Source organism: Hakea prostrata, chromosome 1 (genome assembly GCF_041222555.1).
Source record: "Hakea prostrata isolate BN-2017 chromosome 1, UWA_Hpros_2, whole genome shotgun sequence".
Classification (NCBI taxonomy): domain Eukaryota; kingdom Viridiplantae; phylum Streptophyta; class Magnoliopsida; order Proteales; family Proteaceae; genus Hakea; species Hakea prostrata.
This window is the reverse complement of record NC_142600.1, coordinates 14,338,610-14,562,824: the sequence shown is the minus strand read 5'-3', so window position 1 is coordinate 14,562,824 and position 224,215 is coordinate 14,338,610. Positions and strand designations below refer to the sequence as shown.

Below are 224,215 nucleotides of genomic sequence, written 5' to 3'. Positions count from 1 at the left end.
TTTGTGAGCTTATATCATGGAATGTTTTTTTTTTTTTTTTTTTCATCATAAAATATGGAAAATAAAATTTTGATTAAAAGATATCATAATCATCATTATGGAATGTAAGTAGTAAATGTTTATTTAGAAGTATTTTATGATACCTAATTTTGTTTTTTAAATATTTAATTCAAGAACTGTCATTGCCATTCTAAACATTAGAAGTATTAGACGTGATGTGAGAAGACTAGCTATCAATACTTTAAATCGAGTTCAATACATCCTTTAGTCAGTGGGCATAACCTTTATGTATGTTGATGTGTTTTACAATGTTCTAATAGTAGTTCTTTAAATTTTAGATTATGCTTTATGTACTTTCGAAAAAATCAAAATAGTATAAGAGATTAGGATCAAACTATATGTAGAATTTTTCTACCAAATAAAAAAAATTAATATAAAATTCTTCTAACAAAAAACAAACTATATGTAGAATTCCATTAGACCTGATTTTGATAATTATTATATCCAAATGAGGGCGTGTATCAAGCTCCCATTTCTATAACATAATCATGTCTATGATCCAATTTGCAGTTGTCCTCACACCCATTTATTAAATATTTAGGATATAGCCCATCTCTGAACATTAACAAGGTGAATTAGAGGTGAGTCCTTCTAAACATATAGTAGAGGTCGAAAGAATTCTCCATCCTCACTAGTAAAGGATCCAAACTTGATGTTTGCCTCCCTTACCTTCTTCAAATGAATGTTGTGATATTAATTTCAAAAGAGAAAATTATTGAAACTTTTCCGGGCGGGATCGAGAAATGGAAGTCATAAAAAAGAGATGTTTCTCTTCGCACCTTAGATCAAGAGGAAGGGTAGCTTGTCAAGTTGGCCTGTATGTTTTACCTTGACTTCTAAGACTACTCGAAAATACTTGCCTTATCTCAACAAAATCTCTTATAAGTCTCCTCTATCTCAGTGTATTATTTTTTATAACTCATCCACCAATAGTCGTATAATGGATTGATCATTTATATATTAATTTAAAATTAAGATTTCTTTAAATAAAGATGAGGAATATATTTTGCTAATGACTAAGCAAATGAGTTAGAAAATTGGTAAGTTCTAATAGAATTCTCCTAGATTTTTTCAATACAAATATTATTTTCTAAATCCTAAATAAATTTTCTCACTTGTTTTGAACTGGTTTGACCAGAAACAACCAGGTCCCCGTAACATCAATCAACTTATTTAAATTACTTAATGAGTTGATTATCTGATTGAAAAGTAAGTTTTCAACCAGCTGATGTGGTCCTGTGAAAAGATTTGGTGATAGCCAGATATTATAAATTACCAAAAACAAGAGATAGTATTATTAAAAAAATCATTTTTTTGGACAAAATTACTTTTTTTCCAAAAAATGATTTTTTTTTTCTTTCTATTTTTTAAAGAAGCGAGTAATTTGATGATAAGATTAAACTGGAGAGAAGAGAGTGGATTATAAATTGCGTCTTGAAGAGGGAAAGTTGCTAAACTGGGCCGGTAATCAAGTGAGCCGGCGGGAAGTGGAGGCGTGACGGTGCAGGTGCAGCTCTAGTGCTGCTTTAAAAGCGTGCTCAAAGATGGGCTGGGCCCGGCCGGCAAGAGTGGCTCGGCTTAAAGCCGAATGGCTGAGCAAGCGGCGCCGAACCTACGTGTAAAGTAACGTTGGAAGCAAAAGGATCTATTAACATCATAATGGGCTTTCCTTTTTTGCGGCTCGTGGGTTAGGCGGCCCATGATAGATACACCGGTCCATCCCATCATCTCTCTCTCTCTCTCTCCTCCTCTCTCTTGATGATTCCTTGACAGGTAATTAAGAAGTTGATGGAACCTCGATAACTTAAATATGAATTACTTTAATATTGTACTTATTTGCTCTTTGCTCTAGCCTCTATAGTAAATGAGAGATTCATTTCTTCTTCAACAGGTTCAGGAATTAATTGGGAAACTAAAATTTTTAGAGAAATTTCTCAGTGAGATTTGGATCTGGGTGTATCATAATTAATCCAACTTAATTAAATGATCATATTCATGAACCTGATAAGACGTAAGAGGTGAATTTCTCTCTCTCTCAGACGGCTTGGTCGCTTCTCTGTTACTCTTAGTCTTACCAAAGACAAAGTCAGAGGAGTGAACTGTGAAAGCTGAGAACAACTAACAAGAATAGATTTGAGAAGTCATGGAACTGTGGGAGAGATTAGGGATTAAGGGCTAAGAAAAGTTCTGATTACTGTGTTTTTTTCTCTCCTGTAAATTTGCTTTTAATTTAATTATGTTGTAGCCGTTTGGCGAGAGAGAGAGAGAATGTGAAAGATTTTTAAGCCTATAAAAGCAAGCTCTGGTTATCCGCCACAACCCCTATCTCGATTCTCACCCGCCCACTTCCTCTTCTTTTCAAGACGATCTCAGAATTAGGTCAGGAAGATAATTGGGCTTTCGTCTTCTCTAACTCCCTTTCCCCTGTTAGCTTAGAGCGAGTGTAAGAATTCTGAGTTTGAAAGTAAATCCCCAGGTATAAGGGAGTGAAAGAGAGAAGCTATGGCATAGGAAATAGGAATATCTAAATTCGAGGTTCATAAAGGCTCTTTTCTTCCTCTTCTTCTTCCATCTGCTATTCTGCTCTCTCATTACTCTTTCTGCGACTATCCTTCAAGGCCCCTGATTTTTCCATTCTATAGCTTGCGGCCTTGGTTTCTTCCGTGCCGTTTCTGCAGAGAGAAAGAAAGAGAGGGAGGCGCATTTAAGTGGCTGGGCTGAGATTTGTAGTCGTTGAGGAGGATTTTGACAGATAAAAGACGATTCGTCTTGTCAATTCCTCCCTTGCAATAATAGCAGGCCATTAAAATCGCAGCAAATCCTTGACATTTTGAGCCAAGTTTCTCAAATCTCCACTCAAGGTTGCAAGTTCAACGCCGTCAACTGCTGGTCTAGATTTCGTACTCGCACTACCCACTTCTCTTCAGTCTTCCTACCTTCAAGAGAGAGAAGTTAATAGGAACAAAGAGAAGAAAAAAAAGACAGAAAGAGAGTGTAGTATTTTATTTCTACATTTGTCCAGGCTGGCCTTTTTTGTTCTCTCACTCGATCGACACTAACCGGAAAGGGACATCTCGAAGAAGGTAACAGACTAACAGGCAACTACTGGAGTGAGATTGGATTTTGGGTTCGCACGAAAATATGTTGGAATCGTTTTCGCTCGTAAAATTTTCTTGAAGCTTTTGATTTTCTTCGTAGGTTTAGCTGTTTTTTTCTTTGTTCTTTCTCTTTTTTTGTTTTGAACCTTTGTTGATTCTGTGTGATAGCTCTGGTTAGAGCTTGGAACTCGAAACAAGAATTCTTCCTGGGATCGGGGTTTCTTTCTTTATTTTCTACCGTTTTCTGTCTTATTATTATTTTTTCTTTTGTCTCATTTAGTGTCTGCTTTCTGTTTCTGATCTAGGCGAACTAGAAGGTCTCCTTGGAAAAAAAGAAGAAAAAAGAGGAACAATGTTGCCACAGAAGCAAGCCGAAGAAGCCATCGTCACGAACTACAGCGAAACTACGGAGCCTGATGGGAAGGAGGAAGAGTCGGAAGTTGAGTCTAAGTTCAACCTGAAAGGTTTTCTCTGGCATGGTGGCTCTGTCTACGATGCCTGGTTCAGCTGCGCCTCCAATCAAGTAAGCGCAGAAATTTATCTTTGGATTACTCATATTGGCAATTTTAATTGTTTCATTTTCTTCTTAATTTCTTCTGCTAATGCGAATCTTTCCTTGCAGGTAGCGCAGGTTCTGCTAACGTTACCCTACTCTTTCTCTCAGCTGGGTGTTCTCTCGGGTATCATATTTCAAGTCTTCTATGGCATCATGGGTAGCTGGACAGCATACCTTATAAGTGTTCTATACGTCGAGTATCGGAGCCGGAAGGAGAAGGAAAACGTGAGCTTTAAGAACCATGTCATTCAGGTAAGTTTTCATGATTTCAACGACTAATCGAAAAGGTGGAAGGAGAAAATTCTTCTTCTTTACTAGCAGAGTTAAGATCCTTATCCTGCATTTTCATCTTAATTAGTGGTTCGAAGTACTGGATGGACTTTTGGGTCCTTACTGGAAAGCCGTAGGACTGGCATTCAACTGTACTTTTCTTCTATTTGGGTCTGTTATACAGCTCATAGCTTGCGCAAGGTGAGATCTTCTTATCATTCTTCTTGAATTTCACAGAAAGCAGTTTCTTCTTCTTCTTCTTCTAATCTTGTTTACTCTGATGGTTGAACAGTAATATATACTACATAAACGATCATTTGGACAAAAGGACATGGACTTACATCTTCGGAGCTTGCTGTGCAACGACGGTTTTCATACCCTCCTTCCATAACTACCGGATTTGGTCTTTTCTGGGACTTGGAATGACTACCTACACTGCCTGGTACTTGACCATCGCCGCTCTCGTCCACGGCCAGGTATTGTGTTATTCGTTGTCTCCGATTTCTAATTTCAGGGTGGAACTGGTAAAACCTGAGTGGAATTAACAGCAGAAGTAAACAAAGCAGGTTGACGGAGTACAACACACGGCTCCGACGAAACTGGTTCTGTATTTCACCGGCGCTACCAATATCCTCTACACTTTCGGTGGACACGCTGTCACAGTGTGAGTAATCTTTTGGTCCCTTCCTCTGGTTTTTTGTTAATTACAGTTGCCCCACCGTTCGCAGCTTTTGCTGGTTATATGGGGTTCTGAGATTTGTTAACGAACCAAGACAAAATCATGGGGAGGAGAGAAATCCTCTTGCTTTTCCTTCTCGTTCTCCAATTCATTCATCGATATATGATGATTTTGCCGCCGTATCTCTGGACTGCCAACTATATTCTGCCTTTTAAATTAATAACTTTTTGCCTTTTGTCTTTGGCTGGTTCCTTGCCCATGTCCACATTTCGTTCTTGGGTAAAACGAGCCAAGGGGAAAACACCTCAACCCAACAAATTCTGGTTGAGTGAGACGAATTTCGTTACTAACATGGTAGAGATAGAAGTTCCACTTGCAGAAGAAGTAAATTTGGTGTTGGGTTTCTTTTTAGATCTGAGAGTAGTCGATTATTCTCAGAAACTTTGTAATCTGAGAATGAATTCAGAGCGGCGTGTGGGGTCGCTGAGTTTTTTCCGTTCGTGAAACTTTTCTCAGGGAAATAATGCATGCGATGTGGAAGCCCCAAAAGTTTAAGTACATCTACTTGCTGGCTACTTTGTACGTTTTTACGTTGACGATTCCGTCGGCGACATCCGTATACTGGGCTTTCGGCGATCAGCTACTCGACCACTCGAATGCCTTCGCTCTCCTTCCCAAGAACGGCTTCCGTGATGCCGCCGTTATCTTGATGCTCATCCATCAGGTTTGCTTTCTGTTAATTTAATTAATTTCTCTTCTTTTTGTTTGATTAATATTCATGTTTGCCTTCTAGCAATGTTAAGTTTAGTTTAGGGGATGTTGCAAAGGTGTTTGTGTAATTGACTGAAAGAGAAAAATGCAATGCAGTTCATAACATTTGGGTTCGCCTGTACGCCGCTGTATTTCGTATGGGAGAAGGTGATAGGAATGCACGACACCAAGAGCATATTCTTGAGAGCTCTGGCGAGGCTGCCTGTGGTGATTCCTATATGGTTTCTGGCTATCATCTTCCCATTTTTTGGACCTATCAACTCTGCCGTCGGTGCTCTGTTGGTTAGTTTCACTGTCTACATCATCCCTTCGCTCGCTCATATGCTCACATTCAGGAAGGCCTCTGCTCGACAGGTAATCAATCCCTCTCAGCACTCTCAGTTTTCAATCTCTTCTGAATGATCTGATCCCACCAAATCTCCAGGGCTGAAGAACGCATTTATTTTTTCTTTTCAATCCTTTGCTTTAGCATTCAAATTCATCCCTCCTCGCTGTCCGCTGTCTCACTCGATACAGCTTTTCCTGATATGATGGCAACAACGTAATTAACTTCGCCTTTTGGGCCGTTTTGGTAATTGGACACTCCGTAGAGTTTGACTATTCCTTCACGCCCCCACACAACATGAGAAAAAATTATGATTGGGAGCTTCGGATGTTATCTTTAACTAGTCCTGCAAAAAAGACCGATTGGCCCGGGGGTTTTTGAGGTTGGTAAATAAAGGTTGAACCAGGTTCGGTTTTGGGCCTAAAAAGGTTCAGATTTAGGCCAGCCATGGAGGAGTGTATTGCTAACCCAAAATTGTGAGGACTTGGGGTTTAGGGTCCCATGGGTTGTTATCTCCTGAAAGCTTGTTTGTCGTCTGCATAAATGGGATTGATGGTGATTGATACTAGGGGGGGGGGGGTTCCTTCTTATTCATATCACATATGGGAGCTGGGCTCTGCTTGGGGCAGGCATTATTGGTTTGGGTAGTACATTATTATTATTAGGTCATATAAATGGGTTGGCCTTAGGGTTCATGGCTCCTAATTTAATAGCCATTTTCGTCCTCTTCTTGGGTGCTATGGAATATGGATAGGGTAACTGAGATATGGGTCTTTTATGGGCTGGTGGCAGATGCAATTTTAGTACAATTATTGTAGATAGAAGTTTCGTGGGTACCTTTCATGGTCATGATGACATCCTAAACATCCACCATACCCCTTTATTCGTTGTAAGGGCCACTAGAAGAAAGAGATAAAGACGCAATTAAAGCCTTGAGGGGCCTTGGAAATATTATAGGAGATGGGGGTGGTGGAGGGTCCTTCTCACTTAGTTATTTGCAACAGTTTTGTGATGCATTCATTTCCATCCGGTTGGTCCGATCTGGTTCTTGTATATTTGAACCCATTTGGGGTTGTTTGATTAATGGGTCTCTTCTCTTATATGCAGAATGCCGCAGAGAAGCCTCCTTTTTTCCTCCCAAGTTGGACGGCCATGTATGTAGTTAATGCGTTTGTGGTTGTGTGGGTCCTAGTAGTTGGTTTTGGGTTCGGTGGTTGGGCCAGCGTGACCAACTTTGTCAAGCAAGTCAACTCATTCGGCCTCTTTGCCAAATGCTATCAGTGCAAGCCACCAGCGGCCAAACATCACTAGTAGACCGGATTGAATCGGATTCTTCACAAACCCAGATATTGGACTCCTTCAAGCAATAGCAACCAAAATCGACTCTTCTTGTAATATAAACTTTTGGAGGGTGGTGGTAGTGAAGGCGGCAGGGTTGGAATGTTACCCTCAATTGCGTGCTTGTTTTATTTTCCTTTTGTCCTTAAAAATGTTTTCCTTTGTTTAATTTGTATTGAATTTCTTAATAGTGGTTGGTATACAGAGAATAGATATATGGGGACAAAACAATTGTGGAATTATGCTGTCAAAGATAGTATATGAGTATATCCATGATATCTCTTCTTTTCAGTACCGAAGGTTCATTTTTGAGGGGCATATTGGTACTAGTAATATTAAAGAAATTCTCGTATATTTTAATGATCATCATGTGATCTTCCAGATGCCAATCAGACGACTCTAACCCAGTGATCCAGATGTTCAAGATGAGTCCTTTAGACAACAGATTATGGATTCTTATATGGGTGAGGCCCACCTTATATTCACATGGGCTGCACGTGGGTGCGACTGCTGGTCACGTGCTTTGTAGGCCTTGCCCACTCTCTGAGCCTTACTATATTCTCCACTCACATGTGTGTGCTCTACATAGAACTGTAGAAAAATTAAGAAACCACCGTTTTTTATATATGGATTTTTTCCCATTTAAATTAGCTATTATATTATTTGTGGCTAAGTAGATTAGTATTAAAGCCTTAATTTGGATCTATCTAATTGATTATTTAGTATTTGAAATATAGGATTTGATCTTCACCATCACATGATGAGCACGATATTCGGGTGTCTTCTTGCTGTTTCCATTACAATATATTCAGGGGAGCCGAATTCCTTCTTTTTTTTATGCTAAGGTTGACTAGTCAAATTAAAATTCAACAATAAGTTCTAAAACTTTTTGAAAATAAATAAATACATAAGAATTTGGCAATTAGAAAAAGAAGAGTGGGTCTGCACTCTCATTGACTCTTTTATCAGTGGGAGATGAAGTTGGCTTTCCACAAAGTTGGTATGGTTTGAAACACAGGAAGTCATTTCCTCTCTAGTCTCTATCCATTGAATGAGATTCTTTATTGATATTCTTGTTATCCCATTGCAAGGAAATGAAAATCCTTTGGTTTGGTATCAGTCCATCAAAGGTTGATACTTGAGAAAGACTTTTACCTAAAAAAGTAAATTTAAAACTTTCGACTACCGCCTCCCCCCTTTCTTTCTCCTCACCTACGAAAGGAAAAAGATATGGGTAAGAAGAATGAAGGATCAATTACATAAGGTCCTTTGATGATAGTTAGCTTTGGCCTTAATTTCCTTTGCATGATTTGTGTACTACAAATTGGTGAAGTTGGTAAGGTTTATTAATGAGTTCAAATCCTTTCCACACAAGCAGGGCATCTACCCATCCCCCGTCCTCTGGGTGGCCAGGCAGGCCATGTCTCATCCATCGAGTGGGGCTGGAGGATGCACAAAAGGCCTACTCGAGTGAAGAGGATGTGGATTTTTACCAACTCAGGTTTGAAGTGGACCTACTAAACAATAAAAGAATGAGTCACCAAACTCTTAAAAGAGGGTTAGTGGGGTTAAGGGGGTGGGATTACCAAGCTCTTTGTCCTCAAAGAGGTGTGTATTTCCAGTCGTCTCTCCTTTCATAAAAGAAGACACGAAGAACATAAGGGGGCTTAAAGCTTCTCCCTAGTCCCACCACACGTTGGAGATTTTAAGAGTTCAGGAAAACTAAACATCTGATCAAGAGTGATCCGGGCAACTTGAATGAAACTTAATTTCATTTTTCCGTTTTCAATTTGGAATATAATCATTCTTAGTTTACTTTAATCATGCATCATTACTTCAATGGCTTCTTTTTGAGTTTTCTTAGTATATGTGCCTGATAAGACTCACAGAATGCCTAATGCTTTGAACATTTGAAAGAATAACAAACTGTATATAAATACACCTGTAAAGGAAGACAGACGAGTCTCAATGTCTTATCATTCTTGCTCTTGAAATCAATCACTAAATTTTCTTTTTTCTTGTTGGAAAGTGAAAAGAGAATCACCTGGTTACCTTGACAAGGCCCATATATAGTATAATAGGAAAATGAGTTGCCCAACAGCACTGCAGGGAAGTATATCTATGTGATCCCTCATCCTCTTGCTTTTAATAAGGATGGGCTAACAAGTATTTTCAAAAATCAATTCATCTATTGGATTTTTCAGCAGCAATATATGATCTTCTTTAAGAACTTGGTTTCCTCCATTTCATGGAAGATTACCTATTTATTGTAAATTTATTCTTACAAAGATATATAGATTCAGTAGTAGTCGATCTTTCTTGTAGAGAATGGTAATGCTCTTTGCAGCAGGTGGAATCCTATGAATTGAAACTCAAACGGTACTCTAAATGGTGGTTTTTCAAAATATTTAGGTGTTCACTCCAACTACTATGCTTGTCACATTTTCCTTTTATTGGCTTACAGTTGGCAAAAGGCAAAGACAACTACCAAGAAGTCTAAGGTGCCCGTTGTTGGACTTCACTTCTGCCTAATTAAAAACATTCTAACTGTGCACTCTTTGAATCAAGCTTCCATTTTGTTCAAGTATAAGACACCTTCCAACTATATGATTACATGCCTCACTCGAATGTTCTCTTGTTGACTTGAGGAGATAGGAACTGAATGTAAATAACACAGCTGAATACAGTAAATTTAAGTTCAAAGCAAATTAAAGTTAGGGACATGCAAGGTCACTGGATAAATCTTCATCAACTTAAAATCATACAGCTGCATAGTCTGAAGTTATTTGAGAATCTAAATGACGACTCTGCAAAGTAATCATACATTAACACCACCACAGAGTTAAAGTTTATCATTGTCAAGTAATACGATTAACCTACCTGCACCCAAGATATAGTAATTAGACTTGAAATTCTCAACTTGCTTCTGGACATTCAAACCTGGAAAGCTTAAGTTACTAAAGATTGAGCTTATCATTCTCCTTTTTAACTCTTCCACAAAACACCAAAACTTGGACTTTCATAAGCACCCAAAAGTTGAAGAAAAAAAGGAAAGCAAAATGGATTCAGCTATACAGTAGAGGCCACAGGCCCATAGAGACATTTCTTACTAGATGTGCGGCAAAATACAGGTAGCATCTGGATACAAGAATTGACCTCCTACCAGCACAACAATAATAAAATATGCAAACGTCAATGGCTAATAACATGTTCTTTCAGGCACACAGTATGATAGGTTTTCAAACTCAAGGTTTGTGGAAGGATTTTTCAACTAAATAAAGCTTACAAAATTTTAGAAGGCAAACACACCCACCCCATCATTGACCCTCTCAACGAAAAACATAATTTCAAGATCAACTCGCATTCATGAAGCGCGTTAGTTAAGTCCCTCTAAATTTTCTGATGGGGGTTCCTTAGCGTTTTTGACCATTGAAGGAACTGAACAAACAAAAGGATACTAGCAAAATATTTCATCCAAGTGAACGTAAACCTTGTTGTCATTAATCCAGAAACCTCAGGTGTACCATAAGCTAAGCTAGAGAATTAAGTAATATTCAATGCAGAATACAAATTGGAAATTCTTTTGGACGTACTAATCTCGAATATGACAATTATATTAAAAAGTTATTCTTAATTTTTCTTACGGGAATGCTTAATTACTAAAACAGTCATGCAAAAGTTAAAGTTAATTCTTTCTCCAACTATGATCAGATATTTTACCAAAAACAATTGAACTAAAGCAACCAGGAACATCAGCTGAGAATACAAGAAAGATCAACAGCAATATACAGAAAGGACCCAGAAATTAAAGTTTTGGAGGAAGCTATTTAATTGATATTCCCATGAACAAAAGGAATCTGGATTGGTCCTTCTCACTTGAGTGCACTTCATTGAGCTTCACTTTCCAACATCCTCAGAACTCCACTTGGATTACCTTTGCATGTTTTCAGGTTATAAATTATTGAATAGATACGTACGGTCAAAGGCCTGCAATCAGACAGAACAGACAGTGGGCAAACTGTTGGCTGTAAACAAGATTTTGTCACATTATTTGTTTAAAACACTCTCTGATGGAGAAACACCCAAGGAAAACCACTAGCAGGAACTTAGTTATCCCAAAACCCTTTTAGAAAGTACTGTGATCTCTTTCAACTAAGGACGAGTATCCTTATAAGATCAGCAAACTCACCACGCACCTGCAAGATGATAGAATCTACAAGACTACAACAGGATTTCTACTTTTGCTGTTGATGTAACAAATAACTGAGTACTGCAATGATGCACGGAGTCATGGAGAACCATTAGACAGAGATAGAACCACAACACAGGAAGTTGGAAAATTTTGATAGCAAGAACTCAGCCACACACACCAAAAAAAGAAGAAAGAAAGAAAGAAAGAACTTGTAACCAGAATGAGTAGAGGTTTAATTAGAGAGGAAATTAACTACAGTTTTGTAACTGTCAGATCACAGAATTGATTCAGCATTGCTTGCAAAAAGAGAATCAGCTTCAGGTAAGCTTTCTTCTAGCTCTGCAGCTTCATCCATCAGACAATTGATACTAGCCTGCCTTTTTCCTTTTTCTTTTTTGCATTTGCGATTTATGAATCTTGCCCTCCAGCTTTTGCTTCGCCGACTCCATATCTCAAATTAGGTATTCTCACGGTTCTCCATTACAACTGTAAAATTTTCCAAACGTTTTCGAAGGCAACGTACATTGTAATTGATGCATCCAAAAACTGTTTAGCAGCCTCTGGATTCCTTAATACTAGCCCGTAAAACATTATACGTGGGCCGACCGCATGGTTGAGAAGCCACCTTGAAAGGTTAAATTAATAGTTGAAACACCACAGAACACTGAACACTGGTTGGTTGCAGAGCTTAATTGAATAACGTAATGGAGGGAAACGATTCAGGTACCTATCTATGATGTCTTAGTTTATATAGGGTTTACTTGTCATTCTTGACCATTGGATCAAATCCATGCCCTTCCTTTGTGGCCGTTCAATCATAGGGTTTTATCCCTCTTTCGGAGTTAATGGTAGTTACCTTTTGTGTATCCCGAATTTCACGGGAACACGCTTCCTTCCATAACTGTCGGATTCGTTCTTCCTTACGCTACCCGATGGTCCATCTTTTGAACCAACCTGACCGGGATCACTAGCTCGACTGTGGTCGAACCCGATTTGACGTTATTTTTTCCTTATCAGTAATTCATACTCTAAAAATCGTCAAGCATTAAACAGTAGTTCATATTTGTTTTCTCAGTGGTTTTAGGCTTTGGATATCCCAAAATATCTCATCCAATCCATGACTCGAATGACTGCGAAGTAGGGGTGCAAGTTTGGCCCTGGCGGCCCTGACCCGCACTAAGCTTGCTCTGAGCCTGAATAGGGTTTGGGCCCTTAGAGCCAAAATATTTTGGCCTTGAACTAGGGCCAAGGGTGGGCTTGGGATTACTCTCTGGCCCGCCCAACCTGGCCTGGCCCGTCCCTAATTTTGACCCTGATCTTGGTCCTGATTCTAACCCTTGATTTTGGCTCTAATTTTGGCCCATGATTTTGGGCCTGATCCTGGCCTTGATTTGAGTCTGGATCCTTCACCCATTAGGAGAAGAATTAATTATAATCCACATGGGTAAATACTTGACACGTGTCAAATTTTAAAAACATTATCATGTTTTTTAGAAAATTAATAAAAATAAATGATATCATCATTACCAATGGAGTAAATATCCATCTGATTTTGGTCCTGATCTTAACCCTAATTTTGACTCTAGTCTTAATGTTAATTTGACCCTAATCATGCACTAGACTTTTACCATAATCTTTATATTAATATTGATATAACTATAAGTCTTGATTTTGACCTTCAATTATTTTGATCATATTAGACAATGAGTTCCTTTTTTATATTATTTTAAGATAATTTTATTTTTTGAACTAAGTTCTACTATAGGGGATTGATTCACTTAGATTACAATTTTATCTCTGTATAAATAATTGACCCAACACTCTCATCCAATTATAAATACAGTCAAACTCTAATTCCTAGAATAAAAAGCACTCAAACCCAACCGATGGTATAAAAAGAAAAGCTCAGAAAGAACCTCCCCAATTTTCTATTCGAAAAAAGGGGAAATCCTGTAGGAATGTGAAAACCAACTCCATACCCCAATGCCAAAGTCATTAATGTCGATGCTTTATATCCTTCATCTATAAGGAAGTCGATATAATTTGAGAAGTCGTTTGCTTTTGTTGCTGCTGAGAATGCTGCAACATGAAAGCAAAAGGAGAAGCCGTAGGAAAAAATCATCTCTCACAATTGATCGATAATCTCGAGTTTCTACTCCGTTTTTCATTTATTTTATTGGGAAAGATGTCAGATGCTCTTATTAATGGCTTGGCTGGTGCTGGAGGAGGAATCTTCGCTCAGTTAATCACGTATCCCCTACAAACTGTATACTTCTACTCCTTTTTTTGGCATATTTTGTTTCGGTTAGGATCTTCTCTTTTCTGATTTGGTAATTGTCGCCTTCTTTTTCAAGGTTCTATTTTGTTATTTCACAAAAATGACTACTTTTTTATTGCTTCAAACTAGGTTAATACTCTTCAACAAACTGACCGAGATCCAAAGAAGTTGCAGGGAACCTTGGAACGGTTGAACTAATATGCCAGATATTGTAATGCAACAATTACTTTTACTAAATTACTGGGTTTTGGTTTATATATATATATATATTGGTGTGCATTTTTCTCTTGGGTTTGATTTAATGGGTTCAGGTTGCTAAACAGGAAGGATGGGGGCGTTTATATGGAGGCCTGACACCCTCGTTGGTTGGAACTGCTGCATCACAGGTAAGCGCATTATGCTCCCTTCAACCATTGTTCTTTATTCGGTGCAATTTTTACTGTTCAAGTGCTGAAAAATTAATGCTTAAATGTGCTGTTTACCGTATAAAAATATGTAGATCAACATTGAAAACTCCATATAAGTTCTATGATAGACGGGACTGTCTTATAGTCTCACACACCAGATGGATTTCAATTACTTATAAATACTTATTTTGGTATCTGTAGGGACACTAAAATTAAAAACTGTTCGAAAAGAAACTAAGGCAAAAAAGATCTTTACTGGATTTCAATGCTTGTTCTAAAACTGACTCTTGTTTACGAATAAACATTTAATTGCCCTTCAAACTTTGTGGTAGACTTGAGCAATTAATGTTCATTTTAACCATAAAAGACAGAACCCCATTTATGATGTAACATTGAAATGGAGTGTAGAATTGTATGGGTGACTGGCATATGCTAATGCTTTAGTAGTTTTCTGTACCTCCCCTCTTATCCAGCAAATATATCAAACACCTCATCTCTTTTAACTTTTTGGTTAAATTTAACTTTTACCGTTAATTATTTTTCGAAAACCCCAAACTACCCTTAACTAAAAATATTTTTTTATTTTAAACTTAAATTACCGTAATCGCCCTAGTAGTTAATACTAAATTACACTCCATTAAAATAATTATTAAAAACTAATACACCATAGTTAAAATCCAAATTATCTTTAATTATTAAAAGCCCAACATACCTTTTTGTTTTTTAAATTATCAAACAATTAAAAAAACCTAAAATAATAGTACGAGTTTAATTTTATCAACATACTCTCTTTTTTTTTAATTGCATTTTTAATTTTACTTGATTGTAGTAACTTTTTTTTTTTGTTTGATAATTTTTTTTTTATAAAAAAATGATATATTGGGCTTTTAATAATTAAAAATAATTTAAGTTTTAACTATGCTGTTTTTGTTTTTAATAATTATTTTAATTGAGGGTAATTTAATAGTTTAACTGTTAGGGTGATTACGGTAATTTAGGATTTAAAACAAAAAAATATTTTAGCCAAGAATAGTTTGGAGTTTAAAAAAAATATTTAATAGTAAAAATTAAATTTAATCGAAAAAGTTAACAGAGGAAAGTGTTTGATATATTTGCTAGGTAAAATGGGAGGTAAATGATATTTACCCTTAAAAATATTGCAAGAATAAGAAGTCCATTTGGTGGTTCCGAATTCTTATTTATGCTATTGTTTCTCTTCTTTCTTCATTGTTGCATCCACCCTCTTTTCTTGAACCATCCAGTTCTGTACAATTAAGAAATTGAAGAAGATTTAGAAATCCAACCAAAGAGAACCTCAATATAAGAAAAGCTGTAGAATAATTTGCACTAATATAAATGCAACTTTATTTTACAATTGCAAAATTATAACTTTATTCGACTAGTTCTAGTATAAGAATACTTTAAAATTGTAATTCATAATAATAAAAAAAAACATGTTACAGAACCACCTAATATATATATATATATGAAATTTTGTAATCAAAAGATTTGGATAATCATTCCACTCATTAAGAATAAATATTATAACTTGGTTTAAATTATTACAAAGTTAGAAATGAAAATTTTACCTGAGATTTTTCTCTTATAGGTTATTTGTATATCAATTGCCTCCAGTATGTCAAAATTATCCTTTAAAAAGAAATAAACTGAAAATCATTATGTTAAACTATAATTAAATACATAAAATAACTATAGAAATAACCACAAACAATCCGACTATCCATGCTAATTTTGTATGGTTATTCGTTATCCTCAATCATTCGTAATATATATCTAAAAAATCACACATGATGTATGAACAAAGTAGTTTCAAGACACCAAGAAAAAATAATAATAAAAGAGAAATGAAGTATTCTTAAAATGCCTCACGCGATTATTATTTTTAATAAACATCACAACTTTAAACATTTATTTGCATTCATTTTATTTTAATTTTATTCACCATTTCATATTATAGTTTGAAATATTATTTCCGTTTATAATACATCGAACAACCTTATAACTAAGGATCACCTGTTACTACTTAGGATGAGCTTATTTGGTTGAGAGCTAGCTTAACCTAATTTTGATAACTTTTACCATATGTTGAACTCTATTGACAAAGTATTATTGTATCATGAGATTTTTCTTTTTTTTGGTATAAGTATTATGAGATATATTAGTAATCTTGTACCCAAATTTAAAAACTAACTAATTCCCATTTTTTTCCGTAAAAATTAACTAAATGCCATATATGTGAGCTATATTACTTTCACTTATAGTTAATCTGTTGAATATTTTTCAATACACCCTCATAAATGGTTATATGTATATAAATGTGGAAGTTTACTAGTAAATAATAGAGGAAATATATCTTAATGCATGGCTTCACTCATCCACAAAGGTTACTTCCAGTTATTTAGAGGAAGAGTTCGAAATTCGAATGAGTCTACCTCATCAGATAAGGATTGATAAGACAAAATGAGGGGAAAAGAAATAAAGAATTATTGAAAAATAACAATGGTTACCTTAATTAAATAATTGTCTAAACCTCTTGATATAATTTTATGAAAAGATGAGATTTCAACAATAATATGTTTGTCAACCTAGACCTTACTCATGTTGTCATGAGAAGATTTAGCATGTTTTTTGATTGAAAGGATATTTAATATTATGTATCATTAACTTATTTTTTTGGCTGAATCAAAGGTGAATGAATACTAATTAACTTGCTAAAATACTTATAGTGACTTACACGACTATCTTTTTTTGTTCTTGTGATTTGAAACAGAACATTGGTCGTAATCTTTTAATTTTGTAGCTGCTAGTCTATATTCTTGACAACCAATTATCTTATCTATCTCTTATGCTTCTCAAACTTGTAGGTGTAAGGTTGCATGAGTGATAATTCGAACAAAACATGTTCATCATAAGCGATAATTCGAACTCCGCTGAAGGTTGTGGCCCAAAATTAGCTAATTAGACACTATTTTTTTTAATCCTTTTTTTATTTGTTCTGGTTTAAACAGTTTGCATTTTTTTTTCTTCCTGAGTTTGGATCATCTACACATCAAATTTAAAAATGAAATCATCATTTTTAGGAAATGAGGGAGAATATTTGGATTCCTACATTTTTGAATTTTTTCTGAAAAAAGAAGATTTTATTATGAGATGACAACACCAAACATTCAACCATGCGAATTTGTGGAGACAACTTGAAATCAGCGTAGCACCTTGATGTGACTGTATGAGGCAAATTTGTGCTGCAAGACCTCTAAGACTAAGAGTGGAGAACTTTCATCAGAACAATCTATTGGACCTATGACTTCCATTATTTAACCATTCTTAGATGGATAAACCCATGATTAGATGGATAGTATCAATTGTTACAATAACTTGCTATGATATTTGGTTATTAATAAATGAGGTAAATTTCACTAGGAAACCACCTAATCCATCTAAAATAACAGATTTGGTTCAAACTGGACCATTGGCGTGATAGATATCATGCAACAATATGTACATGTGCTATTCTTGTAGAATTTGAACAAAGCAATAAGATAATATTGATGTGTGCAGGTATAGTGTAAGCAAACAACTAGAAGAATGGGATGGGCAAAGAGGCTGCATGTTAAGAATAGCTTCCATGTCATCTCTACGGGATTATTGGAGGACAATGACACACTAAAAGCTGTGGTGACAAGCATAAGACAAGGCATTCAGAAGCAAAACAAGAAGAAAACCACATAAGTACCATTTGGTGCAACACCTCACAAATCACCGACTTGCTACCAATACAAAAAAACAAACCATAACCCTAACTCCTCACTTACTCGAGATCTTGATGGAAGGTTTAATCTATGAGCCACTTGCACTGAACTGCCCAATTTACGTCTAAGGGTCAACTTGACTTGCCTACCGACTGAGACAGGATTAAAGCGTCACGTAGGCCCATTCCATTGAGAGGAAGATCCTTGGCCCTTCTTCATTCTCTATAGGGGTCTCTGCCCACATGAAAGCGGGGGAGAGATGGAAGAGATGGAAGATGAGAATAAGAAGGATTTCATCTCCTTTTTGATCATTTTGATATGAAAAGCTGGATGCCACAAATATTAATACATTCCAAAATTAGACACTATCACAATGGTTTAAAAACCTAACTTCTAATGCTGAACCAAACCCACCAAATGATTGGGAGAATATAACACCAGAGTTAGCTAGTACTTGCAACCAATTTCAATCAAATGTTTTCTTTTAACAAAAAAAAAAAAAAATAGTACTTTATTTTTCATTTAAATTTTTTTTTTATAGTACAGATTTTTTTTTTCTCGGGAGGGGATCTGAACTTTTGTTTTTTTCTTCTTTCCCTTCTAATGTCCTCGTTTATTTTCTTTTCATCTCTATACAACGAGAACTCAAAGCCGTGTGAGATGCGAAAACCCAAACGATCAAGATTACTCGGACACGTGTCCACTAAGAATTTGGTTAGGGATATTCTTCCCAACGAGACAGAGCAATGGATTAGGCGGGGAGTTTTGGGTAACGGCTAAGAGACAGCAAACCCAGCCAGATTATAATCCCTTTAGCCTTTCGAGTCCTCCCACGAAGCACTGCTGGAAGATAAAATTGAACTTTCAGAATTCGCTCGTTTTCTAAGTTATCCTTAAACCCTAATCATCTGTTACACTTAGCTCGCCGGCCACTACTCGAGTAAGAAGGCTCTGTTTCCACGATTTTTTTTAGTTCTAAAAGGCATCGCCATGAATTCAAGGTTTACTGCTTGATTTTGTAGCAGTTTTGCTTCTCACGGACACCAGAGATGAACGTTACGATTGCCTTCCGCGATAGTTTCTCCTCCATTTTGCAGTGTAGTTCTTGCTGTAATTTTCGTCTTCTTCCAGTTATCTCCTCTTCAGTTTCGGTGAGGCGGAGATGTTTTCCTAGGCGCCATTTGCGGGAAATTTCTGTTCCAAGGTCTTCGATTCTTCCTTACTTATTGTTATCATCTGTGCGGTGCCTGATGTATTTGAATTTGGAAATTGGAAAAGCTAATATCTTATTCTACATTCGCTTTGTGCTTCGTAGGAAGCCGGGGATTGTTTGCCGAGTGACAGATACAAAGACTGAGCCAGAAAGTAATAATGATAAGGTTCCAACTTCCTCACTGCACTAGTTCCAGTTTATGTAGTAACCATTGGTTGCAATATTCCAACCTGTTGTTTGGCTGCCAGTAACTGCGTCGATTATCGATTCAATATTAGGTTGGATTGGTATAGTTCGCCGTTAAACAGTTTTTCGCTGACTGGAGTCTCATATATGCGAATCGATGTTGGCTTCAGATTGCCTTAGAATCTATTGTTCTATTTTTCTCGCCTTTTTGGAGTTCACACCAGGAGATTTTCCCTCCCTCTGATTTGTCCTGGTTTAATGTTTATGTCTCTCAACTTTGAGCGTTTTTTCTTCCCCAGGACACAGAAAAACCTGAAGATGGAGAAGTACCACTTTCTAGTGACCCGGTTACACAGAATGATTCGCAGCCGACTTCTGTTGATCAAGTATGAGAGTATTTCAATATATACACATCGTGTTGATTGATTGATTGATCTTTTTTTTTTTTGATCTGTTGTGGTTACCAACTTTGTTAGGACGAGGGCCAGTTAGCCAAGATAGAAATGCTTCGTTCAACCAATGCAGTTGAAGATAGCACAAGAGAAACGAAGGGTGAAGGTGACATCCAGGTAACTTATTTTCTAGCTTGAAAATGCCACAGCTGCGTATTACTAGAGTCATGACATTCAGGTAACTGTCCTTACCAATAATTTTGGAAGTTCAAGTAGAATTGTATTTGCTTTCACTAAACCATGATATGGTAAAAATTTACTGTGAATACCCTATAAGTACATTCTGTGTATTTGTGTGCAACGTTCTTACTGACAGCAACTGATGGCTATTAAGGAGCTGTTCAACAGCTTTTAACTGCTGAATAGCTCTTGTAAATATGGAAAGAGTTGTCAATTTGGTCATGTGTAACACACAAATAGTCTTGATTATGAAAGAAAGCGGCGGTCATCTAGGGAACCTAGGATTCTTTCAAAGAGGGGGCAATAAAACTAATGACATTTAAATAGTGGAGGGGTAGCCTTTATATCTAACAAATCACCTATATATACAAAGGAAATTTTCAGCCGTTGACCCTTAGATCTGTCACCTGCTCAGTAGATTAATTGATTCTTCACATGGAGATGCTGAAGTAAAATTTGTGGGTGGGAAAGAAAAAGACTTGAGATTTTATAGGGAGGATCCATTCAGATCAATGGTTCATTTGAGTTTTCCCAAACCTCTGTTTTTAATTCGATGGACAGGCAATTAATTTAATTTTTTCAGTGTTTGATGTTTCATGCAGGAGGAGACCATAGAAATTGCAAGTGGATCTCCTCTTCCAGGTGTAAAGGTAAATTTCTGTTGGAGCTATTTTTCTCTTTGGAGTTTGGTAATCTTGTTTCAGAAAATGGCTCGTGTTTCATGATTGTTCTCCCATTTCCACCCTTTATATGAATATTCAAGTAGGCTCCATCTGCTTGAAAGTTAAAAAAGTTAGAAGGAAAATGAAATTATTCAAAGAATAACATGAGTACTAATCAATACTAGCAGTGTCAGCTGTGACAGTATTGGACAAGTTAAAATTAGTACCAATGCGTGTGAAAAATGGAAAAGTAGAAGTTTATCAACCATATTTTGTGATTACAAAAGTTTCTATTTCCTTCCGAAATTAATATCAGTTCCGCTGATGGTCATTTACTTTGAAGTAAAAAAGCCATAGTGTTTGTTATTTTTCAACAGTTCATCTGCAATGAAGTCTGTATTACATATTGGTTACTAATGTTCTTTCCCTCATTGCTGGCACAGAAACTGAGTGAAGCAGTGAGAATCCCAAAGGAAACAATTGACATTCTTAAGGATCAAGTGTTTGGTTTTGATACCTTTTTCGTGACAAGCCAGGAGCCATACGAGGTGAGTTCATGAATTCCTGTTTATAAGAGGCTGGCAAAATTTTTAAATGGAATTTCTAGATGCTCTAGAATTCTCTGGTTATCAAAAAAATTATTAGGAACCTGTTATTAAAAGTCAATACCTTATCTATCTCAATTTATGTTGGGTCATGGAACGGCACTGGTTGATGGGAGAAAATAATCCATGTGCTTGTTTTATGGATTTTCTGTTCTTCTGTTTATTGCAGCTTTAGATTATAGGCGATACATACATACATACATACATACATACACACACACACACATATATATATATATATATATATATATATATATATATATATATATATATATATATTTTTCTCATTTAACCTGTTGTAATTTTTCTCTGTTGAAGATTTCCCACGAATGTTATGTCTGAAAGAATCCCTGGGGTTCCTTTGTTGTTCTAGGGCGGAATTTTGTTCAAAGGAAACTTGCGAGGGAAGGCTGATAAAAGTTATGAAAAGATTACAAAAAGGATCCAGGTGCATACCTAGCTTTTGACATTTAAATACCTGGAGGAGAATAGTTATTTAGGGATAGTTAGGTTCCAGTGCGTTACATACAGTATTCATGCAGCCAACCTAAGTAAGTGTCCTAAGGTTTTGTTAAGTTGAGTTTAGTCTATTTGCAGGATAGATTTGGGGATCAATATAAACTTTTCCTTCTCATCAATCCTGAGGATGATAAGCCGGTGGCTGTAATTGTTCCGAGGACAACCTTGCAACCAGAGACAACTGGTAATGGACCTTACTCTCTATATATGTTTTTGCATTGCTGGTTGACCACCTACTGGATCTTCCTGTTTTGAAATTGTAGTATGTTGTGGGTATGTATCTAATCTTTCTATTTTGTGGAAAAAAATTAAATTTGGTAGTATGATACAAGGGACAGAATGTGTTTTTATTTTAAATATACTATTCGTTTGGTGCTCCTGGTGCAGCGGTCCCAGAATGGTTTGCTGCAGGTGCTTTTGGACTGGTAACTGTCTTTACCTTACTTCTTCGGAATGTACCTGCACTGCAATCAAACTTGCTGTATGTTTCTTCCCCCTAGTTTTTTCCCCATTTAATATAGTGTATCTTATGTTTAGTTTAAAGTGTTATCCTTCTTTTTGGGATGGGCTAAAATAATTTCACCAGCTTATATTGTGTAAAATCTAATTGACTTCTGATTACTTTCTGGGAACTCCTCGGTTTATTTTCTCAATAACATCCTATAAATTTAGAAGAAAGTATGTTACAATAAATTGTATGTGGAAGGAGCAAATGTATTTGATTTTTTTTTATTAAGCATGTGAACAAAATTGAGATAACACAAATTATTGATTGAGTGATTGTAGTTAATCATGTTAAATTGTGTTGGTGTCTAGATTCATATATGATAACCAAATTCAAATCCTCTGAACCTGAGATTTTCTTATGCATTACTGTGCAAACATGCTCATTTGGTTTCTAAAGCTTTCAAAATGGTTTATGTATTTGTAACTGATATGTGCGACACAAATTCTTTTACTTGACTTTGACGATGGACCCACACCGACATATTTTAGTTGGCAACCCAAATGACCAGATTTGTGAGATTTGTGATGGAACCTGATGGGTTTACCTGTTTACCCGACTAAATTCTATAAATATGTTACCTTATGCTCTCTTATTAAGTCATTGTGAGATTTGGAATTTTAGTACTAGGGCTTTGGGTGAAAGTTTTTGTTACACAATTCCGGCGATTGGGTTTGAAAAGTCTCTAGTTTAATATTCTTCCACATGGTGAAGTTCTTCTTCGCCCATGGATGTAGTAATGGTGTTGGTGTGTGAACCATGTTAAATATGTGTTCCTTTGATTTGTTTCTGTTATTGTTTGTGATTTCTTGGTGTTCATTCTAACAGTAACCCTACACTAATATATATGTCTGTCTTAGGTCTACTTTTGACAATCTTGAATTATTGAAGGATGGCCTCCCTGGAGCCATTACTACTGCAGTTATTTTGTTTGCGCATGAGCTTGGCCACATTGTAATTGCTAGACGCATTGGAATTAAGCTTGGTGTGCCATACTTAGTTCCTAGTTGGCAGGTGAAATTTCATTTTCCAGCTTTATTTAGTGAATCCAAATGCTGTCTAATTGAATATATTGAGTACAAAATGAATCCACATTTTTGGACCTTCATTTTACCATTAGCTGCGCCATCATCTTAACTTTCTTTTTTTCTATTACCTACTGCCACAATGGGTACACCAGGACCACCCCACTCTGTAGAGTCTGGATGTTGAAGATATTGTAAAGCAGTAGTGGTTAAGAGCTCCCACCCATCCAGCAGTTGAGCATGACTATCCTATATTTAGGCTCTACCCAAAGCGCTGGAGCTTTGGAATGAATATAGAGCCCTGAGGAGCTGGCGTCATTGATTGGGAATTCATTACCGAAACCCTTCCACTTACGTCTTAGTCCTTTGTGATGCATTTTATAACTGCGAAGTCTCCCAAATTGCTTCCCCATGTTCCCCATGGTGTATGCTGGGTTTGGACTTTGGACTGCTTTCATCTTTTCTTTCACTCATAATGTGAGCAAGACCACAGTTTGTGAACGTTTCATATGTTTTGGAAAGAAATATGAATGGATGATTTATGTGCTATTTGGTGGCAGATAGGTTCTTTTGGTGCCATTACCAGGATTGTTAATATTGTGCCCAAACGAGAAGATCTGCTAAAGCTTGCTGCTGCTGGACCCTTGGCTGGATTCTCTATTGGTCTTGTGCTTCTGCTCTTAGGGTTCATCTTACCACCAAGTGACGGTATTGGCATTGTTGTAGATGCATCAGTTTTCCATGAGTCCTTTCTTGCTGGTGGCATAGGTAAAATACATTGATTTTCATTCATTTAGTATATTTGAAACTATGCAGCTCCTATTGCATGAGATTTGCTTGAGAATCTTTCCTAATACTTGGGATCTGCAAGTGTGAATTCTTGTGCTTCTCATTCACTTCTCTCACATTTTTTTGTTCAGCTGTCGACTTGAACTATGTTAGTCAAATGAGTCTGCTGCTAGTCTGCTTGGTTGAGCCTTCTTGGTTGTTCGTTGTCCAACTAAAATGTTACTAAAGTAATAGACATTTTGGTATATACTAACTGTATACAGACTTGTATGTGTTTGCCAAAATTTGTTTGCCAATCAAGGAATGAAGGATCCAGGTTGGGGAACCATCCAATCTGGATCAGCTGGTTTTTCACTAACTGCCATAGTAAGCTCAGATTGGGTAAGGTGACAATTTTTTTGATTTGACCAGTTTTTAGAACTTGGCAGCAGCAGAGGACCATAGGCAAGCTATAAATGCTAGACCAGCTTGTTTGAATCCAATCAGAATGGTTCTGGGTACGTCTGCATAATAGCTGTGTACTGGATGTAAGACAAAGGGCATCTAATATATTTAGGATGTCTTGAGAGAAAATATGAGGGGAGATCTAATGTAGTCTAATCCAAGATGCAGTGAAACTGAAGGTACTCAGACAATCTTGGATTCCAATAGATTGTTGCCTCAAGAAAAGGTTATGGATGGAAGTATTTCGAGGATTATTATATTAATGTTTCCCATTGCAAATGAATAACATGGAATTGGGATTATCTGTAGTTTCCCTGGAAAATTGTGGTATGACCTGTGGGAGGGTTAAATTCCATGATTCGTATATGAATAGTGAAGTTTATTTTTGAAACTTTGAATGTACATGGTTGTTATGGTCAAAAGACTCACAACACAGTCAAATGAAAGATATAAAAAAAGCTGTTTTCTAGGTCATAGCCTCATAGGTTACCCTTTCTTTGTGTTTTCCCAATTGCTTTTGAGTTTTGACTTAGGGAGGATGAAATTTCATTATAGAAATGCTGGTGTGTGTAAAGATAAGCTGAAGTAGGCGTCTTCGATAATTTCTCTTCCACCTAATTTTCTTTATTTTTTTAAAAATGAACTTGCATCATACTCCTTGTGTTACACAGAGATTGTATAAACATTTCTTCAATTACAGCAAAGCTTCTCCTGGGAGATGCACTTAAAGATGGAACTCCCTTGTCTGTCAATCCGCTAGTAATATGGGCATGGGCTGGGCTCCTAATCAATGCAATCAACAGCATACCTGCAGGGGAGCTTGATGGGGGACGCATTTCTTTTGCTCTATGGGGAAGAAAGGTAGTTACTTTATTGTTAGTTGTTCAGGAGAGAGAAATAACCGGGTATTTCTTCTCTGAAATATATATGTGAATCTGAGAGGAAAGAAGAGTCTTATGAGCTTTTTGATCAATGCTACAAATCCCCAAGAATGTCCAGATTTGCTGGGACAATCATTTGATTGTTCCAGCTCTTACTGTTCAAAATTTCTTGGGGAAATTTAGGGAACTAACTAGTAAATCATTTACAGTTAGCCATGTGGCCTTAAGAAGTCTTTTCTTTGGTAAGGAAGCCTTACATTTAAACGGTAGCTTTGCGTTATCTATTGTTAAACTGATCACAGAGGTGTTCTGTGCAGTGCAAAACTTGCTTTGGGGCTGACGTATATCATTACAATAGAATGATAAATGAAATTTGTGAAAATATTAATGGTCTACATTTGGCAGGCCTCATATCGTATCACATCTGCTTCAATCGCTTTGCTGGGAATAGCCTCACTGTTCAGTGATGTGTCCTTCTATTGGGTTGTTCTGATATTCTTCTTGCAGAGAGGACCAATTGCTCCACTCTCTGAAGAGATCACTGATCCTGATGACAAGTATGTTGCTCTTGGCATTTCAATTTTGCTCTTGGGGTTGCTTATATGTTTGCCGTACCCTTTCCCTTTCACTAGTGAAACCACCATGGATCTCTAGTGAGGGCGTCCATATTTAGGAAGGCCACCATTTACCCTTTTTCTTATTGAGATGATTTGATGTAATAAAGTTTATTTCTTAAATATGTATATGTATGTATACCTATACTTGAGGAAGCATTGGTTTAGATCTTCAGAGACGGTAAATCCATTTTGGACATATCTTAAGAGCCCCCCCCCCCCCCTTCCCTCTCTTGAAAAAAGGGTTCTGAATGGCTTTGTGGGCTCTCAATAGAGACACGTCAGATAGAACTAAGAAAACATATAACTTGTTTCTTTTTCTTTTTTGTATGTTAAAGCTGCTGAATTGAGAGTAGCAGAAAAAAAGAAATTGCAGATTGAATTTTTCTTCGCCTTGCTCAACTTTCTTCGTATGGTTCCTCTTTTTCTTCTTCTTTTTTTTTTTTCCTTTCTTTTTCGGGGTGGGGGTTTAACGCATTTGGTTCTTAAGACTACGCAGTTTACTCAATTTCTGCAGTTCATGTTTGACAGTTCATCTTCCATTTTTTAAGTTTGGTATGAATGCAATTAGAATCGTATCACTAGAAGATAATTACTAGCGCAGTTGGTTGGCACACCTGTGACAATTCTAGACCCTTCTTGTGGACCTGTTCAACTCTTTGGTGATATTTATTCGACTTCTGTCTGGACAATTTTTAATTGTCCTAACATCCAATTAGTCATTTTTCAATATTCAAGCAATCAGTTTTATATTGGCAAGATCTTTCCATAGGTTTTAATTATAGGTTTATTTCATTATGAGTTGCACATGTACTGAAAATGGGGAACGTATCTTCTCGGTGGAGTCTCCATGTTTCAGATCACATCATTAATTACTCTTAATCAAATTTCAAAGAAGACATGTTGCATTAACATGTCAAGGGTGCCTTTAAGAATTGTTTAAATTTGATTACCTAACCAATGGTTGTGTTGACGTATTAAGTTTCAATTATTCATCCTTGTGTTTGAGTGAGAAGCGAGTTATCATTATCTATTCCTTTTCTTTGGGGATGGATAATCATCAATTCATTAGTATGTATTCATTAGCCATGAATATGCTCTGTTTTTAACCATTCTGAGAATGGCTGGGACGGCTACTCAATTTATCTGGATTCAACTTGCAGATCATTCTTGTTCTAACAAGTATCTCTTAACGTATCCAGGAGATGGCTTATAGGGGTGATGAAGCATAACGAGGCATCAATATTCTATTATGGGCAAGAAATAGAAACTCTTTTTAATTTATTCAATCAAATTTGAAAGAGCTTTTATATTTTTGGTGGGGAGGCTTGCCTCACGCCTTCTTGCAATTTTTATTTTTCTCATTTTCTAATAAGATTTAAATACTTTTTTACTGAAATTTTATTTATATTAATTCTTATGCTAATTTAAAGAATGGAGAAGGCCATTATCATTTAGACTACAAAAATTTCTATATTGGACAATTGCAGAATCAAATATATTCAAACTTTCTGCTAAAGGTATTACTTCGCTAGACTCTTCTTGTAGTTTATAAGGGGTTCTAGCTTCTGAACCCAAAGATTTCTTTTATGATGTTCTAACCCTGCACATAAAAAGGTCAAAGATTGGTTAGCGAAGAAGAAGATGTTAGAGATAGAGGAGGAAGATGAAGTAGAGGATCTTCGCATTACCAACATAGAGGCACAGAGGGAAAGGATCAAGAAGATTATCCAAAAACAGAGATTCCTCTATTCATCGTCATCCAACACTGTCAGTTCCAATCCTTTGCTCTTTTCCCAGAGGAGGAGTTCCAGTTTACAAGAGCTGATGAAAAGAGGAAGATCTCTACAAGAATTGCTAAAGATGGAGCCTGCTAGTTCAGGGACCTATTTCAAAGGTTTTAGTGGTAGAACAATGGTTAAGGCTACACGTACCAGGGGCAGTGATACAGGTGGTAGCTTTCATGGGCTCAGTGGGATTAACAGTGGGAGTAGTTTCATGCAAGGATCTGTTTCTTCTTATACTACAAGAAATCGGAGGTTGAGGAGAAAAAAGTCATACAGGATATTACCAGAATCTGCAATTTGGAGGCTCCGAGGCTTCACTTTCAGGTTCAGATTGAGACGACGTTTGAGGATTATGATATGTGGTACAAAGTCCTAATACCATTTCCAAACTCTTATCTGATTAAATTCATGATTTCTAACTTATTATTTTTTGGATAGTAAACAAACTATATTATCTTTAGATCAAATTCCTTCACCGTGTAAGAGATTTTCGCTCTATAAGGAAGACTAGGTAGAAATACTTACAAAATCGCAGTAGTAGTGACAGAAACATGCAATAACAGTTTAAGAATTATCCCCAAATCAGTTCAAAAGCCTTACTCAGGCTTCCTTGTTGAACTCTCGAAACATTCATTCTTTTCTGCTATTCAATAATTACTCCTCTACCTACTGAGTGTAGTAGTATTGTTGGTGCCTTATAATTTGTTACTATAATACGGCGTCATTAAGGTCTGTAATCCTCTGCTCATACAGAATGCTAGCTTGTAACTAAGTGCATCCTTCCCTATTTGAAAGGCACCATTGATCTAGCATTATCTATGATGCCCTCTTTTTTTGGACTCTTTATCTTTTTAAATTTTTAAGCAGACAAGATTAGCTTTTCGGATGATCTTTGTCCGTGACAAAGTTTAAAAGAAGCTTTTTGTGAAAATTTACTTCCTTATTTGATCAACTGGCTGACATTCTCATCAAGGGTCTTTCTTCTCTTAAGTTCGTGGATCTACGTTCCAAACTCAACTGCTTCTCTAACAGCCATGTTACTTCCTATTCTCTGAGCTGTACGTTATGAAATATATATCATGAAAACATGTTCCACTCCGTTCATGAGTGTGACTACTTGTCTTATACAAGGGATTTAGTGGTACAACAATGGTAAAGCCTGCATGTACTGGGGCAGATGAGAAAGATGGTAGCTTTCATGGGCTCAGTAGGATTAACAGTGGGAGTAATTTCATGGAGAAACCACTTCTGGCATGATCTTAACATGGAAAAAGGATCTGTTTCCTCTAATAGGAGTACAAGAGAAGGAGCTTGAGGAGAACCAAAGTCATAGGACATTACCAGAACATTACCAGAATCTACAATACGGAGGATTATGACCTGTGCTACAAAGTTTTGATACCATTTCCAAACTGGATCTAATTAGAATTATGATTTCTAATCAGTTAGGTTTATCGGATTTTTCTTATTTTTCGGATTCCAAACAACTTTTATTTTGGACAAACTGTATCTTCTTTACATAAAGTATAATCCTTCACCATGTAAGAGATTTTGATGTTATAAAGGAAGAATAGGTAGAAATACTTAAAAGAACAGTGGCAGAAACTTATATAATTACAGTAAGGAATTATCCTCATATCAATTCGAAAACCTTACTCAAGCTTCCTTGTTGAATCCTAGAATTATATCTTTTCTGCTATTCAATTTTAAGATGAACTTACTCAAGTATTGTAAATATTTTCACACAGAACACAATGATCTGATAATAACCTGCCAATGATGCTTCCTTCTTGAATTCTCAAATGGCGGCTTTGCCTATTCCAGAGGTGAATTCCATAAGTCTCTCCACTTAACTGTAGCAGTTTTGAAGATATCCATCTCGACATGGCACGATCAACTGGTTTATGGAAAAAACCAGGAATCCTGTTCCAATCAACTGGATAGAACGACATGGATGGCAAGACTGTGAAGTTATAGCCTGGTCTTCTTTTCCCTGCCCTCTCAACCACCCTTGAAACCAGGTAAGGTCCATTATGTCCCCATCTGTTTCCATCAAAAGTGAGGGAGAATTCTTTGATGAATTCGTATAAGAGAGGGTGATTTTTGTCAAAGATCAGAACTGCATTGTTTAACCTAGACCATTTACCAGTTTCTGCATCCATACTCTGTGCTCCAATTGAGTTTCTCAGACCTGAAAGCTTCTTAAGAACTATGAAATCTATATCCAAGTAGACACCACCGTATTTATATAGAACCGCAAGCCTAAGGAGATTGGATAAGTTCTGGGCAAGAGGAATCTCACCAGGGTCCTTGTTTCCCTTCTTCATCTGACGAAACCAAGCTTCAGCAGGTGTGTTCTTGAGAAGAAACAACAGGTCTGGTTTCACTGCTGCCACTCTAAACCCACGATCTCGTAGAGGTTTTAGAATTCTATTTCCATGTATTGAATCCAAGCTACCAGAGAGAATCATCAAGCATCCTTGAGGGTGGGCTTTGAAGACAGTTTCCAAGACCAAAATTTCTCTTCGTCCGAAAGATGTTGCTGGAGATATCCACGTCATGAACAACTGTACCTCACAGGTGTTATCAAAGAACTTGCGTGCTCGCTCTGCAAATTGTCTAGTCAACTTGGTTGACTTGAATACGTCGAAAGCTTGAAGCTTTCCTTTGAACCAAACGATCCTTTCTTTCTCTGAAAGATTGATTGGAGGAATTAGAGATTCTCTAGTGATATTATATGCTTCAGTACTTCTCTCTTCTTCGATCACTGAATAAGAAAACGTCGGTAAGGAAGCCAAGAAAACACCATTTTTATGGGTTACCTTGTTTTCTTTGTATAGAGATTGGAGAAGAAAATTGCAGAAAACACTAGAGGTGAGCAGTAAAAGAAAGAGTGTAGTGGCCAATGATATAGTGGAGAAAAGAGACGTTTTGGTGTTGCCAAGTAATCGTATATTAATCATGGCTTTCAGTAGGATTGCAGAGGAAGAAGAAGAAAGAAAGAACAGAAGAAAAAAAATGTGGGGGTTGGATGTTGCCCGCTTGACTTTGTTGGCCAAGAAAATTTTGAAGGTGATTTTCGTGGCAGAAGATTGACTCGGTAACCTTGACAGGTAGCCGTCAGTGACGTGTGCAGGTTGCAGAGAAGATTAGAAGAAAGAGATGGACATGTTGTTATTCTTACAGGGAGCTTTCATGGCCTGATCATGGAAGTTAAGGAGTAGGTGACAGAGAGTTAATCATATGGGAAGATTCCATCTTTTTTGTTCTTTCTCTAAGCCGATAAGCCTTATCGGCCTGGAAGCTTGCACTGTCACAGCTCCCACCATAAACAGGGTCCCCGGATCAATCAGCACGATTTTTTCATTTTTGGGTTGGTTCCTCAACATCGATTATTCCCTCAAATCCCTTACCAAGTTGCATAAATGGAGACTATTATTTTTCACAAAATAGATAGAGAAGGAATAAGCCTTAGTATGGTAAGTTCTGGTGATCTTGATTTCTTTCTATGTTCTCTCTGATCTCTATTTCCTTTTTTGCAATTGTTACGAGTGTCACTTTTTTTGGCAACATGTATAGTCTATTACTCAAGGGGTCTCTTCTTGGGGTATAATTTATCTGGTAATTAATTATTCAATAGTCAAAATAATTAAATTAGAACTGAATCTAATAAATTCCTAAAATTTTACATAATTTTGTCAATAGTTTTTTGTTGACCCTTAATTTTAGGAATTTATTAGATTCAATTTCTTAACTGTCACATGCCACAATTCTAAATAAGAATTATAAAGAATTATAAGGGGTGAGAATTGTAGATGATGTAAATCCCTCTCCTTGTGATTTGGAATTCATGATTTTCGAGGTGGGGCCTCTACTCTTTGTATAATGTAGAAGTAGAGTTCGATCGAGATTTCGATCTCAATCGTCCATTCCTCAAAAGTGAGATAATACACTTTCTAGAAATGGACAGTCGAGATTGAAATCTTTGTAAAGATTTGAATTTCAGCCGTTCGCTGCAAGTGTTGCACATTAGTTGCGCAGCACCCAAATTTTTTTTTTCAATTCTATTCATATTTGTTTTTCTTTATGGTAAAAATTTATCCTGATATTCATTTTTTTCCGCCTTATCAATTTATCTTGAATTTTAAAAAATTGTTCACAAGCACAATTAAATGTTTGTGTCCCCTTGCTATTATCATTAAAAATGAGAAAATATATTGACACTTATGTATGTGTGAAAATTGAAATCTTAGCTTCTTTTTGTATGCTACTTTCTACCATTTTGGTTAAGTTTGACCGATTCTTTCCAATCAAACCAATTTAAATATATAAAAGAATATTACAAGCCACCTTATATAGTCCATACCTAACTACCTTACTCGAAATCTTACCATTCAAAGTTTTAATAAAAAATCAAATATTCCATCTAGATGGATGCTACTGTGCATATTCCCATTAGTTCTCACACTGGAGTGATTTTATTCCCTTTAATAAATTATGAAATACCTTTTTTTTTTTTTTTTTTTTCCAATTTTGATATGATTTTTCAAATAGGGAACTCTTCAATTAAAATGATTCTGTTGTGTTTGGCTGGTTATTTATGCATGTTCTCTCTAATCTTTATTAGCTTTTAAAAGGAATTAATGCAATAATAGTTAATAGGAACAATAATTGATTTCGTTGCCCTGACACATTAGTTGGCCCCTTAATTTTAATATCTTGAACCAAGCAAGTTCAGCCAAAAAATACATATTTTTTTCTATTGAAGTATGGTCATGATGCATTAGTTTTGGATAAAAGGCTCTTCTTCAGCCAAATATGTCCCTCCCCCATGTGTCATAAAGGAGGAGAGAGTGGTCCATGTGCTTATCTTTTCTTTTGCAGTCAAGCAAAACTATGTTAGAAGGCTCCCTCATAAGGGTTGATGTGGAAGAGACTGAAGTAGCAGATTGAGATTATCCAGTTCTATCTTTACGGAGGAATTTTTTGTTTTTTGGTAATTAAAAGAGGAGATGCAGTAGCGGCGACCTAACGCCCCTCCGCTACGCAATGTTCAGACTTTTTATCGAGTGCAACTCATGCAAGCATTAACCCTGTGCACTACTAGCGCAAGCATTGGCCCCATTAACGGAGCCCCACCGGAGGCCTAGTATAGTCCATAGAAGCCGGTAACACTCATGCCCAGGCCAAAGAGCACACAATTGTCCAATGCAAGAAATAGAGGAGCAGAGGGGATTCGAACCTGGGACATGAGGTATACCAAACCACTTGGGAGTGAGCTTGTCAACGCAGAGTTGTTCTAGTGGTGAAACCAACACCCCTTATTGAAGAGGTCATGTGCAATGTTGTGCATAACAAAAAGATGTGCACAACTGAGGATTTTGGGTAAAACTGCTCTTACAGCCAGATTTTCCGGTACCTATTAACTTGATGAATGTAGTTGCAGTCTTGCAGATATCCGTCGGCTTGCTTGTGCTCCCATCTCCTGCATTTTCTCTTTTGTTCCAAGGAATGCTAACTATGTAGCTCATTTCTTGGCCCAGGAAGCCCTGACGCTTGAGACGGCGTTAGATTAACCGATTTCTACTATTTGGTTGAAGGAGCCTGTTCCTCGTCCAGCTTCTTTGTCTCCTTAATCGAGTTTTATACCAAAAAACAAAAACCTGAGGATTTTGGGGTTAAAAGGATCTCTTTTGCTTGTAATTAGATAGCAAGAAAGATCTTAAAAGACATTTTATGTAAATATGAACCATTTGAGTTTTTTTTTTTTTTTTTATTTATTGCATCTTGATTGGACTGCAAATACTTTAGCAGATATCTTAGCTATAGGGGCTACATTAATCTAAATCCATCTATAAGAATCAAACTATCCTAAACTGCATATCGAAATCAGTTCCAAAAATGATTTTAATGGGATTTACACAATTCCGTTCTAAAAACGGTATTGTTACTATTAAATTTTAAACTAGAGAAAAGAAATTCTTTTAAGCGAGTCATCAATAATTAAACTTCTTTAATTGAAAAATATTTTAAATTTAAATAAGTTGACTAAAGTAATTAAAGAATGAAGATTAGACTAACATATGATAATACACTAAAACTGGTTACCAAAAAAAAAAAAAAAAAAAAGATAATACACTAAAACTCCATTAAAGAGAAAACATCAAATAATTTAAGTCAATTTAGCTATTGACTTAATTTTGGTTAGAAGTGACGATTCTAACTTCGAAACCAGATCTTTATCCAGCTCCCCTCCCCTTTGCTTAGCTCTTCTGGCGGAGGATATTAGGGAGTTAGGCTCATCTTTCCTCTCGTGCTCATTTTGTTTTGTTCCAAGAGCGATAAACGCAGTTGCGGATGCTGTTGCAAGGAGAGCCCTGTCGATCCCGTGTAGACGGTTTGGCCTATTTCCGTTCCTTGGCTTCAGGAGTTATGCTCTCCAGTTGGCTAGGCTGTTTAGCGGGTTGTTTTTTCTTTCGGTTAATGAAAATTTCTTACCAAAAAAAAAAAAAGAAACCAGTTCTTTATAAGAATCCGATTAAAATTGCAATTGATTAATCCAAATCCAATAAATTTGATTAAATTTGCAATTGGTTATTTTTTTAAAGTAAATCAGTATATAAAAATTGATGAATCGATTCTTTTATTTAATTATTTTTTGAATCTATAGCTGGGTGTGAATATTACATACGACCATCAAGCCAAACATTTCAGGAGGTCAGCTCGGAATTTCGGTTGAAATTTCGATCTCAACCGTCGGACGGTCGAAATTTCGGCTTGATGGTCATGCGCATTTAAGACGCATGACCCAAGTCACACCACCATAAGTATCATTGAACTCGTTCCTCTTCAGTCTTCGAGGTACGATTAATTATCTTATTGTATTTTATTTAGTTACTTTTTTTTTTTTTTTGTTAATTTTCATTTTTGGATTTTAACTATAAAAAGCTCAAAAAACAAATAAAATCCATTTGGATCTGAATCGGAAGGGTAGATCTAATATTTGACCACAACTTTTGATCTTCACTATTTGCAGTTCAATGTTGCACAATAATTACGTAGCAGGCAAATGCTGGGAAAGAGAGATGGAGCTTCAGTGCTGCACAATTAATGCATAACACTGAGCAGATGGAATGGATGGTCAAAACTGAAACCTCGATCACCCAATTTGTTTTTTTTTTTAATCTTTTCAATCATACCTATCTGGAATGAAAAATATATATACAAAATGAGTGATTGAAATTTCGACCTCAATTATTCAGGAAGATCGTAGCCATACGTAGCACTGAACTTACAAACCGTTTTGACAGGCACATCCAAGTTGAATGAGAAAGCCGGAGAGCCATGGAGACTCTCCACGCGCCGCTCACCTCTCGTACTCACCACCTGCAGAGTTCTACCAAAAATTACAGCCAAAATTCGCAGCAACAACACCTACATTCCCTAATCGATGGATGTTATGACATGAAACAACTGAAGCGAATTCATGCTTACCTACTTCGTGTTGGCCACCTCTTTTTCGACCCTTACTCGGCGAGTAAACTTGTCACACAGTGTTCCTTTTCTCCCTTCTCGAGTCTCGATTACGCTCGAAAGGTATTCGAGCAAATTCCCCAACCAAATGTCTTCACCTGGAACACTCTCATTCGTGCATATGCTTCCAGTCCCACACCCAATTATAGCCTCCTAATCTTCTCAAAAATGCTTCATCAGTGTATCGATCCACCCAACAAATACACTTACCCCTTTGCAATCAAGGCAGCATCAGAGGTCTTGGCTTCGCAGGAGGGAAGAGTGGTTCATGGGATGGTCATTAAAGCCTCTTTGGCTTCTGATATTTTCATCATGAATTCTCTCATTCATTTTTATGCTGCATGCGGACATTTGGATGAGGCTCTTAAGGTGTTCCTGAAAATTCCTAAAAGAGATGTCGTTTCTTGGAATTCTATGATTACTGCATATGCACAAGCAGATTATCCTGAGAAAGCTTTAGAGCTATTTCGGAGGATGGAGCTGCATAACATAAAGCCTAATGATGTGACCATGGTGGGCGTTCTTTCTGCTTGTGCCAAGAATTTGGACTTGGAGTTTGGGAGATGGGTTCAATCTTACATTGAGAGGAATGAAATTGATATGGACTTGATTTTGAGTAATGCCATGCTAGACATGTATACTAAATGCCGAAGCCTTGAAGAATCTAAAAGACTTTTTGATAAGATGCCTGAGAAAGATTCCGTCTCATGGACCACAATGATTGATGGGTACGCAAAATCAGGGGATTTTGATGCTGCCCGTAATGTTTTTGACATTATGCCTTACCGAGATATTGCTGCATGGAATGCGCTGATCTCTGCTTATGAACAGAATGGCCATCCAAAGGAGGCGTTATCTCTCTTCCATGAACTGCAGGTCGCTGCGACTGTGAAACCAGACCCACTAACCCTTGTTAGTGTGCTGTCTGCTTGTTCTCAGTTGGGCGCAATGGACCTTGGTGGTTGGATACATATTTACATAAAGAAGCAGAGGATGAAGTTGAATTGCCATCTTACGACCTCTCTCATTGACATGTACTCCAAGTGTGGGGATGTAGATAAAGCTCTTGAGGTGTTTCTATCTGTGGAACAGAAAGATGTATATGTGTGGAGTGCGATGATTGCAGGATTGGCAATGCATGGGCGTGGTAGGGCTGCCCTTGAACTCTTCTTTCAGATGCAAGAGGCCAAGGTTAAGCCCAATGCCGTGACTTTTACTAATCTTCTCTGTGCTTGTAGCCATGCTGGATTAGTTGAGGAAGGTAAACTTTGTTTCAGTCAAATGCTGACATTGTATGGAGTTGCACCTGTGGCCAACCATTATGCATGCATGGTTGATATCCTCGGTCGTGCTGGTCTCTTCAAAGAAGCTGTTGAATTGATTGAAAACATGCCAATACCCCCAGGTGCTTCTGTTTGGGGGGCATTGCTTGGTACTTGTAGGATTCACGGAAATGTAGAGTTAGCAGAAAAGGCCTGTAACCACCTCCTCGAGTTGGAGCCTAGGAATCATGGAGCTTATGTGCTTTTGTCAAATATATATGCCAAGCTAGGAAAGTGGGATGCTGTCTCAAGGTTGAGGGCACTTATGAGAAATTCTGGGATCAAGAAAGAGCCTGGTTGTAGCTCCATAGAAGTTAATGGCAGGGTACATGAATTTTTGGTGGGGGATAACTCTCATCCCCTATCTAAGAAGATCTATTCTAAGTTGGATGAAATTGTTTCAAGATTGAAATCAATAGGTTATGTGCCAAATAAAGATCATCTTCTTCAGAATGTTGAAGAAGAGGTTGTGAAGGAGCATGCGCTATATCTTCATAGTGAGAAGTTAGCAATAGCCTGTGGACTTATTACTACAGACCACCCTATACCAATTCGGATTGTCAAGAATCTTCGCATTTGTGGGGATTGCCACTCAGTTGCTAAGCTCATTTCTCAGCTTTATAATAGAGAGATACTACTAAGGGATCGATATCGATTCCACCACTTCAAGGGGGGTCACTGTTCCTGTATGGACTATTGGTGAAGCAGTACTATTGGCCTGGAAACTGAGCTTCATCTAATACTCTTACAGAAGTTGACAAAACCTCGTGATCCGTTATGCAGGGATACCAGAAGCATGCAGCAGCAGCTCAAAGTGAATAAAGGACAACCCCGACTGATTTCACGAGTTTAAAGTCGGGGTATAGTTGGAGTGAAGATGTGATCTGTTGTATTAAGCTCTAACAAAGAGTTTGGTTTTAGACATAGATACAGACATACAGTTCCGAGCAGAGCAATCAATTGGACTTGACTTAATTAATTTGGTTCATCTATTTAGGCTGGTTTGTCCTTACTGATAGAGTGGTAATGAGCCAACTAGGAGATGTTGTTGTATGTTCACATGTTGTTACATGTAAATAAAGCACAAATAATTCAGATATTTGTGCAGTTGAAACTATCAAACCCATCATACAATCCACCCAAATAGCAAAGCTTGATGATGCAAAGACTATAGTATTGCTGAAGCAGCATGGTACAGTTCAACTACTGTCTCTAGGAATTATCATGATCAAACTATTTAAGTGAGATGAATTTTTTGAGGGAGAGTCTCGCATTTAGGACTTAAGAGCACATCAGTGCATGCGCCATGAGATACCATCCCTGACAGTTAGAACTTAGAACCTCTTCTTCTTCCTCTGTTTTTTCTTTCTCAGAGAAGCAGATAAGAATGTACGAAGGGTGCAAGTCTAGCTAAGTATTGCCAAAATTGCTTCAGTCATACGCATTTAATACACATGACGGTCAAGCAAGATTTCGGTCAGTCGGATCTCAATCCGATGGATCCAAGTGCTTGAAGCAAGGTCCAAGTACTGCAGTGTGTGACGCATGTGAACAGAGCATGCAAAGCCTGTGAGCTCCATAATCCATGGTGAACTAGGACTAGGATTGAAGCTAGCTGGAAAACCGGGAGAATGAGGAAGGCGTGTTGATGAGTAAACAATCCCCCAAGGTTCACCTTTGTTTATCGCGGATTCCTCTCGTTTGTATAGGTCTTTTGACCTAAACTCTTTCATTTAATATAATCGTATTCTTTTTGTTTTAGCCAAAAAAAAAAAATCCCCCTGGGGCCTGGCCATTTGAAATCGAAAATCGAAAATCGAAAATCGGATCGGAATTGAATTGATTTGGTTCAGAATCAGCTGACACCTATCCCGATTTCCACATCTCCTAATTGGTTACTTCCGGAATTGCAATTGGATCCAAATCGGCCGGTTCTTACTAATTTCCTTTATAATCCATCTTCAGTCCCCCTAATTCCGATTCCTGGTCTAATTCGAGTTGAAATCGTCTTCCACCCACTTCGCTCCCGATTCTGATTTTGAAAAGGCCTGTTCCGTCCTCGACAACTTCTTGAAAGGTTCCGTGAGAGGTCCTTTTACTGAAGTAAACCAGGAAAGAGGATCAGAAAACATTTAAAAACCGAAGCTTTCACCAATTCATGCACCAAAATTCGCTGATCCCCATGGAAATGGAAGTTTCAGATCTCCATATGCTTTTCGTTCCATTTTTAGCACCGGGGCACATGCTCCCCATGGTGAATATGGCAAGATTGGTTGCTGCTCGCGGCGTCAATGCCACCATCATCACCACTCCATCCAACTCCCTCTTTTGCAGTAGAGTGATCGACGAAGACACCCATTCCGGCCACAAAATCCGACTTCACATCCTCCGGTTCCCCTCCTCAGATGTTGGGCTGCCTCAGGGAGTCGAGAATTTCTACTCCGTCAGTTCCCTTGAGATGGCACAGAAGCTCTATCTGGCAATCTCGATGCTTCAACAACCAATCGAACAACTGGTCCGAGAGCTTCGCCCTCAATGCATTGTCTCGGACATGTTCTTCCCTTGGACTTCTAAACTTGCAGCTGAGCTTGGAATTCCAAGGCTCTTCTTTGACGGTATGGGTTTCTTCTCTCGCTGCGTCGCTGAGAGCCTCAGACTTTTTACGCCCCATCAGAAGGTTCAGTCGGATACTGAACCCTTCTTGGTGCCGGGTCTTCCTGATCGTATTGCCTTAACGAGGTTGCAGCTACAAGATTTCCTCAAGGATCCAAACAGTGAGGCGGCCCAGTTAATGAATCAAGTCAGAGAATCGGAGTTGCAGAGCTATGGCGTCGTGGTTAATAGCTTCTACGAATTGGAGCCCAATTACGTCAAGCATTACAAGAAAGTCCTGGGTAGGAAGGTGTGGCATGTGGGCCCAGTGGCTCTCGTCAACAGGAAGACCATAACCGAGAAGGTCGTGATAGAGGATGAGCGTTGCTCGTCATCCATGTTCGATGATTATCTTAGATGGCTTGATTCCATGGAGCCCAAATCGGTTATCTACGTCTGTTTTGGGTCTTCCCCTCGCTTTCCTGTAGCTCAATTGGATGAAATTGAACTGGGTCTCGAAGCATCAGGGCATCCCTTCATCTGGGTTCTGAAAGGAAACGAGAACCAAGCGCCAATGGCTGCAGAAGGGGTCAAAAAGACGACGACGGGTCTGATAATAAAGGGGTGGGCGCCCCAGGGATTGATATTGAACCATCGAGCCATCGGAGGGTTCCTCACTCACTGTGGGTGGAACTCAATAATGGAAGGTGTGAGCGCGGGGGTGCCCATGATCACCTGGCCAGTCACCTCTGAGCAGTTCTACAACGAGAAACTGGTGACACAGGTGCTGAGGGTAGGAATAGCAATGGGTGCCAAAATGTGGACTCCATTCGACTCAGGTGGCAAAATGACGGAGGAGTTGGTGAAGGAGGAGGAGATAAAGAAAGCAGTGACTAAGTTGATGGTGAGAGGCGATGGAGTAGAAGGGGAAGAAACAGAGCAGATGAGGAAAAGAGCATGGGAGATGAGTTTTAAGGCCAAAGGGGCTATAGAGGAAGGTGGGTCATCTCACTCTGACTTGAACCTCCTGATCAACGACGTTCTGAAAATCGTTAAGACACCAGAAGCATTAAGCCAGGAACCAGAACCGAGCCACTGCCTACACGTGCACGTTTCCTGACTCACAATAGTAAGGCAACAACCAAGCAAATCAGATACTTTATTTCCATACATCATGGTCTCGTCCAAGTATTGCAGACATATGTATTACTGCAAAATCAACTAGTTGTCGCTTTTTATTCACTTGTGAAAAGATCTCATTCAATATACAGATATCGTCAATCATTACCATTACCATACAAAAAAGAAACTGTAAGAGAGACTATTACCATGAAAAGGAACACGGTAAGGGAGGACTATAACCAGAAAAAAAACATGGCAAAGGAAACAAACAGATTTTATGTCTGAAGAACGTCATACAGCAACCAACGGGAAAGAAAATCAGCAACCATGATGTTAATGAAGGATGAAACCAATATTTACAGAACACTACTTGACTATACGGTTGTGTTTGTAAATCTAGTTGAATGCCATTGTTGTCAATTGAAGTGTAGGAGGTTCTTTCACAACTGACTGACGATAGCTACTCAAAACCCAAACTTGACAGAAACTTGAGCAGTGCTTGGCGACCCCATTGAATGTCACTCTGCAAGATATCGCTACCATCTTCTTCATCATCTTCATTCTCAGCTGACCGCACACATGACTGCTCTTGCTCTTTTGTTGTTTGAGATTTTTCTGCACCATCGACATGCAAATCTACCTCCTGGTTACTCATCATCATCACACTTTTATCTTCCTGACATGTATCCTCATCAGGTTCTTGCTTCTGTGGTAACTGGTTTTTATAACTATCCTGCAACTTTACCTCCTCATTACTCATCATCATCAGACTTCTATCTTCCTGACATGTATCCTCATCAGGTTCTTGCTTCTGTGGCAACTGGTTTTTATAACCAATATGCAACTCTGCCTCCTCCCAGTTACTTATCATCATCACACTTTCATTTCCCTGACATGTATCTTCATGAGGTTCTTGCTTCTGAGGTAACTGGTTTTCAACAATTATGTGATTCATGAAACAAAGACAAAAGGATGTCAATGCAGTGCATACTTAATGGACAGAATACTGAAATATCATGCTGATTGAACTTTATAGGATTAATGTAACAGGTATCAATTCTGTTAAGTTGGAAGCCCAGCCAGATCTTTTATTGAGCACTATAAGAAGCTCCCTTTCCCTCTTATAGTGTCTTGTCACTTTCTAAAATTCCTTTGATTTAAAAAAATAAAATATATTAAAAAAGAAGAAGAAGAAGATGACAATTTCTAAAATTCCTTTGATTTAAAAAAATAAAATAAATTAAAGAAGAAGAAGAAGAAATTCCTTTGATTTAAAAAAAATAAATTAAATTAAAAAAGAAGAAGAAGAAAGGGGTTTCTAATTTCAGTACTTGTAAAGCGAGGGGAACTTATGAATTCCAAATCCAGGCTCCCGTGTTATTCAATGGAAAGAGAAAATAAGCTGCAGGTTTCCACACGCCCCCAATCCCCTCAGGCCCCAAATCTCTTAGTAAACAGCTCCAAATTAAACAAATTAAATTATATTATCACAGTTCACAACAATACAATATTTTACACGGTAGCATATGAATTCAAACCATCAGGGTCACAAGAAAAAAAGGTGACTAAATCCTAGCTAAGCACAACAAGAAAAGAAAGAAAAGCACAACATTCACAGACATACCTCAATTGCCCTGTTGTCATCAGCTTCACCAGATTGTACAGGGGCACTGATATTGTTGACTTTCTCAACTTTCTGTGGAAATATATCTTGAGTAATAATTGTTGGTGATGAAATCAAGCCAGGCACAAGAACAGCTCCTCCTTCATGGATACCCTGGTCCTCATCTTTCAAAATTTTAACTGGCCCATTGGTTTGAGGTATGCTCTGGCCAATAATGAGTGCCTTCTCTGCACCTGAAATGATTTCTTGTTGTGAAGGATTAACTTCCTCTGCAGTTTGCAATTCCTTCTCAGAATCAACCATGCACTCCATCAGACTAGTATTATCTACAGTAACTACAGAATCTTCTTTTTGATTAGTATATTCCGAAGCAATCAGTTCACTGCTTCCACCAACCAAAAGATTCTCATCTTTCGGACAAGAAATGTTCTCTGCAACAATCAATCCCTCATTAACATTATCCACCAGATTCTCATCTTTCAGACAAGAAATGTTCTCTGCAACAATCAATCCCCCATTGACATTATCCACCAGATTCTCATCTTTCAGACAAGAAATGTTCTCTGCAACAATCAATTCCTCATTGACATTATCCACCAGATTCTCATCTTTCGGACAAGAAATGTTCTCTGCAACAATCAATCCCTCATTGACATTATCCACCACTTCAACATTAGGATAAGGCAAGTCTGGTCCCGTGATTGGGTACATTGTTGGCTCCTCTGTTACCATTCGGAAATCAGCATTTTCCCAATCTTCTGAAACAATGATGGTGTTATTTGTTTCCCAAGCCTCCAAAAGCCGGTCCACACCTGGTTGCCACACAAAGTCTCCAGTGGTTCTTTCAAGAATAAACTTGAAATGTACAGCTTTTCCAACAGGTAGATCCTATTCATCATAGATCCCACAAATCAGAGCAAAGCAGTTAATCCAAATTTATATCTCCATAAGTAACTTCTTACCAGCTCAACTGCCCAGACATGTCCATCCGACCAGTCCAGTGGTATAGCATCTAAAGGATCCCACAAACCAAAGATAGGATCATCACCAACAAGGAGGAACTTCTGACCAAACAGACACTCCTTCCGTAATTGAAATTTTACATGAACCATCTTCGACTCACCTGAAATTGAAATGATAAATTAATAATATAGACAAATGCAAATGATATTGATTCAAAATCAATAAAGTTACACTAGCAAAAAGGGAAAGGAAACATAAGAGAAGACCTACTTGGTTGAGGCTGCTCATCTGCACTTGCCCCGCTTGCCTACAGAGATGATCACCAGATAAGCATTACTTTGTTGTGGTTAGGCTCCAAAACGAAGAACATAGACACTCAACTGTGTGACATTGCTTCCTTAAACAAATAAAATATATTAAATAAAAAAAAAAAAAAGAACAAAAACAAAACCTATTTTTAATAAGTGTCTCCAATATCCACTGGCAGTGACTGGGAAAAAATTATGTTAACCAATTTAGCAATCAATTGGGTCACCATATAGCCAAAGATTTTCAAGAACGCATTCATTATTGTACATGAAGGTCTCATTCTTCATGAATCGATTCTCTTCCACTATAGGCAGTAATATAATCGAACTTTCATTCACCTCCTAGTCTAAGCTAACGTACACATTACGGATTATGTAATAGACAGAAAAATCACAATGATACTCAAAAGAAAAAGCAACTAAAAGGTGGTCTCAGACTACAGAAACAAATATAATGCAAGAAAGGACTAACAATAACAAAAGAAACTTGTGAACTAAGTAATGAATTCAGTATACAAGAAAGTGACAGATCAAAAAACAAAAGAAAATTAGGCTTATCACAATCGTAAACGAAACCTCCAAAGAATGACAATAAATAGAGAAGAATTCAAGAAATACTAAAATCAAGATCAGAGAATGCTCCTCCCGAAGGTAAAGAACAAAGGAAAGATCTAGGATATAGTGATTAGGGCAGAAAACCTAAAATTCTGGAGTGACAGTAGAAACTGACTACACGAGCTAAAACATCCCCTATAGTGCCAAAAGACAAAGAAAGTAGGAAAGAAAACAGAAACAAAGATATGGACGAACCAGCTTGTATTCTAATCAAGATTTGGATTGGAAGAAACAAAAGGGTAAAGGAGTGGGGAAGATAGCTGCGGAGTCGGGATAACCAACAAAATGGTCATCATGAATGGGGAAAATAAGAAATCAGGAATTCCTACTTTATAATATCCTGAAAATGAAAGAATCGAAGTGCCAGAAGTAAAAGAAACGAATAAAAAGATCGAGAGAAATTTATTACACACAAAGAACTCCAAAAGAGCATAAGATAAAGAGGAAAAACGAAAATCTTAAGTTATACCTGTGCATCCGATGAGAAACATGAAGATGTAAGAGACTCAACTGCCTTAATTTGGAGAGGAAACGAAAGTAAGCAATCAAGATTAACGAGTTTCTGAGCTCGAAAGAAACGAATTTGCGCAACATCGTTTGAAAGAGTTCTTGCAGATAAGTATGCTCTGCCAGTGTAGTTTCCTTCAAAGATCTTTGGCGAAGGGCTAGTGAGAGCCTTCATCGCCCAATGCAGCAGCTACGCTTTTCCTTCGAGAGATCGAGAGAGAACTCGCGAGAGTGTGAAACTCTGGGAGTGGAGAGAACGAGGAAGACGGAGACAAGACAGCAATTGTTTCTGTAAATCGAGTAGCCACAGATGCGATGACAGATGGCTTATATAGGAAATCGGAGAAAGGTGCCCCGGAGTTAAACTAAAATAACTGATTCGATTTCTTGTCGATGGGAGAAACTCTGACACGTGGCAATTTCCCGTGACACAAGATAGAAGGCGACGGTCAGATAAGTATATAAACTGAAAGCTGCAAGGGAGATAGACAGCTGTGCCTTGATATTAGAGGTCTGAATTTATTAAAAGAAATTATATTGGTTATTATTTATTTTTTTAATATTATTTTTTGCGTTTATCTTTTATATATTATTATGAATAACATGAAAATTCTTCTACCCGAAAAAACATAAAATGGGCAAGACCATAGCCCATAAGCCTGGTGGCCCTGGTCTACGACTGTGTGGCAAATGTGGTCCCGCATGAGTCCAAGGTCAACGGAAGCTTAAGGGCATAACAAAGACATTATGATTGATTTATAATGTGAATAAAAGACTAAAGATTTCTCCAATTAATAAACATCATCAAAAAGTTGCTTAGTTGCTAACAATACCTAATATAAAACTACTCAAAAACATAATCAAAATGACTATCCTTCTTTTCCTATATTTAGAGAATGAGAGACTTGCCCATGTAAAATATATTCTTACTTGTATGAGATTGCGAACAACTAATGGACAAGGAGCTGAAGACAACCCAAACCCACTCCAAGTATTATCTTGATACTAAATTTGATTTGCAATCTAATGTTTTCACTTTCCAAAATCATTAATCAAACTTAAAAGATAGACAACAGACTTGGGAGAGCCTCAAGTTTTTATTCACTCTATTTTTAACAAATAATGGTCCATTTCTTTATAAATGTATGACATGCTTTCTTTTTTATTTTTTTATTTTTTTTGTAATCAACACTTTATCCAAAAGAATAGCGGTTACACAAGCGAAGCTCTTGTGACAACAAATCTAATTTTTTGGTAACCAATATTTTATTCAAAAGAGCGGTTACACATGCCAAGCTCCTAGGACAACAAATCTAGGAGCCAGAGAGAGCTTAGAGGCCAAATACACCTGGAGCCAGAAGACAGACCACCACGGGCCAAAGCATTAACAACCAAGTTGAAGGAGCGTAAAATTCAAGAGAAGGAAACACGGAGAGAGGGGGGGCACACGAAAATACAATTTCATCAACAAAGGGGGAGATAGTAAGAATATAAGATCCTCCCTTTTGCAGCTCTGAAATAGCTACCAAACAATCCGCTTCCAACACAACTTATTTAAAACCCGCATGAATAGCAAAGAGAAAACCCTCTTTTAAAGTTTCTAGTTCTTCCAAAGTAGAGCTCATCCTCCCAAAATCAGAAATTGCAAAAAGGTTGAAGTTATATTTATAAAATAAAAAAATATATATACACTTTAATTTAATTATATATTTTGATGTGACTTGTGAATATGTGTCAACATCTAGGGGTGCAAGTTTGGCCCTGACGCGCCCCTACGGGCTTGGGCTCAAGATTTTGGCCTTGAGAGTGGGTTAAGGCCAATATGTTCTGGCCTTGACTAAGGCCAAGGGCGAGCCTGAGATTACTCTTTAGCCCACCGTCCCTATTTTTTGCCTTGACTCTGGCTCTGATTTTGGCTCTAATCCTGGCTCTATTTTGTCCATGATGCTTGATCTCAATGAGTTAGGAAGGAACAAGGATATGGCAAGTATAAGGTCAACTAGGGTCAGGGCCAAGTATAGGGCCAATTAGGACTAAGCCCAAGGATATAGCCAATCGGGGCTAGGGACAGGGTCAATCAGGGCCAAAGACAGGGATAGGGATAGGGACAATCATGGCAGGAATGGACTTGGCTTGGAGTTGTAGGGCTTAGGGTCAAGGACGATAATCATTGGCCCTGAATTAGGATCAAGGAAGGAATGGACTTAGATTAAAATATATAGAGTTGGGCGTAGAATTGCAAAAGCCCGGCCCTATAGCTGCCCTATTAACATCAACAAGGAAATGATTACCAAAAAAATGAAAACCTACAAGGAAATGAATGGGTCCACTCCCTTGTCAAAATGGACCGGTAAAATTCTGCCTCGAGATTGTTGTGGACAGGCGGCCCAATTACCAAGATAATTAAGAACCACTTATTTGAACTCTCAATCATCATCAAATGTATACCATCCAAACTTGAAAGAAGATAGACTTGAGTACTGGGGGTTCCAAATCTTTCCACATTTGCTAATTTGAGGATCATTCTCTGCTAGGAAGGGGTACTATGAGAAGAAAGAAGTGGGATAAAAATACTTCTCTAACTCCTTATCTATCCATTTCAATTCTTTCCAACTTAAAGAGAAGCAAAATGATTGTTCTACCCCATGCCTAAAAAAACTACCTAAGACAAAGTAAGTCCGGAAAATCTCCTTTGCCGGAGAGTGCTCTGTGCTTCCCCAACAGCTATTGACCATGAATTACAAGGGGCTCACAGGATTAGGATGATGGAGTTTATTTTTTATTATTTTTTACTTGTGGGCCCCACATACTTGTGGTTGTAAGGTCATCGAGGGAGCACAGAGTGCACCCAGTCAGGAGAGGTGATCCACACTCGACAAAGTCCTACAATATCTACATCAGGTTGTACGAGATTGAGACAACAAAGAATTGGAGACGATCTAGAAAACCAGAAATAAGATGTGAGGAGCTAAGTATCAAACAATGAACGCAGTAAAGGATGTGACGTCCATTCTTAACCATAACTCAATGAATTAGCATCAGATTGGTCAATTCTTATTGATATTAATAAAGATCAATATGATATCAATCCGGGGAGATACTAATCAAGGGTAGAAATGTAAATTCAAATGAGTTCCTATTGAAAATTTTAAGAGTAAAAACATACAATCTAGACCAATATTGACCAAGACCAAGACCATGCGCCATTTAAAGTTCAGTATTATACATGTCTAAAATATTTATGATATATTTATCGTATGTTTAGTTTAGAAAAAATAAATCAATATTAATATTTCAATCTTGTTCACCATTAACAAATCGTCAGTGTCCCTAGCGGGCTCACCACTGTGGAGCTACCACTTATCCAGATCCCAAAGCAAGAAGACCGAGCAGTGGGATTGTAGTTGCGATAGGCACTAGGCAGTTGTTCTTTCCTTTCCTGTAACTGTTATTCTAGTGAATTTTTGTCATTTAATTATCTTCTCTCTTTTTCTTTGATGCCTTCCTAGGCTGATCAACAAGAAGGAAGAAATAGACAATAAGATAGAAGCGAAGCCATGCGGGAGGATATGCATCAGGCTCTTTTTAAGTCTACAATCTTGAATATCCTATCTTAATCCTAATCCTCACTTTACATCACAACTAAATTATCCTCTTATATTAATACCTATCCTTTGAATTACCCAATTTCTTAATCAAAAACTCCTTATTACTATCACTGTTAATCTCAGTTATGTTTTTATTTATTCATAATTTAATAAATACTATTTATGAACTATACTTCCCAAACTTTGTACAAATTTATTGTTAGAAGAGGAAAAAATTATAGACAGCAGCGGAAGAACAAGTCAAAACTCGAGTGTAAGATTTCTCGTTCAAAATTATTCATCATATAACATTATTTCCTAATGGCAAGAGGCATCATTAAATTAGATAACTCAGAGGGTTGCATTAATTTTAAGGGTTATCTTAGGGTGTTGCTGAAAACTTCTCACCATATTTAACTTGAAAACAATTAATTACTAATCAAGATCAAAATAAAGATGACGATCATGATTAAATCTAAGGTTGATATCACGATTCGGATTTTGAGCACAGACATACTCAGGTTCAAGATAGGACAGGACAACTTCAGGCCATCTGAGCCAAACTTACCCCTTTAACATCAGCAATGAGAATTAATGCGTAAAAAATTGTACAAGAAACACTAGAAATCGTTTTTCAGTGGGTTATCAAACGGGTCCTAAGTCCACACACCTAAGCTCGGTATTAACAAATTAAATTTATTGATGTTTATTGAAGGAATATTTGGAAACTCCACGTTTTATAATGCATTAAATTAAATTAATTATGTTCCAATCAGAGGAAAAATGTCATGGATCCCGACATCTTTGCTCAAAGAAGTAAAATTTGGATATAGGAGGTTAAATCTAATTGCCTTCTCACCAAGGGAAAAATAACTAGAAAACAGCTTTTCATTATCCATTACTCCATGCTGGGATCAGTCTTTGTTCCAAGAACCATATTAATAACCCTAGAACTTTTTTACTCGGTTTGCTCAAGGATATAACTGATTTCTCCTGGTAAATGAACAAGGGGGAAGACGAGGAGATGCACACTAGTGTGGACCCATAACTCAACGCCACGTGTAATAGACCAATGAATTTAGCTTCAGATTGCCACTGTTGTACAAAATCATTTTCCCTTGCCAAAAAAAAAAAAAAAAATTGTACGTTACCTTGGTGCCTTTATGCCTGATTACTCATCACAGATCTAGAACTACCATGCACATCATCCAGAACTACCATGAACATCATCTTCGGCAGCCTGTAAAGAAAATTACTGGTCAGGCATGTATTAAACCTCAAAATTAGTAATTAAAAAAAAAACCACACATTTCAATATCACCAGTATAATCTACAAATATATGAAAAACCAAGCTGGCAAATTATCTTGGTCTTACAAAAAGATGATCTTCCGACTCCTGTTTTCTTTTCAACAACTGTTAACATGTCTGCAGGAGGGGGGGGGGGGGGGGAGGATGAAGCACTCGATATGTGACTTCTACATATGCTATGATGAATTCTGACAACTAGGAAAAATTCCCCAGCGAAAATTCCAGATATTTTTTTAGGTCTGTTATACACAGAAGGTGAAATACATGATCTTTCACAACGAATTGAAGTGGACTAGATAAAATGGAAAGGTGCAACTCTGTGTGATTGACACATCCCTGTATAGCTTAAAAAATAGTTCAGGACTGTTTTTTGACTTGTTGGGCAGTTAAGAAGCACCATGTAGTGAAGCTGTGTTACAGATGAGGATTTTAGAATGTACTAGTGACAAAACTAGGATGTATAATAATTATATTGGACCTGATACTAGAGTTGTTCCAAATTAGCAACAAGCTCTGAGCATGTAATTTGAGGCGGTTTGACCAAGCGCAGTAGATGCCTAGGGACACCCCAACAAGATGACCTGATTCCAATTGAATCACTAAAAGAGCTAGAGGCAGACCTATTATAGCCATAAGTGAGGTTGTACATAATTTGAGTCTAGTGCCAAGTCTGACCTCAGATAAGGCCTATTGGAGGGCTAGGATACATATCATTGCACCATGTAGCTGAGACTTCCCTGATTTCACTGGGGCTATTCTCTTCCCTCTTACCTTCACTTTCAATTCTCATTTTTCGTTTATCACTATTTATTCTTTCTTCCTTCCTCATGTTTTCTATCCAAGGTAGTGTACACCGCATAATATATAGGTGGGGCAGAGGGGATCAAACATAGCAGGACATGTGGGGAATAAGTGAACAAGAGAACATAAAGACAGATGGCAAGGTCTCAATTTGGGGGGGGGGGGTGTTGGTAGCCACATTTACGTTGGGATTTTTGGCAGGAGAAAAAGGAAGGTAGGATTTGTTTTGGGGTATATAGGGGTTTTTTTTTTTTGGGGGGGGGGGGGGGTAGGGTGACAGAATTTGTGTCTAAGGGAAGCGACAAGTAGAGCTCGTAGCTGAGGGGAAAACCCTCAGTTGGGGCAAATCAGTTTGGTATTCAGGTTGGGGGAAATCATGTTATTGGGTTGGTCGTTTATCAATTTCAGTGTTCATTAAGCCATTTACAGTTATCTTCTAGCTTGGTTCATCTCTCTATTTGCAGGGTGTGTGAGGTCGGAGTTTGAGGGTGAATTCAAATGCTGCAGTGTTGGGGCTCAGTTCCAATCATGGTCATAGGCATACAGGCCACTTTTTCCAAGTCTGACATTTTGATCCAACATGAGATCCAAAGGACAAGCCCCAGCTCCAGAAAGTATACTCAATGTTACTGCAATTACAAAAATTTTCATGCTCTAACCCTTATCTAAGCAAAGAATTGCATGCTTTAGCTATGGAAATTAAGTTTATTCTTTATAACATGATCAAACCTTAGAATTGCTGACACAGGGTTTCTGCAGCTCCTCTAGTCTGAAATCGACAAATTCCCATAAAAATCCGTTTTCATTTCCAAGAGAAAGCTTACAATCTTCAACTACAGCTTCAGAATCAGCAGCTGCATCTTCTCTATATTGATCTGCACAATCAGAAAAGAGAGAGAGACAAAAAAGCACCAACTTAATGCTCAAATGACGATGAGACATTTATTTTCAAATGAAAATTTTATTTAATGAAAATATAAGTCAAAAACAAAAAACATGAAAGCTGCCACAGGCATTAAAAGTAACATTTTATGACCAACTGATGGTGTAGAAATGCAAAATCAAAGGGGAAAGATTGGATTATGTTTTAGAGGGTTAGAAGATAATTTAAGGGGCTGGGGATGCTGTAAACTTACTATTGTTGCAGAAAGAAAACGACAAGCAGCTTGTTCAACGGAGAATGTCCTATGACTTATTTCAGCAACTTTGAGGAGAAGAAATCACATAAAAAGGAGTTTTATATATATATATATATATATATATATATATATATATATTTTTTTTGGGGGGGGGGGGGGGGGGAGAAGAAAATAGTTAAACAATTTACCTAACTAGTGGCAATTAACAGAGCTCAAAATTTTATTGGTTAATTCAATTTTTAATACTTGCCCATATTACAACCTGAATTACAACCTTGTATAAGAAAAACTCAAAATAGATTACAGAATATATTATACTAGAAAGGAAAGGCCTAACCCAATATGGCCTGGGATCAAAGGCTCAACATATATGAAACCCAAACCTACATTTATTTCTAAACACAGAAGCCCAATTTGGCATGAATCTGTATCAATAAGCATTTCTCGTAATACTGATCAACATGACTGAACTAAGCACATTCAGTTTGATAGCCACTTCATCAAAGAAAATTTGGATCTGGGTTATATTTGAACTCCATTTGTAATTGTAAATACAGGTGATCAAGTAGCAGATATCTCCTCTCATTTCTGGCCAGTTAGACGCCCTCTTATGCAAGCTGGGAAAGCATGACATGCTTGGGAAAGCATGACATTTATTCTCCAGCTTGAAGGAGACTGTTAAAGAGTTTATGTTCTACAGGGTACTTGTGTCACTTCTTATAGGTCATATTAAGTTGTACTTTTATGTTTTGTTCTTTTTTTTATTTTGACCTTCCCAGTGAGGTTTATGTAATTTCAAGAATGGTATTACTAAAGAATAAAGGTGAGAGGAGTTGTCACTCCCTCACCAATTATATCCGAATTCTTCCCCCCCCCCCCCCAATTATCAAACTCAAGGTTTATTTCCAAATAAATAAGCCCTTTGGTGATTTGTCTGAATCAATCATGCTTGTTGTTTATTAGAGTAATAAAAACTCGGATTTATGAAAGATTTCAACCCTTCAGCACGATAAAACCAACAAAACTAAGAAACACGGAGACATGAAAAGCATGCAAGGATAAATATATCAAGGATGAAAATCTTACCAGCCAAGTTGTGAAGGGCATCCTCAGAGGCTTTTAGTTGAGCTTCTTTCTTTGTTTTCCCCACCCCAGTACCTACCTTCTCCCCTGCAAACAAAACCTAGAACAGATATCAACCAAGTGAGCTTCCTTGGATGCATTGACATACAACAGGACTCCTTTAAACACATAAATTACGAAGAAAACAATTCTTTGAAGACAAAGTAGATTCCAAATTTTTGCCCCCCCCCCCCCAAAAAAAAAGGAGTCAATTCCCAATTTAATATTGGGTGAAGACAAGATTATTTATAGCACTATAGTTACTCATGCTAGCTATTTATACCAGAAAAGCATGTTTTTTCTTCTTTTCTTCTTCTAAAATTAATGACAATTAGAAGCTTGCTTGGGGTTTGTATGCAGTGGCAACAAGTAATGAAGAGGATCCACAGCATTATTTCTTCTTCCACCATCAGGAACCAAGTAATAAATGTAAGCTCAGAGACAAACTCAATTCAATGAGTCATTGGCTCAGCTGCTTGGACCAGCAACATGGATCTTCATTCCTCCACTTCACTGTGTCTAGGGCCAAATCTTTCTTGCAGTCGTTGAAGATAACAAAAGGAACTTGTATAAATTCGTAGAAAAATATATACTAGATGAAAAAGAATTGAACTAAAAATGATAAGATGGACATTAAAAAAAGCAAAAATGTTGACAAATGTTTATAAATATTATGAGGCACAGAGTTCCTACTGACCTCAACAGACCACGGCAGATCCTCACTGATGCTGACCACATAATTGAATTCAACCTAACAAACCAGAAATGTGCCAGTAGTTGACATGGGAACTGCCAGAGCAAAGCACATGCAAATGTCATAATCTAGTGACTTTACCTTCGAGCTACACCTCCGTCCAATTTCTTGCAGCACCGCAGTAGATACAGAGGACAAAAGGGAAATCACTTTTCCACTTTCACTCAGGACATCTCTGCCACTTGTAGATGCATGATTTTCATCATCCTCTGCAAGCCTAGGAAGAACGGTTAGCCATTTCGATTCCTCAACCCTTAAACAATTAAACTGTATTAGATATCAGTAATTTCACAGACCAGTCATCCAACAGTGGCTTAGAACAAATGAGGAAAGGCACCATTAAATCAACAAAAGGAACTCTAAAAAAACGAAAGAAACCGCTAATGATGGCCAGATTCAATATGGGAGCCATTTCACAACGGTGCAATGAATGGTTAAGCATGCAAATGTCTGTACACAAGCACATAATTTACACTAGGGGCCATACAAGTTGGCTTAAACCAGTTTAAGAAACAGAAACCATTATCATATTCATGAAATGAACTTGAACCCAAAATATTTAGAAATTTACAAAGATAATTAACACCTAGGGGAAGGGTATGCAATCAGTATCAGCACAACAACAAAAAGAACCATTTGTAAATTACACGACATATTACCTGATGAGAAAGACTGTGTTGATTGTAGTAGACTTCGTATTTGACGATCACTTTCTAGAGAGACCTGCACCCAAGTAAGATTCAACGACTGTACAGGCACACAAGTAGTTGTATATGAAATAGACAGGGCAATACACTGAATTAATCAGCAGCAGTACCACCTCCCCTAGCTAAGATTCCTTGGCTTTGTGCTTTTGATGCAGATCCAAGGACCTGCATTTTCAAGAAGAGGCCAAAATAGGGCTAATAGAGTTGCTACAGAGCAGCTAGGGATGCTAGTAGGGAAATGTTCCCATCCTTAGTTTCTAGGTTTTCAAGCTCTAATTCTTTAAGGACTTCATCTATTATTTCTACTATGGGTTGCAATTTGCAAAGCTGATTAGCCATCTATCTATACCCCCTTTGAGGTAAGAGTAACAGTTACCAGCTCAGTTACAGTGGCTATTGGGGCTTTTCCCTTTGTGGGTTATTGGTCTGGTAATTATAGTCCGGAACTGTTGAGATCAATGTTTAAAGCCCAACCCTGGGATCCTAGGCTGTTGAACATTCTTGGTGGTTCAAGTTTAATATCCTTGTCTAGGTTGTTCATTCAGCCTGCCATTCCATTTCTCACTTCCTCCATTGAAGCACATCAAGGTTAGTATATCAACAGCATCCAAATCCCACTTTCCTCCCCTTACTTTTTCCTTCTTTTTTTTTTTTTTTTTGAAGCCCCAAATACCCTGGTCAAACCTTTTCCCTCCAGATTCAGGAAACTTCATAACTCCTGATTCACCAAATCAGTTTTATCCCAGACTAAAACCACAGCCTGCCCCCATAAACCGTTAGACAATATCCCAGTTTGAAACCATTCCAGCTAGCCAATTACAATATACAACCTTTCTTCAAATTCAAGATCTAAGAAAACCCTAAAACCAAGAATTTAGGTTTCTCTCCATCCAACCGTAATATTGCATTCTAGCAGCAGGGATCCTCCCATAATCCCATTCAATATCACCCAGACTTGACTCAAGTTTCAACTTTCAAGCCAGTTCACTAATTGGATCAATAAGAAATTTATAACAAAATATTGACCCCATATCTCCAAGATCCTACTAATCCCATGAACAACTTCCCCTTATTTTCGACTGGATTCAAAATTCAGACACATTGAACCTTGATATAGTATACCTTTCAAGCCAAAGGTCAAACAGCAATCCCAGGGACCTCTTTTGAATTTACCTTATAATAATACCCCATAAACTCCATAACCCAAAACTTCAAGAAGCACTTCCTCGGACATTTAGGTTGGTTTTGACAAGATCTTCATCAAGTGGCCCTCATTCAACTGAGGCTACATAATATGGTGAGATTCCTCCTAAAGCAAGAAGAGATGCCATAGGTTTTGCAAGAAGCTGGCATAGGCTGCAGGTGGGGGCTTGGTTAGATCCCTCTTCATTCTTCTCCCTTCTTTCTGATTTATTTTACTTCTGTAATGCCACTATATGTTTTACCAAAATCTGTTTGAAGCTGAGGTGTAGTTATTAGTAGGATCACATAAAATAAAGATACTTCCCCATCTTCCCTGTATTCCTGCTGCAGCTTTCTGTGGTGGTTTATTGCAGCAGACCTATATCTTCTAGAACCTTCATGCTAGCCATCAGAATCAACTATTGTTTTGAGGGTGTCATCCTCCCACTGGAGCCTTCCATCAACCTGTACATCAGTGATAAGCTTCCTTCAACAGTTAGGTGCTTCAATCCGTAAGTAGACACATCTGTTTTAATTTCTAATTTCAAATCTGTGGTGTTTTTTCCTCATAAACAATCAACAACAGAAGAGACTTTCAAGAGTCATATTGCTGTTAGTACACTGCCATCAACCTCAGCTTCAGTCTTTCAGGAACATCCAATGGTTGGATCTGCCACAAGAAGTTACTAGATTCAAGAAAAGAAGCTGTATCCCATAAAGTAGAAGAAAGGAAGTGTAGGCTATCAGACATTGAAGAGCATTAGCATAATTGTGGCAACAAGAAGGTGATCTCGAGGTATATTTCTTTGCTTGATTGATTGGTTGATTGATGGATTTACTGATTAATTGATTGATTGATAGACTGAGTGACTGCTCCACTGATTGAATTGGTAACATGGTATAGAGTTTCTGTTTTTCCAGCAGTGGTCTCTGGATCTGAGGGTGGATGGCCAGAGGGCTTTATTTCCCCTCTCTGCTACTCTGGCAGGGGAGGAGGATGATTGTATTAAAGGGAAACCTGCTGGGTGTTTGGGGGACAGGAGGAGGGAGGATGGGGACAAGGGAGGAGGGAGGAAGGGGGTGGCAGCATGGAGTACTTTATATTCTGATAGCAATGTCAGGTAATCAGAGGGGCTGAATCTGGAGTGGAGAGGTGAGGTAAAGGTTAAAAGGGGAAGATTAGTGTATCTTCTTCCATAAAATATCAAAACTGTAACTACTCGGTTAAGTGGGGTGAAAGGATGAAGAATTGAAGATACAAGTCCCATAATTCCAAGAACCCACTACTTTCAAAAAGTCTTGAAATGAGGTTAGTGTATAAATCCTTCTTAACATGTGACCCTGAACTTAGCCGGAGATGTATTGCAACTTTTGCCTGTGCCTTCCTTTTCCACGCAGAGAAAGGGACATAGTTTTCTGGGTGTTAAAACCTTATCTTAGTGGTAAGTCTACAAATATAAATAAGTAAATTTACACCCAGTTACAATATTATAAACACAAATTATCTCTCCACCCAACAATGGCAGACTCCTCCAGGAAAGGTGGGCAATATGCCCACCTCCCAATCTCAATCACCACTGATGAACACATTTATGTGTGAAATCTTAAGGCATAAAGCATGCATTTTATACACTTAGAATGGAGTTACCTTGGGTTTTATGTTGTTTTTGCAGATTTTAGGACTTTTCAAGATTTAAGCAAATATTTGGAGTTTTGGGCTTGAATCATGCTATTTTACTCGTCAAGAAGTCCATTCAAATTCTCAAATGCGAAAATGGGCCTGATCTGGAGCATGATGGGCTAGAGATGTGTGATTACGGGCCAACTCCGAAATATTGAAGAGATAAAGAAGGCAAATTTGATCTACGGCTGAGATTTTAAATCAAATCTACAGAGATATTATTGAGAGAGTCCAGATGGAAAAGAGTCATTGCATACCTCAATATCTTATTTTCTATTTAGGATTTGATTAAAGAAAGAAAAAGAGGAAAAAGAATTATATTCAGATAAGGATGAAGCAAAAATCCCGTTTTTGAATGCCTCAGTCCAGTTTCGATCAAACCCTTCATCGAACGGTCATCCGATGTCCGATCGTGCTGATTTTTGGAGGAGAGCTTCACGACTACTTAAACCTCAAATCCAACGGTGGGATTATGCATCTGATCTCTCTAAGTCGGCGCGATTAGTACGTCAAAACCCTAATTGGATGAGTCAATAGAAACCCTGAGTTTTATTCAAATTCAGCCGTGCTTCATATCTCATGTAAACTCTATAAAAGGAGAGCCTACTCCATCAAAGGAGAACGTGTCTTAGAGCTTAGTAGAAGCATTCTTTCTTCTCTCTTCAGTTTATTTATGTTTTCTCTAGTTTTCTTTGCTTGCATTAGTGAGATTTAAATTTCTAGATTCAATGTTTAGGTTTAATCTTTTTATGTAATGCAATTCAAGTTCAAGCTTCAAGTTCAAGATTCAATTTTTTTAGATTCGTTTTTCTCGGGTCTAGCAATTGCAGATTTAGATCATTCTAGATCTAGATCTGGTTGTTAGGGTTGGTTGAGATTCGAATCGTTTGTTCAATTCGCAAGTAAGTAACCTTCTTTATTAATCTTCTCTCCTCCCTCCATTCCCGCTTCTATCTACCCCTCTATATTCTTAATTTAGGATTTACTTTCAGCATTATCATTATTTATTGTTCTGCCTATTCATTCATAATCTCGGACCACATAACCGGAGCAAGCCTACAGTCGTGCCTCTGCTTCTGGTGACGGGTGGTGTTGCATCTGCATTTTAGTTATTTCCTTTTCCTTTTATTGCTTTGTTTATTGCTTTGTTATTTACTTTCTGTTATTTACTTTCTGCCTATTCATTCATAATCTCGGACCACATAACCGGAGCAAGCCTACAGTCGTGCCTCTGCTTCTGGTGACGGGTGGTGTTGCATCTGCATTTTCCTGTCTTTTATTTATGCATTGATTGTGTTTAATTTATTGTTCGTTTCAATTCGATTGCATTAGATATATAGATTAGGATCGTTTAGTTTAGTTAATTAGTTAACAAAAAAAAAATTGAATCATTCCACTCTCGCATTACTATTAAGAAGTTCAAATTCTAAGTGGCATATCTCCCTGAGATCGACCCGTTAGCTACACGATACCGTGCGCTTGCGGTTACTTTTAAAATTCACAAACAACCACAAAGGAAGATGGAGACATGTTACACCATGTTTACTCAACACTTTTTTTGGTGGTAAGTAGGAATTTTTTTAGTGCAAAGGGGAGTGTGAAAGTCCATGGCATCAATCACAACAGTTCGTGTAGCCATGGAATGAAATGTGGTCGTTCTATCACACAAGTAATAGAGCCTTCCTAGTGATGTAAACCCCATTTTAGGATTAGGGTTTCTTGGATGGGTTCCCTAAAATTTAAGGTTTGCCCAGGATAATCTTCTTCTAAACCAGCAAATAATATAATCAATGGGAAAGAATGGAGATTTAGCGAGGTTTATTGAGAATGATTTATGATAAACGTAATCTAAGGCACCGGTGGATGTAAATTGAGATATCTAAGAGTTATTGAGGAACTGGAATTGGGTCCTAGAAGGCAAAGGAAAGGATTAAGATGTTTGTGAATCTCTAAGATATTGATGGGAGGCCCTGGGAAGGTTTGGGGTTTAAACAAAATTATTTGGGTACTGATGGGGTGATCAGTCTTTACCTAAAATTAATTGGGAAGGGAAGGGAAGTCTGTGATTGAGTATGGGAAGGGTTTGGGATACTCAAAATGGGAATGGAAGGCATATAGTTTAGTTAAATAATTTGGACAAAGATGGAAAACCCAAAAGGGGAATGGGAGGGAAATAGTTTAGTTTAATAATGTGGAGATAGATGAAAAAGATGTGGGTGGTTATAGACAACAACAATAAGCCTTGTCCCAACTAAATGGGGTCGGCTACATGGATTCTTGCCCTCCAATCAGTTTTGTTCGAGGCCATGCTAGATACAAGGCCTAAGCTATACATATCCTTTCTCACCACTTCTCCTAAGGTTATCTTAGGTCTACCCCTAGCTCTTCTAGTTCCTTCAATATGGATTATATCACTTCTCCATACAGGAGCATTTATAGGTCTCCGTTGAACGTGGCCGTGCCACCTCAAACGACTTTCTCTATGCTTATCACTTATGGGAGCAACTCCCAGACCAACTCTAATATGATCGTTTCTTATCTTATCCATCCTAGTTTTGCCACTCATCCATCTTAGCATTCTCATTTCTGCTACACTGAGTTTATCTATATGATTCTTTTTAACAGTCCAACACTCTGCACCGTACATCATATCTGGTCGAACAACGGTCCTATAAAATTTTCCTTTAAGCTTTAATGTGGGTGGTTATAGAGTGACCTAAAATTATCTAGGAAGGGGTAGGAAGCTTACGGTTAAGAAATGAAGAGGTAGGGGAACCTTGCAGCAAGGAGAAGACGTGTTCTTGCTGGATTTTCTTCTTCCTCCTTTGTTCTCTTTTTCTTTTCTTTTCTTTCTCTTTTCCTTCTTTTGTATTTCAATTCTGCTTCAAGTTTCAGAAATAAAAGAAAACAGAAAAGAAGAGGGGGGGGGGGAGGGAGAGAGAGAGAGAGAGAGAGAGACTGCCGCAAGAAAGAGAGAACGGGGGAAAAGGTTCTCTGATGTAACCAGCCCTAGCCAGCCCCCAAAAAGGGCCCAAGCCCAGCCGTGAGCCAGGGCCCAACTAAGAGGGCTGAATCCATCCCGGGGTAGATTAGTCAATTCCTACCCCTGGATTGAGCATTAATGGTGACCCAGTCCAGTTTAATTTGGTAATTTAGTTATATTTCCTATTTTGGGAGTCATAAGAATCAAGTAATTATTTGTTTCCTTTCGGTTTAAATTTCCATTTGGTCCGAGACCTAGAGTAGTTCTAAAATAGGAAAGAATGGTTTCCTTTTAACAACTCCTATTTTTGGGGTTAACGTAAAACAAGAAAGAGTTATTTCCTTTTGGAGTATTAGTAAGAGTTGTTTGGGTGAGTCCTAATTTGTCAAGTTTTGTTTGCTTAGGGGGCAAGTTACCTATTTGAATTTAGTTGGGTTACAACGCTATAAATAGCCTAAGTCTTTCTTGCAACAAGGGTCTTGATCAATGAATGAAAATATAGTTTGAGAATACTGGCTTGTGAAAGTCATGTGATCCTTAGGGACACTCCGCAGCTGGGTTTGTGCATTGTTTCTTCAACCTCAAGGTCTTCAATCACTGATTCAAGCATTCTATAGAAAGCTTTCTGCAATTTTTTCAATTCACAAGTAAGTTTAACCCCATCCCCAACTCCAGCCTTCTCCCCTTTCTGTCTGCTGCCCTCCCAACCCCTCCCCCTCAGTTTCAGACCTTAAAATCACTCCCACCCCAATTGCAATTCACCCCTACCCCTCCCCACACTTTCTCCTACATCCTAGGCCTCTCCCCTAGAGTCCGCAAGCCATCCCTTTCTCCCCCTGTTTCTGTGCAAACAGTAGCAACATCCTTGTGTAAACCCCACCTCCCCAGCCCCTCTAAACTCTGTAACACCTCTGCTAGGATTGCACCTAACCTAAGAACCATTCCCCAAGTTATTAGCCCCTTCCAACCTACTTTACCCTAATCTGAAATTTCCTGCAATTCATCTTCTTCATTAAAAAGTCACAGAAAAATGAAATTTTCCAGAAAATTTTCAAACCTCCCAGTTTAAATCCATAACTTCTCGGATCAGTTCTGAACTGCAACCCACAACAGCACCCTAAAGCCTCAAACCAGCAACTCTAGGCCTACCTTCAACCCTAGCCAAAACACACAGAAACCTTAACTGAGTGCTGGATATCAATCATATCATTGACTAAAATATCAACCATAGCCAATGAAGGTTTCTTTATGCCAAGTACGAGATCCAAAGCTTCAGACCAGTCACTTTCCTCCATCAATTGTGGAATACCTTCATTTGCGAGCAGCACAGCTTGCTGATAGCAAAAACCTATCCCTTCAAGGGCATCCCAAGGTCGATAAGGAAACAAGATAGCCATCACTGCACTCCAGAATGCTCTTTGAAAATAATACCCAGACCACTTCTACAGGAGCCCATGAAAGTTTTTTACTTGTGTATTGTTTTGGTGGACTAGTGCAGCACAATGCACAATGTTCTTTGTTTAAAAGTCTGTCACATTCTTTTATGAAGCCCATGGTTGTACGACAAGAAAGCCAAGCATTATGGTTATGCAACGTGAGAAAACATATTCCTTCCAGCATATTGGTCTTGAGATGAAATTCCTCCCAATAAAAGATCTTCCATCTGTCAAGCTGAAGAAGGCTGCTGGTACACACCTTCTACTACAGGTTGAATCAGATGGCAGTCTTTGACCTCATCCAAACTCGTCGAAGTTGAGTTCTTTCAGATGAGGAGAATAGATGTAGTATCAGACTGGTTCAATCAGCTCCAATCCAATAAGAACTGGTGCAATGGGTTTGGTCCAACAAGACTTGGTTAATATATTATTGCACTTTTAATCTTCTATCTGGTTTTTAGTACTCCTACGTGATTGTTTTAGATTTTTTTTTTTTTTTTTTTTTTTTTGAGTTTCATATTTTAACTATGATTTGGTTTTAGTTCCTCTAAATAGTTTTTATTAGGATACAATTTCAGGTAAATAAAATAGTATTATTAGATTGAGAGTTTTCCTTCCCTGTTTCTACTTTCCCCTTCTTCCTCTTATATTCTCATAATTCTCCTTCCCAGAAGCCCACTATTGCAGTCCTATTCTAGGCTTTCATCATCAAGGCATCGTTTGTTTGCTGAAGTTTAAGTGGGGAGGGAAAAAATATATTTTTCTATGAAATCCCAAAGCATGGTTTGTTTGGTTCAATGGAGTGCCGAGTGGGAAAGTGGGAAAACAAGCTTCCTTAAATTAAGGAAGCCTATCTGCTGACATGGCATGTTACCTTCCCCACCCACCTCCTTTTAAGTCCCACTAAATTAATGGGACTTCGTGGGAAATTGAGGGATATAATAAAAGTGGAACCCACAATTACAACTTCTCCACAAAATCTTTTCCTTTCCTTTCCTATTCCCCCACCCCACTACAAGTGGGTCCCACGTTTATTTTTCCCACCCCTTTTTATCTGGCAAACAAATGATGACCAAGAGTCAAGACCATCAATCTACCACATTTTGGCAGTAGGCAATATGTGAGCTTGACAATAAAGAACATAATGCTTGGAGAAAATACCGGTTGATTAATTCTTCGCTCAACTTCAGCATAATTTATGCCCTCACACGAGAGAGCATCTCTTCTTCCATTAGGTGCAAAACCCGTACCCTGAAATTTCAGCGCCAAAAAAAAGAAAATGATGAATTTGTATGCCATGCACATTCATAAAGCTCAAAAGTAAAGCGCAACAATTTAATTACCTCTGACATCAGATGGCTGCTAACATCAGGTGGACTTGGTAAATTTGAAGTATCATCTTCAAAAGAGAGTTCAAACGTTCTTCTCAATAGATTATCATTAAATTCTCTGTATAACAAAAGGTGGCATATGTATATTACTTGGCAAATACAAATATAACCAAGATAAGCACTAACATACCCAACAGCCCAACCTATACAGTTATACGAAGTGCCTCAGTAATAAAACTAAGAGGCTCACTTACTTGAAAAAGCCGCTTCTGACATTGGATGCAACATTTCTGGCCACACATAAAACCGGCACTGCATTTGCTGTCTATAAAATATATAATTTAGCAGTCAGTTCTTGAAAGTTCAAAGTAACACCATAACCATACTGAATGGTATTCTGAAAGAATAATATGTACCTCTGCCTGAGGAGCAGCATAAGGAGTAAATGCAGGTACAACATGAACTTGACACTGGTCATTATCTTCCCAAACATTCTGACGGTCATCAATCACCATTGCCATCTTTGGATGACAAATTCCATTTTGGAAGACATTAAGCAAGGATTTCCTCAAGCCTGTGAGTTCAAAGCAGGTTAAATGGTGACAATGAGAACAAAGTAGGAAGGCTAATGTTCAAAAAGTACATCTGAATTGTCCCTCTCCACTATGTGGTCCCCCCCCCCCCCCCACAGCCACAACCACAACTCCTAAACTTTATCCCAAATAAATGGGGTTGGCCACATCGATCAATGAGTACAATCAGCTCTATTCAATGTCATACTCAAGTAGGGGTGCAAGTTTGGCCCTGGTAGCCCTAAACTGCCTTGCCCCTCCTTAAGCCCGAATGAACCTAGGCTCAAGATTTTGGCCCCAGGGGCAGGTCAGGGCCAAATATTCTGACCCTGAATTAGGGCCAAGTGCAACCTGGGATTAGCGTTTGTCCCACTTGACCCTACCTGACCCATCCCTAATATTTTGGCCCTAATCCCAACCATGATTTTTGTGTTCAAGCCAACAATATGGATTTATAAACTGTTTTATTGTTTTGTGGACCAAGAAACAATATGGAGTTAGAAGCATTATACTTTTGTGAATTTTACTTTTAGTTTGCTTGAGACTATTTTTTATATCAGATGTAATAGCAACTTGGAAGTTTTATTACTTCTTTATTAACTTTTTAATATATCAGATGATTCAAATTTAACAACAGGTTAAAATATGAAAGTTTCAATTTTTTTTTTAATTGTGCATCTAACTGAGATACCACTAACATCAGATTAACAAGGACATAGATGGTAATCGCAGCTTGTAAGTCATATTCTTTCTTTATTTTATTTCTTAATATCAAATAATTTTGATTCAACAAGAAGTTAGGTTACGAAAGTTCTAATTTTTCTATTGTACACCTAGTTCGGATATTAATATATTATCATACCAGATTTGATAATAATACATCGAAAGTTTTTATTTTTCACATTGATTTGATCTTTGAATTTATTAAGAGTTTGCATTTTGGAAAGCATCTCATTTTCAATTTATCTAAGATACTTTGATTAAATTTGCTAGGTACAGGGCTAGAGTCAAGGATAAGCCAATCAAGGATAGGGGCAGGGCCAATCAAGGATACGGACAAGGACAAGGCCAGCCTATCCAAACGCTACCCAATCCAGGACAATTAGGGTGGGATTGGGTTTGGCTTGGCGTGCTAGGGTTCAAGGTCTAGGATAAAAATCTTAGGCCCTTAATCAAGGTAAGGGCGAGAATAGGCTTAGCTAAGAGCATTCAAGGTTGGGATTGGGTTTGGGAAAGCCCAGCCTGACCCGTCCCTTTTGCAGCCCTATACTTGACACAAGGCTTAAGCTATGCATTTCTTTCCTCTCCACTTCTCCTAAGGTCATCTTAGGTCTACTCCTAGCTCTTTAGTTCCTTCTAAATTAAATAATTCCTCTTTATTGGACCATCAGCCTCCATTGAAATAAGTCCATCATTTTAAGAACTCAAACTCAGCCCAACTTGTTACCCATAAATTGAGTCGGGGCGGGATCTCAGCAAGTAAGAATTTAGGGTCAAAAGATCTTTGGAAGTTTAATGGGATACATAATAACAAACGGTTATATTGGTCGAATAGTTTTGGAGCGACTTAGACTAATGGTGTATATAGATGAGTACCTCAGGTTCTCGAGATATGGGATGAAAAGTTATTGGAATAGGGTGAAAGTTACAGAAAACTTAGGTAATGGTATATAGGGTTGATCCCTAAATCTGGGATGATTTTAACGGTCAAATTGGTGTAGATCTAAGTCTGAAATTTGGTGTGTTTTTTTTTTTTTTTGGAGGGGCGGGGGGGAGTACAAGTCTTCAGCAAACAGGTTGGAACCTTGGGTTTTGAATGGTATTATGATGTATATTCTTGATTGGAAAAGGGGGACAATAGGATAGGCTATGGGATGGAATTCTAATGGATTCTAATGGTCAGTAAGGGCTGGAGATAGGTTTGTTTAAGGAAAACGAAAATAGAAAGGAAAAAAACTTAGGGTTGGGAAATTTAGAAGTTTAGAAGACAAGATAAAGAAGACTAGGGGTTATGGATAATTGAACTTACTACTGTTGAAGATGTCCTTGAAGATCAAGTTGACTGAGAAAATATATTCTTTCGGATAAGAAAAGAAAAAGAGATAGAAAATCAAATAAGAAGGGGGGGGAGAGAGAGAGAGAGAGAGAGGGATGCTACGTCATTGTACCTTGCCTACAACAATGAAACCCAAAGTTCAGTTCATCAATTCATCGTTCCACTAAAAATTACATTTATATCTATAGCCACATTGGTCAGAGCATAGTTTCGAACACAAACTAGGACTCAAAATCAGAAATTGACTCCAAAATAGACTCCTATGCTAAAAAGGAAAGGTCTAATCTCCTTAACCTTTTAATTAATTAGTCAACCTAAATAGGAAATTGAAATAATAAAGGAAATACCTCTAAAATAGGATTCTTAACCAAATTTATGAAATAAATCTTGTTTTCATAGTTTCTATCATATTTTAGGCCCATTAAATTGGCCAATTACAAAGTAAACCCAAGGAATCAAAGGCCAAATGCATATATAGCCCAATCCTAGACCATTTAGGGAAGGAAGCACAATTTGGTGATGATTCTGCATCAGGGGGTATGATGGGAGGATAGGGCAAAAACTTGGTATAGCTTCTTTTAGCCATTTAATACACAATTGCACCACTAGATTAATGCAAAAGTATGTCTAAATTAGAGTTTAATTTCAAACCATAGGTTATAACTGTTATGATGAGCTAAAAGTCTTAAAACCCTATTCTATGCATAATTTAGTCTTACAAACATACATTTCAAGCAAGCAGCTTGGATACTCAATAAATAAATAAATATATATATATATAGTATATATATATATATATATCCAATAAATATATATATATAATTTATTTTCTTATGATGTGCTAAAAATTATGTTAAACTAGTTGTAGATGTAGGCTAGATGTAGTAGAAGTCATCCACAAAGACAACTCCAATGAAGAATGTGGGGGAAAATTGAGTCAAACGGTGAGGAACACGGCTTGCAACAGAGAGAATGGTAGAACTTAATGGAGTTGGGTTGATATATGGTTGAATCGAGATATTGTTTCAAGATCTCAACTCGACCAACATATCTCGCAAGAAATTGCAATTTTTTTGTTTCTCTTGGGTTCCTGTCTTACCTATTGTAAAAAGTGAGACATTTCACAAGTTCTTGACTTGTGACATGGTCATGACATCTCAAACTTCCTTATAGCCTGCCATGTATCGGAGCTACTCCCAAATCAGCTCTAATCCAATCATCCATTAACGTACACTTCCTACTTTGCCACCTATCCATCTCAACATCCTCATTTCCAATGCATTAAGTTTGTTTGTATGATACTCCTTAATTGCCCAACTTTCTAGACCATGCATCATAGTCAATCATATGATTGCTCTACAAAATTGTGATTTTAAGTTCTAAAGGAAAACAACGATCATACAGCGTTTCAAAAGCAAGTCTCAACTTCATCCATCTAATTGTAATTCCTGTAAAGTATCATCTTCTATATACCTTCTTTATTTAAGATTGAGCTTCACCCATCCTAATGTATCAAAGTTATTTACCCAGCATATGCTCCATCTTCATTCTACTAATCCTAAAACTTTCTAATTCCAAGATTTATCATAGCAAATTGTAAGACTGCAAAGCCACAACCACATAATGCAAAAAAATGGCCACACATAATCAACAACAACAATAAGCTTTCTCTCAACTAAATGGGGTGACGCACATGGATCCTTGCATTCCAATTAGGCTGCTTTTTAGGTCATACTAGGTACAAGGCCTAAACAAAGCATATTCTTTCTCACACATCTCTTATGGTTATTTTAGGTCTGTCCTTAGCACTTTTATTTCCTTCTACATGGATTAGATTACTGCTTACAAGGGCGTCTAAATGCCTTATTGAGTGTAGCCATGCCATCTAGAACAACTATCTTGTAGCTTACATTTATTAGAGCTACTCCTAAACCAGCTCTGACCATTCCTTACATTATCCATCCTAGTTTTGCCACTGAACAATCTTACCATCCTCATTTCTGCTACACTGAGTTTATTCACATGGTGCTTTTTAACACCCAACATTGTATCATACACCATAGTCTGGCCATACAAGGATCCTACAGTATTTTTCTTTGAGCTTTAAAGGAATATGTCGATCACACAACCCTAGACGCTCCTCTCTACTTCAGCCAATCTATTTTCATTCTTTCGGAAACATCATCCGTTATAACACCTTTTGTATTTATAATCGAAAACCAAGGTGCCTAGTGGCCACACGTCTGCTCTCGAAAAGGGAGACCACTAAAACCAGCAAAAAGGAAAAAATTCTAGTAATTCCTTCCCTTTTCTTCCATTCATTAAACTCTGCATAAAACTTCCATTCCATCTCATTTCCCCTTCAATGGCTCATCCATTACTCATTCATCTATTAATCCTCAAGAAGCCTATACTTTTAATTTCATTCCTTCACCATAGTTGCTATTCCTACCATCACAATTCAACCCAATCCGCAGCAGTCGTTCACCATCACCAGGCCTTCACTCAGCCCGAATTTGAGGTCATTCTACTGGCTATTTGGTTCTTGGGATCAGATCTCTCAATTTAGCCATTGGAATTGATTCAAAGTTTCAGCCATAGTCCAGCAGTGTTTTGTTATCATCCCATCATTATTCAATTCAAGTATGGTCAAGTTCTACAGGCTGCTTTTTACTTAGAATCCCTGACTTTCTAAGTTCTTTCCATATGGTGTTACATGTAGAGCGGTGTGTATGTGTACAAGTAGGGCATGCTGATGTGTCTTTGATATGCAGTTTATAGCCTATAATAAACAGCTCAAGCTGACGCAGAAAGAATTTGATACATCAGAAAAGTTCAAACACGATAAGTCCCTGCAGAATGAAGGGACCAAAACTCAATAAAAACTGCATTAACTGAAAGGATGGATACTAGAAGTACCAGTTAACAATTTTAGTGTGCAATCCACAAAATTCAATATAAACTGCATTAATTGAGAGGATGATTTCCATTGATAATAGAAGTACCAGTTAACAATTTGACAGTGCATTATCTACTATAACACAAGGATCAATATATCTACAGATATGGACAGTTCATGCCTGATTTTACACATACAACACGCTCCAAGAGTTGCCTTGTGTTTATTAAGTGCGCCTTAGGGTCAAGAAGCCTCCACATCTCTAGAGCATAATCTCTCTCAGCCATTGTACAAACAAAAACTTCAAAACGTTTTCGTCCATTTGCAGTTAAATAACTTTTCAAATCCTCCCATGCAGGTCGCAGTCTTACAAGCACACTAGTATCACGGATCTGAAGAAGGATTTGAAAAGAAGAAAAAAAAAAAAAAAAAAAAAAAAAGAAGATAAACAAAGACTTTCAGCAAGGTAATTTGCACCAAAATTGTGGGCACCAAGGAATATGACCAAAATGTATAAATCAAAGAACTTTTCTTGGGGAGAGTCTTCAAATAATGAAATTGCCAATATCTTAACATAAAGCAGAACACATACACATGGATCCACACATGATCCATGCATGAGAACATGCAAACTCTAACTAAGTAATTGAATGAATATACCAGCAAACCAACCCATTCAGTAGTTCAGGACTAGAATATCCTTCTTGTCCCTAATGTAATTAACGCAAATACCAGTTAGACAACGTAGATACTTACCATTCATAATTAACTCCCAAAGTATCAGAACGAATATGCCATTCAAAGTGGTGATTCAAACTTTGGGGCAGTCATAGATTTTGAACAAAATAAGCACAAAACACTGAATGAAGAACGGCTATAGTTCATGAGAGAGGAGGTTGTGACCTCGGGATTTATCCGCGTAAGAATGACATTCTTCTCTTGCAATCTAATAACTGGCCGGATCATATATTCAACGTTATTAGGTAAAAGGGGAACATTCTCAAGCTGCACCTTGAACAGTTTCCCATTATCCATTACATAATCACACTCCGTATACTGCTTCAACAGTGCTCTGTCTTCTACGTAGCGTTGTAGGACCGCAGACATCCCCGAAATCCGAAAGGGGTCTGTTTCATTGGCACGCTTTTGTCTTAGAGCTTCAATTTTATCCTCAAATGACTTCATTGTATTGGCAACAATAAGGGTCTCATCGAGATCAAAAACAATGGCAAGGCATCGGAGGTTCAACATTCCTAAACAAGACATATAAAGACCCAATGGAACAGAAAAACACCAAAAGCATGTAAGCCTCTGCTGCTTGGTTGGCATTGCCACCAAGTGAAGCTCTTCATCTTCAAACAACACGACCGCTGTCTGCAACCCAAGTTATTAATTAAAAGAATAAAGATGCGAAAGATACAACAATCAAATATATGTTAATTATTAAATTATTAAATTATTAAATTATTAAATATTCAAAAACAAAAACAAAAACAAAAAAGATCGATTCGTCTTTCATCAAAAAGATGGACACAGCATAGAAAACCTTGAGTCCCCTGAAGCAGGATGCATGAAGCCGAAATAGAAGACAATGTTCAGAAAGACCTTTCGATTGGAGTTTGTAGCGAATTACTGAAGGGAAAATAGACAGAAGGATCGAGAGAGGAGGGCATCTTTCACTAGACGGAGTGAAGTAATTGATTCGTATTTCGTTGTTTGGGAATTGACGATTCCGTGTTTTCATGGGAAAAACCTCCACATCTCCCACATAAGTATCGCCGTCATAAATCCTCGATTTATAACCAAGAGAACCCATCCAGAACCCCAATTGATCAGCAATACAGAGAACACCAGAAAATGTATCAATAATCTAGGGTTTGTCGCTTTATCAATGAATCTATAAATGGTTTCTCGTTTTCTTCTCGACACCCAGCCGAACCTGTCCTCTCCCTCGCACACGCGCACGCACACATACACTCTCCTGACTTTCAGTCCATGTATCCCGCCCTCGCCCGTTTCAAATGAAATGATAACACGCGCGGTTTTGGAATTTATAAGTGCAAACCAAACGGCGGGTTGAGTAAATACTGGGGCTATTTCTATTTCGCTTCATAGTTTTTACTTTTTTACTTTCTAGGTAGTTCCGGTGACGGTGAATACTGGGGAGGAAAAATGGGCAAAATATCGCCACATATCACAGAAAAATCGATGTCACTGATAAGTGATAACAATATCGAATCTTTAAAATATCGAATGTTTAAGCTGGTCCGAATGAACTTTATTTTAAAAAAAAATATATTCAATGTTTAAAATACTTAATATATTGTTTTTCTTGCATTCCGCTTTGGATGACAAAAACACGTGGTTAGAGAGAGAAAGAAATCACGACGGAGGGTTTATAGGGACACTTTCGTAGGGATGAATCGCTGAGAACTCAAATTCACATTGTCACACCTATAAAAGCAACTCCAGCGAATCCATTTAGATATCGGAAAAATTTCGCCCACATTTTGGGATTCAAATGGAAAAAATTTTCATACCTTGGGTGGGTCACACATACTAGCGAGTATGGATCAATTCGGTTTTGTATCACACAGTAAGGGGTGGGGTCCACATGAGGTCTACTAAGACTTCTACTTTAATTTTTAATTTTAAATTTAATATCTATAGTTGGGTCCCACTCTTTGCTGTGTGGTTCAAAACTATTACGAGGACCACAATCCCCCCCTCACGACGACAAGATGCACATTATCCACATAAAAAATATAAATCTTGTGTTATCCATATCAAAACTCGTTTTGGATCTCAAAATCTATCGAGTCTGGATCATCATCCCTTACACTCCTTAGCCACAAAGTGTCTCCCTTACACTCCTTAGCCACAAAATCAGGTGAGGCCACAAACAAACAAATTAAAAAAAATCAGAGGGGACGAGACCCACACAAGTACCCTGTGCTCCCCCCCCCCCCAAAAAAAAAAAATTTGTGGTCCAGAAGCGTTCCAGGAGCACAAACCTATCAGGGTCGCAGATCCAAACTCAAATCTATCAAGTTCCAAACCAATATATGTAAAATTCTTTTTATTATTAAAATATATTTTTTTGAATTTTGGGGTGAGGAGGTGAGATATTCTAGTTGGGGAGGTAGAATCATGTATGTACTCAAGGGGTTAGCAGGGGAGTTCTAGTGAGAAAGTTTGAAAAATAAAATTGAATTGAACTTGAATCAAGGTTTAAACACATAGAATCGAATCATAGTAGAATTAGATTCATTAATTGATTCAAGTAAAACTAGTAACAAGAACAAAATTTCAGAGATGTGTTGAATTAGTAACATCTCTCCAACGTGCATTGCAATGCAATACTAGACGATGATAGATGTAATATAACTATTATATATAATTTAAATATAAGGTGGGGCTTTACCCCTAACTTGGAAATGGATTGAACTTTTGAACTCGTACTATGAAACGTTGATCATACAGGGACCAAGGACCCTAGTTTAGAATTTTAAAAACTTTTGACCTCATATTATTATTTTTAATCTCAACCTAATATTTTGCATCTTTCACATGTGACCTCCTTGCACAACAAAGAGATGTGCATGGCGATATAATCGAGGTGCGCACAAAACTGACCCGGATGAACCTCAGACAAAAAAAAAAAAGTGCATGGCAACTTTGATCCTCTATAAAAAAAACACACAAACAATTTTAATCTTCTCTACGAAAGAGTAATGTTCTGATGATGCGCCATTGGGCACCCCATGTAATGTAGAGCCATTGGAAATGAGGACACAAAACGCACACAGTTGCTCAAACCAACACCAAGCATGGTGTTTGCAATAGTGATGAAGCTAAATCTTAGCCTGTGTTCAAAGAGAAGGAGAAGAATAATACAAGGTTTGCCTGCTACGAACATTAACAACACCAACAAAGTTGCTCAAACCAAAACCAAGCATGGTGTTTGCGGTAGTGATGGAGCTAAATTTAAGACCGTGGTTCAAGAGAAGAAGAAGAAGAATGTGGTCTCATTGTTAAGGAAACAAAAAAGAGTGCTCCTCCAAGACGACCCATAATTTGGCTTAAACTCTCTTTTTAGAGAAGAAGTGGAACTTGGCTCAAAACTAGATGATGAAGCCGTGGCTGGGAACTTGAAAGAAAAGGTGGAGGAATCTTCACAGGTGGAAATCTTCAATGATCCAAAAGTAAACGAGATGATTAGGAAATTTGAAATGGAAGGTAAAGTTGTTAAGCAATATATTAAGGCTAACACAACGATTTTCAAATCAATTATTGCAAGCATAAAGGTAAGAAATTTGTGTCTACCATAAATGATACTGGAAGGAAACAAGGCTAGGGGGAAGGTGGGGGAGGAAAAAAAACGGTTGTGCCACTCATCCCTAAGCGTAGAAGAGTTTATGAACCCTCACCTTACAAAATGATGCTCTTCCAATCCTAGATCCAATTGATATTCTCATCTGTAAGCTTGAGACCACTCTCATGAATTGCTCTAACCTCTCTCAGTCCTTACCAGCATCTGTAAAGGTATTAAGGTGGATGATAATTTTTTTTTAGTATTTAAGGTTCATTGAGTCAGCTTGCAACACTTCGATTATATTTTCAGGGAAAAGCTTTATCGTCCCCAAAGATCGAACTCATGACCACTCCCCTGAGAACTATGAATCTTATCACTCTACCAACCTGAAGATATTTCAAAATTATGATGATACACTACTATCTTATCCTCATTTTGCTGCATTTATCGGCTTCTGTTGAAGTTAATGTTAGTATTTTAAATTCCCCCGGAAACTTTTAGTTCGATAGTTACTATGGCAGCCACAACATCTGACTACTTTATGAACGGCGTATGTAATTGTCTATCTTTATATATATTTTTGATGTTTTATTATTAAAAAAAGAAAAGAAAAGGAAAAAAAAAGAACGCACACAGTTACACGTACCATGTGGGTGGCAACTGAAATCATCCAAGGGTGAATATTTTATCGAGTTGCTGTTGGACAAAAAAAAATAAAATCGAAAAACACCTGAGAGGCACCGATAAGAGCGGCGAGCGAAGGGAGAGCGGACGTTGCGCAGGTCGACTCGGAGGGTGAGAAGAAGAGAAAAGATGTCTTCTTCTTTCACAGACAATTTTGGTCAAAACAGTGAGGACTCACGACAGCCTGCTTCGACTCGTCCCTTCGACGACGATGGCTACACAGGCTACGATCCTCGCCTCGCTTCGCAGCGATTCGACTCTTTCACCAATTTCGCCGACAACGAATCTCTCAAGGACTCAGTCGGTGATTCGTCTCCCATCTTCAATAATCCTTCTTACAGCACCGGAGACGAAGGGTTTGTCTCACACACCGTGCCTGACACTCCGTCTCCGCAGTCGATCTTTACTGGCGGCGCCGGATTTTCGTCGTTCTCTCCAGAATCTAATGGAAAACCGTTTGATGATGGTTTCGCCGGGTCCGACGGGCCGATCCTGCCGCCTCCATCGGAGATGCAATCTGAGGAGGGTTTTGCACTTCGAGAATGGAGAAGGTAATAGCTAAGCTCTTGATCTAGATTTCATCCTGCTTTCCTTCCGCTCCACTTTCGTTGTTGGTTTGCCATTTGATGTTTGTAAACGTGTAACCAATCTGGTAATTTGGTTTTCTTTGCAACAGTTCAATTGGTTTGTAGCAGATAACGATTTGCAATTTCTTAGCTACTATGTTGTTCATAATTGGTGACTGAGCAGACGCTGAGTGTTTGATCCAAAATGGTTTCAATCAGCTTTCCTCGGTATTGCTTGTATCATTTGATTTGATTATGAACTTTTTAGCAGGCTTATCCGTTCATCACTATCGTCTCCCAAATTATGCCCCCTCCCCCCACCCCACAAAAAAAAGGCCGGGGGGGGGGGGGGGAAGTGTGCCCTTCCATGGAAGAACCGAGGAAAATCGAGGTTTCCGAAAGTGTTGGCCAGATATCAAACGGCAAGTTCTACTAAGAATCAAATACAGAGCAGACTATCGTTCAACACCTAAACTAAACTTCACTTGATATTACCAGCTCATATTCGTGAATGCATAGTGTGCTTCTGTGAAGTCGTATAACATGTGTGTTATTGTTAAGTAAGCTCTGTTTATTTGAATTGACTGCCGAATTCTGCTTTCGTATGTTTTTTTCTGTTGATTTGTTTATTTTATTTTTCTTATTTCCGGTAGAAGTTAATCTCTTTAATTTCAGCACTGATTTTACTCTGTTTTTGAGGAATTTAATGTTTTCAAAGTTACTTTAAGATCTTGGAGCCAGTTTTATTGTTGTTTCCTGAAAATGAGTTATTGATAGTGTTCTAATGCTGAGATTCGTTCTTTTTAATTTCCTCCTTTCCTGCTGGTATCAGGTTGAATGCAATTCGCTTAGAGGAAAAAGAGAAGAGAGAGAAAGAGTTGTTGAACCAAATAATTGATGAGGCAGATGAATACAAAATTGAGTTCTACCAGAGGAGGATGGCCACAATTGAGACAAACAAAACCACCAACAGGGAGAAAGAGAAGGTATGAGTGGAATGTGCTCCCTTACCTGCATGTTTAGTGACACATTTTTGCTCTTTTAATACTACCTAATGCACTTTTGATGATTTTCATGGTATGCTTAAGGTCATTGCTATCTGCAATGACTGCCCTTTTTTTTTTTTTTGGGAGGGGCTTTGGGATTGTTTAACCCAACGAGTTCTTTCTAACACCATCTATTACTATTTGCTCTTTCATGCTTTATGGTAAAAGGCAGACATTCTTTTGAAGGGGAAAACCTAGAAACCAAACATGATTATTATTTCAGGCAGAATATTACTTTATGCATAGTGTACCAACAGATTACTAGAGTGAGGTATCTCCTATTGTGTCTATTGGAGGTTAATGTGTGTAAAGATCAACAATAACCACCATCATGACATCCCAACTTTTTGTGTGTAAGGATGTTTGTTAGAATTTCAGATTACTATAGTATTGTGATTATTTAGCAAACAAAATATTTTTTTTTGTTGCATTAGCCTAAATTAGAGAGCAGTCAGGAAGATGCAAAGAACAGAGAATGTGCATGCAGACCTCTGGCTTTGAGTCTTTGTTTGCTGTTGCGCAGGTATCTCCTACGTGGCTCTTGGCTTGCAACATGTGGCATTTTTGAGATCCAATGGCTGCGATTGCAAAGGCGGGCAAGATTTACAACTGTTGGATCTTAAAAATGCCACATGTTGCAAGAGACATGGAGGAGAAACTTGCATGACAGGAAACTGAAATTCACTGGTTTTGTTGAATATGATGAATCCCAGGGCAGCGTCCAATATCTTTCACATGAATGAAGTAAAGAAAAGCACTTGACTTGTTGGTGATTTTGCTTCTTTTGGGCATTGAAACTCCAGGTGGAACTTCCTGTGTAAGAGCCTACTATACTATGGTTTCAACTCAACTTCGGTTGACCTGGTGATATTTATGTTGAATTTTACCTCAGCTAGCCACTTTATTAAGTTGGTTTCCCCTTAATTTTCTTTTTCCTTGGGAGACCCTGTGTATATCGTAAATATGCTGAGAAGAATAGGCCAGTGAAAGTAAATAGGATTTAGACCTGACCTGATTCCAAATAGAAAAAAACTTTAATTCTGGTGTATTTGGGTCAGTTTGAAAGAGAGAGAGAGAGAGAGAGAGAGAGAGAGAGAGAGAGAGAGAGAGAGGTAATTGCAAGAGAACGAGATGGCCATTTGCACTTACCCTCGTTTTTCCCTTAAAAATCCTACCAAGTTTAAGGAGAGGTGGGTGGAGACGGGAGAGATACCCACCCCACATCTGCTGACAAGTATTTTCTTTTGGAATAAGAAATCATGTACCATATGTCCAAAGCGATGTTTCACATATATATGGAGAGTTGTAAGATATCCCAGCCCTTTATTCTGGCTCCACTAGAAGGTTGGAAATGGAGGATATTTATTGTCCGTGTGACCTACTGTTGTACAAGACTTTGTGTGCTTTTAGGGTCGTTTTGTTTGCATGTGAATCAAAAACGAGTGGACTAAGTATTCAACTTTGTCCGGTGAGTACTGTTTTACTTGCTAATGGATTTTCAATACCGGAACTGAACTGGAATGGTCGTTCTGTTGTTTTCTCTATTTGTTTTCAGATGTTTTTGGCCAACCAGGAGAAGTTTCATGCAGAGGCTGACAAGAACTACTGGAAGGCAATTGCAGAGCTCGTTCCTCGTGAAGTGCCAGCAATAGAAAAGAGGAGGGGAAAGAAGGACCAGGAGAAGAAACCTTCAATTGTTGTTATTCAAGGGCCGAAGCCTGGAAAACCAACTGATCTCTCTAGGATGCGTCAGATTCTTGTGAAGCTCAAGCACAATCCACCTCCTCACATGAAGCCACCTCCACCTCCTGCACCAGCGCTTGCTAAAGATGCTAAAGCCAACCTTGCTGCTGCCAATGTTCCAAAGGCAGCCACTCCGGAGGCTGTAGCTGCTGCTTGAGAGGATATTATCTGATCTTGCTTTTTATCCTGTCCTTAGCATCTGCTATTGTATGCTAGTCTAGGCTGTGCATCCATGCTGTTGTCGTCGTTTGGTTCTAGCTTTGGGAGTCTCAAAACAATCATATCTGGGCTTTGGTCGGTTAATATATGCTGGTTTTGGCAATGTATAAAAATGGTGTTCTGCTTGTCCTGGGTTAGATCGTGTAGGCAAGGGTGTTGTGCTTATTTTGGGTGTTGAAGATGTAGAGGAGTGTAATGTGCTATTTTATATAACATTGAATTTCGCTGTGTTGATATTATTCTTACCATATCGCCCTCTACGGCTCTACTAAGGTCATTGCCATCGATTAATGGTACGGCTGGCGGGAATTTTGGGATTGTTGGTGAAGGGCCAGATTACTGATGCACATGATGGGTGGTACTAAGTTGAATCAATCTCATTGAAATTTGACAATTCTATCCTACAGCTAAAATGGACTTATAATTTGTTATGTGACAAAAAAGAAAAGAAAGAAAAGAAACCCTCAACGAGATTAAGAGTTCAAATTCAGTTGGACTGTGAGAGTCCAAGGATTAGTTCAAGGTGTCCGAAAGTTGATGTGTACATCTCAACTTTTTTTTTAAAAGTATTATATATTTCCTATTGGAGGTAGGAAAGCATTCTCTGCACACACAGTAATGCACATATATACTAAATGATTGGTTGAGAAAACAAAGTTAATACAAAATTATTGAGGATTTTTTCAATTTAAACTTAAGCTTTTAATCTCAACCAATCATTTGGTACATAAATGAATTTTAACGTGGAACAAAAACCACGAGACTGTAGTCCACTAAAAAAATCCACTAATCACTAAAATTGAAAATATGAGGATCTTTTCTAATTAAAACTAGAGAAAAATATCCACAATCATCAACATTTATCAAGAACAACAGTTCTTAGCATACATCACTGGATGAACTCCATCAATGAATGAAATTAAAAATTTTAGATACATCTCACAAAAAATAGAGGCACAAAAGCATATAGATCACCTTGATTTTGCAAGTTCTGATTCACAATCCCACCATTGGATTTGAAGAACGACAAGTCATGAACTCCCAACTCGATCAGATACTCGATGACCACCTGATAAAGAGTTTGATCAAAATTGGACAAAACACACTCAAAAAGAAGATTAGAGCTCTTTTCTCTGTATTTTGAGATTTCTTCCATATCTAGATTTCTTCCATATCTTTTGCTTCCTTGACAAAACAAGCATTTAGTCTCTCTTTTAACTTCTAAAAAAAAAAGACTAAAATACTGTTCGATAAAATTTATGAGCTAACTTTAAGTAATAAGCCATTCTCCAGTGGAGAAGGAAACCAACCCAACAAAAAAGTGGTCAAAAGTAAAACAAATCGATATTAATCTTTTGTTATTAATAATTAACATCATTGAATAAAGGTCCAGTTGTGGCTTGCGCCAGTGCTCCCATGTCACACAGAACTCACCTTCCTCGTATAAATAATTTCAACGCACATTTGATTATTAAAATTCGCTGCATTTTTTTAACAGATTTGTTGATTTTAAGAAGGAAAATAACATTATATCAATTACCTTATAAAATCGTATATGTACAGATAAATTAATTTTCCTGTCATCTTCCACTACCATAGCATCAGAATCTTACACAAAAAGGCTCCGTCGTGGAAAACCAATCAGGGCAGAAACGAAGAGCTACCATAACGGAACCTCTCACCTTGGTTGCATCCTTGATATGGTAAGAGAGTTACTAAGATGTGTGGATTCCACGAAAGGGTTAATTGACTGTTTGCCCTTGGGTGCCCAAGGCACTTCCTGCGGAATACTCCCATCTGAGGATTGAGAACCATGGTTCCTGTATACACTGGGGGGAACTAGAGATTCAACATTAAGGTTCATCTCTTTGGAGAGCATCTCCATCACCTGTGTAATGGAGGGCCGCTGGTGAGGTGCTGCTTGGGTACAGAACAGTGCTACCTTGATAAAGCGAACCACTTCCTCCTCTGGGAACTCACTCAGTTCTGGATCAACTATGCTCAACAGATTATCTTCCTCTTTCAGTTTCCATGTCTGTAACATCATTCATAAATTCAACTAGCATAAGCAATAAAGAAATGTGATTCAGATCTTTTAACTGATTAAAATAACAAAAATCTCATCAAGCAGATGTAAGGTCTGGCCAACAAATGGCTTGTATGGATGCACAACTGGTACGTGCACAAAGACATGAACACTAGTTCTGAACATTGATATGGAATTATTGCCTAAAAGCACACAGGTTGTTTCCTTCTTTCATGGAATATTTGCCTGTAGTAGTCTTAATCCATTCATGCAGCCATATACAAAAATGAAAGAAGTAAATATATAAATAGTTCATGTAGATAGTAAATGCTGAAAAACAAAAGATGATTCAAAAGAGTATACAATAATAGATAGTGACAACAAGAGATGTATGATGAGTAAGCAAAAGATACATAGGGTGCGGGTATTGGACCAACGCTCAGGTTGCTCCCTCCGGGGGGCCTGGTGGTTGGGGACTTGAATCAGGAAACAGTCTGTCCACCCACCAAGGAGGGGGTTATTGCGTAACCCTTTACCAACTAACTGGGGTCAGCAACAAAGTTCCTGCTCTCTTCTTTTTTCTCATTCAAATCATAGTGCCTATTTCAGTTCAACTACATTGGATGTTTTGCAATTTTATGGGATAAAGAACACCACATGCCTCTCTGCACCTGTCTCCCTCCCTCCTCCCTCCCTACTGTAAATATCTTCTCCCTAATGTGGGAGGAGAGAGACACAGCAGGCACACTAGCATACACAAGACAGCTGGACAGTGAAATTCACCCTAATTTTAGAAATATGATTCAAGGTATAATGGTATATTAGAGTACCAAGATTCTTAAAGAGTTTTGACAATTGAGGTTCATGACCACATTCATCGTCCTTCGGCATCTAAATCCCACTTTATTTGGTATTTAAGAACAGATCCCTGTTTGCAAACCCAGATTGAAGAAATTTGGGAACATTGAGTTCAACAGGATAAAAAGGTCAATCAGCAGTTATTTGGGACTATTGTTTGTAAAATGAGAAAATGCCAAATGAATGGAGGAGATGCATCGCAGTTCTCATTACACAAAGAAAGGAGGTACTCGGAGGTACAAGAACTATAGAGGCAAAAAACTAATTAGTTATACAACAAAGTAATGGTAGAGGGCTATTGAAAAGCTATTGGAATCCACAAGAGACAGAAGCCTACTGTTTTGGAGAATCCATTTGATTTTGTGTTAGGAATCCACGATGTAAGCTATTTCTTACTTAGGAGACTCGTCGAAAGATATAGAGAGGGCAAGAATGATCTCCATAGTCCATATGATCTTTTATGAAGGGGAAAAAAAACTGACCAAGTCCCTAGAGAGTTAATACGTTGTCATGCTAATATATGGATACAATTATAAAAAGGAAAATATATGTGAGTGTGTAGCATAAGAAGTATACGGAGTCAAGCCACTAAATTCCCAATTACGATTGGATTACATCATGTATGAAACTTAAGCTCTTGTTTGTTTACACTTGAATATGGACGATTACCAGATTATCTATATAATGCTTCTTGACTGCCCAACATTCTGCATACACATCATAGTCGGCCATAAGACAATCCTACTAATTTTCTTTTTTAAGTTTTCAAGGGACTACACTGACCATACAATACTCTAGTGGTACCTCAGGTACCTCTCTAGTCTCCACTTCATACATACTACTTCAATTTTTGAGCAACATCATCTTTATATATGGCTCAGACCAAAATTCTTAAATAATCATTTTAGGGAATCTCCCACTCATTAATTTTTGTCGCCCCATTGATTGTCCTATTGTGGTTAAAACTACTCATCGCGTACTCCTCAGTTGTTCCAATTATCTCCAGACCTTTTGATTTGAAGGCTGATCTCTATAAACGCAACTTGGCATTAAACCCTACTATTGTCTCATATACCAAAAGAAAATCATTAGCAAAAAGCATACACCAAGGAACCTAATCTTGTGTGCTAAAGTGCATCAGAGATGAAAATGTTGAGATGCAAGTGTGAAAAAGCTAGGAAAGTTCGAGCATGGAATAACCTCATAAAAGCTGAGTTGGGAATCAATCTGAGTCTCTGATACATGATAAGCTACAAAAGAGTTGTTTGAGGTGACATGGCCATGTTCGATGGAGCTTGGGTACTTCAGTATGGAGGAGTGGTTTGATTTAGATTGAAGGAGCTAAAGAGCTATGGGTAGACTTAGAATAACCCTAGAAGGGGTGAGAGAATACATGCATAGCTTACATTTGTATGTATGATTTTGAATAGAGTGAAATGGAGAGTAAAGATCCTGTGGACAACTCCATTCAGTTGGGATAACACTATTTGTTGTTGAGATTTTCTTTTAAAACTTTAAAGAGTTAACTATTGATAGAGACTATTTGGGATTCTAGTTTCAGCTTTAGATACAGTTCAAGAATCCTTTAAGAATCATACTCTTTCTTGGATAGTCTGTAGATACTTTTGTTCCTCTTTGACTCACAGCATTGCAGGACTCATGTTGTAGGCCACTTTTAACTGATCCCTTTCCCTTTACCCTATGTCAGTTCAAACCTGGTTTCCTTATTCAGGTGTGTTCCCACAGCTTCTCTTTTCCCTGTTCCGTCATAGTCTTCTTCTACTACCTGGCAGCACCCCCGTTTTCCTTTGACCATATTGCAGTTTGCCAATTTTTTATTTTTCTCTCAAGTTGTTGCTTGTTGGTTTGATTTCAAAATTGCTATTAATTTCTGACATCTATTCCTCTTGTGTTTAAGGTCCAGTTTTTAGCTCCAAATATTGAGATTTCATACTGTGCTCTGTTTCTGGGAATAGTGTGCAAGTCCAGTTTTAGCTCCAAACATAATGCATTTCAGGTTCAGCCATCTTCATAACTTTGTTTTACATCTCTCCTCATCCCTTTTGATTTCTGAAACCAGAGAGATATTTTCTCATAAACTCAACCCTAGGTAGTGGATGGTAAATCCAGAACAATCCATTTCTGAAAACTGCATTGGATTTTTGGAATTTGTTTCATCCTTCAATTTTCTTTAAATCTTTCAATCAGATTCTGCTTCTAAGCATGGTCCCAAACTTTTTGATCGTATAAATTCCACTCTAATAGAACAAAACCAATGCGAATATATCGGGTTTATTTTAGAGGAAACAAGCCCCCAGTTGGGTGTTTATATATGTTGGGCCTTTGGTCAAATTATTCTTCATGTGATGGGCGAGTTTAATGTGCCTATATTAAGGGTCGCAATTATGAATACGAGATTTACTTTATTAATTAAAGTTGGAGTCCTAGTTAGCATAGGAGTTGTTTTAAAGTCATTTATTGGTCAAGTATATAGCTAGTTTGATTGTTAGTTGGTTTAGAATATTTGTTAAAGAGTCAAAATCTTCAAAGTTCCATGTATATATATCCATATAACCTACCATTCATGCACACAAATTTAAGATAATATTGCTTTCAGTTTCTGAAGCTTGTGCAATTGTAGATTCAGTAGATGCTGTTGTGGATTCAGTGGTGTACTTCAACTTACATCCTACCAGGAAATCCTAAATCATTTCAGATATGTTCATTCTTATTTTATCTATTCTAGTTTTTCTGCTCAATCACCTCAACATTCCCATCTTAGCTACACTTATGAGGTCTTGTCTATTTGTTGGGCCTACAGTTGGATAAATGCAATTCTCTGGTCTGATAGTGTCCCATAAGATTTTCTGAGTTTATTTGAGATGCATTCATGAGAACACTCCAGAAGCACCAGCCCACCTATCCCACCCAGCAATAACTCTCTGAACAACATTTTTTTCAATCATCTGAAGTTCAAACTAACTAGCACAGACACTGTTATTGGGCTATTACAAATACCCAACTCTGCTACCCCAAAAAGAAGAAGAAGATCCCAACTGAAGAATCTGATTTCCCTACAAGGCTGCTATGAGTCTTCACATGTCATCAAAAGACAAGATCTAGTAATAGTTTGCTCATTTCTGTCAATATACAAGCAGAATAACAAACAAATTTCGTTTAAGCTTTTTGAAGTTACAGAAACACTTGAGCTTTAGTCCATTAATGACTCTGCAGCAACAATGAGATGCAGAAATGTTACCCAATCCACAAGAAGTGAAAGATTGTCACCAAACGCTGCCTTTGTATTACTTCTTCCACTGATTATTTCAAGTAGAAGCACCCCTAAACTGTATATATCAGCCTTTTTTGTTAGCTGTGCAAACAGAGCATACTCTGGAGCCAAATAACCCCTGAAAAGGCAAAGCAAAAAATTCAAAGGTCAGCGCAGAATGATGCAGAACACTTAGGTGCTAATACTTCCTGTTATTCTTTATTGAATTACAACTTACAAGAATAGAGAATAAATTAACATGCAAGAAACACAGATTTTGGAGAAGTGCTGCTGCTCTAAGAAAGCAAGCAGAAATGAAATTTTTTTTTTATTATTTAAAATAGAACCTAAACTAGTCAGTCACTAGTGGGATTTCTGATACAATGATTTTAGGATAAAACTTATATCTAGCAGTGATAATCCAGGTTCAAGAGACCAGAATCAGTTCCCATCAATTTTGATTCCAATCTGGTTGGAATCAGCACCAACAAGTTGAAACCCTTGAAAAAGGAATAAAGAAGCACAGAATTTCTAACCTCTCTGATCAATAAACTTGGATATCTAGCTGCAGAGCTACTTTCATTATTTAATCCTATTTTATGGACAAAATGGAAGGAATAGCAAAAAAAGGGGCTCAAAAACAAGCAATTCCAAAGGAGAATGCAGAAATCAGGCGAAATAGGGATTGGGCTCGTGCAATTCTAGTTTGAATAAGGCAGTTCGAATCAGGTAATTCACCCTGATCTAGTTCGGATTAGTCAAATCGTTTGTCATTGAGCCTGAGGTTCTATCATCTATGCATATCTAGTAACAAATAATTTCCATGACATTCAGTAATTTTGCTGAATAGTGTTTCATGCAAATGATATTCAAATGAAATTAGACCAATATATATATATATATATATATATATATATATATATATATACATATTCAAATGAAATAGGGTTACTGTAATATATAAAAACTTGGTAGAAATTTGGTTGCTGTCAGTGAATGCTTTCATTTTGTCTTAACTCCTACCATGTAAAAGGGCAGATTTACAACACCACCAATATACGAATCCAATAGAAATAATTTCATCTCATACAAATAAAAAACGTGGACCATCATATCAAGATGAATTCATAAAAAGAATCACATTTCATGCATGCAAATGCTACAAGAACTGAAACTGAAAGAAATTTATTCCACATTGCCACCAAAATAGCAGAATAACTGCAAACAAGTGGATCCTTTTGGTCCACCAAAGAGAATTGGTAACTTTACTCCTGAGAAAAATAAGCCAAGGAAACTTTGGAAGTACACTAAGACATTAAGTAATTCCCAAACAACTCACTTTCCATATATCATTACATCCATGGTAAAAAATTCGAGGGAAACTCAAGTTTCGACCGCGTGAAAATGGGAAACTTAGGTGGAAACTTGGGAAATTTCGAGGAAACCGAGGACTTTTCCGTGCAATTTTCGACAGGTTTTAGAGAGTATTTTGGGGTGGAATCCTGTATTTAAGCTAATTAGAGTATAAAGAATACATTTGTTGTATTTTGCTAAAAAAATCAATGTAGATATGTCATTCAATATACATAACATCAATGTAGAGTTGTTAAAAAAGTACATTATAAACTTAACTACTTAAGCACATAACATTCAATATATAATTTCTAACTTCAAAATAGTTGACAATAAAAGGAAAATACAACTTAGTGTTAAGAGGAGTGCCAAGAGTGGATTCATCCTGTGAGCTGAGTAGTACTATCCTGTAACATCCTCTCCTCCAACTAACGAACATAGACATCCCATGACATTTTATGCCTATGGTCGTCAAGTTAATCGACAACTGTAACTTTATGAGTCTGGTCATCAATATGCTTAAAATAACCAACTTGAGGGAATACGCACTTTGGATAGGGAAGTCCTGATGGAGGGGGTATTTGGGGAAACATGAAATAAACAAAAAAATTGAAATTTTGAGAAAACTACAAAATTTATAAGAAAAAGTCTCATGTTTCCACAAAATTTCCCAGGTTTCCACAAAATTTCCCAAGTTTCCCACAAAATTTCCTAAGTTTCCCACGAAATGGAAAAATTTTTTTCCTTATGAACCAACTGGTCCAATTGGGTTGAACCAAGTTTCGATAGGTTTCAAGGTTTCGACAAGTTTCGACAAAATTTCGACAATTTCGATCGAAACTGAGGACTTTTTTTTAGTCCCCATGAGTTTCGTTTCGCATTTTCCAAAATGGAAAATTTCGGTGGAAATTTCGATGGAATTTTGTTCTATGATTACATCTATATTCAGATTCTTTTATTGTGGTTGACCACATGAAAGTTTGTACCAACATTTGTGTATACTATAGCCCAATTAAAATCTCCATTAAAAAAGAAGTAAATGACAGAGAAACCCAGAAAATACACCTTTTACTTGCTGACACCCATTTTAGATTTTGTGACCATGTGACTCTAGTTCTGTAGGGGTGGAGTAACTTGCGCAACTCTTCCTCTTCCCAATTCTCTTCAATTCTTCTTTCTCCCCTATCTTGCTTTCTTTTCTTTGTTCTTCCCACGGTTGGCTGGTCATAGAATTCAGATTTCTAACATAGGTGTAGTGAAACACAATGTTGGTAGAATGGCTTATTGATCAATGTGATCTCAAGCCCTTCATTTATAATTAAGTGGAAAGTACACTATTACATAAATACCCTTAGTTGGGTAACAAAAAATTTACATGAATAAGAACTCTAATAGAATTGGACTCCTACTCTCCTAGTAGAACTCAACCAACACTCCCCCTCAAGTTGAGGCATAGATATTAGTCATGCCCAACTTGCCTACAATAGGAAGGAAATCTCCTTCTTTCAAACCCTTAGTGAAAACATCTGCCACTTGGTCTCCGGACCTCACAAAAGGCATGTAAATAAGCCCTTATTCCAACTTCCCTTTGACAAAAAATCTGTCAATTTCAATGTGCTTAGTTTGATAATGTTATACTGGATTATTAGCACTACTAATAGCAGCCTTGTTGTCACAATATAGCATCATATGGTTTGGAACTTGGACTCCAATATCTTGTAGCAAGCCTTTCAACCATAGTAGCTCACAAACTCCACGAATCATAGCTCTATATTCAGCTTCAGTACTGGATAAAGCTACCACATTTTGTTTCTTACTTCTTCATGTAACTAGATTACCTCCAACAAAGGTACAATAACCTAAAATTGACTTTCTGTCTGGAGATCCCACCCAGTCAGCATCAGTGTATGCTTCTACTCTTAGATTATCAGTGCATGACAAAAGTATTCATTTTCCAGAAGTTCCTTTCAAATATTGTAGTATTCTGGAACAAGCTTTCATATAAGATGAATATGGATCATGCATGAATTGGCTCACTATCCCCGCGGCATAAGCGATGTCTGGCCTGGTGTGGGAGACAAATAAATAAGCTTCCTTACTAGCCTTCGGTATCTTCCTTTGTCCACTGGTTCTCCCTCTTTTTCTTTAAGTTTAGCTCCAGCTTCAATAGGGGTATCAACTGCTTTACACCTCAACATTCCCACTTTTGATAATAAGTCTATGACATACTTTCTTTGGGATAGGAATATACCCTTCTTTGATCAAGCCACCTTGATCCCTAAGAAGTATTGTAACTTCCCTAGATCTTTAATCTCAAACTCTCTGCTAAGAAAGTTCTTCAACCTTTGAATTTCTTCACCATCATTCCCTGTGATAACAATATCGTCCACATAAATAATAAGAAGTGCGATGTTAGTAACTAACTTCTTGACAAATAGTGTATGATCAACATTGCTTTGCTTGTACCCAATAGAATTCATTGCCTTCAGGAGGCATCCAAACCAGCATTTAGGAGATTGTTTTAACCCATAAATTGACCTCTTCAACCGACAAACTTTCCCTTGCAGATTGTCATTGGAGAAACCATGTGGGATTTCCATATAGACTTCTTCCTCTAACTTCCCATGTAAGAAGGCATTCTTTATGTCTAGTTGGTGTAGATTCCAGTCCTTGTTCACAACTACAGACAATAGGACTCTGACAGTGTTCAGTTTCGCAACAGGGGCAAAAGTCTCTTGATAATCAATCCCACTAGTCTTGCCTTAAACCTGCTAACTGATCCGTTTTGTTTAATCACAAACACCAATTTGCAACCCACTAGTTTTTTTCCTGGAGGAAGTGTAATCAGCTCCCAAGTATCGTTTTTCTTCATTGCTTGCATTTCCTCTACCATAGTTGTCTTCCATCTCTTATTTGCATAGGCTTCCTGCTAACTTTTAGAAACAGATATAGATGATTGAGAGTATATAAAAGCATAGTAAGAGTCAAACAAAGAGTCATAAGAGACATATTTAGCTATGGGATGCTGAGTACAAGATCTGACTCCTTTTCTCACAGCAACAAGAAGATCAAAAGAAGATACCTCAAGGGGAACAATAGAATCTGTTCTGGAGCAGGAGACTGAAGTGGTAACGTGTCACCTTTCTCCACCTGCTTTAGCCATTTGTAATTCTTCTTCTGATAAGTCTGCATCTCCTTATTCTGGTCAATTTGGTTTTGAAAGACCTCAACAGTGTGCCTCACAAGAGTGGTCTCCCCCTTGCTAGGTTCTTCACATGGTTCAGAAAACGAAGGGGGAGGATTAGAGTCCTCAGGTATACTGGCTGAAGTCTCCCCCTGGTCAGGAAACTCTTTTTGAACTTTTAAGTTGTGTTGGTGTGTGATAGGAAGATCTAGAGTTGGAAAGAACACCTCTCCTCTAGGACTCTCCCCCTTGAGAGGTGTATAGTAAGGGCAAAACTCATTAAAAATTACATCCATGGATACAATGGTTTTCCTGGAAGGAGGACGATAACATTTTATAACATTTGTACCCTTTCTGAGTAGCAGAATACCCTAAAAATATGCAGTGTAGGCCGCGGGGAGCCAGCTTATTCTAGTGGGCTGTAATTCTGGCATAACACACACATCCAAAAATCTTTGGGGGAATAATAAAAAAAAGAGGCTCCCTAGAGAATCTCATTAGGACATTTAAAACCAAATATCCTACTGGGCATCATATTCATAAGGTAAGAAGCAGTGAGTATAGCATCACCCCAGTATTGATCAGGTACATTTATAACAATCATAATTAAACGGGCTATCTTTAAAAGATGCTGATACTTCCTTTCGGCAACCCCTTTTGAGCAACCGTATCAACACAATTGGTCTGATGTATTATGCCAGCGTTAAAGAGATATCTCTGAAATTCACCATCTATATACTCTGTGCCATTGTCACTGCGAAGGATCTTTACAGTGGCATTGAACTGAGTTTTAATCATATTATGAAAATTACGAAAACATCGAAAAACCTCATTTTTTTTGTTTTAAAAGATAAATCTATATAGAACGAGAGTGACAATCAATAAAAGTAACAAAGTACCTATGGCCGTAAATAGACACACGTCAGTAGGGACCCCACACATCAGTATGAATTAGCATAAAAGGAATAGATTTTATATTATGAAGAGAAGGTAAATAAGTAGAACGAGTCTACTTCGCAAAAATCCAAGCTTCACAAAAAAAATCATCCTCATTACAAAAAGAAACCAAATCCAGAAATATTTTCTTAAGAATTCCTAAAGGGGGTGACCTAGCCTATGGTGCCACTGATGACAATCTAATATTACTAAATGGACCTGATTAAAAGATGTAGTCAGAGCAGAAGCAGATCCTCCAATTGGCTCAAGCAAATAAAGTCCATTGTCTAGTTTACCACGTCCAATCTCCTTCCCCATGACCAGATCCTAGAAGACACAGTAAGATGGGAAAAAAATCACTTTACAATTCAAGTCATGTGTAAGACTACTGATAGAGAGCAAGTTAGTAGAGAAAGAGGGAACATGTAAAACTTTAGACAAAGAAAGTGACGGAAAATGCTGAATGTCCAGCAATGGAAGAATAGGAGCCATCAACAATTCGAACTTTATCCTTTCCAGAAGTTGGAGAATATTGTAAGAAAAAGGAGGATAACCTGTCATATGATCTGTGGCTCCTATATCAATGATCCAAGGAGTAGAAACTGAAGAAACTTGAAAGCCTATAAAAGTTTTACCTGAAGTAGCAAGGTAGGAGTTGGTATGGGTAGTAGAGGAAGCAGTGGTAGAGGCTATATCGGAAATAGAAGACTGCATAATACGTCAGAGAGTAGCTAACTTCTCCTGTGAAAAACCAACGTCTACAGAGGGTGTTGTGGAAACTGTCTTAGAAATATGAGCTTTCGGTTTTCCTCTTCTGTGTGCTCTTTTTTGCTCAAAATTAGCAGGCTTCCCATGGAGCTTCCAACAATTGGCTTTAGTATGATATGGTTTGTGACAATGCTCACACTTGACAATCTCATTAGCTGAATCAGATTTAGTGCTAATAAACTGTAAGGCTAATTTCTCCATAATAGGAGCATGAAGCATGGTTTATCAACGGCTTTCCTCACACTGAACAAAAGCATAAGACTGTTTTAGTATAAGAAAGAGAGAACGACTTAATACTTGCACTCTGATCTGATTATACTCCACATTCAAACCTGCCAATAAGTCATATACCCGAGTCTTGTCAACGTGCTTCCTATAAGTAGTCACATCATCTGGATTAGTGGGGTGATAATTCCCAAAATGGTCCAACTCTTGCCAAAGAGATCACAACTCAGCGTAATATTGGGCCATAGTAAATTCCTTTTGGGTAATCTCATAAAGCTTCTTTCGTGGCTCATAAACCTGTGCATCATTCCCCAACTGTCCATAGGTTTCAATAGTAGCCTTCCAGATTCGGGCTGCAATATCAAGTAATAGGTATCCACGGATAATATTTGGATTCATGTAATTCAAAAGAAATGACATAATAAGAGAGTCATTCGAGATCCATTTATCCTGTGAAACACCTGCGGTAGTAGGTTTGATAATGGCAACCATAATGTGTCCAACAAGTCCTCTTCCGACAATAGTCAGGTAAGCAGATAGAGACTAGATCAAATAATTTGTTCCATCAAATCTTACCGAAAGAGGATGAAGAGTGGGGTAATGTTCGGAGCCGGTGGGAGCAGTAGTACCGTCTATAGTTGCCATGTTGAAAAAAAATTGTCTACAGTTATTTAGTCTTCACCCTTCAACCAAAACGTCGCAGAATTCAATAGCCAAATCACAATTCAAAAAATGCATATAAGGAACACCATGACTTCTTCTTCTCTTTCTTTTCTTCTTTTATTTTAGTAATTACAAATACATCCTTGAAAAATCAGAATTTGCAAATAGGTCCCTGAACTTATACAAATTTACACATAAGTCTATGTAAATTTGCAAATAAGACCATACACTATGCAAATTTACCAATAGACCCTTAATAGAATGCAAATTTACAAAATTAACCCCTCAAACATCTGCCCTCAAACATCTGTTTTGTTTGGGCTAATTGAATCGCATGGCTTCAGATGAAGAACCAGAGAAAAAAATTTTGCAGGAGCAGCAGTAGGGCAGACGAAGGTAGAATGGTTTCGAAATAGCTCACTATAGTGCAGCGGCGGAATTCTTCTGCTCTTCTTCTTTCCTTTTTTTTCCTCTGTTCTTGGTCTTTTCTAACAAACTCACCGTATGCAGCAGAATTGACGAACGTAGTGTAGCAGCGGAGTTCTTCTGCTGTTCTTCTTTTTGTTCTTGTTCTTGGTTTTGTCGAATTGAACTCACCATATGCAGCGGTACTGAAGAACAGCTAGAAAGAAAGGGCAATGGGTTTCGATGGGTTTGAAGAACTGCTAGAAAGAAAGGGCGATGGGTTTCCATGGGTTTGAAGAGCTACGACAGCTATAGCGAGAGAGAGGCGATGGGTTTTCAAAAATTAGAAGAAGGAGATAGGTTCAACACTCTTTCTGCGACAACCGACAGCAAGAGAGAGGCAACGAGGTAGGTTCGACACTCCTTTTTTTTTCTCACTTCCCTAATCGTACTTAGGCTCTGATGCCATGTTGTGAAACACAATGTTGGCAGAATGGCTTACTGATCAATATGATCTCAAGCCCTCTATTTATAATTAAGTGGAAAGTACACTATTACATAAATACCCTTACTTGGATAACAAGAAATTTACATAAATAAGAACTCTAATAGAATTGAACTCCTAGTAGAACTCAACCAGCAATAGGGTTTTTGGGAGGTGCTGCAGGCTAGGAGACAGGGACAAAGGCTAGGGCAATGGGCTTAGGAAGGAGGGGAGGGGATGGGTGTGTACTTACTGCTGTTGGAGGCTAGGGATGAAGAATTTGCTGAAAGAAATCACCACACCAAGTGTTGCAGGCCCTTCCTGCACTGGGAAACCCTAGGAACCTTAATTAAAACTCCTCACTGCCGTAACTCCTCAATAATTTTATTCATCAAAATTGATTTGGTTACAAGCATAGGCTATGTATTAATAACCTTTATCAGAGAATTCCTACTAATATTAAACTTCAAAATACAAATAAAAAGGGACCCCTATTTAAATAGGATAGCTACTTCAATTAGGACTCTTACTTATCTCAACCAAGACTAACTCAAATAATAATAAAATAAAGAGCAAATTGCACTGACATCCCAAAATGGAGGCCTTAAAGCACTGATACCCCATTATATGTTTAAAAAGCACAGAGACCCCAAAATTGGATTTTCATTGGATATATTTGTCCAATTTATCTATGAAAACCTTTCAAACACTATTTATTATAGGGATATTTTTGAAAATAAATAGTAATTTAATTATTTTCAATGATAAATCTGACAAATATATCCAATAAAAATCCAATTTTGGGGTCTCTGTGCTTTTAAACATAAAGTGGGGTGTCAGTGTTTTAAGGCCTCCATTTTGGGGTGCTAGTGCTATTTACTCTAAAATAATAGGACTAGACTCCTAATACAATTCTGAATTTAGCTAGACCTAAATGGGCTTGACTAGGACTGGCCAAAATGACCAAATTGCACTTCATGTTGGACTGAAATTTCCTATGTTGCTGGCATGGGTGCAGGGTGCTTGGCAGCAAAACCCTAGGCCTTCTTTGGGTCTTCTTGGGGAGGCCATGGGGTCCTACATTAGGTAATCTTACTTCCAACTATGAGTAGTTTTAAGGATTATAAAGAATATAACGATGACTTGATAACAGATTACACTAACAAATTGGACTAATGTGTTCAAAGCATGTCCAACTCCAGGGTGTGTGCTTGTGAAACTTAAAATGGAGTGTCAACAAGTAAAAGGTGTATGTTTAGGGTGTCTTTGTAATTTGCTTCTTTAAAACAAAGTGAGAGGGGAGGGGAGCAAAGGGAAGGGGGAAAACAACAAGAAGTCAACAACAACCATAAACTTATCCCAATTCAATAGGGCTACATGGATCCTTTAGGGTCAAATAAAAGAGTCATGAGAAGTAATAGTGGTAAAATTTAAGCATAAATGAGGACAAGTAGGAGACAAAATAACATTCCAAGAATATATCTTTAAATGGGATCAGTTGCTGGGTCTATGTCCTCTAGATAGCTCTATCAGCACTCATATGGGGCATCTAGTCCTTTATCCTTTCTTACTACTTGAATAATCAATTTTGGCCTACCTCTACATCTTTTAGCTCCATCGAACCTGATCACTCTTCCTTACAGGTGCCTCTAATGGCCTTCGTTGGACATACACATACCACCTCAAATGCACTCTCTTAGCTTGTCTTGAATTGGTGTGATAACCCAGTCAAGATTCAATAAAATCATTCCTTTCCTCCTCAACATCCTAAGCTCTGCTACACTTATTTCGTTATATGGCTCCTCTTGTTTGCCCAACATTCAGCCCCATAGATCATAGCCGGTCTGATCTTGATCAAATCCATAGGTCTGAATACTCACCACTAGATTCAAGTCCAAATTGTAATTCTACTCCAGCAGAGCAGATCTTGGTGGTTCCAGTAAATGGACCAGAGCTAGGCAAAAAGTCTTTATGACCAACAATTAAAGAAGCCTTTCCTTGACAAAAACCTAGTTTATTCCACATAGATGGAATTTGAAATTTCCAACAATTGGTTACATCAAGGGACTTTCTGGATTGGCCACAAGGGAACTTCATATGCCATTCCTTCTATTAGCAATTTTGCCTGCATTTTAGCCATCTTTGTGTCTCTGAGCAGTATATCAAAAACATTGCTTCTCTAGTCAGGACAATAAGGAAACCTCTTAATTCATTCACATACACCACAAGCATAGACTCTATCCTAAACCACCTAGGACCTAGGTTTATATCCAACTGTTACAACTACAACTGCTTAACCTAGATAGGATATGGATTTTTTTTTTTTTGGGGGGGGGGGGGGGGGGGGGAGTAATCCATGCCTACAATCCAATCCAGATAAGATGGATACAGGGGTTCAAGCTGATCATAGACCTGACATTCTTGTTACAAACTTCAGAGATCATATTTGTGTGATAATTGAAACCATAAAATGGAATTTTTTATTTATATTTTTAGGGGACTTCAGTTTAATTTTGCTTCCACTATTTGCATGGTAAAGAATGTGAACTTTCTTGCATTTGCTTGCTGTAGGCAGCCCACCAGAAAAGCATATATCAAATAATGGGTTCTTGCCCCTTGCATGCCAGCTTTCCAATACTCTTGCCTCACAGGATTACTAGATGACCATCTAGATCAGCCTATGGTTTATAAATGAAGAACTACAAGTCAGTCTAGCAGGATTAAATAACAGAGAATGAAAAGAGTATGTTCTCACAGGAAACCTCTTAAATTAGATCATCAAACAAATTTCCACCACTAGTAAATATCACAGATAGGTCACCAAACAGGGAAGGCACTAAAATTTAAAGAAGGAATGCTTACATTGATCCAGCAACTTGTGTGCTAAGATGGGTGACATTGTCTGGAAAAAGTTTAGCCAACCCAAAGTCTCCAATTTTAGGATGCAAGTCTCTGTCAAGAAGTATATTACTAGCCTTGATATCTCGGTGGACAATATGAGGTTCAGCTTCCTCGTGAAGAAACAGAAGACCATGAACCGTACCCATACAGATCGCAGCTCTTTTAGCCCACTCTAGATATACTCGTTTATGATTTGGACCTGAAATGACAGATGCAGAATTAGTTTCAATTGAATCCATTAGATAGACATGTAATTCTGCATGAGTCCATTAGATATACATAGAACATGTCCTGGGTGAGTCAACTCAATGAGTGAGTGGCTAGAACATTATTTCAGTTTTATGCATTGACAATGCCAACCTTGTCTAAAGTGACTTGTGTAAGTAACAGTAGCCAAAAAGAATGCAACACTGTTCAAGATAATATCCAGTCTTATCATGGATGACAGCATGCAAGACCAAGAAGATCATTAAGATTTGTTTCTTGTTACAACTAAATAAAAAGACAGTAGCTCAGTCACAGTTCTAGAACTATACGTCACTTCCTGAAAGAGGTATTATAGTAGCGTCCAACAGACAGCATCCTTTTTTCAGATGAAATGCCTGTATTTGATAAATACCAAGTAAAGCATTTGCAAGGCTGTTGTTCTCCAGGTACTCATAGACCAGCATACGATTACTTCCCTCAATACAACATCCAATGAGTTGAACAAGGTTTGGATGTCTGACATTTGATATCATGTTAATCTCAGTCAAGAATTCACGTGTTCCTTGTTTAGATTCTGCAGACAGGCACTTAATTGCAACCTGATTATCATCCCTTAAAACTCCCTGCAATCAACAGCATAGAACTGGGTAACTTCAGAAACAGATGCCACAAAGACCACCCCAAACTGACAGCAAATCCACACTTAAAATCACATGCCCTCTAGACCATATGTCAGTAAGTTTTCTTTTCTCAATACAATGTAATAAGAAACTTATAGAAAGAGAATAGTAACAAAACTCACCCTATAGACAACACCAAAACCACCTGCACCTACTCTGTTTGATGGATGAAAATTTTCTGTTGCAGATCTCAATGACTTATAGGAGAACAGCTGAACATTGTTGGTAGCAATCCCTAAACATGTAGCAAAACATAAAATAGCATCCTTATATGTCAGCATTGTTGGTAGCAATATCTAACCATGTAATAAAACAAAAAATAGCATCCACATGTGTCACTAGTGAAACTATTACCATAAATGTACTATCACTAGAATCTTTTCAATTCACTGTATGAATTTATAATTCAAATTTCACAATCTAGAGATTCTAGAAAATATTAGAGTTTCCACACTTCAAAAGCAATATTAAGTAACAAACAAAAAAAATATAGATATCTAAATTCTAACATGTCGCAACTCCCAAGAAGCTGAAATTCTTTAGTTCCTGCACTAAATACAAATCCAATCCAGGGGAATAATGGGGCTTCGTGAACACTCTTCACAACGCATTAAATAATCCTAAATCAACAAGGAAGAGTATTGCAGCAAAAGCAAAAGATCAATCCTGCTTTCACAAGTTCCTGTAAACTCCTCAATCTGGGTTCAAACTTTTAAAATTGATCTGGATGAGAAAGAAGACAAAATACAACACTAACTGTGCTCAACCAATGGCAGCTTCCCGAAACGTAACATTAAGTGTGCAGCTGAGTACTTTCCACAAACTCTAAAGCTATGGATGCCACATGATTACATCAGTTTATAATATAAGTACACAAACTCTAATTAAAGAAAGAAAAAAAGTGCCATGAAAGGCATGGACTTTCCCCTTCTTTTTTATATCGTTGATGTTCTTAAAACAGAGTTGAGTACAAAGAATTTTCAAGAAGAACTTTAGTTAGCACCAAAAATCAGTTGACTGGAACAAAGAAACAGGCATTCACATGCAGCAGAAATAAGTCAAACAACCTTCAATGCCAAAAACCCAATACATGGTTTGAGCTGGCCACCCACAACCAATTCTATAATGAAACCCTACTTTACAAAGTTTCTTATGTGGCAGATTGGCAATAACAAATAAGACTGCCAAAACAGAGGGACAAAGGAAAGTAATGGAGGTTGGACATAAGAAACATAGGACACTTTCTGACAATCCTAAACAGAAGATCTGCAATAGGACTTTGTAGATCAAAACTCAAGCTCAAACCATGAGAAAAAAGTTTAGTTTCTGCAGCTCTGAGAAAGAAATTTCAATAATTCGATCACAATCCCTAACACACGAGAGGGAGTACATATAACAACCCAAATCCGAACATGCTAAAATAAGAGTCCCAGATAGAGCAACTTCCTGTATCATCACATCTAACCATATAATTCTAACAAACACAGTTAAAATTAAAAAAGCAATAAAAGATAAATAAGAAAACAACGCCGCAAAATGTCTTTGGGTCCCCAGGATCTCGACTTCCACAATTATTTTCCTCGGCTTGGAATTGTCTAAGCATGAATATTTGTGATAGGGAACTAATTGCTTCACATTAAAAGCATCACGTGGTCGCATGTGACTCCAGAAAATCAACTAGAACTCCCTGTTGTTGATCCGTTTTACAACATCACAAGGCCAAAGGATTCAGTTTGCCATACTCGCATGCTGGGAATATGTCCTTACTTAGCACAAAGGTTCTAATGGTCAAAAATCACAAAATGGAACTAGAATGGGAGCTTCAGTGTCTCACATGAAATTTCGATGAGCTTATGTATATACTATATAGAAATAACAACGAGCCCTCAAAATTTTTGAAATTTCACCGGAATTCCAATCAAGTTCATTTCGCATATGCATTTTGTTTCGGTGACATTGAGATTTCAAACCATGGTTAGCATTGCCCCACATAATGTCCCTCTTGTTCTCTATCACCATGCTAATATGTAAATACACAGAAAATACTTATATCAATTATAATATCTTATGTACAATCTTTATATTCACATATTAGCATGAAGATAGACAAATCATGATAAGATTGACCTCTGACAAGTAAAAATATCTTTAAAATGATAATTAACATTCGGAAGATGAGCAAATGGAATCTCTTACAAAGAGTGGTCACACATACAAAACAGGTAGAGCCAACCGAAGGGCACCATCTGGGGAGGGTCAAGTGGAAATTTGATCAAGTGATCTGAAAACGCTTTGGAAATGCAAAGGTGCTGGTCTAAAAAAAGTACTCTGTTTGCAAATTACCGTTGAACCTCCCGAAATACTACTCGTAGCCTATTGCTTCAACTACATAGCAAGGTGGCAACTAAATCCCTAGAATGAGAACTTTATCAGTATTATCGAAGATTCTGAAGTTCAATTGAAAGAGAAACACGGGAATCATAGGCAACAAGAAAAATCCATAACTTAAAGAGAAACACGAAAATTATAGCCATCAAAGGAAATCCTGAATGACGTGTTGTATTATATGATTAATTCTGTTGACGGTAAATGAGCTCTGTTTAAAACATGTACTAATGAGCACCAGGGTGTTTTTTATATTCTAAAGGATAACGTTGATTCGTTGAGGAGTACTTCACAGTTAGGTCGTTCAAACATAAAGTTGCTTAAAACACTATAATTAAATTCAGTTTCTTACCTTCTGCTTGCGTTACAGAGTCCATATTTTTCTCTTTACGAGATTTCAATCTCAATTTTAATGCACCGAAGCAGGACATGCTCATGACTATCTGATTAGGTCAGTAATGAATCTAATAACATCTACCTTCTTTGACGCCAGACCTAGCAAGTTACAACTAGAAATCAGCAATATCCCCAAAGCCAAGAACAAAACAAAGAGCAGTTTGAGCAGACGAATGCAGGATTATAAGTAAAACGGACTTGATAATTAAATCTAGTTACCATAGTAGCATCAATTAGCTCTGACAGTTCAACAGAACACGCAACAGTAGCAAAGCGCGAGAAGTAAGATTCCGTAGCACATAGAAGAAGACAATTAGGAGAGAGGAGGAAATGAAGCTGAGTAGAATATCAACTTTGAGAAGAGAAACTTTAAATTTGTACTTCTCGTGGCAAAGTCTCCGTTTATTGATTTCACCCATCTCTCAAGTTTAGCAGAGGTTGACGAAGGGAAGAGATTGATAATTAAAGGTTTGAAAGCGAGAAATTTCGAGATCGACGTAAAGAGTAAAGACTAAAGAAAACAGCTAAAAGGCGAAAGTCGATTTTGATGACGCCCGTGGACCGTTCCAGTCTCTATCGGTATCACTCTCTCGGGGCAGTTCCTTAGGAAAAAGGGACCCTCTGCCTTAAAGCAGTCATAACCTCAACTCCTCTCCACCTGTCATTGACTACAGGTGGTCCTTTGTCGATCACAAACTACATGGGTCCACAGGATACTGTAATGGGTCCCAGTTTTTAAAATTTTATTATTAATTTTCTCTTGTGGGCCCTTATATTTGTGGTTGGGAATAAACATCATTAGCTGTGCATGTAATGTATATATATACATATACCTAATAAAAATGTGAGATTTTAAAAATTCCAGCGTTTTATTTTGTGTAAAGAGTGCACTGTTATGCGCACAGCAGAAGATATTTTTCTGTTATAAAGTAGTCGGGGGTGTGGTCCTCCTCCGAGGAGAGCACTTGTTCAGGAGCCCACTATTGACAATCAACCAATTAACTATAAAAATAACAATCAACCCCTCCTGTTTCAAATTCTTTCAAATACTAAGAATGATACCTGTCTTATATTTAAATTATATGTATTAGCTATCTTCTGACTCCTGGGATACAATCAAGGAGTCTGTAAGCTAGCCCAAGCAAACAAGTATGCTTCTCCACCACTACTGAATCAGTGCCTTTTTGCCAAAAAAATTCACCAAGAGTTATAAAGCAAAGTAATTTTTACTAAAACACAATATATGGAAGACATGTTTTATACATGTAAAAATAAACCAACGGGGGTTGGTCCAAGTGGTAAGTAGCTTGGTTCGCTTAAGCAAGATTCCGGTATCGAAATCTTGTGGATGCAAAAAATTATCGTTGGGAGATTCACCCACCATAGCCAGGTGTGCGACTCGAATCGAATACCGGATTAGTCAGGGCAAAGCTTTGAAAATCGGGGTTGGCAACCAAAAAAAAAAAAAAACTCACAATAAGATGGCTTTCATGGGAGAAGCTATGAGGGTTGAATATTTTAGTAGAAGAAGGTTTTCTATTTAAGTAGGAGATTGCTTATAGTATTACATCCTAAATATCTAGTTTAGAATATGAAAACGGTTGCTTCTAGTTAATATTTGTAGAACAACATTAGACTTTTCAATTAATTTGATTATTTCACAAAAGCTCATTACAAAGTTGAATCATAACTAATTCTATGACATATATTAGAACATAAATTAAATATAATTTAAATACCTCAACCATAAGTTGGGTATGACTCAAATACCTCAACATAATATTACTCTTAACCTAAAATAAATAAATTATAGGACCTATGGTGAAAGTCACATGCCCAAACAATGAAAATAACTAGAGTTTTTTTTCATGTGACTCAGTTAAGTTGAACCAAAATTCTTGTTTACCTACTTAAGTGGCAAAAATTAAATGCTGTCCACACCGGCCATTTTGAAAACATTACACAAATTACCTACGTTGTTTTTTTATTAACTTTAAAATTGAAAGGATCATTTTGTCCCTGAAGGTAAATATAAGTTTTTATTCTACAAAAACTAACTTAATTTTCTTAAATTTACAAAAGAAGTTCCTGGGTTCACCGATTCACCAAGGCTTTTGAACTCTGATTTGCTGTCCCACCAAGTGCGTGCATAGTGCGGGTCAACTATTAACATTAAAGACGCCCCTGTTCCCTCTGAGTTCGTTCACCTCAGGTACCATATGGGTCTTGTTCTCACCAACACCATCACCATCACCATCCACACCAGTCTTTTTCTGAATATTCAACATGATATAGCTTAACTGGGTGCGCGAACGATTTATGGTTGTAGATCGATTTTGACCTTCTAGAAATTGGGAGCTTTTCTTTCCAATGTTGGTTTGAAAAAACTGGGTTCCCAATTTTTTCCCCTCTTGAGCTGAAAAAACGAAGGAAACGTCTGGAATCAGAAGTGATTGATTTGGAAACATTGATGCAATTTTGTGAAACAAACAAAATGGAAAGCGATGTTTGGAACCACTGTATCAAAAGCTTCTAACTCAAGAAACCCTAGTCAAGCTCCCCCGGAATTTGGATTTCTACCTTTGAATGTTTGATCTATAATCTGTATACTACTTCTGCTCGTTAAGTCTCCAAATTTAGACCGCAGACCATCAAACGCTTACTGGTTTCTAGTCATACCCTATCTTTGACCTAGATTTTTATTTGCTGCTGGCTGCTGTTCACACGGTGCTGATTGTACCAAGAAAGTAAAATATGATAGAACGGGTGTAATCGAATGTGTAAACCCCTATCAATCCTTTTATTTGTTTTTCTGGTAAGCTAACCCCTTTCCCTTTCCCTTTCATGAGTTATAGATTTTAAAGCAAATTGCATTGGCACCCCAAAATGGAAGCTTTAAAACACTGACACCCAACTTTATGTTTAAACATCATTCATTAAACACACTAGTTCATTATGTAGTGAAACCATTAATTCACTGTTTATTCTTTTTTAATTCTAAAATTACTTTTATTAAAATTGAAGGAGAAAAAAATTAGTCATTAGATGGTTGACACGTGTTCTATTCTCTCCTCTGCTTCTCTCCACCATCTGCACCGCTCTTCCTCTCCTCTTTCATCATGAACTCTTCACTGGTGCAAGATCAGAGTTGGGTATGATCTCACACCCCTAAATCGAAGTTCCTGTGTCCTGGTTTGGATCGGTTCGGCCTTGAGATGTCAGCATATTCTTCTGCCCTTTCATGCATTTTCTAGCAACCAATTTACAGTTCTGTATCACCACAGCCGCGTTCCCAAAGATGAAATCCACAGTTCCAGTGATGTAACAATCTCTATAGAACTGACGAAGAGATTGGGCATAGAGGGTATCTTGGTATGCATCTATGCGCCAGCGGTTGATAACAGATGGATCGGCACCAACACGGAGCGCCACGGCTTGGTGCTTCGCTGCTTCTGCCGTGTTTTGGAACCAAATGTCTCGTGCTATGAACCCATCACCAACGGCAACTGCCACGAATTGAAGATTAATTATTTATAATTATTAGATCATAGAAAGAAGTAAAATGAATTAATCAACTAATTAGTTACCTAGTGTAGCAGATTTGAAGGTTGTGGAACCGTCAACGACATTGAGACTTCCTGTGATGATGGTGGAATCCATACCATCACCAGTAATCATCACATTCTTCTTCTTCTTCCCTAGATACAAAGGGAAGGAAAACAGAGTGAAAAGAAAGTCTAACAGAGGTAATATGATGGTGACCAGAGGAAGTGCCATTATCGACTGGAGCAAGAAAGAGGAGTGGAAGAGCAGTGCAGAAGCAGAGGAGAGAATAGAACACGTGTTAACCATCTGATGGCTAATTTTTTTTCTTCTTCCTTTTTTTGATAAGGGTATTTTGAAAAATAAAAAATAATAAACAGTAAATTAATGGATTCACTAAGGGCCTGTTTGGTTACATGAGTCTGGAGATTTCAAATATCTAGAGATTTCAAATCTATAGATTTCAAATCTTGAGAGTTATAATTTAAAATTAGATGTTTGGTGGAATGAATCTATTTGATCGCAGGTTGGTGTGCACGTGCTTTTTGAACTCGGTTTCACCCCTCCTCTCGTCCGCTTGTGTAGGTGCTGTTCGTCGTTTTCCCGGTTTTTCGTTCGCCGGTGTCGGTCTGCCGTAGAATGAACTAGTGTGTTTAATGAATGGGGATGTCTGTGAATTTTAAACATAAAGTGGGGTGTTAGTATTTTAAAGCCTCCATTTTGGGGTGCAAATGCAATTTGCTCTAAATTTTATAAGATGGGCATCCAATTTTGAGATTTTCTGTTTCTCGTTAGAGAGATAGAGGATTTTTCCAACGACCATGGTGGATATTTTTAGATAAAAGATGGCTCTTCACCCACTTAAAGTAAGTGAAAACAGAGAATGTTAGAAGAGCATAGAAATGGTGGTGGTGCTGCCGGCAGTGGATCTCGGAAAACCTACCTCTGCTCAGCTTCATGAAAAACTGATATTGGTTTGGTTCGAGTTGAACCTCATATGATTCGGTTCGCTTGAAACAAAATCGGTTTATTCTCGCTTAAATTGGTGTTTTGTGCACATGCTAATAATGAACAATAAAGATTTGATTTAGATTTCGGTCGTTCACTACTTGGAGGAGTGCCACACAAAATCCCTTAAAAGAATGAGGGTGAATGAAGGACATTATTATCATTTAAACTGTGAGAAAAATTAACTGTGAAAATGTTAAAATCTAACATTCGGTAAGTTTTATTTTTTTTAAACGGCCAGTGGGCAGCATGATTTTACTACTTAAATGGACAAACAACTTTTGGCTCAACTTAAGTTACCCAACATGAAAAAACTCAAATAAAAAACAAGAAAAGTTGTTCTTAAAGAGGTGCGTTACTTATAAATTATCCGTTTGCATCCTATGTTTGCAAATGTGGGGTAGGGTGAAAAAAAAACATATAAGCCCCATATGTAATGAAGTAGGGCGAGAAAGAAAATAAAAGAAAAGAAATTTTTTTATGAAAAGGTATTAAATGTAGGTCATACTTTGTTTTTTTACATTTTTTCATAAAATTTCATCTATTTTGTGTGATTTTGAAAAAGACATGGAATAAAAAAGTTAACAGGTTTGTAAACAAGTTTCTTTAAATTAAGAAAATTTATTTGTCAATTTTTCCACTTTAATCAATCAAACAAGTCACTTTAGAATTTCATTGAAATTTTTATTTTTTTTCAAATTTTTTACCACCCTACCTTTATTCCAACAAACAAATGGTGCTTTAAAGAACTCTCCATAAAATTTTATCATTTGACCAATTATATATATTAATCTATCATCTTTAATAAGAATGGAACATCTAATATTGAAAGCCGCATAAGTAGAGTAGGGGGACAATTTTCTTCTATAGTCTTGACACCCTTGACTATATATATAAACAAAATTTACTTTTTTGGTAAACAATTACGGAAACTTATCACAAGTAAAAAGTATTAAGCATATAATAAAGATGAAATACAACATATGAAAATGTTTCAATTGAAAAATCAGTAAAGCCAAATAAGAAAAGTAATGACATGAAAGATGGAGATAATATGAAAATAATTCAAATGGAAGAAGATGATAATATGACTCTTCGGCTGTGAGAATAAGCAAGAGAGAATTAAATGGGGATAATAATGTCATTTCATCACCCATAGGGCATTTATATTATAATCATTGAATTTTTTTACTAAATTTATAAAAATTGATTTTTTCCCCTCATATTTTGTTAATATACTTCAAATCTATTTTGTTTTCTATTATTTCTCCCACAATTTATTTCCTATCTTTTTCTTTCATGATTCTTTTAAATTTTTCTCCCACAATTAAAGTCCCAATGTTTTATTTTAATATATTTTTTATAATTTATTTATAATTATGTTATCTATATTTTAATCCTCTTATTAATTTACCTACATTTTTAATGTGACTCAGTGTCCGAATATAATAAAATAATTCTGAGATGGAACTCCAGTGAATCCCGCATTGTCCATAAAATATGTCTGGTGAAAAGACAGGCCCGTCTGACCGAAAAGTGATCAAAACTCATTATTGGCACTCTAATATTCAATCTTGGCTCTGCCCCTACCTCCATCAGAGATTGTTTGTTAAATAACGTATAACCTTAAACATGTAGAATAACACCATGTATTGGTTACATGGATTATAAAAGTTTTCTTCAGGGCTCTCCAAATCAACCATTTATTGAACTGAAACTTCGGTGAAAAGTAATCACTTTCACTTCCGAGTTCCGACTAAATTAATATATTCAAAATTGTTCAACAGACTAACTGGAGAATATTATAGTAAAAAGTAAGTAAAGACGAACATTCTACGCGAACGTGTATACAAATTCCTCTTCTCTTTTTCGTTTTCCTCCTAAATTTGTCTTCTGTTCTCCCTCCTGGTTAAATCAAGATCTGCTCCTCTGTTTGGCCGCTGACACAGTCTCCTCAAAGGCTGATATCCTGATTCCTTTTGCTTCTTCCTTCTCTTCATATCTAAAATTCTATTCTCTCGTTTCTAGTTTTGCTTTTTTCCACCAGCCAGAATACGTTGAATCTGAAGTCCTCGGCTGAAAGCTTGGTTGAAGAGCAGCCTAGTCTGGAATTCAGAAACGAAGGGGAACCAAGCAAGGATAGCCACCGGGCAAAAGATGAGAAGTCCCATCATGTACTCGTAACCCCTTGCAAGAGCTCTGACAGATCCCCATAATCCCAGGCTCTTCATCACCGGTCTGGTTGCTTGAGATATCTAATAATAACATGCAATTTTTGGAAGTCAAAAAATAAAATAAATAAAAGTATTAAACAATATATATAATCTTATAATAATTGTAATAGACATTCTTCAGAAAACTACTTAAGGAGCATCACAATCCAGTTTAAGCTTCTAAAAGAAACTTTTTTCCTGCACACACAGATTAATGTAGTAATCAGATATTTTGCATGGGCCCAGGAACGAGCTTGCATTCCATGGGTACGCTTACATACAGTCCATTAAGTGCACCACATGCTATAGTAATTGGATAGGATACCAAAACCACCCAGTAAGTGGAACTTTGGATGTGTCTTGTTGAACCTAGTTAGTCCGGGGTTCATGTTTGCTGATGAGATTCATTAAGTCTTGTGATGATTAATATAAGACAATGAGAGGAAACACAAGGCAATGTTAAATGGTTTTGAGTTTTGACTGCTAAGAGAAATGCTCGGGTACAAGTCCTTGAGGGCAGGAATCAGGATCAACTCCAAACTCACCGCTCCCAGGAGTCCAGGACTACCAGCATTGGGTACTGGCCTCTTCACAGATATAGAGGAAGCATAAAATGGGTCCACCTGTTTCTCCTTTCATTTATGTCATCCCTGTTCATCGAGCAACCCCTCTACACTGAATCTGGCAAGACACAAAACTCCTTCCTGTCCATACGAACTTTGACATACTAAAAGCACTATGTGCAGGAAAAATATTCTAATATTTTCTAGACCAAGAGCTGAGGTTGACAAAAATTTAGGTTTTCTAACCTCGAGGATTATGTATGAAGTTGGACAGAGAGGATATTTCATATAATTCCCAACTTTCATGGGGCAGAGAATTCCCTCTCATTGCCAATGGCTTTAGAGCACAACAACAGATAACAACACAGAGCACTCCACAAATAGTTTAACCACTAGCTTACGCCTTGAAGAATAGAAATGTACCTGCAGAAGTGCCCATCCTGTAGGCATGAAGGCCAATAGGCTGGCAAAGATGTCTCCGATTGTGAGGCTAAGGAAGGTAAACAGGATAGCAAGAGTTACTATAGACCCAATGAACAGGAAGAGCTTGAGGAGTCTGAACATTAGCTGGAAATCTGCACTGAACTTCTTCCTACCCATGGATACAATCTGCATTTGAAGAAATCCCAAGTTCAAGAAGTAAACATAAATTGAGAATCTGCTTTGTTCCAAGTGATGTGTGCTTCAAAAGTGTGGAACTGACCTTGAAGATAACCATAACAGCCACAATGACCAGCCACGACAATCCATAAACCTGACATCATCATAGTAGTTAGACTGTGATAAGCCCCTGGTTTCATGAGTCTACCCTTGTGGGGCTAGGCAAGCTGCTGGGTAGTTAGACCAGCAGCCACTAGTAAATAAATATAAAGAATACGCAACCATGTATACAAAAATAAGGAGAATAAAGAGGCCACATGGAGAGCAAAGAAAAGGGCGGTAGTGCAATTTGGTTATGGGGCTGGGAAGGCTGCATTGGGCTGGAGGAGACTTGTGGGAGGCAAAAGAGAATACATGAGTTTTTTTGGTAGCAGGTCACTGCTGGGGAGCTTTGGACTCTACGCAATCCAAATTAATTCCCTTGCTGTTCGTGTTTTCTCAAGTACTTGCTGGCCTATCAGACTACATCCCAATTACTCTACTAACTACTAGATCAACTCATAGAGTTTGGGTCTTATTGCTACTAGGAAACATCTTTAGACCTCTATTCGGCTTCCAGCAAAGGAAACATTTCCCCATTTTAGCCATTCCAATCCTCTTTGTCAATATGGTCATTTAACCATGACCCATCAAATGGCATTCAAAATAATGGAAGCTCTTCAGGACCAAGCAATTAACATCTAAGTGAAAAACTAATAATATGATTAATCAGCTCACCAGGATCACGATTGGTACAGGCACAAACTATAAGAATACTCTATAATGTAGGATTTGGAGCAAATTTGTACTCCACTTCTCCATGCACTCATCATGCAGTATTTGAGAGAAGAACAATGATGAATGAATTAAGAAAGAACTAGAAGCATAAGTCATAATTTGGATTGATTACTTACGATTATGCTTTTATTTCCCTGCGCAACATGCAGGTGATACACAATTCCATACTGGTAGATGAAGAAACGCAGGGAAAGAATAATTTCCCAAAACCTTCCTGAGAACCCAGTGTATTGCAAGTGCTCTTGTTCCTCCTCCCACCAGGACTCCCAGCTCTTGTTTGCCGGCACACCTATACCCCCTCCACAGCTTATCCACTTTGCCCAATCATCCCAATCTTCCACTATCTTTTGCCATTCAAAACCTGATGGATTGAAAAGGAACGGTGCAAACAACCAAGAAATCACCAGGAACCACATTGACCATGTAAGCAGGATATAAGCGGAAGAGTCGGTAGCTGCGGCTCCATAAATCTGATAAACTATCAACAACATCATCACTTCCAAGCCTTTCACAAAATGGCTTCTTGAGTACATCCTGTAATTTTCTGCAAACTTTTCATGTCGAACCACAAAACCCCTCCCAGTGGCTCTGTATTTGGCCCCACCATGCAAGACTGTACGGCCAAAATAATGGAGCTTTGTCCCTAGAGAGAAAGTGAAGAAAACAGCAGCCAGTTGAAGCTGCATGATTATTATGTCACCTAATGCAGTTCTGAAACCTCGTTCTAGTCCAATCTCCATGACCATGGGCAAGGCCATCAACAATCCTATCTGAACAAGGGATGTTGACGCCATAGCTGCCTTGAGAGGATCATTTCCCTTAGAACGTGCAACCTTCATTATTGATTGCTCCAAACCACTAAGTGACAGGTAAAGTTTCCCATATAAGTAAACATACACTATTATGACAATCATCTGCAAATTAGCAACAGAAGAATAGCGTCAGTAGGAAATTTGCAATGATTGATTAAACCCAACCAAACTGAAGACGAAAAAGTTTCAAAGAGGGGGGGGGGGGGGAAGAATCCACTCTTAGATTGAGAATTTTTCAGGTTTGCACAAGGTTTCATTCATTCCACCTTGACTGCACTTACAAAAACATCTGATGACCTTTGATGTGGAAGGGAATGTTTCTTATGCTATAGTTAACATGTCTTAATCATGAGTCAGTATTGTGCAACACTACAGCCTCCAGCTCCCAAACAAATAATAACAATAATAAAATAAAATGAGATGATCTTTAACATTCTTCAAGATTTGTCATTGTTGCAAAACCTATTGGTACTGTTCTCCAAATGTGAAAGTATAAAAGATTAGGTGTTGAGGCCATTTCAATCTCTTGATTCCTAGCTCTTGCCAATCTAAGAGGACATCCATGATTAAAGAATAATGAACCTAAACTTGCATTTTGTAATATATTGTACTGGAGAAAACTTCTTGAATTGAATACCAACAATCCTATCTCTCTAATACAGGTAATATATATTTCACAATCAAGTTTTCCAAAAGATTGAGATGTATAAATAGCCTGTAGTGTATTTTGGTGCTTATTCATCTTCTTCAGTCCATTCCCTACTCAAGATGAGAATTTTCTAGTCTATTGGTTCATTTCACTCAAGTTTTGGAACATATATCATATATGTGTCACTGTCACCCAACACAATATTTTGCAAGCACATGGCAATGTTGAAAGAGGTTCTTACCATTGAGCTGACATAGAAACCGACTGTTGTAAAATAACATGACAGCATACGGAACATGTCAAATCGATGACCCAGCCGATAGATATCCCTACTTAGTATCTGCTCCCCATTACCACAGGCCACTTTTGCTTCAAATAGTGATATTTGGTTGAGTCCCACATCTCTTCCCTTCCCAACCTGGATGTACTCGTGATGGGTGATATTCCCACGTCGTAGGGTCGAATTGAAACCTATACAGGAAATACATTATATGCATGTGTATATAAAATAAAAATAAATAAATAAATAAATAAATAAATATATATATATATATATATATACACACCATAGAAAATCAGTAAATCACACACATGCCAGGAAGGTAAGATACAGATGATCAAGAACATTACCAGCAAAGATGTCTTCACTCAAATTAATTCCACGTGAGGCCTTGCTGATCCCACCACGGGTAATATGAAAAATTCTGTCAAACACATCTGGATGACCATAATGGAATCGTACCCTGAAACAACCAATAAAATTATGAAGGAACAAAATAAAATTCCCATTTGTGAATTATCTAGTGAATTCTGAAATTCTAACCTTTGAGAAACAAGTTTTTCTTATTCCATTCAGGCAACTATACTACACAATTAATTCCTTTTTATCATATGATTAGCAACCGTGGGCATTAAAAGAGAGGCAACTTACTTTAATGGCCTCGCGAGAACTCTTTGACCAATAGTGACAAAGCTCGTCTCTTGGTTTGACATAAACCAGGCCAAAGAAGAAACACTATACAGAACAGATGCAGTCAGAAACTGTAAATACAAATCAGCATGCAGCACTTTAGTTTATCAGAGAAATTAATAGGACCCCACATAAATGAAAATCTGACCTTCCAGTAAAGATATGCTCTCTAACACCAAGAATTGTAGGTGGACGCACTCCATGATCCTCATTAAATTCTTCCAAAAGATTTCGCATTTTAAAAGCTTCTTCCAAGTAATTGTCCTACAACAACAAATAGATATATCAATCAAAGAAGTTTCAATCTAAACTCCATAAGTCATTTGTTCATTGAGCAAACTCCCAGAAATGTACAGATTACCTGGTTCATGTCAATGGTCTGAAGAGCTTCCCCTCGAGAGAAGATTATCGCATGGTTCTGATTTTCAGGTTTTCCTTCCCCTATCTTTGCTGAACCAGGCAATTTTATACGATAGATTTCCTAACATGGACAGAATTTAAGTATCTTCCAAAAAGAAATGGTCATGGAATTTGTTATGATAGTAGTATAAGTACCTGGTCCCGATTGTCAACAGCTTTGACCAATACAGAATAATAGACCTTCTGTACCTTTCCACCTTCACTTTCTTCAACTTCATCAATATAAGCAACACGAAGAGATGGGTGACTGCACATGGTTAATTTTGAAAAATTGACAATTTTTTGGAATCAAGTGGAAGGAATCCCAAGAAAAAGCAAGACATGTAATGAAATAGAATAAAGGAGAGGATTTCCGGAATTGTGGCAAGCAAACATACTTAACCATCAAGTTCAGAATGTCTGTTGCACGGCGGTCCCCACTTTGCTTCTGATTGCCATAGTTTTGACAGGTAGCAACATATGTAAATTTCATGTCAGCAACAGCTTCCAGCTGAGCAAACATGGATCTTTGACTCTTCTTCTCTTCCTCTGTTGGGACTGTGACTGCCTTGTAGCCTCCTAAAATTTCTGTAGAGATTGAAATCTAAGAGTCAGGATATGTTCGGGATGCTTGACAGAAAACACTCCAACAGAAGCTTCGAGGCAATACCTTCTTCAGATGCCATGTCAAGGAAAGCCTGAAGTTTTAAAGCCCTGCGGTAGTACATCATCCCTCTAACTGGAACGACAATATTGTTCATATGAATAGAAGCAAATATTATTTATATGAAATTGAGGAAGCAATAATGCATCATCTACCTGTTCTGCATAGTGTCTGGCCTCTTAATGAGACCCAGTGACGGAGTTGCAAAATGTTTTCTTCATTTTCCCACACCTCATTTGATTTTTTACAGTTGATCCTCTCCATAAAGTTGTTCCATTCATCTAACATGATCAATAAATTTTACCGTCCAACCAATGGCAACAAACATATAAACAAAGTTGAAACAAAAATGAAATTGTATTTTTATAATCAGTATTGATAAAGATAAATTTTGTTATGTATAGAAACCTGGAAAGATCTTTTGCAGGTAGAATATGACTGATACACCATCTTCATTTTCCAGCTCTAGCTCGCTTTTGGAATAGACAGTCTCCTCACTATAATATGGAGTCATAACACTGCAAATATTCACAACTATAAAGTATGAAGTGATGTTTCCTCATAATGCTGTGGCCCCATGATTCTAACAATGACAGGTATTTTTTTGCTACAAATAGTTAATGTATGATTCTCGCCATATGGTGATTCTTCATTTTATCTACAACATTGGAAAACAAGAAATAGAACTTTATTCACCAGTGTGAATATTTTATTACTCTTTTGGATTTTTCTGGGGGAAAGTTGGAGGTGGGTGTTGGAAGGGAGAGGAGAAAGGAAAGTGATTTTTATACTTCAATACCCATCCAAAACAACAGAATATTAAAAAAAAAATATATATATATATATATATATATAAGTTAAAAAGGAAAAAGGAAAAAAAAAACCACTAGAATAAGATTTATAGGATTACAAACATCAGGAACATAGTTAAGCTTTTCACTAGCTGACGATCGATGAACATTGACTGCAGGTGATGAATCTGCACCCCCCTTCCCCAAAGTACTTTGGCTGGTAGCAACACTGGTCCTCCTTTTCTCCCCTTCTAACCCTTCCGCCACCACCACCACCAACCACCAACCACCAACCAATCTTAGCACTCCATCCTTCCACCATCTGATGGAGCTTCCACCTTTGCCCTGTGCCCCAAAGCAACTCTCGCATCCACTGGAACAAGTTGGATTGTTGGAAATCATGTCTAGTGGGACACTTACTTGGTTTTAGGCCCTCCTACAGCATTGTCCACGCTTCTCTAAGGAAACAGTGGAAGGCTGAAGGTGCCATGCAGTCTCACATACTGAGAACAGTGTCTTCTTCACCAAAATCATGGATGAAGCTGTCAAAACTTGAGCCCCAGAAGGTGGCCCTGGGCTTAGAACTAAAATGATCTAAGGCAACCCATTTACAGTTCTGGAAGGTGGATATGAGCTCCATCCCCTTGTGGATCACCCTCCCAGGCTTACCTTATCAATTTTGGACCAAGAGTGTCTAAGTCTAATTGGTTCAGCCGTTGGCACCCGGCTGTGCATGGACGCCTGCACTGGAAGAATGGACCCGCTCTCATATCTAAAAATATGCGTGGAAATCCAGCCAACTCAGCTCCCTCTCTGTTTATCTTCATCATAGAGAAAAATGGGCCTGGTTTTGATCAACACATCCATTACGACTGTCTCCGGCCACACTGCATTCACAGTAAGACCTTTAGGCACCCCTTTAGCAACTGCTCTGGGGAAACCCTCTTCTCTTCTCAGCCCCTTCCCCCCCTGCAATCTCTCACCCAACCCAGAGCTCTTCTACCAAACTGCCAACCAACCCCACCCCCTCGAGCTACCTGCTACCCTACTCCCCCCCCCCCTCACCCTAATCACAAACATAGCCGAAGGTGCACTCCCTTTTTCCACCATCAACAACGCCGCTGCTGGCAACCGGCCTCTAGCCCCCCCCCCCAAATCACTCTCATGTAGGGGTGTAAATGGTTAACCGAAATCCACTTCAGAATTCGCATTCATTTAGGGATATCTGAATCTGTCCAATTACTAATAGGATGTGGATATGGTAAACCCCTTTCTTACCAATTATTATCCGTTCGATAAAATTATCCGATTAAGTTATTTATTTAGATTTATTTTTCTTTTTTTTTTTAATAAATTCTTTACCTGTGATATGTGATTACTAGATTTTCTACTAGAATAGCTACCAAAGCTGCTAAATTCTTAAATTTCAAACCTAGCCCTCACAAATAAAATGGTAAAGATGTAAGAGGTAGTCGAAAACTTGTATTCAATCTGTATTCATGCCCATTTAGAAGAATTTACTTAAGAAAATAATTATACAATTATCATCCAAATCCGACTGAATCTGTCCGAAAACCGATAGGATATTATCTGAAACTGTCCAAATATAATAGGATGCGGATATGGTATTACCACTATCCAATCCATTTACACCCCTAGTTTTATGTGTTGACTGATACCCTTGCCCTGCTAGAAGCCTAATCCCTATCACCCCTACCAAGTCACTACTCCCTTGCCTTCTGGCCCCTGATCCTCCAACTCAACTCAATGATTCCCTCATAGTGAATCACCCTCCTAACATCAATTCTTTACCAAATATCATATCTGAAGTTGCTACTAGTCAACAACAATGATTGTTGTGCCTGTAACCACCCTTTGGTCATTGTGTGTTGCTCCCAATGTCTCTACCTTGCCCACTCTGTGTCATCTTGAAGCCTTGTTAGTTTATGATCCCTCTGTCAAGCCTAGAGTTTTGCTGGTACTTGCATCGCCTCTTTGTTCCTACTTTGACTATTGTGAGCCCTAGAAATGGAGAGATTTTTGTTGTAATTGCCCCAACAGAGTGACCTTTCACCAACTGGGAAAACTTACGTCTATCCCCTACTATGATTGCCACGTTGTTGCTTGATTCCATTGCAACCCTGATTGCTCCATCTATTGCCTCTTTGAACCCTTGAAGTTCCCTGTCAAGTCAAAAACTCCTTGCACAAATACTATTGCCAATGTCTCTTCCTTGCAAGATCTTTATCTTGTTCTCCCCTTCCCTTTTCTTCCCCATTTTAACCCTCCCCTTATTAATTTGAGCTTTCCCCTTCTTCTACCCACTCCTTTCTAGCCCAAATACTATCACCAACATCCTCCCTTGCAAGATCTCTACCTTGCTCTCCCCCCCTTTCTTTGCCACTATCGTCCCCTTATTAATTCAGGCTTTCCCCCTCTTCTACCCAGACCCGTCCAGCCCATAAGCCCTTGGCCCATCACTCTCCCACTCTCCCCTTCCTTGCAACCCACTTCATCCAACCCAAGCCCAAAGCTTAATCCCTTTAGCCTCACTCATTTCTTCAGCCAATCTCCCCTCAATCTTGGCACATCTCACCTATCACAACCCATTCCTCCAGCCCACCTCCCCTTCCCCTCTCTTGACCTTGAACCTCTTCTACTACTGAAGCCTCCTTCCAATCCCTATCCATCGATCCAATCTGCCCATCCCATCCTAACTCAATCTGTCCTGAACCCTCTACCTTTCCCAATGCTCTCGGGTCAATCCCCCCCCCAACACCCTATCCTCCCCTCTCCTCAACCAAATCCCTCAGCCCCTCTTGTTCAATCTCCCGTTTTGGCCCCAGAAGTCAAGAGACCTAAAACCCCTTACCTTCCACCCCTCATCCCTTCTCTGGGGGCCCAACCCTCAACACACCTCCCTCCATCCCAGTCCCTTGCGTGCCACCACCTCTTCCCTTGCCACCTTACCTTCTAAGTTGGGGAATCCTAACTTCTTAAGAGCTTAGTTGGCCCCTTCTCCTTCATGCGATCCGCTGCAACTTTGATCCAAATTCTCCTGCAGAGGTTACAGGTGGGCCCTTAATTTATGAAGGCCATGGAGGTCTAGATTCCTCTCTTGAGTTTTTAGGGGAAGATACTCTTATTGAGGATGGTAAGAACCTTGATGTTTTGGGATTCAACATCCTTGAGGTGCCCATTGTGACGGTTGTAGGAGAAGCAACCACATTACCGAGGGCACTACCATGAAGATGGAGATTTCATTGTTGACTTCAAGATTTCTAGAAAGAAAAAGAAAAGAACAAAGAGAGAAACTAGGATCTGGTTTCTTCGTTCTAATTCAACCTAGATTTTTACCTTTCCTTTTCTTTCATTGCGAGCTCCTTTAGAGTCCTTTAAGGCTTGGATCCATTTGTTGATTCTTCTTCTTTTCTTCTTGTTTTTGGTTGGGCTTGGCCCTTGATGTGCTATTGTATCTTCTCCTCCCCCACCCCACCCCCACCCCCCCGTGGCTCTTTCCTTCCTTTGGATAATAATTTATTAATTCATCCAAAAACAAAGAAAAAGAGTTATAACGTTACTGGACAAGCATTGTGGATTATGTTGTTAAGCTAAGATGCCAGAGTAATTTGATAAGCTACACTATCTTGGAACACCAATGGCAACTCTAGAATAAAATATTGGAAGCCAAAATAAGTGGTAATATGACAAAACTACATGAACTTCTATAAACTTTGTGGTGCCCAACCACAAAACCATATACCACATTTTCTCATTCTATGAGGACAATATCACTTCACAAAGCAACTGAAAGAAGATGTGAATCATCAATCAGAATGTATGAATCAAACAAATCAATGTGGTACAAAAATCTTCATTTTAGACTTGAAAATCATACATTTGTAATTAAATGTCATACAAAGGATCTATAGCCACAAATCATGAGCAGTAAACAAAAATAGGGAAATCCCCTGACTTAGAATAATGATTTACCACCATGATGGAGTGCACAAAAAGAGGAACAACGATGTGTAGGTCAATGGAAGTAGTAAGAATATCTATCAGGAAATTCCTCCTTGTCAACAATTACATTTTTTTGGGGTGAATAATAAATAGATTCTAAACTCTAAAGGGGGAATAGGGAAGAAAAGGGGGGGGGGGTAAGGGGAGATACAAGAAGCAAGAAAGGGCGGGTAGCTCAAAAGAATGCTAGGCTGAGACAGAACAGAATATCAAAACCCTAGGTGGCAATAATGAGTATGTCATTGTGGTGTTTGCTAAGGGACTAAGAGACAGAAATCTTGGAGCCCACATCTATCCTTGTAGATGGCCCTCCAAATCTAGTTAGGTGATCTAGATTTGTTAGTCCGTCTACAAAGATCACGGTCCAACCAAATATGAGATATACAAGCACCATAGACCAACCTCCTCACTATGTTTGCCATCAAGGAACCATTGAAAGTAGAGGAGTTCCACCTAAACTCTAGGTTAAAGGAGTGGGGATGTTTGATTCAGGGCAAGATGTCAAAGGTGTTTGGTGAATGGATTGTCAAGAAAAGGTGAAGGAAGTCATCATCTGGAGCTAAGCAAAAAATTCAAGAATTGAGAACACGGATGTAGTAGTGAATGAGGAGTGATCAAGTGGGAAGGCAATGGGTGAGAGCTCTACAGACGTGAAGGATTGCCAAGGAATGTGGCCGTTGAACCAAACAAGTTTGATGTCAAGCATTACACTCCTAAGCCCTAAAGGGAATTTTTCTATGTAAAAGATGAAGTGGACAAAGTGACCAACAAAGTTGAGTAGAACCCGAATTGCCATGTGGCAGATAGGCAAGAATATCTGCCCATTAAGGAAATCCTTTGACGTTTTCCAGACAAGGAAATTACACTCTAATTATAAAATTGTAAGGATAAGAAATAATGGATGAAGATGATGACAATAATAATGTCAAAGACAACAATGACAACAATAGCTATGAAAAAAGAATATGATGAGAAAAAATGGATGTTAACTTGTTGCATGCTAGATGATACTAAGGTTAAATGTAAGGAGTGCAATCATATTGATGTCAATGTTAGCAACTGAGCCAAAACTTTAATTATGAAATGTAAGGATAAGAAATAGTGGATGAAGATGATAACAATAACAACGTCAATGACAACGATAGCTATGGAAGAAGAATACAATGAGAAATGGTGGACCTTAGCATTTTGTATGCCAGATGATACTACAGTTAAATGTAAGAAGTCCAATCATACCGACACCAATGTTAGCAGCTGAGGCCAAATTAATGTTTTTGATGATTAAACAATGGCAAAAGATTTTCTACACAGTTGTGTATGGGGGATGATTATGTTTTCAACCACTCGATGGGAATAAAAGCCATGTAATGTACATGGTCATATCTGTCCCGTGGTTGGTAAATACACGTGTGTACAAAAACCTTCACCAAACCAATTAAGATAACTTCTTCCATCTTCCTTTTCTGATAGAATGACGAGAAAAGGTAAGCAACTATGTTTTGACTTGCTGGTGCCTTCTTCTTGGTTTCTTTTTCCGTAACCCAAGCTTGGAGGAGGAGAGCTAAGAAGGCTCTATGGAGAATGTGGTGGTTGCAGTTAAAATTTGATTGAAGCTTCCTGGAAATTCACTGATGGGTTGTTGAATGATTTTAAAAGAAATTGTGATAGTGATAAAAAGCATCAAGCCGAATTGTCAGATTTGCTCTGGTTGGAGAATAGAGCTCAAAATTTAATGTCAAGATTGCAAGAAGTCTTCAAAACAGATATCAATTAGGGGAAGGCAAGCTGTACTCAAGAATAGGGAGTGAATTCTCTTAACTTGGAAACTGAATAGAAAGGATCATTTATTTTATTTTAAACAGCTTTTTAATTGTTTCCCAACATCTAATTCTTATATTGGAAGAAAATTTAGCAAGAATTCAAATTGCATTCTGTAATTTATGGTACAATACAAGACCCATATAGCATTTATTCTGATCTATAATATATACTAAAGAATTTAAACCATACATTGCATTGTTTCAAGGTCAAAATCAGATTGCCCACTAGTAAAGCATCTCTCTGTATTTATACATAATTTGAAACAATGTCAAGAATATGGTGGACATTTCAAAACAATATGAAATTCACCTAAAATAATATTAAATAGCACAGATCCAAGAACCAAGAATGGAAGTGAGACACTATCTATAAATATCTTAACGGACCTGGTCTTTAATCATCTTTCAAACAGATGATACCTGACCAAAGACTTTAATAGTCGGCCACAAATATTCCGTCCATAGAGTAAATTGCCATGCTAGACTTCACAGACTCAATTGTCAACATCGCTTGTGGTGGGAAGGTGGGCTATATGAAAGGATGGAAGGAGATATCAGATTTTGGAGTTTCTATGTGCAATAGAAACTAGCTGCCACTTTGACCATTGAATTGGTAGTCCAATTGAATTTAGTATGCCAATGAGACTGGAAGAAATCTTATTTTGTTGAAGCAAACATTGGGAGCTCAGAAGTTACATTCCAACATTGAGCTAGCTGCCAATCTTATGTTTTGGGCACATAAAGTTTTTGTTTAAGTCACAATAGCAGTTGACAATTTCACATGCCATATTCCAAAAGAGACAGGTATCACTGGCAGAAGCATTTATCATTACCATGAACAAAAGAAAGACATTCAAACTGTTCCTAAGATTATCAAATTATTCTGATGAAGTACCACCAACTGGCATCGTATAAAATGCATAGTAGAGCTAAGGGAAACTTGCAAGAATATGAAACCCAAAATGAAAGGCTTAAGTCAACATCGTTTAGGGCCTACAAAGTTAAGCATTGCCAGAATTTCTCCATATTTCATGCATAGATATCAGAGCAACCATTCTTTTCCCACAGAGCCAACGACATGAGAAATGTGAAGCCAAACCTGAATGAGAGCATCTTACGAACTCGGGGAGCACGTGGCATGTCCATGAATAAGGAATTTGTAAAAAAGGCAATCCTTCTACGTGCTTCAAGGTTGGTTGGCACATCAACAGCTGATTCTTTCACAGTTAAAAGAAGATAGAGGCGCCTTATCTAGAAGTAAAAGTGATGCAATATACTATCAGATTTGATAGGTAGATGGTTCAATAAAGAAACCAGGTTAGATGTGATATACCTGTTCTTCCCATTGTGCTGTAACCACTGGAGGGAACACTATTGCAGGTTTCCGGTCAGTACCAGCAAAAAGCTGTCTATCCTTGTTACCATGGCCAAGTTCCACCATTTCACTGAGATAGAAAATCCAAAAAAGCATTATTTGGTAGTCAAATAAATTTTATCATATAACCTATGAGGATTGGACATCAATGGTAACAAAAATGCTTTAGTTCACCAACCGAATCTCATTCACCATCATGTCACGAGTGACCACTTCTAACATGTCCTGCAGCAATAATACTACAGTATCTCTTTTGCTTGGTTCACCCTCTTTCTGCAATGAGAAAAGTACTAATTATAATCATACCATCAACATGAAGGTACATAAGAATCCTGAAGATGATAAATATAAATAGAAATAAAATTTGTTTCTCATAGAAAACTCACCAAGATCCCTACAAGTTCCACAAATTTCTTGCACAGAGTAGGTAAAGGACTCGTTCTGAAATTTGCAAGAAACGTATTCTTGGAAAGGTTACTTTCAACTTCTTTTATGATGATGCTGATCATCCTGTTACAATAATATGTATGATCAGATACATACAAAATTTCAAACACAGAAGCAGCATTATATCTGCCTCGATAAGTTTTAGAAATAACATTTATCAAGGTTCTCTTCCCACACTTTCTTTTGGGGGTGCATAAATGCTATGCAAAGCTTAAATGGGGAACCAAGAAGAGACAAAGAGAAGGGGGAGGGGGGTTTGGGGGCAGGCCTCCAACACTAAACTAGCCTAGAGTCAATGAGGAACTATCTAAACCCTTTTTTTTTAACATATCTGAACCCCAATTAACAACAAAGAACCTGTTCCTTGGGAAGTTTACAACGGGTTTTGGTGAGAGAATGGAAAGTTTGGAGCTCACATCCTTGCAGATGGCATTCAAATGTGATTGGGAAATCTAGATTTGGGGGACCATCTGCAAATACTTCGCTCCGCCCAAAGCTGAGAAATTGATGAAAAAACATCAACTTCCTAGCTAAATCAGCAATCGAGGAGTCTACTGTGGGGTCAGATGGCAGAGAGAGCATGCAAGTAGATGGATCCCAGATGATTTCAAGCAATGAATCAAAATACTGAAAGGACATATAGTTATGTGTGCTTCAAGCTCTAAGTTCCTTTTTTTCCGGATGAATAAATAATGGAACTTAGAGCTTGAAGCATGCATAACTATATTTCCGTGCAGTATTTTGATTCATTACTGGAAATCATCTGGGATCCATCTACTTGCATTCTCTCTCTCTGCCATCTGGCCCCACAGTAGACTCCTCGATTGCTGATTTAGCTAGGAAACCAAAGCCCGCCTTTTAAATGTTATCCATCTTAGTTTTACAAGTCATAATAGACAAAAGGCCAATTTTCGGGGGAAAAAAAAAAGAGGAAAGAAAAACCTTTTCTCGTTTTCCCCAACAACTAGTGCATTCAAAACAAGTTTGAAAGACTCGTAGCATTCAATCACAGCACATTTCATATAATCATCAGCACAAATACGCTTCCAAAGGTCAGAATCTTTAGAATCCTTTGATCGAAACTGAGCAGCCATATCCAATGCTATTGGGATCTGCATAGATAGATAAATGATCGACCAACATTCCTGGTATCAAATAATCCTTGCAAAAAAAAAAAAAAAATGTGTTCCTAACCTTACTAGCAAGCAAGAATGGTGGCCACTGTATTAGCTTCAGACTTGGATCTGATGAATAAGGAACAAGCAACAGATCCATCTCACTGGATACAGAAAAAAAAAAAATTTTAATCCAACTAAATAAAAAAGACTTAAAAACTAAAACAAGAGAAGAAGAACATCATCTTGAATCAGTAGAGAGGTCTTTCCTGTCACTTATGAGGTCTTCTTCACGGAAACTGCATATCACTTCATTCCACAACTGAGCAAACTTTGCAGCTTCAGTTCTCCTGCTTACAGAAGCCTACACAGACAGCAATATCCAAATATTACTTTCCCAAGAGAAATTTTTCCTCTTAGTATTGTGCGTTTCAGTTGTCAATTGTTCAGCAATATGGCATACGAACCTCAGAAAAGCGCTTGATGAAAAAAAATCCCCTTCTCTGGTTCTTATCAGAAGGTATAAGGCATGAGTTGAAAGCACCAGGTAAAGATTGGAATCGTGACCTTAGCATGCCCAATGTCCTTATCTTTTAAATGGAAAGAAACATGTAATTTTTTAGGGGGGGTTAAAAAAAAGAAATTATATGCAATAGTTAATAAATCAAAGAAACTACATGCAGTTATCAAATTAGTCCTGAGACCAATGGCAATAATATAATGTAGATACCGCTACTGTCTTCCTATCATTTAATTAGATCCCTTGCTCTACCTTGAACACTTCAATGGTGCTACAAAATGATGGAAACAAAAATCCTATAGGTACTTAGAAAGAGAAGAATGAAATGGCTGCCATGTTAGAGTTGGAGTAGTTCCGATAAATGATAAGCTACAAGAAAGTCAATTGAGGTGGCATGACCACATTCAGTGAAGGCCTTTAAGTGCTCCTGTTTGGAGAAGCGGTTTAATTCAGATTGAAGGAATTAGAAGAACTAGGGGCAAACCTAAGATAACCTTAAGACAAGTGTGAAAAGGATATGCATAGCTTAGGCCTTGTATTTAGTATGGCCTCAAATAGAATAGTTAGGAAGGCAAGGATCCATGCAGCCGATCCCATTTAGTTGGGTGGTGGTATTGTTGTATAATTGATAAACAGTCATGAACATTGAGTTGATGGTTTTAACGAACCTAACTTGAATCAACTTCCTAAAAGAAGCCAACTTTACCATTTGATTTTGGTAAGTTAGCAGCAAAAAACAATCAAAACTGGACAAACTTAGCAAACCTTTAAATGATTTCACCTTGGTGTACAAAATATCACCTTTAGGACCTTCAAGAGTTGAATATGTCTTATAGAAACTACTATATTCAAGTGAAGCTGTGGTATATCAAAGGATAAAAGTTCTCCACATGTTTCTTGACCATCGTCAAACGACATTTGGTAATGTTGCTTCCAAGTCCCCCTCCCCTCCCACCTGCATCCTCTGTAGCAGATGAAGATGTCCAGTATCTTTTCTTTCCTAGCCCATTCACCAAATCCATCTGGTTTCTTGCCCTTCATTGTCATCTGGCCTCACTGTAGACCTTTGACATTGAATGCTGCAGGCCATCCTCCACCCTTCTTTTCATCTCAGTATCTTCTTTCCTGTTTTCCCTTTTTGAGTTTAATATATTTTTATTCATCCAAAAAACCAATATTTGGTGAGAAAAGGAGAATATTGTATGGGACTCTGTTGGATACTGTAAAAGTTGAAGATGGTAGCTCAGCTCAGGAATATGACAAAGTCGTCAAAATAAAAAGGTTAAGTTGATACAGCAGGCCCACTAACTGGGAGAGATCCAAGTATGGTCCTTACTTTGGGGCTACTGATCCAGTCAATTTCTTCCGAGGTTAATCATTGACTCTGTCCAGAATTTGACTAGATGTTGGGTCAGCCTAAGGAGAATCCAATTCTGTCCATTTTTTCCATGTTGATCAGCTGACTTCTGGAGAGGAGGAGATGAGTTTCTCAAACACACTCCTCTATTAGAAATAACATATTTGGGAGAATTTCTTTCAATTTGATCATTAGGAGACTATTCCCAAATCTTATGTGTCCTAAGGCCAGCTGTATTGGAGATCAAGTGGAAGCCCAAGGCTGTGCAACGGTCCAAAGCAAATTGAGTAGTTTTAAGACTTTATTTAGGATAGTTCTCTGGTTTCACCTGTTTGGGCTTTAGATTGTTATAGCATTATAAATAAGAACAAGACTAATCTATAACCAAGTAATGTTCATGAAAACTGAGTGTTGGTCCAGCTTGAAACCTTGTTAATGGCTGTGACTAGAGCCATGCAAGAGTGACTAGAGAAAGGCTCAATCCAAATCTATCTTCTTCTATCTTCTATATTCTTTTAATATTTAAAATGATTTCTTTGATTTCTGCTTGTGTGAGTGACTGAGTTGCTGATCAAACACATCGGATCGTACATGTGGGGTTGTTATCTTGATGGATTTCTATTGCTGAGAGTGCAAGCCTATGCACATCATCTGTTCTGTCAGATGCAGGCGAGAGAATATTGGCACATTGATCCTAATTAAGTGTTGGTTCTTAGTTGAACTGGCATCTACATTGTGAACTGCTAGGAACTTGTACAAAATATGAACTGGTCATGTAAGATGAGCTTCTAGTTTTAGGTTTCGTATGGGCAATTAGTAGAAGCTATGGCATCTCTGCAACTTTATACAAAAGTGCCCTTGTTTAATGAAATTTGGAAGGTTCAAACACCAAACGGGTTGTTTGATGCATTCTTAAAAATACTATGATGCGAAACATTCTCTCAACCAAAAATTGATATTTAGATGGTACCATTCTTTATCTACCTAAGCTATCCCCAACTTGGGTTATAAATGCAAGTGACAATCAATGCAAGAGCAATAATAGTGAACTTTTGAAAAAATCATCACTTAATTTTTCAGATGGACAACGAATATGGGAAATAAAAAATGAAAACAAGGATGGCCTTCATGGGATTTTTTTTTTTTTTTTGGGGGGGGGGGGGGGGGGAAGATGGTTAGATATTGAGACATAAAATGTGTATGACAGAACTGGGTGAGGGAGCAGCCTGGCAGGAAATAGGTCTGCCATTATGTGGTTGTGTCCATTCCTTTCAAGGTTATATTGGCTGATGAAACAAAGAAAAAGAAAGCATAATATATGCAAATAAACTTGCCAAATTAAAATAACCAAGATCATGTCCGACATTGGTGTTACGTCAAACTACACAAATCTTTAGACAAGCTTAAATTTACTAAATTATACCTCTCCAAGACGATCAAAAGCTCCATAGACCCCACCATACAAGGTTGAGAAAACAGCGTACCAAATCTGGGTGTCCATAAAATAAACCTGCATAAATTTGTCACCAAACATGAGTTAGGTTCAACAAATACATGAGCTTATCATTGAGTAAAGACTTAAGAAACTTAATATACATTTAATTAAAAACAAGAAAAATTGAAAAGACCTACCAAGGTTACTGGTGCCCATAGTGAGATAATAGCACCATAGTTGTTTTTAGCTGCATTTACAGATCAAACCATTCAGTAACAGATATACAAAGTATAAATGCGAGATATCAATCCAACAAGAAATGGATACCATCGGGAAAAAATTCATGCCAATCGTAACGAACGCGGCGGACATTCATTATATCTTTAGTGGGCTTCACTAAAGGTCGTATCTGTGATCATAGAAAGACAATAAACGATTGAGATAAGAACAAACTATAACCTCATAGAAGGACATAAACCAATAAAATAGAAACCAAGATCCCTCAAAATTTGAGTTTTCAAGTAGTTGAACGTTACTATATAATGATACAGACCTGGACAAAGTAGCTGAATGCGAATTTGGAACACAGAAGCAGAACCCAGAACAGAGTATACCTGGAAGGGGGGGATTTTAATAGTAAGAAATTTTGCACCAACCGAAAGAGTCCTGTCATTAAAACAAATGTGATAATAATGGCTGCTAAACTCACTTGAAAAGAGCAAACTGACTTTCATGCATACCCCTTCCGACATATATTCTTGGCTGCAATAAAGTTGTTCCATTAAGCAGATTTTGTTGAACATATTTACAGCCCAAAGCCAATAACATAAAAAAAGAAAATAAAAGTGTTGTCGAACACATTCACAGCCCAGAGATAATAAATTGAACAAAAAGAAATAAACTTAATGTCTTAATCATATAATGTAAGCTAAACTTTTTATTTTAAGTGTATTTATTACCACGCTATTCAGGTTCCTAATGCTCATATTTTGCATGTTTATTCTCTATTGTAGCACATGATTCAAAAGAAGTGTCACAGCTTTAGGAGATTGTAGAATTCAGATATTGTTTAAGGTGAACAATAGTTTATATCTGTACATATATTATTGAACAAGTTAGTAAACATATAAATCAAATAAATTGTTAAGAAACAAAACACTTATATGGTGTTTTGATGTAATTGAAGATCCAAACATGCAAAAAAGAGATCATTAAAGACACACAGTCAACATATTCCAAAGTACTGTTAGCATTGCTCAACATTAAATAAATTATCCTTCTCAAGTCACCTTGTTCTGGTGACAATAAAATGTTATCTATTAAATAAACTAAGAATTTTGAAATCGTTCGATCCAGTTATACAAAAGATACTTCAAGTTGGAACAATCATAGATCTATCCTGGAGATTTGGAAGAAAATAATATTTTGGGAATAAATTTATTTGATGAAGTTACACAAATGATACTTCAAAACGGAACCAATATTTTGCATAACTAGAGAGTTCACTAAAAATTAAAATATGAAACCATCTTTTCCTTTTTTTTTTCTTTTTTTTTTTTTTTTTTTTTGGGGGGGGGGGGGGGGGGGTTCATCAGTACAAGCAACATTAATAGTATTTGCAACAAAATAACTGGAAATTAGAGGATGGGCATCAATGTACCTGGGACCACCACAAAAGAAGCCTTATGATATGCCAATCAGAATTTTCAATCAACCGCCGAAACATTGGAAAGATAAACAAAGCTGCAGCGAGTACATTTGGAATCAAGTATAGGATAACTGCCAAGATGTATAAAGCTGGTATATCCTTCACTTGGTGAACATGAGACATCACATTCTTCACTTCATCAGGGGTCCAGGTCAAGCTTTTCAAATAACATAGTGGAAGAACAATGAGCCATGCAAGGCTAATGAATATCTTAAGAATGTTTCTCAACACATCCGTGAACTTCCACCTATGGTATCCGGGAAAGTTTAAGACTAGATCCAAAATACCTATCACAAACAAGGGGGAGAGAAGAATAAAACCACAAATTTACTAGAAAAACAAGAAAAAAGAAAAGGCAATAAATATACAATTCAATACTGTTAACTTTTTTTGTGTCACTCAATATAAAAAAATCGTAACAACCCACTGAAAAAAGACTAACAGGTTGGTATATGAAAACCAGAAAGCTATGGCGGGTGGCAAGGATGAGGTTGAATTAAAAAAAGAAAGAAACTGACTAGAAATTAGTGGGCATAGGGAATTTATTGACAATTATAACTACTCACTGCCCTAACTAAAATCAAATTCATAAACTTAGACATTAAATATTGGACAATACAAAAAACAAAAGGGGAAAAGATTCCAAATCTGGCCAACCAGTGGCAGGTAACTCAGAAGATTGATTAGGACAGAATTGAATTCAAGTCTAGACGAAAAAGATAAACAGATCTCTAATATTACAAGTTCCATACACTTGACGTAATATACATCCATGGAGCTGCAATGATGAAGCACTTTCTAGATATCTTAAGAAAGAAAGGAAATGTTCACTCTCCATTCAGTGTTCAAATACAGGCAACATATCTTTATCAAGGTATTTGATACTGTGGTTCCACAATAACACCTACAACCTCAGCAAAGTACCTTTGGAAATGTTTTTTTTCTCTAGCAGAGCTTCAACGAAAACCTCGACGTCTTGAGAGATGGTTGTTATGCTAGGAGAGTTTGGGCTGAGATTCTCCCTTCCCATAGCAACATTTAGGATTGAAGGGGTGGAACATGGTGAATCTTGTCAGACCCTCATCTAGGAGGTTTGGGGTTGATCAATAGCCAACCACCTTTGCATGTGTTGCTTTCTTGCTTTGGACTTGGTGAAATATAGATTGTCATGAAGGGAATTTCAACAGATTGGATGAGGGTTAGATCCCTATCAGGGAATTTTCAACCTCAGTTACTGAAGCCTGGACCTCTTATAGGGTGGTTATTGCTAGACCTATGGTGGATGCAGGAAGAGCTACATGGAAGCCCCAAAACCAACAACCCCCCCCCCAATTGGGGCTCTTAAATTTAATATTGATGCAACAGTTAACAATGCACAAATTGGAAGGTTTTTTTGTGGCCACACAGGTGCTTATAGAGGTGGTTTGCCAAATTCATTGGCCTCTGTTCAGTCTTTGAAGCTGATCTTTAAATGCTCAAGGGATTGCTGCTGGCCAATATGAGGGGGTTTTGACCCTTGGCCGGGGAATCTGATTCCCTAGAGTTGATTTCTAGTCTCTCCACTGGGAAGGCGACACTTGGGTGTCCTGCCAGGTTAGTGGATGATGTTAAGACCATCTTAAAGCCTTCGTTGCAAGTTTTGGTCTCTCACATACCCAATGTTGCTGTTGACCGGATGTCAAAGATGCCTTCGGTGCTGAAGGAGTCTATGGTATTCCTTCCAGATCCACCTCTGGTCCTCGCAGGAATCCTGCAGGCGGAGGTATCTGGTACTTCCTTTAAGTGGTTTGTTTTCATTTCTGGGTCTCTAACCCCAGTTATGTACCCAAACAAAATTGTGGTTTTAACTTAGCAAGGATAGAAAATAGACTACTTCTACTGAAACCAAGTTTACAGTCCAGATCAAATCCAAAAATCTAGAGCACCTACAACTAGAAAATGACAAAATCCCCATTCCTGAATGTGCCTGAGAAAGTATTTCTGGACCACCTTAATTGCACCGTACAAATTAAAACTCCATAAGAATCAACTTGGTAACAAACTTCCCCTCAAGGGACCATTTTTTTTTTGAAGAAAAAAAACTAATAAAATAATAATAATAATAATGACAGAAGACTCAAAATCTTTCCATAAACAAAAAGAATCTGTAAAATGAAAATAATTCGCAGATTCACTTTTCAACTCGTAAAGGAAAAGGTTTGTTAATGAAAGAATTATAGGATATGATCAATTACCACATGGCATATTATCCACAAAATAAAAAGCTGTAACAACTAATATTCAAATTTGTCCAATGCAAAATCTAATTAAGAACTCTCATACTTTGGAGGAAGCGTAGGAAGGCTGCCGTGATAAAAATACTAGAGATACGAAACAGGACTTTCTTCTGAAGGATTCCCAATGGTGAAACAGCCGACCAAGCAATAATTACCATAGCCTGCAAACAACCAATTCAAATACTAACTTGTTTCCTGATAGACATCTACAGTTAAACCCAAAAGTTACACTGATTTATTATTTGTATAAAATTGCAGACGGTACCTGGAAAGCCAGAATATAGAATGTCCACAGGCGATCAAAACTTCGAAAGATATGCCAAAATGACCTGGTCTCGACAAAATATGATTTGCCTGTACTTCCAGATTTACTTCGGCGTGCTTGTCGTCCCTAAATTGTGGATATATAAAACTTGTGGGTTGATATCCTAGAAAGTGTAAACATGCATCCTGCGGTGAATTCATAATTAATTTCATGAAGTACCTGTGTTGTGTCACGTGTTGATTTGAAGAAATCCCCATCGACAGACATAGGCCACCCTAGAGAGAAACAATCAGCTGACCTGTATGATGTGTAATGGAATTCAACTATCAGTTGAGATGAAGAGAGCCAGATAGGCAGTAAAACATGCTTTCACTGATCTCATGAGATATCAAATTCCATTACAGACCAGAAATATTCATTTAGATCATCGTAGTTACACCAAGCTGAGTGGGGTGCTGTTCCACCTCTGCTTTTCTTAGATTCCTGGAAATTATCATCAAAACATGTTTCAAAAGCTGCAGTAGAACTTCGTGAGGAAAACGGAATGGTAGGCTAAGGTATTGTATACCTTCTCAACTACACGATACAATGGTGTAATAACCTTTCTCAGGAAAGCTTCATCATCCCCACCATATGAAGGTTTTATATTCTCCCCAGTCACAATACTGACATTTCCAGCCAATAGACCATGAAGTTCGTACGCCATCTAATTGTAAATTCAGATGTCATCACTAACCATGTAAAATGGAGTATGCAGTGGAAGGCAGACAAAGGAACTGATATTGACCAACACGTGGGTTCACTAAATATGTGATACTCACATTATGAAATATGTAGCATAAACACTCGGGCATAAAGCGAATATTTCCCGCTTCGCCCCAAATAAGAAGATACAGGCCCATGTACAGTATCTTTCTCTGTTGCACTTCTTGTTGCCCTTGAGGAAGCCTGTAAACATCTCATATTACATTCCAACCATACAAATAAAAGCATTTTAGAAGCTGTGCCCCGTCCCAACAAAGAAAAAGGAGGGGAGAGGGTAGCTAATAATATCCCAACGATACAAATAAAAGCATTCCGGAAGATGTAAACCCTTCCAATAATAAGAGGTGGGGGGTGGGGTTAGGAGAAGCTAATAATGTATCTCACCGTAAACTGTGTTTCCGTCCCAAGAACTTGCACCAGGTTTTGTAGTTCTTGAAAAGTTTATTCATCACTGCATCAACTGCTCGTTCATCAAGCTGGACTAGAGGAACAGGATTAGCTAATGCCGAGTGTTGATGAGGGATCATATAGATTATTTTAAAAAATATATATAAAGCCGAAACGACGAATTTTATGTTTTTGTCTAATAACTAATAAGTGTCTTTTGGAACATTATATAGAAGTAACTGCAGCAAGCAGCGTAGTAGGTAAACTTTGAAGAATTGACTTCTGATAAAATGATAAACTGTGATTATGGATTGCTATTTTCTCCTCCCCTTTCAAACAACAAAAGAATATCATGGATTTCTAACACTTGTAAAAGCATTGAAGTTAATAAAGGTAAACACATGACATAAAATAATAAGAGTGCATGCCTTATTAAGAGGTTCAGGCTTAGGTAAAAGCCTTATGTGAACATTAGCTAGCAGTAAAATCAAATGCTCCCTCTGGTTCCTGGCACCGTCTCTCTGAAATGCCAAAATGTTAACATGGGTCAGATTTCTCCATCTAGAAGACTAAATGGTCACAAATTAATGAGGGATCAGAGATCTCAAGTACCTGAAAACCAAACATAGCCCTCAGCCAATCAAGAAGATCCAAGTCTCCTGCTTTTTGCCTAGACTGCTCAAATGCAGTAGGCCAATTCAAGCCACGAGTGTTTCGAAGAGCAGCCACCGCAGCTTTAACCTGTTGTGAATGGAAAGCCGGTAGGGTTTTTCATCTTTGATAAACCAAGTTATGCGTGAAACCACGCTTGAAGTAAATGATGACGGCAAAACAACATTTCAAAAATCCATTACCTCCTCGAGCTGCATGATAGACTGTGACGAGCCAGCTGCATCCAAGGGAAGAATGTTATAAGGGGCATAGATTTCCTTCTTTTCTTGGACATCTCTAGCGGCCGCAATAATCTGCTCAAAGTGAATCGATCAAGACGAGGCCGAGCATTACCAACATTTAACAGCAGAGTAACAATAATAAGACCACAATAACCAATCTCGAAATAGAGAACTAATAAACACAGTAGAGCACTTGCAAACACATCAACGCACAGGGATGTGTGCAGCCACACCCACAAACGCAACTGACCTCAGGAGCAACTTCTTCAACTTTTTCAGTCTTATTAACTGCACATAAAACTTCAAAGAGCACTCCAGCTGTTTGGTACGCTTTCCCAAGTTGGGCTCTGTCATGGAATTAACATGTACGTCATCCACTTCAAGTCAAAGAGATAAATATCTTCGCATAAAAGGCCATATACATATATAGAGCCATATTCATTAGAAGTGTGCAAATTACCTATCTGCCTGCTCCCCTTTGTCCAGTGCTCTGACATATTTTTCATAGTACTGCTGATAAAAACTCTCAATTTCCCGCGCGTCGCTCTTTTTAACTCTGGATGCAAGACTAGATGCATTGTCCTGTAGCAATCACACACCAAAATTCTCATCAAAACTAGAAATAATACTATCTACGTAGGCGCCCTTTCAGCATTCCGATAACCCACGTATCAAAAGTCACATATTTTGAGGTTAAATTTTGGTCACTATGCAAGTTATTTCCATAATGAACTGTGCAGCAATCAAATGGAATAATTCACTTTCATTTTGGTTTATAAAGACCTTTCCAGGTTCTTATGTGTCTACAAGCATCCTCTAGATTTCATTTGATTGGCTGCTAGTAGGAATAGCAGGAACATTTCTATTAAACATACCAATCATGTGCCGTTCAAAATAGTGAGATAATGTGATTGCAAGTCCAAAAAATATAAACATTTTAATTGATTCATGTAATATTGTTTTAATCTATTTTAATTTTAATAAAAATTTATTAAACCTATCAATGGAACACCTAATGTCTGCCACATGAGTAGGACCTAAAACTTTTAAGAAGATTGCTGCTAGGCTTCTGGTTCCTAGATTAATATACGGTAACTTATAATGGGGGTGTGTTTTTCATTTCAAAAGAGAGAAAAGATATTCATTTTACCCATATTATTTCTTACCATACAAATGCAATACAACATTGTAGTATTCTTTCCCAGAAATAATATAGATGGATGATATACATTAATCTGATACTCTTTAAATATTTTTTAAACTAAAGTAACATGTTCCTTGATGAGTGACTATACAATTGATTAGCTTATGAAATAGTATACACTAAAAGGTGGAGATTAATCCCATCACTAGGAAAGACAAAAGTTATCTCATCTCAATGAAAGAAAGTTATTTCATTCTTCACCATCCAAATAGATAGCAATCTAAGAGTTTCATTTCATCGTTAAATTTGTATTCTTTCTTATGTTTTTCACAAAGGTGAAGGTTATGTACAAATACTTTAATTTTTATTTTATCTATTTTAAAATTTTAGAATTAAAAATTTATTTCAGAACATTAATTTTAATTTTAGAAATAAATTTTTTACTATGGAGTGAATCTTTTTCTATTATATGTTTTTCTAATGTTTTGTATACTTTGAATTCCATATATATGATAGCTTATTTCGAAACAAGCTTAACATGTATCCTCTTAAAGGCACAAGAAAATAGATAGATTGTTATTAGGAACAAGTAGTTTTCTTTTTTTATTTAATCGGTCAAAGCCAAAGTAGAACTTACGACCAAAGCAAAGTGGAAAACTAGATTTTTTATAAGTTTACTACAACTCCAAAAAGAGTCAGTGCATCTTAAAGCACTTACTATTACATTTAAAATAGAAAGTACTTTTTGTTAACTCTAATAAATAAATAAATAAATAAGTGTGTATTGTCTAGTAGTGCATTGGAATTGAAAGGATTTAGGTTTGGGAAGTTACTTATCAAAAGACAAAAATAAAAATCGAAATTCAGACCATAAGTTTAAGACTTGAAATGTCTTGTTCTTTTATCAATCTCATAAACTTCAACAAAAATGGGAAAAAATTGTCAATACATAGTTAGCCTAGGCCTTCGTCACACTAAAAAACGACTAAGTCCTGTTTGACCAAAAGGTACGGGAAAAGCCACTCCTGATTGTAAACGAATAACAAATGAATGAACTCCTGGATCTCTTTTCACAATTTATTTCCGTTCATTTTGTAATAATATTTTGTAATCGTATGATTCGTTTCCATACACCCAGGCTGCCTATCAATATCCAAATTACAGTTATTAGTCGAATGACGTCGACTGGCATTTGAAAACCAACCTCGGAAACTTGGTCTTAAAGGCGAAGGAACGTTATTCCCATTTTCTCGGGGCCATGTTTCGTTTCTAAATTGGAAATGGCTTTTAGAATTGGAGTAAAAACAAAAATGTGCGATTCAAAGAAAGCCAATAGTTTTAGGCAGTTAATTTAACCTAAGAAAGATAAGAGCAAATGGAGATAAAAATCTCACCCGTTCCAGCCGTTGCAGTAGAGCTGTCTTGAATTGTCGTACACCACGACCGCTCGAGCTGGGATCCAACCTACGAGCTTTCTCAAATGCATAGAATCGACCTTGAACAAAAAATTGGGGAAACAGAAAATTAAGTTAAAACCTTCAAAATAATATGCCTTGCAAATCTCTTACATAGTTTTTTAAAAGAAATAATAAAATAGGCTGTTGATTTCCGCTGCAAACAGAAAGCGCAACCAACCAAGATGCCTGCGTCTCTTTCACACACTGAGAAGAAACTTATTGGTAAAGGAACAATATGGACATGTTAATGATGGATTTTTGTCATTAATATTACCAAACTACCCCAATTAACTCGTAATGCCAGAAATACCCCTACAACGCGAGCTGCATGTCGAGGCTGGTTATGCAGAAGGCACAACAAAGCGCCATCACCGGGGCAGGAATCGAATCCCAGTCGGTTTCACTGCAAAAGCAGTATTTGAAGACGTACTTCTAAAACTTAAAAGGTCTCTGTAATTGAAGTAATGAACTTACAGAGATAAGCAACTCTTGGTCGTTCAGATTCGATCTCCGCTGCAACACGGAGGATCGGAGCAATGGATCCGAGGGAGGATGGCACCACCTCATTGTCGAAGACTTCCATCGTAAAGGTTGTTGTCGCGGCGCTGCGAGACGATCGTCTCGTCAGCGCCGCCTGAGGACCTGACTCGACTGACATTAAAGCGGCTCAAGTTTAAGCTATACTATTCAAACAACCTGTAGAGAAGGAAGATGAACAATCAATTTACAGGAAACGTTTTGAGTAGAAGAAACTAATTAGGGAAAGGATGAAAAATCATCCTTATCACGCCTAATAGAACTCGAATCGGAAGAAAGAAGAGACACAATGAAAACAATGAAACGAAAGTATGCGAGAAACAGTGAGTAGATACTTCTATCAAAGCGAACACAAGCTCTAAATCTGTGGAGATCTAAACTGAACAAATTTGGTATTGCTTTCAACCAGTTGAGAAGACCTCCGAACTCGACTACTAAAACGATCGTCAGAGACTTGAGAAAACCACTGCATTCACCAAAAGAAAAGAAATCACCGAATCAGTTGCCAAATTATACAAACTTCTTAAAAGACCTGTTGATCGAAGATATAGAAGCTCAAATGTACTCACATTTTTATTCAATATAAGTTCAATCTCTAGGTCCCTAGCTACCGTTCCAGTGCCTTCGCCTTCGCCTGCGATTTCCGGCAAAAGATTAAAGGAAAAGAATCAGAAACAAACACGTACGCTACCAAAAGATTCAAATAGAGTGAAGAGAAGAGAGAAAACAGCTCAGATCTGTACTGACGTTGTATCAGTTTTTCAATGAAAGAACGATAGAGATAATCAGATGTAGAGAGAAGAAGAAGAGATTAGGAAATGATGAATGATTTACTTCACCTTTGGGAGGGAAACGAGAGGCGTGACTGCACTGGGCAGGCCAGGAGACGGAGGGAGAAAGAAGAGAGAGACGATGAGGATAGCTAGCGGATTGATTGAGAGAGAGAGAGAGAGAGAGAGAGAGCGCGAGACGGATAATTGGAAAAGAAAAGAAAGGAGAAGACGGTTATGCGGCAGCTGAGAGAGAGGAGAAAGGGAAGGAATTAGAATTTGTCGCCAGGTCAACAAGATTTCTGTTAATGACAGGTTGTAGGGTTGCCTGCCACTAGTGTGCCCGCCACGTGTCATTTAGATATTCGGTCGTTTTGCCTTGACGGTCGCACGTCCCCCATACTTTCCTTGAAAGAAGGTTTGGGGTTACAACCGATGGTTGAGACATTGAGTGGTGAAGACTGTAAGAACCCAACAATAGGTTACAATGCCATCCACATTATATCGGAAAAACATCCACTGTGTGCAACGGTCCACATCCTCTACAATTCTCACTTCTTATAATTCCCTGTAATTTCTATCTAAGATTTTGACACGTAGTAGTTAATTATTCAAGTGTCATGATTAGAATTCAATTAAGAATTGAACCTAATAAATCTATAAAATTAAGCTTCAAAAAAATAGGATAGACAAAATTAGGACAAAATTTAGAGACTTATTAGGTTCAATTCTTAGTTGGATTCTAATCATGACCCTTGGATAATTAATTGCCACGTGTCAGAATCCTAGATAGGAATTACAGGGAATTGTAGGAGGTGAGAATTGTAGAGGATGTGAACCCTGCAGCATTGTACATATATGCTAAATAATAGGTTGAGATATAAAGCTTGATTTCAAATTATAAGGTTATTTTGGACTTTTCAAATTTGAAATCAAACTGTAAATCTAATAGAGGATTTTTATTTTTTTTTCTTTTCCCATTATATCCATTAGTTACCGTTTATTGGAATAATGTAAAGTGAGGTGAAAAACAAAAGGGTGAGAAAAGTAAAAAAAATTTAAAAAATTCTAAATTTGGGTTATTTTGTTTGGCATAAATATAGTTCAACGACTGTGTAAATAAATCCTACCATTAAATCTGTAATGATTCACAATCTAAATTTAATTCTATCAAATTTAAAGATAAGACTTTTAGGACTGTTTAGCCAAGCAATTTAAACGGTCTCCACCTTCCTATTTTGTTTAATAGGGTTAGAAAGTGAGTGGACACCGTCTTACTTTTTTCACTCTATTCTCTCTACCGGAAAGTGAGGGATATAAAGAATGTCATCTTCAACTATAATTTTTCCACAAAGTCTTCTTCTTTTTTTACTTTTTTCTTTTTTCTTTTTTCTATTCCCTCAATTTATTTTCACAACCTTTTTTATCTTGCAAACAAATAATACCTTAAAGAAATAAATAAAATGTGTCTTAGGGCCTGTTTGGTTACATGAGTCTCGAGATTTCAAATATCTAGAGATTTCAAATCTATAGATTTCAAGTCTATGGAATTATAATTTATAAAAGGGTAAATATCACTTATCTCCCCTCTTAGATGGACAAATAGCACTTACACCCCCTCTTAGTTGGATAATATCACTTACATCCCCTCTTACCTAGCAAATATATCAAACACCTCCCCTCTCTTAACTTTTTCGATTAAATTTAACTTTTACCGTTAAATATTTTTCTAACACCCCAAACTATCATTAACTAAAAATATTTTTTATTTTAAATTAAACCCTAAATTACAGTAATCGCCCTAACAGTTAAAATACTAAATTACCCTCAATTAAAATAATTATTAAAAACCAAAATATCATAGTTAAAATCCAATTATCATTAATTATTAAAAGCCCAACATACCTTTATTAAAAATAATAAAATTTATCTAACAATTAAAAAACCCAAAATAGTAGTACGTTTTGATTTTATCAACATACCTTTTTTTTTTTAATTGCATTTTTAATTTTAGTTGATAGTAGTATGTGTTTTTTTAATTGTTTGATAAAAAAAATAAAAAAAAAGGGTATGTTAGGCTTTTAATAATTAAAGATAATTTGGGTTTTAACTATGGTGTTTTAGTTTTTAATAATTATTTTAATTGAGGGTAATTTAGTATTTTTGGGGTGATTCGATAATTTAGGGTTTAAAATAAAAATATTTTTAACCAAGGGTAGTTTGGGGTTTTAGTAAAATATTTAGCGGTAAAGGTTAAATTTAACGGAAAAGTTACGGGGGGGGTATTTGATATATTTGCCGGGTAAGAGGGGAGGTAAATGATATTATCCAACTAAGAGGGGATGTAAGTGCTATTTGTCCAACTAAGAGGGGAGGTAAGTGATATTTACCCTTTATAAAATTAGATGTTTGGTTGTGGAATGAAATTGTGGATTCATCCTAAAAACTTATTTGATCGATGTGATTTTTGTGAATGTACAAATGTATAGCTTTTTTGAAATCTCTGGATTTCACCCCTTACCCATAAATCTACAGATTCACGTTTTTAGTGTAAAAATGTGAATCTCTAGATTTTTACAACCAAACGGGTAAAATTCTCAGATTCATGAATCCAGAGATTTGAAATCTCTAGATTCATGTAACCAAACAGGCCCTTAGATATTCTCACAATATATGTCTAGATGTTACACTTCTACAATTAGGTACATAACATTTTTGGAGTCAATCACATGGAATAGGGACTTATCCTAGAGTTTCTTCATTTCTAAGGTATTGAATTTTATGTGGTTGGCTTTTTAGCTGTCATATATATATATATATATATATATATATATATATATATATATACTTATTAATGTACATGCACACAATTTGGACTCAATGAAATGCTAACAAATAAAAAGAAGTGAAGGATTATTATACATAAATTCTGAAATAATAAGTTTGTTTAATTGAACCATGACTCATGAGTGTAGTTGGAAGAATGAGCATCTAAGCTTCTTAAATTAAAAAACTTGCCTACGGAAGTAATATTTATTTTTTTCCAACCTTTTATTCTATTTAATCATCCCAATTATTTATTTTCATTGTAGAGTAGCCTTTTATGAATCAACTATGGATCGGAGAAAGGTTTTTTTATTTTTTGTGTGGGAGAGAAAGGTACTAGAGATTTTCTCATTTACTGTTTTATTTATCATCCATTTTGTGAGCATTTAATTAGGGGTGTCAATTAATCTGATATGACATAAGTGGCATGGTTTTGATGTCAATGAATGATACACGATATGAATGGATATTACATGGTATAATTAATAATGACATTCCAAAGAAAATAAAAATAAAAATAAAGTTACCGAACGTGTATAGCTTGCATATAGGCTCCACAAGGAAGTGCATAAAACCAAAAAGCCAAAATAAGCAGTGTCAAGAAGTCTTCTAGTCTTATTTAAATTCCTCTTAAAAGTCTCCCAAATTTTCTCTTCCTCTTACAACTATATATCATCTACTTGTGTCTATAATACGTGTACAATTAATTTCTATAAACCTTCTCCTCATGCCTAAGGGTCCTTTCCTTACAAATTATGTTTGCTGTTTGTGATGGTCTTACTTTGTGAAGGAGTTCCCTTTTCCTTTCTTCTTTGTTCTAAGTTGTTCCCAGTAATCGTCTCCCTTGCTTCCTTTTTGTCTCATGTATGTGAAAAGCCCCCCTCGCATAGCGTGTAAAATGCAAACATAGTAAAAGTGGGTTACAATAATGTTGTTTCCAAGCTCAGCGCCTGATATTGATGTGATCTAAAATTCAAGTCTGGGTCTATAAGATTTACAGTAACGATAAATAACAGAAATAATGTTCAGGAAACAGATTTCAGATACCAAATGGGGGGGCAACCAATACACCAGAACTGCACGTATGTAGAGGATGGAATTCAAGAAGCATAAAGAAAGAAACAGCAAAGCCAGGCACAGGAATCCCATTGAAGGCCCCAGGAACCAAATGATTTCTAGACAGCTTTACCATGAGCGTCGACATACAAGTTTGTGATTCAGATCTCCAAGATTCTCCCAAGCATCACCACATGAGCAAAGTCAAAAAGACCCTTCTTGAGAAAAACAATGGTCTCCATAGCTGTACAGAGTCGTCTCACTCAAATATTCTTCCAGGTATCCCTAACAGAAGCTGGAAATCCCAACACAGAACTTGCTAACATTAAAAGGGGTCGAGGTTGGGGATCTGAACTCATCCCAAAGTTGCAATGTCTGGAGACGAATATACCATTGTTCATAATTAGAATTACAACACTGGCATATTTCCATGACTCCCCTGTAGTATGTACTTGATCTCATACATCTCCCTGGCGGATAATCCATTCTGCGCCCCTTTTTACATTTGATCAGGAGCATGCGACGTGTCCTCAACTATCCTTTCAAATTACAGAACCTGGGAACGTCTTTCAGGGAATAATAGCTGAAGAACGCAACAGACCACACAACCTATGAGATATACCTCATGAAAACCTCACCTCTCAAGCCCAACCCATTTGACCCATCTGAAGATTCGTCCAACTCTGAAAGGCAACCCATAGTCTTTAGCAACAGCAGGTTCTCTACTTGCACTCTCTGATTCAGACCAGACATACACCCCACGCTCTTGCCGGCTTCCAGGAACAGTATTGTCCAAGATTACAGCAATGAGGAATGCAATCACCATATGAAATGACAGCAAGGTGTTCAGAATATAGTTCAACTGCAAACAAAACTAATTCTTTGTTAGTAATCTCCCCATGGCACTTAAAACTTAGAGGTGCCTGATATGTTGAACAAAAATGAAATTTCATTTCCACCTGCCCCCCCCCCCCGGCGGGGGTAAACCACTGTTTATATACATTTTCTAAAACCAGCAGTGATTTCAATCACTCCCAATAACCAGAAAATCTTTTTTAAAACCAGAAAATATATCTTTTCTATTTTCTTCATTTATATGATAGGTACACAAGTCCTGTAAGATTGATCAAAAAAAGCATTAAAATCCATTAACCTGCCCAAGGAACCTATAATCAACAGTAATTCCGAGAAAAGACAAATCCACAATGCTTAAGATGCAATAGATTTTAATCCTGAACGGTTGAAAGTCAAGAGGAGAAGCATACCCCGCCATATTTACTGCGAATAGGACCATGAGATGCCACAGTATATGGTTGGAAATAACTTGGGACAGTTGAGTTGGTATTTGGAATAGCACCATATTGCTGGAAGTATGCAGGAATTGACAGAGAGAAAAACAGAGAGAGCCCAACTATGATAATATTTCTGGAGCTTCCTGCCTCACTGTAGCGTAAATTTGACAAACCTAATGCTGTAAGCATTGCCCACATAAAACACAACAATGCAGCTGCAATGACATCAGGAATTGAAGCAATAAAGCCCCCAACTTTTCCTGTAAGCACATCAAGGAGGACAAGAGTAACGTAAATGGAATGTAAGAGAGAAGAATTAGAAGAAGACGATGCAAAAAGAAAATAAGAAAATTTAGAGAATTTTCCAGATCTTAGTTTTGCAAGCTCGAAAAAAACTTGCCTTCTGGTAAAAGAATTTGATAAACAGGCATTATCTGTAAAAGCCTAAACCCATTAATATGGCAGACATCACTAGTTTGGTAGATACTTAAAAAATAGTCAATTAATTAGATTAGCTAGTTAGAAATTGGAGATGCTTTCAGTTTTCTAGACCATAAATGGAAGAAAATAAACTTGAGGTGAAAAACTGAAAAAGATGGTTCAAGCTATAGAGGAATGAAGTTAAGTCTACTACTCTGCAAAATAAGGCCTATGTTTCTCAAATCTGAGTGTTCATGAAAGATTCATTAGTGTCACCAAGAAAACAGTGAGCATTGTTTCATGTATGGCCAGAGGATTTCTTTTGTTTTTCTTTTTCTTTTTTTGGGGTGGGGGGTTGTTGGGCTGTAATTCTTGTCATCAAAGACTGCCATCTACCAGCTTCCAAACAGTCCAGCACAGAGAAAATGGAAAAGGAAATGGATAAAGTCCTGTATGTGAATTGGCAATTAAGTGGATGGCAACCGACAACAAAGCCACTTTACTGCAGATTCATCTAACCTTTTCTGGTTCAAAATCTGTTCCAATTGATAGGGCAGGCCAAGTTCAATGAACAAGCCATAGTGCCGTAGCCAGTAAATTTGTAGGGTGATTTAGGGCTTTATTTCCTTTCTTCTTTTTTATGTAATATTCAGTCATATAAACATATTAGGACAAGCAGAGTCAAAGTTGGATATGTTGGTTACTTATTTCAATTGTTGGGTCACCTTAGGGTACCCAATCATGGTCTATGCGAAGTATGAAGTTTCCTTTATTTCTTTTCTAACTCAAACTTGATAACAGGGACATAATAATGAGGCAGAACAATTGTCCTGGAACTTGGGGCAGTGGTCAATGGACAACAGTTGTAGCCTGAGGTAAAGGCATCGAAACAGCCTCTCAGCATAGTAAGGCCGCCCCCCCCCCTCCTTTTCTTCTGCAGAGACTGATTGAACGGAAGCCTTCAGCACCAGTTTGCCCTTTGTCAATGGTTTTGGTACTCCAAGCACAATAAGCAATATAGGTACAGAAACCTCAGTTTATTTGAAGCTATTTCAAACGTTTACATATATCAGATACACATGGTTTGCAAAGCAACCCCTCGACCAACCCCAAAAAAAAAGGGGACCTCAGAAGTGAAAAGAACTAGTAGAATTTGGCCAAAAGACCTTTCATACCACATGAATCTGTAAACCAGAACCTACAAAGAAGAAAGAGAAGAAGTGCAGATATCAAGATGGAGATTGAGAAGAGGGAGAGGAAGCTAGAGAACAATGGGAATAAAACTAGCCTATATGTGGTATAGCACCTTGTTGATTATTGCATCACAATTGAGGTAGTTTTCCATCTCCTGTAACTTAGCGTTTTAGTGCCATAGTGTGTCAATGATTGGTCAGTTTAGTTTTAAGTTTAAACTTATTTTATTTCTGATTCCTTATATAAGGAGTCTTGTAGTATTTCTACTATAAATAAAGCAACTGGGGTCGACAGCTAGATCATCGATTCTACTATTCTAGACAGTTCCCCTTTCTCCCATATCTTCTTCAGATTCTGGTAAAGAAATATTCTTGTACATGGTACAACAGTGGTGAAGATGGAGGCGAAAAGAAACTGGCAAGTCCAAGAACGAGGAAGGTTTCTGTCATTGTTGAAGTGATCCTCAGTTTCTATTAAAAATTTTCTGGATCTAAATTCTCGTTCTTTTGTGGAACCCAATGTAAATTCTGGAGGTTTATTGGTTTGAACCCCTTTTGTTCATCATCTTCTATCTAGTAGCTGCAGTCTAATTGCATCTCTGAAACTAAGTTTCTGCCAGAACCACTTGCAAGGATGTTCTTTTTATCTTTTAATAACTTTAATACATTAGTTATCCTACCAAAGATGGCTCAACATGCCTCTGTTTGCTCCTCAAAGGATGGATGATCACTGGACTGGCCACATTGAGCGTATATGCACCACCATCCTTCTTAGTTCTCTAGGTCATGGTCACTCCTTGAACCCACAAACTCCTACCTTCTGTTTCACAAGGAAGTGCTTCCTTTCTTCTCTGCTCCCTTTCTTCTCTTCATTGTTCAATTACCAGGTATCCAGGCCTATCATTGTCGGTTTTTAATAGGTCAATGAGTGCAGATTTTCTCCATGAAAGTTCAGATTATTTGAATCCCCACTGGGGGAGTAATCACAATCCAAAACTAGCCACCTAGGGTCCATTTGATAACATTACGAGAAGCTGTTTCTGGTGTGTTTTGCTTCGAAAAACAGAAAACAGGGTCGAAATTTGTAAAACTCATCTGAAAAATATATTTGCTGCTGGTGTTTTTCTGAAGTTAAAAAATAAAAAAAAATAAAAAGAAGAAGAAGAAACTAATGCCTACTTATGCTCTTAGAAGCAACTTCTACGTAAGAAGTCTGATTTGTATTTCTGCTTTTAGAAACAAAAGGTGAAGCTTGCACAAGTGTTACACGAAACACAGCTCAACAGGAAATGGATGGAAAATCACCATCTAAACAAAAAACAGTGTGCACAACAGCACAAGTGTTAACATATTTAATGGGGGTGAAAATGGAAAACCAATATCTAAACATAAAAACGTCCTTTGCAGGAATTTCTGCAACTGACTTTCACCTAAATCTATAGCTCAAACGTCTACTACAGGATTGCCCTTTGGATGGCCAGTGTTCACTTTCCATCATTCCATGTACCTTCACTCTCCCTCCCTCTCTTTTTTGCAACTCCAGCTTCCTTTTCTCCAGGATCACTACTAGTGAAACCTAGAACCAGCAGAACCGTTAAATCCCTACCCAAACTGAAGATGAGACCGCAATGATGAGGGGGAAGTTGCAGAGCATCATGATATGTTGCCCAAACTAGACTTAAAAGCCATGATGCTCAGTTGTACTCATCATTATCTTTGCCCAAACCATTACAAATGGTCTCTTACACACCACTTTCAGATGGAACTTCATCAAAAGAGCCTACTCAAACAGCTGCACAGCCTTCTACTTCTATACCATCCTCATATACAATTACTTAATCTGAGCAAATTCTGGCAGTCATGATGGTCACAGTTACCTGCCCCCCCCCCCCCCGAGGCTTGCAACATTAGGTTTCAATTCCAAAAGGGAAAGGGATCCTTGTCCAAGTCACTAGAATCGCCCTTGATACTAACATTTTTGTGCAGAATCCTCTCATCCACTTGTGTTGGCTGGGTGCACTCATTCAAGAGGCATGTCAAATTTTGATGTAATTCCTCAAGAGAGACTAGCCGCAATTCACTTCTACCTAGTTACAGCAAGAGGCTAGGTTTGCAGGTTTTAGCATTGGTTTTGTTCAAGGTGCAGGCACATCATTCTGTTGTCAGCTTGTACACAAGTAAGCATAATGGAGAATGGAGAGGGATCAGTGCTTTCTCTCTTTTTTTTCTTCTTTTTTCAGTAAGAGATGTAGTTAGAATTGGGAGAAGCTTTTTAGAGATACTGTGCTGAACGTGGTGATATGGACATGGCATTCCTATTTTGCTTTGCAATGAAGGACAAAGATGTGATCTAGCACAAAACTCTAATCAATGGATGTATCAATTCCGGGCTTCTAGAAATGAAGACCTGGCTCATGGTATTTTTATATCAGATGGTAAGGATGACTTCATGGAATTCAATGGTTTTGGTTATGTTAAGGTCAACTCTCTGAGAAATTTTCAAGAAAATGGAGATGGAGAGTGCAAAAGCATATGAAAACATGTGGGCATGGAAGTAAAGCATTGACCCTCTTTAAGTAGATGGAGAACGAACAGACTGAGCTGAAAGAAACCACATCTGTTCCTACTTTGACTGCATGAGTCCAATTACAAATACTTGAGGAAGGTTGCTTTTTGTTTGATAGAATAACAGGGATTTACAATATGAAACCAAAAGTTAAGAAGTTGGTCTGCCTAGTTGATCTACTAAGCAGAGCAGGTTTGTTATACAAAGCAGAAGATTCACTGAAACACTGACAATAGAAGAAGATTGACATTGGAAGGTAGGCTAGAGAACTAATCAGATTGGGTTCGAATAAGCATCATGTCTATATTTTATTGGACAGAGAATTAGTACTTTAAAATTGGATTGTAACAATTTGATATGCTATGGAAATTTTTTATTAGTTGAAAACTTGCAATTAATGTTTTATGATTCCTAATCTAATTTGATGGAAAATAATGGCAAGTAGAGAAGTTATTAAACTTCAATGGCAATTTTGTAATTATCAGTAACAATTAGAAACCGCTTCTGGAAGTAGGTTTTATCAAACACCATTTGCATTTTTCAAATGTTTCCGGAATGATGATACTATCAAATCCCTTCAAAACTGTTTCTTGGATCAGGAACATGAAAAAAGAGTTTCGGTGTTCTTTGGAGCAGGAACACCTTTGTATGTTGGTTCTGTAATTCCTTTATTTTGGCTGAAGACGACCTTTATACGTTAGCTTCTTATTACCATTATTTTGTGATTTCCTAATCTGATAAGTTGGTTTAGTCGTACCTTTGACTTGGTTGAAGACAACCTTGGTATCTTTGTTCATCGATACCTTTATTTTGTGATTTCCAATTTTACCCTTCTCATCAATACTAATTCTCCTTTGTCATTATTTTATTTCCCATTTCAGCTTCACCCTTTTGCTTTTGGTTGTGTTAAAATTGGATATTACCTTACTTACAACTATGCCATTTTATCTACCCGACTACCCATCCCTGTTTTGGTTATTTACAATGATGTTATTGCCATGGTACAAGATCTTCCTCTCAAGGGAAATATCGCCCTTAAGAAAAAGCGAGGTCTCACTCAAGTTGGCAAAATCTCGCTCGAGATCTGGTATTTTTTTCCGGCCAACACGAGTGAACTTGAGGGCCCATCTCAAGGGGTTTTAAGGGTCAGGCATTTAGCCTATTTTAAGCCTTCTGAATACAATGGCGCCCTTAGATTTGTGAGAAAAAAACCCTAAGTATAAGTTCTAACTAAACGCTAAGTTTGAAACCGAAATGTTGCGAATGAACATGCAAAGTTATAAAACATGAAATATAGAACCATTAAGACTTATAAATGAAAGCAAGTGATAAAATATAACAAATAACTTAAATAGCAACAGAATTCCATCCATATGAGTACACTAGAACATCTGATTCTAGACTCTCAAGAATACAATAATACAACCATCTAAATTCAATATAAATCATAAGTTCATAATAGAAGTGTTAGGCAAGGCTCATGATTCACATTCTGTTGCTGACGACCTTCCCCTTGACCATGGTTGTCAAGGTGACAAGGCGAGGCTAGACGATAGAGGGCAACGCAAACCAAGGTGACACCAAGCAAGGCGATAAGGCGTCTCCTGGGCGACAACGCAACACCTTGACCCAAAACTAGGCCAAAGCGCGCTTTGACAACCATGCCTCTGACGCACATGGGAGTCCCGCTCCAAGCTTGTAGAGGCCTTATAACACTTTGGGCCTCATAGTTTTCTTTGCAGCTTGGGCCAATGAATAGCTATTGTGGCTCAAGGAAGCTATCGGCGAAAGGAGGTTAAAAATCTGGAGAAAAAAAAAAAAGAACTTGAAGATGTCGGCAAGTTGGGAGGCAAGAGGAGGTGAGACATGTCACACAAGATAGGGAACTTAAACAAGTTGGGTGGACCAAGATCTCGGTCGAGTTATTGCATTTTGAGGGTCTCGCCAGAGATCTCATCGCAAGATCTCGAGCGAGATCTCATTCCATAGTTATTGCTTGCTTAATTCAATTATTTACTTTGCTTTAATTATGAGATTACTAGTTTCACTTGTACCTTAGAATCTATTATTTACTAGCATGGTTCAAGATCTCGCTCTCGAAACCCATCTCGCCCCCTCAAGAAAGAGAAATCTCGCTCTTGATCTGATTTTTTTCCCCAGCCAAATCGAGTGAATTGGTCCATTTTGGGGGTTTTAAGGGTCAAGTTGGGCTCAAAGTTGGTATCTAGCCTTTTTCTAGGCCTTCTAAACACATTATTGGCTTTAGATTTGCAAAAAGACAACCTTAAGAATGAGTTCTAACTTGACACTAAGTTTGAAATCGAAATGCTGCAGGAATGAACATGTACGGTTATAAAACATGAAATATAGAACCATTATTACATTTCTAGCCAAAAAAAAACCATTATTACATATAAATGAAAAGCAAATGATAAGATACATCAAATAACTTAAATAGCAATAGAATTCCATCCATATGAGTACGACACAACATCACATCCTCGACTCTCGAGGGTACAATAATAAAACTATCATAAGTTCATAATAGAAATGTTGGGTATGACTCATGCTTCACATTCTGTTGCCTTATAAGATTTTCGGCCTCGGGATTTCTTTTGTAATTTGGGCTTGAGCCCATGAATAGTTGTTGTGGCCTTCATTGAAGAACTTCATCAAATGGCCTTATTTGATCTTCCTTTCTTGATGTAAATGTGCTAAACTTTGCTACAAGTCAAGATCCGGCGTCAATCCAACAATAAAAAGGCAAAAATGGAAGTTTGGAAGGTCTCGGCAAGTTGGGAGGCAAGATAGAGCGAGACAGGTCGAGATCAAGCGAAACAGATCTCGACCTGTGGCATTTAAAGTGGCTAAGTGGACCGAGATCTCTACTTAACCGAAATCTCGATCTAGATTTACCACAAAGGAGATCCCGACTCCCTATCTCAAAATAGCTCACGAGATCTCAAACCATGTTTACCAGATTGAACCTTGTTATGCAGCTTATGCTAATACCTACCAAGTGTTCCCATGTAAATTCCCATTAATTATAGTTTTATCATTAAATTTTGCATCATTCTTTATTGTGGGCAATCCAATTGGATAAATTGATCCAATTTTTGTTTTTGCAATACTAGGATGATTGCACGCTTCATCATAAAAGTGCCATCGCACTTGCATATTTTCCACATTATTGTTTCGATGGGAACATGGATAAAACCAGTTTGGAAATTTCTATTAATGATTGCAACTTTCAATTAATGTAACCTCAATTGAATAAGGGCAAGTCTTTCAAGATCTTTAAGAGAACCAACTGAAATGGGACCAAAAAAGGGTTTCTTAACCTTAGAGATATGCAAGAATATTTCAGACATTGGGGATCAGGGTCTGCAGGTGTTATAGAATGGGTTGAAATTTGGAGGGGCATATAGGTAATCAATATACAGATACGATCCCCCAAGTTTGGTTGGGTATTGATGGTTAAATTAAAAGATATGGGGGTTCTTGTTTTACGGTTTTTAGGTAGTATGCAAATTCAAGAAAACATTTGTATCTTAGAATTGGATGATCAGAATGGAGTAAAACTAGGATTTAAGGTCACTAGGGATGGGGAGAAGATGTAACTAAAGTGTGGGACAGATTGGACAGCTAGATTGGTGCAGATCCAAACTTAAGTTTCCAGTGTCTTGGGAACTCTGGAAATTCAAGAAAATTCATGAAAATAGAAAATAAAATGTGATAGGTCAAGGGGGAAGGGGTAGCCTGCCTGATACCTGAAAGGGGAGCCTTGTAGAGCTTTGGAATGAATGAAATGGCTTCTTGAAGACTGCCTATTCAGCCATAACAAGGATTCAGCTTGACTTCACTAAGAACTTAACAGAATACTCAACTTCTGGTCTTCTGGACCTTATTTAACCAATGTTGATATAAACCAGTCTTCATTCAATCTTGGACATACCACATTGAACAAAACATTGTCACCACAGCAAACACCCACAAAGAGACTCGAAACTGAAAATAACCTCAATCTTGGACATAATTGAACAAAACATTGTTGCCACAGCAAACACCCACAAAGGGACTCGAAACTGAAAATAACTTAATTATATGAATTTGTTTCCTTCCCTCTGAGTGGAGGGGCTTATTTATACATAATAAGCTGGAGCTCTAATCTTACTTAAAATACTAATTGAACTCTTTGAGTCTTGACGCAACATAGGAACTAACTGACTTAGATTAGGACCTAAAAACCGGAGAAAGAAAAAAAAAACACACACACAAGGAAAGACTATTATGCCCTCATAAATTAAGTTGCCAAATTCACATAATTAGACCAATTAAACTAATTAACGGGCATATTTTCGTTTTTGGCCTAGATGCTGTACTTTTGGAGCCATAGAATAAACCCATGACCACATAAACTTATAAAAGAAAGGCCCCACACCTATATCTACCAACCATAGTTGTCAAGGCATCGCCTAGGCGTCTAGGCCCTTGAGAGGTTTTGGGAATCTATGTGTTGCCTTGGTTGGAGTCACCTTGCTTTTCTTCGCCCTTCGGACGCCTAGTCACCTTGGCGTTGACAACTATGTTATCAACCATAGGTTGATCTCAAAGGAAAATGTGTGTAGCGTTTTTCCCTTCTATCAACCTAGGTTGGAGGGAATTCTAGATAATCACCCCTACCATTTTAGATAGTTCCCCTTTCTCTCCCCTATCTTCTCTTCTTCAGATTCTTGGTAGGATTATTTCTGGACAACTCATATAACATAAGAAACCATTTGTTTGAAGAATTTGAAGCAGAGTGGGAAAAAAGGGGTAGGTAAAGGTAAACTTTTGCACGAAATCCCAAAACATGGTTGTTTGGTTCAACGGGGTGGGAAAATGAGCAAACAAACTTCCTTAAATTAAGGTAGCTTGTCCAATGACGTGGCATCCCACTTTTCCCACCCCATCTCTTTTATAAGGCCTACATTTTTAGTGGGACTTTGTGGGAAAGGTAGGGAAATGATAAAAGTTGGACCCACTTTTTCAACTTTTTTACAAAACCCTTTCTTGTCCCTCACCCCAATACCAGTGGGTCCCACCTGTTATATTGTTTCCACCTCTTTTTATCTTGCAAACAAACTAAGGGTAAGTCAAGTCAACCATCAATTCTTAGTAGGTTTCCCGCAGAGAATCTTAGTCTACCTACAACAAAAAGGAATAACTAGGAAAGGATTTAGCAACTAAACTAGTAAGCTAGATTCAACTCAAACACAATCCCATGATCCACCATACACCTAAAAATACCACAATACCAATGATAAACTTTAACAAACATAAAAAACAGAGTAGATGCCAAATCAGGATTAAAATGCTTTAAAAGTAAGGGTACAATACAGAATAGATAGCCATAAATATGTCCACAATTGATGACAGTACAAGGACCATTTTGTACATCCAAGTTCAAAGACCCCAAAAGGGAAGAAAAATGTACAAGAGGAGAAGAGGGGAGTGAGATTACAACCGACTAGTCAGCAAAAGAAGGGAACCACGACCTCAGGAGACAAACAATAATGATGTTCTTTGGGGGTACCAAAACAGTGGGATAGGGGAGAGACCAGAGTCTAGCAGAAACATCATAGCAGATGTCTCACCAAATCACGTCCAAAGATTTGGATTTGGAGGTCCATCTTCTAATATTTTGCTCCACCATAAATGTAAGATCTGGATTTTGAGGTCCTTCTTCTAAGTTAAACGATTAGTATGAGGAAGAGAGAGAGAAAAAATTAACAGAACCTTATTGGAAACAGTGGAGTAAATTTGCATTCCAGGAATTAAAATATGGTAAAATCAGGTATATATTATGGAGCTGGATGTTAACATTTATATTAACTGAGAAGAAAGTTGCAATGAAAGACTGGCAAGACAAAGATTGAATGCATTCAAGTGCACATAAATGTAGCACTAATTGTTGACAGACAAGGGCCAACCAACTTAGAAGATCTAATCATGTAACTCAGAAATCGAAACATGCCCCAGTGAAGAGTAATACAAACAAAATATGTCCTGAATCAAACCACTGATGTCTTGTTTTAGGTTAACAAAAGATATTCCCTAAATAGAGAGCAAAAAAATTCATGTAGCTTAAAGAGAGATGATTGGCAAAAGAAGATTAATTTGGATGAGAAAAATAGCCAATGTAGTTGGGGTGAAGACTTAGTGAGTTGAGACTACAACCAAGCAAAAGAGAGATCATACACACAGGATCAAGAAGAAGGGAATTTGCTAATTGCATTGGTGGGCATAGGATTGATTTCCTGTACAACAGTTCTAGATACGGGTATGAATCGGTTCTGGTTTTTTGGTCTGGTTCAAGATGACAACATGTGGCCGAAACTGAACATAAACCAAATAAGAGCATACGTGTTTGTAAACCCTAATGGTAGGTTTCAAATCATGTTTCTTTTGGTTCCATATTTGATTTTGACCCCACAATGTATTCAGTTTTGGCAGGTATCTGAGCAAACCTTTTACATCTAAATAACAAGTGAACCCCATGTTCGTTAAAAGTCATAATCGACTTCACTTGCTTTAAACATTAAAATGGAATGAAATTTATCATCTACATTAATTAAAACATTAAAAATAAAACAAAATAAAATGGACACAGAACCTTATTCAGTCTGAGAATGGGGTATATCTCATTTGGTTAAGTTCACTTTTAAATGGTAAGTTTCAATTATAAATTAACATCCTTAGTTTTAGCTATATGCCACCAAGTGCCAAAGACAGACTGTTACTCCAAGGAACCATCTGCAATGCCAAAATCCCATTGTACATGTATGGCACTGAGATGAGTTTCTGCATAGATGCTCTGTAATCAGCAATTTAATTTCATAAAACAGTATCATGAGACACACTTACCAAAAAGAGATAAGAGTATCAAAATACATGCACCTAGCTCAACTGAACGTCGACTACCCATTTTGGTCACAGCAATGGTGTGCACATTTTCAGTAAGAGTTGTAGAAGCAGTTCCCATACCCCAGAGGCCTGCCAAAACACTTGAAAGGCCTTCAAGACCAATACCACGGCTGACGACACCTGGTGTTGGAGGCCTGGATGCAACCAATAAAGACGATGCATGGTATGAACCAACCTAAGAGAAACCATGCAGGAAAATTAGGGGCTCGTATTGGAGAAATCTTAACTTAATTTAAAAATAAAAATAACTCAAAAGAGGAAAATAATGCACTGCATTGTTGTCAGAATGAGGCAACTCAGAGTGATGGAGGGTGCCTGAGCACTTGGGCAACTTTATTTCCCTCCTTTTTGACATTATTTAGTATGCTTAAGTATATAAGGTATACCTTATTTCATCAGAATCAACATAAGCCACATCAAGTGATCAGAAAATCAATATATAACTAGAATACAACATAACTGAAGAAGCAAGCTACTAGAAGATTGAAACAAGCAAAACATACATTCGGTGTAGTCTGATATTAAAATTGGTAATCATCCTAGTATACCTAATCTGACATTTGGTGTGTATTACCTAAGAAAATATGATCTTTACCTCTATGTAATTAAACTGCCTTCAATTTAGAGAAATGATTTAGGTCCCTAAGAAGTTTGACAGGTCAGATGATTTTAATTACATGAAACATTTTGTATCGGTAGAGGATCATGCCAGTCTATTAACGAATCCAAAATAGTTTAAATTTGAATACTGGAGGTATGTACTAGACAAACCTTAATAATAAATATTTTTCTATATACCAAAATAAATGAATATTCTTCCAAACATTTAGTTTTTAACAATGTCATATCATATAAAGATATTATAGAATTTTAATATTTGAGATAACCCCAGGATTAGAAAGTCTAAAAATTTTCACCTACTGCAAAAAATATGAATTTTTGTTATTGAACTGGGGTTTTGACTTTTATACCTTTGAAATGTTCTTTATTTTTACTATTTTTATTGGATTTAAATATGGGAGTACTGGTAATTTATGAATAATATCTTATGTAAATGATATATAACCCAAAGGTGGATTTTATTACCAATAAAATCCCATGCAAGGCACCTTACAACAAGGCAGAAGTCACTTAGGCAACATGCTGACGACTCAGATGCGGTGAAATATAGTCCGGGTTCAGCATACAGCAAACTTCCCCAATAGTTTGTTAAAACAAATCTGGAAAGTCAATAAAAGCTTTGAAGTCAGATCAAGGGAGGATGAATAAACTACACTGCTTGTGGGACAGTTTCTAACTGAGAATTTTTTAAGTCATAATGCATTTCTTCAGAAACAATCAGTCATGATCATGATCAGAATGTTTGCACCACATATATGTACATCTGTACACATAGAGTATCATGCATGAAAGGATTAGGAAATTCATCTAATTTCACTTGAATTTTCTTCAGACAACTAACAATCCCCAAACTACTATCATTCATCCCATCTACTAAATGCAGATTAAACTGGGCCAAAGACACTCAACTGTAGTAATGGGATCCACAGTCTAGTGGAATCTCAAAGATCACAAAAGTTGGGAACATATGAAAGATTAGGGTGTTTGAAGTAAAAGAAGCCTTAAGGAGAGGATTAAAGTAGGCCAGGCACTAGGCCTAGATGAAATCTCATCGAAGTGTGACAGAGCCTAGGTCATGCTTGGCATGTTTGAACAAGTGATGGCTTGCTGAATGCTTGGTCAAGTGCTCCCTTGATGAACGCTTGGTCATGGGATCAAGTTCTGAAAACAGCCTATTTGGAAACAGGGCAAGGCAGCATATATCATAGTTGTCAAGGCATCGCCTTGGTGTCCAGGTGCTTTGCCTGACCTGAGCACCTTGGTCACTTAATTGGTTTTGTCTTGCACTGCAAGAGCATAATGAGCAATCTGCAACTCAGAATAGAGAAGCCCTGGTTAAATGGGATTGAAGAACGTGTAATAGGAGTGAACAAAACTCCAAAAGATCAGTATGATCTGCTGGAAGGATCAACTTTAATTAGATAACCAGACTTTCAGGAAATTTGCCGTACTGGGTATAGCCTGGAATAATGTCAGCAGTAAAATTAGAGGAGCAGGAAAGCTGATCTACTGCAAAGTTCAAACTATGTACAGTGTCTATCAAGTGAGGACTGAGAATCAATAAACCTGAATGGTTGAAGATGATCCGCTGGGTAGACAAATTTTGTTTGAAGCTCTTGATACTCTTTCATAACTGAACTGTAGAACTGCTACAAATCTACATATCTCAATATATCTGCACTAATCTACTGCTCACTCAATATAAAACAATATGAAGATAATAGAGCCCCAAGTTTATTGAATGGGCCAAAATATTGTTAACCCATGCTAGCTGAGGAGCTCTGTTACCAGGCAATGATATCAACTCCATAGAAAACAGTGAGTGAGTGAGTGAGAGAGAGAGAGAGAGAGAGAGAGACTGGAGGGGGGTGGGAGGGAGACAAGGAGAGAATAAGAATACTAAACTATAAGCTCAATATACCACTCCCCTGGATCTTTATATACTAAGTGAAATGGAATTAAAGTCGGCAAAGAAATCTTACCTTGCTCACCTAAGACCTAAGCGCATCAGGATTCTACGAACTAGTTAAGATAATAAATTAAGCAAAACTACTTAACAAAAAGAAAACCCCACCGTACAGACCCATGGACCTCCAACTGAGATATAAGCACTCTAACAAAGATCATCCACCTAGCATTACCATGAAAAGATAAGATATTTAACCGAATGGGCTAACCAAGGTGATGGCATAGGCTACAACCTGATTTGTTAAAGCTGTAATATTCAGGCACAAGAACCAAGGTCATCATAATCTGTAATATCAATGCCTAGGATCGTCTTACGTCATATTTATAGTAACAAAATTAATTTGTCTAAACTCTCAAGTAGCATAGGCATACACCTGGATTCCTGGGCAACCATATAATCAATCATGTATTCCCTAGGTTGGTGCACCAACACACCCTTCTGCCACCGAGGACATGCATTGAGGCACCACAAAATTACAACAAAGGTGTCCAATAAATCCTCTAAAACCATGGTAAAAAGAGGCAGGAAACTCACAGAATCAACTGATGCAATTATGGACACCACACACATCACAAAAGCCAATTTCCAGTCAAAGACTGGTGTACCCCATTGTAACGGGTATGGAAATCGAAACCATGGGGAGGATTTCAGTGCATAAGAAGTATCAACTCGACAGTGCTTCATCCTCGAAACATGTTTTCTGCATGATTCAGATATGATATTTGAGGCAGGCACATTTACATCACAACCGTTGTAATTATAGACACCGACTTTGGTTAGAAGGAAAGCCACAGCCCATGTGATTGCAAGACCCAAGGGAACCTGAATGAACATTCAAAACATGTCAACAGCACTCAGAGAAAGCAATTTCCAGTAACACAATAAAATGCACTGAAAATAAAGCAATCACTGAACAAAAAGAAATAGACTTACTGCATAAATTAGGAAAATACGATGACCGAAGACAGATATTTTTCGAAGATACTGCAGCAAATTCACAAAAAAAAAAGTAAATCAGACATTTGAGATTCATTTACCAGGAAGAGATATTTCAGAAAGTAGTAATACCCATCATGAAACTGCAGTCACGAAAGGAACTTCATAAAAATACTTAGCGCAATCCAAGTTTGCACCCAAGAAGGGTATTAGGAGGTCTCCATCAGAACTGACTATAAACTGGCAGTAGATATTCTTAATGGGACAAGGGCCTTGGAAGTGTCAACCTACAAAAGGGAGAACATTGCAAGAGGCATCTGTGCTAAACGAGGAGTTTACAGAACCAGCCAGCAGATTACATGACGGGTTCAGCTAAGGAGAAAACAAGTGTTGTAGGATCCTATTGAGTTCCCTAAAGAGTTAGATGATCTGATTCAGAAGGATGTGGAAGCTCATATTTATTACGGATTGTAATTGGACTTATTTTCCTATTTGGGATACTGGTTAGGAGGTAATCGCTCCTTGTCTGGATTCTCCTAAACTCTCTTACTAAGGAGTTTTAAGAGAATACCTTCTCTGTAGTCTCCCCTTTATAATTATTAAAAAAAAAAGAAGAAGAAGAAGAGGAGAGAACTTCATGAAAACAGGTAGAACAATAAGTCTACATGGTATGTCAATAAGGATGTGGAAAAGCCGATGGATTATGGAAAAACAAGGCTAACTAAGAGCAGAAAAAAATGCCTCACAAATGCTGGAGAAGCATTGGTTATCATTTTTCAAAAACAAAAGTGATATTCAGAGCACTAATATCTGCAGAGGAATAAAATGTATCAGTCATACTATGAAATTACAGGGGACACTGATACAAGCACATCTGAGACAAGAACCTAACAGTTTAGATAACCAACTTGGTTTTATGCCAGAAAGATCAACCACAAAGCTACTTATTTGTTTAAGAGACTAATGGAAAGATTTAGAAAACACAAAACGGAGTTCTGGTCTTTATTGACTTAAAGAAAGTTTATGCTAAGAGTTCATAGAGAGTTATTTTAGCAAGCACCAGAAAGGAAATGTGTCACACGTGGACATAGTTAAACGATGTATTATGGCATAGTGACCAGCTTTAAGAACTATGGAAGGCTAGGTAGTGAATTCTCAATTACAACGAGACATCAAGGACTAGCTCTAAGTCTATATTTATTTGTTTTAATCATAAACAAGCTCAGTAGAGACATTTCAGATCAAATCCCTTCAGTGTATTCTATCCGCTGACAATATTGTTTTGGTGGATGAAACAAAAGCAATGATAGATGCAAAATTGGAATTATAGATGTCAACCTTGAAATCAAAAGGTATCAGATACGTTGAACAAACGAAGAATATGGTAACTAAGCAACAATAAGCCTGAAAGGGAGGTATAAAGTTCCCTATAACTATCTTGGGATGGGTGAAGGCGTGTATCAGCTCCCCAATGGTTTCTATCCTTATTAATGTGTTGTCTTAGAGATATACTTCCAACCAGGGATTATCTAGTGCAAAGGAATATCTCAGTGCAATCACACTACAGTTTGTGTTGGGCCGGTATTGAAAAAAGAGACCACCTTTTCTGCCAGCGTCATTTCAGCTCTTTGGTGTGGGATGCATAGATAGAAAGCTAACCAAGGAGAGAAGAAAGTGGATTTGGCTGCACGAGGTGACCATTTGGAAGTTGAACACATTTGTACTTAGTCGACCAATTGGATGCATAGCAATTAACAACTCTGGCTTTTGGGTCGATCATTCAACACATTTGGACTGAGAGAAACTTCAGGATCTTCCATAACAACTCAAGGATCACGTACCAAATTGTAGTAGCAATAGTAGATGATGTTCAGCATAAATGGGCTGCCAATCCATTAGCATGTGAAAGAACTGAACAACCTTCCTAAACAGCTGAGAAGTGGGATATACAAGTTGACCGTAATTGTAAGTTGCCTAAAGCTTGTTCCTGGGGCAAGCCTGCTCAACACATGGTTGCACTGCATTATGATGGGGCTTTAATCAAATCAGCGGCTTCTTATGGAGGTGTGATAAGGCATGAAGGGGGAGAGCCTATCCCGGCTTTTGCAGGTAAGGGACAGCTTTCATATTAGCAATGGATATGAAAGCAATCTACGAAGGCTTGAGGATCTGCATATCAAAAGGTTTGCTGGCTATTTCTATCCTATCAGATTCCAAGTTGGCAATAGATATTATTAATGGGAGAATCCAAGGGCCGTGGACAGTCCAACATCTGAAAGGGGAGATAAGACAGATGGCAGATGTCCTTCATGCATGGGAATTTATGCTTGTGTGGAGGAGGGAGCAAAATCAGCCAGCTGATTTTATGATTGGCATTCAGTTGACACAAAGCCAGGTGGAGGGGGCACCTAGTGATTTTTCAGAGGAGCTCGAAGACCTTATTTAGAAGGATGCAACAGCTCAGGTGTACTTTAAAATGTAATGGATTTTGGTTGTACTTTCCTATGTGGAACCCTGAGTAGGAGGGAATGCCTTCCTGTGACAGGATTCCTTCCCCTTTAAGGGTTCTCAGAGATTGCCTTTTCTGTATCCCCCCTTTTTCTAATACAGAATAATCATTTATCACAGAAAAAAAAAAGAAAAAAAAAAAAAAAAGCCTGAAAGAGAGGTTATTGAAAATTGATGATACGGAGATACTGCAAAGTTAAAATAGTCGGCATAAAGATTCCATCTAAAGTGAAAAAGAAAATGATGTTAAACTAGGAATTAAAATAAGGTGGATGAAGTGGAGGGTGTATATCAACTCCTCAGTGTTGTGCGATCAATTTACTCCTTTAAGTGGTAGTGTTTCTGGCACAGTGTTGGCAGCCTCCTATTATCCTATATAGAGGCAATACGACCAAGGAGTCTCAGGTTCGAAGCTGTCCCTCCCCCCCCCCCTCTTTCCCTGGGCCTATAGGCCCCCAGTCCTTCTGACTAGGTTGATGAGGACCAAAAAGTGAATTTACTCCATTAAAACTCAAAAGGAAAAGTTAACGGGGCAGTTTTGTTTGGGTAAGAACTTAATGGGGCAGTTATAGGACCACCAATGATGCATTGAGCTGAATGACAGGCAGTAAAGAAACAAAATATAAACATATTTAGTGCAACTCAAATGAGGGTATTGAGAGTGATGACTACTAAAACTAAAAAACAAACAAACTAAAGCTAATCCAGCAGTAGATTTTATACATCGTAAACTACTAGAAAGACATTTGTAGTGGCATGGGTGTGTGGAATGGAGACCTTTGAATGCTGCGGTACAGTAGAGTGATTTGATTTAAATTGAAGGAGCTAAAAGATCCTAGGATAAACCTAAAACTACTCTAGGAGAAGTGGTGAGGAAAGAAATGTATGGCTTAGGAGGAGCTGACTGGGAAAAAAGGATTCATATAACCTTCCAGTTTGGCTGGGATAAGGGTGAGTTAAGTAGGGTAAAAAAGAGAAGCTAGCGATGGCAAGTAATAAAAACCAGCATTACACAACAGTCATGTTAAACTGAAAGTGCACTAAGTTACTAACACAAAACTAAGTCCCGAAATTTAAGACAAACATAACAAGAATCTAGGTTGGGCTACTGTGAACTTACAAGGGAAAAAATAATAACCAGCAATATCTGCACTGCGCCAATCTCAATGCAGTTACCCACTTGAGGAAAACCATAACTATAGAAAGAGAGTCCAACAGCAGCAATTGTAGGCGCCACAGCCACTGGATTGATCAGCCTGAGAAGAAAATCATTTGCATAAAGAAGACTAACTGAAAGTGCTAACAAAAGTATGTAGGATTTGCTTTGTTGAGCTATAGTAATCTCATAAATATCAACACCAACTGCCTTGTCCAAGAAAATCCTTTCGTAAGCTGTTACAACAATATGATTTCTCTAATTTACTTCACCAATCTTGATCTTGTCAATACTCTCAGAAAGAAAATAGAATATCTGGAAAAACAAAAGAATGAATAAAACAACCCAAAGTTCACATGAAGTTCAAAGGCACATTTACAAGCTTTAAGCTTGAAATGGATAACAAATAATAAGAGGTGCACATCTCATGTTATACATACATCTCTAAGCATCAGAAAAAATTATCTTCAAATGGGTGAAAGTGGCAGCGGGGAAGCCTAATGAACTAACATGCACATCCATTGTGATCTTGGTTTGAATTCTTTGATTTCTTCCTTCCACCCCTTTCATTTCACAGCATAAAGCTAAAGAAGCTTTATACAATTCATTCAGTTTCATCTACCAACATCAACTCCATCCACAGCAGGAAAATGAAATATTTAAAGGCAACAAAATGACTGAACTTTATCCTTAAGAATCAATCCAGTAATTTTACAAACTGCAGTAGTTTTTGTTTTATTTCTCAAAAATAGAGACTATCGAGAACTGCATAGCAAACTTCTAATTCTATATGCTTATTATGAAGTAAGTTTTCTTAATTTAGCCAATCCACATATATCCATAATAAACTAACAAAGATAGAAGAAGTAAATAATAAACAACCACAAAGATACTAAGAAGCAGACCTTAGAAAAAGTGACATGAGCCCGCTGTAACCCAATACTGCTTGAAATGCAGAAGATATGATTATAGCCCCCTGCAGCTCCCTCATTATATGCCTAAAATTCTGCAATAAATAAATAATAATGAGTTCCAATCAAATGCATACTGGCTAATAAACTATTGAGTGATGCTGCAATAAATAAATAATAATGAGTTCTTACTAAAGACATCCTCACTAATAAACTATTAAATGAGTAATGGCTTTACCATTCTTATCAAATTGACATATAACAGAACGTAAGTTTTATAAGATAGATCTTAAGAAGCACATAGCGGTGAACTGGTGAACCGTATGTCCGTACATCAAAATATAATATTCAAGAAGCATGGCATTCAATGCTTTTGAATTTTGCATCCCCACTAAAAGATATGGATCTTCATTACAAGTGAACAACCAAATAGAAGTCAATCTACAAATTATGAAGGTCTTGTGAGAAGTTTCTGAAACATACAAGTCATTTTTTCTTATTGGCCAGGGTGGATTTGGGATTTGAACTAGATCCCCAATCCTAGCCCCCAGATGCAATTTCTGTTGAGTCTTTGACCGCTTTGTGCTTATGGACTGAAAAACGCATGTTTAGGAGAGACCCCATCATACCTTTTGATTGAGCAATTTAGGGCTCCAAGTGAGCAGAAAATGAGAAAGCATCCTCTTGGAAACTGGCTTACCTAGGTCAACATTCATGGAAAACTATAAAAAATGCTGTTCAGGACTTGGCCATTCAATCCTGTAAACTAACAAAGACAGAAATCGGAGGAGGAGATACAAAGAAACTTTGCCACCATGGCTGCTGTAACCTTGAGATATAACTGTGCCTCATCCTACTTGGTAAACTAGTCAACAACCACATTGATATATTGCAGAGAAGCTACCTGACCTACTAGACCCTTTACCAAAAAATAAGGGTAAGAAAATTCAGCAACCAGCCTGAGCAATTTCTTTTTTCCTCCTCATCCTCCAAGTTGGAAGAGTAGGGATGGCATCCCTCCTTAGGATTAGAGAGGGGATGGCTTTAAGGTCTTTCAAGACTAGGTCATTCTCAACCCAAGAAGGTATCCAATCTCTAGGCTATGGTCTCGTAGGTGGAATTAGGCTTGAAAGTGTAAGAACGCATTCTCATTGGGGTTCGTCAAGCGGCAGAGTCTAAAAGCTATATACGCTGCCAGAACTAGGTAAATGAATCTGCCAGTGACATCTAACATTCAACACTGTTAAAATATTATGCAAGGGTACATGGCCCAGCATACCATGGCGGTACACAAGGTCATGTACACGTCAGTCTAAGTTTACCCTTGTAGTTAGAGTCCAACTGACCTATCGTAGGCTATAGATTGTTCAATATGCTGCTGCATCTTGCATAACTCTCCCTTCTCTTCATCTCTTCTCCATCTCTTCTTCTTCTTCTCTTGTTCTCAGCTCTGATTAGACAGGTTTGGTTTCCTGACATGGTATAAGAGCTGCAAATCTATTACTACTTTGAGAGTCTACTTCAGATTCTCCTCTCAAACTCTATCAAAGCAGTGGTCACTTTCTAATTAAGGTAATAGGATCAGACTATTATTGGATAAAGAAGTAGATCTACAAAGCCCGATTTCTATACATGCAGCTTCCTGTGATGGGGTTTTGGGAGTTTTTATCAGAATTTCATGTTTCTAGAGCCTGCTGCTGCTCCAACCTGATCATGCAGCAACTTTGAGGAATCATTTTTTTTGGGTGAATGTGAATTAATAATATATTAAACAACAACAAGAGAATACAAGAAGAGAGGAAAGAGGGGGGGGAACCGATCAAGAAGAGGATCGGAAGGTAGCAGAAGATCCCCAAGATCTAACAATAAGCCTAGCCCTTGGGGGATCAGCCACCGGGGGATGGGGAAGAGACGAAAGCCTAGAAGAAACATCAAAACAGATGGCCTTCCAAATCAAGTCTATGGGGCGAGATTTGGAGGTCCATCTCCTGAGGTTGCGCTTACCAAAAGTATCCCAAAGAAAGAACTTGATCCAAATTTGATGCAATTTCAATGGCCAGATACTACTCTCAGAGTTTTCTCTCCAAAGGTTTGCGGGCCCCTGATACTAGATATATTTTTGGTCATCAGCTTGGTGCTTTTCCGGGTTCTTCTATTCCATCTACTTATATTAAGTTAGTTGGGGGGTTTATTTGCTACCTTTTACGAATAACTGCTCTGCTGAGACCCTTCTGAGATTGAGTTTGCCTCAACTCTTGTGCTGGCTCTAATTTGAGCTCAATTTAGTCTTATTTGCTGCTTCTGTTGCTTCCAATGCCCAAGTTCAAATCTGACCCTAATGTACTTCAAGTTCAGACCACCACAGTTAAAACTAGGTGGGCGTGACAAAATACCTACTATGGGCTCAAGCAGTGGAAGCTTATATTCATGTTGAAGGGAAAATAAAATACAATAAGGAAGATCCCTCTAAAGTTGATTTGAAGTATACTACTAGTACTACTGTCACAGCCCATTTCCAATCTGGGAGATAATGCCTCAAAGAGCTGTGGGTCTAAAGGGACAGGATCTAATGCCAAACCCAGGAAGCATTAGCTGGGATATAAAAGGGTTCAGATGGAGTCACTTTTTAGAAGACCAAAGTAGAGCCAACAAACCCAGATCCGTCCTCCTCCATGCAATCTTCCAGAGGAGCTTTAAAGTGCTAGCAGTATTTACATCTTTGATTCTTCTTATCCCTAGCCCTCCTTCACCTTTTAGGCGACAGATTGAAGACCATTTAATGGGATTATGGGATGAAGGGACCTGAAGATGTCAGATCCTTATCATAGGAAAGCTGCCATCATGAATTCCAAGGATTTTATCACAGCAGATGGCAGACCAAAAGCACCAGACCAATAGAGGTAAGAGGCTTGAAGAACAGAGTTGATGAGGACCAATCTGCCTGCAAATGATAGTCACTTGCCTTTCCATTGGTGACTTTAAAGGGAAATAGGCCAAGCGTGAGTTCACTCATAAAGCTACAAATATAGCCTCAAGCTTGTAAAGAAGACAGACTAGATTATTGAATAAACTTGAGAACTGACGGTGAATATCGGAGTTGTGGGTTTCGTGAGGAAGGAGGCCTGCAGCTGTGGTGGTGCTCTAATTTTGCTACAAGTTGTCATGCCCCAGACCCCCTAACAAGTAAGTATAATTTCCCCCACCCCTGCCCTATTCTCCTATTCCTTCAGGCTTCATCCCCATTCACAACCCTCTTCTTCCCCTTCCCTCTTGCCTGTGACACAAACCCCCACCCTTCCCCTCATCCCAAACCTAATTCTCTTAATCCCAGCCCCTTACCCCATTGCAGCCCTCATCCCCCTCCCCCCTTTTTTGCCTCTAGCTGGCAGCAGTCATAGTTCTTCCCCAAACCCTAACTCTAGATCCCACAAATCCCCTACCCAAATTCCATTCCTTTAGGAATTCTCTACCCCTCCCAACCCTAGTTTCGATCCCAACCTTAGGCCTAACCATCCCCTTCAACCTTAGAGAGATTGAATCCCTTCTACTTCCCCTAAACCCTAATCTCCATATCCTTCTTTTATCTTCTGGAATTTTTCTGAACTTTTCAGACTTTTCTAAAGACCTAAAACTCAACGTCAAACCTACGTCAATCTAACCGTTGGATCTGTCCCTAAACTTTAGGAACCTCATCCCCCCAATCCTAGTAACCTTCCCTCTCAATTTCAGCCCCAAGGCAACAACGAGTTGTAGATGCTATAGTCACCGAGGGCAACCTTTCCAACAAGTGATGCCGAATGGAGGAACCACCCTCTTAGCCAGCCAACCAACCCCTTGAAGGATGTGTGCTCTTTGATGGACCACTATCTCCATGCATCTCCAAATCCCTCTACCCTTGCTCAACAATTCAAACATGCTGCCAAAGTCCGTTGCCTGAACTTTCTTGCAAATATCTTCGCACAGCCCGTGTCTGACCCCTATGTCAAGACCTTCCACAAACAAAAGGTACAACTATATCCCAAATGTAAGCCAAGTCAGCAAGTCAATTTTTCAAATCCCTACCACCAATATTCCCTAAAAGAGAGGGTCAATAGTTCATGACTCCTTTAGACAACATGTCACTTAAAAACCTTCAAGGCCATTGAGTTTCAGTCAGTGTTAACTTTTAGGTTTGAGAAGTGAAGTTCAAATTTGCTGAACCAGAGGATCTCATTGGGAGGAAAGTGGAAAAGCTAGGTATTTTAACAAATTTCTCAAGATAAAATCAGGGGAGGTGAATAGATGATCTCACTAGAAGAAGAAAAAAAAATCTCGCAAGTGTAGGAATGCAGGGAATCTCACACAGCACAATTAACATCAAGGAAGAACAAAAAAAACAAAATAAAATAAAAACACATTTAGACTACCGTACCATACAGGATGAATTGGTATGCCAATTGCCCACGTCTTTGAATGCCCATGTCTCCAGATCCCAAGAATATTACAGAAAAAGAAATCCTCAAAATCCAATCTATAAGTTGAACCTTTTTAACTTAAAAAATAGGTGACATTTATAATTGTATTCCCCTTCACAATTAGTAAGTTCCAGGGTATTCTTTTTAACATAGTTTGATTGTCATTTCTCAACTATTTGGGAGAGCATAAAAATGATTTTACTGAAAAAAATAGTAATTTCCAAAAGCGAGAACACAGAACGAATTATTTCAGGGTATGGAAGGCCATTCCTAAGATACATACCAATCTTCACAATTAAATCTTACATGGTACAGAGAACCACTATCACCGTGCTAAGTTCTTCCATGTAATCAGGATCCGACTAAAAATTTAAAAGGAACAGAACATTGTCTCCAAATAGTTGAAATCAATAACATTAAAGTAGTGTAAGAAACCTACATTGCCACTCAATCCCTGGAACTGAGGTGAGTTTATTATTGCCAGTACTGGAGCCAGATATACAAAGGATGGACCTTGTATCAGGGGCAACCTGGACCCGAAAAACGTGTGCAACAGTGTTGTCAATCCTGAAACGAGTAGTACAGTAGATACCACCGCAGATGTATCCTCCTGACACTCACTAACATCCATTAGACCAAATGATCTACAATTTAACATCCACCAAGAAAAGAGATGGTTCAAAAGTAATAATAGAACTAGTTATAGTAGCTCACATGACTGCCGCCCATTGCTGGAACTATGACAAGTGGAACGAGAACCAAGGAACCCAACATGGAAAGATAATGCTGAAGTCCATAAAAACCAATGGGAACTGCAACATTTGAAAGTTAAACCAATCACATATTAATAGACACAAGACGTATTTGAAAAGCACTTTTTCCCCCTTTTCTGTGAATGAAAAAAAGTTATATTCAATAAAGCTCACCGAGGCCAGGGGTATCCCTGAGTTCATATTTCATATGAGAGTGACGTGCCACAAATCCTTCGTCGTCTATGGATTGAGGCAAGATATCAAGGACCTCCTCATCTCGGTTGTTTTTTGGAGGCGGAGGCGGAGGCGGAGGATTAGACGGAGCCTGGCCGTTGGCATTAGGTACTGTTCCGTTCGTTGCAGTTCCCTCCGTCTCCCTTCTCTTCCTAACCGATTGATCTCTATCGGCCGACACTGGCATTTTCTCACTCTCAGGCACACCATTCGCATCTGGAGGTGGCTGAACTCGGCGGGATTCAAGATCCACTTGTGGCTCCACCTCCCTAGGTTTTGAGGCCATAACAATCTGACCAGAATCACTTGCATTCGTCTCACCTGAGAACCTCGCTCTGAATCCAGTCCTTTTGGCCCACGATGACGGCATTGCAGAGGACTCGGGTGCCGACGGCCATGGCCCTGGCCTCGGACGTCTTGTCGGATCAGAGCTCGCCATTTAACTCCCACTAGCTAAAGCTTTATCACTAGACTTTACAAAATGTAGAAATGTCTGTAGATCTGATCTCTTTGAACTAACATCTGCGATTCTCGATATGTTTCCGAAGTAGTATACTTAGCTCACTAGCTTAGCTGCTTAGGGTTTCGAGGAAAGAAGGAAGTGGAATTTTGTGCAAGCTACTACTTTCAGTGCCCGGAGATATAGAGAAGCGTGTGCACGTTCGAACGGAGAAATGCCAAAACGCATGACAATTGACAACTAAGGGGGATGTAGAGAGTCTAGCTCTACAGTCTAACGTTAGAGTTTGGACCGTCGAGTGAGAGGCGGACTGTGCGCGTGAGAGAAGACTTTTGTTTTTTAGGTAATACGCGCCGCGAGAGAAGATGGAAGTGGAACCCTTGGTTTCTTCTTCTCTGTACAGCCCCATAACTTGGATAGGCGCAATTTGTAGACTATCCGAATCCAACTGCAAACCAACGGTCCAGATTCGCCAAAGACCCTATATCATCCTTAATCACTGCCAACTTCCTCGTGTTGACCCATTCCACTACCTGGATTTCCATGCTTTGTAGTTCGGATGTATCTCCTTTTGTTTCTGTTGAATGAAATGTGGTTTACCAAAAAAAAACTTCCTCGTGTTGACCATATGCCCTGATTGAGTGGCCGTTTTCTGATATTTGTGCCTCTGATAGTCTGATGTATCTCCTTTTGTTTCTGTTGAATGAAATGTGGTTTACCAAAAAAAGGAAAAAAATACTTCCTCGTGTTGCCTTGCCCCGATTGGCGGGCGTGTTTGTGCCTCGGATAGTCGATCTCCTTTTGTTTCGGTTGAATGAAATGTGGTTTACCAAAAAAAGGAAAAAAATCTTCCTCGTGTTGACCATATGCCCTGATTGAGCGGGTGTTTTCTGATATTGTGGCCTCCAATTTAAAAGCTTTTAAATCAGGATTCAGGAATACTATGATCAAGGGGATAACACTAACAGAAACCATTCATGATTCAACTTGTACTCTTCTTGTAGGATTGCCTTTAAACTAACAGAAACCATTAGATTTGTTGCATTGCCAAATGAGTGATTTTTTTTCCACTTGTCTGGTGGATTCTAGTTGATGATTCACCGAATAACGATATTTGGAAAAGACTGGTCAATTTCTAACAAAAAGACGTGTCTTTATAGGGTTGCCCTGAGACGGCACCGTCCCTAAGGTGGGGAGTTGGACAGCAAGGTCCATTTATGGGATTGAAGTGTTTGAATTTGGTATTAACCTAAATGCTTTTAAATTCTGATTGAACACTTTAATACAATCTTTTTTTTTTTTTTGGTAAGAACACTTTAATACAATCTAGAGTTTAAGTCATACTAAAGCGAATAACGATAACCTATAAAATACTCTTGATAGTTTTTTTTTTTTTTTTTTTTTTTTTATTATTTTTTATTTTTTAATAAACATAATGATAGTTAAGGTCATATAATTAACACTTTGACTGATATTATCGATCATGCTAACCTTAGTGTATAAGTTGTGCGTGAACATGTTGCTCACAATTTCTCCCGGACTTCGCTACCATTCAAGCTCAATCTATAAATGGATAAGATTTAAATCTTAGTATATATAAGTTGTTAAATGAGCAATGTTGCTTTCCTTGTCATATCAAGAGCTTTGGTATCAAATAAGTTAAACCCATTATCATATTTAAATTAATGGTTTCAGCTATATGAAAACATTATTATAAGCGCTTAGGCTATTTTTGGTATCAATTATCATTATCAATTATAGAAAAATTTCATTATTTTAAATTGTTTGTCATCTATTATCAATTTTATTTTTATTTAAAATAATATAAAAACCTCCAAAATCTATAATATGTTTTTTGTCTATTATGAATTATGGTGGGAATTTCATTATTTTCATTTATGTACATGTTTACTTCAAATTTTATAGTTTAGATGTGTGTAAAATAGTCAATACACATTCTTTTGTGAAACCCATATATTTTTTTTCTTCTTTTCTCACTTACTCCCTATCATTTTCTAGCAATTTTTTATTTTGATACCAACTTGTTTTTCATTTCATAATTATTTTTGACAAAAATAATCAAATCATTTGTCATTCTTGACCAATAATTAATTATTGTACTTATTTCTTTTAAATGGGCATAATAAATACTGAGAATTTATACCCAAAAAAAAAACCACCACCACCTCCCTTGGTGAATAAATTATTTATCATCACAAAAAAGAAACCAACGGGATCATTAGATTGATAGTCCTCTTGAAGTTCCTAGTAGAGACTGTTGATTAACCTTTAAGGAATCTTTCATTTAATTAATTTGCATTAGATAACGAGCTAAATGATATATTTGTTACTGTTGAATTTTCCAATCAAATTCGTCATAACATTGATAGTGATCAACCTTACGAAGATCCCATTGGATTTTGAAAGCTCGTGGCATCGTTCTGATAGACCTAGGTTTATTTTTTATTCTCCGTTAATAATGCCCACCAACTCAACTCATTCTAAATATTAGGATTCCATGTAATATGTTTTAGATATTTAGCAACTACTACCGAAAGTGGTATTGGCACAATATCTAGTAAATTTAATTCATTACCATTACGGTACCAAATGCCAAATAATACAAGTATGGTATACTGATATCTTACCTTATATATTCAATACAAAATGACTATAATATTTGATACGGTACAGTGTGTGGTATATTATATGGTTCATTTGTATTATTTTGTCCATGCCATATTGTACCGTTTATGGAACGAAACAACTATGGTGTATTGATACAATACTATATTTATCTAGTATTGTTTGTTGCAACACAATTGACATGGTAAGTAGTTTCGGCTTTGATGTATATAGTATGAATTGACACTTTCAAATGTACGTAGACTTTAAAAAGAATCGCTATTTTTTGTGGTGTTTCTTTATTTGGTCTTGATCAAACTTAGGAATCAATAGAAAAAAAAACTAATCTTTGGATATATCATGGGCATCCGGATGAGTAATAACTCATTTTTCATATATAACTAGCAACCCCCCCCCCCTTTTTTTTTTTTTTTTTTTTTTTTTTTATAGCGAGCCATCATGAAAGGGGCTTCCCCTTTGTTTTTACCCCCACCTTTTGGGGGGAGACCGCCCGAGAGCCGCCGGATGTGGGGGGCAATTAAGTATAGAAGTATATTTATTTAGGATTTGGTCAATGGGGTTGGTAGAATGATAAGTTACATACTTTTTAGTGGAGAGGTTATGTGTTCAACCCTTGTCGATGACAAAACTCCCTCTGAGGATGTAATCGAGGTATGCAAAAACTAGATTGGATAAAAGACAACAAAATAAAATAAAAATAAATAATAATAATATAAGCATGATTGGTTTTCCGAGACTTAATTTTGATATAAAAATAGCATGGATAAAGGAAGTGTAAACTTATCTCATCTAGATTCCAACATATTATTACTTTAATTTTTGTTTAATTATATAATATTGTGTTAGTTGTACATAAAGAGAAATGAAACAAATAAAAACTCAAATAATATGAGTTGTTTTTTTTGGCTAAACTAAATTGTGTCACTTGGATATGAAGAATAATGAAACAAATAAAAATTCAAATATTATGAGTTGTTCTTTTTTGCTAAACTAAGGAACCACTCAACTATTATGAGTTACAAATGCTTAGATTAATCAAAAATTTTTTGGGGAATTGGTATTGTATTCTCGTTTGTTGAATCCTCTCTCTCTTTAGATTCATAACTATTCTTTTATGCTTTTATATTTTGTTGAAAAATTCTTAATGGATCCATAATGCTAGAAAGCGAAGAAATTGACAACTAGTGGTGCAATAGGCAATTCGAACAAGAGCTGAATTCTATCTCGACAAAATATAATATAAGTGAAGGACATAATATTAAACTTTCAACTTCTCCACTTATTATTAAAAAAAAAAAAAGATTGTTAACAAGTTTTTTGGTGTGAAGCTCTAATTCATTTGATCACTTAAAAGAAGAAAACTAAAATCTACTAGCAGCACAAATAGTAGGGATAAAAAAAAATCAATGGCAACACCACTAAACATGAGAAAGTTTAAAACGAGAACAACTTGCGACAAGAAAAGCTTACATATAATTATCAATCCTACAAGAATAACGGAATTACATTGAAAAAAAATATGAACAAGAGTAAAGCACATGATCTAGAAGCGGTGACAAAACCATTTAACTGAGTAATTATCGATAGGCAATCCAAGTAGATGGTACTCTGACATAATTAAAAAGTTTGAGCATAGTTTTGCTCCTGCATGTATGAAGTATAATCCCCTTATCCAGAAGAGCACTCCCATCACTTCCATGGAGTGTGAGTACTTAGACTATTATATAAGAATAATAATTGAAAAACAAATGTACGTTTTATTTGAAAATATTTCATTTCATGAACTCAAAAGTATTTTCTTTTGCTGATGAAAATAAAAAGAAAAAACTATTCAATTGATTGCCTCTCAGGCTTTACTCTATCACCCACTTACAGGCGCTCGACCAATTAAGTTCCTCTGTATATTAACAATAAGAAAGACATTAATATATTGCTTAATGCGTTCCAGCCGGCAGGAGCCATATGTATATGAAAAATCTGTGTTTGTAATCTTTATCCTCAAACTCATCTCAGTGTTCGCAGTCAACCTTCTCCATCTTCAATCCAACATGAAAAGACCCACAGAGTCTACTGCTCGATCCCTTGTATTTCTTATTCTCTTCATCAATAACACATGGCTTTCCGTGGGTGCTGTAACCCAAGAAATACTCAGAGGCTTCATTGCCACTCCAGACCCTCCTGTATCGTCGTTCCAGCCGCTTCTCCAGAACCCAAATGGGACTTTCTCTCTGGGTTTTCTCCGAAACGGTAATTCCAATCTCGCTCTCGCTATTGTTCATGACCCTTCTTGCGAACCTGTGTGGCTTGCCCACCCTACTCGTTGGGCTCGGTGGTCAAAATCCACAACGCTCTTCTTCAACGGCAGTCTCGTATTGTCCGATCCGCACACGGGAGTGCTCTGGTCAACTCATACGGACGGTGACCGTCTTCTTATCCTCAAATCTGGAAACCTTCAGATACAGAAATTCAATGATTTAAATTCAGTCCTTTGGCAGAGTTTTGATTTTCCGTCCGACACACTTCTCGACGGTCAGAATTTTACGGTCAATGCGTCTCTGGTTTCATCAAATGGCCTCTATTCTATGAGATTGGGAGAGGATTTTATTGGATTGTACTCTAAGTTCAAAGGAAAGCTGGGCCAAATTTACTGGAGGCATAGAGCACTAGAAGCAAAAGCAAGCATTGTCCAGGGCAAACCAATTTATGCTCGAGTTAGCCCGAATGGGTTTCTAGGTATGTATCAGACGGAAGCAGCTCCCGTCGATGTGCAATCTTTTAACACATTTCAAAGGCAAATTTCAGGCATACGACGACTCAGGTTAGAACCAGATGGGAATCTCAGGGGTTATTATTGGTATAATTCGAAGTGGGTTCCTGATTTCCAAGCGATCGATGACAGATGCGAACTCCCATATGCGTGCGGGTCGTACGGCCTTTGCCTTCCAGGAGGGAGTTGCACTTGCCTGGATAATCGAACAGAGTATTCCTCCAGTGGATGTTTTCCGCCAGAATCCGGCGATCTCTGCCCCGTAGGAGGCGAAGACAATGTTACTGATTATTGGATTCTGAGGAGGGTAGGGCTAGACTTGCCTGACGAGGAGCTAATAGGGTTTCAAAAGATGGGATCTTTGGAGGAATGCGAGAATTATTGTAAGACCAACTGCAGCTGTTGGGGAGCCATTTTCCATAACGTTTCAGGGTTCTGCTACGCATTGAATTATCCGATAAGCACGTTGGTGGGTTCTGGAGACGCCAGCAAGATTGGGTATTTCAAAGTGAGAAGAATCAAGGAGGAGAAGAAGATAACGGGGTTGGGTCTTGCAGATGGGAAGGCTCTCTTGGTTGGGGCGGTTTTGGTCTTCGTTGGAGTTGGTGTTGCTGGGTTCGGGACTTGCAGAATTTGGAGAAGAAAGAAGACAGGACATAGCATATTCATGGAGAAGCAGGTTCTGTCTCATGGATCGTACAGGGAGCTGCTGAGATCGTCGAGCTTTGGAGCGGTTGAGCTCTGCAAAAGATAACAAAGAGGCCCATCAATATATGTGCAGTTAGGAAACTATAACAAAAGCGAATCTGTTACTAGTCTCTTCAACGAGGAACAGTGGCGGCTTGCTTTTAAAATCTACACTTCTGAGTCATGTTAAAGTGAAGTGCTTATTTTAATAGGTTACTCGAAGTGCCGATCATTTCCATGAAAAAGGTTCCATGCTTTTTCCTGGAGCTTCTCACTACCCAGAACGGAACTGGTCTGTCAACCAAAAAAGGAAAAAAATTAGATTTGTTCGAGCTTATACTCCCATTTTTGTTCAAGTACGACCTTCTTTACGAAATCAAGAGAAAGAGGATAAAAAGAGTAAAAAATAATTTATGTACAAAAAAAAGGAACGCTCCCACCAGTTGAATTGTTTCCCGTAATTTTTGGTCGAAGTAGGTTTTTAATAGGATTAGGGTTTTGCGATAGTTAAGTTTGTGTAAGTGGAATAAAAAGCTTATATCTGTCAATGATCTCTCGCTTGTTTGGCATATGAAAGCTCTTAAGAGTTAAAGTCTGTCATATTTCAAATTGAGGAGCAAAATATTGGAGATCTTATGGACCTTGTTTCGTTAATGCGGAGGACTGTCAAGCCAAACATCTTAGTTGGAAAGATCAGACTGAAATTTTGGATTCGACGGACATAAATTTTGTTTAACAATCATGTGCATTGCTGAAGGAAATTCGAGATCTTATTCAGAAAATTGAAAAAGACAAAAATAAGATAGAAAGCCCGTGATTTTTTTTCAAACTGAGGAAGAAACATAAAAAATTTCAAGAGCTAGAAAACAATTGATTTGAGATAAAAAAAAACTGGAAAACTGGGGAAACCGAAGCCAGAATTAAATGGAGAGAGATTCTCAAAGCTAGTCAGCTTAACGAGTGCCTGTTGGAAGAAAGAATGGGAACAGTTCGATGGAGAAGATGAAGAAAGAGGGTGGATTTCATCTGGTTTGGTTGGTTCGGTCCAACTCGGGTTGAGTTGGTTTTTCACTTGAGAATTCAAAATCTCCATATGTTTATTTAGACGGTCAAGATTGTTATTCCCATCTAGCGCAATCCCAACGCTTGGCAGCATAAACAGCTCTACATAGGACGTAGATTAGTTAGGGTAATCCAACGGCGAGGTTCCTCGAAGCGGAGGTCTCGAGCTCCTCCTCGCCTCCTTCGACGTTTCGACCTAAAGCTTAGAGTCTGAAACACTAAATCCTCCATTCCTGTAAGTCTCTCTCTTTCACATCGTCTCCAGCGTTAGTTTGTCTTTGTTCATTGTTTACTTCTGTTATTTCTTCTGAAATTCAATGTTCGAACTATCCGATACGAGTTTGAATCGTAATAATCGAACCTCAGAAGTTCTGACCCCAACTTAAGTATCAAAATACAAACACAGGGTTCTCGGCCATTAAATAGCTGAAGAATTTAGCAGAACTTAAACAGAGAGAATTTTAGGAGATTTTAGATCAATTTATTATTGTTATTACTAATATTATTTAATTTTATGGTCTTTCTGTGCTTGATGTTCTTCTTCTGTTTGCCCCCTGTGCAGAGAAACAAGGTGATCGCCCTCCTGTGATAAGATGAGATTAGAAAAATGTTGGTTCTGTTCGTCCACTGTCTATCCAGGGCATGGTATTCAGTTCGTACGCAATGATGCGAAGGTGCGGTAGATCTCTTTTGTTGAGTTTTTGCCATAGTAAACACCAGGGAATACCATCCAAGCTAGTGCAAGTGACAATTTACAGTAATAATAAGTATTGGATGAATTGCTTTTCTTATCAGATAACTATGCACACCAGAGAAAAGGGCCGGGGAGGGGGATCTGTAAATCTTAAGTGATAGTGCACTATTTGATTGTCAGTAAATAACAATGCAACACATAAGGAATATAGAATTACTGTAACAGGATATTGAGTAGCTATTTGGGATAGTTTTGGAGAACCCTACCAATGTTCCGGATGAACATGTCTAGGGGCCTAAAATTATATGTTTATTGTCCCTTATTCTTAGTCTTGTATTAGTCACTCCTCTCAACAGATGGCATATAGTGCCTGGCATGAGGTTATTAATAAAAAGGTCAGACTGTTGGACCTGTAAGTCCTTGCTTTGAGTGTGGAGATCAATATCTCCTTCACTTTCTGATTAGGATCATTTCAATCTTCAGCCAGGGAACCTAATAAGCTTGGAGAGTAATGCAAAATCTGAAAATCACTCTGATTTTGTTACTTCGTTTTTTGGATTCAATCCAAAATGCTGTGGCACCGGTTTCGATTTATGGCTCTTACAACGAAAGTAAAGTTTTGCCAAATTTGAGCAAGGTTTATGATTCATGATAGTTATGCTTTTAGAACGACATTCATTTGCAGTTCTACTGTTGGATTGGTTGCAAATATACTGCTGTTATTAAACTGGAAGATTTCTTTCTTCTATTTTTTTGTTGGGTGGGGGGGGGGGGGGGGGGTGGGTGGGTAATGAGTAGAATGAATTTGAAGAACCTGTCTTGTGACCATATAGGCAAGCTTGGAGCTGTACTACTGTTGGGTAATGTTAACAGACCCTGATGCAAATTCTCTGCAGATTTTTAGGTTTTGTAGATCAAAATGCCATAAGAACTTCAAGATGAAACGAAATCCACGCAAAGTGAAGTGGACCAAAGCATACAGGCGGTTGCATGGAAAGGATATGACCCAGGTAAACAACTTTTCTTTATCAATTTCTTCTTTATTCTTAAACTGAGGTGCTATATCTGTTCTCTCCCTTCTCGTTGTCTTTATCTTTTCCTTTGTCTTTGATGAATGATGAAGGATTCGACCTTCGAGTTTGAGAGGAAACGGAACAGGCCAGAGAGATATGATAGGAATGTCACAGAGAACACGCTGAAGGCCATTAAGAAGATTGACAAAGTTAGAGTAGATAGGGAAGCCAGACACCATGCATTGAGGTTTGTTTTTTTGTCATAGGTATTCAGTTAAAGGCATGATAAGGAATTTGACGTTAACCCATATGTACCAAACTTTTGGCAGGATGAAGGGAAAGAAAGCCAAGGAGCAAAAGGAGGCAGCAAAGGAGTTGGAGCAGAGCATCCACATGGTCAAGGCTCCTGCTGTACTTCAACAGGAACCATCTCTTACTCTTCCAAAGATCAAAGTCAGTGTTTCCCATCAACAGGCAGAGGAGAATCATCGTATGGAAGAGTAAATACGATAACATTTGAATTTGTTGAGCTTGAGCGAAGATTGTTGAAAGCTGTTACTTTGTTGGGGTCTGTGGTTCTTTTAGGTTTTCAAGTCTTACCTGCAGAACCAAAGATTTTTCAAGTTCCCCAAACGGATTAGATGGTATTCAAGTATTACCTGTATAACGAATTAATTTCCTTCAGTTTGTGCACAATGCGATATGTATTTGATAGATCTAATTTTTAAGTTTTAAAAGAGCATTACCTGTTGAGACCAACTTCTGTTTTTTTTTTCTTTTCATCAAACTCTATTGCACCCTTCTGAAAGCTGTCTAGCTTTCACTCGTGGTTGCCAGTTTGAAGGGGAATTGTGATGAAATCGAACCCAGATCCAGATGATAGCAGACGAGATCAAAAGACACATCATGGTCCCTTTGGGTTTAATAACGAAGTTGGATAGGAAGTGTCTCCCATATGCATGATCAGAATTGCTTTCATCCATGCTTGCATGCTGAAGTCTCCATTTTTAGCTTGCGATGGTGAATATAGACTCCAGCAAAAGATAGCATTAAGTTTGTCTTTAAATTAAACAGGACTATTAAAACAATATAAACTTAGTTCTGAAAGAGTTTTAGGCACCCTGCATGTCCTGTCTCTGAAAAAGAACAGACCCAGAGGACACTAAAAGATTTTATCGGTCACCTGGAATAATTTGGGATTTCAAGAACATAGCAGGGATCGAGGCTTCCTACCCTACAATGACTTCCCCACCAGTGCAGCGTATACCATTAAAGCATTAGAACCTGGAAGAGTATATATGTACCTAGAACTGGTAAGCATCTGCGCTTAAAGGATTGATTCTTCCTCAGAATCCTCTATGCCAATTCTCCAGCAGCCTATGACACTTACTTTTCCTTATACCAAGACCAACTCTCTTCTTGGTTAGTTATACAGTTCTGAATGAGATAATGCAGAACCTTAGTTGAGTTTTCCTTCCTTAAATTTATCAGGCTTGAGCAGTGCAAGGACAAATTTCCAGAACGTATGAACATCTGCTTAAAGCGGGATCCAGGGTGATGCAACCAGTTAATGACAATCTACTGAGTTTCCATGACTGCATCTAATCATAAATCTGCAGGTGATGCAATCTTCTGATCTTCCAGAAAGAAGAAAAGAGAGAGAGGGGGGGGGGGTGTTGGCGCCTGGGACCAGCATTCCTAAGTCCCTAAAGCATGCTTTTGCTAAAGGTAAGTAGGTAACACCACCACTTTGTAATAAACTTACTTGGCACAACAAAGAATTTAACGATAAGAGTTACCAGATTACGTTTAAAACAAGGCGTCTCAACTGCAGCTCAATTTGGCTAAGCTTTTCCCCAACACACTACATCTACCCTTGCTCTACAAAAAAATGAAGCAGCAGTCAATCATTTGCAACTAATGAGAGCAGGAGAACCTCACTTTGACCCCAGTCTACTGCTTTCCAAGGTTGCTCCTGTTGCAGAAAGACTCTGACGATCAAGTCTGCTCTACGAGGGGAGCATGGTGTACAGGGGATTTCAGTCTAGTATCACTGAATAACTGTTACAAATACTGAGTAATTATGACTTTAGTGCGGATAACCCACTATGAGTCTTCTTTGCTGTCAACCCACCTTATCCTTCTTTTTCAGTTGCTGGGCTGTGAGGTTCACTCCTTGCTGCAAGGACAAATATGAAGTACAACTCCATCCCTTTGCTGTTCTTCATTAGAGTCTCTACCCAAGACCTATCTACTATTTGGTTCAGCACACTTTAAAAAGGTCAAAGTGTGTGACCCCATTGGAACACCATTTCCCATATCAAAGCCATTGCTTAAGCCAGAAAGATGGGTAGTAATCAGCTAAATTTAGTTTCTAAATCAATGCCTCCGAAATCTACTAAAATTGACCTGGTCACCATTCCAGGAGAACATACACAATCTTGAGCATCACATAAAGACCAGAATTCAATGATAACATACACAACCTGAATATCAGATAAAAGACCAGAATTGTTCTTAATGTTACCATGAAATGGTGTTAATGAGCTTGAAAAACTTCAAAGACTTATCACAGTTCGCTTTGGAGAAACCTGTGGACGTGGTCGCCAAGAAGGGGGCAGAGAATTCGACATAATTTCCAAGACGCACCAGATATTCTTTCTTCTAGTTTATTATCATACAGATGATTCCTCCTGAATATTAATAGTAGTGTGACTGATGAACTGTTCAATTCTTCAAGAAATGATGCTCTAGCAATTTCATTGGTAGTTCCTAAAGGAAATGGAGAAGCAAAGCAGGATTCACGTAGCAGACCTAAGTCAATCCTGGATTAACGCCTTGGGATACCAGAGTTTTATCCCAAGCCTTCCATTACCATGTCAGTTAAGCTAGACGCAGAAGAGGACCTGAATTCAGTTTCCATATGCAATGTAATGGAGAAACCAAGGAATTAAGCATCAAAATGTGGGAGGAGCTGTTCGTCTTCAACTGGGTGGTTGAATACTGAAACAGAATTTTAACAGTCTATCATTCAACACATAGAGCTAGCAATCAAGAAAGTTTGGAGAGAAGGAAATTAAAAACTTCTGAAAAGAATTCCCATTGTTTTCACATAAACCAAAATTTCCTCCTTTCCAGTTCTGAAAATTACATTCATGAGACATCATATACCACAAGAAAAACAATTTTGTACACAATCGACAGTAAAACACTAATCAGAATCACAGCAAAAATGTAAAGGAAAGGACCCTTAGAGAAGGGTTATAAGGATGAAGAGGAGAAGTGCAGCGATGAATGAGTACTTAACAGCTGCTACCAAAATAGCAAGGGAGATGAAGAAGAGCTGCCAGAGGACCTGAACGCTTGCCCAAGTGAGGAGACCCGTCAGTCCCACGGCCAAGATGTTCTCCGGGTCTGGATCCAGCAAATCCTTCCATCTGAAATTCAATGTGGGCCGTTCACCATTTCTCAAATTTCCTTGTCCGTTGATCCAATCTTCTCTTTCCTCTGATTGTGGTTCTTTCCTTAGCCCGTTATCATTCTCCGCAAGAACCACAAATCTTCGCAATCTTCCCGATTTCCGAATTAGGGTTCTTGAAAGTATGTGAGGAACAGTTCGCCAAGTTCTAGGAATGGCATGTCTTGGTGTTGAAATCGATAAGGCCGGTTGAAGAAACACCGTGCCATTAGAAATCCCTATCATCTCCCCTCCAATGAGTCCGGATAGTTCAGACTCTCACAGAAAACAGGAGTGAGCGGAGAAGACAGCAACGAACCTAATGGTAAGAGAGAACCACTCGCCCTGACGAGCGTGGCTGCCACGCACGGCTGCGATTAGTATCTTCCACGTGGGTTTTATCGCAGAGGGACACGTTTTATCAGGCTTATGTTGACGTCCTCCGCGACAACGAGAACCAACGGAAGAGGATATGAAAGAGATTACCAATCAAAAGATTCAAAACTCTTGTGATAAACCCTGCGATTTATAAAATTCTTCTTTTGAAGTAAATAAATCCCGCGGATTTTAGCTTGAGAATTTGGAATTGCAGATGCAAAAGAGTTGTCACCAAAATGCTCTACCTAGCAGTCCCAATTAGCCATGATCCTTTCTTCCTTCACAGAAACTCAAGAATCCACCCATGTTCCGGTGGAAATCCTCGTCTTATGAAAATTCGCTCGTCTTCGGGCTTGCAGGAGATCGAGAAATCACCTCGTCCGAAAGATAGAGAGTTCGATTCGCAGCTCTACACTTCGATTCCTTTCCCATCGATTACAGCCGCAAAAAGAGTCATTTTGGTGAGGCATGGGCAGAGTACATGGAACGAGGAGGGTCGAATCCAAGGCAGCTCGGATTTCTCCGTTCTCACCAAGAAAGGCGAGTCTCAGGCTGAAACGTCTCGGCAAATGCTTAGTGATGATAACTTTGACGTTTGCTTTACCAGGTTAGATAAGTTTCGTCGCGCCTGGTGTATAGTCAATTCGTTATATATTTCTGCAATTTATAATAATTAGTTGGTTACCCATAATCCCATACCTAGATTTTATGGGATTGACTGAATGAGAATTCTCTGCTTGGAAGGAGAAAGAAGAAGTCATCTTTACAGCTTTCTAGACTTTCTTAGTTATCATTCTTGCGTGTAAGAACGAAGAATCACTTCAGCATTCGCAATAGTAACTTCTTTCTGTTGCTGAAATGAAGTCCCATAAAAACCCATTCTATTGCTAAGTGATGTGACCATCGATTTTATCTGTGTCAGCCCCCTGATTAGATCAAAGAGAACAGCTGAAATTATCTGGGGTGGTCGGAAGGAGGAGATGATTCCAGATTCTGACCTGAGGGAAATTGATCTTTACTCATTCCAAGTTAGTTGATTTCTCAACTCATCTTTAAAACAGGCACAACTTGGCAGTCACTGACTCCAAATCTTAAGAGTAGGGGGAAAAAGATATATCAACTTGATGAAGTTATCTTGCTAAATTCCGTTTGTTAAATTCAGGGTCTTCTAAAACATGAAGGAAAAGCAAAGTTTGGTCAGGCTTTCCGACAGTGGCAGATAGATGCTCCAAATTTTAACATCGACGGTCATTATCCTGTGAGAGAGTTATGGTCCCGTGCCAGAAACTGCTGGATGAAAATACTAACCAATGAAGGGAAGTCCATACTTGTGGTTGCTCACAATGCTGTCAACCAAGCTCTAGTTGCCACGGCAATGGGTATTATTTCCTTCCAATATTTTTATGTAATTGGTAAATCTGTTATCTTCTATTTTTAAGTTTCTCCTTTTTTATTTATTTATTTTTTATGTTAATCAGGACTCGGAACAGAATATTTTAGGATTTTACTTCAGAGCAATTGTGGTGTGAGTGTGCTGGACTTCACTCCCAGAGTAGAAGGTGGATCTCCATATATCTGTCTTAACCGTTTAAATCAGGTGCATATACAATTTGTTTGTGACTTTTCATCCCATGGATAGATTGCTAAACCTTGTTAACATTTGTTGATATTTTTCTGTACAAATGAGTTGTGAAGAATGGGAAAAGCAGCAGCTAGTCTTTATTATTGTTTTTGTGGTTCAATCTGATTTAACTTCTGAATAATGTTTATAATGTTTCAGTCATTTGCTTCAATTGTACAATCAAATGTATTTGATGGATTTGCATTTTCCTATTTCCTTGGTGAACTAGATCCATTTTGATATGGTCCTCAGTTTTGAAACTCTCTCTTTTTTCTATTTTTGTTTTCTTCAGCTGCAGACAGTGACATATATGTGCAGTGAAATCTTGAAAATATTGTAAAATAAATACAGTAAGAATCTTAATCCTTGTAAAGAAAATACATCTGACGTTACACTTTAGAAATGCTGTGTACTCCCTGCATTTGTATTTTACCTGCCATTTGGCCAACATACACTGGCTAAGTATGATTCTTGATTCCTGTTCACTTTCTTTTGGCAAATGTTTGTCTAAATAATCTTTTTCTTTTTGGGTGATAAAAAGACATAAATATGAAAAAATGAAATTGCACCAGCCGGGAATCGAACCCGGGTCTGTACCGTGGCAGGGTACTATTCTACCACTAGACCACTGGTGCATGTTCTGTCTGAGAAGTTTTTTTTTAATGGGCTATTCATTGTTAGGCAACATATACAAATATCATAGAGATTAGAGAGGTACATTTTTTAAGTTCTATAGTTACTTCCCTAAAGATGTTGTGTTGCCGTATTTGTAAACCATTTTCACAAAAAAAATATTATGAACAGTCCAAAAAGAGAATCCAACACCCTTTCCACAATTTCTGTTAGTTCTCATTCCTAAATGCCTCACTACCCAGATTCGCTTAGTCCGTTCAAAAGAATGAAAAACATGCCGAATGGATTCTACACAATCGCCACAAAAAACACAAGGAGATTGAATTGAGGTCCACTGAGATAAAATTGCCTTAACTGGCCTGCATGTAAGACATGCCAAAAAAATCAACTTGAATTTAGGATGGACTTATAATTTCCAAAAGAATCTCCAACAAGAAGAAAATTTATGGTTAAAACTTAAAAAATTTCAAAGCATTTAGTGCTCTCCCGGCTAATTTAATGAAAATTGTCCAGTTGAAGAAATTGAAGATATCCAAGAGTCATCAGAATTTTGAAGAGTAAAGGAGAGAATATGATTAGCAACAGGGGAGGGGAAGTATCAGGGCAATTTCCATTGTCAAACTGTATCATCTTCCCAACACGCATGCAACACTGGTTGTACTTGGTTGCAAATTCTGATCAAAGTTTCCAATTTTATGATCTTGTGTACAGGGGACCCGTTGATCTGTGTAGTTTTTGTTGTTCTTTGCTTGCTTGTATGATGAAGCAATTTATGAAATATCTGTGAAACATTTCACACATTTGAAGTGTAATTTTGGCACTACTGAAAGCCTATAAGTGAAGAATTTCATGTCCATATGCTACTGTCCAACCACTGCATAAGTTTATTAGTATGATGTTAAAACTTACAACAGGAAATACTTAGCAGTGCTCAAGAGTTTGATAATTATTTGAAGAGGGGGTGGGGGTGAGGGAGAGGCAGAAGAGCAGGCAAAGATACATATAAGTAGCACAAATGCGTAACCATATATATTCATGTCCATCCTTGGTCTCTAGGCTAGTTGTTTTCTTTTTGGATGGATAATTAATATATAAAACCACAAAGGGCAAGGAGAAAAAAGGAGGGAGAAGAGTTTTTTTGTTTTTGAGGGCTGGGGAGGGGTTTGGCTGAAACCTGAGCTCAAGCCTGCTTACGAGAATACAAAAGAGAGGAATCTAAGCCCCAGGTAACAACAATGTGCTCATTCATTGGGGAGCCGGCAAAATGTTTATGGGGAAGTAAGTGTACTTTGGGGCTAACATCCTTATGGATGGCTTTGCCAAATCTCTTTATCGAGATTTGAAGGACTGTCTACAAGTTTTCCTTACAGTTAGTTAGATGTATATGTTGTTGTAAATGTTACAGAGTAATCCTTCTCCAGGACTTCTGTTGGTATAGTGTTTTGAAGATGAGAAGTGAGACTGTCAAATCCTATTTTGCTTCATGGATTTCATGAACTTCTGTGAAGTGGAAATTAAGGACTAAAAATTTCAAGACAGTCTTGTGAGTGTGCTCTCTAATCCCTCCCCATTTCCCACGGTAAAAATTCTTGTCGATTGAGGTAAAAGAGGGTCGGTAACTTCGTGATTGTTGGTCAAAGAGAATCTCTCTGACCAAGTCAGGAGTTAGAAAGTTCATCTCTCTGTTTTTCACCTGTATGAGGAGCACAAATTATAAAATATGATTTCTTCCTATTTACCATTTTCATTCTTAACTGCTTATTATTTCATCTTGCTTGCACTTGTGAACTTTCATTTATTGGTAGTTTTTCTGCAACTTGTTCTTTTATTCCTGCATAAGTCTTTCTGTAATGCTATATGTTCTTTATTCTCACCCAGAAATTGAAGATCACTTGAAGTTAACTAATTAAGCTGAATTCATGTTGAGGATCTTCAAAATAATAATAAAATGTATTCAACTATGTTTACTCTGGAATAACTGTCTGACTAATGACTATGTTAACTCTGAACTGATTTCTGCAAAATCACTAGCTTGGTTGGCATCTGTATATTGGAAAATTTCATCATTAACCTTGTGCTGATCTTATTTCTATTGAGCCATGTAAAATGTATTCAGCTGAAAATGAAGACAACTTAGACTTTAACGATTTCTAATTGAAACTAAATCAGAAAAGCTTGAATTCCCTGAAATCAGTTGTGTTTAAGTGAAAATGTGAACTCTTCTGTGCAAGGACCTGTGTCAACACTCATCTTAACTTACAGACAGCAGTCATTTACTGAATTTCACACATGCATTCATACATCACCAGAGGGCTTGGGCAGGGTTGAGTTGTTTATTCATGTCTGAACATTCATCAAATTCAGACCTGTTTACTTTTTTGCATAACAGAGCTGTTGTATGTAAGCATTATAGCATATTTGTCTCTTTCATGAGTGTTCTAAAATATATAGTGATGATGCTTAAGTGGTATTGTTGCAGACCCCAAGTTCACCTATAGCAACTGGAAGTTCAGCTGGTAGAAAAACTAGTACGAGGATCATACTTGTCTGCCATGGATCTACACAGAGCACTATAGAGGTATTGCCTCTTATGTTCTTCGAGACTGGCTCCTGCATATTTAAAACTTTCCTACATTCCACCAATTTTCTTGGTTCATCAAATGTCGGACAACCTTGGATTGTAAAATTAACTTAAACAGTTCGGTGATGCTAGACAAGCTTGAATTAAGAACATGCGATGAAGACCTGAAGGTCTACTGGAAGATCTGGGAGTGTTTTAAAGTCTGTTCTTTCAAGTTTGTTTATTTTATGTTAGGTTGTGTTGGTTCATTCCAATTGAAAAATGATCCAATTGAAGTCATCAGTCAATTGTTTTCTTTTAATTTTTTTCATTTGATTTCAGTGAAGTCTACATCACTGAATGTTGGGATGTGCTCATTAGTTGTAGGCTTTAACATGGGGATGAGCATTGTACAAGTTGGAGTCGGTTAAGATTATCTTTATTAATTATTCTTCCATTGATCTAGCAAGTTACCATTCTAATGAATTTTCTGTAGTGCATCTTCTTATACTTCTTGTTCAAATTCCTGCAATTAAACCCAGTCCTATTTGACTTCATTTACGTGTTTTTTCTGGGTGCATGTGTTCTTGTTAATCCAGCTGTTAGCATACTAGGTGGAACTTGATCCAAGTTTATCACAGATCAGACCCGCTGATCAGCACATAAAAAAGCGTGAAAATCTCCATCCTGCACTTTACAATAACTGCGCATCTGATATACAATTGATTATTGATTCTATGGGTTCTGATGACTGATGCTGTATTACATACTAATGATATTCACAAGGACCTGTAGTTGGATCTCTATTCTGATTTGCGATGTAACAGTTTGACCCATATCCTAGTACTGTTTTTTGTTTCCACATTTTCTGACTGATCGGTGGATCAAGTTCTAACTTTCAGCAGCCATTCCACTCCTAAAATACTGAATTCAGTTGAAGTTTCAGCCTCATCTACCACCTGATCTTTGTTTCAAAATCTACATAACCTGAAGTTTTTCTTTGACAAAGTGTTGATATTGGGTGCTGTTCTGAGTTTTCAAATAGAGTATTATTTACATGATTGTAATACCTTTTATTTTGAATTACGTGTTGTTATCTAGATGTGAAGTTGTATAATCTTAGTGTCTAATGCTAATCTTTCTGACATCTTGTTGAAGTCTATATTAGATGGTAGCTTTTACCCTTGGTCATCAAATCATAAGTTCATGTTGGGCCCCTTTATTTGATGGTCTGGATATGACATTTGTGCTGTGTGGTGGGAAGACTTTATTATGCTTCACTATTCTAGTTAGATTTTTTGGGGGGGGGGGGGGGGGGGGGGGGGGGGGGGGGGGGGGGGGGGGGGGGGGGGGGGGGGGGGGGGGGGGGGGGGGGGGGGGGGGGGGGGGGGGGGGGGGGGGGGGGGGGGGGGGGGGGGGGGGGGGGGGGGGGGGGGGGGGGGGGGGGGGGGGGGGGGGGGGGGGGGGGGGGGGGGGGGGGGGGGGGGGGGGGGGGGGGGGGGGGGGGGGGGGGGGGGGGGGGGGGGGGGGGGGGGGGGGGGGGGGGGGGGGGGGGGGGGGGGGGGGGGGGGGGGGGGGGGGGGGGGGGGGGGGGGGGGGGGGGGGGGGGGGGGGGGGGGGGGGGGGGGGGGGGGGGGGGGGGGGGGGGGGGGGGGGGGGGGGGGAGGGGAACAAGGAGGGGGGGGGGGGGGGGGGGGGGGGGGGGCCCCCCCCAAGGGAAACCCCAGCCCCCCCGCCCACCCGCAGCGGCGCAGGGGGGGGGGGGGGGCCCCCCCCGGGGGGGGGGAGCCAAGATGTTACAGCTGTACATCATCATAAAATGCAAATCCCTTGTGTCTTTGGGTGCCATTTAATGCCTAATAATTCCCTTTCTAGAAATAAATGGTCACACTGGAATGTTTACTTAAAATTGCCCTTTTCTTGCTGTATTGTATAACATAATGTATGTTGCCTTATCAAAGTAAAAGTTTCTTTCTGCTCTCTGAGTTTTCTGGACAGGGTTTGTTTGTATTGTGCAAAAAAATTTGTGTACAATCAAAAGTTTGAGCCTGTCAATGCTGCGGATGAAGATTGACAGCACATACTGCCTAGAATCCTTGACTGTTTATTGATATTCATTACAGAACAGATGGTTTTTCATTCAATACAATATTTAGACTTTTAAACTCCCATGATATTTTTTTCACAGGCTACTTCTCTCAATTCTGGGGACAAGCGGATGAACATGCTTGGGGTCATACAGGTAAAACCATTACCAACAGCATGCAAGGTTACCAGTTCAAATCGGTTCTCATGTTCCAATTTCTTGGATGCTAATTTTACAGTCCCAGAAAACTGCGGAACTACTTTTAGATGTAAAAGTCAGCTCTATAATCTGCAGTCCTCGTATTACTTCTATTGAGACAGCCAAGTCCATTTCCGAAGTAAGCACCTTCTGAATGTGTTTGTTGATGGGGGCTTGAAATCTTCCCAAACCAGTTTCTTTGTTTACTCTAATCAGTAAGCATTATTGGTCATAGGTACAAGAAGCTGCAGATTGCTTGGGAGCTGATTGTGTTCCTCGTTATGTGGAAGTGAAGGAAATGCAGTATCTTGATGTTGAATACATCCTTGGGCAATCAAAGATGACAAGGAATCTGACTTCGGTATTTTTGAAACTTTATGTTTTTCCTATTGGACCATCATGGTTGTGAATTGTGGAGGTAATTCTCCCTTTCTCCCTGTGACAATGGAGACTCACTCTTTCACTCCCCTCCTTTCTTGAGATTGCAAACACCAAGGAAACCATGTTCCCAACTCTTTTTGCTTTCACTAGTTTCATGCCATATTTGTGAATCTTCACTGTCAAGGCATTGATACATTGGCATGGCATTTGCCTTATTTTGATTGTTCAGTCTTAGGTTAATTGCATCTCTGTTTTTCCAACTTCATTTTATGTTTCACTCTGGGAGGAGAGCACATGTCCTTCCCATCCCGAGAGTTTGTTGAACTTTAAACTGTTAATTTTTATCACAGGATGTAGAATGTTGAAAATTTAATTCATTTTTGTTTAATTTGTTATTGCAGGATGCAAATGCAGTTCCACATCTTCAGGCTGGTTGGTTTAGGGGTTGTGAAGAAGAAGTCATGGCAAATATATGGGATCAATCAGGAAAAGCCTGGCGATCATTGTTAGATGAACTTTCCAATGGAACTGATCTGCAGCAAAATGTGGTAGTAGTCGGCCATCCTGCAGTTAATATCGCTCTTATAGGACACTGTCTGAATCTGACACAAGAGTGTATGTGTTCATTTCATCTTGATTGTGGTAGCATAAGTTTACTTGACTTTCCTGATGGTCCAAGTGGAAGGGGTGTTGTCCGATGTGTAAATTATACTGCCCATCTGGGGAGGTGGGCGATTCCCATCACCCGACCAACGCTGGATGATGAAGATTTTTAGCTGTGAATGCGATGTTGTACATTGGTGCAAGTTTATGAAGGTCCATGGACTGCTACATTTCAGGGATCTTTTGACAGGGCTTTATTAAAGGAAAATGTTACTGCAATGCTAGTCATATTCAACATGGAAGGTAAATCATCTTGGAACATGGATCAGGAGGAGATATAAGGGTAGATATGTTTGTATCAAGATGTTAATCATCAAAGTAGATTGTACAAAATCCTCATTTGGTCCTCTTAATTATGTTGTCATGACTGTTTTCAGATATAATCCAAGTACCATACAGTTTGATGGCTCTGTAGAATTTTTGTTCCCTTGTGCGTGCCGGCTCCCATTTTCAGGTCATGCTTTGGATTAGTTCATTTAAAAGGTTTGGTCTAGTGCTGACAAGCAATATACAAGATGAAATCAAATGGATATGCTAGAAAGTACAAAGGCGTGGTTGAATCCAGTTTATTTGAATTTCATTAACGCTTTGTATCGTTGATGTATAGTGAATGGTTAAAACAAGAACATGACACTAGCAATATTTTTATACTATCTAAGAAAACCATTGGCCTTATGTGGCTGATACGGTTGATACTATGGTATAGATACTATCAACTGAAAAACATAAGAGATGATAGATGTTGTATTGAGAGGCAAAAACCATATAAAAGTATTGCTTATATCATATTCTTGTTAGTTATCACAACATTGATCTCATCTAATTACCAAAAGATAAAAGTTAACCTAGAAACCATCGAAGCGTTGCTCAGTTGGTTATGACCAGCACCTTTTAATGAAGAAGTCATAGATTTGATACTCCACATAATATGAGTGATAGTTTCCCACCCTAATCAAAAGTTTATAGAAAAAAAAATTTGTATGATGCAAACCTAGAAATCATTGAAGCGTTGTCTGTTGTTATGTCTGGCGAAGAGAGATCACGAGTTTGGCGCACCTAATGGTATATGTATCTCCACCTCTTAATATAAAGCTATAGAATTTTTTTATTTTTTTATTTTTTATAATACATCCCATATAGAAATGTTTGCATATTATTACCGGTAGAAATACCAACCATTGGCAAAGCGTAATTTGGTATTTTTTTCTTCTTCTTTCGTATGCCATTATTAATTTTTTGGGTAAAAAATACGATTAGTATTACCGTTACAGTAACCGGGTATTGTTTGGTGTGCAGGACCATCAAGCCACATACTATGGGCCGTCCGATCGAATTTTCGGTCAAAATATCGATCTCAACCATTGAAATTCAACGGTCAAGATTCAATTCGACCGAAATTTCGAATGTTACCGAAACGTCGGCTTGAATGTCATGCGCATGAGCCAAGCAGTTTCGTAACCTCGGTGAGCCCAGAATGGTTCCAATTACAGGGTTTTGCAGAGGTTTTAGGCTTTAGGGTTGTGGGGAGCCGGATTGAGATAACATGGCAGCTGTGGTTACAAGAAGAAGCGCTTATCTGCGTGCTTTGTGGAGATCAACTAACTCGAGTAGCACTTCGCATCCCATATTACCAGCTTCGATTCAATCGGGTTCCACGTTTCAACGTTCGAAAATCTCTGCTCCGCGCTATTTGAATCGGTATTGCTGCCATCATTGCCGTTCTCTCTCTATCTTGTGTGTCTATCTCATTCTTGAAAAACTCCGTTTCTTTTTGAAGGTTTCGACAAGAGCCGCTGTTCTTGAGCTCTCTTCTCCCCGTCCACAGTGCGATTGCGTCCGCTTGCCTTGTTTCGAAGCTTCCTGCGGAAGCTAAGACTTCTACAGAAGGTGAGTCCCTCTTTCCATCATTGTGCCTGTTTCTCTATCTGGCGAATCGATGGTATAATTTGGGATTAACTAGGGAATATAAGCTCGTACGGTCAGTAGAAACATGCATGTGATGAGAAATGTACATTAAGATATGATCTCAGCTTAGTGTTCTCTGTCGTTTCCTTACTTAGTTTGCGGACCTTAAGAAGGTGGTAATGGAGGAAGACTTGAAATGCCCTCGATGAAGGAAGTCACTCCTTTGATTTTTAAAGAAGGAAATTGGGTTGGGTATGGTAGACAACGAATGATGGTACTGTTTATTGCGGATTCCATCACCATAAATAGAAAAATCGATATGCCTTGCTTCCCCATAAGTTTTAAACCAAACTAATAAATGTGCTATTTCGAATCCTGCATTATGTGATGTTTGTCACTGATTATAATTATCACAAAAAAAGAGATCATTAATTCTTTTTAGAAAGTTAGAGAGTTCTGTTGTGGTCGCATTATACCTAAAATTTAAGAGTATAGTGTTATGGCAAGGCGAGTAACACTGTGCTAGAACAAATGAAATGCATGAACAAAATCAATAATACACAAGGATTTGATGATGAAATTTGGCCAAAACCAGGCCTACATCTCCGGAGCTCAGATGGAGCTCACCAATCGAACATAGACCTCTCAATCAAGATCTCGAATCCACAAAGAATGATCAAAATACAGCCACGAAGCATCAAGTAGATACAAACTGAAAAAGAAAAGAGAGGAAAAGATAGACCCCTAAATTTGCAAATAGCGAGCTCTAAAACCCCTTTCAATTATGACTGAAATGACCAAGTGAAAAACAATATAGACACTGGTCCAACATGAGACAGATTGGTGCAGGTTAGATGGGATTGAACCAGAGATCAATGGTTCAAGATAAGCCAAATAGAAAGGGGGAATTACAGATTAACCCTCTAACATAGATTGTATTTTAATGTTACCCCTCTTTCATATTGTTATTTTTTATTTTATTTTATTTTTGACATGATCGTTTATCCAGTTAGGATATTAGTTTTGTCACCTCTGTATCTGGACCTAGAGTTAGTTATTTCCATTTGGCATTGACTAGGATGATGAATAAAAATTGAATTATGTAATTTGGGACTTGGTTGTAGATTCTGCTGGAATTGCAAAAGTATGCTCCTCAACAATAATACCAAGAAAATGAATGAATAAAAGTTTGTTGGAAGAAGGGGACATGAAAAATAATAAGATCCGTGGAACAAGGAGGTATACATGGTTGGATTAAGGCTCTAATTGTTTATGTTGTCAGTTTTGACAGAGTGAAGACTGCCAAAACAAGCAAGCCCTCTTAATAAAGGTGTGCTGCGTGGTTGGATCTCTTAAAATTGTTCTTCTATCTAGAAGAATGTGTATTTCGGTGTACATGGTATTTGTTGGATAGAGTAAATCTATAATTTATGGAGGGATAGAGATCTAACAGCTTTTTCTTTGAGCTTCTTCTATTTGGAATTTGAGAAGGTGATATACGAGATTTGTGCAATAACTAACAAAGTTTGTTTGTTTAGTTCTTCTAGTTTTGCTTTTGTTGATTTTTTATTTACTGCACAGATTTGGGGTTTGCAAAGTTTCTTTTCTTGATTTATCTAAGAAGAAAAATGGATTATAGCTTTTTTTGATGTATTTTCTCCTCTCTGAATCCCAGAGGTCTATTTAATTTCTGATTGAAGTTTCGATTTTGATATAGGTTGTAGTCTAATTAGAAATGGATATTGATTTGAGTGATTGGAAGAAATAGCTCTGGAACTAATGTGTAGTGATCATGGTTCAAGATCTCACGATATCTCGCTCTTTTGGAGACTCTAGACGAGATCTTAATCGAGTCTCATGATATACACCAACTTGAGATCTCGGTTCAACCCGAGACCTCAGTCCACCCCTTATTTTGAAGCCATGTTCTGAGCAAGATAGGTCAAGATCTCGACCTGCCTCGCCTCCTCTTGCCAGCTGCTTCCCAATTTCATGTTTTGCCGGATTGTGCCTTCTCTCGCTGACAGCTTCCCTAAGCCATAGTAGCTATTCATGGGCCCAAAATCAAAGGAAATCCCGACAACAGAATGTGAAGCATGAACCATGCCCAACATTTCTGTGATGAACTTATGATAGTTGTATCATTGTATTCTTGATAGTCAAGAATGTGATGTTCTATTGTACTATATGGATGAAATCTTGTTGGTATTTGAGTTATTTGATATTATCTTATCACTTGCTTTTCATTTAGATCTCCTAATGGTTCTATAGTTCATGTTTTATAACATTACATGTTCATTCCTGCAACAATTTGGTTTCAAACTTAAGGTCGAGTTAAACTCATACTTAGGGTTGTTTTCTCACAGATCTAAGGCCACTAGTGTGTTTAGAAGGCCTAAAATAGGCTAAATAGCAACTTTCAGCTCAACCTGACCTATAAAACCCATGAGATGGGCCATCGAGTTTGCTCAAGTTGTCCCAAGAAAAAATACCACATCTCAAGCGAGATCTCACCAACTGGAACGAGATCTCGCCTTTTCTCACTGCGAGATTGCCCTCCAAAGTGAGATCTTGAACCTTGGTAGTGTTAAATAACTGAGCTGCTTAAATGTTGAGCGGAGACATTATGTTTGTATATATGTATTATGAAAAGATCCATAATTGTCTTGTATACATGCCAAACCATGGTGTTGGCTCATGACCACTTGCTTTTGTGGATAAAAAAGGGAATATGAGATTAATATACTGTTCTTTGCACCTGGTGTACTTCTGTCTATTTGGAGACTCTCTTGCTTGTTAGTTCTGGTACGGACTAGGTCAGCTTAGCAATTTCACCATGTCAGTGTGAAAAAAACAGGGTTGATTAAATGGGGGTTTAGGCCTGTAGGGGCTGGTTTTACTACTCTTAACAGCTTTGGGTTAGAAAATTAAAGGAAAGGCTTAAGTTTCCACATTGATTGTTTTGTACCTTAGAGAAACTGTTCGTCAAAAAAAGAGGGGGGTACAAAGTGGGGAGAGGGAGGAGTTAAGGGTATCTGATGAAGGAAATGACTGAAAATTATGAGTTTTTAAATAACTGGAGTGAAGGAAAATGATATTTGATTGGTTATTACTCATGGAGTTAGTGAGATATGATTAATTAGATTGATAGAAGGTCGTGGACATTGAGGTTCCAAAAAGCGTTAAACTGCTGGGGAACAGAGTTTTATTGAGATGGAACTTGTCTTTTGATTTGAATTATGGCTGCATAGGCTAATCAGCGGTTAAGCAAACAGGATCACAAAATTTGAAAGAAAATGTAGAGCATTTCCCTGTTTAAGAATGATGGTGGGTAATAATGATTAATCTGTTCAATTTTCCTATTTTAAATAGGAGGTTACTGCTTAAATAGGTTTTAGGTAAATGATAAAAGCTATCCATTTCAACTTCATCTACAAAGGATTCTCTGTCCTACACTAAACTAAGACTTTAAATGCTTTGTCCAATCTCCTATGTAATTTAAGAGTTTCAAATAGGCTTCTGATGCAAGTTTGGTTTCTTATCTGTAACTTCCAATATGCTGCAATCTTGGTTGCTGTCACAGAGTAAATATTTCTGGAAATCAAAGGAACTAATTCTTGATTTCATCTGTGGTATGTCTGTATTGGGGTGAAACTGATGATGATGATCATGAGCTGGACCTTCTGGACAAATTAATCTGCCTCATGTAGCCATGGAACTTGATGATTTTACACTCTTTGGACTTACATGGCAGGAGAGGTTCTTGTTCATGTTAATGTGCATAACATAGGGTCTACATTTTTATACTTGTCTAGGAGGGAAGTGAGAGGATATTTTCTAATGTTCAGCTTGGTGCATCATGAGTGGGCTGTGGCTGTATCATTAAGGGAATAAGGAGAAATTGATTGGAAGCAGAATGTAGACCCCAAAAGGAATAAGGTCCAATATCCAGGATCTAGCAACGAAACCAGCAGAAAATTTAGGGTTTCTAAACCCTGCTGTTGGGGTTTCCTAGGGTTTTGTAGGCATATAGGGGAGGTTATATTGCTTGGGTGCTTGAACTTAAATCTGGTCCTGATTGTTATAAGTTTCGGATTCAAATTTCCTAGGGTTAGGGTAAGAGAGAACTAGGGTTTCAGGGGAAAGATCAGGGCTGCTACTTGGAGTCGAGTGCTAGGGATGGTGTGGAGATGGTAATCCTAAATGAATTTTTATGGTAGCCTGATGGTAATTTGGAGATATAGGTATTAGGGTTTTTTGGGAAGAAGAAAACTTTCAGATTTTAGGGTTTTTTAGTGGGTAATTAGGGCTAGGGCTGGGATCAAATGCTTGGATGGGGAGTGGGGGTTGTGAATCTAGAAAGGGGAGGGAATTGGGAGATAGGGAAGTCAGGGTCTGGGGAAGAAGAAAGGGTGCTGCAAGAGAGAGGGAGAAGAATTAGAGGGGTGTGAATGGGGAAGGTTAGGGATGAATGCTTAGTGTTTACCAATTTTAGGAGGCCTGGGATGAAGAAAAGCGGGAAAAAACTGACCGACCAAACTGCTGCAGGTCTCTCTTGTGCTGGAAAACCCTAGTAACCTGTTCAATCCCTTGATCTCTGCTCCAACTCTCCTTCAATAATTTTATTTAATCGAAAACTGATTTGGTTAGAAGCATAGGCTATGTATTTATAGCCTTTATTAGATAGCTCCTACTAGTATTCAACTTTGAAACCAAGCAAAAAGGGGACTTCTATTTTTCAACAGAATTTCTTTCTGAAGTAGGAGGGGAGGGCCTTGGCACAACAGTTGGTGGACCACAGTTGTAGCCCTGAGGTCAAGGCATCGAAACAGCTTCCCAACAAAAAAATGTTGGGGGCTACTTGTGCAGAAGCCCTATGGCACGGGGGTCAAAATAGGACTTTTTCATAATTGTTCCTAGACTGACTCAAATGTCAAAATAAAAGTCAACTAGACTCCTAATAAAAGTCCATATTTGATTAGACCCAACAGGAGTCAATCAGAAGTGTCCTAACTCCTAAAATTATCAAAATACCCCTGGCGCCAAAAATGTGATTTAGTGCTGCTGGTCCTGCATCAGAGAAGACTTGACAAAACACATTCTCATCAAGCATTACTATTTTTTTAACTGTCGTTGGGGAGGTGGGGGTTGTTGAGGATTAGTTCAACCCAGTTCTGATAGAATAAGGTTACTGCAAAAAGAGTATTTGGGTAACCGCCAATTCAAATTTTTTCAGAAAACCCCCAGTTAGACTTGAGGAGGCAGTTCCGAGTCTAGACCTTATCAGTGCTGGTGGCACCTATGCTGGGTCCTGGGAGGGAGTGTTTGTAGTTGATCCTAGTCTTTGGCATTTTTGGCGAAGTGGTTGCCCTCAAGACCTCGAACCCGGCAATTTCCTTGGCAGCCTGAACCACTTACCATTGCTCTAAAGAATGGCCTCATAGTACTTGGCTTACAAGGAAGCTATTTCATCTCCTCTTAACTCTTCTTACAGAAGCTCAGTTACTTAAGTCAAATTCACACTATCACAAAATTTTGAGACTTGTAGAGATTTTTCCCCATCCATAATGTCCAAAATTTAGTGCACTTTGAAGGGGCCGAAGCACCGCAGATCTGTTGGCTGTTTCTATATACAACTCTGTGCAAGCATGGGTCTCTTGCAAAAGGTTCCTTCTTGGAAATCCCCATTCAGTTTTACCCCCTGTAATCTGGAGAACTGGAATCTGCGGCTCACTAGCTCAGCCATGGTACTTCTTTTGGGGATGAATTCAGTCATAGTAATTCCTTGATCAAATGAGTTGTCCATCCCATTGCTAACTTGCCCACTGCTGAGCACTGCCTTTTCCAGCTATGAAAAGATGATCAAAGGTTTTTGTACCCCAAAAACACCGTAGGAGCATTGTCTTGGGAGTTCTTTGCCTCCTTGCCTGCTGATGCTAGAAACTACCACCACAGAGGACTTGCCTAGAGAAATGGAGCCACCCTACGGACGTCAAATCTTTGGCTTGTAGAGCATTGTAGGTGTTGGTATGGCCAAACAGTTTGATAGTGGAAGCATCTAATCGGTCTCCAACATTCAGGCACTAATAGAGAGTAAAAACAACTCCCACTCTCTTCCATGATCTCAACCATCTAATGAGATCCTTATCAGCAGAGACGTCTGCACACAAGTGAGCAGAAGGCAGTATCTCCATAGGCTTGGTTCATCAACACTGATGTCGCTCCCAATAATACCTTAAAGTTTCCTCAGACCAAAGATCGAAGGGAACTATTTATCCCTGCCAGAGGTAGAACAGAGAGACCTGGCCATGGTCGATGGGGGCCTGGGGTCGCTCAATCCATGTTCGAACACCCTAAGGTTATCTTCTCCATCGGAAAACTTGAGTACAAAAGAACCAGATTCAAGAAGTATCAGTTCAGTTCCATCCCAGGTTTAAAGTATCAGTATTGGGTATTGTATCAAGACGATGATTCTATGAGATGTATCATATTGTATCAAAGAGACGCAAGATTGGACTCCGTCAAACCCGATGCAGTTGATAATTTTTTTTGGTATGACATCGTATTGGTACCTAAAATAAGATCTGTATCCGTTACTATCGATGGATTTGTTAAGATACTCAAAATCGTGTTTCAACCTGAACAACTTCATTGATTTAAGGGTCTCCTTGACCGCGAAGAATTGAGGACTTCTATCAAGGGATTACCTTTAGAGTATTATCCCAAGTTTCATTTGCATTTCAACCTTGTGTTGATTTAATTAGAAGGTGCTATGATGACTTAGTACTGTGAGAATGTGTAACCTTTTTTGGCCTCTTAATTTTTTGGTTTTTCTTTTTTAAACATGGGTTCCACCTAAGTTGCTCATCGCTCTATACTAGCAATAAAGCTGATGTTTTCCTCCGTAGCACATAAAACTGCACATGTTGCTTTTGAGATCTGTGTTTGTTGGAAGACTTACATTTTGTTAGTTTGCATTGAATGGCACTACAGGTAGGTTTGTTAACTACGTCAGTCCCATCTAGTGGGGAAGCAAGCAGTCAACTACAACCTTGGACATGGAACCTATTATGACCAGCAAACAGGCGAGTTTATAAATTTGACATTCCTAATATGAGCACATGGTTGGTCGATAATATTCTTCCAAGGGTGTTTAGGGGTATCTAAGCTCTTCACTTTTCAGTTCACTGTATGTTTTGTTTTGCATTTCATTTTCCATTTTTGAGGAGCTCAACCAATATTTCCTTCTTGGTTATTGACCAATAAATAAATACTAAAGTTGTTTCCCCATCCCCCTTGTCATGGACATCACAAGGAATAGACTCATTGTTATTGGGGGCTTAGGTTCCTTCTTTTATATTATTCTCTTTCCCCTTTTGGGGGTTTTGGTAATGATAGTACATTCATCCAACATTGAATTGCTTCAGTTGAGGAGCTAAACGGATGAAATGGCACTCTTTTGGCACCTTAATAAAATTGAAAAATAATCAAGTTGTATATTTGAAGAATTTCTTTTGCGTTTACTCTCAGCCTTTATATGTAAGTGACAAGGTTTTATTGTCAATTTGTTTGATGTCTTCTTGCTTTGTGGCAAAATAGACGTCTGGATTTTGATATGAATGAAATAGTACTGCACTTACATATGTGTGGGTTGGGTTGCTTATCTGGCAAAGACAGCTAGTTTTTAACCATTAGCAAGCTTAAATGTTATGAATCTTATGATTCAGTAAGATGAACCCTGATGTCTTGGGATACGATCAAAACGATATTATAGGGCAAATCTATACAACTAGTGAAAATCGCGCTTTCATTTGTCTGAAAACCTACCTGTGCAGCTGGTCTTCTCTTCTGTTGATTAGAAAGAACCAAGGGTAGACAAAAATCCTTTTTTTATTGATTCTTGAATTCTTGAAGAGGTCAGCTTGTGATTCTTAGGGTAAGTCACATTCTCACAATTAGTAAATTTCCTGTTTGAGAAGAAAAAAAGATCAATAATTTTGACCAAAGAGAAGCACTTGGATGCACAGGGCATGTTTAGTGAGATCATCGGTTGTTGGATTTAGATTTTGACTGAAATCTCGATCTCGACCAGATCTTGAGCCAATAGTCTCAGTTCTGTACATTTAATGCGCAGACTGAAGCAAAATGCAAGGCCTCTAGCCCAGTCTGAACAAATCTTCTTATTCTTCTTCCTCGTCTGAACAAATCTTTTTATTCTTCTTCCACCTCTAGCTTCTTCACCCTAGCCTACCCAAATCCTTCCCGTTGGTTAAATATTTTCAAATTTCTGGAGCTCTCAGTTCTCTAATCTGAATTTGCGTTAGTAAACAAAGTGAGGTCAAGCTAATGCTGTCCATTCTGAATTCAAGAACGTGGAAGCACGAACTAAAAACTTGGTAATACGCCATGGAGTGGACCTTTCACTTAAATATCTGATGCTTGTTAAATAGCTACACATGGCAAGAACGACAAATTTGTTAGTATTGTTAATGACGGTCAACTGGTTTTTGTCTAATCATAGCTTTACCTGTAACGAAATTTGAGATCTGAAAAGAAACAAATAAAAAAAGATTTAGACCTTCCTCTTAGCTATGTTTCTGCATTTATTTGATTGCAGTGAGGGACAAACAGCCTAAACCATCATCGTTAATCGCGAAGTAAATTTGGGGATCTGAAACTGACAGCCTCGATGATACATAGGTAGAGGTAGGTGACTAACCACGAGATTTCTTTCTTTCAATTTTAATAATGGCATCACATTCTCTGATTTACTATGGAATAAACAATATATTGACCTTCTCGAGTACAAAGATTATTTATGCACAAGACAGCAAGCCCATCAAGAGCAGCGATGCATTGAAGTTTGCTTGCTCTGATATCCATAAATAGTGGAGTTGTATTTTGGCTTATTGGTCGTCAAAAAAAGAAAAAGAAAAAAGGGTAAATCATTGATTAGATCAACTATAAAGCTGAATAAAACTATTTCTTATTCCTTTATTAGGAAAACCCTTTGGAGCTGCCAGATTAGCCTATGGCGACAGCTTGTTTCTTTATTGGTTTTGATCTCCAGGTTAGGGAACTGTTTTCCCCATCCACTGCATGTCATGAGTCCAGAACTTATCTTTGAGTGTCTCTGGAATTCCATCCAGCAAAAATAGAGGAGATGGTTTCAATGGAACATTTGTTAAGATGAGATCATTTTAACTTACATTTGAATCCAGAAAGGTAGACAGAGAAGGCATAATATGATGCTTTTAATTTTCCTGTTTCAACTTGGTTTGTTTGAACTCTGTAATGTGTTTAAAATCTTACAAAGAACACGGAGAGATTAAACCTACAAATGAGATGAACCCAAGAGGGATTTCATTGAAACGATTTAAGTTGGAATGATCTGTCAAACGACTGAAGGATGACAAGAATTTCTTCTGAAACGCATTACAAAAAGTTATCATCTTTTGGATTAGTATTATGATACTTGCAAGTTGTAAAATACTTTGCCTTCCAAGGAACCAAACCCATTCCCAAAAGAATCAAACAAGTATCCAAGAACTTGAGCTGGCTGAGTGGTATTACAGGTGGGGCATCCCCGTTCATGCATGTCTTTTAATTCAAAAGTTATAAATTGGTAGCAACGAATAATTTCGGAGATTGTTTTGTTTGAACTTTTTAGTGAAAATGAGCCGAAGAGGAAGAGTCTTCTTCAAGGTGGGCTCTCATTTCATTCAATTGCTGCCCTCTTCTTTTGCTTGCAGGTTTGGCAATTGAGGGCTTAATAATATTGTTTAAAAGGTACTTTTGAGGCTGTACCTTGAACTATTTAAAGGGTTGTGCTTCAGTGCTGCGTAACATTGAGCTGTCTATGGTGGGGATTTAAAGTGATGGTCGAGATTTGATTTCGGTGGAATCTCGATCACTCTTTTTTGTTTTGTTTTGTTTTGTTTCAGTCGGTGTCGTTTAAAAAGTGAATTTTTTTTTTCAATCTCGACCATTGATAGCTCTTATTATGCAGTACTGAAACCAAACACCTATTTAAATCACTGCTTAGCTATATTGGTTACATTTGATCATTTAGCTAGTTAGTTCAATTGCTTAATTTGAAGTATGTTTAATTATTGATCCCGTGATCCCAAATTTAAATAGACAAATTCGATTTAGTTTTGATTTGTTCTTGGATCACGTGGGATAAGTGTTGAGGGTTATTTCTAGACCTGTAAACGGATCGGATTCAGTTCAGATATACCAATATCCGAATCCGAATCCGATTAGCAAATCCGCTATCCGAATCCGAATCCAGCAAAAATTTAGAGAAGGCATCCGAATTCGAATCCGAAACTTTATCGGATATCTAATCTGATAAACTATCCGATTATTGATTGATAATTGTCATTTTTTAATATATTTTTATTATAACTTTCTAATTTTGAATTACCGAATACCACTATCCGAATACCTCAATATTACTGGAATCCGATTATTACCGATATCCGAATTCGATTATCATCCATTTTTAAAGAAAAAAATGTTAAATACTTTACTCTATCCGGATATTATCCGATCCGATAAGCATTATCCGAATCCAAATTCGGTTGCTTAGCGGACGGATACGGATTTTTTCCGGTAATAAAAATTTCGGATACGAATACCATTTAACGAATCCGAATGCGAATTCCGAGGCAGATTTCGACTATCCAATTACAAGGTTACTTATTTCTTTTCTTTTTTTGTAAACGTTTAGGGTTATTTCTTAATAACACGTTAAAAATCCATTTACATGTTGGACAAATTTTTTCTTTTCTTTTTCTGACCACTTGATTGTGCATGGCCTTAAATAATGGCAGCAATTTGCCACCCCAGAGAGGTTGCTAGCAGTCTATTCCTTTCTAATGTATAGCAATGATATAAAGATATCATATAAACTAGTAAGATGCTTAAATGCGATCTACTTATTTGATTTAGAGGCGACATGTCAAAACTCAAAAAGGAAAATGAACACTACCTAGTTGAGTGTAGTATATAGAGGAAAAAAATATCTTTTGTTGTGCACACACATTGCAATTTTGTATCAACTAGAAGACTCTGATTAAAAAATTGATTTTAAATTAAAAAAAAACCTCTAAGTAGTTTTTTCTTTTCTTTTCTTAGTTGTTTATTTGACATATAAGTGCACTGCAGTGCACAACAAATGATGTTTTTATATATATGACTCTTCTGCTTCAATACATGATCGTGTGAATGATGACTTTTACACTATAGAAGTTCCTAGTAAAAGAATAGGATATAAATCCCACCACCCTGTCCATCCCCCTAAAAAAACAAAAACTGATATTTCTAACTTTGAGCAGACCAATCTATTGGCTGCGTTTGTTTGCTAGAATAAAGATGGGGTGGGAAAATTCTTGAAAAGAGTGTAGATTTCTTACTTTTCCTTTAAATCCCGAAATGATAGATTGTTTGGTTGCTTGGGGTGGGAAAGTGGGAGACAAGGAATTCTGCTGATGTGGCAGCCCAACTTTCTCACCCCATGCCATTTTAAAACTCCAAATATTTGGTGGAATTTTGTGGGAAAATTGAAAAAAGTAAAAAATGGGATCCAACCCTACCACTTTTCCACAAAACCCTTTTTTTTCCTTTCTTTCTCCTTCACCCCACTATACATGGAACCCACATATTTTTTTTCCCAACCCTTTTTCCCCCCCCCACCTTTGCAAACAAACGCAGCCTTAGGGTTGTTTGAAGGCAATAATATTTGGGTTCAAATGCTTCTTCATCTGTTATCTATGGTCTAATCATGATAGGTCGGTTAACATAAATGTGTGCATGTGGGCTTGAACGGGAAAAGAAGTACATGTGAGCCATTTGGCAGACCCCAAGCATTTAAAATCACCCCCACTACACCCCCTTTTCTTAAAATAACTCTTAAACCCCCCCTTTTGGTTATTGGGTCCCACATGAACCCAGGATTTTCTTCTGTCATTTTGATCCTTTTTTTTTTTTGGGTAGGATTCTGTCATTTTAATTCAACCTTATAACAATGATGTTTCATTTCATTTGACCCCCTTCCCCCCCCCCCCAAAAAAAAAAACTTCTTTTAGAAGTACTTTTTATTTTATTTCATTTTTCATTAATGTGATCTACTTTTCACCAACGGATTTCAGAATTTGAATTCCTCTCACCGTCTATATTTTTGACAGATGGACCTTACCACAATTGTAAAGTTATACCATTGTCGTCTAGTAGTCATAGTTTCAGGTAATTTTTTCATGAAATTAATAACATTTTCTACATGCCATTTATTTAGCGAATTTTGCTTTAATTTATTAATTAGATGTTTGGTTGTAGAATGAAATCTATGGATTCATCCTAAAAACTATTGATCACGGATTTTGGGGGCGAGCTTTGAATCCGTTTCCCCTTACCCATAAATCTCTGATTCACGTTTTTGGTAAATTTCTGATTTCATGTTTGAGATTTTGATTCAACGAGGCCAAAATTCATGATCGAGATTTGAAACTTGATTCATGTACCAAACGCTTTTTGCTTAGTCGTTGAATGCGCATCGATCCGAAGTTTCGTTGAGATTTTGACCGGTGGCCAATGTATGCTGACAAGGTCCTTATTTAGCTGTGAGAATCTTATGCACAGAATAAGTTTTGTTTTTTGTTTCCCCCATTTTTTTATTTGAATGTAAAATTGGATCAATTTGCTAATCTAGCAAGTATTTCTATTTTGAAAAGCATACTTGCTTTTGGAAGCGGATACAGAATCACCTGTGTTTAGAATGTCAAATTTCACAAATACCGTGTCTAAAACTTTTTCACTTAAAACATCCTACTTTTGCTTTTAGAAATTATAGTTGCATCAAAATTGTTTCTTAAAAGCATAATAAAATTTTCAATTTCTTTATGTTTAAAAAATCACCTAAAACAAAACAGTTTTTAACCAATTTTTTTGTTGCCCAAAGTAATAAACATCGAAAATTGCTCTTCGGTGAATTATAATCAGGGTAACAGAAAAGGGACGGTATTGAATCCTTTGTCATGAAAATGATAAATAGAAAAACAATCTTCTTTAAAGTCTCTTCTTCCCAACAACAATTTTACAATGTTTTGCATTTAAGGATGTCCAAGTAGATCAGGCTCTATTTTGAATGTTCACGCCATTGTAAACAATCTTCATTCAAAAATTGAATGGGGTGGGGAGAGTACGTTAGAGACATAGATGGAAGTCACCAGCTAGCTCACAGTTGACATCATTCCTTTGTTTCATTATCTTCATGAATGTCAGGTTGGATGGGAGGTTGGTGACCATACTCATCATAAAAAGGGAGCCCCCAGCTCACTACATCTCATGAATCATGATAAAACCATTGTCGACTCTTCTGCAGATAAGTAAGCTTCATGCCAACATCTCCTTATTGGCCTTATCAACAAGTTTATTAGTTTTTTATATGAACCCTAATTTGATAGATATGTTTTAGATTATAATATTTTTTTACAAATCATTTTTCACATGCCATATATTATTATTTAGTAAAACTCAAAATGTAAACCCCTTTTTTTTTTTTTTTGGGTTGTTTGAGAACTAGTGTTTAATGCTTAAGGTCACTAATGGGACAGTTAAAAGGGCAAAATGAAAAATTACCAAGGTATCTAAAGGTGGGTCTGGGGTCTACCTGTGCCAAATTTGTTTAAAGGTAGGTTTTAAGTCACCAGATTACCAACTGAATCTTTCCTACCGAAAAATTACTGTAGATAATATTATTGAAATGTTTGAGACACCCTCTTTAATTTGAATGATTTGATTCTAATATGAGTAATTTCTAAATAAAGAGGATTAGCTGACTAATTTGATATGTGAAATTCTATTTAAAAAAAAAAATAATATGAATACATTCTGAAAAGAAAAATCCAAGGACTACTGACAAAAGGGAACAAAAGGAGAGATTCCCCATTTCAAAACTTGAAAGTGAAGAATGAAGAAATCGTTTACCAATTTACAATTTTGGCAAAGATCAGTCTGGGTTTGTCAGGGGTCTATTCTTTCCTTGTGAAGAGATTTTTGCTCTGGTGGACTTGGACCGGCAAAGGAAAGTAAAGAAAGAGAGAAACTGAGTGGAAAATGTTTTCTTTTTACCTCACTAGCTTCCATTTTCTTGAAGCTGGAACTGGGAATCCTATTTAGCAAAGAGAGGCTGGCCTAGAAGGAACCTGACCTTCCTCCTCTCATCTGCTTTCATTTTTCGTGCTTCCATGATGTCTCTGTAAAAGTGGCAGAAGGAAAACAAGGATGAAAGGTAAGATAGAGACTTGGGTTGATAAAAGCAGAAAGAATTAGTTTATGTCTTTTATTATTCTCTTCATTTCCTGGCATTGAAGGCAAAAGTCACAAGACCTGTTTTCCACTCTAAAGCCCTTGAAATCTCTGCTCTCTCTCTCTTTTTTTTCTTTCTCTCCTCTTCCTTTGAGGTCTAAGCTTTCCTTAAGATTTTGCTCAAACTGGTTTTAGCTTCTGCAATGAGAGATATAGCGTCTTGTTTAGGCGAATACGCCATTAGAGTAACTGATTCTGGTTGTTCGGCACCTGGGGACCTGGCTTGTCGCCCTTCCAGCCTGATCCCTTCAACCCAAAACACAGTCACCTGTCTCTACAAAACCAAGCTTTCCACCCAAAATCAACTTCTGATCACAGTTACCTGGTGCAAGAATCTCACTGTCCAAGGCCTCAGCATCAACGTCGGTGATGATCCATCTTCTTCATCTGCTCTGAGAGTCAATACAAATAACCGATTTTTCAGGAAATTGAAAGGCAGTCGGGTATTTGAATCTTGCAATTCAAAGATTGAAGCTCTTTGGGATCTCTCTAATGCGAAATACGGCTCAGGGCCTGAACCCACTCACGGGTTTTATGTGGTGGTCATGGTTGATTCAGAGGTTGGTCTCTTCCTTGGAGATATGAGCGGAGATGTGGTCGCCAAGAAGCTCAAAACCGGAATCCCACTCGCCCAATCCTCTCTGGTTTGCCGGAGAGAACACTTTACGGGCAATACTCTTTATTCAACAAAGGCTCAATTTTGCGATACCGGAATGTCACATGAGATTCTGATCAATTGCAGCGGGGAAAACGAGGGTTTGAAGTCTCCAGTCCTCTCTGTTTCCATCGACAAGAGGAAAGTAATTCGGGTGAAAAGGCTACAGTGGAATTTCAGAGGAAACCAGACAATCTTCGTAGATGGATTGTTGGTTGATATGATGTGGGATGTCCATGACTGGTTCTTCAATCCTGCATCTGGGTATGCTGTTTTCATGTTCAGAACAAGAAGTGGATTGGAAAGTCGTTTGTGGTTGGAGGAGAAGACATCACAAAAGGAGCAGGAGAAAGTCGAGTTTTCTTTGCTTATCTATGCCTGTAAGAACCCATAAACAAATTTATCAAATTTTTTTTTTCTTTCTCTTATTGTTCCTTTTTTATTTGAAGTTGTTGCTCATTTGATTGTTTACAAGAGGAGACACGAAATTTGCCTCAGAAACCAGTTGAATTTTAATTGTGGATAGAATCAAAGCAAATTTCTGGAGTTTTGTTCTTCAGTTTCTTTCTGCATTTTGCTTCTCTCTCTAGTCTGCACACATTCATATTCATTACCGCTGTTTACTTGAATGCCCCATTTAATTCACGTGAACCAAGATTCACGCTCCCACCATAATTGAAATGAAGACGAACTATTGAGTCGCTCAACAAGAACAAAAGGAAATTAAGAGATCCCTCGTTTTTATTGAAGAAAGGAAAATGATTTCTCTGGGTTTTCCTGAAGTTCAAATTTTAGAGCCCTTCAGGAAGAACTCATATGGAAGGCAATTGAGAGATCCCTCGTTTTTATTGAAGAAAGAAAAATGATTTCTCTGGGTTTTCCTGAAGTTTAAATTTTAGAGCCCTTCAGGAAGAACTCATATGGATAATCACTGTTACCGGGTAAATTTGGTTTTGATCATCAGAAAATGTGGCATTGGCGATTGTAGATTGTGTGAATCAAATCTTAAAAGTGTAATTATGTGGAGTAAACTTGAAACAAGACTCAAAAGCAAATAAAGTACATTCAAATAAAGTCAACAAGAGAGAGACTAATCAAGGGAAAGACAAGCAACCATAGGAGCTTTCGAAGATTTTTGAAAGGTTTTTACTGTAAGTTTGTTTACTTTATGCTTCCCACGACAAAAAGGTAACCTGACAAATCTCCTGATATCCATCGGGGAGAAATCAAATTTTTTTGAAACAATCATTGTATGATTTTGTCATTTTCTGTTGATGCAGTTCGGGATTTTGGATTTATTTTTTCTTATTTGGAGGGAGGCACTTGAAGCTTTTCCCTTTTTCCTCGAATGGCTTGTGAATTTGATCTTACCCCAAAAGGAAGAAATGGATAAATCCTTTCATCAACTTTGAACGCCAATTTTAAGATTCTTAAAGTACATTTGAGCTTGAATGTTGTTCTTGTTCAAGCTGTTACTAAAATTTCATTACCAAAAAACATAAAAAAATTATCATTAAATTTAATTTAATTTCAAACTCAAAAGAAATAATCAAAACGTGAACCTAATACATGAGAAGCTCATTACTATGGATCTAAGTAGGGTTCATTGTAAAAAAATCCCACCATAAACAGAGAGATATAGAAGCTTGGTGAATTATGATGGCTATTTGAAATTTTGTTTGCCTGTTTGGCAGATTGCATGATTGTTTGAATTGATCCAAATTCATTCTGTAGTTGCATTGAAAAAATAGACCAGTTTAGGTGGGAAAGTGCATGAACTCAACTGCATTGACAATTTTTATATTTGTAAATAAGAATTGGTCAAAAAAGCTTGATATTGATTGGCATCCTCTAATGCCTGGGATAATCTTTGCATTGACTTTTAGAATCTGATTAGAAGGACTAGTTCAAAGTATTATGTTATAAACTCTATTTTTCTTTGCAAGGCTTGAGAAATAGAGTAATTTTTTTTCTTGTTTAGAATGTAATAATATATTAAACTACTATGTATAACGACCAGAGAGTGGTATGAAGCCAAACATTTTCACACAGAATTGACTAGATCTTCCTCGCGAAAGTGCCTAAAAATATAATTTAACACGATTAGAACACGATTATAACTTATACAAATCTAGTGGCTCTATCTGATGGTGCTTATCATCTAATACATGTTGAATAACTAATGGAGTGCCACTAGTGTGTCACAAGGGATAAGAAAATACAAGTTGATTATCAAAAGACATTTATTTTAGGAGAGAAATTTTTTGAAATATTAGTTCATGATTTAATTTTCTAAAGGTTTAATCGATTGTTGTTGAAAATGATAGTTGATACAGGGAACATACCCTTCATGTCTAGAGAGAGAAAAGAGAGAGATGGGTTTGGCAAACTACCATGAAGCCACTTTCTAAAGTTGCAGGTCAAACTCTCCCTTGTTGTTGGTGGTGGCTGGTAGGGTTTTAACTTTTTCGTTTTTATAGAGGAGGAGGTGATTTTAGTTTTCCCGGGGCAGATGGGCTTGCAGACTCAAGATCTGGATAGAACGTCACACCTTTATGCGATGATGGGCCGTTGATGGGCTTCTTAAAATTCCGAATACAACTCAAAACTCAAGCTGAGCCATGTAGAAGGTGAACGTTCAAAACAGAATAAAACAAAAAGCGACCACAGTGGGAGTCGAACCCACGACCTTTTGATCCGAAGTCAAACGCGCTAATCCACTGCGCTATGCGGTCATTGTTGTAAGTCTTCTTGATTGTTTAAGATATGTTAGTATTTCTGATGTTTTTCCTTTCTCTATTTCAAGCTTGAATGCTTGATAACATATTAACATAGACTGGGTGCTTAGGTGCGACCCTGAGGAATTCAAAAAGGTAACCTTACTTGCAATCATGGAGTGTTCAACATACTAACAATCAATTGTCGGTGAAGACCTTATCCAGATGGGTCTGGGGAAACACTTCACTTCATTTCACCAGGAATCTAACAATGCCCAATTAATTTCCCTGCTACACGCAAGACCAAAACAGAAACCATCCGCTAGAAGCCTAGATGTTCTGAGGATTGTAGACGATATTAGGGGATTAAGGTCAACCATGCAAGGTGCTAATGTGGTTTTCTTATCTATACTTCTTGAGTAACACCAATTCTATCACATACTTTCTAGCTGGGTTGGTAGATTCTCAACAACATAGACCCTTTTGCTCATTACCACTCCTTGGCTTTTTTATATTTATATATAGAAATTAGAAAGCCCTTTAAGCTCCATCTAAGTAAATTTATACTTTATCAAAACAAAAACCCATAACCCTAAAGTCCCATTCTAGCTTGTAAAAATGAATAGAAGATAGAGATGGATACCAAATGAAGTCCCATGCTAGTTTGCTAGAATGAAGCTGATTGGATGCAATGAAATTTGGGGGAAAATCACCCCCACTAGCATTATTTTTGTTGGGAAGAAATGTTTTTTGGGAAGCATGATCCTTGCAATCAAAAGAAAGCGACCCGAGTTTGCATAAAGCAATTGAATTTTCCATTTTTTTTTTGGGCCCAAAACACAAAACAATTGTATGGCTGGCCATTTTTATTGTTTTGTTGCCTTGTGTTTGGGTATTGATAGCATATTCCACTATAAAAACATTTACTTTTTCTTTCAAAAGTTTTGAAAACCATGCTTTGTTGTCTCGGATTTGCGACTTTATTACTCAAAAATCATGAATCAGACACTAACTTTATTATCAATCAGACAAATTTCAATATAATTATAAACAATCCAAACATATATAGCTATATAATATGTTGGGGATTTCTTTACACTAAGTTCAATCATTTAAATAATTTAATAAAATAATAAAAGAATAAATAATATATGATAAACAAACAATTAAAATAAGCATCTTTCCTTAACTCCAATCAAATTAAGGGTGCTTTGTTTATGTAAGGTGGGATTTATTGCATCAGTTAAAGTAACTTCAAAAAAAAAAGAAAAGGAGTAGAATAATTGCCTTCTTTTTAATAAATTAAAATAAATTATTTATTAAAATGCAGTTAAATATGGAGTCGGCATTACAGAAACAAAACAAAGTAATCCATCAATGAAGTCGCCACAACCACAAGGCAAGGACTCAAGGCATCAATTGTTTTGTTATACGTATTATTTTTTTTGGCAATCAAACTTTCATTAAGAGATAGGGACATAATGGAAACCTGAACATAACTTTAGTAACCAACTAGAGGAATATGGCCAATAACTCGGACCAGGAACTGAGTAGGCCTTCCGTGCTAGATTATTTTTTCTCTCACAATTTCTCCCCTTTTTTCTTTCTTTCATGATGTTTTAAAGTATTAAATGGTAACAAATCTAATCGTACAATTTTATGTTTTATTTTAATATATTTTGAATAACTTATCTATAATTGTGTTATCTACATTTTAGTCTTCTTATTAATTTACTTATATTTTTAGTCTTATATTTTTGTTGTTATCTATGGTGGATCCCACATGGGCCCATACAACGTTTATAGTGAAAATGTGTTAGTTTCGCCTGACGGAGAGATGATCTGGACTCATTATTTAGCCCCCCCGCTTCCGCCTCATGTTCAATCTTGGCTCCGCCCCTATTTCTCAAAGTATTATTATTATTGAATCTAGTTTAATCTTTATAGGTGACTACCCAACCACCCTGGTCGACCCGGGCCCGTTTTACTTTTCCCTTTATGTACTAGTTCCGTCCAACCAGCATGAATATTCAATTAGAAAATTCATATGCATCATAAAACAATGATGTAAATATGAAAAAGGTAAACAAAAAAAATTGATCATTGCATGTCAACCAAATTTGATGCTATGGATCAAAGTATATGTATTATAAAAGAAAATAAAAAATTTGAAAATATATATAAGGTACAAATGATTTGTAAACGTCTGTTGTTTTTGTTTTATACTTGAAATTATGTGTAAAATGACTCTTTACTTTAAAAAAAGAGAAAATCTATTTTTCAATTTTTTTTAGCGATAACGTCTTATAAGATATGCTTCAGCCCAAAAATCATCTTCCCACATCATAATGTAATATATTGAAAATTATTAAAATTAAAATTAACAATTGAAAAATACAATACCATATGAAATAAACTAATAAAAAAGACACTGCAGGTTTGACATCTAACCAATTAAATGATTCTATTTATGTATGGCCCTTAAATAAAATTCAGATAATATTTTTATTATGACATGTTGACCTATGCTAAATTATATGGGAAGGGCCACATTTAATGCCGTTTCATTTCCTATTAAAATATGTACATTAGTTAAAAACTTATTGAATATATTATAAACAATTTAATAGCGTATATATCTAATCTAATTATTTTGGTAGAATAGCATTAAAAACAGTATTTTAATTTCATACCGTAGACCTCACCAAATAAAAATAGCAAAACAAAACATTTTTCTGGGCATATTCTATCAATCCTACCCACTCACTAGTTGTTTCTAGACCAAGTTCATCTCCTCATAATCTCTCATATGATGCAAAATATGTTAAGAAAATTTTAAATTAAGATCATCCATTTAAAATAGTTAACTCTAAATATTAATTATAAATTGAAACAATTGAATATAATACTCAATTAAGCCATTGTATCATTCAATTTTTTTTTTTTTTTCTTCCCACATCAATTTTAAAAAAAAAAAAAAAAAAAATTCCTTTTTTTTTTTTTTTTTTTTTTTTTTTTTTTTCTCTTTTTCCCTTCCCCCCCCCCATTTTTTTTTTTTTTTTCCCCTCCCCCCCCCCCCCCCCCCCCCCCCCTCTTTTTTCTTTTTTTTTTTTTTTCTTTTTTTTTTTTTTTCCCCACGCCTTGCCTTAAAAATATTTCTCTTTTTTTTTTTTTAATAAATTAATCTTTTTTTTTTTTTTTTATTCCCCCCCCCCCCACCGAGGGAATATAATGAGAGCAGAGGCAAGGATCCTCTTCCTTCTTCTTTAATCATCCCAAATATCTTCTCTCTGATATTTTTATTTATGTATTTTCTCTCTGCCCATATATTATTGTGTCTTTCTTTTCTCTTAGTTGTTATTATTGTTTCTTCTTTTCTCTTATTTCTGATTTTCTATTCGTGGTTCTTCATAACCCGCGGTTCGCGTTTTTTCGTATGCTCGTTTCAGTTCCCTTCACTCGGGAATTCCTTGGGGTTTGTTTGTTTGGTTTAGGGTGTATATCTACTTATAGTATGCTCTGATTGCCACTTGGTGGATCCTTCCTCGAAATAAGTAAGATATTGTTTTTCATCCTCGGAGGTCCCAGTCCTTTCCGTGGTTTCTTTTCGGGTATCCTGAGGTGTATTGGGTGATTTGCATGTCTGGAAATTTTGTCTAGGAGTCCGGTTTTTGCGGCCGCTTGTTCCCTCCGCCTTTCCGGATTTTCCGGTGCATTTTGGTTCAACCATATCTGTGGAGATAACTCGAGACAGTTTCCGTGATAGTGGGAGTTATTCTCCCAACAACAGGTTCGTGATAGAAGCAATGGCGAAAAAATTGACATCGGCAGTTTGCGGCACGAAATTCTCATTATGGAAATGAAGATGAGGCATTATTGATAAAAGATAAGCCGAGCCATCGTGTTCGGCCGCGGTTCCGCACGGTGCGTGATGCGATCGCTCTTTCGATTTGCATTTAGCATTATCGATGATATTTTAGCGGGCATGAGAACTCGGAGGTTTGGGATCACCTCATCAAATTGTATGAGCCAAATCACTTCACCTCATCAAATTGTAGATAAGGTAGAACATCTCAGGGTGCGTTGAAGGAGGGATTCTTTCGGTAATCGAATGGCGCCAAGGATAGATTGGAACATAGTGATGCTTGGATCTTGGATTCGGGAGCAACATGGCACATGACCTCTCGCAGAGTTGGTTTCAAACTTATGAACCTATCTCTCGGTGTCTGTGTACTGGGAAATGATCATGCCTTGGAGATTGTTGGAGTTGGCACCATCAAGTTGAAGATGTACGATGGTATGGTACGCACTATTCAAAATGTGCGGCATGTGAAGGGCTTAAGAAGAATCTATTGTCTTTGGGACAATTAGATGAAATTGGGTGCAAGACACGCATCCAAAATGGAATGATGAGGATCGCAAAGGAGCGCTAGTTGTAATGAAAGCTGAGGGGCGCCGCATTTGTACGGTAATGGGAGAAACATGTCCTGGAGGCGTAGCATCGGTTGCATCAACCGGTCGCGAAGAGATGACAAAAGTGTGGCATCGAAATTGGCCCACATGTCGAGCAGGGTTGAAGGTTCTCGCAGCGATTACTCCCGGTCTCCGGTTTCATTACCCTTTTGTGAGCACCGTGTTACAAGCGCGTAGTTGAAGTTCAATGCATCCGATTCCGGAGTAAGTATTCTGAATTAGTTCACTCGATGTATGGCAGCACCGGTTACATCTCCGGGAGGAGCAAGGTACTATGTATCTTTCATTGATGATTATTCCGAAGATGTTGGGTGTTTCCTATCAAGAAGAAGTCGATGTGTTTTCAGTTTTCAAAACATTCAAAGCGCAGTTGAACGAACCGAGAAGAAAATCAAGTGCCTCGGACGCAATGCGGTGAATATCGGGATGACTTCTTTGAGTTTTGTAATCAAGAAGGCATCAAGAGACAACTCACGGTGGCTTACACTCCTCACGATGGAGTAGCGAGCGGTTGAATAGAACTCTACTCGAAGAACGAGAGCCATGTTGAGAACCGCGTATGGCTAAGTCCTTTGGGCGTGCCGTCACCGCTGCTATGTGATTAATCGATCACCAACAAGATCGATTGATTTGAAGACACCGATGGAGATGTGGACTCGGCGCCGCTTGATTATTCACCCGCACACATTTGGGAGTCCTGTACGTGATGTATCATCCCCAGAAATTTCGGTTGGATCCAAAATCCGTAATGCATTCTTGGGAAATGCCGATGGAGTCAGGGGTATCGATCGTGGGATCCCACCGCCACAAAGTCGTCATCGGAGATGTCATTTTTGCAGATAGCCGCAGGAAGATGTGAGTAGCATTTCAATAGAAATTCCGAGAGTACAATAGTTCAGAGGAAGAGAGTCCAATCCGAATTCTTCGGGCGGAATCGAAAATGAGACAAGTACCGTTGAGTCTACAATTGTAGAAGTTCGACGGTCACCTCGTGAAAGACATACACCAACCTCGGCTCTGATTATATTATGGAGAGCAACATTGCATCCGTCTTCTAACAAGATGGTGAGCCATCAACATTCGTGAGAGCGATTGATAGCTCAGCGTCACTTTGATGGCAGCTATGCAGAAGACTAAGCTCTTCATAAGAATAAGACGTGGGAGCTTGTACCTTTACCGCACGGAAGGAAGCCCATTGGTAACAAATGGGTTTACAAGATCAAACACGTTGATGATCAAGTAGAGCGGTATCGTGCAGAATGGTGATCAAAGGATATGCTCGTGGAGAAGGTGTCGATTTCACATAAATCTTTTCTCCGGTTCGACTTACTCCGTCCGATAGTTCGCACTTTGTGCTACGTTTGATCTACATCTTGAGCGGTTAGATGTAACCGCATTTCTTCATGGAGATCTTGAAGAAGAAATCTATATGCTCCAACCTAGGTTTTGAAGAACCGAGGGGACTTGGTTTGCTGTTGAACAAATCTCTATACGGCTTAAAACGCGCCAAGATGTTGGTATAAGAGATTTGATTCCTTCATATTGAGCCTTGGATACAACGACTTGCTTCGCACCCTTGTGCGTATTCAAGAGGTTTGGTGATGATGATTTCATCATTTTACTGTTGTATGTCGATGATATGTTGGTGTCGTGCCCCAACAAAGATCATCGCGATTAAGGCTCGCTTGGCTGGGAATTTGAAATGAAGGATCCGGGACCCGCACAAGATTCTAGGGATGCAAATTCACCGAGACATAAATAACAGGAAGATTTGGCTATCTCGGAAGAGTTACTTAAGGAAAGTCTTGCGCCGCTTCAATATGCAAGACTCGTAAGCCAATTTCTACTCCTCTTCCCGTTAATTTCAAGTTATCCTCAAGTATGTGTCCTAGCAATGAAGCAGAGAGGATGGAGATGTCTCGAGTACCGTATGCATCAAGCAAAGGGGAAGTCCGATGTTCGCTATGATATGTACAAGACCGGACATTGCACATGTAGTGGGAGTGATTAGTCGGCATATGGCGAATCCAGGACAAGAGCATTGGATTATAGTGAAGAGGATCCTAAGATACATTAAAGGAACCTTGGATGCCGCTTTATGTTATGGAGGATCCGAATTTAGTCACGAGGATATGTTGATTCCGATTTTGCGGGGATCTTGATAAAAGGAAATCCACTACTAGCTATGTGTTTACAATTGCGGAGGAGCCGTGGAGTCGGGTATCTAAACTACAGACAGTTGTAGCACTCGTCTACAACATGTGAGTATATGGCGCTACACAAGCTTGTAAAGAAGCAATCTGGATAAGAAGATTCATGGAAGAACTTGGGCACAAACACGAGAAGATTCTCTTGTATTGTGACAGGCCGAGTGCCTTGCACATTGCAAGGAATCCAACTTTTTCATTCCAGGACAAAACACATAGAAGTACAATATCATTTTGTTCGTGAAGTGGTGGAAGACGGAAGGGTGGATATGCAGAAAAATCCACACGAAAGAGAACCTAGCGGATGCATTGACAAAAGCAATCAATACCGACAAGTTCATTTGGTGCAGATCCTTGTATGGCTTGATAGAGACATAGACAGCATGGTGGTGGCAAGATAGAGACTAGTGTGGAGATTGATTGGTTCTCAATCTAATCTCCAAGTGGGAGATTGTTGTAATATTAGTCCCACATCGACTGATGTGGGAATATGTGGAGAGGAAGAGGCTATAAAAGAATGCCTCTTCCTTCTTCTTTAATCATCCCAAATATCTTCTCTCTTGGATATTTCTTTATTTATAGTGGAGTTTTCTCTCTTGCCCATATATTATTGTGTCTTTCTTTTCTCTTAGTTGTTATTATTGTGTTCTTCTTTTCTCTTATTTGCTGATTGTTCTATTCGGTGGGTTCTTCCGCTTTTAAAAAAAAAAAAAGATAGATGAAAATAAGGGGGGGGCCCCCCCCCTTTTTACCAAAAAATAAAAAAGATAGATGAAAATAATGAGATTTTGGATTAGATGAATGTTATGTGTCCATATTCGAATCTTATGGTTACAGATTCATGAACTTCACTATAGTTTTTTCTCTCAATGGAGGGGTAGACTTGAATGCTGTGTGTCAAATGCGCAACATCATCTACTGGTCAAGGTTGAGATTTCGACCCTCCGTCTAGCAGATGATTAAAAACGAGACAGACGGTTAAGATCAAAATCTCGATGGTTGACAATATTGCAGACTAAAGTGAAAAATCTTGCCCTAGATTTGGAGGGAAAAGGTGAAGTCTAAAAAGTAATCACCCGTGACCGTGAGCAACTAACCTGTCGCCCTCACTCACGTGTTTTATTTTTTTCTTTTTTGCCCCTCCGCAACTGCAACTCGCTAATAATGACAATTGCTTATCTCCGGTGTAGGGAATCTTCCAAATTCCCATCCAGAGGTCTTGGCCCACTAGCTACCATATCCGAATCCAAACCCAAACCCAAACCCGTGGGTTTTTATTTTCTAAAGAAATTTCTCTTCATTTTCCTTGTTGGCTTTTTCTGCTTTACAGGGAACTTGGGTCCGCCGTTAACCTAGAGAATAGAGAAAGAACCTGGGCCTCTATGGATTTCAGCCCTGAGAACCTGGATTTTGCTGGCCCAAAGCGAGGAGGCCCATAGATCTCAAACCCGACCCGAGTCGAAACCCAGATACGTGTAGAACGGAGAACCGGGTTGCAAAGATCAAAGCTGCCTTGTTAGTTGTTAGTTTTACTAAGAAAAGACAAAAAAGGTCAGAACTCACAAGTCACAACTGCCTGGGCAAGAAGCTGACGTGTAAAGCGACTTGTATGAAATTTTAGGTGGTAAATTATTTGGATTTTTGTTCGCGGCTGCGCGGGTATCCATCCGCGCAGCCGTCAGAATGTGCCATGTGGAATAGAAAAATTGAACGGTTTAGATTCTTTCACTAATTTTTTATATTTAAAATGTTTTATAAATTACAATTATTCGTCCCTTATACTTTCTAAATTTACAAAATCAATCCTGCTCATCTCGGTGTGAACAAAATCCTAAACCGGATTTACAAACTCCTCTTCACCAGAAATCACCGATGGGCAACATAAGAGATAAACCGGATTTACAAACTCCTCTTCACCGGAAATCACCGATGGGCAACATGAGAGAGATTTTCGTGAACTCAGGAGGAGAAAAGACTCTCACCTTGCATATCCCATGAAGCTTAACCGTGAACTCCAACCAACAGATAAGAGTAATCAAGCTCTTTCTCTAATTACCCATTCCATTACCTGTCACAATGTAGCAGATATTCAACTTAGTAATGTATCTCTAAAAGCACTCAACCAAGATTGAAGAGGTTCATTAGGTGGCGTAGTGGTTCTTTTGAGCATTTAAGCAAACATATGGTGTGCATGGAAGATATCGCCTCTATGAACGGGAAATCCGTTGCTCATCCAGAGGCAGACAAACGGGTTGTCCTCTGGCAAGCTTCTCAATCTTGTAAGACAAGCAGTTCCTAGTTTCCTCTTCCTCCCGAAGCTCTTGGTTTGGTGTCCCACAAAAGAAACATCTGGATTTTGGGTGCTGAAGCCGAAAGAAGAAGAAGAGATAATTTGGTAGAATGGTGGGAAAATGAGTCTTCTACATATAACGGTTCTCCGTTGCTGATTTCTGTTGCTATTTTTAGGAGTTGATCGAGTGTAAAGTAGTTAGCTATTTTGTGGAGGTTGAGTCCCGTTTGAGAAGTTGTTTTGTTTTTAATTTTTATAGGACTGTTAGTTATGGTTTTCTGGTTTTGAAGTCTACATAGAGTCTCTTTAAAAATGCATTAAAGCTGGTCTTTGGTAATCGATTAAGTGAAGAGTATTCTGGAGTTTTTCCTATCACTCTGTTCTTGCTCGTCTTCTTTCCTTTTGTTCCAACAGTTATGCCTTCCCTTTACACCACAAACCCACTACATTCATTCTACTAAATTGATCTGTTGCTAGAAAATCTCTCTCATGTTGCAACTTTGAAAAAAAGTCACCAGAGGAGCCCATCGGTGATTTTTCGGTGAAGGCAAAGTGAACACTGGAGAGATTCGAGGAGTTTGTAGTTTACAATTTGATTCTCATGGAGATGAACAGGGATTGATTTTGTAAATTTAAAAAGTATAAGGGACGAATAATTGTAATTTATAAAATATTTTAAATATAAAAATTTAGTGAAAGAATCTAAACCGTTCATTTTCTCTATTCCACATGGCACATTCTGACGGCTGCGCGGATGGATACCCGCGCAGCCGCGAACAAAAATCCAAATTATTTCCAGAAACATGGCTTGGGGTGTGCGTAGAGAAGAAAGCCGCATAATCAGGGGCGGAGCAAGATTGAATGTTAGGGGTGGAATATATGTGGGCCAATGATAGACCTCCACGGAGATCTCACAATTATAAGTAAATTATAAAAAATATATTAAAATAAAGTAAAGACTAAAATTGTGGGAGAAAAACTTTAAAAAACTTAAAATAAAGTAAATAAATGCTTATGGCTGAAATTTTAAACGAGATTTAAATTTCGATTAATATGAAATGAAATTTTAGGAGAAAAACTTAGAATTAAAAATAAAAATAAAAATCAATGATTATGATTAGATATGATAAAAGCAATGGAACGAGATTTAAATTGCTATTAGTAGAATAAAAAATTTAGGAGAAAAAAAAAACAACGGAAAACAAATTATACTATATGAAAAGAATACTAGAAATTGAGTGTGAGAAAGAGAGGAATAATTTGAGAAAGAAAGAATGAATACTTGATAACTGTGGAGAAGATTTAGGAAAATTCTAATATCTGCTAACTACTCCACTATTGTATAATTCGTGTGAGAAAAAGAAAAAAAGAAAAAATAGGAATAAAAGAGGAGATTAATGAGATAATAAATAGGAATAAAAATATATAAGAATATATAGAGAGAAATTCATGGATCGTTAGTTAATTTTTAATTAGAATTTAACCTTTTATTTCTTAAAATTAGGGATTTAATGAAAACTAAGTGGATAATGATTAAGAGTGACATTTGTACCCATTATCTTTATCTTAAATTTTTATTTTTAATTTTTAAAGGAGAGCCAAATAGTAGTATTCCACATGTAAAGTGAGAGAAATAACAAAAAAAAAATATAAGTATAATTTAAAATTTAAAAAAATTCAAGGGCCATCCAACGGGGCTCCGCCACTGCAGCATAATATAGAGCGTTTTCATAACGTACGTCCTAGATCTTTTTCGTTCATGAAAAATATCGTATCTTGACCGTACGTGTTGGGGACTCGTTTTAAGGCGCGTCACACAAAGCGTCCACCATATTGACAATAACAACGTTACAACGCTTTTCTTTCCTCACTTACCCGTCTTTGTCGCGCAGGCTCGCGCTCACCTAAATGGAAACCGAACCCCAATTGTCTCCTCTTTATATACGCTTTTCTTCTGTTGTCTTCTCCAGAGCTTCTCTCCTGTGCTTCTTCATTGCGAGAAACGAAAATCTCTCTCAGCTTCCAGTCTTCGACACATCTCAAACATGTCTTGTTACAAAGGCAAATACCATGGTAATGGTCTACTTCCTCGGTTCATTCTCTCTTCTACTTATGGTTTCTATTGGGTTTGTTCTTGGTTTTTTTGTGTTTTAATGTCTTTTTCATCGTCACATATTGCTAGAGTAGCTAAAATACTTGTCAATGGGGGTACTGGGCTTTGTTGTTGATCTGGGTTTCGCCCTTTTTTTCTCACTTGACTTCATTTAGTTGGTGGTTATTGGATCTGGGATCCTTTTTGCTTGTTAATTGGTTCTATTTGTTCAGATCTTCTATTGGATTTTTGGGATTTTTTCTTCAACATGTTATGTGTTATCTTTGTTCTTACTTGGATTAAGTAGTTAGTGCGGTGTTTTCTATTTGGGTTTGAACATTAGGCGATTCTAGTGTTCGATAGATTGCATTGACTGGTAGGAACTGAGATCGGCTTTCTTTCTTCTTCGTTCTCTTTAGTTATTTATCTGTGCTATCATGAGCCAAGCAACATGTAGAGATAAGTACTAGAAATAAATCGGGCAATTCGCTGTGATGTTCAATTGTTCATGAAGATTGGATCTTTCAAAGATTCTATTTTCTGATCCAACAGGCTATAGAGTTAAAGATAACAGAGTGTCAATGTTTTGGGCATCCTCGTTTGTCTTCCTGAGTCGAAAGCTATAGACTATGGAACAATTAGGTTAGGGGAATGTCCTAACTGGTTTGGCCAGCAGTATGGCTTGATTTATTATCCTTAAAGAGAGTTCATATGCCCAGAACACTGTCTTTTATCACATAGCATAAATCACAGTAGCACTTAAGAATCATAATTTCTCGATCTTTCAGAATCCCTATTTGTGCTTGTAGGTTGTAGTTTCGATCTCGATGATATTGCTTACTGATCCCTTATTCTGTTCTCTTTAATAATTTAATGGGTTTGAATATTCCATGTTTCTGATCTTTTGATTCGATGCATTATCCACTTTGAATTGCTGAATTACTTTCAATTGTTGGGCGATCCTTCTTTGATTTGTTGCAGATGAACTTATCGCCAATGCTACCTACATTGGCTCCCCTGGTAAGGGTATCCTTGCCGCTGATGAGTCCACTGGGACAATTGGCAAGCGTCTATCCAGCATCAATGTCGAGAACGTTGAGTCCAACAGGCGGGCACTTCGTGAACTCCTCTTCTGCACTCCAGGTGCTCTCCAGTACATCAGTGGTATTATCCTCTTTGAGGAGACCCTCTACCAGAAAACTGCTGCTGGTAAGCCTTTCGTCGATGTCATGAGGGAAGCTGGTGTTCTTCCTGGCATCAAGGTCGACAAGGGTACAGTTGTGCTTGCTGGAACCAATGGTGAGACCACTACCCAGGGGCTTGATGGCCTTGCACAGCGGTGCCAGAAGTATTATGAAGCTGGTGCTCGGTTTGCCAAGTGGCGTGCCGTGCTCAACATTGGCCCAAATGAGCCATCTCAACTGGCCATCAATGAGAACGCCAATGGATTAGCACGTTATGCCATCATCTGCCAGGAGAATGGTCTAGTTCCAATTGTTGAGCCAGAAATTCTCGTGGATGGTTCTCATGACATCAACAAGTGTGCTGAAGTTTCGGAGCGTGTCCTTGCAGCTTGCTACAAGGCACTGAATGACCACCATGTCCTCCTAGAGGGAACTTTGTTGAAGCCCAACATGGTAACCCCTGGATCAGAGTCAAAGAAGGTAGCTCCAGAGGTTGTGGCTGAGTACACCGTGCGGACCTTACAGCGCACAATGCCTGCAGCAGTCCCCGCCGTGGTGTTTTTGTCTGGTGGACAGAGTGAGGAGGAAGCATCTCTGAATTTGAATGCCATCAACGCATTCCAGGGTAAGAAGCCATGGGCCCTAACATTCTCCTTTGGACGTGCCCTGCAGGCGAGCACACTTAAGGCATGGCAAGGGAAAGAGGAGTTGGTTGAGAAGGCACAGGCTGCCTTCTTCAAGAGGTGCAAGGCAAACTCCGAAGCAACCCTTGGTGTCTACAAGGGAGATGCTGGAGCTGGAGAAGGTGTCTCAGAGAGTCTCCATGTCAAGGACTACAAGTACTGATCAAGTTTTGGGTCCTCACCTTAATTTCAATGCTTATAAGATAGGAAAGAGGAGATGGGGTGAGCAATTGGAGGTTCCTCTTTGTAGGGGGGTAAAGAGGTTTATTTCTTTTGTTTGGTAGAGTTCGGTGAATAAGTTTGTAGGGTTTTTGATTGCTTGAACTTGTGTATCAGTTCCGGTTGCTACTTTGTGATGGGCTCTGCCTTTCGCCAAAATTGGTGCTAGTAAATAACTACTCTCTGAGTTTGCTCATCTCATGCATTCGTATGCTCTTGACATGTTTTCTTTCCTAGCTGTATATGATGTTTGCCTGATCATCACAGTTGCCACTGTTGAACCTTTCTTGTCGATCATCATGGACACCAAAGTGCAGGGGAAAAATAAACCAACATCATGTGAGCTTCCAAAACTGAGATAGATCCTCATTCCTCAATGCTTTCATTGCAGATTTAGTTCTAGTTCGGCAGCACTGATTCTTTTAGGTCTGAGATTTATTGTTATCATAAGATAAATCCTCAATTTAAAATTTTTCTGTCTCTCTCTTCTTTTTTAGTTTTAAAAGTTGACGTAAAGTCAGTCTTTGGCCCACTCTTGGTCCATAGAAATGTGACTTGAAAACTCACCAGAGGCAACACGTCGCTTCTGCCATCGCCTTCTAGGCAAATAAGCTTTTTCATAGGCTCTTTCGAGCAGAGCATCAAACATGCCATGAAATTTGTTTATGGGATTAAAATACAGAGAGCACTGTACGGCAATGTATGAGATCCATGCGATTTCAACCCTTTGATTAATCTATAGCATAGACCAAAACGAATTATCCAAAAGATATGCTATGCATAGATATTATTATTATAAGTGGCCTTATATCTGAAAAAACAGAAAAGAAAAATTATAAGTGGGCTTTAAATATGTATATGTTCTAGCCATTTTTTTTTTGGTAATGTCTATCTAAACATCTGTGGGCTAGGCAAGTAACATTCGTGATTTTTTTCTTTCGAGTCTGGGCCAACTTATACGCACCTTAATCACATCTTGAGAGTGGTCAAGATTGGTAGATGTCTACTTATAATTTAGATTAAAGTTGAACTTCACTCCTAGTCTAGAAAAGATTCAATTAAAAACTCTGACTTCCTATTTGAAAGTATAGATTTTTTACTAACTAAACCACCCTCAAGACTAATACCCGTGACTTGTTAAAAGAATCATCCCTCAAACACAGTTAAGAACCCATGGAAAACTTGTGTTATTTCTTTCTTTGTTGACATGGTTGATGAAAATTTTGAACATGATCGACAAAATGCTGAACAGGTCTATTACACAAGGAAAATTCTCTTTTTCACTTTTTCCCGGTTAATAAGTTCTGTTGATTGGAAGTTGTTTGCTGGTACTATCTTCATTTGGATTTTAATTATATAACAGTAACTTCCTTATTCTTTTCCTCAAATCGTTTGGTTGGCTCCACCATTCCAAATTTCAGCAAGAGGGTAAGGTTTGGAATGATCGAAGGAACAAATTAAACTCAAAAATGGATTCAAGTCAAGCCATGCTACCTTAGCAGGTCAGGTGTCAGGAGCTGTAAACTTGCAAAGGAACGAAAACGTGAAGGAAAGAAGAAAAAAAGCAAAGAAGCTTTTGATTTAGAAAGTCAAGAACTTCCCAGTTTGAGGAGGGAAACCTGAGCAAGTGAACAGGGAAGATGCATGTATGAGAAGGGAGGAGTGGGGGAGGGGGAGAACCATTTGTATTATTTGTTCAGTACAAACTGAGATGTCAAATCAAACATAAGCATCTCTCTGTATTTGTCATTCTCTCACCCTCTGTGGGAGAGAAATGGAGCCACTGTTCAACCTTGCCACCCAGGGGTGGTTGGGTGGTTCTGGCACCACCATCACACTAGTGCTTTCCTGTGATGTCTACCATGCTTTGCCCCCAAACGTCTGGATTCCACCCATGAAGCCTCGCTCTTAGAGGAGTTGTCCCTTGAAGGAAACAGACCGGAGGTTCCTATATCTGACATAATCAACCGACAACACATCACTAACTGATGGGAAATATAAACTTTTGAAGGAGAACATGATTGATTTGAAGTATATGGCTTTTTCTCTTGCTCTACTAACTAAATAACAAAGATCAAGATGGTCTCCACTTATCCGTTCAGAAGAAGACACTTCTTAGTTACTTGAAGGATAGGGGAACACGGCAGCTGGTTGCTTTATTTGAACCATAGACCCTGTGGTCAAGGTTTTACAGTACGTGATTCAGCAAGCACTAAATGGAATTCTTTAGAAATTAGAACCCATTTGGACTTTAAAGGAAGGAAAGATCAGACCTGAAAAAGGAGTACACTTAAAAAAAAAAAAAAAAAACTGCTACACTGCATTAATTAAGCGAATATAACCTCTTAAAAGCTGTGTTTGCATGAATCTTCCATGCGACATGATGAACCTTGGAAAGTTTTCTCAGGTTTTCCATTATAGGAGTAAGCTTACGTGTAACAGGTCACCACTTGACGCATAAGATAAGAACAGAAAGACCCTAACTTGACAGTATTTGAATCTTCTTGTTATGATCCCATACCATTAACACGCAGATTGATTCCATGGGTTACGGAAGTGGTAAGATCTTGCTCAAAGCTTCCAGTCTCCTGAGAGAGTTAAGAACTAACAGCCATTCACATTAGATTCTACATAAAATTAATCCTCTAGTCGGCCGTTAATTTGCCCCACCCCTACAGACACACAAACCCATTTCCCGGATAAGAAAGTTAAGTACTTTGTCAATTCCCATCCCTCTCTTCAAGAACACGATAACAGATGAAAAGAAAAAGAGAAGAAAAAGTCCTACTTGTTAATTCCAGAAAAATTAAGAGTTGTCGTCTCCTTTGTTGAGCTTGACATCGTAGTTTTGCCACAAGGGTTCCTCTTCAGCCATCAGGTACCGAAAGCAGCTGTCATGCACTGCAGTACGTGAATTAGAGTTAGAGGGTGAAGGAGAGGTCTCTGGAACTTGTTCTTCTTGTGTTCCCTGTCTGAAAGGTAGATGAAGAATATTATGGAAGGAAGCCCTTGTTCTGGAATTCTGTTTTAGTCCCTTAAGGTTGTTGCAGTACTCCATGCTACTCCTACTACCCATATTGTTGCTAATGTTAATACTCTCCCATTTGTCATTGCAGCTCTTTGCACTGCGGTTGTAACCCAAGCAAGCCATCTTAGACGATACTTCCTCCCACAGCATTGCATTTGAGCCCCCAGTTTCCTGAAAGCTCGACTCCATATTGCTTTTTAGTTTAATCAGGCATGATATCTCGTGTTCCTCCCAACCACTACCACAGTTATTATTATTTGCTGAGCAATCATTTAGGGTCTCGCTTCCATTTTCATCCTCAGGTGATAAAGCCTTGGGTTCTCTAGCAGTAAATTTGTGCAAGGCATCCATTAGGGCAGCATCTCGAGCTTCGACCCAAGCTCGTTCGTGAGCCCAAAATTTGTATTCTCTATCCAAACGGGCCGTCTCTTCCTTCCTCCATGCTTCTTCTCTAGATATCCTCTCTTTTTCTTTGCTTTCAAGAGTCTTCAGCATCTTCTCCAGCCACGCCTCTTGTTTCTCCACTAGCTTCCTCATCTGTAAGTCCACGAAGTCTCTTATCTTCACCTTCCAACTCCTGCGACCCCGCTTTTGACTCTGGTTAACGTTGTCTTGCATCTTCAGCTTCTTTTTCTCAACCGAGTCGTCCGAGGAAGAAGTGTCGAAATCCGAGGAATTAGAAAGGCTGAGGCTTTCACAGTGCTTCTGCTGTGATTGTGAGGCTTCTTGTACTAGCTGATTCGCTTGTTGGGGGTTGCTGTCATTGCTTGTGGGTTGAAATCGAAAGGTCTCTGAGGCTGCTGTCACTGGTGGTGGAGGTGGAGTGCTGTTTGTTTCTTTTTCTGTATCTCCATAGAGAGCTTCAAGTTGACGAAAGAACCTGTAATGTTTCCCATCTTGTCTTCCAGCTTTACTCTCCTTGGTCTTCTTGTAGTACTTGTACAAGTTCTCGAACTTTTCTCTACATTTTTTCCCACTCCTTTGGTACCCGTGTTCCTCTGCCATTATCCTGCAACACCCAAAGAAAACTCACTCAACCAAGTTAAAACAAATGTAAGTGTATACATACAGAAAAAGTCCCTGGCTAACTATCATAATCATATTCACTTCTTGATATCTGTTTATTAAAAAAAACTTGAAATATAGAACTGGAATAAAATAAAAACGCTAGCAAACGCTGCGATCTAGGTTCACGGAGGTGTCTCACACATGGATACTTAAATTAAGTTTTGAATAAGTCAGCAGATTTCTCTCCTCCCTTACATAAATAGTAAGAACCAATACAGAGAGAGAGAGAGAGAGGGGAAGAGGGGGGAAGGAGGTACTCACTTGCGCTTCTAGTCTAAGTTCTAATTAAGTAAACTTCATGGAGCTGTCATTCCCCGAAAACGAAAAACAGTAAGAAAAGAAAGAATGCTTGAATGTCCAAGGTAATAAGGGAAAAGAAAACCAACAGGAGAAGAAGAAACACTCACTGATCATGCTGGTTAGAACACACAAGATGTTGTAGTTGTTTACATACCTAGAGAACTTCATCCCATAAAGGTCCTTTTTGATTAGCTTCCTTGAACTTGGGATCCAGAAGAGATCTGATCTCCAGAAGGGTGAGGGTTTCTTGCCTGGGCCACCTACCATTCCCTCCATCACCTCCATTAATGCAGGTTTCTTTTTCAGAAGTAGAAGGAGCTGCATCTGCTGCAGTAGAAGTTGAGGTGGAATGATGATCAGGATGATGAAAATCCACAACTCGAAGAGGCAACACACCCTCGCCTGCTACCTGGTGACCACCCATCATCATCATCATCTCAAAATGCTGGCGGTTTGATAGATCCCCATTGCCGGAGAGGTGGTCAGCATGAGCAGCTTGGGAAACTGCCGGAAAAAGCGTTCTTCCACCCATCAACTGTCGCAGATCCGGCAGCCCGTAGTGCTCACCCATCTCCATTAGCACAAAGAGAGAAAGAGGAAGAGTGGGTTTGTGTGTGCAAAATGAGCGGCACAATCGGATCGTGTCGTCCACGATAAGATGGAATTTATGCTATACAGGAAACGTTGGTCCCATCACCCATCCCTCCCTCCCTCCCTCCCCCCCCTCTTTTCTGAGATTCAATAGTTTCTCTCTCTTTCTTCTTCGGTTCCTCATAACAATTTCTCATTTCTCTCTCTCTCTCTCTCTCTCTCTCTCTCTGAGAAACATTACATTACATTACAGTATAGTGTTATTTATCTTTTTGGAGGGGGTGGGGGTGGGGTAACTGGGTAAGACAACTACATACATACATACATTATAGAGCAGAGATCTAGTACGTAATTACAGTAGGGTGGGTTGGGCTTGTTGGAATGGAAAAGAGACGAAAGGGGTAGAGAGAGATGGAGAGTGAGGGATAGGATAGACATACGTTACATGAAACTAACTAGACAAGCGAACGTGTGTGATCACAAGACGACACGGATGGAAATCCAAGGAGGTCTCTGCTAGTAACGTGACGCGTGTACAGTGATATTGTATGTCACAGCTTTGACCTTTTATTGACCGGCCCCACTCTCCCTCTCCGCCTTGTTCCCCCCTCTTCCCTGTAGTTTATTCCTCCGTGTGTTACACCGGGAGGCGGGAGGGAGGAAGATTTTAATGTTTAATGCGGGGGTTGCTTGTATTGTATGCGTGGCCACTTCACACCAGTGCTGGTGCTGGCTACTCATGAAAAACCCTAGCTTCATCTCCACTTTTTATTTTAATCCTTTTTTTATTTTTATTTTTTATAATACTTTATTATTTTAACCTTTTCATTTTAGCTATTGGCTAATATTTTCTATATCCCAAGTTGAGCTAGCTGCGCTCACTCTTTTTCTCTTTTTGGGTAAAGAACTTGAAGAATATTGTGAGCTACAGTTGAGGAGTCTAATTCTATAAGAGAGAGGTATTATCCCGCTCGAAGAAGATAGTGTCTTTTGGGATAGGGCCTCCGTACATGCATTACTCTCCCTAAAATCATATTGGACTTTACATTCAATGAACTTAGATTTTAGATGGATAATATCATCTCATACCGCGAGGTTGTCCAATGGGCATTGAGTTTCTTGTGCCTTAATCGACTTGATCAACACGGCACGGTCAGATTCTAGAATCACAAAATCATATCATTCTCCCCGTGTGTAGAGCATTTCATCTCTTAATGCCATGGCTTCGGCTTCAAGAGGAGTTTGGGTTTGGGCTGGTTAAGAGACCGCCAACTTACATTACCCCTCAAAATTCCTAGTAATTAATGATGCCCAATCCACACTTGCCTTAGTTTCCTTTCATAGCAGTGTCTGAATTCAATTTCACTCAGCCATGATCAGGAGGCTTCCACTCCAATCTTTTCTCCTTTTCTTGTATTTGAATTTCCATCGTGGATGGTTTGTTGGCTTCTATGAAATCTCCTAGTTGTGATATTGCTCTATCAATAGTCCATTGGGGAGATGATCTTCTTGTTAAATATGAGGTTATTTCTTAAAATTAAAATCTGCTATATTAGAAAAGCCACCAAACTAGAAACTTGATTGAAATCTTTTCCCATTGATTTTTTCAAAGAGTTCCATGATTGTATCCATCTATGCACTTCAACGTCTTCATCTAGAAGAAACACAAATGACAAGTGAGAGCCAAACCACATTACAAGTGCGAAAGGACAAGCCAAGAAAATGTGGTTCTCTATTTCAACACTTACTCCACATTGAGACAACGTGGATTCACATCAATATTCTTGATTTGAAGGCCTTCTACTGTTGTTAGGCTTTTCTCACACACCCTCCATAACAATTGTCTACTTTTTTGGGGAGCCTTACATGATCATATTGAGTCTCAAACTTCATCCTCCACCTGTAGCCACAATTTCTGTCATGAAAAAGAGGCCTTTTGCTTTAATTCCTCCAATCTCTATTTGCAAAGTATGTCATATGCAAACTTCATTGAAAATTGACCATTTGAATATGCTCCTTAGAATTGTGAGAGTTGGACCGTGCTCATTCTTGGATACATGTTATATAGATGTTATTAAAATGTGTACATTCAACTACCTTAAGTGAAACAAAATTGGTTTTTTTTTTGATGAATTAATCCATGTTTTGAGCAGCTAGGGTTTAAGAGGTTTAATGGACATGGCATACATCCAATGACGGGCACTACATGCACCACTATGTCAGACGCACCTAGGGCAGAGCCAAGATTCAACATTGGGAGGAGGCCTATAATGACATTTCTACCCCCCCCCCCCCCCCAAACCCAAGTTGAAGATAACTCTGCCAATGGACGCACCACACAAGTAAGATCTAAGTTGAGGGTAAGGATGAAGGACGACTACGAGGTGCAAACTTTCTTACATTTCTTGGATATAATTGTCATTTTACCCTGTTTTGGAATTAGAGTGTATTATTTTCTACATGCTCTCTTCATCAAATACTTTATGACTTAAAGAAAATATCGATTTATGTGGCAAATCAAATTTTTCCATCCCAACTTTTTGGTGCTGCATCCACCTCAGTTTAGTGGAGACAGTTACCATCCCACATTATGATACACTTTTATTCTAGCCTCTCTCCAATGCTGATGTTTTCTTCTTCTTCTTCTTTTTTCTCTCTTTTTCTTCGTCTTCTTCTTCTTTATTTTTTATCACCATCATGGAGAGTTGAATCTATAATTTTTTTCACTAAGAAGTGCTAGTTATTGCTAACTGAAAAACTCTTCGATAGTACTGTTGGCCTCTTAGCCATCACTTGTGATGATTAACCAATGAATATAACCAATAGTAGAATCTCATTAAAAAAAATGAAGCATTTC

At 38.0% G+C, this 224,215-nt stretch overlaps 19 protein-coding genes and 2 non-coding genes across 27 annotated transcripts; 11 read left to right on the top strand and 10 right to left on the bottom strand.

The window, feature by feature from the left end:
* The first annotated feature begins 2,082 nt into the window (after window positions 1-2,082).
* Window positions 2,083-7,684, top strand: LOC149027715 (auxin transporter-like protein 2). 3 transcript variants are annotated; one of them, XM_089165223.1, is made up of 9 exons: window positions 2,083-3,143; window positions 3,464-3,681; window positions 3,781-3,966; window positions 4,073-4,185; window positions 4,277-4,460; window positions 4,551-4,648; window positions 5,180-5,387; window positions 5,531-5,788; window positions 6,867-7,511. In XM_089165223.1, the coding sequence occupies exons 2-9, from the start codon at window positions 3,511-3,513 to the stop codon at window positions 7,068-7,070; spliced, it is 1,422 nt and encodes a 473-aa protein (XP_089021349.1). In that variant the 5' UTR covers window positions 2,083-3,143; window positions 3,464-3,510; the 3' UTR covers window positions 7,071-7,511. The 3 variants fall into 3 exon arrangements, with proteins under 3 accessions (XP_089021349.1, XP_089021366.1, XP_089021359.1); XM_089165240.1 differs by lacking the exon at window positions 2,083-3,143 and adding an exon at window positions 3,155-3,222 and having other exon boundaries at window positions 6,867-7,684; XM_089165233.1 differs by lacking the exon at window positions 2,083-3,143 and adding an exon at window positions 3,166-3,254 and having other exon boundaries at window positions 6,867-7,684.
* Window positions 7,685-18,495: 10,811 nt separating this feature from the next.
* EGY2 (ethylene-dependent gravitropism-deficient and yellow-green-like 2) lies at window positions 18,496-26,224 on the top strand. Of its 3 annotated transcripts, none has more exons than XM_089165210.1 (14): window positions 18,496-18,684; window positions 18,770-18,948; window positions 19,060-19,123; window positions 19,443-19,529; window positions 19,620-19,712; window positions 20,378-20,425; window positions 20,881-20,985; window positions 21,416-21,490; window positions 21,640-21,745; window positions 21,949-22,042; window positions 22,927-23,080; window positions 23,652-23,859; window positions 25,025-25,185; window positions 25,611-26,224. In XM_089165210.1, the coding sequence occupies exons 2-14, from the start codon at window positions 18,794-18,796 to the stop codon at window positions 25,857-25,859; spliced, it is 1,599 nt and encodes a 532-aa protein (XP_089021336.1). In that variant the 5' UTR covers window positions 18,496-18,684; window positions 18,770-18,793; the 3' UTR covers window positions 25,860-26,224. The 3 variants fall into 3 exon arrangements, with proteins under 3 accessions (XP_089021336.1, XP_089021329.1, XP_089021326.1); XM_089165203.1 differs by having other exon boundaries at window positions 18,767-18,948; XM_089165200.1 differs by having other exon boundaries at window positions 18,496-18,948.
* Window positions 26,225-28,568: 2,344 nt separating this feature from the next.
* On the bottom strand, window positions 28,569-30,801 carry LOC149027713 (uncharacterized). The gene has a single exon (XM_089147278.1). The coding sequence runs from the start codon at window positions 30,567-30,569 to the stop codon at window positions 29,328-29,330; it is 1,242 nt and encodes a 413-aa protein (XP_089003404.1). The 5' UTR covers window positions 30,570-30,801; the 3' UTR covers window positions 28,569-29,327.
* Window positions 30,802-34,760: 3,959 nt separating this feature from the next.
* On the top strand, window positions 34,761-37,580 carry OTP81 (Tetratricopeptide repeat (TPR)-like superfamily protein). Its single transcript, XM_089165188.1, has one exon. The coding sequence runs from the start codon at window positions 34,951-34,953 to the stop codon at window positions 37,162-37,164; it is 2,214 nt and encodes a 737-aa protein (XP_089021314.1). The 5' UTR covers window positions 34,761-34,950; the 3' UTR covers window positions 37,165-37,580.
* A 1,063-nt stretch (window positions 37,581-38,643) lies between these two features.
* Window positions 38,644-40,173, top strand: LOC149027711 (scopoletin glucosyltransferase-like). Its single transcript, XM_089142588.1, has one exon. It carries the CDS (start codon window positions 38,644-38,646, stop codon window positions 40,171-40,173), a length of 1,530 nt encoding a protein of 509 aa, XP_088998714.1.
* On the bottom strand, window positions 40,124-44,517 carry LOC149027710 (uncharacterized). Its single transcript, XM_089165178.1, has 5 exons — window positions 44,155-44,517; window positions 43,033-43,069; window positions 42,762-42,922; window positions 41,800-42,687; window positions 40,124-41,103 (listed from the first exon to the last, which is right to left on the bottom strand). The coding sequence occupies exons 1-5, from the start codon at window positions 44,365-44,367 to the stop codon at window positions 40,636-40,638; spliced, it is 1,767 nt and encodes a 588-aa protein (XP_089021304.1). The 5' UTR covers window positions 44,368-44,517; the 3' UTR covers window positions 40,124-40,635.
* A 3,901-nt stretch (window positions 44,518-48,418) lies between these two features.
* On the bottom strand, window positions 48,419-69,749 carry LOC149027709 (RNA polymerase II C-terminal domain phosphatase-like 2). The gene is made up of 13 exons (XM_089165165.1): window positions 69,299-69,749; window positions 68,656-69,126; window positions 67,934-68,144; window positions 62,642-62,799; window positions 62,480-62,550; window positions 62,238-62,343; window positions 62,056-62,145; window positions 53,565-53,628; window positions 52,987-53,114; window positions 52,849-52,902; window positions 52,116-52,212; window positions 50,620-50,765; window positions 48,419-49,019 (listed from the first exon to the last, which is right to left on the bottom strand). Exons 1-13 carry the CDS (start codon window positions 69,566-69,568, stop codon window positions 48,984-48,986), a joined length of 1,902 nt encoding a protein of 633 aa, XP_089021291.1. The 5' UTR covers window positions 69,569-69,749; the 3' UTR covers window positions 48,419-48,983.
* Window positions 69,750-71,869: 2,120 nt separating this feature from the next.
* On the bottom strand, window positions 71,870-97,641 carry LOC149027707 (putative serine/threonine-protein kinase). 2 transcript variants are annotated; one of them, XR_016175008.1, is made up of 8 exons: window positions 97,287-97,641; window positions 97,024-97,166; window positions 94,409-94,521; window positions 94,019-94,229; window positions 93,361-93,598; window positions 82,469-82,619; window positions 77,301-78,360; window positions 71,870-71,941 (listed from the first exon to the last, which is right to left on the bottom strand). XR_016175008.1 is itself a non-coding variant. In XM_089165140.1 (7 exons), exons 2-7 carry the CDS (start codon window positions 97,106-97,108, stop codon window positions 78,004-78,006), a joined length of 1,155 nt encoding a protein of 384 aa, XP_089021266.1. In that variant the 5' UTR covers window positions 97,109-97,166; window positions 97,287-97,641; the 3' UTR covers window positions 77,161-78,003. The 2 variants fall into 2 exon arrangements, 1 of the variants encoding a protein (XP_089021266.1); XM_089165140.1 differs by lacking the exon at window positions 71,870-71,941 and having other exon boundaries at window positions 77,161-78,360.
* LOC149027708 (clathrin light chain 2-like) lies at window positions 72,785-76,685 on the top strand. Its single transcript, XM_089165154.1, has 3 exons — window positions 72,785-73,302; window positions 74,150-74,303; window positions 75,919-76,685. The coding sequence occupies exons 1-3, from the start codon at window positions 72,881-72,883 to the stop codon at window positions 76,261-76,263; spliced, it is 921 nt and encodes a 306-aa protein (XP_089021280.1). The 5' UTR covers window positions 72,785-72,880; the 3' UTR covers window positions 76,264-76,685.
* A 2,594-nt stretch (window positions 97,642-100,235) lies between the features above and the next one.
* Window positions 100,236-100,844, bottom strand: LOC149027706 (pectinesterase/pectinesterase inhibitor 18-like). The gene is made up of 2 exons (XM_089142481.1): window positions 100,655-100,844; window positions 100,236-100,573 (listed from the first exon to the last, which is right to left on the bottom strand). The coding sequence occupies exons 1-2, from the start codon at window positions 100,842-100,844 to the stop codon at window positions 100,236-100,238; spliced, it is 528 nt and encodes a 175-aa protein (XP_088998607.1).
* Window positions 100,845-103,322: 2,478 nt separating this feature from the next.
* Window positions 103,323-131,761, bottom strand: CALS5 (callose synthase 5). The gene is made up of 43 exons (XM_089165125.1): window positions 131,578-131,761; window positions 131,041-131,141; window positions 128,963-129,084; window positions 128,753-128,849; window positions 128,464-128,574; window positions 128,222-128,350; window positions 128,038-128,130; window positions 127,607-127,698; window positions 127,279-127,405; window positions 127,026-127,163; window positions 126,864-126,940; window positions 126,677-126,755; window positions 126,458-126,583; window positions 126,239-126,353; window positions 123,869-124,203; window positions 122,918-122,970; window positions 122,762-122,822; window positions 122,536-122,617; window positions 122,406-122,455; window positions 122,197-122,283; window positions 119,364-119,486; window positions 119,173-119,260; window positions 119,109-119,115; window positions 118,976-119,060; window positions 118,724-118,893; window positions 117,721-117,844; window positions 117,513-117,607; window positions 117,293-117,404; window positions 117,059-117,210; window positions 109,734-109,843; window positions 109,481-109,606; window positions 109,332-109,400; window positions 109,060-109,249; window positions 108,818-108,929; window positions 108,624-108,743; window positions 108,411-108,526; window positions 108,224-108,307; window positions 107,923-108,035; window positions 107,534-107,763; window positions 105,948-106,745; window positions 105,098-105,148; window positions 104,818-105,003; window positions 103,323-103,873 (listed from the first exon to the last, which is right to left on the bottom strand). Exons 1-43 carry the CDS (start codon window positions 131,759-131,761, stop codon window positions 103,643-103,645), a joined length of 5,751 nt encoding a protein of 1,916 aa, XP_089021251.1. The 3' UTR covers window positions 103,323-103,642.
* A 4,019-nt stretch (window positions 131,762-135,780) lies between these two features.
* LOC149027704 (nucleobase-ascorbate transporter 12-like) lies at window positions 135,781-163,114 on the bottom strand. 2 transcript variants are annotated; one of them, XM_089165100.1, is made up of 10 exons: window positions 162,211-163,114; window positions 161,999-162,096; window positions 161,724-161,894; window positions 156,825-156,925; window positions 155,884-156,019; window positions 152,253-152,303; window positions 151,854-152,141; window positions 148,670-148,904; window positions 137,558-137,844; window positions 135,781-137,154 (listed from the first exon to the last, which is right to left on the bottom strand). In XM_089165100.1, exons 1-10 carry the CDS (start codon window positions 162,707-162,709, stop codon window positions 136,927-136,929), a joined length of 2,094 nt encoding a protein of 697 aa, XP_089021226.1. In that variant the 5' UTR covers window positions 162,710-163,114; the 3' UTR covers window positions 135,781-136,926. The 2 variants fall into 2 exon arrangements, with proteins under 2 accessions (XP_089021226.1, XP_089021237.1); XM_089165111.1 differs by lacking the exon at window positions 152,253-152,303.
* Window positions 163,115-167,392: 4,278 nt separating this feature from the next.
* LOC149027703 (PAN domain-containing protein At5g03700-like) lies at window positions 167,393-169,202 on the top strand. The gene has a single exon (XM_089147269.1). It carries the CDS (start codon window positions 167,425-167,427, stop codon window positions 168,895-168,897), a length of 1,473 nt encoding a protein of 490 aa, XP_089003395.1. The 5' UTR covers window positions 167,393-167,424; the 3' UTR covers window positions 168,898-169,202.
* An 808-nt stretch (window positions 169,203-170,010) lies between these two features.
* On the top strand, window positions 170,011-172,379 carry LOC149027702 (putative ribosome biogenesis protein RLP24). The gene is made up of 5 exons (XM_089147262.1): window positions 170,011-170,127; window positions 170,455-170,566; window positions 171,483-171,596; window positions 171,710-171,846; window positions 171,929-172,379. The coding sequence occupies exons 2-5, from the start codon at window positions 170,486-170,488 to the stop codon at window positions 172,101-172,103; spliced, it is 507 nt and encodes a 168-aa protein (XP_089003388.1). The 5' UTR covers window positions 170,011-170,127; window positions 170,455-170,485; the 3' UTR covers window positions 172,104-172,379.
* A 3,130-nt stretch (window positions 172,380-175,509) lies between these two features.
* Window positions 175,510-184,035, top strand: LOC149027700 (phosphoglycerate/bisphosphoglycerate mutase family protein). The gene is made up of 9 exons (XM_089165088.1): window positions 175,510-176,041; window positions 176,357-176,462; window positions 176,597-176,813; window positions 176,913-177,031; window positions 180,168-180,266; window positions 182,437-182,490; window positions 182,573-182,671; window positions 182,768-182,893; window positions 183,315-184,035. Exons 1-9 carry the CDS (start codon window positions 175,671-175,673, stop codon window positions 183,687-183,689), a joined length of 1,566 nt encoding a protein of 521 aa, XP_089021214.1. The 5' UTR covers window positions 175,510-175,670; the 3' UTR covers window positions 183,690-184,035.
* On the bottom strand, window positions 177,620-177,690 carry TRNAG-GCC (transfer RNA glycine (anticodon GCC)). Its single transcript has one exon. It is a non-coding gene; the product is annotated as a tRNA-Gly (tRNA).
* Window positions 184,036-185,021: 986 nt separating the features above from the next.
* On the top strand, window positions 185,022-193,328 carry LOC149027699 (PPR containing protein). The gene is made up of 3 exons (XM_089165077.1): window positions 185,022-185,274; window positions 185,354-185,463; window positions 192,475-193,328. Exons 1-3 carry the CDS (start codon window positions 185,120-185,122, stop codon window positions 192,504-192,506), a joined length of 297 nt encoding a protein of 98 aa, XP_089021203.1. The 5' UTR covers window positions 185,022-185,119; the 3' UTR covers window positions 192,507-193,328.
* Window positions 193,329-199,463: 6,135 nt separating this feature from the next.
* On the top strand, window positions 199,464-201,817 carry LOC149027698 (uncharacterized). The gene has a single exon (XM_089147252.1). It carries the CDS (start codon window positions 199,995-199,997, stop codon window positions 200,898-200,900), a length of 906 nt encoding a protein of 301 aa, XP_089003378.1. The 5' UTR covers window positions 199,464-199,994; the 3' UTR covers window positions 200,901-201,817.
* Window positions 201,818-203,167: 1,350 nt separating this feature from the next.
* TRNAR-UCG (transfer RNA arginine (anticodon UCG)) lies at window positions 203,168-203,241 on the bottom strand. Its single transcript has one exon. It is a non-coding gene; the product is annotated as a tRNA-Arg (tRNA).
* A 10,865-nt stretch (window positions 203,242-214,106) lies between these two features.
* Window positions 214,107-216,749, top strand: LOC149027696 (fructose-bisphosphate aldolase 1, cytoplasmic-like). The gene is made up of 2 exons (XM_089165065.1): window positions 214,107-214,266; window positions 215,267-216,749. Exons 1-2 carry the CDS (start codon window positions 214,239-214,241, stop codon window positions 216,313-216,315), a joined length of 1,077 nt encoding a protein of 358 aa, XP_089021191.1. The 5' UTR covers window positions 214,107-214,238; the 3' UTR covers window positions 216,316-216,749.
* Window positions 216,750-218,906: 2,157 nt separating this feature from the next.
* PTL (Duplicated homeodomain-like superfamily protein) lies at window positions 218,907-221,444 on the bottom strand. The gene is given in 2 exon segments (XM_089147241.1): window positions 218,907-220,431; window positions 220,922-221,444. Coding segments are annotated over 2 exon segments (1,677 nt in total). The 5' UTR covers window positions 221,345-221,444; the 3' UTR covers window positions 218,907-219,177.
* Window positions 221,445-224,215: the final 2,771 nt, after the last annotated feature.

What these genes read in the sequence shown, in the direction of transcription:
- LOC149027715 (XM_089165240.1), top strand. Translation starts at nt 3,511, where the DNA reads ATGTTGCCACAGAAGCAAGCCGAAGAAGCCATCGTCACGAACTACAGC. An exon ending in TTAAGAACCATGTCATTCAG is followed by an intron (nt 3,967 to 4,072) that starts GTAAGTTTTCAT and finishes CATCTTAATTAG; the next exon opens with TGGTTCGAAGTACTGGATGG. An exon ending in CAGCTCATAGCTTGCGCAAG is followed by an intron (nt 4,186 to 4,276) that starts GTGAGATCTTCT and finishes ATGGTTGAACAG; the next exon opens with TAATATATACTACATAAACG.
- EGY2 (XM_089165210.1), top strand. Translation starts at nt 18,794, where the DNA reads ATGAACGTTACGATTGCCTTCCGCGATAGTTTCTCCTCCATTTTGCAG. An exon ending in CGGGAAATTTCTGTTCCAAG is followed by an intron (nt 18,949 to 19,059) that starts GTCTTCGATTCT and finishes TGTGCTTCGTAG; the next exon opens with GAAGCCGGGGATTGTTTGCC. An exon ending in CTTTCTTGCTGGTGGCATAG is followed by an intron (nt 23,860 to 25,024) that starts GTAAAATACATT and finishes CTTCAATTACAG; the next exon opens with CAAAGCTTCTCCTGGGAGAT.
- LOC149027713 (XM_089147278.1), bottom strand. Translation starts at nt 30,569, where the DNA reads ATGATTAATATACGATTACTTGGCAACACCAAAACGTCTCTTTTCTCC.
- OTP81 (XM_089165188.1), top strand. Translation starts at nt 34,951, where the DNA reads ATGGAGACTCTCCACGCGCCGCTCACCTCTCGTACTCACCACCTGCAG.
- LOC149027711 (XM_089142588.1), top strand. Translation starts at nt 38,644, where the DNA reads ATGGAAATGGAAGTTTCAGATCTCCATATGCTTTTCGTTCCATTTTTA.
- LOC149027710 (XM_089165178.1), bottom strand. Translation starts at nt 44,367, where the DNA reads ATGAAGGCTCTCACTAGCCCTTCGCCAAAGATCTTTGAAGGAAACTAC. An exon ending in GTTTCTCATCGGATGCACAG is followed by an intron (nt 43,070 to 44,154) that starts GTATAACTTAAG and finishes TCATCTCTGTAG; the next exon opens with GCAAGCGGGGCAAGTGCAGA. An exon ending in ATGACAACAGGGCAATTGAG is followed by an intron (nt 41,104 to 41,799) that starts GTATGTCTGTGA and finishes GTTGAAAACCAG; the next exon opens with TTACCTCAGAAGCAAGAACC.
- LOC149027709 (XM_089165165.1), bottom strand. Translation starts at nt 69,568, where the DNA reads ATGGGTTCTCTTGGTTATAAATCGAGGATTTATGACGGCGATACTTAT. An exon ending in AGCGAAGAATTAATCAACCG is followed by an intron (nt 53,629 to 62,055) that starts GTATTTTCTCCA and finishes ACTTGGGTGCAG; the next exon opens with GTCTCTCTAGAAAGTGATCG. An exon ending in GACGGAGGTGTAGCTCGAAG is followed by an intron (nt 52,903 to 52,986) that starts GTAAAGTCACTA and finishes CTGGTTTGTTAG; the next exon opens with GTTGAATTCAATTATGTGGT.
- LOC149027708 (XM_089165154.1), top strand. Translation starts at nt 72,881, where the DNA reads ATGTCTTCTTCTTTCACAGACAATTTTGGTCAAAACAGTGAGGACTCA. An exon ending in GCACTTCGAGAATGGAGAAG is followed by an intron (nt 73,303 to 74,149) that starts GTAATAGCTAAG and finishes TGCTGGTATCAG; the next exon opens with GTTGAATGCAATTCGCTTAG. An exon ending in CCAACAGGGAGAAAGAGAAG is followed by an intron (nt 74,304 to 75,918) that starts GTATGAGTGGAA and finishes ATTTGTTTTCAG; the next exon opens with ATGTTTTTGGCCAACCAGGA.
- LOC149027707 (XM_089165140.1), bottom strand. Translation starts at nt 97,108, where the DNA reads ATGAGCATGTCCTGCTTCGGTGCATTAAAATTGAGATTGAAATCTCGT. An exon ending in CTCTGTAACGCAAGCAGAAG is followed by an intron (nt 94,522 to 97,023) that starts GTAAGAAACTGA and finishes CTACATGTTTAG; the next exon opens with GGATTGCTACCAACAATGTT. An exon ending in GTTTTGGTGTTGTCTATAGG is followed by an intron (nt 94,230 to 94,408) that starts GTGAGTTTTGTT and finishes TGTTGATTGCAG; the next exon opens with GGAGTTTTAAGGGATGATAA.
- LOC149027706 (XM_089142481.1), bottom strand. Translation starts at nt 100,844, where the DNA reads ATGGCACTTCCTCTGGTCACCATCATATTACCTCTGTTAGACTTTCTT. An exon ending in CTTCAAATCTGCTACACTAG is followed by an intron (nt 100,574 to 100,654) that starts GTAACTAATTAG and finishes AATTCGTGGCAG; the next exon opens with TTGCCGTTGGTGATGGGTTC.
- CALS5 (XM_089165125.1), bottom strand. Translation starts at nt 131,761, where the DNA reads ATGTCAGTCGAGTCAGGTCCTCAGGCGGCGCTGACGAGACGATCGTCT. An exon ending in TCTATATTCTGGCTTTCCAG is followed by an intron (nt 126,354 to 126,457) that starts GTACCGTCTGCA and finishes GGTTGTTTGCAG; the next exon opens with GCTATGGTAATTATTGCTTG. An exon ending in CTTCCTACGCTTCCTCCAAA is followed by an intron (nt 124,204 to 126,238) that starts GTATGAGAGTTC and finishes TGTTTGTGATAG; the next exon opens with GTATTTTGGATCTAGTCTTA.
- LOC149027704 (XM_089165100.1), bottom strand. Translation starts at nt 162,709, where the DNA reads ATGGCGAGCTCTGATCCGACAAGACGTCCGAGGCCAGGGCCATGGCCG. An exon ending in CAGGGATACCCCTGGCCTCG is followed by an intron (nt 162,097 to 162,210) that starts GTGAGCTTTATT and finishes CAAATGTTGCAG; the next exon opens with TTCCCATTGGTTTTTATGGA. An exon ending in CTCATGTCACTTTTTCTAAG is followed by an intron (nt 156,020 to 156,824) that starts GTCTGCTTCTTA and finishes TTTTCTTCTCAG; the next exon opens with GCTGATCAATCCAGTGGCTG.
- LOC149027703 (XM_089147269.1), top strand. Translation starts at nt 167,425, where the DNA reads ATGAAAAGACCCACAGAGTCTACTGCTCGATCCCTTGTATTTCTTATT.
- LOC149027702 (XM_089147262.1), top strand. Translation starts at nt 170,486, where the DNA reads ATGAGATTAGAAAAATGTTGGTTCTGTTCGTCCACTGTCTATCCAGGG. An exon ending in TCGTACGCAATGATGCGAAG is followed by an intron (nt 170,567 to 171,482) that starts GTGCGGTAGATC and finishes AATTCTCTGCAG; the next exon opens with ATTTTTAGGTTTTGTAGATC. An exon ending in GCCAGACACCATGCATTGAG is followed by an intron (nt 171,847 to 171,928) that starts GTTTGTTTTTTT and finishes AACTTTTGGCAG; the next exon opens with GATGAAGGGAAAGAAAGCCA.
- LOC149027700 (XM_089165088.1), top strand. Translation starts at nt 175,671, where the DNA reads ATGCTCTACCTAGCAGTCCCAATTAGCCATGATCCTTTCTTCCTTCAC. An exon ending in TTGATCTTTACTCATTCCAA is followed by an intron (nt 176,463 to 176,596) that starts GTTAGTTGATTT and finishes TGTTAAATTCAG; the next exon opens with GGTCTTCTAAAACATGAAGG. An exon ending in GTCTTAACCGTTTAAATCAG is followed by an intron (nt 177,032 to 180,167) that starts GTGCATATACAA and finishes GTATTGTTGCAG; the next exon opens with ACCCCAAGTTCACCTATAGC.
- LOC149027699 (XM_089165077.1), top strand. Translation starts at nt 185,120, where the DNA reads ATGGCAGCTGTGGTTACAAGAAGAAGCGCTTATCTGCGTGCTTTGTGG. An exon ending in GCTCCGCGCTATTTGAATCG is followed by an intron (nt 185,275 to 185,353) that starts GTATTGCTGCCA and finishes TTCTTTTTGAAG; the next exon opens with GTTTCGACAAGAGCCGCTGT. An exon ending in AGCTAAGACTTCTACAGAAG is followed by an intron (nt 185,464 to 192,474) that starts GTGAGTCCCTCT and finishes ATGGCACTACAG; the next exon opens with GTAGGTTTGTTAACTACGTC.
- LOC149027698 (XM_089147252.1), top strand. Translation starts at nt 199,995, where the DNA reads ATGAGAGATATAGCGTCTTGTTTAGGCGAATACGCCATTAGAGTAACT.
- LOC149027696 (XM_089165065.1), top strand. Translation starts at nt 214,239, where the DNA reads ATGTCTTGTTACAAAGGCAAATACCATG. An exon ending in TTACAAAGGCAAATACCATG is followed by an intron (nt 214,267 to 215,266) that starts GTAATGGTCTAC and finishes GATTTGTTGCAG; the next exon opens with ATGAACTTATCGCCAATGCT.